At 37.8% G+C, this 229,093-nt stretch overlaps 2 protein-coding genes across 15 annotated transcripts; both read right to left on the bottom strand.

Annotated features, from left to right (window-relative positions):
* Positions 1–39,448: 39,448 nt before the first annotated feature.
* YAP1 (Yes1 associated transcriptional regulator) lies at positions 39,449–142,717 on the bottom strand. 12 transcript variants are annotated; one of them, XM_019712686.3, is made up of 9 exons: positions 142,015–142,715; positions 138,809–139,059; positions 93,637–93,752; positions 76,043–76,162; positions 61,025–61,218; positions 58,797–58,844; positions 48,463–48,593; positions 44,667–44,779; positions 39,449–43,150 (listed from the first exon to the last, which is right to left on the bottom strand). In XM_019712686.3, exons 1-9 carry the CDS (start codon positions 142,333–142,335, stop codon positions 42,912–42,914), a joined length of 1,533 nt encoding a protein of 510 aa, XP_019568245.1. In that variant the 5' UTR covers positions 142,336–142,715; the 3' UTR covers positions 39,449–42,911. The 12 variants fall into 12 exon arrangements, with proteins under 12 accessions (XP_019568245.1, XP_019568248.1, XP_019568246.1 ...); XM_019712689.3 differs by having other exon boundaries at positions 61,037–61,218; positions 142,015–142,714; XM_019712687.3 differs by having other exon boundaries at positions 76,049–76,162; positions 142,015–142,713.
* A 10,947-nt stretch (positions 142,718–153,664) lies between these two features.
* On the bottom strand, positions 153,665–183,888 carry CFAP300 (cilia and flagella associated protein 300). 3 transcript variants are annotated; one of them, XM_019712677.3, is made up of 7 exons: positions 183,738–183,888; positions 183,449–183,530; positions 172,445–172,520; positions 166,667–166,833; positions 161,625–161,797; positions 156,333–156,399; positions 153,665–155,478 (listed from the first exon to the last, which is right to left on the bottom strand). In XM_019712677.3, the coding sequence occupies exons 1-7, from the start codon at positions 183,845–183,847 to the stop codon at positions 155,350–155,352; spliced, it is 804 nt and encodes a 267-aa protein (XP_019568236.1). In that variant the 5' UTR covers positions 183,848–183,888; the 3' UTR covers positions 153,665–155,349. The 3 variants fall into 3 exon arrangements, with proteins under 3 accessions (XP_019568236.1, XP_088647612.1, XP_088647611.1); XM_088791486.1 differs by having other exon boundaries at positions 155,341–155,478; positions 161,630–161,797; XM_088791485.1 differs by lacking the exon at positions 161,625–161,797 and having other exon boundaries at positions 155,341–155,478.
* Positions 183,889–229,093: the final 45,205 nt, after the last annotated feature.

Consider the following 229,093-nt stretch of genomic DNA (forward strand, 5'->3'; position numbering starts at 1 on the left):
GGCTTGAGGTGCTTGGCTAGCAATTGACAATTCATGTGGAATATCAACTTTTATATCACCAATATTTACTTTACCTTACTTTTATAAGGTACATAAAATATACAGATGAGTATTCAACCTATCAAGAAATGATAACTCTGTATACTCTCACTGCCTTTGGCTAATTGTTTGAATAGAGCAACATAACAATTTAGAGCACAGACTCTCAGATCTAACCAGGGAATATAAAATTTGTATCCAAGGACACTGTAACCCAATTGCAAATACAATGGAGTAGACCCATTTTTCTCTCTCTCCCTCTCTCCCTCTCTCTTTGTCTCTCTCCCTCCTTATGTTCATTTGCTTGCCACTAGAGGATGTGATTTCTGAAACCCTCTGCTCTTTATGCTGATGGTTTGCAGGGAACTGAGAGAGTAAGAGCTGAAAAAGAAACAAGACCTTCGTGTTCTCACATTACATTATACTTTCCAACCGTTTGAAGTTAGTGTAACCCTTCACTAAGTACTTGGCAAACTTTAAACCATACATCTGTGAAGCTGGGTTTTTTTCCCCTTCAAATTACCTTTCACCTACTTTAAAATAAACCACTCATTGTTCAAGAGGGAAAACTCAAATTTGTTTTTCCAAAGTAATCTATAATGGAGTAAAACATTGCTGGAAGGTTTGCAATTAACTAATTTACTGTGCAATAAATCTCAAAGGGAATGTAAGTTGATGAGGGAATCATTTTTCAACATTCAATATTTAGGCCTCTATTTGCTTTTTTAAATTAACAAAACGTAAACTCTTTTTTAAATTAGAAAAGCATATGAACCTGATTTTCTAAATGTTTAAACTATACAGAAACATATACACTTAAAGGGAAAAAGTAATAGCCCACTTTCTTGTGTATCTTGAATTTGTTTTGGTTTTAAAATAATGGAAGCAAATGTATGGAAATAAGAAGTTTGTTTACAAATTTTGTTAGATTTAACTTTCAGTTTTGCCCATATTTTCCCAGATTTTATCACTAAGAGATAACAAAAGCTATTTTAAATATCATTAAAGAAATATAAATATAAGGCCTACCACGTGCCCCATATGGTGCTAGATGCTAGAGGTGATACAAAGATGAATAACCCAGTATCTTTAACTCTGTAGTAGACATTTCTATAGAATAAAATGCAAACTTCCTATTTCGGCTGCCAAGGCTTTCATGATCTGACTTTGCCTAGTTTCCATTGCTCTTTTTTGCATGCTGTGCCCTGAAACCATATGAAACTATTTGCAATTCTCCAAACCTTCTAAAATTCTTCTTATGCTTTTATGCCTTTGCAAAAACTAATCTCCCCGCTTGTAATGCCCTTTCTCCCTTGGAACGCTTCGTGAAGTTGTAGTCGTCCTTCAAGTATCAACTCAAATATTACCTCCTTGTTAATTATTTCCAGGCCCTCAGTTAAAGAAAAGTTAGTTACTTCTTTGTCTTTGAATCTACAGCACCTTAAACACACTTATGTAAAGTAAATGTTTTGTAATGATCAATTTCTGGTTCTGTCTAGGATGAGCTTCTTGACACTAAGGAGTGGGAATTGGTCATTTTTATACACCCATTGATTCCCGATCATACCTAAGACATGGCAGGCAATATACAAGGGCGATGGAAGCACTGAGGAATAAGTGAGTTGCTTTCTGTGTTGGGGGAAGACTTCCCAGAGGTGTTGTTGACTCTTGGCTTTGACCAGGAATTTCTCAGGAATTCCAAGTAAAGAAAAGAGCATGTGCCGAAGAATGTGACTTGGTATGGAAGGCAACGCGGCTTTTAAAGTGGGTTGTGACAAGACTGAAAGATCCTGTAGGACATTCTCCAGAGTTTGGCAGCAGCATAATGGACACTAAAAAGGTGATGCGACTACATGTAGGGACAACTGTTAGGAGCCATTCTCGCAGTCTGGGTAAGACTAGACCACAGCCTAGATTAAGACTTTAGCAATGGGGATGGAGAAAGACGATAAGATTAGAGAAGCCTAGGGGATAGAGTTGAGACTTGATTTGATATGGGGTTCTGGGGTCAAGGTAGGTTTTAAGCACTGATTCATATGATGACATTTACACTCAAGAAAGATCATTGGCCACTGCTGTGTGGAGATGACATGGGATTAGGGCCGCAGTCAGATGAGGGAGGCCATTTAGAATAGGACTACTACTAGTCCCATTGAGTTATACTGTGTGTTCAATAGCCTTTGGGGGGGCCAGTCCCTTGACTCAGCTTTCACTTATTATATTTTTTCCATGGGGAAAGTGATCTGAGTCCTAAACTGATTTTCAAACACAGTTTTGGAATACAGCCCGTACGTAGTTTGGGACTGGCTGTTCTGAGAGATGTGGTATGGAGAGCCAGGGCTTGAAGCAACTTCAGGGCCAGTCTTAGTTCACGTCACAGTAAGGATACACAAGCAATGTTGTGAATCTGGAGAAAATACCTCTTTGCAGCTTCAAATGAAATTTGTATTCCTCCACTTCTATTAAGTGATTACTACCAATTTGTTAGTAGGAACAGAGATCAACTTCAAAATGCTTTCTTACTACCTGCCAATAAGTCCAGAAGCTATTCATGTCCAGTAAATAATGAGTATTTGATGACGGGAAATCACCGCATTTGTACTGTGAAAACAAATGGATGATGGTATGGAAAATGAAAATCAGGTATAAACAGGTAAAAACAGAGGTTACAACTTGAAGGAAATGCCTTCCATTGCCTTTAGGTTAAAAATTAAAATAAAAAAGGAATACTTGTCATCACTACACAAAACAGTATGAGGAAAAGGAACTATAATTATATGACACTGTTTATAGTTAAACCCTTCAGTGTTCTCTGGAAGACAACTCTTGGCTTAATTGTATGGTAATTCATATTTAGGGGTTTTACAGACAGCAAAAGGAACAGGTTCCTAGGGATTTATCCATCCTCCAGGAATGCTGGAATCAGGCATGTGCTCTGGATGGAAATGATGATGATGATGACGAGGTTCAAGAGATGATTTCTAGAATTCAGAGCTTCTCCTGGATCTTTCAGCCTTTTATTGTCAAAGCTTATCTTTCAAGGCAAGCAGGAGCTAGACCGGGGCAGGGTGGTTTTGCCCACAAGCTACAGAGCTTAGAGCCAGGAAATATTGGAAAGACAACATACAGACACTGAGGTTAAAAACTACACAGTCCAAATGAAGTTTTAACCAAAAGGCTAACATCAAGACTTGGACAGACAGCTGTGCATAAGTGGCAGCAGCAGATCCCGAAACACTGGAAATCAAGGCAGGCCCATTCTCACTGGCAAGTTTGGACACAGATGCCATCATGGCCCCACAGCAGTTGAGCGCCCTGGAGGAGGCAACAAATGAACAAAGTCCAGGAGGGAGAAGTTGCCTTAGGAGGGGGCTGCGTGGGGAAAATGGCTTGCAGGTGGTAACTGACTACTAGAGGGAAGCTTCATCACCCTGAGGAGACAGAGTTGGCCGTCTTTGGGCTTCCGGGCCTTTGGGCATTGATTCAGAGAAGCCATATTTAAACTGACAAACACCAAAGAACAGCAGAACTTAATTCACAGGGCAATGTTTATGAGTTTAGAAAACATCTTTTAGTACCTATTGGGCTCCAGTCACTGGAGTAAACCTTGGGAACACAAACAGAATACCATGTGTGGAAGCTACGGTGTGCCACCTAGCTCTCTATTCAAGAATGAAAGACTTATTCCTAGGCTGCTGAGAGTGCTGTTGGCAGAAAACCCCCAGCTGCCAGGCCCTTACCAGGACTGCCTGCATAAGGAAGGCCACACCTCATTCCCACAGGAGCCCACGTTGTATGGCTGAGCCAAGTGGAGCCCAACACTCTCACACCAACTTGGGACAATTCAGAAGTCATTCCAACTTCAGGGCTGCCCGCAGGTTTGACTGAGGCCTCCATTCACTGCACGGCTGCTCAACTTCTCCCTCTTCCCAAACCTTCTTCCTCTCCTTTCCTTTCCTTCCCTTCTAAAGCAATAGACTACAAGAGCACTCAACCAGTCAACCTACTGCATAATGATCTCCATTTCAGAGTCTGCATCCTGCTGAACCCAACCTACACCCATTGGCACCAGAAGAACCAACAACCTGTAGTGGGGTTTTGGAGCTGGATCACGCACCACTCACTTGGAAATGAGGACCCCATCACGGGTGGTTGATGAAGCACAGATAGCCCCTGCACAAGTAGCAGTGCTATTATTAACACTGGCACCAAGAATGAAATAGAATGGTATTTTTATAGATGGATATGCACTAGCACTAGTTGTAATGTAACATGTGTTTGACGAACATGGGGGGAAATCGTAACTTACGGGCAGCTCTTGTGAAGCAGGAGTGATGCTTTGGAAAAAGAAAACGAAAAGCCAAGAATGACTAAAAGCTAGTGTGAAGAAGAGAGGGCCTCGTTGGTAGCATATAAAGTGGTTCTCAGTAAGAAAGCAGAGAAAGCCAAGGACCAGACTGAGGATTTAATCATAAGAAGAACTGAATTTGAAAAAAGGTAGGTCTGGGTCAAAGAAGAAATAAGAGGAGAGATCAAAAGATACATAGAAACAAATGAGAATGAAAATACATCCTACCAAAATTTTTGGGATGCAGCGAAAGCAGTTTTAAGAGGGAAATTTATATCATTACAGGCCTATCTCAAGAAACAAGAAAAATCCCAGATAAATAACCTTGTGTTAAACCTTAGAGAACTAGAAAAAGAAGAACAAATGAAACCCAGGGTCAGCAGCAGAAAGGAAATAATAAAAATCAGAGCAGAACTAAATGAAATCGAGAACAAAAAGACAATAGGAAAAATTAATGTGATAAAGAGCTGGTTCTTTGAAAAGATTACCAAACTTGACAAACCCTTGGCTAGACTCCCTAAGATAAAAAGAAAAAAGACACCAATAAACAAAATAAAAAATGAAAGAGGGAAAGTTATCACGGATGCCACAGAAATATAAAGGATCATCCAAGAACACTATGAAGGACAATATGCCACCAAATTCAATAACCTAGAAGAAATGGACAAGTTCTTAGAAACATAGAACCTTCCTAGGCTGAACCATGAAGAATTGGAAAATCTAAATAGACCGATCACCAGTAAGGAAATTGAATCAGTCATCCAAAACCTTCCCAAAACGAAAAGTCCGGGACCCGATGGCTTCACTAGTGAATTCTACCAAACCTTTAAGGAGGATCTAATACCTGTCCTACTCAAACTCTTCCAAAAAATTGAAGAAGAGATAATACTCCCTAACTCATTTTATGAGGCCAAATTACCCTGATACCAAAACCTGGTAAGGATAACACAAAAAAAGAAAACTACAGACCAATATCTCTGATGAATACAGATGCAAAAATTCTAAACAAAATTCTAGCAAATCAAATGCATTAAAAAGATTATTCATCACAAACAAGTGGGGTTCATCCCAGGGGCACAAGGATGGTTCAACATACGCAAATCCATCAATGTGATACATCATGAAACAAAATAAAGGACAAAAGTCATATGATCATATCAATTGATGCAGAAAAAGTGTTTGACAAGCTACAACATCCATTTATGATTAAAACACTTAATAAAATAGGTATAGAAGGAAAATACATTTACATAATAAAGGCCATATATGACCAATTCTCGGCTAATATCATAATTAACAGTGAAAAACAGAAGCCCTTTGGTCTAAGTTCAGGAACACGACAGGTCTGTCCTCTATCACCTCTGCTTTTCAATATAGTGTTGGTAATTCTCACCAGAGCAATCAGGCAAGAGAAAGAAATAAAAGGCATTCAAACTGGGAATTAGAAGTTAAATTGTCACTCTTTGCAGATGACATGATGCTATATATAGAAAACCCTAAAGACTCCACCAAAAAGCTATTAGAAACAATAAACGAATATATTAAAGTTGCCGGCTACAAAATCAACGTAGAAAAGTCCGTTGCATTCCTGTATACTAACAATGAAATCTCAGAGAAAGAATTTTTTAAAAAAAATTCCTTTTGCAATTGCAACAAAAAGAATAAAATACCTAGGAAGAAACTTAGCCAAGGATGTGAAAGACCTATAGGCTGAAAAGTATAAAACATTTTTAAAAGAAATTGAAGAAGACACAAAGAAATGGAAAGACAGTCCATGCTCATGGATTGGAAGATTCAACATAGTTAAAATGACCGTACTATCCAAAGCAATACACAGATTTTATACAATCCCATCAAAATCCCAATGGCAGTTTTTAAAGAAATAGGACAAAAAGTCATCAGATTTGTATAGAACCACAAAAGACTCCGAATAGCCAAAGTAATCCTAAGAAAAAAGAACAATGCTGGAGGTATCACACTCCCTGACTTTAGCTTGTACTACAGGGCAACAATAGTCAAACGGCATGGTATTGGCAGAAAAACAGACACATAGACCAATGGAATAGAATTGAGAACCTAGAAATAAACCCACATAAATAAGGACAGATAAGTTTTGACAAAGAAGCAAAAAACATACAATGGAGAAAAGACAGCCTCTTCAATAAATGGTGCTGGGAGAATTGGAAAGTCATGTGCAAAAGAATGAAACTGGACTGCTATCTGTCACCATGTACCAAAGTTAATTCAAAATGGATCAAAGACCTAAGCATAAGACCTGAAACAATAAACTGCACAGAAGAAAATACAGGTGCTAAACTTATGGACTTTGGGTTCAAAGAGCATTTTATGAATTTGACTCTAAAGGCAAGGGAAGTAAAAGCTAAAATAAATGAATTGGACTATATCAAACTTAAAAGCTTCTGCAGAGCAAAAGAAACCGTTGACAAAATAAAGTGGCAACCAACTGAATGGGAGAAGATTTTTGCAAACAGCACCTCCAATAAGGGGCTAATATCCAAAATATACAAGGATCTCATACAACTCAACAACAAAAAAATAAACAACCCAAATGAAAAATGGGCAGAGGATCTGAAGAGATATTTCTCCAAAGAGGACATAAAATGGCGAACAGACATATGAAAAAATGCTCAACATCATTAATCATCAGAGAAATGCAAATAAAAACCACAATGAGATATCACCTCACCCCAGTCAGAATGGTTATCATCAACAAGACAAATAGTAACAAGTGTTGGAGAGGCTGTGGAGAAAAAGGAACCCCCCATACACTGTTGGTGGGAATGCAGACTGGTGCAGCTGTTATGGAAGGCAGTGTGGAGGTTCCTCAAAAAATTACGAATAGAATTACCATATGACCCAGCGATCCCTCTCCTGGGTATCTACCCAAGAAATTTGAAGTATTTATCCATAAAGACGTGTTTATTTACGGTGGCCACAACATGGAAACACCAAAATGCCCTTCAATAGGTGAATGGATAAAGAAGTTGTGGTATATATACACAATGGAATACTATTCAGTGGTAAGAAAAGATGAAATAGTACCATTTGTGACAACCTGGATGGATCTTGAGATTATAATGCTAAGCAAAATAAGTCAGACAGAAAAAGTAGAGAACCATATGATTTCTCTGATATGTGGTATATAAAACTGAAAACAACAAAAGAACAAGACAAACAAATGAAGGAACAAAAACTCACAGACAGAGACAAGAGGGTAAGGGGAGGTTCTAAAAGAGAGTAAACGGGGTCTAATATACAGTAATGGAAAGAGAACTGACTCTAGGTGGTGAACACACAGTGTGAGATATGGATAATGTATTACAGAATTGTACACCTGAAATCTATGTAACTTTACTAACAATTGTCACCCCAATAAACTTTAATTTAAAGAAAGAAAGAAAGAAAGAAAGAAAGAAAGAAAGAAAGAAAGAAAGAAAGAAAGAAAGAAAGAAAGAAAGCAAGCAAGCAAGCAAGCAGGCAGGTCTGCTATGCCAAGGGCTCTGATTGAGAAAGGATAGATTCCCCATATGGGATGGGATTCATCTGAGTTGATGACCTCAAAATCTTAAATCCCCAGATTCCTCAAATTTGAGCCTTCAGAAGATGTTCACGCATCCTATTGTGAGCTAGCATTCCCTACTTTCTTGAAGATAATGCCTCTCCCAGAAGACAACCCGCTCTCCTTCCCCCTTCCCAAGATCTGTACCTACCTAACCTCTGACTTCAAGTAGAATAACTAGATTAAGTCACAATATAACACAGATGGGATTATGGAAGAAAAGAAACTATTACAAAGAAGCTGCAGTTCCCAGCCAGCATGTACTTGCAGGAGCCAGGATACTATGCTTGAGTTTGGATTAGGGAACCTGGAACATAAGGATGAATGAAGAAGAGTTTACAGCTTAACAACATAGACCAAAATATAGAAACTAACACCCTAGAAAAGACCTCAGGTGGTATTGCAGATGTGTTACTAGAATGGGTCTTAGACTCCTGGAAAAAGTGAAGACCACAATAACTGAGGTCAACATGCCAAAAAGTAGAAGAAGAAATTAACAGGCTTGGAGAAATGGGCATGCTGGTGAGGATATAGCACATAAGGCTGAAAAACCCATCAGAGCACAATGTTCCATGGAAGAGCCAAAGAATACATCACTTACTAAAGCAATGAGGAATGCACTGGTGACAGGTGCTCCAGCATCACTAGAAAGGTTAGAGATGGCTCTTCTCTCCAGGCCAGGGCTGATGGTGGGAGATGTTCATTACAGAATAGGGATCACTAACAGCCATCGGAATGTTAGGACCGCTCTTCCCACCACAATAGAGGCCATGTGGAAGGGCTTACCTATTAAAAGGGAGGGGGATGCAATTATTGTCATAAGTGGCAAGATTGGAGGGGCAGCCAGGGAAGCCTGACGCACAGAGAATTATAGAAATGGTTAATAGAACACAGCCTCCCTATGGGCAAAATAGAGGGGCAGTCAACAAAGGTACTACTGAATCTACACAATCAAAAGAAATCAAGGATGAAGGCAGTTGCCTCAATAAAAAGTCATAATCCTTTGCCAAGTTTCTGAACCTGGACCAGTTTTCCAACTTGGAACCCACTCATTCAAAGAGAGGGCAGGTCCTCAAGAGGAAGGGTCCTGAAATACCATGATACATATACATGGTAAAGATTTTGTTTTAGCCCAAGAGACCAGTGGCCATGGACTCAAGAAGCTTCACACTAGGAAAAAAGAATAACAGGCTATTTCGAGAACTGTCGGACACTGGGTCTCATTTGAAGTTGATACTCAGAGACCAGAAGCGATAGCATAGACCCCCCTTGTAGAGTGAGGCATATGGGGATGAAATAAGAAATAGAGTCCAACTCATAGTGGGTCCACTGGCTGTTCAGACCCACCCCAGTGTCCATTTCCGTAATCCCTAAATGTGGCACTAGACTAGACAAACTTGGCAAAACCCACATGAGGTCCTCGCCCTGTGGGGTAAAACTACATAGTGGAGAAGACCTAGTACAAGCCACTCAAACTGCCCTCCCTTCACTCCCAACCAAGATACTAAGTCAAAAACAGTATCTCATCTATAGGACAATGGCATAAATTAGTGAACCCTCCATGTCAGATGGAGATGAGTGCTATGGAGAATAACTCAGGGAAGGAGGTGGCAATTTAAAATACAAATGATAGTCTGGAACGGACTCAACGAGAAGATGACATTTGAGCAAAGACTTGACTATTGTGAGGGCTTGATGTAAAAGAAAGAAATCAACTTCAAGGTTTTTGAATTGAGCATCTGGAATGATGGCATTTTGATTTACTGAAATGTAATGGAGAGAAGATGCAGTTTTGGTGAAGAGCTAGATATACATATCTGTAATTCAAGAGAGAGTTCTGGGCTGGAGATAAGAAGTTAGGAGATGCAAACATATACTGATTGCTATCAACAAGAGATTGAGTGCTCATGAGACAAGAGGACCAAACACTGAATCTTTGGGATATGAGAGGAGAAGCAAGGAAATTGGGAAAGAGAAGCCAATCAGGTAGGAGGGAATCAGAAACCTTGCAGTGTCTGGAAATGAAGTCTTTCAAGGAGTTGAGTCTGATTAGCTGTGTCAAACTATGCAAACGAATCAACTAAGATGAGGATTGAGATTGGTCCACTAGATGTAGCAATGTGGAGGGCATTGGTGACATTGACAAAAGCAATTTTGAGGTAAAAAGCATGGCTGAAATGTATTCAAAAATGGAAAGAGAAGAATTGGTGACAATGAGCATAGACAAGTCTTTAAGTAGTTTTTCTTTAAAGAGAAATGGGGCTGTAACCAGGACAGAAGAGGGTCAAAAGAGAGTTGTTTTATAGTACCAGAAATAATATGTTTGTGATAAGAATAGTCTGGCAAAGGGGAAAATTGATGATGTAAAGGAAAGAGAGTAAGACTGATAGAGTGATGTCCTGGAGAGGATGGATCTAGTGTATCCGCGGAAGGGTTGGCCTTAGACAACACTAAAAGCTTAAAAGCCCAGGAAAGGCAGAGCATATGGGCACAAAAGCAGGCATGTGTAGTTGCAATGGGAGAATGCAAAATACTCTTCTGATTACTTCTGTTTGTTCAGTGAAATAGGAAGAGAGGTTATCAGCTGAGAGTTTATAGGTGTTTAGGTTTTATTCTCTGTGTAATAAGGAACCACTAAAGTACTTTGAGGAAGGATATAACATAATCAGATGTGGATTTAGTGATTCCTAAGAGTGGGGTCATCACGTTTATGAGAAGAGACACCACAGAGCTGCTCTTTCTCTCTCTTTACCATGTGTGGACACAGTGAAAAGGCAGCCATCTGAAGTCAGGAAAAGGGCTCTCACCAGAAACTGCTCGTGCTGGCATGATCTCAGACTCCCAGCCTCCAGAACTATGAGAAAATAAATATCTGTTGTTAAAGCCACCTACTCTGTGACATTTTGTAATGGCAGACTGAGCAGATTACTACAATATGGAGTCAGAAATATCTAATTTGCGATTATTACTGTGATATTTTCACTCCTAGGTATAAACACCAGTTGCATCTCCTTCAAGGTCCATTCTATGAAGCTTTCTCTCAACTTCCTGGTAGAAAGTACTCTCCACTGAACTCATGGGGCTCTTAATATTTCTCTGTGGCATATCCAGTTATAATAGTTTTTTGCGTGTAGGAGAGTTACCTCCAACTATGAAGGTCTGACAATTAAATTAGCGAACTTGCCACCGTGCGCTTACATTGGCAGCACTGTACAAACAGCTCAGTAAGGTTTCATAACCTTGGTATATCAGTGTCTCACAGCTGTGTTTGTATAAACATGTGGCGGTATCTTGCTGAGTGGCGTTCATTATTGTTGTTGGTGTTTTTGTGTGCCGTCACGAGAATGTCTGAGCTTGAATTAGAGCAACAAACAAACATTACATTTCTTGTTAAATGTGGCAAGAGTTGAAGTGAAATCAGGGACATGTGAGTCCAAGTTTATGGGGATAATGCCATGAAAAAAATGGTGGTGTACAAATGTATTAAACGTTTTTCTGAGGGAAGAGAAAGTGTCACTGATGAAGAGAGGTCGGGGCAGACAGGTATGAGCAGAACTGATGAAATTTGTCAAATTGTACATCAAATTCATGGGCTGACTGTGAGAAGCATAGCAGAACAAGTAAACATCAATAGAGAAACAGGAGAATGGCCGGATGGCTCAGTTGGTTAGAGCACAGACTCTCAACAGGTTGCCAGTTCAATTCCAGCATGGGATGATGGGTTGTGCCCCTGCAACTAAAGACTGAAAACAGCAACTGGACTTGGAGCTGGGTTGTACCCTCCACAACAAGATTGAAGGACAATGACTTGGAACTGATGGCCCGGGAGAAATACACTATTCTCCAATATTCCCAAATAAGAAATCAAAAATTAAATAAATAAATAAATAGAACAGAATAGTTTAAAAAAATAGTGAAACAGGAAAATCTTAACTGAAAATCTTGGCATGAGAAAGGTGTGTGCAAAAATGGTATCGAAGGAGCTCAGGAGCTCACTGATGAACAAAAGAAAAGGAGGGTTGAAGTTTGCCAAGACCTTTTGGAGAGGCAAGACAATGTCTTGGGCCGTGTTATCATTGGTGATGAAACATAGGTGTACCAATATGACTCTGAAACAAAGCATCAAAGTGCGCAATGGAAGTCAGCCAATTCTCCACGACCAAAAAATTTCCGTCAGTCCAAATCAAGAGTCAAAATGATGTTGCTAACCCTTTTTGATATCAGAGGGATTATTCATTATGAATTTGTACTAACAGGACAAACAGTTAACCAAGTTGACTATTTGGAAGTGCTGAAAAGGTGGCATGAAAAAGTTAGATGACCTGAACTTTCCACCAATTCATGTCTCTTGCATCACAACAATGTACCAGCTCACACGGCACCGCATGTGACGGAGTTTTTAGCCAGTAAACAAATAACTGTATTGGAACACCATCCCTGCTAACCTGATCTGGCCCCTAATGACTTCTTTCTTTACCTGAAGATAAAGGAAATGGTGAAAGGAAGACATTTTGATGACATTCAGGACATCAGAGTAATTGGACATCAGCTCTGATGGCCATTCCAGAAAAATAATTCTAAAATTGCTCTGAAAGGTGGACTAGGTGCTGACATCCATGCATAGCTTCTCAAGGAGAGTACTTTGAAGGTGACTATAGTGATATTCAGCAATGAGCTATGTAGCACTTTTTCTAGGATGAGTTCATGAACTCTATTGTCAGAACTTGTAAGTCATAATGTCTTTGAGGAAAAGGAATATTTTTATTTTTATGCTTGATACTGTGTCAAAAGGAAGAAGTCAGCAAAATGAAAAGTTGAACTTATGGCTTACTAAACAAGGGAGAGCTGTGCAGTCTCTCTCTAACGAAAACCGAGAGCTAGTCTTTTTTTTTTTTTTCATTTTATTGAAGTGTGATTGACAAATAAAAATTGTATGTATTTTTTATATATACTTGATGTCTTGATATACATATACATTGTGAAATGATCACTACCATCAAGTAATTAGCATAACTATCACCTCACATAGATAATCTCATACAGATTTTTAGAGTTAATCTTATATAGATTTTTGGGAAGCCTGAAGTTAGGGACTGGCAGATTTTCAGAAGTCGAAATGTATAGGGATAGTTTGACCATTAGCTGTGAAAGTGTGGTTACTGGAGTGAGGCTAAAGCTGATTGGCTGACTTTAGAAGTGTGAGGCTATCACCAACTTCTGGGTTTCAGATGTGTGGTAACTGACATTGTCATTGATTAGATGGGCTAAGTTTAAAAAATGGTCTGGCAGTTACTTGTGCTATGACCAAAGAACAATTGGGCCTTTCCTTTGAAACCCTTTATTCCTGGTATTTAACATGGTGTCTTATTCAGGTAACATTTGTGGACTGAGTGAATTAATGAAATTATTTTTTCTCCCACTCATCTTCAGTCCATAAAAAACAATATATGAGATGTGATAGAAAATACAGTGAATGTTTACATTTTAAAAAATATATTACAGTAAAAGGCACATTGCCATTAATCGCCCTCAAAATACCCCCTGTTGCTTCAGATACACTTATTCTATCATTCTTGCCACTTTCTGAAGCAGTTCTGGAAGTACTCTTTCATAAGAGTCTTTAGTTGCACTGCCGTGGCTGGCTCAAGGTCCTGAATCGATTCAAAATGTTTATCTTTCATGGTCATTTTGACTTTGGGGAAGAGCCAGAAGTCGCACAGTGCCACATCTGGTGAATAAGGTGGATGAGGAAACACCTTAATGTTTTTATTTAACAGAAATTGCCATACTAGAAGTGCTGTGTGACATGGAGCCTTTCCACTATGATCACAAAACACAGTGAATGCTACTGCCAAGTGCCAACCAACAGAAAGGCAGGAATCTTCAATACGGGAAGCAGTGTGCCGAACCTTAGTGTGTGACAAGTTTCAACTTGTTCAACGCAGTCAGTCAGATGTGCGCTCCGGTTGAGAGAAGGTGTGTTTTAAAGTGTGCCATAAATCATCCACCATCATGACAATGTTCCATGATACACATTGCTTGTGGTGATGAGTCAGAAAAAGAGTTAATAAGAATGAGCCTGGGAGCTAACAGGAATAAGCTTAAAGATTAACCACTTAGCTTTGAGTCCTCTGGCTGGCACTACAACTGCAGGTTGACAAAAACCAGGACAATTGAGGAAGCCACTTACAACAATAGTTCTCAGGAGGGGCCAGCCGTGACGGTAAACAACTGCAAGATGACCAGCCTCTTTCATCCAGCATAAAAAATATAAAATCTCAACTAAGCTGAAGCTGTCTACTCTAGACTCTGTCCCTGGCAACTCCTCTGCCAGTGCTTCTCTCCTTACTACCCACCGCAGCCATCTTCTCTAGACACTGCCATGGGCATCCTCGCTGCTCAACATTCCACTTTTCCTTGTTTTCCTTTTCCTACTTTTCTGAGTCTCGTGAGTTCTTTTACATTCTGCAAAAAAAAAAAAAACAAGGGTATTCTAAACCAATACATCTGGTATACAGCAATTTCTGTCAAATACAAACATTAAAGTGTGTCTTCATCCACCTTATTCACTGGATCTGGCACTGTGTGACTTCTGGCTCTTCCCCAAAGTCAAAATGATTCAGGACATCGAGGCAGCAATGACAGTGCAACTAAAGACACTCATGAAAGAGGACTTCCAGAACTGCTTCAAAAAGTGGCAAGAATGATGGGATAAGTGTGTTCAAAGCGAGGGGGAATATTTTGAGGGGGATTAATGGCAATGTGTCTTATTGTATTAATTTTTTTTATTTAAACATTCACTCTATTGTTTGATCACACCTCATACTTTAAAAGTTCTTAAAACAATATGTTAAAAAGACAAAAACAAAATATTAAAAGCCACCTAAATGTCCAATAATAAGGTAAGAAAAGCATGATTCATTCAGCCACTAGATTATTGTGTACCCTCTGAAAAGGATGATTATCAAGACCATATCACAACATGAAATCAAGTTTTTGATATAACAGGAAGAGAAAATGATACAAAACTCTATAAGAAAGCAAAAACATACAAATATAAATGCACCAAAATAATAACATAGATTGTGGTTTAGGTTGGTGAAGTTAGTAGGTGATTTTTTTTTCCTTTTCTATTCTCTAAAGGTTTTTAGATGTGTCAATATTACTAATTATAATTATTTTTAAATTATACTATTTTTTCCATACTTGTGAAACTTAAAAAAAAGAATAGTAGCGGGGCGGCCAGATGGTTCAGTTCGTTAGAGCACATGCTCTGAACAACAGGGTTGCTGGTTCGATTCCCACATGGGCCAGTGAGCTGTGCCTTCCACAACTAGATTGAAGACAATGAGCTGCTGCTGAGTTTCTGGATGGGAGGCCGGATGGCTCAGTTGTTTAGAGCGTGAGCTCTCAACAACAAGGTTTCCGGTTCAATTCCCGAATTCCCGATATGGTGACTGGACTTGGAGCTGACGAGCACCCTCCACAACTAGATTGAAGGACAACGACTTGGAGCTGATGGGCCTTGGAGAAGCACATTGTAACCCAATATTCCCCAATAAAAAAAAATAAAAAAGAAAATAGAATAGTAGGGTTGAAAAGAGCTTTATACTTTATTTCATCACTACCATGCAAGATACCTCCCAAGTCACTGATCTAGGAAAAGAGAAAGCAAATCTAGACAGAAAAGAAAGTTGAAAACATAAAAAAAATTGCCTGGCATAAATTCATAAATTCAGGGTCCCCCAAGTATGCTAGGGAAGGCAAAAAATAAGCATTTGCTGTTAATCTTCAACTTATATTCCCCATCTACTCAAACCTTATATTTTTCCCACTGTTCTTCCTCATGTGCCCTATTCACCTCACTGGTGCTCAGACCCTAACTGGTTCCCAAACCAGCACTGATACAGGCTGGGTATAAATTAAGAATGTCCTCCACTGTCTTCTACTGCCCAGACTTGGAAAGACTTAGACTTATTACATGGTAGGCCAATCACACCTGCCAGACCCTTTCATTGTCTGAGTGTCTTGTCTTACACCCCCTCCCCCAACCCCATCCTCCACAGCCTGGGTCACTTGTTCTGATCAAATCCTGAGCGCTCATACTAGATCTTAAAAGCCCTCCCTTTTCCCCAACTCCATGGAATCCAACCCTGAGGATGTTTGGGGGTCAGAGGGGCATCTAACTTTAGTTATGATAATAGCCATTATCTGTGGTACTAAAGCAGAAATGAGTATATAAGATTGTTTTATATATAAAATATATTTATATATGTTGCTTTACATATAGTGAGTATATAAACTTGTTTTACATACTACATATATAATTGTCATGTCCATGACTGATAGTCGTTATATAATATATGTATAACATTTATTTATATAATTCAAATATATAAATATACCATTTTATTTAATATGGAAAAAGCTACTACTTTAAAGAAAAAAATGCCAATTAGTAGACAAAAATATATTTTTAAAATGAGGACCATGGAGAGGTATTAGGAAATAAATTCCTTTGGTAGCAGAGTTTGAATATACTAATATTCAACACAGAATGTTAGACATCTCAAATCCTTTATGAAACAAGGATTAATAAATGAATAATACAGGAGATACCGGTATCCAAAATGGCTATAAAAAGGGGCCAAAGTTTTGCTTTGTAAGATATTGATTTTTAAGCTGGTTATTAAGAAACAAAAGACTCAGGACTTTTGACACCTCCCCCCACACACACACACCTCCCACCTCCCACCTTTCCTGCCTGAGAGATTCAGGTGAAGAAGCCTGCTTCAGGAATGAAATCTTAGGATGTTTGCCTTAGCCTAATTTGAACTGCGTATGGTAGATGGAAGGACTCCAGGCAGGGGCCTGACAGCTGGATCACCCCCCCACCCCCCACCCCCGTGTCCCACTGTTTTCTGGGTTGCCTAGCAAAAATTTACCTGCCAGGTGTGTTCGCTCTTCCTCAATTACCTGTAAATCACCCATTCTCACTTTTGAAATCTAAGATTCCATTCCTCCCTTTTTCCTTTGTCCAAAATGACATATATACCCAATTCTACTTCATTATCTTTGGAATTTTCATACTTATGTGAATTCCTCATGTACACATAGTAAAGTATGATTTTCTCCTGTTAATCTGTCTCTGTTAGTTTGACTATTAGCCCAGCTAGAAGAATTTAGAAGGTGGGAGGAAAAGTATTTTTTTTTTTAGCCCCAACACCCATCTAAAATGGACTCTAATAAGGAATCAAAGTTTTATAGAAAAAAAGTTTGATTGCATTTTATTTTGTAAAACATAATAAAATTATAAAAATAAGTATATTTTCTTAGTTTATAATTCCAAAGAAATCAAGAATTTACTATTTTATTGTCATCATGTTTGACTTTTGCAGCATGATCACAGGATCATTTTTACAAAAATGTGAACGGGTTTCACCAATTTTTCCCAAAGGTTGCTATTAAATCTTTTGTGAATTAGGGCCAGCCCGGTGGCTCAGGTAGTTGGAGAACAGTGCTCCTACCACTGAGGTCGCCAGTTCGATTCCCACATGGGCTAGTGAGCTCCGCCATCTATAGCTAAGATTCTGAACAACAGCTCTCCCTGGAGCGGAGCTGCCATGTGCCGCCAAGGGCTGCTGTGTGCCGGCATGATCGGCCGGCAGCGAGAGAGAGCTGCAGAGAGCTGCCAACCAACGACCCGCTGACCATGCCCCAGCCGGGGGAGTGCAAGGCTCAAAATACCAGCATGGGCCAGGGAGCTGTGTCCTACACAACTAGACTGAGAAACAATGGCTTGAACCAGAGTGGGGGGTGGGGGGGAGGTGGAAGAAGCGGGAAAAATCTTTTGTGAATTAAATCATTTTCTTTTGAAGCACTTGTCACCATCCTTGTTGATTTTTCCTTCAGTTTTTAGGTACTCTGACCTGGCTAAATTCTTGTTTGTCAAAGGCTCTGCCATCTCCAACATTACTTTCATTAACTTTATGTAATCCAGTATATTTAACAAGATTTGCAATTTCACTTAGAAATCAATTTGAAATGACAAAAAGACTGGTTTGACAGGCCAAGATGTTGACCTGGAGGAGTGTCTGAGGAGAGTTCATTAGATTTTAGTTTCAGGCTATGCCTTTAAATGCAGGGATGTGATCCTGCCGGCTCTGATGTCCGGACCTTCCTAGATGACCACACCCTTCTAGAGCCAGAAGGAAACTTCCAGCAGTCAGTCAAATTTTCTCATTTTATAATGAAGACTCAGAAAATGGAAGAAGTAATCCCAGATCACAGAACAAATTAGAAACAGCTGAAGGCTAAATTCCAGATCTACATTGTGTACCTTATAATCAAGTGGGGGGAGAAAGTTGATGTTGACAAGACTTATTCTGTTACAACTCCCCCACCTGGAGGATTTCTCAGAAGGCAAATAACTCATCCCCAAATCCTCCCCATGCAAGTCTAGGTGGAGAGAACCTGAAGTCTGCATTGAGCAATCTGAGATTAAATCACTGTTCCCTGGGTTTGAACGAGGACGACAGCATGGTTATTACCTAACCCTAACAACTGCTGTTTCAAAAGCAATGTTCACTGGGAATCATTGAAATAAAAACATAACCAACTCACGTATCACCTAACAGGAAACAAAGGGAGGGGAGCAACCCTTCTAACTTGTTTAGGGTTTCTAATCCCGCCAGCCAGCCGGCAAGCCTGAGCCTGAATCCTCAGCCCTGCCCAGCTCCACCTTATTTGGCTTTGTTTCCAGAACATCTTTAGGGAGGGGCTGGTCTTATGCAAGTCTGATAACACTTTTCATTGCCTTCTGGCTCCTTGATCCTTAGTAGCAAGGCACATGCAGGTGAGTGAGAAAGCAAGCTTATAAAGAGGTAGTTAAGTAATGTAGGTATAAAAGTTTTAACTTTTTTTCCCCCAACCAAGTCATAAAATTTGCCTTGTAACCAAACCTGGTTCATAGAGGGGATATTAAAACCCAATTCAATCTCAACTGTAGAGAACGCTTCTGAAAACTCAGGATTACATGGCCTGACGTGAAAACGTCCAAATACTTGTTTTTTAATTCTGGAAGAATCCACGTTTGACCCTCAGATGAAGCTGTGAATGGTGAGGAACTTGGAAGTTGAATCTTACCTTGCATCTACGTGATCTCTACTCAGACGAATCTTTCTAAAATTCTAATAAGACCGTGTAATTCTCTTACTTAAAATACTTCAATGGTTTCTCTTGGTTTCAAGATAAAAATCTACAGTTACTAAAATTTTAGAATTTGGGAGTTCCTTCATGATACGGCCCTCAAGCTTCACCTTTCCAGGCGGCCTGAACTATCAGCGTCCCTTTGCTCTCATTCCAACACTGATCTCTCCAACTACAAGCTCTTTTCCCTCCACACCCCCCTCTGTGGGGCCATCACCTTCTGATTTTTTTCCCCTGACATCTTGAAACTGGCTTATGGGCCTGTCTGCTGCTTCCGGAGCACCCAGCAATTCTGCCATCACAGCACTGCTGCTGCCCATTTACTTGTCCATCTTCTCCACTAGACAATAAGATCTAAGGGTTATTTTACATTATGTTCCCAGTTCCTGGAAACTAATAGACTCTCGGTAACTATGAGTTGAAGCAGACTGAATCTGGAAAGAAACAAATGCCGATGAGCAGCTACCGTGCCAGGCACGTGGGTAATTTAGATACATTTTTTGTTTTTCATTCTCAAGCAGCTCTAAAATGTAGGGATCATTAACACCATTTTGTGGATGAGGATACTGAGTCTTGAGACTTGTCACCTTAGCAAGGTACACATCAGGTAGAAGTACGGAGTCGTCGTCAGCGGGTACAATGCTCTCTTGCACAGCGCAGTGGCGCTGCCCCCTGACCGCCTGCCAGGCTGGCAGGGGATGCAGGAGCCGCAGCGACCCTGATGCAAGATCCCTCCCCCAGTTCTAGCAGGTGTTGGTGAGCTGGCCCCACCCACCCCACCCACCACGTGGATGCTCCGCCCACCACGTGGGAGTCCCTCCCACCCCGCGCCCCGCCCTTGTGCAAAGAGCAGCGAGGACGTGGAGCATGCGACACACAGGGCTTTCCCCAGTGGAAATGCGGTGGTTCACAGTGACACTTAAGTTTCAGATGGTGTTAGGGGCATGGCAAGTGAGAATGTGGGAGAGGTAGTCACCGAAAAGTCGCCCACAAATCCGAGACCCACCGTTTTCCCTCAGCCAAACGCAGAGACAGATGCACCGGCCCAAGGCAGGCTGGGGTGCTGGAACCTCCTCAGACTTGCTTCTAGCTTAAGTCTGAAGGTGATTATAAACCCCAACAGTCACAAGTTCATTTTTTCTACACTATTCCAATTCCGCCAGGCTGTAAACAATGACTTTGCCTTGGAAGTTGCAGTTGAATAGGCCGAGCTTGGAAGAGCCTTTTGAATTGAATTGCCAAGTCTGAACTTTTGAAGCTCCTCAGAAGTTTACTTGAATTGCAGCCCGAAATGCATCTTTTCCACAAGGGCTGGACTCTGTTCAGGAATCTGGAGCTTCCTTGGAGAATGTTTTCTTCTCCCTGAACTGGAAGCTACTCTCCACGCTCTACCCCTCTTTGCTCCTTCCCATCAGTGGACAATGACCTTGTCTGGGTTAGGCAGAGCCCACCCTGTGTGGAGCAAGCCCACAGATGTCCCAGCAAGCCCGCTGTGTGACAGTGGCTACAGGCACACACATTCTCCCTTCTGATCGCAACTCGAGATCTCACCAGGACATTCACGGGGCGTTTTGGGACCCGATGCCTTGGTTCTGTATCTGCTCTGCGTTTGCCTTCTTGGGCACTTACTATTTGGTTTGCCTACCTTCTTTGTGCCCCAAGACACCCTGTACATTTCTACCTGGGACAGAAAACTCACGTTTTTAACTTACCTATTTATGGATCTGTCTCTTCTGCTGGACTGTGAAATCCTTAGGTCAGAGACATTCTAATGTTCCTGTGTCACACAGTCCCTGGCACTTGGACACATGGCTGTGGAATGAGTAAGTTCCTTTAGCGGTCAGGAAGAAAAGCTTCCAAGCAGGATTGTCTCCTTGGCCTACGGAGGACTGTGCAGAATAGATCAGAAAGGAAGCTCAATCCAGATAAAGTACGAGGCATTGCAAACAAGCAGGTAACACTTTCTTCATTTGGTCTTTTATACATTGAAGCGACTCAGCTAGATTTTCAGGCAAATATTTACAAATTACTGTATTTTACACCTACCTCCTTTCCTCCACACCTCTAACTCACACATATGAGGGCGTAGATATATATATAACTCTGGGAATTCTGGAACTGTTAAATTACTTATATTCAATTGAGAGATTTTTATCTTTATCAACCCCCTTCTCTTCCATCTATTTCCCTACAGAATACTATTCTGTAGGGATATTAATGTTGGGTAGTATAGTTTTAAAAATCACAGAGGCCTGAGTTATGACTCTTCATTTTTCAAAGAAGGAATTCATGCTTAAACCTCATCCCTGACATTCATTCAGTTACAGGTGATTTTTAAATTTTAATTTAAATTACATAAAATAGTGTTGCCTTTTCTTGAGAGGTTTTATGTTTATTTAACCATGCTGTCATTTCTCAAAACATTTTTTTGGACATATTTTAGGCCATAAGAAAAGCAGATTTGTTTCTTTATAGTAATACCTCAAATATCCCAGAATTCTGCAGGCAGGATGAGCAGGCATGCTGAATGCAGTCTTAGGGTCCCTAATGCCGTCCACAATTCTTAAATTCACAATTAGTGTTCTTTCAACATGAGCAGACTAAATTATCTCAGTTTTCTGAAACAAAAAGGAACACGATTTATTGACCTTACTTAGCCAGAGGAAACACGTGGTGTCATTTAACACTAACTCCACATTTGGATCAAATTTTTAGAGTGAGCAATGTCTGATTGAACTCAGCATCTCTTGCCGGAAAGGAGTCATGCAAAGCTCAGTTTGTTCAACTGAAAACAGAGCAGGCCAACGTTTAAAATTATATTCCCTGGGTTTCTACCGGTTATTAAAATATTTGGCTAAATGGTTGAATACACTTAAGTGAACATCACAATATTTTCGGATACAACATTTGGAATGGAACTTACTGCTGTTCATCTGTTTTTCAAATGCGTAGTGCAGCCCCCTCAAAGGTTCCCATGGCAGTGGGCTACGGGCTTTACAATATCATAGACTAAGTGGGACACAATCTCTGGGAGCATCGATTTTGCTGAATGGTCATTAGCCTAAAGTATTTTCTATTTAAAAACCATATTATGGATAGAATGTAACATTTGTACAAATTTTTAGGCTAAAACAGAATTTCATTTTTTTTAAAAGATTTTATTGGGGAAGGGGAACAGGACTTTATTGGGGAACAGTGTGTACTTCCAGGCCTTTTTTCCAAGTCAAGTTGTTGTCCTTTCAGTCTTAGTTGTGGCAGGCACAGCTCAGCTCCAAGTCCAGTTGCCATTGCTAGTTGCAGGGGGCGCAGCCCACCATCCCTTGCAGGAGTTGAACCGGCAACCTTGTGGTTGAGAGGACACATTCCAACCAACTGAGCTATCTGGGAGTTCAGCAGTAGCTTAGCTCAAAGTGCTGTGTTCAATGTTAGTTGCAGAGGGCACTGCCCACCATCCCTTGCGGGACTCGAGGAATTGAACCGGCAACCTTGTGGTTGAGAGCCCATTGGCCCATGTGGGAATTGAACCAGCAGCCTTCAAGGTTAGGAGCATGGAGCTCTAGCCGCCTGAGCCACCGGTCCGACCTGAAAATATTTTTAAAAAATGTATTTGCAGTGCCAGCATCATTTCTCCAGTTACCTGAGGATATGTGCTCACTTTCCTTTTCCTTCAGGTTGTTTGGGAGAAGTTTGAGATGCTCAAACCTAGTATAATGACCTCAGTCAGGGCTCACTAAATTACCTTGAGGAAAGCTAGCTGACCTTGACCTTGGCTGTGTTTTCGTCTTTATCATTCTAGTTCTCTCTCCTTCCTTCCTCGCTTTCTCTGTCTCCTGCATATGCTGACAACAAAAGGAGCATATTACAGTACCTTTTAAAGAGTGCCTCCTTTCCCAGGGTCTCTTGGGGGCACAAAGAAGGTCGCCAAACCTAATAGTAAGTGCCCAAGAAGGCAAACGCAGAGCTGCACTTGAGGACTGAAAGAAGAGGTCAAACTTTTATGAACTCTTTTTTTCTTTTTTAAAATTGTCTATAAATGGCTAAGCATTATGCGTGAGGCTCACAGTTTCAGACCATGCTGGTTATGTCTTGTTCGGTGTCCCTTTCTTGAGAATGCCAATTCCCCCACATCCACACCAGTTTCTCCCATTTGGCATCCTTATCTCTAACTCAGATCTCTTCACCCAACTACTTACTGCCTCTGGAGTACCTTACCGTTTCCTTCTATGAATGTCCAGCTGTTTCTCCTGCTTTCCTATAGAGACAAGAGGTGAAAGCATGAGCTGGCTGTTTTCTGCTAAAATCTGATATGCCATTGCTGTATTTCCCAAGTGGCTAGACGTAAACCTGGTTCATAATGCCATTTGATTACATTTTTAAGCCCTATGTCTTTAAACATTTTTTTCTATTATTTCAACTCATCCTCCAGTTTTTGCACAAAGCTTAACAAAATCTCTAAGAGAAACTTTCTGTAATCAAAAAACAGGACATGCTCTAAAAATACTTGGAATATGAATAGACATGATAATCTGATGATGGATATATTTTAAAGATACTGTTAAAAATGTAATAACCTCTTCCACTCCCCTGAACATGAAATAGAGTAAAGCAGGAAGGAAATGACCAGCCCACCGAGAGAGAAAAGAAAGACACTTACTTAACAGACTTCTCATTTTACTCTAGGGAATCAAAGGGCAGAGTCCAAGAAAAGAGTAGAACAGGGTGAGGGGACCCTTCTTTGGATAGATTTATGGTCGCCTCATCCACTGACGATGTTATTTATTAGGAGCACGTGGTCAGGCCAGGCGAGAGTATGAGAATGCATGACTATGGACTTGACTCCTAACCTCATCATTAAGTACGGCACAAATCATGTTTCCCATCCAAGGATACAGTAACTTAATGCTGGGTCTCAAGAGGTGTGCAATTAAGTCATACCAGCACTGGGCAGAAGTTTTAAATTAAACAGATGTGATGTATATTAATGGCCTAATGTGACATCAAAGGAACAGTTTGGGATTATTTTCTTTCTTTCTCCAAATGGGCTTTGATCTGGCTCTCTCTCTCATATTGCCAGGATTAGTGTGACGTCTGCAGGCGCAGTGTTAGAAATGGACTGCCACTTAAGGACTCGCTGTGTGGCTGTGGCTGCCACTCATGAATCCAATTTCCTGTGTAGAGATGGGACCATCATCAATTCTACTTAAAACAGAGCAAAACAAACTCAGGAAGGCTTATGATATTGTACCAACCAATATCAGGAATAAAACTTTCTTTAGAGAGTCTGTTCCTGTTATTTTATTTTCTGAACTCTGCTATTTTTCAAACATTTTAACATGTAAGAAATTTAAAAAATGGAATTAATTTCCATGAAAGCTAATATTTGAAAATAGAATATTTGAAAATAGAATAGGTTCAGTATATCAGTAAAGTACAGAGACAAAAACAAAATATAATAATTTAATTTTTAAAAACTACTGTCCTCTTCAGTGCAAATAAGGAAAGAGGAGCAAAAATATATTTTAGTCCAGTAAATAAAATGGAAAGCTTGAATGCCTTTTTTTTAATATTAAGGAGTTTGAAAGAGAAATTTCTTCTTTTTGTAAATATCAATTGATCTTACAAGCTGAACAGGACATTTGCTACTCCCTTTGGCTTCCCAGCATCCAAACACCACTTCTTGTATTTGCAGAAACCCCACCTCCACTACAGATGCCGACAATGCTGGATGTTTGCATCTAGAATGGAGGTAAGTGACCACGGTGTTTTCCATTAGCGGTCCCACTCCAGAACTTTGGAAGCTAGTGATGCAAAACAGTAGAGACCATACTGACTCTATTCTCGCACAGGCGGCCACAGTGATGGCTCCCAGAGGTAGCAGGGACAGACATTTTGTGTCCTTATCCAAGACTGATGTCAGTGGCGCAAGTGGCAGTGTGGTGCCCACAGACTCCTGCTGTAGCATGAGTTTGGGCATGGTTTCCAGCTCATTTGCAACTTCTAAATCGGATTCCCTGGCTCCTGCAGAGTCTATGATCTCAATCTCTCTCTCTCTCTCTCTCTCTCTCTCTCTCTCTCTCTCTCTCTCTCTCCTTTTCTTGCCCTCTTTCCCTCCATTGTTTGCCAAACCATAACTAGAATCAGAGCCCAGCATGCCCTGAGTGGCCGATTTCAAAGTCAACTGAGATGAGATTATTTTACTAATTTATACCGGGGGAATAAAGATGTAATACCTAAGTGGTATTCTGATGGTGCTACATCAAGTAGGAAAGATGAAAATTTCAGATTAGACTGAAATTATCAATGTGGGCTAAATTACCAGAGATTCTGAAATCACTGGGTAAGATCAAACAGCTGGGAGTAATTCTAATTCTTTGCTCCATTTTTATATTAAAAGGTGGCCCATTATGGCAAACTATTGCCCGGCTACAACAAAGCTTCAAGTAGGCTGGATGATGCAGAAAGCCATAAAAGCAGTGGGAACCAGATTATATTTGTGCAGTTGACTAAGAAATTCCTTTATGGAAATAGGTGGACCCCTGAATGGTGACATAGGCTAATCCTTCTTTCAGCCTAAAGTGATATGAAAGACAGCCAGCCATGTTTCTAAGTGCTATTGACCTGATGAATTTCGTACTCTTGTGAGAGCATTGAGACCACCAAACTTAGGGTACACCTCTGTGATTAACAATGGAGGTCCTGAGGTGATTATGCACTCATACAAACACGTATTCTTAATCGTCCATGTGTATTTTGAAGCAATTGTAAAAGCAAGTGAGAGAAGTCTTAGCCAAGTCTGAGTTGTCATTCTCACCAATGTACAAACATGACCCACCTTTGTAGTCTGCTCTAGCTTACCCATGCTAATTGAAGTTGAGATACTAGAAATTCCTTGGTATAATGTGAAGGAAAAATTCAAAGGCTTAGGGATATAGGAATGTTGGAGTAAATTTTAAATGGTGAACTGCTCACTCATCTCCTAGCTACGTCCCTTGAACTGCTAGAAGACACTCTGTTCACCAAGTGTTTTGAGAAACCACCAGGACTGATAAATATGGGAAAGGGGAGCACCGGCATCTTTGATCATTGCTATAGTGGCTGTCAGGAAATACCCTAATTGAAATGAGCACCCTGATTTCTGTGGGGAGAAAACATATGATCCAGAAGTGTGGCAGACGCTAGGTAGAAGCCATTAATTAAAAGATGCAAAGTGGGTGTCATGACTTAAATAGGCAACAGGATCAGGGTCATTTTCAGAATAGTCTGACCCACAGGACCTGGCAGTAGCTGATAATTATGAGTTCCCTATGGTCAAATTATAGGGCGGCCCACGCAGGTCCTGCCTGATCTATGTAATAATAACAAACAAAACAAGACAAGACAAAAATCTCTAGGTGAACAGATGCCTGACTTAAATCACTCTTTTGGCAATTTGTAGATTCACAAGTGAGAGGCCTAGTGAGCTAGAAATGGCAGATAATCCAGATGGCCTTAGTAAAATACTTGCATCCCAGAAGCATAGATAAATCCCACAAAAACATAGGGGCCTGACACCACATCATATGTGTAAGGTTCTAGAGGTCTGGAACAAGCTGAGATATTTTCTCCTAAGTAAAGGTGAAAATGATTGATAAATATGACTGTAAAAAAGATATTCACATGTCAATAATACCTTAAGTAAAGTCAAACTAATGATAAACGGGGAGACTTTTATACAACTTTATCACAGACTGCATACAGCAGCCCTTTGTATTCATGAGAAAAAAATTCAACAACTCAACAGTAAAATAGGAAAATTACTTCAATGGACAATTCAGAGTAAAATAAATACAAATCACCTGTAAATATGTGAAAGATGCTCAGCCTGACTCATAATAAATGACATACAAATTAAAACTTGAGATGCCATTTCTTATCAATCAAACTGGCAAAGTGCCAAATGTTAGACACTACCCTCTATTGCTAAGGTTGTGGGAAAACTGACATTCTCATCAATTACTGGCAGGCACTCTCCCTAAAAAATGGAACCACCTCTATGCTCTAAAACTGTATTCATCATATTACAGATGTATGCACCTTTTAATTCAGCATTCTTACTTCTAGGAGTTGATCCTATCGATAGACTTGAACATGTACAAAATGATGGGGGTTTTATTGCATTATTTGAAATGGCAAAAGATTGGAAATAATACCATGTTTCCTCCAAAATAAGAACTAACCGGAAAATAAGCCCTAGCATGATTTTTCAGGATGCTCATAATATAAAGTAAGCCCTACCGTATTTCCCCAAAAATAAGACCGGGTCTTATACTAATTTTTGCTCCAAAAGACGCATTACAAGCATCCTGAAAAATCATGCTACGGATGATTTTCCGGTTAGGTCTTATTTTCTGGGAAACATGGTACACGTTCACTAATAGGGAGTTGTTATATAAATTATGGTATATCCACACAATAATGTGCAGCTGTAAAGAGAAATGTGGAATTTATGTATTGATGTAGAAAATCTGTAGGATATAGTAAGTGAAAAAGTAGCGTACAAAACAGTGTGTATAATGTGCTACTATTTGTGTAACAAGGATGGGCGGGGAATAAGAATAGTTGTTGCTGTTGCTTTTAGGCCCTCGCAGATGCCAGGGCAAGGAAATATATGTATGTATACTAACCCATGTATATACACATATGTATAGACATTTTAATATGTAATCAATTGTGTCCACATTAAACTAAACATGAGTTCATAGTGCTATCTCCAATTCTAATCCATTACCACTGGGACCATTTTAGCCTTTCTCTTGCTTATCTGTCACCCCTCACTCCAACAGTGAGAAACCTAGCTCTTACCATCCAGCATCCATTTAGTTAATTGTTCCATTCCAGTATGCATTTATAATGGTATTAGAATTGTTAACCCATACCCCTGTGGGAAACAACTTTATCAATTAGAGTACAAGGTTTATGTACAGTTTCTTTTTCATTTAGTCTCATAGACTCCACTCATTTCCAAGGTTACTCAGATCTGCAACTTTTTGCCCACCCCCTTCAGTGAGGTTGTTTCACAGACCTGTAATACATTTAGATTGTTTTGTCACATCCTGGGATCCCCTATTCTCCTGAATGATTTTTCAAAATTTGCATACATTAAGGATAACTCTTTGTGTTGTAAAGTTAATTATATGGGTTTTGGCAAATGCATAGTGTCATGTATCCATCATTACAGTATTATACAGAATTCATAAGTCAAAAAAATCCAAAGGTAACATTTTAAAAACAGCTTTATGAGATATAAATCACATGTAATAACTGTACTTACTTAAAGCAAGTGATGAACAAAGTTTCAGCTGGAGATGTGTCCGTTTACAGGCCTTCAGAAATATAAATCCCCTGAAGGAATATCGTCTACTCAGACAGTCAGATTGTAGAGATTTATAAATTACAAGTGCAAAGATTTTTTATTTTTTAACTTAACAAAAGTAACATATGCTCATTGTTGAAAAATGACCAAATAAAAATAAAAAGGAATAAAAATCACATATAATTCTGCCACTCAGAGAGAATTTCTGTAATAACTTTAACATATATAATTATCTTTCAAAAATGTATTTACCTATTTTTTTCAATGAAAATAGAGATATATGTACAATATTATTGTTTTCCTACTCAATAATAATTACTGAGTGGCTGCTTTGTGTTACTCGTGAAATTAGTTTCTAGGAACATGATTTTGTAACCTGCCTTTTCATCGGAGTACACAATGTTATGAACATCTTTCCATGTCAGTCAACAGGCTTCTTCAACATCATTGATAATAGTTGCACAGTATTTCATTTTATGGATATCACATAATTAATTTAACCAATCTCCCATTTTAGAAATCTAAATTACTCCCAGAGTTTTTGCTCTTTTGATAAATCTTTGCACACATCCTTGAAATTTTTTCTCAGGATAAGTGTCTAGAAGTGGAACGTACCAACAATCTTCCGATTGGGTCTCCCCTCACTTTTCTTTGCGGTCAGCGGGCTTCTGAGTTTCCATGTAGTGTTGCACCTCAGAAAAGATCTGCATATACAGTGGTACCTCGGTTTTCAAACGTAATCTGTTCCGGAAGACCATTTGAATTCTGAAACGTTCGAAAGCAGCCGACAGCTAGGCCTCAGGATCTTGCACTCAGCAGAAGCTGTGTGACATGTTCGACTTCCGAGGCGTGTTTGAAAACCGAAGCATTTACTTTGGGGTTTATGGCGTTCGTAAACCGAAATATTTGTCAACAGAGACGTTCGAAAACCGAGGTATTACTGTACATCCTACATCTCACCCCCGGAACTGAAGGCCACTCATGGTGTGGCCAGGGGGTTCCATCCATTGTCATTTGTGTATAGTTTGCTTTCAAAATATTCAAAATATTTCAATGGGAAGAAAGCCTGAAAAATTTAAAATTTTAGTCAATTTGCAAAATGTGTTCAAGTAAAATATTAATCCAGCACCCTCTTCCATTTTGTTGCGTGTGTTAAACAATTTAGTATGATACATTGATGTAGTTAGGCCAAATATGGATTTTAAAATAAATATATTTTATATTGTGTACCCACTTTCTTTATCAGTTCTTTCATATCTTGGATGATAATGTATAGTCTACAGTCTTGATTTCCATGGCTGGATTCTAATCTGAGAATTCTCTGCCAGTTGCTTGTTTGGAACCAGAATGAATGTACCCATCAAAAGCAATATTATGAATAGCTCTCAACCCCCACACTGGCATATAAAATCTGTTTGATTTATAATGCAGCTACAATATTAATCAGTTCTGTGATCACTGACTCTAAAGGTTGTGCTGGGTTATGGAGGGTTATGCCAAAAAGGGGAGGTTCTTCCAATGAGCCAGCTCCCTCCTTCCTGATTCCCAGATCTGATCAGTCCCTCTTGGGGACAGAGGCTCTGCTGCTGAACCCCAGACCCAGGCAAGGAAGGCACCTCCTGTTGGGTGTGAACACAGTGCCTGGCTTCATGGGGGGAAGCCTGACCCTTGGAGTGTTCGTTTGACTACAACTGGCTCAGGGTCTTTAAAACTAAAAGGTTCCATCTGGGACAGGGCCACCTGGGTAGCTGTGCGTCAAAGAGGCAAGATGGGAACAGAAACTCCCCTTGAACACACGTCGGTCAGTGATAGGCCTAGAGTGACTCCCTCTCACATTTCACTTCTTCCTGGGATCTCTTCCTGATGCTGTTATCTGGGTCAGGTGTCCCACCTGTGGTCTCCCTTAGCACACAGGGCACACTCACCTGTCACTGCCGGTTTACATGTCTGCCTCCTTTACCCTGGCTCAGTGGCTCTCAATGCTGGCTACACTTAAGAGTTATCTGAAGAGCATTCAAAAACCCTGATGCTTGGGCTCAGCCCCTGTCCAATTAAAGCAAAATCTCTGGGTGGAGCTCACACATCAGGGTGTTCCAGCAGCTCCTCAGGGGATTCCAGTATTCAGCCAGGATTTAGAAGCACTTCCCTAAACAAGGGGCTCTTTGAAAGCAGGCACGTGCTTATGAGTCTGGTATTAAATGAGTTAGCAAACCTTTTAGAATAGTGCCCGGTGCACATTCAGATCTTAATACTTTAGTTGGAAGTAGCAGGAGTTGTATTGACTCCCCATTGGCCAGTATAGTTCCTGACCCTTAGGAGGCACCTTACCACCCATTTGACTTACATAAATTAAACTATATCTGCTGAAGACAAAGAGGGAGGGCAAGAGAGAAATAACCTCTTAGAAGCCTGGGTGATTCCACAGACCCTTCCAGTCAGTAAGTATAGGCCCCAGAGTCAGCCTGAAATGGGTGTTCTGGCTCTGCTGTTCCTTCTATTGGTCTCAGTCCTGAGTACCTTCCAGAATATAAGCAGCTTGCTGGACTATATACAATATAGTTGACCCTTGAACAACGCGGAGGTTAGGGGTGCCAACCCCCTGAGCAGTCGAAAATCCATGTATAACTTCTGACTCCCCAATCTTAACTACTAATTACTCTCCTGTTGACTGGAAGCCTTATTGATAATATAAACAATAAGTTGATGAACACATATTTGGTGTTAAATGTATTCTATATTGTATTCTCACAATAAAGTAAGCTAGAGAAAAGAAAGTTATTAAGAAAATCATAAGGAAAAGAAAATACGCTGCATATTTATTGAAAAACATCTACATATAAGTGGACCCATGTAGTGCAAACCCATGTTGTTCCAGGGTCAACTGTACAGGCAATTTAGAGTTTTTGAGAGTAATTTTCACCCAGGGTGATTTTTTTTCCAAGGTAATTAAGGATAAATTCACTGGAAGTCAAAAGTCTAAGGTTCTGGGGCCGGCCCGGTGGCTCAGGCAGTTAGAGCTCTGTGCTCCTAACTCCGAAGGCTGCTGGTTCGATTCCCACATGGGCCAGTGGGCTCTCAACCACAAGGTTGCCAGTTCAATTCCTCGACTCCCACAAGGGATGGTGGGCAGCGCCCCCTGCAACTAAAATTGAACACGGCACCTTGAGCTGAGATGCCGCTGAGCTCCTGGATGGCTCAGTTGGTTGGAGCGCATCCTCTCAACCACAAGGTTGCCGGTTCGACTCCCCCAAGGGATGGTGGGCTGTGCCCCTGCAACTAAGACTGAAAGGACAACAACTTGAAGCTGAACAGAACCCTCCACAACTAAGACTGAAAGGACAACAACTTGACTTGAAAAAAACAAAACAAAAAAGTCCTGAAGTACACACTGTTCCCCCAATAAAGTCCTGTTCGCCTTCCCCAATAAAATCTTTAAAAAAAAAAAAAAAAAAGTCTACGATTCTGTGACTGGCTCTTTGAGCAAGTCACTTCAGCCTCTGGGCCTCAATCCTCTCGAGAGTTCTAGTCCGGTTTTGAAACTTGGATGAACCCTGACTTATCCTATCTTGTCTGCCTCTGTGACCCTGCTGGGTCAGGCTCCCCAGTCGTGACTGTGTGGGCCTCACTCCTGGCTGCTCTGTCCTTCTGCCCCACCAACACCCAGGAAGCCTCCCCACACTTGGGATGGATGCTGCAGAGAGGTCATTAGTATCCGCCCTGCATAGTTCAGCAGCCCTGTGGATTGAATGAGTGGTCTTGGAAACCAGTTGCTATTTACACCTTAGTTTAAAGGAAGAACACTGCTGTGGGCAAGGGGAAAGGATAGCACCATAAACAAGCCTCCTCTTTTCTGGATGCCAGTTCTGGGAAATGAAGAGATCTCTAGGAGGCCAGCTCAAGCTTTGGGCATTTCTTTGGAAAAAAAAGAGAGAGACCATCTGACATTTCACTCAGTCAGCCTGGCCTTTGGCCCAAGTGTCCCAATCAAGGGAGGTTTCTTAGCCTGGCGGGGCATCAGGAACAGCTGGACAGATGCCAATAACAGTCCCCCACTCACCCCCCCCCCTTTGTAAACAAGGTGTGAAGTGCTAATCAAACACACATGGCAGTCAGGTCAATTTTAAAATACACAAAACCAATTGGAGAAATGAGGTCAATTCCTGTTAGGGATGAAATAACAGAACTGCCATCATTCTCTTGTACTTATATTATTTTAAGTGAGAATCTTTGGGTAGGACCCGGGGTTTTTATTTTAACCTTATACAGATATGTCCTAATGAGATTTGACCTGCATTTAAAAATAGTGAAGTGACAAATCTTGTAAACCCAGGTTCTGCGTGGGACTGTTGTATGTTAGTTTTGGTTTCTGCTGGTTGTGTTCTTGACTTTAAAGGGGCCGTGGACTGATCTTGTTACTTGTAGAGTCCCCTGGGAGTCGTGTGAGAGTTTAGTGAGACCAAACGTACTCAAAGTTGCCCATTAACTTCACCATCTAAATCAGTTGCCCTTCATGACAACACTGGATTAACAGAGCAGCTACCTCTCTGGGCCAAGCAGCAACCTTTCATTTTGATCGGCACTTAGCCAACACATTTTTTTGTCCCCAGTGGCACTTCCCCTCTCCCCGAACTTGCTCCTCTTCCATTGTTTCCTTTCAGTTTTTTTTTTAGTTCTCTCTGACATCTATCCAATTATCCAGCCTGTTACTTTGATCTGCCACTGCCACCGCCATTACCCTGGTGCCAGCCACCATCACCTCTGCCCTGGACTACCACTACTGTTTCCTAATCGGTCCACGGCACCACCACACTCACCCACCCTCTAGTTGGACATCACACAGCAGTTAGAGCGATCTTCTCAGCACACTAGTGTGATTGTATCATCCTCCTACGTAAAACTTCAATGATTTTCCATTGCAGTAAGGACTGGATTGCAAACCCTCAGCACGGCTGCATGGACCTACCTACCCAGCTGGCCCTGCCTCCCTCGTGCTCCTCTCACTGCCCTCCAACCACACCAGCCCGTGTTTTCTGTTTGTAGTATCTTCAGGGCTGATAGAAGTTTCTTTCCCTCTCAAGGCGGTAGGAACATGCTGTCCCATCTGCCTGACATGACAAGCTCCCTGCCCCACCTCCCAGCCAGTGTTCTTTCCCTGTTCTTTGCGTCTTCTATGTCTCCCCCTCAGAGAAGCCTCCTCACTCCCCCCACCAGGTTAGGTCTCTACACACTCTCATGGCTCCCAAACACCATATGGGTTAACAATGATCGCAATCATAGTTAGATAACTATAAAACGCTTCAGGTTGGCCTCTCCCCTGAGATCTAAGCTCCGTGAGGATGGGGATGCTGTCCTTTTCATTGCTCTAACTCCACACCTAGACCCAACAACTAGTAGGTGTTCTATATATTGACTGGATCAAGTAATCGTTTCTCCTATATGGGTTGGCTTACTCTCTGGTATGTTTTCCTCTCTCTCCCTCTCCAAATTCACTTATCTTCTTTAGGACATGATTCAGTCTCCTCCTGAATGGGGGCCTGAGACAATTCCCTCGGGACTGATCCCTCTGGAGGAGTGAATCGTGAAGGGTACCGGGAATTGGGGAACACTGCACCACTGAGGTCCTGCTCCCTCTGTGATTCCTACCCTAGGCAGCCATTCTGAGATCTGGAGCCACCCATCTTCGTATCACACACCTGCCTCTGTGGGCATAGTTCTGCTGGCCTTTCTGTTGCCATAGGTCGCCAGGGGGCCCCACAGAAGCAAGGTTACACTGAGGAAATACTTGAAGTTACTTTTCAAGTGTCACCTCTGCTCATATTGGCTTGTGATTACAGTACAACAGCTGAAATGTTAGTGTATCACTCAAGTGCTGCCACTGCATCTCTTCTCAAGGGCAGTGAAAGAGTGTAGACTGGATTCTTCCTTTAGCACATGTGGAGGTACGGCTCTTGTTGACACAAGTCAGTTGATAACTTCAGTTTTCTTCAGGCCTTTCAGTTGGTCCATTCTTGTTCAATGACCCCCTCCCCCAAATGGGCTCACAGCCTTTGGCCTTTGAGTAGCTGCTCTTGATGGTCTCTTGAGATTAGATTTTCCATAGTTTTTCTTTGCTTGAGGTAAGTTTCACAAGTTAGGAATCTGTTCAGACACCAGCTTTGCTCATTTCTATCTCTGTATGATAAATAGAATTGTTTCTATTCTACAGCACTTCACTACCTGAGCAGACAAGTTTGATTATACTACTGGGGAAACTAATTCAGTTGCCTTTGAAATCATCACCTCCCCTTCCTCTCTTCCAGGAAGGCAGAAAAAAATTGACCTATAGTATTATGGGAGCAAATCAAAGGTACCCTGAGTTCACTGTTAATGTCTAGGAATGTGTATGCAGATATTTATATTTTCCTCTTTCCACTTGTGGGTCCAGCCCAATTTTGTTATGCTTTAGGTAAGTTCAATCATAATTTCCTTAACATTTAATTTGATTTAAAGCTTATACTTTAACTAATTTTTGATTGTCCTCTTGTTTAAAAGACCTTCAAAAGCCTCCATTGTTCATTGGATATTCAAACTTCTCACTCTGAAATTCAAGCCATAGGTAGCACATAGTAATGAGGCTAGGTTCTGGAGCCAGACTGTCCAAATCCACTACTCAGAGAAGTGTGACTTCTATGCGTTTTCTTATCTAGGACAGTACCCACCTTACTGTTTTTTTTCCAGGAATGAATGAGTTAATCCATGGACAGTACTTGGGAAAGTGCCTAGCACATAGTGAGTGCTCAGTACATATCAACTGTTATCTGGTCCTGGCCTGCTGACTATACTAAACTCCCCAAGGACAGGGATTTGTGTGTTTTATTACAGTGTTTCCCCAAAAATAAGACCTAGCCAGACAATCAGCTCTAATGTGTCTTTTGGAGCAAAAATTAATATAAGACCTGGTCTTATATTACTATATTATATTACTATAAGACTGGGTCTTATATAATAAATATAATAATATAGTACCAGGTGTGCATACTAATTAGAGCAAGGCACAGCTTTGAAATGCCCTGAGTAGACCTACTCAACTGTAAGGATGAATCTGAATTATTCAATAACAATAGAAGTTTCTAAACAAGATGATACTGAGAAAGATCATGGACATATTAAAAAACAACATTGCTTTTAAAGAATAACAGTTTCCCAGTTATTTTTATAATATTTTGCTTTGGTCCTAACCAGTGTCAGAGATTGTGTAAATTATAGTATTTTCACTTTACCCTTGATGGAAGAAGTCTCAGTTCTTCAAGTCACACAGTAAGTGATGGCAGTGGGACATCAACTTGACCGTATAATGGGCCTTTGAAATTTGCCGTAACGAGGAGGCTACAACAATGAAACTATTGGAAATGTTCAGGCCTTGAGAATTATGCTTTAATGGCTTTGGGATTGGGCCTACAGTTATTTTTTTTAGTTCAAATCAGTGTTAAATTTCCTAAGCAATATTCCCAATTTGGCCAGGGCTTGCCACTCCATTCCAGATCAACTATGTGCCCTGAAAGGGGAGTCCTGAGCTAGTTAACACACATATGCCTGGTGAGTCATGAGCTATTTTTTTATTGGACAGTTCATGGGCTCATGCTGTTCTTCTGCAAACCCTAACTGCAGAATTTCACAGAAATTCCTTTGGCCTCGAATGAACTACATTGTTGTTCATGGTTTGGATGGTAAAAGGCAACTAAATGGTAAGTCTACATTCTCCTCTGGCCAGTCCCATTGAGACTATTTCATAGGGATCGAGACTTCCTGGTGTGCAGAGAAAACCATTCAGCAAACAGCCTTTTCCATAAGAGATTGTACACGTGTTTTTGCACAGTGTGACTTCAAGCTACTCCTGGTCTGGCTGCTCATGAATATGCCTTTTTATATTTCTCATAAAAACTAAGGTCTTCATTCATGATTATCCCAGAGATTGGAGTCTTACACCGTTGTTATATTCTGACCCATCAGTTAGAGCCTGCTGGTCTACAACCAGAGATGCCTCTGTTGAACCCTTGCTGAGGATATGCTTAGCTTTTAATCAACAAAAAGAGGTACTTAAAAACCATTTGCTACAAGGTTCACTTAAAGAAAACTGATCTTCAGCCAAGTTTCTTAGTCCATCCATCACTATGTTGGCTTAGAGTAGCACTGAAACGCAGCAGTGCTTTTTTCCCTCAGATTCTTCCCTTAAGCCGCAGCTTTGAAAATATGATTTCTCTTTCAATCGGCTCGACAGGGCATCATTTTAATCTTGTGTAAATCCACTATCACTCAATAACTTGATTTGTAATTGAACAAATGGCCTTAAAAGGAACTGAGATGTGGTTTCTAATAACATCCCACTATGAAAATTACACCCAAAAAGGTGATGTTTAACTAATAGATTTTCTTATAAATTCTGTGAAGGTCATGGAAACTTGTCTCCTTCTAAAATATACTTGGGACAAGACATGAAGAAATATGGGTAAAGGTGTGTCATAACCCTAACAAATTAGTTAGCAGTTTTAAATACTCGTACACTAAGGTTATCTTCCTGGTTTAGATCCTATTTTCTTATTGTTCCTTAGTGAGAGGTTCCTTTTACGAAGAATCAAGCCCTGTGCACACACTTACTTTGAGTACAAAACAACATTGATTTCACAAAGCTACAGTAACCCTAGTTTTTAAGTTTTATATTAAAAAAAAAAAATTCTAAGAACCAGGTTAGCTGTTTAGGAATTTTATAGAAGTAGACTCTTTGCTCAGTATCTTTAAACACTGCTTTGGGGCTGGCCAGGTGGCTCGTTGGAGCACCGTGCTCCTAACGCCGAGGTCACCAGTTGGAGTCCCACATGCGCCAGTGAGCTGCACCCTCTACAGCTAAGATTGTGAACAATAGCTCTCCCTGGAACTGGGCTGCCATGAGCAGCTGGAGGTTGGGGTGGGCTGCCGTGTGCTGCCGTGAGCGGCATGGCCAGGGCGAGAGCTGCTGTGAGCAGCCGACCAACGACTGACTGCCTCAGCTGGGGGGTGCGGGGGGCGCAAGGCTCATAATACCAGCATGGACCAGGGAACTGTGTCCCACACAACTAGACTGAGAAACAATGGCTTCAATGGGGGAGACGGAAGAAAGGGGGGAAAATACTGCTTTGAACTAGGTCAGCTAGTTCAGGTATTTTGTTTTCTGTTAAAATTCGGCAGCTTTAAAAATGCAGAGTACCTTTCAATATCATCTTGTTTTGCTAGTGTCTTGATTCTGCAACTGTTTTTATTTATGGTAGCATTACGCCTAACCAGTTTAAGGCTGTGTTTATGGTTAGGAAATTACCAATTTTACTTATACCAGAGCTTTTTGTATCCAGGTAATATGGCAAAAAATATTCTATTATGTGGTTTGGAAAAACCGTAGTACTAAATATCACAGGATTCTCATCTGATTTCTAATTCAGCAATAAAATTTTAATTGAAAGACTATTTTGTCAAGTTTTTCATGGTTACTAACATAAAGTGACTACATGACAACACTTGAAAGTGGCATAGGGATGACATGGCATATATGCTGCCAGAGATGTGGCTGATTCCAGCAGCACGAGTACATATGAAACCCTGGAGTCCAAGGGAGAGCAACACATGAATTTACCCATAACTACCAAATAAAGCCCGATTTTCAATATAATTGAATATAAACCTGATATAATTTATGGTTGCCCGGACTAGGGATGGTCTGCCATTACAGAAGGTAAGAAAATGTGATGTGGTCTCAGGCTGCTCTGCTTTTGCAGCCTCGGCTGACAAAATGGAAACCAGTGGGGGTAACTAAACATAACTCACTGGCCTACTGACAACTCCTGCAGTTACTACCTAAGTTTCCTTTATTACTATTGTTCTCTCTCTCTCTGGAAAACCATTTGTCTGTTTATTCCTGCTGGGCGATTCATGTACTGAGCTATTTTACCTTAGTTTTGGGTCTGTCTTTCTAAGAAAAACATTATGTAAATGACTCAATATCAGGTCCTAAGTAACACTACTACCCTCCTCAAATACTTAGAATGCCCGTCCCTTGTGCTCTCTAGAGGCTATCCTTCCCAAATCCAAATTAGTATCTTCTTCTGAGTACTCTGCTGACTCAGACTAACTCAGTTACCTAAATGCTGTACACGTCCGGTTCACAGGATCAGAATGAAGGTAGCTGGACCTCAAGGCATCCAACATAAGGTGACCTGCCTACAGACACAGGTAGAGTTTTGAGCTAAGGCAGACAACTACTACATTTTGCACAACATAAGGGAAATGATCAATTTCAAGCTCCATAATATTAGTGTTCTGCTATTGTAAAGAAATGATACATAACAAAATATGGAAAGTTTTCATATTTGCCTCTCCAAAACTAATGTGTCAGTAATTGAAGATATTATATACACAAACACAGAAATAAATCATTTTCAAAGACAATCAAGTCTACTAATTATTCAAAGTTCATAACCTATCACTTAAATTTGTGAATGTTTTTATTTATAAAACAATAACTAATAATTTTCACTAATATAAGTGTTATATTTTCGAGACCATGAGACAATGTTTTGGAGAAATAAAACCAAAGGCTATTTTGAAAGACTGTCAAGTTCTTCTGTTTTTTTTCTGTGCTGTTACATGTAGTAAAGTCAGTTAAGAATGAAGGAGACAATTCTGCTTACACATTATCATCAATGGGGATGGTCTATATGAGGAGTACAGAACACAAAGTTCAAAGAATTATATCCGTATTTCAAAACTTCCAAATGGCAAACTAACCTTAAATTTCACCTACCAGTTACCACTGTAATCACCTTTTATTTCCTTTTATCACTAGTACTTGTTCTAGTGGAAGTCCATTAAGAAGCCAAAAAAGTTTTAAATATATTAATCGTTAAAAACAACAAAGAAGAGTTTAAAGAAAGAATATATTTGAACCACATAAACAAACAAAAAGGTATTACATAAGAAAAAATAATGTAACAATTTATGTAAGTACCTAACATATGAGCATGCTCTTACATCTAAAACAAAAATAAAAAGGTAACATTGGTACTATATATATATTTGACAAGTGTGCATTAAAGAATTCTCTAATATAAAACATTTAAAACGTGGAGAATAACTTTTTCAAGATACAGAAAACAATTGTTAAGATAGGCACACCCACAATTCTTATAAAAACATGCGGAAGATAAAATTGATCTGAGCACTCATTTCTCAGACGTGTAAAAGCTATGAAATTGTTAATCACTGGATATTGCCTCCCACTTTTGTACTGTTTGGGTTTCAACACTGATTGGTATGAATTATGAATTACACAATTAATTACTGTTATTTTTCAGTGTTTCTGCCAAGATCCCATATAGAATGCATCTATTTAATATGAATACTTAAAACAGCAACATTATTTGTTTATAAAAGTCATTTACTTTGTACTTTTATTTTAAAAAAGGCACTATATTTAGAAAATAGTTATTACAGCAAATAGTGCTTTCAAAAATCTCAAACTAAATCAATGTGTTCCATCAACCATAAGTAGATCTTAGAAGCCCTAACTGAAAAGAACACAAATGTAAAAAGCTGATACATTTAAAGATTATAAAATTGGTTTATTGTAAAAGTAATTCAAGAATACCCAGTTAAACTCTTACCCCAATGCTACCCAATACAACCAAGAAGCAGTTAAACACTTTTACATTAGGAACACGGACATAAAACAAGAAAGACCACGTTGAGGCTGTGATTCAAACTCAGAAAGAGAAAGAACTCTTCGGTCTCCTTCAGGTCAGTACAGAGGGTATGATAAGATCAAAGCACCGAGTCTGTCAGGTACCACAGTGCTCCTACAATATTGAGGTATAACTGGGCAAATTAAAGTCGAGGGGAAATAAAGAACTCCATATTCTTATTTTGTGGGTGTATGTAAGTGATTGAAATTTTAGGAACAACTGCCTTTAATGACAGCAAGATGCAAGGTATATCTTTACTGAAGAAAAAGAAGGTTATAAAGTTCTCTATCAAAGTCCCACTAAGTCTTCACAACCCCCCACCCCCTTCCCACCCTCTCCCTTACCTAAAGCTACTCTGCTGATATATAAGATACGATCTTAATTTGTGGCTTACTGGCAAATTGTAGGCACTCTTTCCAAGTAGCTTTGATCTTCTGCACATAAAAAAACCCCAACATGCTGCACCATCCATATACGCAATTATGCATTCTAGGTAGAATTTCATTATTGCTCTAAAAAAAAAATATCAATGCATCTGCACAGTGGCCATTTCCCCCCAGACTTAACTCAAGATTTGATCTTCGTGCTGTTTTCTTAATAAAAGCCTTAGAGTCAATTAGTGATCGACCTATGAATCATTATATACAACACAGTGACTGCATTTTTTGAGCACTGAAAATACTTAATATAAAACTTCTTACTTCCAACTTTTGCACTCCTCTGAATTGAAGGGTCAAAATACTTAGATTTTGTAACCAGAAAAAAACAAAACTATCTTCCCAAGTTGAGGCTTTCCATAGCAGTTTTAGCCAGGAAAAGAGACTTTATGTCTGTTATAAACCCTTGAAAATAAGGGCTTACTCTAGAAACACTGAAAGACCCTTAATCAGAGGTGCTTGCTGGTGCCTCTATAATTCACAACCAACCAACCATTACTTCATAGCTTATACTGAAAAGTTGATTCATGCTCATTTTTTTCCTTTAAAAAATACTCTTTGGAACCATTATTACTCCTGTAGACACATACTCTAGTTATATCTCTTCCTGTAAAAATAAAAGTATAATCATGATTATCTCTATTTCTTTGCTAAATTCAACTACCAATATACATTTATTAATCTGATCACTTTACCAGCTAACCCATGACCTTACAGTATTTTACTGTCCAGGGTCAATTTCAGCATATAGAAGTAGGAGCAAGTCTTACAAGTAAGAACAATGTTGAAGGCAATATTTCAATGTAGTCTTTAATGTGTTCATTACAAATGACAACTAAAGTCCTAGAATTTACTTCCAAAACTAAGGTGAAGGTAAAACTTCCAAAGCTAAGGGAAGGTAAACGACCACATAAAGCTTACTTCTGTCACGTACATTGTGAACCTACTCAGTGACTTCCCATCAAGACTTAAAATTAGTCCAAGGGAGTAACAAGGGGAAATAAAGCCATTTCTTGTTTGCTTCTTTCAAATTCATCAAATAATATTTATTGTGTGCCCAGAGGGCATACAGCACTCCATAACAATAACCTTTTCTAGAACACTAAACTACTGCAAACATCTATAGACTGTCCCAACCAGATTTAATCTACCTGTGAAATATAAACTACTAATCATGGATTCTAAATGCATACATTCAAAGCTACCATTTTAAAATAAATTGGAAAGTAGGGAAACCTACAAAAAAAAATACATTCTGCTATCACACTACCATATAAACATTATAAGTGTGTGTGGGGGTATATATAGAGAGAGCAGATAATCAAGATTTAAATAAGATGGTAAAAAAAAAAAAAATCAGGAAATGTAGATTTTACCAAAGGAACTACAATAACGGTCCCAAACTACAACTATAAACAGATTCACTACTATGGTAATTTGCCTCATTTCTGGAAAAAAATACCCCAACCAACCAAAACAAAACAAACCCACAATAAAACCCACCAAAACCTATACTAGAGTATGTGGCAATAATTAATATATTTCTATGGAAATTGTCTCATGCCTTATAAGCTCCTAAAATAAAATCAAGGTCACTATGTGACTAATGATATAGCACTAGGAGGAAAAAAAAAAACCACGGAAAGTAAAATAGTCTTCAGCCTTGGTTTCAGCTATCTCTTCAAATCAGCATTAAGTACTTAATATCAGATACAACATTTTTGGCTTGTCAGACCAGTAAGTCATGTTTTTCTACCGGCCAAAGGCAGCTGAAGAAACAATTGCTTAAACAAACTAAATGCTGTGACATGAAGCATTTGACTTCCAAGTCTATTTAGTTAAACTGATCGGTGAACATCTAACTGGGCAAAAGGAATGGCATCCATCATCCAAACAGGCTCACTTCCCCCAGCCCCCAAAACAAACAGTAGTTATAATAGCAAAAGAAACAAAAAGTTTTTTTTTTGTTTGTTTTTTGTTTTTTGATTCTTTAGGGCCAACTATGAAAGAGGTCAGCAATATATTAACAGCAGCAATGGACAAGGAAGAGCAAAATAGTGGATGAAAGAATCTTGCTGGACGTTTGTTCATCTTTTTCTGTATTAGCCAGAAGATTGCAACTGGCTTATTTGGAAATTTCTGGTATGTGTGTCTTATCTCCTTAGATCCTTCACAGATTTAGAATTCAGTCTACCTGAGGGCTCTATAACCATGTAAGAAAGCTTTCTTTATCTAGTTTGGTGGCAGCCAAAACAGACTCCATGTCATTAAGGATGTCAGAACTCAAAGCTTCCTGCAGACTTGGCATCAACTCCTCTCCTTCTATGTTCATTCCATCGCCCTCCAGTGTTCCAAGGTCCACATTTGTCCCAGGAATGGCTTCAAGGTAGTCTGGGAAACGATTCTGCTGTGAGGGTAGGGTGCTTTGGTTGATAGTATCACCTAGTTGGAACAGAGAGAGAATAGGTCTGTTTTGAAAAGCTAACATCAGAGCTGTATCATGTGAGAGCATACAGACATGCACTGAGAAAGAAGAGCACTCCTAACTGACCTCCTGAACCGATGCCCCGTTTCTTTTACAGCAAACAACCCCCAACGACACAAAAACACTGCCAAGTTTACTTCTGCTTCAACATTTATTCAGATATTGAACCAACAACTCGATTGCTTATGACTAGCGTTGAACACTAAAGGCGGGTAATGAAAAAATAATTCCCTGAAAACATGAACACAGCAAGGGAGATGGAGCAAGTATAACACGTAACAGCACATGACATGACTCTTCCTGATGTGTACCACCAAAATAAAATCATAAAACAAAATATAAAAATGAACGAACGGTGTAATCCCATCTTTCCTTTAAGAACACCTTGGGAAACACTAAAATAAATGGACTGAATGAAAACTCTATTCCACCCTTGGAGATTCATTCATAGTAGAAAAACAAGCCTCCCAGAAGTGCCTGAATAAGTACATCTTCCTGGGTTTGCTCTAGGTTTTTCCAGTTGACCTGGCCGCAAACCCTTTTTTGCATACACCAACATTAACTTTCCTTAGAGCTTCAATGGAACATGCTTTCAGAAAAACTAATATAATAAACAATTAAGTGCTACAGGGGTTTGGAGAAGAGAGAAATAGGGGATAGAGGAATAAGGAAAAGAGATGGGTTTGAAGTGACTCCTAACGATGCTTTAAGATTTAGACAAGCAGAGACATGGGCGAGGGGTGATTCTAGAAAGCATAAAAGCCATGAGGTGCATGAGCATAGGCACAAAAGACTTGCCAAACACTTTCAGAAGTTGTCAGCTAAAGAACTAGCTAGCGGGAGAACTGGGTCATTTTCCTGCCAGTTCATGCTCTCTGATAGTTGCCAAGTCCAGGGCAATCTGTGGTTACCAGGTTAGCCACGGGAAAAATAGGTCCTTAATTACCCCGGTGAGGCCGGTATTTCCTAGCTCCTGCAAGACCCCTGTAACTATTCTAACAATCAAATAGGTGAACCCTACCACCTAGCCTTTCCAATGTGTTTTCCTGAGCCCCATAACACCTAAGTTGGACCAAAAAACCCTCATAGAAAAGAGGGAAGCAAACACTGAATCACATATAGAAATCTCTCTCCAAAATTAAGAATACAAATCTGTACAATTATAATAGAAAAATCTAATAGGGTCCTCAACCGCCTTGCCAACTAATTCAGTATTTTAAATGCTAAAATAAGTCATGCCATCAGTTTTGTTCAAGTAGAGCTAAGATTCCATGACATTTAGAAAACTGAGAAAAGACTTAAGTTACAAACTGCCATACAGAAACAAAGCGGGCTCGATTTGAATTGAAGTTTACAGGATTTTAATGGCTTTCTTCTGAATAACCTTTGCTCGCCACAGCTTATTAGATCTGGTGATAAAATGACTACACCTGACTGAAAGTCAGACTCCTAAGAGGAATGAAGAGTACTAACCTGTATCCATTTCATCAACACTGTTCAAGAAGTCATCTGGGGTTCGAGGGACACTGTAGCTGCTCATGCTTAGTCCACTGTCTGTACTCTCATCTCGAGAGTGATAGGTGCCACTACAAAGAATGAGAGTTAAAGACCGATAAAAAAAATGAAGAAAAAAAAATTCAAGGTAAAAATAAACACCTGCTGAGTATTAACGTGATTCTCAAAGAGGATTAGTAAAAATCCTTGCCCTGCAACGTCTGAAACAAGCACCCTCTTTCAGGGCCCATACACAGCCCTTAGGCTGTGAAGCGAGAGAGACAAGGTAATCCTAATTGAAGTTGGCAACTCTAAGGGGCCAAGATCTCTCCTGGGCTTGATGGCTCTAGGGCAAAAAAGATATACTCAGTTTTCCTAGCCGACAGAAAATTCTCTGTACAGGTATTCTCTCTGTAATACCATTTTGAATTCCGGGGGATCCACATAGCTCACTTGTTTCAAGGTCTCAATTCCCAAGTGATGGTGGCACAGGCACAGCGCGAAACACAAATACTAGGTAGGTGGTGAGACAGGTCTGCACTAGACTCATGTTAAATTCCTAGCTCTTATGCAGAGAGTTTAAGCCAGGGAAAAAAATCAACCCAAAATAAAGAACCAGAATTCATTTTTGGACTGGGCCAAAAAAGATGATTCACTGCCGATATGATAAGAACTCCCATAGCTTGATCTTCTTGATTCTGTTTAGGGAGAAAAAACCCAAACACCTCAGCATAAGACAGTCCTTAGAGTTTTAGAGTTCCAATTGAAGGAAGGATTAGTTAAAAAACAAACAAACAAAAACCTACAAGGTACACACCTTGAGAAAAACAGGAAAACATGAGCCAAGACAGATTTTTACTTTAGGTTAAATGAAGTTTCCCAGATTTACACACAAGTATTGTGAATATCTTCAGAACATTACTTGCAGAAATAGGACACTTTCCTAAGCTACCGTGTTTCCTCGAAAATAAAACCTAGCCGGACAGTCAGCTCTAATGCGTCTTTTGGAGCAAAAATTCATATAATTCAATAAATTCATAGTCTTATTTTACTATGATATAAGACCCGGTCTTAAATAATGTAATGTAAGACCGGGTCTTATATGAATTTTTTCTCCAAAAGACGCACTAGAGCTGACTGTTCGGCTAGGTCTTATTTTCGAGGAAACACGGTAGTAGCGCTGTGGATACCAGCTGGCCCTGACTCTAAAATCTAGGGTTCTACTAATTCTAGAAAATCTTATGGCAAAGTGTGAAATAAAGGCAATTGTTGTCCAAGGGTCTGTGACCATGATGTGAACTTGAACTTTCCTTGCAGTTTGGACATTTAAGTAGCTGTTTAGATTACACAAAAGTTAAAAAAAATGAAAAAACTACTAAGCTTTATAAACAAGCCTTAACAGTTGCTCAAGGTTGAAAGCTCAGTCCCCCAAATTTCTTCTCTACAATTACTTATGGCATTTGCTTGATCACCCCCCCTCCCCCCGTATATTGCAACTACTGGTTTACTCTAATGCTTCTTGTCAGATTTTGGCAAGATTCAAAAGCCCACACAGACCCAAGAAAACACCAATTTGCCTCTGAGACCATTTGTACACAATGCAGCCACATAGGAGAAGGCTCAGGATGTGGTTTGTTTTTATTTTGCCTGCCCTGCTCCGGGACAAGGCCTGGTCCTAGTCATCACTCCATCCCCACTGCTGAGTGCGGGGCACACACCAAACACTCACTCCGCACTGTTACAGAATGGCTGCATTTTCCCAGTTGTGCAGGGTTCTTGTCCAGCCACAGGGGAGGCACATAGGTCTCCCTGGGGACTTAGTTCACAGAGCCATTTCCCTGACCGGGAGGAGCCGCTCCCTGCAGAAGCCGCCGCCTGCAGCCCCATCATTTGCCCAATACTCCCTGCGCACTGGCTATTACGTGACAGGCATGAGACCAGGCTCTGAAGATAGGGAGGTTCCACACCACCAGCACCACCTACAATTGATGCTTTTTGAGAGGCTCACAACTTCAGGGAGGGAGATGAACAAATACAGTGGTACCTCGGTTTTCGAACGTAATCCGTTCCGGAAGACTGTTCAAGTCCTGAAACGTTTGAAAACAGCCAACAGCTAGGCCTCAGGAGCTTGCACTCAGCGGAAGCCACGTGACATGTTCGACATGTTTGACTTCCGAGGCGTGTTGAAAACCGAAGCATTTACTTCGGGTTTACGGTGTTCGTAAACCGAAATGTTCGTCAACGGAGACGTTTGAAAACCAAGGTACTACTGTACATTAACAAATCACATATAAGGGCTATGTGAGCACAGTGCTTTTGGAACAGAGAGGAGGGAGCTTAAAAATACAGTGGAAAGGTTTCATGGAGGGGCGCGTGGGAGCTGGCCTCGAAGGCTCTTAGGGTAAAAGGAGATGACTGGATGAGGCACCACCACTGAGACTCAACTCCACGAGAAGTCAGGGGAACAAGTGTTTAGAGCTTAAGGAAAAGGTGTGAGAGAGGACACGGAACCGTGCTCTCAGACTAGTAACACTGATGACCTGCCACTCTGTGGTACTTAACAGAAAACAGAATTTCAAACTGGAGCCCAGCTTCCACCAAAAGTTTTAAGGAAGAATCTATCCATTTTATCTAAATAGTCTAATTTTATCCCTAGATCACTATAGGCCTTTAATAAATGGGTACTGGAATTACACTGATCTAAAATTTTCCTTGTAAAACAAACAAAAAAATGAAATCTATGTAATTTTACTAACAATTGTCACCCCAATAAATTTAATTAAAAAAAAAAAAAAAAGTTCTGTGGCTGTGACCTTTCGTAATTAATCTCGTTTAAGTTCAGAACTATAACCTTGTATAAAAACACTCAATTTTTGGCAGAACTTCAAACTGTGTGTCAGAAGAGTACGTTTTGTTTTTCTTACGATCATGAAATTTTCAATTCAATTGGTGAGAACTGAATACCCACGTACATAATAGCTTTCCTAAACCAAAGTACCTTTAAATACTTTTAAAACTGCGTTGCTTAAAATTTGTTAAAAAACATCAAAAGCATGAAGACCAGAAAGTATTTGTTCCTGCTTTTAAAAAACTGAAACTCTATAAATATTTTACAACCTAGAAGAATAAAGTGTAGTCGAATCTTAATTTTAAAAAGCTTTCTTAGGCAAAGAACATGACCTGTTTCAGCTTGCCGTTTTCAACATAGCACTGTATATAAAAACATTGTATAATCTTCCTAAAAGTGGTAACTCACTAAAATGTATCCTCCTTCAGCTATGTTATTTTTAAATACTGCCTGTAAAATTAATGCATTTCTGGAAAGAGGCACAACCTTACATTTTATCTCCTGGAACGACAGCCCTTAAGAACACGAGGCCTCACAGCGCCGCTGTAGTGAAACCTCTCAGGTTGAACACAGGTGGAAAATTCCTTCTAATCATCCTCTGCAGTTCATTTACTTTCATAGAAAGGCATTCATATGTTTCTTCACGATTCTGTAATTTTAAGTAACTGGTAGTCAACAGTAGAGGCCGAAGCAAACATGTGACTCTGAATTAAGTATACCCCTACAAGTCTGAACAGCTCACTTCCTCTCACAGGAGCGGCACTTAATCCTCACGTTTTATTGTCCTTGCCATTTATGGAGAGATTCCTTTACAGCTATGGTTTTTGGCCCACACAGATGTTCAAACAGCTTATTACAAGTACTGAGGAGAATAATCTCAAAGCTAGGATCTTTTTCAGATATTGGCCAGTAGCAACTCTCACCAACCTGTTCAGAAAGGGATCTGAGCTATTGGTCGTCATTGTTCTCAATTCCTGAGACATCCCAGGAGAAGATACTGGATTTTGAGTCCCACCGTCCTGCTCCAGTGTCGGTAATTGGCTCCGGAGAGCTAATTCCTAAAAAAAACAAACACAAATAGAATCAGTCTACTGATTAACAAACTTATTGTTAGGATTAAAGAAAAAAAATGCACAGTAGGGTAACCATGTGCATATAAAGTGGACTCACATCTATTTTAAAGTTAGTAAGTTTCCCCATCAGAAAGATCAAGTTCTTTTATCCATTTCAAGTGATATAAAATTATGTAAATTGAAAGTTTATCTAGTCTTATTAACCTCAAAACGTATATACTTTATTACTGAATTTCATTTTGTTATTTTCCTTACTTTGGTAGACACTCCCAAATCCTTCCTTTAGGGTAGAATAGCAAGTCTGGTCTTTTAAAAGAGATTTCTTAGAGTTTATTTTCACTCACCATCCCTCATACAGGTTTTGTGTGCTCCACACCAGTAATGAAGAACATTTGATGATTTACTGTAAGGCACCAACTCCCCCCCGTGCCCCGCCCACTGTACTGTTTTACACTTTGCTATCCAGTGTCTCATTTTGACTTCAGGTTTTTCTATCTTGAGCTATCTTCAGGGGCATCCAACAATTTCTCATCAGGATTCTATCTGGAAAATTGAGCAAAAGCTGTGGGCCGTTACTACCCTGATGGTTCCAGAAGGCCTGTCTCAACTGGCGTCCAAACATCCCAGGCCTCAGCCTTGTATTTGCCTTTGCCAGGGACCTTATGTTTATCTCGCTCTAGTTAACCCCGTAACACCTATTTACTACTCTGTCCTTTCTTTCACCTTTTCATCTGTTCACTGTTCCCTTCCCCTAAGAATTTCCACTGTGCCTCCCAAGCTCTTATAAACACCATCTCTGCTACAGCATTAGCTTCCTCTGCCTTGATGTTTTTGGTTTGACTCGAAATACGGTTTATCACAAAGGCCACTGCTCTCCCCGCAGGCTTCCTGAGCCAAACCTGCTCCCGGAGGCACACACCCACCATCTCTAGGTCCCTCCTTCCCGCCCACAGCCATCACCGGGTGCAAAGGCAGTGCAGATATTCTCTGAGCTCTGCACCATCACTTCTAGGCTATGAATTCTTCCTCATGCAAAAACTACTTCTTTTTATTCAGGTTTATGTCCTCTGGATAGAGCATCCCTTAAAACGGGGTTCCTTAACCAGAGGATTGTGACAGAATGAAGAGGACCTATGAACTTGGATGGAGGGCAAAAAAATTACACCTTTATTTTCTGAAATTTAGCACCTTCTTTAATTACAAATATAGGCAACAAGCAGTAGTATTTACTATACCTTTGATTTTTCATCAATAGAAGACATTTTCATATTATATTGTAGTTGTTGCACATATCTTAAAATGCCACATGCTCATTATTATTTCAATGTTACAAGACATGATGCTGTATCTTGTTATTTATACATTACTACATGGGTGGTTCACTCAACCTGACAGCTCCCTGACTTGCTGGATTTCAATGATCTTCATCTCCACCTACCTCAATCATCCATTGGCACAGCCAAGACCTTGTTATTTAAAACCAAACCTACCTCTAAAATCTTTAGTCATGCTTGGGACAACAATCAATGTTTTTTACTTCATTGCAACTGCATCTATCACCCTGGAATTGTCAACATCCATGCACAAAATCTACATAATAATCTATCGTTGAAATCCCTTGATCTCTAAATTGCAATGATACTGACCACTTCACCATTACTCAATCATTAACTCCATTCCTTCGGTCACACCCTGGACCTGGCTTAGAAACTTCTCCCCCACAAACTTTACATGCACTCATTCTACTTTCTGGGACCACAATTTTATTTTCCACCCAGTTCCTGCATGATATCACTCCCAGTCTACCAGCCCTTCAACCTCAGGACTCTAGTTCCTTCTCTACCTTACTATTCCAGTCTATTGGCTCCCTTACCCCCCCTCTTTTTTTTTTGTATTGAGATATAATTGATATATAACATTATAGTTTCAGTTGTACAACATGATTCAATATTTGCATACCCTGTGAAATAATCAGCACAGTAAGTCTAGTTAGTAGCCATTCCCATATATGGTAACAAATATATTTTTTGTGATGAAGATTTTAAAGATTTATTCTTAGCAACTTTGAAATATGTAATACAGTATTATTAACTACAGTCCCATGCTGTATATTACATCCCATGACTTATTTGCATTTGGAATTTTCTACCTTTGGAACCCCCTTCACACATTTAACCCGCCCTCCTCTCCCTCCCCTCTAGCAACCACCTGTTCAGACAACCTTCTGTTCTCTATCGATAAGCTTGTTTTTTTTGTTTTAGATTCCACTTATAAGTGAGATCAAACAGTATTTGGCTTTCTCTGACTTATTTCACTTAGCATAATGTCCTCAAGGTCCATCCATGTTGTCACAAATGGCAAGAGTCCATTCTCTTCTATGGCTGCACAGCATATACCACATCTTCTTTACCCATTTATCCATGGATGGACACTGAGGTTGTTTTCATATCATGACTATTGTAAATAATGCTACCATGAACACGGGGGTGCATATATCTTTTTGAGTTAGTGTTTTCATTTTCTTCAGATAAATACCCAGAAGTAGAATTGCTGGATCATATACTAGTCTTTGGGTGATTTTTTTTTTTTTTTTTTTTATGTTTTTGAGAAACCTCTATACTATTATCCATAGTGGCTGCACCAATTTATATTCACAACAGTGCACAAGGGTTTCTTCTTCTCCACATCCTTGCCAACACTTGTTATCGCTTGTCTTTTTTAGAATAGCCATTCTAACAAGTGTGAGGTGATATCTCACTGTGGTTTTGATTTGCATTTCCCTGATGATTAGTGATGCTGAGCATCTTCTCATGAACCTGTTGGCCTGTTGGTTTCTTTTTGTTTCCTCCTTGAACTCAGGGCTGATCAGTTGAAATACACAAGAACCTTATACGTTCCTTACATATATGTGATTTTATCTCAAAACAGCAAATTCCAACCCTGGATCAATACTAAAAATGTGCTTGCTTCACATTTATAATGAGACTACTACGAAATGCTTGAGAAAAATCATACAAACATCCAGACTGTTTTTATAAATTAATGGTCTTTGGCCTTGGTTGGGCCCCTTATTACCATTCACTGACCCTCCCCCTCCCTGGTAGTTTTATTTCTCATGTCCCAATGGTCACTATTCCAAATCTGGCAGTCTCTTAAGCCCCTATTCAGTCAAGTCCATTTCTGTCTCTTTCTCACTTCAGTAAGAACACTGAGGCCACGAGGCCCATTTTTCTGGCTCCTCATGCCATCGCTTCCTGCTCCTCCCAAAGCTATCTTCACTCATGCTCATTTTTGTAACTTTTCTTTCAGGCTCAGAAAAAGGGTTTTCCCCCCTCCTCCTGTTAAATGCCATCACACTCTCCCAGTAGCTTCTGGGGATTCATTTTATTTGTTTCCTGTCTACCCTCTGTCTTTCTGACCTCTCCCCTTCTCAGCTTACAAAGCAGGAAGGGACTTTAACACAATGATAGTGCACTCCCTGCAACTCTGTACTATGACATGTTGTCTCTTGGTACCATGTCTTTCCATATGCTCTTCCGGACTAAAACACTTAATTATTTAAGACCTTCTCTACGTAACTCTCCATGATGACCCCGTCTCCATCTTTGGAATGGATTAGAGATATATGTTACGTCTTTAACACCATGATCATATAGATGTAGCATGATCTTAGCACTTATCATAAGATACTGCAATTATTTTTTATTTCTTTTCTGTCCCTTAAGGGCACACTGAATGAATGAATGAATGAATGGACTGTTGTGGAGGATAAAACAAGAACCTCCAATAATGTCAAGAATTTATGTTGCTAATGAATACGAGAATTTAAATAGCAATACATTTTAGAATGAACGAACCACAGGACAAATGATACAAATAACACACAGATTATAGAAACCGTATTCAAGGTATAAATATTGAACTCATTTTTGAAACTTGCAGTTATAGCAAAAAGAACAGTGCTGATTGGATGCCTCAAGTCATTTTTGAACAGCTTCACTGAAGTATATATAATTGATGTATAATAATTTATACATATTATCATCCAAAATGGATACATTCTTACATAGCTCAGTATTTGCCAAAGACAAAATTGCTCTTTGTAATTAAAGTTGATTTGGTAGCTCCTCCTCAAGTCATTAATTCCTATGTTAATATTTTCACCTGCTGTGAATATAACTTATTTCACTGGGTTCAATAAAGAAGACGGACATTTCTGTTGCTATTTTAAAGAAATTGTCTAAGATGGGGGTGGGAAACTTCTCTATTTAGGTAGGAAAACAAGCCAACCTTTTCTCCCCGTCTTAGCCTATAACTTTGGAATTCAATTGAACATAAAAACAGTAACTTCTACGTCCCACATAAACAAACACACATGAATGAATGCACACACCCATATATAGTTTTAAGGCAGATCTTAGAAATGAAATGAAAATTTGAGGAATTTTCCATGCTTTACCTAGTCAGATTTTGAAGGAGAGTGAACATGGAGTCAGAGCTAACTGACACAGTTCCACCCTAAACAGTCCTACTTCCAGTGAGAACGGCTGAACGATGGGTTTTCACTGTGAGCAAGCTTTATAAGTCTTTGTATTTTTAGCCAAGAACTGTAAATGTGAACATGTACACACTTATATAAAATTAAGAATTTTAGAAGTACAAAAATTTGTTTCAGAGCTGTATAGACCTTTTGCTAGTGTCTTTAGAGAAAAACAGTTATTTTCATATGGACAAGTATAAAATGAAATTACATAATCCAAATTTTTTGATCAAAAATGTATTTCATATAAATTCTCCATTACACTGAATTTAAAAGTAAGCTTTTGTCTGTCTGTCTGTCTGTCTATCTATCTATCTGTGTGTATATGTAGAATAAGCCTATTCGACCACAATAAAGCAATTTTATCAAAACATTTTAGATGAATAGGAACATAATTTTTAATTGGCTAAATTTGGCAGAGCTGTTTTAAAAATAAGCCTTGGGACATAACTGGATTATCTACAAAAACCGATTTCAGTTGAAACATTTCATGTTGAAAGTTATGTCTATCTCTAAGGAGTTTTTTTGTCATGGACAAACGCCTAAAATTAGAACACTGAGCTAAAAATATAAGTTTGTTAAGCTTCTCTTTTCCCAAAGGTAGCCAGAAAAAAATAGTTTGACAGACTTTCAAAAATGGAAGAGTAAGCAAGTTGATAGGAAATTCAGCCAAAATTTAATCATGCTTCTGTATTTCAGAGGTCAAATAGTTCTTTTGCAATAGTATTTGACTTTTTCTAAACGAAGAAAGTATTTTTAGCACATTTTCTTCTGTAATAATACAAAAATGTGGTGGCCTTTCCCATTGAGCTTATAAATCTTAGCTAATCTGGGACGCACTGAGTCAGAACTATCTGCACTATAAGTAAAACCCAGTCCCTGCTGGGTCTGGCGGGAACTTTCCAGGATGGTTTATGAAGGAAAACACAAGTTTGCCTGCTTTATGTGGTAGACTTTTATGGATTCAGGATCTAGCCATAAGCCATCGGCCCTTTTTATATTTCCCTCCTTTCATTTAAATAGTAGTATTATTGCCCATAGGGTAAAAAAAGACAGACAGTTTAATACATAACTGGTAGTTAAAGTATTTTGGCCCCATATAAAACCAATGCTTTGGTTCATATCATTTAAAAAAATAAGGAGAGGCAGTAAGGTAGTCAGTAGTCTAGGAATATTGAGAACATTTCTAGATTATTAAGTTCTTAGGGTATCCAAGAGAAATAAAAGCATATGTATATGCTAAGTCATATAATTTAGAAACAACTCAAACGTCTATCAATAGGTGAATAGATAAAATAATTGCAGTACATTCCTACAACGGAATACTAGTTAGCAATAAAAATGACTGAACTATAGATACAACATAAATAAATCTCACAATAATCTTGCTAGCTGTAAAAGCGATGAGTCCATGTATATGAAATTTAAAAAAAAAATACAAGGTCAACTGTCAGTACCTTTTTAAAGCAATTTTGTCTTTATCAAATACTAAGCAGTATAAGAGTATATCTATTTTTGGATAATATACGGCAATAAGTGAAGGTACCCACCGGGTATCAAAAGGAGGGTTAGTTTAGTAAACTAGAAACCCAAATTTAGAAATGGAGAATAACTCTAAACATATACATTTTATAAATAGTTTGTCTTAGTGATAGCAGTTTATGTCGACAATTCCAAAAACGGGGGCGGGGGGGCGGGGGGGGAAGCCATTTCTTCCAACTACTCAAGATATGCCTCGCCATACCCATTTTCCACCACAGCTTTAAACAGTCACAGATATTTCATTATGTCTAAAGTTACTACAACATTTAGCCAATGTTCAGAATGCTTTTTGTTTTTTAATGTTTGTGCCATTTACCAAAGCATCTTCAACTTCAGAAATATTTTTGACTAAAAAATGTGTCTACATGGCTCTGGGGATAGTCATTGATAACTATATGATAACCCTAAGCACTGAAAAGTGATATCCAAAATAGACCTGCAGTTTGGTGTTCCCAGCACGATCCTAAGATTCAACACTCTTTCTGACACATCTATGGAATTGGGAATTTTGTAATTTGTATTACTCGATTATGGTCTCAATTAAAGTACTAAAAATTATTATAGCATTCTTCAAATTATGGTGACCTTAATGAAAAAAATAAATAAGATAACCTATTAAAGTATGCGAGATGTAAAGCTAAATCTCCCCCCTCCCTTTTATACAACATGTCCATTTAAAATAAAATATAAAATATTCACAGAATAACATCTAAATGAATCTATGGTTTATATTTGATATTAGGACTTCAAAAGAAGAGAGACAATCTTGGAAAAAGTGTTAACTGGATTCTGAAACAGTTTTTCCAATGTTTGTTAACAAGAAAGACAGTTTGGAGGGAAAAAAAGCCAAATTTTTTGGTATTACTAAATTCAGGAAATAAAAAAGATTGACGGTGATTTTTTCACATGACTGAACAGTAGTATTGTTTTGCTCCATTTGACTAAAACTACGGAGAGCTAAACCTCTTTACCATTGTGGGCTAATGGTGTAGTACAATGTCCTCAACAATAATACTGTGCGGTTTATCACTCATCAAACCAGTGATTAACTCTGATGTCCAGTTCTTACTACCCATAAGGAATGGAAATTACACAATATTCATTAGTTGCAAAATATTGATAGGTATAATTTCTATGAAGAATAAAGCAATTATTTGCTCACAAAAAAAGGTATCTCTATATATAGCAGTCTTCTATTTTCTGGGCAGTTTCAAGAATTTTGCTGAGGCCCCTTGGAGATGAGTTTTGATCTAGGTCTTATAAAAACATGGAGAATCCTAACTGGTTAAGAGGGAAGAAAAGTTCATGAGCAGAATCATGACAGCAAGAGAGAAGAGTGCACTCAGCAAAAGGAAGAGTAATTGGCTTAACCAGAGAGAGAGAAGGCTACTGAGCAGACCAAGAGCCAGGTTTCAGAGTTTAGACTCAATCTCATAAGCTATTAGGGAACCACAGGTATTAAGAACCACATTCTTAAGCACAAGAGAAGGTAAAAACATTCACACTCAGGGCAGACTATCTTTCCTCAAACTGTCTGTTTCAAAAGACCTTGTAACAGAAGCTGGGATGCATTCCTAATCTACTCTCTCAAAAGCTCTCCAATTTACAAAGGAGCAATTGATGTATTAGAAAGAGATATAACTAGCAAATTAAGCATTACATGCTCAGTCTCACAGAGCAAAGATGATGTTTATAGTTTCAAAGATTTTTCTAATAAAAATTGCTTTTGAAACATAAAATAGCGAATAATCAAAAACAAAAATATTTAAAGCACTGTGAGATCAAGTTTTTCCAAAATTCTGCGAACAAACCCTAACAAACTAAGGTGATAATTTCCATCTTTAACCAAGAAGACATACTGATGCCTTTAAAGTCTTAATTTTTCAGAATTTTGCATTAACCTTACCTGTACTGACATTAGTTTACATAACCAGAGAATCCTACAATATAGACATGTTTTGTTAATCTTATTTGAAAGCACTTAAAGGCAACTTTTGAAACGAGTAATTTGTAAACATTTTCAAGTTTGGTACCTTCCCACATCCCAAAGCATATGAAGCATAGAATTATAGAAGAATGATGCTGAAATCACTTTGCTTGTTAAGACATCTGCACTAATTTCTATGAGAAAAGTGAAAAATAAACTTTGAACAACAATGTCTGGCACTTAAATACTGAGTAGATCCATCCCCTTTTCTCCACTATTCCTCTATAGTACTATATTCTGTTTTTCGAGACTGGAGAGCTCCTACTGGCTGTTTTAATTATCCTGGTAACCCTATTTAAAGCCATGTTCACTTAAAATAGGACCATCTTTGTGAAATATTTTCTGACATCTACTTTAAAGTCATGTAGAAAATATGTAGGATGAGAAAAACAAATGCTTGCTTAACGCAAACACTACTAGATTCTGTGTATCTGAGCAAATCCAAAATTAACCCTATACTGGATTTTCATACATTTATTGATATTTTCAAAATCATGTTAGGTAAATACAGACAATTAAAACACATATAACAAATCAGTACTTTATTCTCCAGCAAATGCAATGTTTATTTTTCAAAAACTATCTTTTTCAGGTTTCTTGCTCTTTGACAAATCTAAGGAATAAAATCTGCATTTTTAATACCATGTAAATTTAAAAGAATTTTATTACTTACAAGGTTCACCTTTCCTAAAGTTTTTCTGCTAAAAAAGGTAAGAACTCCTGATGACAATTTAAATAAGAGCAACTGTTTATACTTATACTTGATACGAAATATAGACCTAGAAACATTTAATTTATCAGATTTAAGGTTCAAAATCTCAGCAGAAAAAATAAAAAATTCAAAACACTTTTGGCATGGAGGATTTTTTGCCTGAGCCCAAATCTTATTTGAGTTAATTTCTGCTCCTATATGATTAATAGTTTCCACTTCATTTATCACAAATAAAAGCCTTCTTTCAGAAATACTTCAAAGAAAAAGCAAGGAAAAAATGTCTTCACTGTATAAAGATCCAATACTATGATGCTCTTCCCAGTGCAATGTGGTACTGGTGGCCCTCATCACAAGAATGTCTGTGCTCTTTGCTTTAGCAACGATGACTTTCATGAGTTATTCCCTTACTTGATCTCTTGATTAAAGGAGACATTAATGAGATAGATAAAGAACAGAGTTCTCCTCTCACAAAGTTAACTGGTCTCTACGAGGACTATATCTGACTTTATCACCATGGTGCTCCAATGGACAAATGAACAGTATCTAAAGTAACTGGAATTCTGCCAACTCCAACTTCTACAGCTGATTCTAACACAATGCACTTATTTAGCAGAAGAGCTACATACAGTAGGAGGTGTTTCACGGTTGCTTCTGCCCACCTGAGAAAAGGGCAATGATCTCCTAGCTCCTAATCCCTTCAAATCCTTCAAACTCTGAACACAGAGTTATCTCTTTGGTTTCAAGAAAGAGTTTCTTCCCATGAGTTAGATAAGCGCCCATGTTAGAAGGAAAAATGGCCACAATTTTTCCATCTAAGTAAGATGTCTTCACAGCCAGTGTTCCCTGCAGGTCATCAGGGAGAAATGTTAATAAAAGCCAACAAAGAAACCCAAAACACTACCAAGGAAGATACTTCTCTTTGAGTCATTTTGATATTCTTCCTTAGGAATGTCCACAAGAAAGAATTTTTCCTTTCCTAACAGTTATCATTATGAAGCTTACTAAAATTTCCTAAAGTAGCCTACCCAAGTAAATAATCCATGCTACCTTCATTATTGTACAAATTATTAATTTAATACTATTTTAAGCTACACAAATTAAAAACTAGGCAGACCTCAAGGCTGACTGGATGAACTATTGGGACATAATACATTTCAAATGTGCAATAAAAAAGACCTCTATGGAATAAAAAACAAATAGTAGCAGCTCTCTGGGAGGAGTAGGGAAGGAGCAGATAGTAAGACTTTCTGGGACCAGCAACATTAACTTAAATTATCTTGGCAGAAAGATGGCTCAGTGTTATACTCTGGGCTAATCCTCAGTGAGCACAGGCCCTCTGGAGCATAAGTTTCTCTCTTTCCTAGTATCTTTTTTCTTTTAATGCTAAAACATCAGATAAGAGCCTACCTGACATTTTGGAGAATTTGCTGTGCTGGGATTGATATTCCGCATTGCCTAAGAGTAAAACATAAGATGGATAAAAATTACTTTAAGCCACATGGTTTGGCTGTGTAGGCTGACTTACAAATTGCATCCAGACATATCACCATGGCACAGAATTCCCAAGCTAGCCCAAGAAGAAGCAGACTGAGGAAGACAGGAGCCCGTGGAGTCACCACATAACAAACTGAACCCTCAAGAAGTGTTGAACAGCATTGGGGATAGGACAGCAAGACTTTAGGTGTCAGGACTCAATTTGATATTGGTCAGGTAGGTTCTTTGCTTCTGAGTATTAGATGAAGCAGGAAAAATACAATTTGATATTTTAGTGATAAGAGAAACTGTGAACAGAAGTTCGCAGGAAGCCAAAAGACTTAAGATAACTGAATTTATACTGATTGCTAAAAAACAAAAACATCCTAAAAAATAGACTATTAGTATAAAGAATAGTGCAAGTCTGTCATTTCAACATAAGAAAAGACAACACAGTTGGTAGTAAAGAAGAAACAGCATAAGAAGTTACCTTGAAAGTAAGCTATTCTGTCCAGGACCCATCAACCAAAGTTAAGAGTGAGAATAAGATTTAGAAAAATTCTTTGGAAGGAAGAGTTTTATAAGTAGCAGCATTTTGCCCACCAAAACAACAACAAAAAACACCAAAAAAAAAAAAAAAAAAAAAAAAAAAGAATAAAAGGCTGATCTATGGCATACAACAAAATGACGAATAGCTCATTTTTAGACTTTTTAAAAATTATGTTACAAACAGCAAGACTCTGACATTAGCAATTAAACCATTTTTCTTAATAAAGGTTTGTCGGTTTTGATAGTCTTTAATTCACATATGAAACTAAGACTTGTATTTACTTATATCATCTAGTACTAAATAACAACAAAATAAAAAGCAAGGAATGTAAACAAGCTGTGTAAAACATTCTCTTAAATTGCTTTATTTCCTCTACTAGCTACATAATTACAGTCTTGATGGTAGTACCTTGTTCTGATGATAAAGTTTTATTTAAATCAGAAATTTTTCCTTTATAATAATTTATGAGAAAGTCAGTTAGAGAGACAGTAAACTGGTTACTATGCTTCCTGTCCCCACCTTCTTAATGGCAGATGAAGAAATATTTCTTTCAAGACTGCTTCCTGACATCATATGCTGGCACAAACTCTCTTACTCCTATTAGGACTCACTTTTGGTGCCAACCACACTAGAATTACACTGACAGCACAAACAATTTAAAGACGAGTCTGTCTGGGATTACACGGCTTAGTTTAATTCCTCAGGTACCAGTTCCTCAAATCCCAAATCACAGTTCAATAATTGTATCAAGTTCATGTTACTTCCATTATACTCTCTCTAGTGACACTTTTAAGATATTGCCCTCATGAAAGAGTACCTTGTTTAAATGCCTACATCCTGGCAATAGAAATGTAGAGTAGCATGATTTTTGGGGGGAGTATTAAGATTTTTTAATGTTTACACTCAGTATGCTATGACTTAGGTGGGAAAAAAAAGTATAGATACAAGTATTTAATGCTTGTAAACAAATAGAATGTCTCTGAAGAAAAAAAAACTACTGATAGCTTTCACCTTTTGTACACTTTCAAAATCGCACTATGTTTTTATTATCCAAAAAATTTACATAAAACTTTAAAAATAAACTGTTTTGATAAGAGCACAACCCCTGCATCTAAACTTAGACTTTACTACTCTCAAACAAGATAAAGAAAAATTGATTTTTAGATAAGGGATTATCCATTCTTATGGAACATAAAGACCAACAAATATCACATAGGGGTATTTACCCAGATAAATAATTCATTTAAAGTAAAAGATGTTTTCCCCCAAGTGATGTCTCTGAGTTTCCCTCCTTAGTGAAATCCTCAGAGATATAGTAATTTACAATTCCATGTACATTTGAGGATGCACCCTTGTTTCCTTCAAGTTTCGCTTGGCTGCCATGACCATGGCCAAAACATCTCTCTGTGATACAGATTTACATGTTACAGCCCATGTAATCAAAGGACAGTCAAGAAACTAAACTAAGACAAGGACAGAGCTGGATAGAATGTTTCTGTCACTCTAGGTTTAGAGAAACAACTGTCCTCTGTAACTAATCAATGTTAAAATGCAATACGCCCAACTTCATATAAGAAGACAAACCCCAAAAAGTGGAAGGCTGGTTTCTAACCTGTGGCCTCACCTGCCGAAGCAGTTCTTGCTGCTTCAGTCGCAGTCTCTCTTTCTCCATCTGCAGTTGCTGCAGCCGCATCTGTTGCTGCTGGTTGGAGTTGCCACCGCCCATGACTCCTCCCTGAGGGCTCTGGGGAGCCAGGGGTGGTGGCTGTTTCACTGGAGCACTTTGACTGATTCTCTGGTTCATGGCTGAAATGAAACAAAAGATCTGTCCTAAACAACTAGCAAAGGAAAAGGATATTTAGTTATTCAAAAGCAATGGGGATAGTCAACGTATCCTTTTCTGTAGTAAGGCTGGAAATCACCTAAAAATCCACCAAAGTGCAATGGTTATATTAATTTGTTACTACTATTATTGTCATCGTTGTCTTTATAAGATGCAAAGCAGCTATAAGAGAAAAGAAACAAGAGGTAGCTCTGACATGCAATGAGACTGAACAGTCCAAGGGAAATGTATATTACATGCATATATATCCATAGAATGTGAACGGAAGGGCAGCCAAGAAGCAATTACCATCTGTGGACTCTCGAGCTAGGAAACTGGGTGACTAAAGGACTAGTTGAAGAGAGACATTTTTTGTAACTTTTGAAGTTTAAATGATGTGAATGCACTGCTTATTGCAAAATAGAAATATATATATTTAATTAAAAAATACATCTCCCAAAGCAAGTGAGATGAAGTATTCTGATCACTCAAGCCCATCAAAATTACCAGTCCTTAATATATCCGAAAATGTATTTACACCTCTAATAAAGTACATGAAAATGATCTGATGAACACTCATAATAAAATCAAACATCTGATGGCAGAGATTTGTCTCGTCCAACACCACTATACCCCCATACAGCCCACGTAGTCATTATTTTTTCAGTTAAACCTATATTACTAGGATTCTTATACTAGTGAATTTCTGAATGATGTATCTGTCACCTTTTCAGACACATTCAATTTTTTAAGTGAAATGTCAGGCCACTATTTCTAATAAGTGTTTCGACCAATGAAAATCTCAGGCTCAAGCAACTTCACAAACATTCAAGGAAGAAATAATACCAATCGTTCACAACCTTTTCCAGAGAACAGCGAAGAATGAATACTTCACTCTTTTATGAGGCCAGCATAACCCAGCTACCTTAACAAGGACATCAGAAGAAAGAAAAATCACAAACCAACCCCTCTCATGAACCTTGTTACAAAATCTGAAATAACATGTACTGACAGCTCTTGTGACTTATCGGCCTCCCAGTCACGCAGCGAACTGGTGATTTTTCATGTGTCCTCTGCTGTACCACAGAGGCCACTTGGTAGATGGCAACTCTTCTTGGAGACTTTATGAGCACACGTCCCCAGCCTTTCCCAGAGCCCAGCATGCACATTAAGAATTGTCTTCCCTTAGGGCACAACCTTGGGACTTTTCCATTTTGTCCACTGACATTTCTCACCTGACTGTAATCTTTTATTTACAAACTTGTATACTCTCTTAGACTAGAGCACCCCAGGAGTGGGGAGAGTATCCTCACCATGTATACCTCCTCAGTGCCTAGCACAGGGGCTGCAAAGTTTGTGCTGGAAAAAAACCAAAAAACACTAAAACGTTTCTAAGTAAGCTACTCAGCTTACTTCAGTAAGGCAGAAATTGAACTACTTAAGATGTGACAATATAGAAATTCTACCAATTTCCCCTTCGATTGACCCACTCTTCTAAGAGGCCAGCATGACATCAATATACTAGAGCTACGGATACTAGAAAAAGGAAAAATTACCGACCAACCTATCTCAGTATGTCTTAGTTCAATTCAATCTACTGAGTACTCATAAAGTTTCTGATTTTTGGGGGTCATTTTTTGTCCTGAAGATAGTTCATTAGGTGTACAGAGTCAAAGTACGGTGGTTACAAGTCACCTGAAATAATTCCTCTCTGTGTGATTTGGCCACCAAAGCAATACACAGATTCGCTTTTAACATTTTGCTTTTGAATTTTAGAGACTTTCTTTACTTCCTATGAAGACTATGGATAGCTGATTAGTATTCCATTCAACCAATTTCCTATTAAGTTTTCACTATTAATAAAGAGTGCCATACAGAAAAAGCTCATACATGCATATTTTTGTATTTTTGCTACTCCTGTATCTTTGGGGTAGAGTCCTAGATGGGAGATTGGCGAGTTAATGATTAAAAACATAAGTAACACTGCCAAATTTGCCACCTCCCCATAGACGTAGGGGTTGTACTTTACTGTATCCCTACCAGTAAGATATGAGGAGTGTCTTTTTATCCCTCACAGCCTGCCGAACTTTTGGATTTTTGCCATTCTGAAAGATGAGAAATGGTTTTGCAATGTGATTTTATTTTGCTGAAATTTAGTCAATTTCCAAATTTAAAGGGCCATTTTTATTTTTTATGTGAACTGCATTTATATCTTTTGCTATAGAGTTACTGATCGTTCTCTATTTTAGACAATCTGTATACTAGGGATAAAAACCCTTTGTAATATATGTTAAAAAAAATTTCCCCCAGCTTATCATGTCTTTTCAGTTTGCTTATTTTCTTCCATATAAAATTTTATTTTTTAAGTAGTCAAACTTATCAATCTTTTTCGAAATTTGATCTATATTTTCCCCACTCCCAGGTAAAAGAGGAATTCATGAATTTTGATTTCAAAACTGTATGGCTCCTCTTTATATATTTATTTGGCAATTCAAGCCAATTCATTTGGAATTTATCCTGGTATATGGCATGAGTGGATCTAATTTTATTTTTCTTCATGACTATCCACTGGTTCTAACACCAATCATCTCTATCAGGCTCAATTTTCGTATTTTGTTTCTTGATTTCCTGTCCTGTTCATTAATCTAACTATTCTTGTACTAAGTACCACACTTTATTGATTCTTGAAACTCGTGACCTGATCCAAAGTCAGTCCTTGCCTTGGTACTAGGCCAGGGCCAGTGGGCTCTCCATCTGGTTTTCACCATTGAGACTCTTTCTGTATCCCCTTTGTTCTTAACACTTTGAGTTCCTGATATCCTCAGAAGCTGAATGGCCTCTAAACCTGGCAGGTTCCTAACCCTGCTCCTGCTCACTGCTTTGTGGTTTTATTTTCTGATCCACAGCGATTACAACCCGTTTTGTCTTTTTGGTTATCTCTTTTAAATATTTTGTCTGGCAGAGCAGGGAAGGGATGTAAACAAATGAATCACTGCTCCATATTATTCAAAACCTTATTAATTTCTTAAATGAACAACAACAAAAAGACTTATTTATGAAACGTCTTTACAAAGAACAAATAGCTGAAACTTCCATAATTATGATTTATAGTTTAGTATTTTATAGGGGAATGGATAGGAAAAAACTAATAATTTTTGAGAGCTAAGTTTTGCCAGGCACTAATCAACCTCATTTAATACAATTGCTTATATCTATCTGTCACCAACATTATTAGATGCACAATTAACAGGCATCATAGTATGATAAAAGAAAACAAAAACAAAAACAAGGCTTGTAGAGTCCAACAAACCACCATTAGCGTTGAGCACACCAATCCAGTAATTCATCTAGTCCTCAGTTTCCTCAACTAAACCTGGGGATGTTAACATTTCCCTTTTAGAGTCATTGTGGGGATTAAGTAATAGATGTAAGGGATGTATTATAGTCCTGGAATACACTAGACGCTCCATAAATGTTAGTTTCTTGCCTTCTCCAGAACAGTTCTTTTTAAATTTTAAGATTATTACTCCTACAGATAATCATCCTGGCTTGAGTTCCTCCCTCCTCCTCCCACTGTACCATGCCACTCAGTTTCAAAATATTCTATGATTCACAAAGATATGCATACTTATCTTTCCTGTAAGATCTAAATGGAAAAAAATGGGTGGTGGAGATTGAGCCTTAGCTCAACCCCTTTCGGGATCCTTTTTTTGATGAAACATGTTCCTGGCATTTCAGGACACTCAACATATTTCTCCATAGAGATGTTTTATATATTGTACTATGTCAGGTTTGGTAGTATAAATATGAATTGGGGGATGGATCTGAGAATCCACCACATACATCAAACATCTCACAGACTGAGGCCTAGAGCAGGGGTGTTCAAACTTTTTTCAACGTTTTTTACCAAGGGCCATATGTGGTAAAATACACCAACAGCCGGGCCACTCACTCAAGATGAAGTATGTATTGCCTCACCTGGTTTATTTAAGTAAACTAAATATATTTTTGGAATTTGCTGCGGGCCAATTAACAATGGATTGTGGGCCGCAGTTGGCCCGCAGGCCGCAGTTTGGACACCGCTGGCCTAGAGCAAGCAACTATATTGGGGGAAAATTTTTCAGTTCCATGCAATTAAACAAATAAAATTAAAAAAAATAACTGCTAGGAAATAGCACATTAGTAAGTTGAGGAGTGTTGGAACTGTAAAACATAATTGATTTCAAAACAGATTCTAGAGCTATGTACTGTTAAATATGTCAACTATTAAGAAACATTAGAAAAGCTGTTCAGCTTTCCACACTGGATTTTTATTAAGTAATACAGCATTTAATAAGTTAATAAAACATATATTCCTTGTGAAAACTAATTGGACAATAACAAAATTGCACGAAAATAAAGGGGTAAATACCCCGTTTCCCACCAGTTTTCCAGAATTAGATACAGATGCAGCGGTCATTAATGGTCGTGACCACTGCTGATGGCACACTGGATTAGTTGGTAAGATCTTTCACAAATTTAAGCTTATCTGACTACTCAAAATCACAGATGGGAAAAACAGGGTATCAAAAGATGGACGAAAAAGAATCCCGCAGAATTAAACAGAAATTTGCACAAAATATACAACAAAAACAGTCTCTCTAATGACGATGAGCACTTTTGGTTTTGTTTACCAAAATGCTGTTACCTATGGACACAAGCCTACTACAAGGTTTCCATAAAGAGCTCAATGAAATGACCAATTCAAACAACCTTATTTATCTACTGAAGCTGGGGTTTATCCCTCTCCAGAAGCATCCTGTTCTTTACCTTCTGAGTATCTCAAGCATTTCAACAAAGCACAGAGCCCGTGCACCCACACGGGGCGCAGCAGAGACCTCACAAGCAGGCAAGAAACAAAACAGGCTTTGTTTCCTGGGGAGAGGGGGGGCAGGGAAGCCAGAAAAAAATAGCTTTACCAACTTCTTCCCCTATGGTCAACTATTGAAATCCCAACGTTTCCAGCTTTAATAAAATTTCTAAAAGGTAAAGAGAGAAAAAAAATCCCTAAAATATGGCAATCTTAAAAAATACAATATGCTGTATTTTAAATTTCAGATTCTGTGCTGCCTGGACTATGAAATAGTAATTGTTTCAAGTATTACTTCCACAGCTTCATGGTTACTGTAGCAAACCACTGACTCAGCATTACTGAAAGATAAGAGACCACCTTCTCAAAAAGAGAGGAGATTATTGTCATGAGACTCTTCCGAAATTTCTTTCTAAACATCTTGAGTTTTCAAACTGCAGACAATTTAGATTTACATAATTTGTAACCTCAACCTTGGAACATTACAAAGAACTACAGATCTGGTAATCAACCATAAACTTTGAAATAATAAATCCTCATTAAGTATATATTTAAAATTAGAAACAATTTTTGAATCTTTAAAAATTAATTTATATCAAATCTCTGACAACAGAAGAAAGCACTTCTTTGCTTTGTTTAGTATTTTATCAAGTCTCAGACATTGCATGTTTATATATTAACATGGCTATATTAGTTTGTTTATAACACTTAGAAACATACCTACAAGAGTACTCAAGACTTAGATATACTTGGTTAAAAGAAATGCTTTTTCTAAAAACACAAACTAACAGGTCATCTGTCAGTCTTAAAGTAGTAAAAACAAAACACAAAACACCTACTGCTAAGTGTTTACCACATGACCTAGGTCACTGAATCATCTATCCGCATAATTTATATATATATAAATTATAAATAATTATATATAAATTATATATAAAATGGTAAGTTTTTCAGTGAAAGTTACTATTTGATTCACACTGAAAATCTGTCTCTTACAAAAGGAGTAAAAGGCCAGGGTCCTAATCTCATGACTGAATATATCTTTTTATTACCAATATTCAAAAGATGTTTCCCAACATTTAACAAAGCAATATACCTAAATGACAATGTCATGCCCAGGAATTATTTTTAAAAAAACGTTTACTGAGAATGAGGTATCTTGCATATCATAAAATTCACTTTTAACAGTTTTTCTACATCATGGAATTGTGTAACCATCACCATTATCTAATTTCAGAACATTTTCATCACCCTAAAAAGAAACCCCGTATCCTTAGCAGTACACTTCCTGTTGCCCCTCCCCCAGTCCATGGGAACCACTACTCGACTTTCTGTATATATGGATTTGCCTGTTCTGGACATCTCATATAAAAGAAATCAAACAATATGTGGCCTTTTGTGGCTGGCTTGTTTCATATGGCATGTTTTCAAGATTCATCCATGTTGTGGTACGTATCAGCATTTCATTCATTTTTATTGCCAAATTAATATTCCATTGTATGGATATGCCACATTTTGTTAGTCCATTCATCAACTGATGGACATTTGTATTATTTTTTTGGCTACTATGAATAATGCTGCTATGAACATTCATGTTCCAGTGTTTTTGCATATATATCTTAGAATGGAATTTCTGGGTCTTATAGTACCTGTGTTTAACTTTTTGAGGAACTGTCAAACTGTTTTCCAAAGTGGCTGCATCATTTTTCATACCCGTCAGCAATGTAGGAGGATTGAAGTTTCTCCACATTCTGGTCAACTCTTGTTATTGTCTGTCTTTGATTTTAGCTTTCTTACTGGGAATAAAGTGGTATCGCATTGTTGTTTTGCGTCGTATTATGGTAACAGTTCACCTCCTCTAAGATTTTATCTAGGTCTTATGACAAGGAAAGGAATCTCGCCCTCCCACACTTTGTGCTTCTGTTCCTTCCCAAGCACCAACCTCCAGGGCCCTAAAACTGGGTTGACGTTCATCAGGTCCTCAATATTGCTATTTCATTCAACATCATTGTGTTTTAATGTTGATGAGATGCTGTAGGAACGTAACTCTTTTTCTAGCAATTAGCCTGTGGTAAAAGTGGTTTCCTTATGGTCATTTCACTTAAAGCTGCAGAACCTATGGATGATGATTAGTGTGGACTTAATGTATTTAAATCTTTAACCTGTTCAAAAATATCAATAACAAACATCATTATTTAGGTCAATTGAATTCCTTATTCCTTCAACCGTCTATCAAAAGACTGGTATGGAAATTCATTATCATGGTATTTTTCAAACAGTGCAATTATGGATGGAGCTTTAAAAAAAAAAAATCAACAGAACATTTTCTCTTCTTCACCTCATTAAGCAGTTTGGGGCAGGACTAGGGTTGCCAAATGAGGTGAGGAAGAAAAGGGCGAAACTGTTCTAACTAGCTTTCAACTCTCTCTGTCCACAGAGTACAACCATGTTTTTTCTCTCTACTATGAAAATAAAGTTTAAAGTCTAGTTTGGAGAGAAAGTTCAGATAATGAGACTACTGGTATAAAGAGAAGGAAATTGTATTTTAAAACATATCTGCCATTAACAATTCATGTTAGATTAATGAATAAACAGTTCCATCAATAGCTTTATTTATGATTACATGTAATCTATTACTATTAATGCTCTTTCACAGGGTAACTTATCATTTATAAGACATGCATATCTTAGACTTTACTGGTAAGCACAATAATTGGTCCTTTTATATAGTCTAGAGCATGACTGCTTTTTCTCATCTTTTAATACCCCTCTAAGCCTTCTCTGACCACCTGTGCTCAAATAGGTTCCTTCCACCCCATGTTACTCCCTTTCAAGACACCTTGTTTATTATCCTTCATTGTACTTAACACATTTTGTTTTTTTGTTTAGTAGCTTGCAATCCCCCCTCCCAGATGGTTAAATTAGTGCCTGCTATATAATTGGCACTCAAATATTTGTTGAATGAGTAAATAAATACTGAAATAGTTTCTATCCCTAGTTAGTAGGATGCTATTAGTAATGCACAGGAGTATCTCCAAGTTGAAGCAAGTCCAGAATGAGTTCTAAAATGACCTCAGCAACCAGGGTAGCAGAACAAAATGAGTATAAAACAAAGAATATGAACCACTCTCCTTCTAATTATTCTGATTTACTTCAGCAGAAATCTATTTGACTTTCCCCTCAGGAAGTCTATGATTGCTTTCTCTGCTTCTTGTATCTGAATCTATGGGTTGGCACAAAAAGTGGCACCACCAAATGGCTCTCTTCTCCAGCATGTTTTATACGATACTTGCTATTAATGCTGAGTTGATACAAATATAACTTGCAATTTGTTTTTAAAATAAAACTATGTTAAGATTTGTGTGTGTGTGAGATGTTAAGGGTTTTAGTAACACAATAAACCATTAATGTAAATTATCATTCAGTGGCTTTGGTAATCTTAAGCTTTTTAGTTTAAAAATTCTACATGAATAACATTATGTAAATAAAGACAAAAATATTTCTTCAATATATAGTTATTTACATCATTGAACCACTGTCAAATGGAATATACATATTAACTTCACTGACATATGTCTACTCATATGATGAGTAACGGAGAGATTGCACCACCCTCTGAATTTAATATACATTTAAAAATAAAAGGATAGGGCCAGCCTGGCGGCTCAAGTGGTTAGAGCTCCGTGCTCCTAACTCCAAAGGCTGCCGGTTCGATTCCCACATGGGCCAGTGGGCTCTCAACCACAAGGTTGCCAGTTCAATTCCTCCAGTAAGGGATGGTGGGCTCCGCCCCCTGCAACTAAAATTGAACAGGGCACCTTAAGCTGAGCTGCCGCTGAGCTCCCGGATGGCTCAGTTGGTTGGAGCGCGTCCTCTCAACCACAAGGTTGCGGGTTCGACTCTCGCAAGGGATGGTGGGCTGCGCCTCCTGCAACTAGCGACGGCAACTGGACCTGGAACTGAGCTGCGCCCTCCACAACTAAGACTGAAAGGACAACTTGAAGCTGAATGGCACCCTCCACAACTAAAATTGAAAGGACAACAACTTGACTTGGAAAAACATCCTGGAAGCACACACTGTTCCCCAATAAAGTCCTGTTCACCTTAAAAAATAAATAAAAGAATAAAACTGCAAACCTCAAGTATTAAACTAATTTTGACATTCTATAATTTTATGCAATAAAACATTCATTTCACGAAGTGCTTGCTTTTTAAATAAAAAATTGTGAGGGCAACAATTAGAAACAATCTCTAACAGTATGTTTTATTTATTTTTTAAAAAGTGATTTATTGAAAATGAAAGTACACACTTGAGAAGAAAGTGCAGGCCAACTCAGAATAAGTCGCTAACAGTATGTTTTAAATCAGGCTTCACTAATCACATAGCCTGGAACTATACTTCAAATCAGCTTATATGAGGCTTTCTATCATGGCAACTTTAAATATTAGAAATAAATAGCATACCAAAATGCACCATCTTTAAGGCAGTAAAGCTGAATCCTGCTTATTTATATAAGCATGTTTAAACTCCTATATGCTTCGTGAAGTTTGGGAGTGTACACTAAACTTAACTGTTCCAACCAGCACTGCCATCCCCCATCAGGTTTGCTTGCCTGGGAATACTCACCACGTGATAAGGCTTATCTTTAGATTAAAGGTTGAAAGATTTCCCTGTCTCCTCTTCAAAAGTAATTCCCAACTGTGACCAGAGAACCAAAAGCTGATCTTAAAATGAGGCAATGAATAGTTGAAAAGTATCTCTGAAACCTCAATGCACTCAAATCTGCAAGGATACTGAGAACTAACCTTAAGCAAGGGTCCAAAGCAGTCACTAAAGAATCCATAATCTAGCATATTGTGTTAAATTAATTAAGGACTGGAAATATTCTTAAAATCCTCCGGTATAACCCACTCAAATTTTACAGATAAGGCCAATCAAATCAAGAGAAGTCAGGTATCTTTCTGAACAAGTTGGTTCACTGTGATCCCAGAACGTGAGTCTTAACTCCCAACTGAGTAGGTAAATTTTTCTAACATCGAGATTTGACTCTTTTAAATTCAGCACATTATATAACTACCAGGTAGGAAACAGGATGCTAGCTAACTTCTGTAGATTTCAAAAATGGATTTATGGAGGACATAAAAAATACCAGGTCAGAGCAATGCTGTCACTGGGTAACGTACATATTGAGCATGCTATTTAAAGAGGTACATACTAGTAAAATGAAAGGCATCCAAAGAAGGTGAGTGAACTGGTAAAAAAAAACCCAGAACTCTTAATGTGAGAAAACAGAGAAACCATAGTTAGAAGGAATTCTTCTGGAATTGGAATTGTATTCACAAATTTGAAGGGAAGTAAATTTCTGCATAATAAAAGGACACATACTCTCTGGTCATTACAACTTTCCTTAAATAGAATGGACTGCCGTGTAATGTGGCACACTCCCAGTCAAGGGAAATGTCAAAGCCGAGGTTAGAAGACAATCTCTTAAGAATATGATAGAGGTGAAACATGATAATTCATCTACATGGCTTCATGGTCTGCTGCAATCATGTATCTTATCAATTTCCATGATTGGAAATTCATTACCTTTGGGTAATTTCCTCATGTTAACTCACAATATAGCATGTAAGTAAATTCATTAACCACTGTTGTGTTCTTCCCTCTGAAATTTCCATGGATTAGTACTGGTGAATTAGGTGTGTTTTTGAAAGATTAACTGAACAAAATCTAAATTTCTTAAAATTTCTAGTCATCAAAAGATAAAGTGCAGATTCTAGTTCTGTCACTTAAGTGCATTGGTCATACTTCCCCCAGGTCTCAGAGGACTTCAGATTTGAGGCAATGTTCCTTATTTCTCCCAGTATTAACATATGCTGGTGATTTGGGAAGTCACAATACAATGACTGGGTAGCACTACGGCATTTAGTGGGCAGGAGCCAAGGATGTTGAACGTGCTGCAGTGCCCAGAACACATCCCTCCCCTTTTGAGAAATGCTGATTAGAGGAATTATAAATTCCTTCTCAGGGCCAGATTTTGTAAGGTTTATCTGTGAAAAATGTTTAGTTAGCAACAGCTCTTCTTATCTAAAACATACTGAAACATCTTTTCTTCTCTATTTTTTAATATTACAATCCACAACCAAATACTGACAATTTAGGATAACCGGGAAGGATTTATAAGAGGGTAAAAAAAACCCAAAACACAAAAACCCTTGCTTGTTTTTAATGCGTGGATGCATGGGTATTAACAGACTTGCTTCAATAAAATTCAAATGATTAGACGTTGACATTCTTTCTACCCAAGACTCCATTAACAGAGTCACAGCTTTCATTGTACAGCGTTTAGTGTTTTTTTCCATCATTAACAGAATTAGGTATTTAGTTGATCTTTAGGTGCATTTTCATCAAAAGTAAAATATTACTTCTAACAGCTATCAGAAATATTTGATCTTAAAGGGAAAAGGTTAATGAATGTTTCAACAGTTAAAAATTTTAATAGACCTCCAATTATAGATGCACAATATTTAACTTTGATAAGAAAGATATGCTGAACAACTTTTGGCTTTGGGACTTAAATTATAAATACAAACGTATATATATTTACTTATTCTTTTAGTTTTATTTCTTATATTTTCAGAAATTACATCACACACACACACACACACACACACACACACACACACACACACACAGTATAGTAAATTTTGGGAAACTGAAACAAAGAACCAAAATCAACATCTGGGTTTTAATCACCTTTGAACTTTCCATGAACAGAATTTCTAGGCACAGAATTGTTGTTAGGAATTAAAGGATATTTTGTTTTTGCTAAACTAGATTGTTCATTACTTCCTTTAAAACTCAAGATATACTTTTTTAGCCCAAATCTCTGGTTCCAATATTTTATTTACACCAAAAGTGTTTTTAATCCCAGTGGTGCCATCAGCACTTATTTCCAGGAACAGTTTGCTAACACTATTTAATATACCCTTTTATATAAACAATAGGAATAATAACATTACATAAAACACCAGTTCACTGACTATTAGTGTTCTGGAGTAAATCTTTCATTCCGAAGACCAGGAATTATCAGTTTTTTCTGTTTCATTAGGGCTTTTTACTGGAAAGTATTCGTATGATTGTGTTATATAAAACAATAATTCTAGAATGTACAAGGAAATATTTAACTTGAGACTTCGTATTTATAAGTATAAAATCTCTAGGAAAAAAAGGATGATTACATGAAATAATTTAATGGCCCGCATTACACTCAAGCATCAATTTGCTTTAATACAAGTAAAAAACATTCCTAATATGATTCCTCACAAACAAGCAAACAGAAGCCCTCCTTTTTATCAGTAAGTCCTCATTACCATTTGAGGTTAATTTGTGATTTGTTACAAATTACTAATAAATTCTCTCAACTATAAATGTTAAAGATACATAGTTTTTAAATATTAAAGAACAAGAAAATCAGATAAAAAGAACCAATCCACAACAAATTACTATTTAATTTCCTGAAATTATATGGATAATTTATTAACTTCATATGGGATGCGAAGAACTGCTAAATTGTTCTAAATATAATCTAAAGCACCTGATAAAGAATAGAAATTTTTAAAAAAGAGGTTGGTGTTTGAAGGAGGTGAGTGATAAAGTTAAGCTTACAAGAGGTGTATCTTCCCTTCTAAAAATGTCAAAAGACATAGGTCAACCTGATTTAAGCTAAGAATGGATAAATACTTTAATGTAGATTTGGGAACTATAGGAAAGCAAATTCCACAACCATGAGAGCAATAACCTACCATTTGTTTGTGTCTGCATGGCTCAAAGGGTCAGAAGGGGATAGTTTATATTTTTTGGCAGAGATAAAACACAATCCACAATAGAACTTCAGATTTCAAGGAGAGCTCCTTCAAATTCAGCAGCTAACAGCTTGTCTCTATTCGCTGTCACTCTAGATCAGAGAAACCCACGCTTTTTTTCTTGCCTGACCCCCCCCTTCAGTTACACTTGAGCTCTCTGACTGAAAAGGTCTGGAACAGATTAAAAGTCAGGCTATAAAATAAAAAGCTTTGGCATGTTGTCAAGTCTGTCTGGAATACACATACACAGTGGGCCCAAAAAGGGAAACTAAAGGCAATTAAGAGAATTTTATGAAACTTTTTTTGGCATATCTAATTGTATGTACATATGTGTTGGAGGAAGGGAGGAAGAATTTTTTTTGTACTTTTTGATTCAAAACAAAAGACCAAGCTGTGTAATTAATGGATCTACTTTAGCTCACAGCCAAGTTGTTTTATTTCATGGTTTTAACTGAAAATACTTAAAAACAAAAACAAAAGAAAGCTTTGTTTCAATTCTTGATTTCTGCAGTTAGCTAAGGGTTAATCATCATCTTTTATAACCTTATGTAGGGATTAAAAAAAACAACAACAAAAAAAACCCTCAAAAAAACACAGAATCATTTTTAAAAGTTTCCAAATCGTGGACAAGTTGAATTCATTAAAGATGATTTAAGGAAACATGGCTGTTATCCTTCCAGTCCACACAAATGGCAACATTTATTAAATTCTCTACCTTAACGCGGTTTCCTGTTTCAACCACAAGGGCTGATTCAAGTATCAAATAGAATCTGAAGTTGCAAATTATTAACATGCCACATAATTTTTTTAACACCCAAATAGGTCTTGAAGCTTAAAAGGCTAGCATTTAATCAGCCAAACTAGGTATCTGTCAAAATGCACCTCTGCCCAGATCCCACCTTTGACTTTACCTGAATAGGGAGTTCAACCCGTCCATAGAACTGACCAGTCAGTTTGGGGCAAACCCAAATGTTGGGGCAATTTAAAGGTGTACATAAAGACATAGGAGAGCTGTTCATAATGTTCCTGACAGGGAAATGATTTTGCCCAACCAGCTCCGGCTAGTTTCCCCCCCCCCCCCCCCCACACAAAGTGTTTTTTGATGGCATTCACAGAGTTAATTCCTCTTTCCCATAAGGGCCCCACAGTTGTTGTCAGGTCAACCCCTATAAAGCTTCAAAGGTTCCGCGTCCCCTCAATCTGACCTACTCAGTGATCTGCACATTGTTTTCATTTAGCTGCATCCAATCCAAGACGAAAACTTCGAAACCACAATGATCTGCTTCTTTTTAGATTCATTTTTCCATGGCTTTGGGAAAACATCTCAGAAACCTAACTGAAGAAACTGAAAACAGTGAAAAAGTATAGGCAAAAAGGCACTAACGGGCTTGTACACTATTATCAAAATGTGCATATTTGGGAGGGGTGTATTCTTTTGCACAAATCAGTGATTTAGTCATGTGGTTTGGGGAGGAATATGGCTTTGCTTTTTGTTTCCTAAATGAAAAACAAAGAAAGGATCTTTACTTTAAAAAAAAACACACACACACACAAAAAAAACAAAAAAGCCAGAAGAGAAGGAAAAAACTATGTCATTGGTCTTATCTCTAGGGTAACAGGATATCCCACACCTCCATTTAGGATAGAAAATATTACAATACCCAGGCACAGTTGGTACTCATTGCTCTCCTAAGTTAAGCATACGCAGGCATCAGGTCACTAACGAAAGCTGGTATCCCAGGTTTTAGATGCAGCAAGACAGCCTGATTATTATTGTAGCTAGAAAGATCATTTTAAATAAATCACTGTCTCCCAAAAATGTGAAAGGAACAGTGATTCTGATTAGTCAGCCACCGCAACATTCCCCCAATCCCATCCGGAGGAGTCTAAGCTGTAATAAAAAGCTGATATACACCTGAATTTCTCAAATTTAAAGTAAAGGGTATAAAAAGAGGTATAAAAATACTGGAAAATTTGGGTGGGCAGTCATTTTTTAATACGATAAAGCAATGCAATTTTATTTAAATGTACCTTCCCAAATTCACATATAAAAAATATTAATCAAAAATATCTAGAAAGGTTTTGAGATGAACCTTTACCAAAACGAGGGTCAAGCCTTGGGTCTAGCCAAGAGGTGGTCTTGTTCTTATGGTTTATATAGTAAATTTCTCCATCCTGAGTCATGGCTTGTTCCCATCCATCAGGAAGAGGACCTATAAATACAGAAAAAAAATCACGGTTGGTTTTTATTTGGTGCACCTAAAAAAAAAAAAGTGGGAGGGGTGCTAATTTAAAAAGAAAATACATCTTGACATAAAGCAATTCATTAAAACAAAATTAAGCATGTGTTCCGAGAAGAAAGGTAAACCTATGTACCAGATTCTTCTCCACTAAAAAGAAACTTAGCAAATAATAAAATCTATATCCCCAAAGACAAATGAAAAAAAAAAGTCAGATTTTTAAAAAATCCTTTTGGAAGTCATGACCCAAATAATATTATTACTGTTAATACAAGACATGAAGTGCTACAACTCAGGCACTAACCCCTTCCCCCAAGTCCAGTTGGTTTTGTGACAGTACCTTCTTAGGAACTCCAAGGTTCTTTAACAAGGAATACATGCAAGTGTTTTCGGAACATCTAAAGTATCATAAACATTCTGTTTAATATAAAGCACACTTCAGCTAAGCCTGACAAGCTCCATTTATTTCCCTTATTTATGTGATGGGCTCACATCATGCAAACTATAATAGAGAAAACTATAGTCCAAAAAAAAAAAGCTTATTTTTAAGCAGCCCAGAAGTTGCTACTAGGAGGTAGTAGGTATGGCCAGAAGTTAAAGTTTGTTAGAGGCTTGGAAGGGAGTAAGTGCTTAAACTGTTTGGAAGGGAAATTTCTCATGAAGAAGCTATGGAATGAGGAAAGAATATCTGGGAGGTAGAACTAAAGAATATAATTAAGTCTAAGACGATTATTCTATCTTTAGGAGGGTAGAGAAGCTAGACAATTGCTTTTGGGAGGTAACAGCAATGAAAAAAGGCCAATAACAAATTCAAGAATATTTCCATCTCAATTCATTTTTTCCCCACCCTCCCCCTTCCACTTCCCATCCCCATCAGGAGTCAGGAGAGGCAAGTGTAAATTGGAAATAGAATCTGAGTAAATGCCTAAAATTTTTCTGTGGACCAACATGAATTGAGTGCTTACTGTGTGCCAGTCACTGTTCTAAGTATATTAAGTACACTAACTCGTTTAATCCTTACAACAACCAATGACATAAGCAGCGATACCATTTCTATTCTAATGAGGAAATTGAGGCACAGAATGGTTCAGTCTGGTACAATCCCACAAAGCTAGTTAGTGCCAAAGACGATACTTAAACACAGCAGCCTAACCCCCTCGTAACTATTTCTTTTCATTCATCTCTCACATTTAAGACCAGAGACTGAGTACGCTTCTTGTACAAAAATAGAACCAGTTCCTTTTTTCCATATTGGCAGTCTCAGCTGGCCTTGTGGGTGTTGCTGAGTAAGTAACTCTGTCTGGTTAAGCAGACCATTCACACAAGCCAGTTTCACTTGAATCAGGGACAGACCCACTTGCTACTAGACTATTATCAAAGGTCTGCTTTGAAAGAGGAACAAAATCCTGTCAGGAAATGCAGACCTGTGAAACTGCAGTGTTCTGTATTCCTAGAGAAACCACTGGGGGAAGACCTTCCTCCAGTCCAGGATGTGGAATTCTGCACACAATGCTAATCATTTCCAGAGGAATTTGCTGTAAGGGATCCCATGTTTACTAAAAGGTGAATGAGAAGCAAACTTGTTTAACACACAGTAAATCAAACCGCTTTTCTTGGTAGCTTTCTGTCACTTTGGGCTCTTATTTCCCCATGAGGAAGGTAGAGCCTGCAAAGCTGACTACTGATGGTTTGCTACTACCTTTAATTGTGAAGAAGGCTCAACTGTAAAATGTTTTTGAAAAACAGGTAACCAAAATTCTAAGTTCTTAAGACATCATGTTGATAAACAAGTCAACAGCAGTTACTGGATGCCTTAAGAGCCTCAACTCAACGATCCCAATGGACTCCATTACAGCCTCCAAACCTGCCTGGATTTCTCCTACCTTTTGTTGTTTTCTTTTTTTAACAGTATCACTCTCCACCCTAACTGTCTGAGTTAAAACCAAGCGCACTCTCTTGGAAACAAAGCAACCTTCCCCATGTACTTACTCACTCCAGCCTGTAGATTCTACTATACCCTCTCTGACTAAGCTGTTCCAACCTACCTTTAAAAACTCAACCATCAATAGTTCCCAGCTCTTTTTCCTTACTACTATAGAGCTTCTTTCCTTGGTGCCAGACTTCTCATCTCCTCTCCTCATCCCAGTGCCTTCCATCAAACACCACCAGGGATTTTTTTTTTTAAATATTACTTAACCAACTTTTATGTTACTCATTGTCTTTAAAACATCTCCCTTGTCTCCATCATCAAAAGGAAAATGCCAGCTGGACTCATTTCTTAGTAAGTGTTCTCCACACACCCAATTCATACCACCCCCTTCCAATGTTTCACAAAATGATGCCATCTCCTTGTATGTGCAGTTCCTGTTATCACAGACATCCTTCTGCCCCACCCCTTATAAATGCTTATTCATCCTGCAAGAGAAAGATGTCACCTCTTCAATTCAGCCTTCCCTGATTGCCTCATACAAAATTATTAGTTTTCTCTTCTACTCTGTATTAACATTTAATGGACAGAGCTGTAATCACCTGTTTACATTGTCTGTCCTCTTGGCAATCACCAGGTCACTCACATTTTAACTTGTAGGCTAGTATCTGAGTAATTGCTCAATAAATATTTAATGGAAGAATGAATGTCCTGCCTTTTAATCCTCTGAACTTTCTATAAATGAGCTTAAAATCATATAGTGCATATATTATTTTCAATTAATATGTTTATAAACAGAGTATGAAAATATGTTATTAATCCAGTGCCTTTTGCTCCTTAAACTTTCTATTCATATACGTATTCATTTTCACAGTTCATTTAAATATTCTAAAAGTAGTAAAACTTGCAGAAATGCATGATGGAAAAGGCAAAAGTTTCTTGTAACCTACTCCTGGGGGAAAACTGAACAACTTCAGTTTTGTGATAGGTTCTGGGTTTTTTTCCTTGTGCACATTACACAACTCATACACACCCACTGAGGTCATGCTCTGCCTGTACTGTATTATTCACTTAACATACTACGGGCATCTTTTCTTGACACAGCACGTAGGTCTCTCATTCTTCATAGATCTTACTGTACTAATATACTAGAATTCATTTATTCCTTTTCCAAGCGTTGGATATGAGTTGTTTATACATTTTTTTTCTGTTATAAGTAATAGTATAACACACAGGCCCTGGAGGCACTGATGGCAGCAGCACCTCCACTCCTGGCTCCATTACTCCCGTCACACAATGGTGATATCACATTTACACCTGCACAGTGGCTCTGTGTGCTACGCACTGTTCTTATCCCTGTCATCCAGACCAAACACAGGGACTTCATTCAGAGAGGTAACTTGCCCAATGTAAAGATCTGAACCTAGGCAGTTTGACTTCAGAGCTTTTTATTTGAAACCATGTGATATGCTGCTTCCCAAAGATATAAATACATCCCCCAGAACTCATGCAGGTGTTTCATACCTTAAATTCAAATCATTAAATATTTATCATATATAAATCATTAAGTACTTAGTATTTAACTAAAAACAGTAGACTTCAAAAATTAAATGTAAGAAACTTTTCACCAATACTATTCTTATGTACCATAAACAATTAAAACAAACCTCTTCATGTACTACTTTTAGACATGAAGACATAAAGAAGAGACAAGCTCAGTACAAATAAACAGTATAGTAATTGCTGCCTATTTTCTCACCATATTTCTAATTAAAGAAATGATATGCATATGAAATAGAATAAGTACCATATAATTAATTTTATAAGCACTCAGATTTATAGCAAAATATATATGCTAAGCAGAAAAGAATGCTTTATATATTCATTTATGTGTTTCTTTCAACAGTGGTAAAAATAAAATGTTATGTGGTAAAAATAAAATGTTATGTGGAAAGAGATGGCCCAAAATAGGATGTTTTCTTTTTCTTTTTTTCAAAAAAAAATTTTTTTTTTGGTTGGGGAATTTTGGGGAACAGTGTGTTTTTCCAGGATCCATCGGCTCCCAGTCAAATCACTATTTTCAATCTAGTTGTGGAGGGTGCAGCTCACTGGCTCATGTGCGAATCGAACTTCTAGTCAGGGCAACAGTGAGGAGTCCAGCATGGAGGGGGCGAATAAACAAGGAGTGAGGCACAGGGGTTTTTAAGATCAAGACTTGACCAGAAACACTTCTGTCATTTCAATCAATAAAAGGTTGAGTTAAGTAATACCTACAGGGGATTATAAAGACTAAAGGGTGATACCAATTTCTCCAAAGTCATGGACAACCTCTAATAAGTCAGAATGGGCAATAAACATTTTCAGCCCAAATCACATTCACATACACTAAAGGTAGGCCCTTAGACGCAGGCAAGATATGGGTGTGTTTCAAGGCTGGAATATCATGCCTGACCACCACACTAAAGTCTTTTGGGGGAAGAAGAGATAAAACATAACAGGCCCTGAATCAAGAAGGCAGTGAGAAAGAGGTTAGTGTTTTAATGAGATGTAAAACATTTGAATTAGGACAAGCAAAAAAAGAGAGTGGTAGGCTATAACTCAAGTAATTCATAAATTAGAATTACCTCTCCTTGGGAAAAATAAATTTTTACGTAGGACTTCCTACTATTGGTTGAATGATTACTTATCTACTACAGCAAATACTAACTTCCTGCAGTATTTTAAAAACATAAAATAGTCCATGTCATAATACTGAAGGTGACTCACCATCAACTTCCTGCTCTTGCCTAAGCACCCTCTTGCATGAGTAATGACTAACAAACCATTTGCAATACCTAATCAAACAAGAAAGTCTTGATTATGCCACACGTTAAATGATCAACATCTTACTGTCATCTGCCCCACAGTTCAGGAACAAAGAAGTCACCCAGGACACTGAAAGCATATTAAACACACCCTGATGCGGGGTTCAAAGTACAGGACTATCAAGAAGTAGTTTCCTTAGAATGTAAACTGGAAAAGTAGATGCAATAATCTTTAAAGGTATGTAATTCTGATCAATTTCAGTGTTTTTTTTTTAAATTCTGGTTTCTTGTATTTAGGACGAATCAAAAACTGTTTTTACTATATGCAAGGCATTGTTGTAAGTTCTTTGTAAGCAAGTATTAACTCACTTAACAGCCCCATGGCACAGGTACTATAATCATCCCCACTTTACAGATGAGGAAACTAAGGCACAGAAAAGTTGCCCAAGATCATTTAGCCCAAACTAAGTAAGTGGCAGAGCTGGGATTCAAACCCAGTTTTAGCTCTCCAAAAAGCATGCTCTTAAATACTACCCTACCCTGCAAATATGACAAACATTTATCAAAGGTAGTGTTTTTTAAAAAATTTGTCTATTCCTAGAACTTCCATGCAATTCCATAGCTTCAGTCACATTCATGTAGATGACTCCTACATCTTTAATGCTTTTCACAGGGTCAACACTAGTTTTCTTCACCAACTGGACACTGATACTTCACAAAATATGTCCAATATTTTGAGTGGATTTTACTTTAAAATAACAATTGTGTCTGTTCCTCAAATAAAACTTTAATGTAGACTTTCACATTTCTATGACTAAATTTTAACAGTAGCCCTCCCACCCTCATCTGTCTTAATTAACTGCAGCATTAAACATTATATGTGATGCAAGATCATCTTGCCTCTCCTCCTCTGAGGAAACAGCTCTTTGACTCAGGGCTCCCCAAAGCCCACTGGAAAAATGTGCAGATCTGTATTGGGTTATTCCAGGTCTGCCACAGTCAGGCATTACACAGCACTGCATAGGTCGTAGAGGTATTCACCATCGTTCATAACCCTTCTCAGTCAGTCCTCTTTCTTTAGAAGTTTCTTCAAACTTCTCCTGTCCTCTCTCTAGGACTTCCCTGCTGGCACTCTTCTAACACCCTCCTTGCTCAGCTAACTCCTCCTCATCGCTCCCCAGTGTGAATGGCACTTCCTCAAGCGGGCTTTGCCTACACAAGCTTTCCTCTCCGGTGCATCACGCGCTTTTTCTTCGATAGGATGATTCCATCACCTTAGTCACTCAGTAACCCACTCCAAGACAGCCCTCCCAGCTGCATGGCTTGTTCACTGCTGTCTTTCCAGTACAGGCATACCTCGCTTTATTGTGCTTTGCACTTTACTGTGCTTCAGAGATGTGATTTTTACAAACTGAAGGCAAGAGCCTCCACCAGAAAGAGGATTAGGACTCGCTTTACTGCGACAGTCACTTTATGGCAGTGGTCTAAAACCAAACCCACAGTACCTCCCAAGGTCTGCCTGTACTTACTTAGCAGTGCTTTGGGCTTTTCAGCTCCACGCACATGCACCCCACTCTCCAAACTGTCCCCTCTTAGCCCCCGGTTTTTACCCACTGAAATTCTCCTCTATTCTCATGATATGTCTTTGTGAAGCTTTTCTCTACTCTATCCCACTAGTAAGACTTCCCCACCCATCAACTGGAATTGCGCTTGTTTTGATTATTTGGTATTTGCTTGTATTTGCTCTTTTACACTGAGATGAAGTATAGGCCAGGTAATAGCATGGGAAGAATTTATCATTCTGTCCATAGGTCCTGAAAGCATTCACCACTACCATTCATACCTCTCCTCACTCAGTCTTCTTTTGGTCCTTCAAACTTCTCCTCTCTAGAATATAGAGTTTTTTCTTTTTTTTCACGAGTGGGTATTCTCTATTTTACATGGTTGCTCAGGAGAAAGATAGCAACATTGATTAGAAACTACCACCAGGTTAGTTTGTGATGTTTTGGTCAGGAGACTTACAGTTTTCAAAATATACAGGAACTAAAATACATTCACCCTGACTCTTTTGCAGTTTTGTTTCCAAAGAAGTCTTCCATAAACATAAACATCTGAAATTAATATGCTTGATCTTGTAAACCCTAAACAATCCCTCATAAGTTCTGCCCACACTACTAAAATTTTAGCTAGACACCATGGAAAATGTTGTCATGTACAATAAATATTAAATATTATTGTCACTCACTTTTTTTGTGGCTTTAATAAGCCAAACATGGGGCAAGTGTATATTAATACATCATTGAAGAAAAAGCAGTTTATAAAATCAAGTCTTGGTAAAAGAAATATGGTTTCTCTTCTGGTTTCCATAGCAACAGTTTTATTCTCGGTGAAAAGTGACTTACAGCATGCATCTCCAAAGAGCTCAGACTGTGCCATTTTTACATAGACAGACATAGAAGCTGCAATCGAAAAAGATTATAAATATACTGATGAAAATCTTCTTCAGGCAAATAAGTGCTAAGAGTGATGCCAGCTCATTTCTTTCTCCCCCTTTGAGTTCAGGTGTTCTATGTCATATAGGTAACTAGATGATTCTGCTGCCAAACTACCAGAACATGCTGATAGGCCCAAACCCCCTGGAGACCACAATGGACAGTGCAGTAGATTAAGACGAGACCCTGGCCCATACATCTGAAGGCTTAGGTTGGAATCCTGGCACTGCTGCTTACCTGCATTCCACTCAGGAGCATCCTGCACCTCAACCACTGTGCTCACACCCCTTTATAGCAGACACCTCACCGTTCCCTAATCGTTTGCCTATAGCCCTGTCTCTCCCACTCAGGCTCTAAGGCTTGAAGTAAGTACCTTGATTTTTTCTTTCGTCTTGTATCCCCAGAGCTTTGCACTGTTTGCTGAGCTGAAATAATTAAGAACTTACCTGTGGTAAAAATGACTGATTGGTCACAATCTCTCAGATCCTCAGTCTGTGCTTTTATAAATCATATATTTTTTTTAAAAGTTGATAACATTTTGTAGGATTTTTATATTAAATAAGCTCTCAAATAAAATGATGGAGTTATTCATATGTATTAGGCACTTAGTAAAGGTTTTATTCCAACTGAAAATAGGAATAAAATAAAAATAGGAATACAAAGTGGATCATTAATGTTTCTCTGGTTTTAAGTTTACCATTCTAGAGTTTTCTATCTTGGTAATCCATAAACCAGCAGAATCAGCACACCTGGAAACCTGTTAGAAATGCAGAATCTTAGGTCCCACTCCAGACCTAACTACTCAGAATCCGCATTTTAAAAAATCCCTAGGCAATTCCTGAACACATTATAATTTGAGAACCAGTGGTCTAGAATACAGAAAACTAATAAGGCTCACTTGTTTTATTAAACTCTTTTATAGAACTAGTTACCATTAACTCAAACTTTACCAATATAGCAAAAGTACCATTCAATGGATTACTTGGTTACAAAAAAAAAAAATCACCTTTGATGCATTGTAAATGAAACCAAATATAATTTTAGCCTTAAACTCTAGAAAGACGGCATAGTTAAGAGAAAATTGTACAGGTTTAGATTCAGTAGGACTTGGGATCAAATCTTGGATCCAATATTTATAAGCCTTGTAACCCCAGGGCAAGTTCCTTAATCTGCTTGATGCTCACTTCCCTTATTTAGAAAACGGAGATGAATACTCTTAATTAATTGTTGAGAGGATTAAAGGATAAAGTACTGGACATAGTAGGTACTTAAAAAAAAAGTAAGTTTTCCATTCTTTCCTGGAATAATTCTGCCATTTTGTTCTAATAATGTATTTAACTTACAAAATTTGTGTACAATATAAAGAGGCAGGTTTATGAGAAAATAAACCTGGGTCTCAAACACAAAATGATCAGCTAACAAAAGCAAGTAACTCATAGGTTTTTCCCTTCCATAGGGGGATCCTAGAGAAGAGTCAGATTTTTCATGGTCTCCCAATTTTTTCAGGATAAAGCTCAAACTTTTTAGTTGGTCACACAAAATTCTTCTGCAAATGTCTTTGGTCTCATCTCTGCACCATTTCACCACTAGTTATGTGGTGCTGGGGCTTTCTGGCCTCAGTAATCTCTCACAAACTGACTGTCCCCTTTACCTTCTCTTTTCTTCAGCAAAGGCAACTCCCACTCATCTACTAAAATCCAGGTGCTGAATCCAATCGTTTATCACCATACTGGTGTAGCCTTTCCTCTGTTATTGCAACTGCTCCCTAACTAATCCCCCTACTTTTAAAAAACTTACTCAGGTTACATTACTCCTCTGTTCAAAACCTACAAGTCCCTACATAATATGGCCTCCATGGACCTTTCGAAAACTCTGTCCTAGTTGCAATGGCCTCCTTGCTGTTCCCCAAACATGCCTCTGCACCTCTGAACTGGCTGTTGTGCTATGCATGGAACATCTCTCTCCTTTCCCCCAGATAACTGCATGACTCTGTTCGTTCAGATCTGCTCAAAAGACATCTAGGAGAGGCCTTCACTGGAGAAACGATCTACAAATATCATCTCTCTCTATCTCCAGCCAATCACTCTCTGATCCTTAACAGGTTTATTTTTCTCTTTCCATTTTAACTATCTGACACATTGTATTTTTTTAATATTCTGTATTCTCACGATTTAGAATAGTGCCTGGCATGTATTATTCAGAATTTACTGAAGGAATGAGTGAACCTCTGGCTCTTTAAAGACGGCTTCTCTACTCTCCCGACTAATTTACATGTTCCTCCACTATGTTCTCAGCACTTGGCATATGTCTGCCTTAACATTTATTGCTAGTTATATGGGAAAAAAGTGTTTTAACTTGACTTGTAATGGCAATCCCAGTGGCCATTACAATGCCTAGTACAAAGAAGGGCAGTTAATATTTGTTGAATCAATGATTGAGAAAGGCAACAATTCAATTGTCTCAAGGTGAAACCATGCGACTTTGTGAAATATCATTTTCCTGTTCGTTATAGCTGCATGAATTTCCCAGAGAAAAAGGCCAAGTATAAGCTCACAGTACTTTCTAGTATGCAACTCTCCAGGCTTTCTTCAGTGCAGCTTGATTCTTTTATACTTAACAGAGTTTTAGTAAGTACATTTATAAAAGATTAGCTTTCTGTTAAGCTCATTTAGACTTCAGAATGTTCAAATAACGCAATGACCTTTTGTCAAAACGTTAACCTAAAGTAAATTTCACCACCTTCCTACCTCACTGACATCAAAAGAAAATATTATTTACAAAAACTCTATTATTGCAGAATTTCTTTCATTTCACTGATGCTGCCTATATATGGTAGTCTATGGATATAATTTTTAAAGAATTAGCATCTTAATCTTTCACACAAATACTCCTCTTATGAGTCATAAAGTTACTTAGCAATAGAGTAACCAGAAGGACTTAGAAATCAGTGGGAAAGACAAAAATAATATTCCAACACTTATCAAGAGAAGAAATAAAATAGGCATTTATTTGGTTCTTACATGTAAATAATTTATAATCTTTCCCATCCTCTCTACTCCAAAGCTGAGCAAAGTTTCCAAAATTCTGCAAATAGTCACAGAAGAAAAGTTGAACAGGAACACTTCCACTTTTAAGCACCTCTTTAATAAGTCATTTTACTAAGAGAGCTGGTGGCAATGATACTAATGTATCCAAAATTGTTTTCTTTATATTCTTTAATATCCTTTTACTTTTCTAAGTTAGTCCACTGGTTAAAAATAACAGAAATAAGCTTATATCCTTTTCTTTTTTCTTCTTCATTACATTCACTTACACTAAAATCTTAGTAACTTTCAGAATTCAAATGAACTTCCCCAAACAGTTACTTCAAAAGAGTTTGAAAAAATTAAAATATATATATTTATTTGTGCTCTAAGTACAGGTCAAGGGAACTCAACAAGGGAAACTCAATATTGAGTTTTTATATATTTCTCCTTGCTTTAGAAGACAACTTCTAAAATAAGCCAAGATGGCAGGAAAGAATCATCTTACCTGAAATAATCAAGCAAATAACATATGAACACAATACTCCTTAACATATTTGAGATGTAGATAATTATTTTGGATATTATGATTCTCAAATTGAAATAATCTTTTAAAATGGAGCACTATAAAAAATACTAATGTGAAGCTACTGAAAAACCAAGTAACTCTATACATCTGCCTTGCAATATGATTAATTTGGGTTTATTCAATAAAGGAATGAAGAAATGAATACTTTAAAAATGTTATAGATTATACATGCCAATAGTTTTGCTGATATATTTGGGGGTGGGGTTGTTTTACCCTGGGAGTTCATTGTAGAAGCCCAGCTGGGTAGACTTGGCATAAAGAATGACAATTTATCAGCCAACACCTATTGTTCCATTGGCAAATGTTGCTGCTTTGCCCAGGCAATCTGAGTTTTAGTATTATTTAGAAAATACTGTTAACTGAAAAATCATGACTGGAGTCAGTTAACATCAAAAGAGATCCCCAGTGAAGAGGAGTGAGTGAGACACTGTCATCCTCAGAATAAAACAGGCCATTAGCTGCCTTGACACAGGTTTGCTTGCTTCATTAAGCAGCAAAGTCAAGAAGCCATCAAGATTAAAAGGTGCCATGTGGAAGGCATCCTTGGGTTTAAGAAAGACTTAGAAGAAGAACTAAAGTACTGAGGATTTGATCATTGCAAGCTAATGCCATTTGCAACTTGGTTAGACATTCTCATTGAATTATTTTTTTCTATTTCACAAATATTTTTATACTCCATAGTCCCTATATATTGTTTATTTGCAACTTTTGTTAAAATGGAACGTACTGGTCTATATTTTTAAGCAAGAACTATGTTCTTGTTTCCATATTACTAGCCATTTTTCAGGAACTTAATCATCAAATAAGTCAAGACAAACTATATAAAACAATTGAGTTTTTTAAGAATTAGTTATATCGATTCTGGATTATTATGTTTTTGCTCTTTACTATTTCCTGTGGCCACCTTTTCTTAATTTACCTAAATTTTCAGATGAGAAAACAGAAACCAGCAATTTTGGTTAAAAAAAAAAAAGGACATAGTTAGGATAGGAGCTTGAGGTAACTAATAAAATACATTGTCTCTTATCTCTTGCTTCATTTACTGCTCTGACTTTGGGCTTTGCTACAATGTACCCCTGTGAATACTGTTGATATACTTCAGTACAGTCTCATTATATATACTATGACTTCAGATTGACAAATAATTTCCATTTTATAATAATCAAGAACTTTCAGAAGAACAGAAACATTGACTCATGTAATGTAAATATAGCCTAAAGACAATATGGTTACCAGATTTTTAAAATTATTTTAAATGAACTGTGGCTACTAGTTAATACAAACTAAGTAAATTGTAAAATATCAGATCAGATCACATTTACTTATCTATTATGCATGCAATATATTTTACCAAACACTGTATATTGTTAATAACTTCTAACTATGTCCCAATTACCTTTTATAGGTTGTGTAACTTAATCTTCACAATAGCCCTGAAAATTCTGTGTTATCTGTTGTTATCGTCATTTTCCAAGTGAGAAAACTGAGGTACGGGTAGGTACAGTAACTTGTCTTAGATCTCACTGGCAGTAAGTGACAGAGCTGGGATTCAAATTCAGGTCCACGGGACTTCTAAGAGCCCTTGATCTTATTTAACCTCCTATTCTAAATTCCTTCTCAGTTCACTCCAAACATGAAAAGTAGAACTTCAAAGTTGATGAACTATGTACAACACATGAAGTAGGAATTATCAACTCCTAAACCTATTGTCAGCTTTGCAACTTCTCACACATCCTTACCCTTTTCTGTGCTTTTTAAAGTTAAAAACCTTACACCTACCTTTTACCTGTTGGTTTTACATTTCACTTCTATTCTCTCCCTGTCATTTTTCTTGGTAACAATTTCTTTCCCGTTTGGTCTTTTGTGCTCTGACAGAGATTACACAAAACAGGGGTAATACAGGTCTGTACCACTCTGCTTGCTTCTCAACATTTCCCCCACTGCAAGGAAGGTGTTTAGCACATTCCTCTAACATGTATCATCTTTCTCCACCCATCTTGAGGTATCTCCTAGGAATTCCATGCAGGTTAATAGGAAATCTGAAAGTGCTGCATTGGTAGATCTGGGCATCAGTCAAATATAAATGCCTCACTTAAAAACATGAAAATAACGAATCCCTTAAAACACACCAGTGATAACACATTTAACTTTAGATTGTTATCAAAGGCACATTTTTTAAAAGCAGATAATTGGGTTAATTGATTTTGCTTAATTTAAATCACAGCTTATGATATTTAATGTTCCTTAACAGTTACCAGCCCTTTGGTGTCAAGCTATTTCTGAATTATCACAGAGCATACTTTGACTTTATTATTGCTTTAAGATTCAGCAATCTTGTGGTTCACTGTTAACAAGCTATTATTAAAAAATTTATCATTTTCATATAAATAGAGGTGGTTAAGGAGAAGTATCACTTTTCTTTCCCCAAGTCCTTATTTTCTAATGTCAAACACCAAAATCACTAATGTTTGCCTCATTTTCAGTATGTAGAAGAACTATTTTATATAGACCAAGTATACATCAAAAGACTAATTAAATTAATATTTTATAAGCATAACAACATTTAAAAGAACTTCTAAAAGGCAATCACCTTGCCTCAAATAATTTAATAGAATAGGGTTTATATATGTATATACTATATTAAAGTAAAATATAACCATTATCTTACAGAATTATTCAATTTCCCTTTATTTTTTTCATTTCCTTCTCCTTGCCCTTCAAATTCTTTGTACAAAATTTACTGTAATTTCTTTGTCAATTAAATGGACAAAGAATATAAATTAGTCTTCGTCATAGAATCTAGTAAGTCTTGCCTCTGGAACCCTTTCCAGGTGGCACCTTTAAGTGATTTCTCTATTAGATATACTTAGAAATTTGGCCAATTACAAACTACAGGTCTCCAGTCTAGCAATGAAATCCATCATTTCAACCTCACATTTTGAAAAAGAACTGGTAAAAACAAAGTAAACTGATCATTTTTGCTAAATTAAATTAGACTGAATAAAAGAAAAAGAATTTCACAAAATCTTAGAATTGGAGAGAATCTTAAAAGATCATTCAATCCAGCCAACCATTAAAAATTAGGTCTGGGGAGTCAGGAGAAAAACGACAGTATTTTAAGAAAAGTGGTTTGATTAGAAATAATTATTATAGCAGAACACAAAACTGGACTCAACTATTTGAATAAGAATTCTTTTTTAAAAAGAGCAAAACTAGAAAGTTCTAGTTAAATTAACTAACGATAAAAATGTAAATCAAGTTGCATTTAGTTTGATTAACCCAGTAAAATGCTTCAGAAGAGCCCCGTAGCTTTCTTTTATCTGAAGGCTTCAGATTAGCAGACTCAGAAGGCATTCCCTTCAGGGTGAGAATTGGAGATACGCTGAACAGGAGCCATGTGCTGCTTTGTTACAGTAAATGCCGTCCAAGTTTAAATACCCTCACCAATCTCCTTCCTCACAGTCTTCAGGTTCTAAAAGCTGCTGAAAAGATTATTTTTTCCAAGCACTGACAAGTATCACCTTTGCTGCTTTTCTCAAGGAAAAACTGGACTCAGAAAGAGCTCAGTTCCTCTTACAGCCATTTGAGAAGCTGTGCCGTGCACTTCACTGGAGAACGCACAGCTCGAAAGCACCGTGGGTGGGTGCCTTCCAGATGGAGTAAAAGAAGCTCTTAGGTGGAAACCGTGTTAACATGACATTATGGCTATAATTTAATGTGAACATGAGGTGTATCAAGATTACAGTTCTCGTGACATTCATTCCAACGCATTTCAACACTATGGAGAAGTCCTTTATTTATTTTTCAAAGTCCACTAAAATGGAAGAAATGAAAGACAACAATCTCGTGCATGTAATTCCCAATTGAGTCATCTACTATACAGATTTTATCAAAAGCCTCAACTTGATTTGATAGTTAAGCCATTTGAATTTGTGAGCAAATTCAGAATAATCCACACTTGAATTTTCATATATACTTAACACCTTACTCTCATTTTGAAACTTCTGCTGACTCCTTTTCTTTATTACGATCAGTTTTGTTTTTTATAAAACTTTTTGGTTTCATCATACCTGTTTCTTCCTTTTTTAACTCATCATATTGTCTGACCTCCCCATTAAACACAATGACCTGTAGTGTGCTCTTGAAATAGCCTCTCTTCTTTAAGGTATAGTGCGTATTTTATTAGATACAAAATCTCCTTAAGCAAACATCACCCCACATCCACCACCTTCTGTAGAAACAGTTCTGCAGTTTATTTACTATAAACATAGCGCCAGTGCATTAACAGATCCTATCCCTTCTGTTTTCTCTGAGGCTTTTTTCTCTGTCACTACCTAACCCTGGTCACATGGGCTGTGGACCCCCATTATCAGAGTTTGAATTCTGGTTTCTATCATTGAAAAGTTGAATAATTTTGGAAAAGTTACTCAAGTTTTCTCAGATGTGAAGTGAGATGAGTAACAGCACCTAACTTAAATGGCCATGACGACAATTAAATGAGATAGTACAAAATGACATTAGCAGAATGCCTGGCATATAAATAGGGTTTCTTATTACTTAATACCTCATACTACCATTTAAACATGGCTCAAATCTTTTTGGGGGTGATTGTTCCTATTTCAACCTGATCTTCATACTTCCCCCCACCCTTTCCTAACCTACTACAATCTTGGCTCTTCCCAATCTACTCAAACTGTTCCCACCAAAGGCACTTCTCTTTACTAAATACAGCTGTTCTGGGTGGATGAGGGTGGGGGTGGGGGGTAGGATGGGTGAAAAAGGTGAAAGGGATTAAGAAGTACAAATTGCCAGTTATAAAATTAATCATGGGAATGTAAAGTACAACATAGGGAATACAGTCAATAATACTCTAAACAACTACCAGTATGTATGATGTCAGGTAACAGACTTCTCGGGGTGGTGACTTCGTAAGGTATATAAATGTCCAAGTACTATGTTGTACATCTGAAACTAATATGGTATGTCAACTGTAACTGGAAAATAAATTAATTTAAAAACATAGCTGTTTATTAAGCATGCCTACTAATTTATATGCAGTATATAAAAACACGTCATATTTTACAAACAAAACAGACCTGAAATAAAATACAGGCAAATATTCTAAAACCCACTAAAACAAATTTGATATATACTTTTGATTTTAAACACAAATTTGAAGACAAACTCTCCCCATTTGCTCAGACCATTATCATTACAAAATTTAATAGAAAAAAACAAACCAATGCTCTAAAAGAATCACAATTAACCTTTGTAGATGCAAAATGCCTAATCTCTCAAAACAAAATTTAAAGTGAGTTATTTGTTAATAATTTCCTAGGTATAGTTTTAGATGGAACACGATGAAATGAATGATCTCAATCATCTTGCGACTATCAATACAAAGCAGCTTTCACAACTTTTATTTGGAGACTTGCTAATTAAAAAAAATTGCCAAGTGAAATATTAGTCAATAAATGCTTGAATAATTTTTATGTCACACATGAAACAGATTCTGAGAAGAAGTAAATGCATTCATATGAAAATAAGCTAAATGGAAGATTTAAGGAATCAATCTTACCTCAAGAGTTGATATAAACAAAGTATATGACAAGAAAAGCTCACTTGCGAACTTGCCTAGATTTTCATTTTCAGCTCTTAACTCATTAGAAAAGTGTTCAACCCACCAAAAGCAAGAGCAGAGAGTTAAGGAACAGTAAAAATATTTCAACAGATTCAGGGCACTCAGCAAAGGGGGTCAGTTCCTGGTGCCAGGCCCAGCGTTGCACCTTCCCAGGGGACCCTACCTCTTTTCCTAATATACACAAAGATGCCTCACGGGGTAGCTGTGGCCTTGGGCCCACATAGCAAAGAAGAAAGAAGGTGGACAATGTCTAACTTTGTAGGGAAGAGGGAACTAAACCTTTACCTAGTACCTATGTACTAGAACTGGAATAAAAACTTTATTATATTATTTACTTCTTAATATCTTCCTCTCTACTGTAAGGGGCATTGTCACTTGTCATTATGTAGATGAAAAAAATGGTAGATTTTAAGTTACTTGCCAAATTAAGAGGCAGAAAAAAAGATTTATACTCAGGTTTATCGTCTGTGAAAAGGGTAGAAATGTGTTCAATAACACAGACTAGACCTAAGAAAGATGCTTTGGAGTGTATAAGTTGCTATCTTCCAGTTAATCTCAAGGTAGAACAAATATCCACTTTAAAAGGTGGAGGTTTAAGAACACCATAGCTTGGTTTCCCATCCAAACCACAAAAGGAAGGGGGAAAACCTTCAATTCTAAGACCTCAGACACAAGAAAACACAAGCACGTCAAAATTAACCAAACTAGGAATCTGAGATACTCATTTCAGAACTGAAACTTTAAACTGTTGGCTTTTAGTCACCAGCCCCTTTATGTATTAATGATTAAACAAGACTTTGGCATAGAGCATGTTATTTTGAAATAAAGTAAGTCTCCCACATGAAACTGGATAAAAAATAACCATCACCCATGCTCCAGTTTCCTTAAAAGAATAATTACTATTTTCCACAGAAAGTTTTACCAGCGCACAAGCATTACTCAGTGTGGTTTAATTACAGTGTCTCACTCACCTGAGGCTGAGTTCATCATATTCTGCTGCACGGGTGGACTGGTGGGGGCTGGAACATTCATCTGGGAGAGCATGGCCTTCCTGGGGTCCTGCCATGTTGTTGTCTGATCTATGTGGCTGAGACAAAACAAACCGGTGCATTAGATAACATACATGAGGTCCTAAAAACAACATTCCCACTTATCAAAACAGGGGAGATATGGGCTAACAGGAACAGGGCATAAATTAGCTCCACAAAAGCACAGGCACATCTCACAGTGCCTTCTCCTCCTCTGCAAACTTTTTAAATCCTTGTGTCACTAATCCTTCATTTCTTAGATCTTACAAGAGCAAAATTTGAAAAAGCTATGCCTGGAGTTTTAAGTGAAGGGAAACCATTGTCACCTAGCGGACAATTATTATCTGCTTCTAATTTAAAAATAAAATGTGATTTATAAATTAATTGTCTGTAACAGTAGTCATATGACTAAAAGCCAAAATTCACAAGGGAATCCCCTATTTTTTTCTCCTAAGCTAAGAATGTCAATTAACATAATTTTTGGACCTAAAACCCATTAGGTAAAACACAAAAAAATATTAAGTCTTATTATAATATATACTCTAAAGCCAAAATAGAATTAAAAATTTCATCTATAAGTTTTTATTTAAAGTCTCCTGTGACTGTCAAAGGCCTTTGTTATTTGCTAAATAAAACATTTAAACATATTCTACATACTCTTAACGCACTGCAAAATATCTTAGACATATTCATATAGATTTGTTCATCAATAAAATTGGGATGAAAACAGCTAAAGATTCTATGAAATATAAGACCATGAGGCATCTAGCACAGCATCTGGTATGTGACCATTCAGTAAATACTAGTTTTTTTCTAGCAAATTGAATTGTCTCAGTGAAGCAAAAACTAAAAATATTATATACATGAAACTACCTAAAAAAATTATCCTGAAGAAATAGCCAGAGAAGTACTCAAAGAGTTATGCAAGGTTCTCTTCTGTATAACTTACAGAAGCAGAAAGTCAGCTAACATCTAATGATAGGGATTGGTTAAATAAATATTATTTTATATGATGGACTATAATACAGCTATTGAAAATATTTTAGAAGAATATTTAATAATATGGAAAATGTTCATAATACAGCTTTTTAAAGTCGGTTGTAAAACAGTACGTATAGTATGAAGTTTATTGTTTAAATATGTGTGTGTGTACTAAAAACATATGGGAAGAATAGACATCAAAATGTAACAATGTTTATTTCTAGATGGCAAAATTACAGAACTCTGCTTTGCTAGGTTTTCCTATTATTAAACAACCATAAACTCATTATTTTTGAAACTGGGGCAGGGAAGGGCAGGGTGAACAAAAATAAAACCTAATTAAAAAAAACAAAACTGTTTTTTGTATGGCTATTTAAATTTCAAATCTGAATTCTCTCTCTTTTTGAATCATCCCAGGATAAATACCCCTGTTAATGGTAAGGAAATGATACCCTGTGATTAATTTTCCTGACATGGAACTAGAATGCTAGCTTCATCAGTAACATTACCAATAACACAGTATAGAAAGGATTATAGACTCTGGCTAGAATGGACCTTACATATTATCTACTGGAGATGGGAGAAGAATTCCTTTAGGTCCTAGGCAAGCGGAAAAGGGATGAAAACGAGGTAACAATGCAGAAGATGTGTATTCTTAGGAATAGCAATGGTACCTTCTCAATTCCAGGCTACTACAGACCAACTACAAACGTGAAGAGAAAATACTTGTTTATTTAGTGGAGTATATACTTTGTCAAATGTTAGCTAGTCAGCACTCCTTTTTCCCCCCACTGGTCATATATGCTTTTTAACAGTAGCATTTGCATTTGCTCAGGTCTAGACAACATAGGAAAACCTTGTTCAAGTCTTGCTATGTAAGCACCGCATCCCAAAAGATCAAGTCCTTATCAAGCCTAGGAAGAGCTTACTCCTCTTCCTTTTTAATTTTACATACGAGGCACTGTACAAATTAAACCATAAAGTGTTCTCTAGATATGCACTGCTTCTCATGCTTACAAGATAGCAAGCAACACACATATGGTTAAGTAATATAATAGTTATAGTCAAAGAAAGAAGTTTAAAATCCACAAGAAGACCAAAATTTAGGAAAATGTTTCTCACTGCCTGTTACAATGTTAAGAAACCAAGAAAGGAAATGGCCAGTGATTCATCAGTAGCGGCTCTTAAATTTCAATGAAAGTGTATGCCGCTGCCTACTCCTCGTCTCCAGTACTTCTTAAAACCCCTAGCATTTGTCAGGGGTACAGGAGAAGAGGGAGGCACACCAGAAGCAAGTTCAGGATTCTGACTGCTGAAGATTTTCTAAGTATCTAATAGTTGGAAACTAACCCATTACATAAATCATGTTAATCTATTTATAACGAGACAGAGCTCCACTGGAGAGTTTAAGAAGACCCCATTCTGAACCACATGAATCTTCCCAAATATTGGAGCCAATCCGTAAAACTGTTCTTAAGGCTTCTTTCTCCTTTGAATAAATTAAGGTTTTGAATAGAATACAGAAAATGTAGTTTTATTGCTCTCAAAAGATCACTTATTTTGCTGAAATGATGTAAATACAAATGCTAAAATTTATCCTCCAGAAAAAGCTGTTAAACCTCAGTAAGTTCAGTCTCATGGAGCTGTACTATGTGACCTCAGCGAATGTTCCACTTGCTTAAAAAGATCTACGTCTCTTTAAGGAATAAAGATGCTATTATCTAAATTGTCCAACTTCAAAAGCACGTAACCATTTAGATGCCTAAGAAAATGTGGAAAAAAGTATCTTTAAAATTTTTGTCTTCACTTAATCTGTAAGATTAAATGATAGAAAATACTGTTTTATCCTAACAAGTCAATTTACAGTATATCCCCAAATACCCAGCCTTCCTTTTAACATAAGTACAAGAATATACTGTATAAATACTAAGAGGGAATAGAACAAAATGGCCTGGGTACTGAACATTCAATAAGATACCAGAATATTACAAAACACAATTTCTATTACCACTAGAATATGAGCTTCTTGAAGGAGGTACACTTGGTAGAGTGCGTGGTACATAGAAGGGCTCAATCAATAGATGCTGAATTAAGTAACTATTAAAATAGTGTGCATTATTTAAGAATGTGATGACTCAAGAGTTCGTATAAATGCTCATCTGGAAGAGGGTTGAAAAGAATTTTATCGCTCAAACTATACTGAGTCTTAGAAATGCCAAATTATAAATAACTGAATCAAAATACACAAACCAAGGAGGTAAAATTAAGGAAAACTCAAAACTGCATTTTCAGAGTTAAAAATTAATGGCTATACATAACATAAAAAATAATTGAAGACTTAGTTTACCTTGTTTCTAAGAATAGCCTAGCTGATAAATTTACCACAGGTAAATAAGAAGCGTGAAATTCGACAGCGTCTTCAGTACATGCAAATAAATCACTCTTTGCTATTATTTTGGGAAAGAAAAGATGATTGGATTTATGGTCAAGATAAACCCTGTGATCTCACTCTAGAGCAGCTAAGGTTGGGAAACAATGAACTTGTCCAAGTTTACTCCTGATGAAACATAAGCAGCTACAGCTACCTGGACCAAGGTCCATGTCTAGGAGCAATCTCCCTTGTGTAAGCAGAGCCACCTCTCCTGTTGGCTTCTGTCTCTTTTATTTTTCACTGAAGAATTTGGTCTTACATATTGGATGACATAGCAAAATGTATAGGGAACCAAAAAAAGGGGCAGAAATCCTGAAGTGAACCATAAGAAAATGGACTTTTTGCATAATACCACAGGTTAGTTGAGGTTCTGATATATAGAACTATTTAAAGAGCTGTATCAAACATATGGTGATGGAAAGAGAACTGACTCTGGGTGGTGAACACACAATGTGATATATAAATGATGTATTACAGAATTGTACACCGGAAATCTATGTAACTTTGCTAACAACTGTCACCCCAATAAACTTTAATTTAAAAAAAAAAAAAAAATATATATATATATATATATATGTATATATGTACATATGTATATATGTATATATATATAAAGAGCTTTATATATTCCTGTGAGATGGGATGTAAATCTTATGAAACTCAAACCTGGGCCTTGAGCAAGCAACAATTCTGACCTTATAAAGAGTAACAATATTGTCACAGCTTCAAATTACTGGGGAAACCATAAGAACATGAAATGCTACCTGAAGTTACCCTGGAGAGACCCAAAAATCTTATCTCCCCAGGACCAGCATTAGACAGAGAGAATAAAAATGTGCCATTGTTCTGTAAGTCTCTCACAACGGTTGGAAAAAATAATCACTTAATAAAAAAGACCTACAATTGATTCAAGTGATATGTCCAAGGGCAGCTGACCAGTATGTAGCTGTGCTGGGATTTAAACTCGTAACTAATTGATGCAAAATCTGCACTTTTTCTGCTACATCAGACTTCCTCTTATGTTGTGAGAGCATTTTGCATGTTTAGATTTCTTAAAACTAACCTCTACATCACCACCTCCACTCCTCCAACCCTTGTAATAATTAAGTACAAGGAGAGAGAAATCGCCTATGCAACAACACCCAGTAGACCAAAAATCCAGGTTCACACTCCTTTGCATCTCTCCAACTCAAATACAAAGGGAATATGGACATGAAAGAATTTCCCAGGACTTTAAAAAAACATTTATTTTATTGAGGTATAACTAACATTCTCAGAGCTTTTTAGATGGGACCAATGATAGACATGCATAGATCCCTTTGATACTGGGGGGGGGCGGGAGCCTTCTATGTGAATTCTGAAGGTCAAAGGAACGTCCTACAGACACTTTCCCACGTATCAGATACATGTGCTGCCATCCCAGTGAAACCCTGGGATTTACTGTACAGGAGAAAGTTGCCAACTTCTGTTAACTGCTCTCAGGATGATGTGGCTCTTCCAAGGAGCCAATGAGAGCAGACAATGAAAACGGACTAGAGAATATGGTGTTGGGATGGTGAGAATCAGAGAGTGCTTGCAGTCAAGACTTGTAGGCAAGACTTCCTACCTAAGAAGGAAAACCTATCACAACAGTTCTCACTCACTTCTCAGAACAATCAATCCTTCCTTAACAAATGAGAGGACACAAAGACTCAGGACAACCAAGTAACTGGCCTTCAGTCACACCGCTGGTTAAGCAGCACAGCCAGAATCAAAGTCTTTTAGCTTCCACGTCAGTGCTCTTTTCATTCCATCGTACTGGTCTCTAAGTAGAAAAGGATTTTCTAAAATTACAATGTGACACTCTAATAGAGTAGACTTTTTTTCAGAGTATGTCATTTAGAGGGAGAATCAGTCATTTTAAAAGCTTTCTTTTTCAATTCATCAACTATTAAAACTAATCCAGGACTAGGAAATGAGATAGGACTAGCAATTCAGACAGAAAGCTATCTTCATTATAAAAATGTAGACTCACTGGAGAATATTGGTGACTGATGAATTGATGGCACTGGTAAAGAGGTAAATTGATTATGGGGGTATTATGCTTACTATTTCTTTTCCTTTAAATTGGTGGTTTGCAGCTCTAAAAAGTTATGCTGGTTTTTGTTCTTCTTACTTTGTTTCTTTAGAAACATCTCTGACACTGATATAAATTAAGAGATACCTATGATAACCTGAAATTGCTTCCCTGTCTAAGCACTGATTTCTTGTTATATTGAAGTGTCTAATCTCCTATAAAAGTTGGTTTCAAAGACTCCTGTTAAATCATCTCTCAGAATCTACCAAAAGTAACTCTCTCTACTGCTTACTTCTACATGTATTGTCACAATGAGATATAAAGAAATATTTTTTAAGAGTAATGAACCCATTTTGGAAGTGGGTTACAGAGAGATGACTTAGACAGAAAAAAAAATGCTACTTACAAAAAATCCTTTATGCAAATTAAGTGTTACCAATACTACATAATCAACAGCTATATAAGCTTAATATTAATCTCTGATTGTTCTGAAACACCAGCTACATTTCTTGACTCCTGTTCACCCTCAGGTAATCTTTTCGCCAACTGGCCCACAAAACATCTAATTTTTACCTAATCTTTCAAGACCCAGATCCCTCCTTAGAAGCCTACTCTGTGAAATAGTAAGAAAAGTAAGGAAGACATGAATTCAAATCCCAGCTCTGCCAATGATAATCTGGGTTGTAAAGGCAGATAATTTTATCAATCTTTTTTTATCTTCAGTAAAGTGGGACTGATTTATTTACTTCCTTCCCAGGGTTGCAAGGATTAAATTTGGCAACATATATAAAAGCAACAGTACTATGACTCCTGGTACACAAAAGGCCCTCATATACTTATCCTGACTTAATTCCTGTGCAAGTCCAATATATAAAATAGGAAACACTTGATGGTGAATGGGCCAAGTCAAGTAAATGTTTAAGAATGAGATATGAGTTTAGTTTGCACCTGCTAGGTGACAAAAAGATACAGCAGGTAGATTCTCCAGGTTTCTGGACAGAAAACTGAAATGATGAAAATGTTTCTGGACCGTTAGATCGACATTCACAGAGCTATCAGCTTAGAGAAGGAATGAACTAGAAAATGAATCATTCAAGTGTAGGTATACTGGCTTCTAGGGGAAGAGCAGCAAAATAGTTGGGGAATAAAAGAATAATCCCCCCCTTAAACTATAAGATGGTAGGCTGTCAATCTAAACCAAGGCAAAGAAAACGACGTAGTACTTCTTATGTATCAGCCAAAGCCCAATCCTACAAATTCTAAGACACTTCAAATTTTTGGCTGCATGTTTTGTTATCCTGACTCCATAACTCTTATTAAGGGACACTGAGCAACATAATGGGAAATGGGTTTTATAGTGATAGGAAGATACCCAATGACTTTCCTGTATCCTCAAAGTTTAGGATTAACTGCTGCTCGTTAGTGAAAGCTTTAGAGAACTGCGTAAGCTAATGTAGGTTTAGTAACATAATTTTAGTGATTAACATTGACATTGAGACTATGTTAAAGTTTAGAAGCCTCAAGGAATGGATAACTAACAAATCCTTTGTACCCTTGCTCCTCGAGGGCGTGGGCCTGGAGCCAGCAGCACAGAGAATGTTTGGAGGAAGCTCCTTAGAAATGCAGAACCGCAGGCTCCACCCAGCCCACTGACTCAGAATCTGCAGCTTCACAAGATCCAGAGATCTGTAAGCACATTCAAGTTTGAGAAGCACTGTCTTGGATACTTTGGTACTTGATCATCTACACTGTGTTTTAAGGATGACTAATGCCCAGAGGACAAATATTTTGTGTACCTGTAGAACTGTAAGGTTCAGATATCAGATTTACAAGAAAGCAAAACCAATTAATAACCTGTGGCAAAAATTCAAAGTTTAATTTGCCCCATTATTGCAGAAGGGTACACTGAAATCCATCAGCCACTGATGTTACCGCAGTAAGTACCACTAGGTCACAAGGAAACAGCATTTTCCTCACTGCTTGTTACATCACTGGCTGCACTGGTGATAGTTTACTCCTTCTTGCCTACTTTTAATAAAAAGCAAAACAAAATAAAAAGCACTGTAGCCTTTCAAAACTTGATTTGATATTGTACTAACATTTGTTTTTTTTAGAGGAATGGTTACCAATTTAGAAATCAGGGCGGGGACTTTTTTGATTATCACACTCCAACGGGGAGATAATATTGAATGACAGATTTCCAGCCATGCAGATAGTTGGTCTTCCACAACTTTGCAATGTCTTGTCAGACAACCACGTAGGTAAAAGCCACATTTACACACAAAACTCCACTTTATACATAGACAAAATATGGTTTGCACAATTTTAATTATATACTAAATTTTTCTGGAAAGCAATCAATTATACTTAACTTTGTTTGGAAATCTGTTAATAGTATATCCTTTCTGAATAAGCACATGATCAACTTTCAGTTACCAACTCAACAAACTTGTTCTTTATTCAAAACTGCCATGTTAAGGGGTGATTATAGATATAGATGCAAGCACATGACTACGTTAGTATAGTTTCTAATATTAGTCATGCCCAAGCATTTATATATTAATACACATATTATTTTATCAAAGTATTTCTCCCCTCACATTACATATATTAGAACGCTGATTTTAAAAAATTATGTGTGTAGTTGAGTTGTATTACATTTGAATTTCACTTTAGAATAAACACTTCCCAAAATATTTCTTACTAAAAGGGTCTGATGGGGCTGACAGGGTTAAGAATCACTGCATTAAGAAACCATAAACTACAAATAGAGAAGTGTAGTCTTAAATTGTTTTACTTGCACACAGCTACCTAATAAACTGGTTCTTTCCAACTCTGCTAAGATTCTGTGATGTCAGATAGCACAAATTAATTGTAAGAATTTAACAATATAATCTACAAACTATTAATATATCAACAGAAACTTTAAAAAATACATCTGACAAGTGTTGAATCTAATACACCTTTCAGATCTTCATTGTGTTGCAATAGGGGAAAATCAAAAATAAATAAATTTTTTGGCAAGAGTGGCCTGCTTAGACTCTGATAAAATGCATCTTACAGAACTCATCATCTTTGCTGCACGGGCTTGTAATATAACTATGTTATGGGACTTGTTAGAAATTCCTATTTGCTCCCAATAAAGGTAAACAAAGACGAGTGCTTTTAAGCTAGGGACGTCTGGACAACCAAATCTCCACCGTTCCTGAAGTGAGAAAATTTGCACTTAAGCAAATGCAAGAACATGAAAGCGGTGAAGTACGTAATAAGAAGCAAACTGACCAAACTAAAGGATTCCTTTTATTAAGAAAAGCTGACTTTTAGGAAAAACAAAAAGAAGCTTAAAACTGGAAAATGAGGAACAATACAAAATAGATGTGAGGAACATTTTAATTTTAAAACGTCTGTTACTGCTGTCAGGCCCTCAAAATACTATGATGGTAGGGCTGGTTCTAAAATTTGGAAGAGTGGGCAGTCAGCCCAGATTTATTGCTCACTTATCAAGCCCATGTTTGTTGTGCAAGTGTTATTTATAGAGTCACATGCTAGAGGCTGTACCCAAGCTAGCTAAACCTACACGCTTAATTGACTCTAGGAACAATGATACATTGTTCAATCTAATCCTTGTAGGAGCTACAGTTCCTAAGCCACAACCACATGCTTTTTATATTTGTATATGTCTACCATGGATTATTTTTAGAACCCTCAAAAGCAGAGATATACACATACTATAATTTCTTTATAAGAATGAGAACACTTATTACATACATTGCTTCTATGGTAACACAGTTTCTATATTACTGGGAATCAAAATCTTGGGTTGAAATTTAAGTAAGTGGGTTATCACTCAAAGCTATTAAAAATGAGTAAAAATTATGAACATGTGTGGACAGAAACACATAAAAGCAAACGTGACAATTGATTATATTCTACTCTACAAATTGTACACCACACTGTAAGCTGACGCTTCAGCCTTAGGTTGAATAAAATTAACATTTGTTCACAAGTATGAAATCAATTTAAACACAACTTCACCATGTTGCCATACAAGAGTGACATGCTTATACTATACAGCTCCCCTTGGAACTGGTTAGTCCTCAAGGAAGGGGTGAGGATGGAGTAGTTATGAGAATAATGCCAAAGCTCAAGTGGAGGCTTCCTGAAACAAACACAGCTCTCTCAATCTTGATCCCAGATGGCTTTTATCTGTAGTTGTGACTGGCAATATTCTTTTCCTAATGCCTTAACGACTGAGAACATTCTCACCCAAAGTTAAAAAAACAATTAGGTTGGTGCAAAAGTAATTGCGGTTTTTGCAATTATTTTTAACCTTTTAAACCACAATTACTTCTGCACCAACCTAATATTTATTGGTCCTTATGTCAAGATACAAAAAATGGTAGATGTCATCACAGTATAAATTGAGACACAGAGTTGTAGTAATAGAACAAAGACTGGAATTCAAGTGTCTTGAGTTTCAACTATAAAGTCTACCTAGCTCATTTCATAAGAGTCACCTTAAAAACAAAAAGAAACGGCAGAACTATGACCAAAAAACAAAATAAAACAAACAAAAAGCTCTGAGAAATCTTAAGACACAGAAAAATCTGTAAATCGTATTCAAAATGTGGTCCTTAAACCACATTAGTCTTCCAGATAATAATCAGAATCATCTGGAAGACTTATTAGCGCCTCAGTATTTCTAAGTACAATAAATAAGTTTGGAGAGTAATTGATCTAGCAATTTTATATATTCTTTCACAATCTGAGATCCTTAAATACAATAAGACATTTATTTACCCAGAAGAGCCAGATAAGGAATGTAATCTCTTCAAAAGATGGTTTGTTCCTCAAATTTCACTGTTTTGCTTAAACTGATACTCCTGAGCAAATAATAGTTTAAAGGAAACTACTACACGTTAGATGTCAAAGAGAAGTGCACTTTTCTATACACGTTAAAGACCTTGGCAGTATTATCCTTTCATTTTATAATTGTCAGTCTCGGGGGAGGGAAAAGAGCCTGTGAAGGTAAGGAAACAAATGTGTTGAATACCAACTCTGACCTCATTTGCCATGACATGACTTAGGCCTGAGGCCCTCAACCAAGGACCAAGAAGAAGAGACAGGTTTCGGCAGTCACAGAAAGCTATAATCAGCTTTCTGTGTCTCGTCAGACACCAGTAGCTTCCAAATAAGGATCTGTTCAGTCTGTTGGCTCATGTGTCCACTGTGAGGAAATCACGTTTATAAACCTTGAACCATATTTTTGAATATTTATGATTACATTCAAGTTTTCAACACAACAGGGCTTCCGCTACCCAAAATATTAATATAGGATGAGCCTAACCATTTCCCAATGGCAAATCACCAGGAAGGCAGTCGAGAAAATTCGTAATAAACACTTCTAAGCAAAGTAGGCAATGGCCCTACCAGAACGAAACACATGGAACTTTTAACATAAACTGCCAGCATCCTCTACCCCTGCCATTTTGATGAAATTAATACTATTATAATAGTCAAATAATCTTACATATTTAATTACACTAGCTTTAGACAATAATTTGATAACACTGTAGAATGTTTTCAATCACCTAAAAATCTTCATATTGAAATTAGCAAGATAACTTGGGGAAAGACCCCAAAATCTACAAGTTAACTTTTACATATTCTACACTGCATTTTAAGAAAGAATGTGGCAAAGGTAGGTAGGATTCTTTCATTCATGGCCAACCAATCATCACCTTTCTTCCATCCATTAAATTCTCTTTGTATGGTCATGCCATGCTACTCATTTTTTTTTTTTTTAAAGAAAACGAACGCTACATACTCATCCAAACCAGGCTGACCTTATTAGGTAGGGCTGAGTTACATAGAATATTCAGTAGTCTATCAACACTCAATTACAAACAAATACAGATTAAACGTCTCCCTTCCCTCTCTTCTGTGCTTAACATGATCATTAAAGGAGACGTATGTACACCTGGAACTTATATGTTATATACCACTTTACCTCAATGAAAAAAAAAGACAGAAAAATATCATTTTGTAAATTTCCCAGTTCACCAGAATCAGAACAGACTGAAAACTAGGATTCAAACTGCTTTTTTAAAGTTGTAATTGAAATGTCACCCTGTTAGTGAAAATACAGTTTTCTTCTTTGAATCTTTCACGTTAAATGACTATGAAATTCAATTATGCTATGAAATATATTAACACCTTTTTGAAGGAGAGTTTTATGGATACTGGTAGAAAAAGTTACAAATAGTCACAGCCATAGTCATTAAAAGGAACTTAACAGAAAGGTTATACTGTAAACACTAAGTAACATGATCACTTAGGGACTTTGTGAACTATGCTAGAAAGTTGGATCCTCAATTTTATATGAGATATTGCCCAAGGAGTAGTTTCATAGGTTTCTAGTTCTTAGGTGTTTGTTTGTTTGTTTGTTTAAGGAGGAAGAGGGCATTCCTCTCTCTCATTAAGATGACAAACATCCACCAGCTTACTGGGAACTAATCCAAGCTCTAGGAACCTAAAAAGTTAATGAAGAGCCTGTCTACCAGGTTCACTGGAAGTCTCTTTAAAAGTCTCTTTTAATAACTATAACGATTAATAGCTAGAAAAGGTTCCCCACAGCAGAAGCATAATTTGGTTTTCTATGGAACTCATTTTGTTCATCTTCTAATTCACATATAATGTACACATAGAGAATGATTCTTTAATATACTATCAAGAACACACTATTGGATATTAAGGTGAGAAGACTGAAAAAACATGAATTATAAAATAAAGATTATTTCTCTGTATCTTAAAAAAGAAAACAAACAACTCCACACAAGAGTTTTCATAAAATATTCTGTCCACTATGGTCGGAAGGAGCAGCGGCTGAGTGGCAGAGTGGGCAATAAATAGCATTTGCCTATTATGAATCATTCGTATCTGTGAAATTGTGGAAAGTTTTTGTTACTATTGCTCAAGACTGACATAATGGAGCTGCTGAACAAAGACAAAATATTAAAATAGCTTAAGGGATGGAATAGACTAGACTTACTTGGAATGCCTACGTCTATAAAGGTGAAGTCCAAGTGGAGATAGGATTAAAATCCCAAACAGAAAGAAGATTCTAAAGTTCTCAAAATATGAAAGACAGTTCCCATTTGAAGGAAAACTTCAGCCATCAATCACTATTTCACGTCTCCATGCCGTTGCTCACATAGTATCCCCCCCTTCAATTCCTTTCCCTCCCTCCTTCGTCTCCTGTCAGAAGCCTTTGAGGCCAGCTCAAATGTCAGCTCCTAGGGGGGCTTCCCTAAGCGCTCCCCTCCCCCACTCAGCCCCTAACAGATCCAATTGCCCCTTCCTGCTTTCATGGAAATTTCTTTACAGCGTTACCACGATACCGATCAAAGGGTTATCATGCATACATGGCCTTCAACCTCCACTAAGACTGTAAGCTCATTAAGGCTCAGGACTCTCAATACATAATATACATTCATCAATATTCTAAGGAACAAAAGAGGACATTCAAGGAATCTTATATATATGAAGCTCTATGGAAGTGTGAGGTATTAGGGAAAAAAGTAGTATAATATACCACCATAACAAATATTAAGGCAGAAAATAAACCTAAGTATCTAAGTTAGTTTTATTAGTACCAGACCAAACTCTGATTCTATTACTGTGTTTCCCCGAAAATAAGACCTAACTGGAAAATAAGCCCTAGCATGATTTTTTAGGATGCTGGTAATAAAAAATAAGCCCTACCGTAATTCCCTGAAAATAAGACAGGGTCTTATATTAATTATTGCTCCAAAAGACACATTAGGGCTTATTTTATATTACGAGCATCCTGAAAAATCATGCTAGTGCTTATTTGCTGGTTAAGGTCTTATTTTGGGGGAAACACAGTATATGAATTATTTCAGATGCATCAATCAAAGTGGGACACACCTGTATCAAAGATCCAGTGTTTGTAGAAGAGCTCCTCAAAAATCTCAGAATTACTTAATCCAACATACTCATGTTGCAGAGTAAGAAAATGCTAACAAAAGATAAAACTGACTTTTTCTTCTATAATTAAAGAGGTCCAAATAAGCAACATGTGGTGGCTTCTGTGGTTGGGGAAGGTGTGAAAGAATAGTTAACAAACAAAAAACCCTGCTAATTCAAGCAACCTCCAAAACCAAGTCAAAGCCTTCAGAAAACCAGCAACATTGGGCAGCATAAAAGATCCCATATCTACACAGCAAAATAAACAAAAAGAAAAATATTTGCAAACTATATTTCTGGAAGAGGTTAATATCCAAAATATACAGGGAGCTCATACAATAGTAGAAAAACAAACAATCCAATTTAAAAATGGGCAAAAGACATCTGTCTAAAGAAGATATACAAATGGCCAACAGATACATGAAAAGGTGCTCAACATCACTAATCATCAGCGGAATGAAATCAAAATCACCTCACATCTGTTAGAATGGCTAGCATCAAAAAGAAAAGGACAAATGCCATCTAGGATGTGGAAAAAAGGGAATCCTTGTGCACTGTTGGTGAGAATGTAAACTGGTACAACCACTAAGGAAAACAGTATGGAGGTTCCTCAAAAACTCAGAAATAGAACTACCATATGATCCAGCAATTCCACTCCTGGGTGTTTATCTGAAGAAAACAAAAACGCTAATTCAAAAAGATATAAGAATCCCACCCCCATTGGTCACGGCAGTATTATTTACAGTAGCCGAGACATGGTTAACAACTGAAGTGTCCATCAATGGACGAATGGGTAAAGAAGCTGTGGTACTAGTGTCTCCTGCTATGCGAAAGTACAGTATTTCTATGAAATCTTTTGTAAGCTGAAATGGTATAAATGAAGAGTATTGCTCACTTTCTAAAAGTTCGCGTTTTGCCACTTCATTTTTATGAAAGACCTAGATTAGTTCAGTAACAACTGTTTTTGTCAAAGGGCTAATCCTCCTCAGATGACTTTCCGTTAGCAAAAACAGGTACTAAAAACACCTTCTTTAAAAGTGGTGCAATGCAAACTTTTGAAAGTGGGGAGACAAGACATACATACATACATACATACATGTACACACATACACACACACACACACATACATATACACACAGAGGAATATTATTCAGCCATTAAAAAAACAAGGAAATACTGCCATTATGACAATATGGATGAATTTTGAGGGCATAATGCTAAATGAAATAAGTCAGATAAAGACAAGTACTGTATGATCTCACTTACATGTGAAACCTTAAAAAGAAAAAAACAAACCCAAACTCCTATAAAAAAGGAGGTCAGATTTGTGGTTATCAGAGAAGGCACGGGGCGAGGGGAACACTGGGATGAAGGTGGTCAAAAGGTACAAACTTCCAGTTCTAAGATAAGTAAGTACTAGGATGCAATGTACACGATGACTATAGTTAACATTGCTTAAGATACACATGAAAGTTGAGAGTAAATCCTAAGAGTTCTCATCACAAGGAAATGAATATCTATATTTTAAAAATACACAATATGTATTAAATATTCCAACACAGGCTGTTAAACTTTCCCTTTAATCACCCAGAGAAAACACAACTTAATTCTACTAACTGAAGCAGACCCAAAATTATAGTCAGATCATTCGGTTATATTCTAGGCATAACCTGACTCTTTTTGATCACTAACTGATGATTAAGTCAATACAAGAGAACCACTGAAATCAAAGGGCAAACTTACATCCACTAGTACAATATTAGAGCTAGAAGGAAAATTGTACACCATATGACTAATTGTTTCCTTTTATAGATGAGAGAACGGACAATCATTTTCTAAGTGCTTGCAATGGGACTAGAACGGATTTTCTGACTCACAGAGTCGTAGCACGGCTTCTTTAAGCAACGCCCAGACGGATCTCTTAAATTAAGGAGCTTGGTCTAGAGAGGTCAGAGTGAAAGGTGATGGGCCTACCTGTCCAACAACTGCTAACAGCAAGGTCACTGGCAGAAGCAGCATCTACAACTGCTTTGATTCCAATGACTCAGAGGTTGAAAAACAACTCACAACAAACCCATTTCATCAACATGTTGCAGTTCTTCTTGGCCATGTGAGAGATCCTTACTGAAGACTATACGTGAACCGTATTAAACATGAGAATACTTCACTTATCCAGGTCATCTATAAAGAAGGTGTACCCTAAAAGCTCCTTCACAGATAAGTGACCTTCTTATTTGGACTCTCAGTGATTGGTATTTATTTACTGTTAATCCCCTGCCTTAAATTACAGGGAAACTATCTGGAAGTTACACTAAGGTTTCTTCTTTTTACTCCTGGACACACAGCTGTGTTCATAAGGTTGTCTAGATTCCAATTAAGTGTGTTGTGGTTGAGTGCTATTCTTGATCCTGTAAGTTCAATCCTCCCTCACTTTGTAAGATGACCAAATTGGGACTCATGATGGCCACTCAAACATCTGCCTGAGATCATGACACTAGTGGGTGGAGGCAGAACTAGAATTCCAGTCTCCAACCCTCTCCCATACCAAAAACAACAACAAAACACACAAACCTAAACCCAAGCCAAACAATATTATCTGAGCTACAATTCATTTAAAATACTTACTGAACACCTACTGTGTTTCCCTGAAAATAAGACCTAACCGGAAAATAAGCCCTAGCATGATTTTTCAGGATGACATCCCCTGAACATAAGCCCTAATGTGTCTTTTGGAGCAAAAATTAATACAAGACCCAGTCTTATTTTCAGGGAAACACAGTACGAAGTGACAGGTACTGCTGACATCAAAATGAGTAAGACACAGTTCCCAACCTGGAGAAGCTTCTTTCTAGTGGGGAAGAGCCACAAAAATAAAATTTGAATACGAAGTGACAGGAAGCTCTCAATGTTTTTGGAAAAGTTCTTGCCCCAACCTACAGATATAGAGGGCACATAAGAAGAGATAACCTCTGACCCAAGTGCTGAAGAATCTATAAAATTAGTTAATTGAAGAGGCTGGAAAAACATTCCACAAAGAGGGGGGAGCATGGATTAAATCACAGAGGTTTGGTTTTTGTCCACTTAATTTAAAGAGCTGAAGTAGATTTCAATTAAACAAACCCGTCTGGCTGAAGATTTAACCCGATTCTAGCAATCAAGTATGTCTCCAAACATTATCAATGTTCCAGGAAGAGAGGACAAAACCAACGCTGGTTGAAAAGTACTACTCTAATCTTAAAAATAAACATCAACATATGTTCCATTCATTTTGGCACCTCTAGCTCCTAAGAGTCTCTTACATGTTCAATAATGTTGCTTCAATTAAGCTACCTTTCTTAATTGTATAACTAACATGTTATAGTAAAATGTTATTTAACAAATGCTAGGCATATATATATAAAACAAGTATTTTATGTTTTATAAAATATATTTATAAATGTGCATATATTTATAAATACATAACAAATACTATATATATGAATTAAAAATATAAGAATAGATCCAGGAATACATGAATCACCAGGATAAGAATGGCTACCTGCCTCTAAAGAGTACACATAGAACATCTGTAATGTTAATAAGAACAGATACGGTTCAATTTCCATTACTGCAGGTTATTAGAAAACACTAATGATCTTTTCTTTTTTTTAACTTTTATTTATTTAAGTGTGTTTTTCCAGGACCCATCAGCTCCAAGTTGTTTTAATCTAGTTGTGGAGGGCACAGCTCACAGTGGCCCATGTGGGGATCGAACCTGCAACTTTGTTGTTAAGAGCACCGCGCTCTAACCAACTGAGCTAACCGGCTGCCCCAACACTAATAATCTTAATACTTACTAAGAAGGAAATGCAATAACTTTGATTCCAAATTTAGAAGTCCCTATGTGGCAGAAACATGTACAGTGAAGAGATCTAGTGACCCCATTCTTGCCAATAGGTTACGAGAAGTTGTTTCACCCTCAGGCCAAAGCATAGAACAACGGTGTGAATTTTCCATGTTTCTCTTCCTTTTGTATGATGACATGTCAAAATGGCAAAGTCACAAGAGAGGTACATCTGGGATGCCTGATTCACCACAAAGAAGGGTACACCCTAGAAAGCCACCACATTGCAAAAAATACTTTGTGAATGAGAAATAGCATTTAGCCAACTGAGATTTCTGGATCATTACCCAGCATTACATAACCTACCTAATACAAAGTGAAGATGGTTCCTGATTAACGATAATTCAACTTACAATTTTTCAACTTTTCGATGGTGCAAAAGCAACATGCATTCAACAAAAACCAGCTAGGCTAAGCTATAATGTTTGATAGGTTAGGTGTATTAAATGCTTTTTTAATTTACAATGCTTTCAACGTACGATGGGTTTAATTGGGATGTAATCCCATCGTAAGTCAAAGAGCATCTGTACAGAAAAATGCTGCTAGTTATCTAGCATGTCCATTCAGATGTTTAAGACAAGAATCTTTATAGGCTCTAAACTCCTCACCTATCACATAGAAAGAAATGAGGGTACAAAATTTTCATTGTTACTATTTTTAATTAAAAAGGAAGGACTTGAATAGACATTTCTCCAAAGAAGAGACACAAATGGTCATTAAGACATGAAAAGATGTTCAACAGCACTAGCCATTAGAGAAATACAAGTCAAAACCACAATAAAGTACCCCCTCCTCATGCCCATTATGATGTCTACTACCAAAAAGGAGAAAACAAGCATTAGTGGGAGGTGGAGCACTTAGGAACCCTTGTGTATCGCTAATTTGAATATAAATTGGTATAGACATTGTGGAAATGTTTGGTAGGTCCAGAAACACTTAAACATAAAATTATCATATGACCAAGCAATTCCACTTCTAGATATATACACCCAAAAGAATTAAAAGCAGGAACTCAAACAGATACATGTATACCAACGTCTACAGCAGTATTATCCAAAAAGTAAAAACATCCCAAGTGTCCATGAATGAATAAACAAAATTTGATATATACATACAGTGGAATATTACTCAACTATAATAAGAATGAAAGTCTGATACACAGACAAATATTGTATTATTCTACTTCTATTAATTACCTAAAATAGGCAAATTCATAGAGACAAAGTAGAACAAAGGTTTCCCCCATCACTGGGAAAGGGAAGAATGGAGAGTTACTGTTCATAAAATAGATGAGCAAATTCTGGAAATGGATATTGGTGATAGTTCATAACACTGAGGATGTACTTAATGCCACTGAACTGTACACTTAAAAATGGTTAAAATGGTAATTTTATGGTATGTATGTAGGTTATGTACAATTAAAAAAAATTTTTTTAAAGGTAAAGAAGTTAGTCAAGCAGACTATTTGATGTTTCTTTTTCCTTCACAGCCTATGACCTGGTGAAAATTCTTCTAAATGTGTTATTGAACCACAATTTCAATCCTATCTTCCAAGAATTGCAACCAGCTTAAACTCAAAGGAAACTGCAAACGGGAAAAATTCAAAGAAAATCAAGATCTCTATGAAGTCTCTGTTGATTTCACAAATCCACTTGATACTACTGACTGGCAGATCTAGGCTTTGGCAGCTACATACACGTATGGCAAGCAAGTAAGGCAGCAGAAATTCTTGATGAACTGAAGCAGAGCTATAAACAAAGAGCTCCAGCTACAAAACTACAAAGGCAGACAGACCAGCTTTGTGGGCAATCAACAACGCGATATACTCTTTTTAGGGAAAAGATTCAGGTTCATATCATACCCTCAAGAGACATACTTTTAATTGCCTCTGAAAATAGTAGATTTGGACACAAGTCAAAGTAGAATATTAAGCTGTGCAGGGTGAAAGATTGGGCCCATTGTTCTAAGACATTGCCATACAATCATCAAAATCAAGTAAACATCTCCTAAATGGAATCCCAGGCCATTAAAATTGGCAAACATAAAGACTCTATGTATGTTGGAAAATGTTTGATAATTGCATCAAGGTAAAGAAAATGAAACTTTGTACCTATGATTACAGCTACATAAAAGAAATACTGTTTGGATATATGTATTTTCGAAAGGAAATGTACAAAAACAAACAAAAAATCTATTGCATGTGTAAGAATTTTTCATCCTTTAAAAGCCGTAAACATTTTAATGTCATGAAATAAAAGTACTTTAGGGACTAACACAAGTATCAGGCCAGTAAACATTTTTTAATTACTGCAGGCCATGCAAAATTCTACAGACACTTTGGGAATTACAGAATAAATACAAGACAGAACACTTACTCTCTTGAGGATGCCACGTAAAGGGAGAAAATGAGTTGGATGATATTATTAGATAACCAAATACATTATTTAACTCAGGCTTAACTTAATAACTAAAACTATTTGTCATTAGATTTTATATCTCAACAATCTGCTATTCAAGATCATTGAGCACTAAGCCATCATTTTAAAAGTTCCCCAAATACTGGCTGGCCATACTTCAGTTAGCCAAAGATCAAAACATCCTGAGACTTCTTGCTTGACAAAAGGCAAGGGACACTAACATGGCACTCCTAATTTCTGTGGAAAGAAGTGAGCACACTGCTTGTAATCTCTTTCTTAGCAAAGAGTAGAGAAGTGAAAAAACTGAAATGTAAAGAAAACGAGTGTATGTTCTCCTCCAGTCTGTCTAAGCATTGTGGAGAAATCCATGAGTCCTCTCTGGCACTGGTCAGCTGGTCCCACGGCTATCTTCTCACTTCATTTGTGACAACTTGTCCTGTTTATTTAGCCTTGAGAAGTTATATGCAATGATAACCTCATGTGCCCCCATAGGACCATCTTGGTGCTGAAATGTGCCCTAATAATGTATATTCTTTCATTCATGCAATTAGTCAATGAGTGTTCCTGAATACCAACTATGGGCAAAGTGAACATGCATGGCAATGTGGGGTACAGAATAAGTGAGACTGAGTTCCCAACCAGAGTCCCAAGTCTCAAAAGACCAGGAATAGGAGGGAAATTTAATTTTACGTAACTTCAAACAAAAGTAATCATTTTAACATTCCCAAACAATCTTCCTACTTTCTGTGATCACAAAAGCAATACCCTTACTTTTTTCACTTCCTGTACTCAGCAGTAACAAGTTTGCCTGATCATTTCCAATCCATCTTTAAGGATTTTAAACTCGGATCCCTCCTGCCTGGCAGGCCACCTTCCACACAAGCTGCTAGGTCAGCTTCCCTTAAACACAATTCATATCTGGTCTCTCCCCTCCCTTCACAATAATAAAACTAGCTTCCCGCTTATCCCCTCCATCCTCCAGTATGGTGTTTGCCCAGAGTGGTCGGTCACTTTAATAACCTAAAGGAGCTCATACTTCAAAATGTAATTAAATAAAAACTACATAGCAACATGTGAAGAGGTAAAAGACAACAGCAATAAAAGAGCATATTCTAATAGGTTCTATCTCATGCTACCAGTGAGAGGACAAATAGTTATAACTTTACTGAAGCGTTGTCAGTATTCAATGTCTATAGCACAAACAGTCTGAAAATACAGACAAAATGTTATCAATGGGTAATAAGATTATGGGTATTTTATTTGTTCTTTTGGACTTTCTGTATTTTTAATTTCCCCTCTATATTGAACCTCCATTCCTTGTGCAATAAAAAATATAATTCATATTTGTCTTAAAAGGTAGATTGATACCATGATCAGGAACTTACAGAAGATGAGTAAAGACATTTCATATATTCGTGTATTATCCAGAGAATTGTAAGACAGCACTTTAAAAGGCCTATCAAATAAATACTGGTTCAAATAAACACAACCGTTCTAGTGCTGCATACCTACCCCAAATTTGAGACCAATACTGAGTAGGTATCATTCATTCTTATGGGACCCCCTACACCTGCCACATTAATGCCATCCAGAACCCATAGGTGTGTGGTACACAGTGAGCACATAAGATTTATTGAACTGAATGAACCACTGCTAAACCATGTAAATCTTAATTGTAGGCCTTGTTTTTTCAGTTTTCTAGTCACAAGATTTTTCAGACAGATAAACTGAGTCAAACCTACTCTCCTTTTGCAGAAATACAGGCTCTCATAAATGTACACTATCTCAGCTTTCAAACCAATGATCTTCTTAGGCTCCCCAAAGACCTGAAACCAGGTATTTAAAGACAACTCACATATTTACTGGCAGATTAGAGCGCAAAGCTACAATCTCTTTTATAAGTCAACTAAGAAACACCAAAGTTTCCGAAGCATGTTTAAGCATGTTCTATTATTTTCCTATATTATGAAATGGGTTAGACTTTAAAACAGACAAAAAACATTCAAAATTGTTTCCAATACAGACTTTATGTTAATTAATCTAAATAATCAAGGTCATAGTTAATTAATGCCATCCAGAATCCTAAGAACCCAGACTTCCTAAAAACCCTAAAAGTAAAAATAAAACACCACCACAGAGGACCTGCCTGTTTAAAAGTCATTCTCAAAGGCAGAGATTCAATGACGAAACTGAATTCTGCTTGTGCTTCTTCTTCAATCAGTTGGCCAAGATATTTAACCTCTTTTAACCTTACTTTCTCATTTGTAAACAGGGGTGATGCCCACCTTCCTTAAGTGTAGAAGATACTCAATGTTATAGTCCATTTCCTTTAGGATCCGGATTTATTTCAGCAATTGAATTTAATGATTTCAAAAGGGAGAAGAGACCTAGAAAGATCATTTTATTAACCCATATACTTTAGCATATACATTAATAATTTCCTTAATGGTAGGAAATTATTTTATCTCTTTATAGGGTCAGAACAAGGACTAGAATTTACATGTATACATGGCCTAGTGGGAATGTTCTATTATATTACATTATAAACCACTGTGGGGCTGTGATGGGGATTATGAGAAATTCAGCTAAGCACATACATAGCACAGTGCCTGGTTAAACAAAGATTCCACTATATTTTAGTATAGAATAGTGGTTAAGAGCATGGACTTTGGTGCCAGGTTGACAGAGGTGGAATCCTGGCTGTGCCACCTATTAGCTATATGATCGTGGATGAACTGGGCCTCAGTTTCCTCATCAGTAAAATGGGAATAATACAGTTGTTGTGCGGATTCAATGAGTTACTACACATAAAGGACTTAAACCAGTACCAGCACATAATATTTAGCAAATGCTAGTCATTATTGTTGATACCCTTGACATTTATGAATATAATAGGAGACAAGTGAAGTATTTCAACTTCTTTCAACAACATCTGAGCAGAAACTATCGCTGGAAGAGGAATTAAAGATATGGCCCCAAAGAAGACTGCAAGTTCCAGAAGGAAGGCAACCCAGAACCTCAATTCTCTCTAAGTACTGGAACAGAGTGGTACCTTGCTTAATCAAATCTAAGGTCCCATGAATTGTACGAGGTACCCTAATTTCAGAGGCTAAAATGTGAAAAATATACCTACTAGAACTGAAGAAATGCTATAGGAATAAAAATGAGTGAAGTTAATGCCACAAAAGTTAAGATGGGAAGATTCAAATATTGTCCATGCAAGCTACAGAAAAATTTGTGCTGGCACCTGAGCTGGAGCTGAGGCTTAAATGATAGAAATGAAGAGGCTGGAGAGACCTTCTTGGGTAAGTAGCCCAAACAGGGGGAACATGCCATGGAAAGTTACAAACGCGTGAACATGCACAGTCACTGCAGCACAACTGATTGGTGATGCATGGTGAGCAGGGGGAGAGGGTGATGGGAAGAGGTGGCAGACAGATGAGGCTAAAAAGGAGATTTGGGGCCGGGCTATGGACCTTAATTGCTAGGCTCCATGACTTGCACATTACTTAAATATGACTTAACTAATTTAACTAACCAAACTAATTCCTTGATATAACTGACTCGACTAACTCAACCTAATTGATTTTTGATTAAGTGATGTATCTTAACTACCTGGGTCAGGTAACAGGGCTTCTCTTCTGTATCTCTCTGGTGGAACGTGGCTTCACAACCACTTTTGTCTTGAAAAGACTTTACAATATTCAGGTTTCAAAACACTGCAAATTTTGACAAGCATAAAAAATAAGATGAGTTAAGCAAAGGAATAGGAAAAATTGAACTACATATAAGGTAGCTTGAATCTGAGAACAAGAATCCTAAATTTACGAAGTATTATTTATCTTGCTCATAAAATGAAGACCTGTGAAGCCTGCTGTTTTGATTCTGAACAGTTCAAACTAATAGGTTGAAAAATATGGCCAACATTTTATAAATATGTCAGGACTCACAGATGAACTTATTTCTTCCTGCTTCCTAATAATCTTTCGTTACCTTCAATTTTTCCCCCCCTCAGTTCAACATTCCTGGTTTCTAGAGCTTCAATTTCCCAAAATGAAAGACTTAGATGATATATTACATGTTTCTTTTCAAGCTGCTTACAGTTAACATAAAAACGGACATTTCTTTCCACGTTTGAAGACAAGTTCTATGGGTTAAGGGCAGAGGCCAGTCTTGGGTATCAGTTATTTGTGGTACACTAGAACTCCTTCCCAAACTCTTTGAAGAAATTGTTCACATTTTGCCTCTCCTCTCCCTACAAAGAAATACTTGCTTCTCCACTCAAAAGACATACACAACCAAATATGTGTATCTGGGATTCTGACCAATCATTGGAGAACAACATAAGCACTGAGTCGAACTGCAATAATTAAGCAGAGTATTTCTATTCTTAGGGAACAGCAGGGTTTGGTTCAATTGGCAACACTCCTGGCTTTTGGATCAAGAGGTCACAGTCTCACATTTCACAGAAGAACTCCAGTTTACAACCCTTGCTAATACTCCTGCAGAATAATTCAAGAGGCCTTAAAGGACAGCTCCATCAAAAACCAAGTGTCCAGTAAAACAGCAAATTTAGAATGATGGAAATAAACTCGGCATACGAACCTTTCTTTTAAACAAAAGACTGTATGCTTAGCAATGAGAGAGAGAGAGAAAAAGAGGGAGAGGGAGAGGGAGAGGGAGAGGGAGAGGGAGAGGGAGAGGGAGAGGGAGAGGGAGAGGGAGAGGGAGAGGGAGAGGGAGAGGGAGAGGGAGAGGGAGAGGGAGAGGGAGAGGGAGAGGGAGAGGGAGATGGCCAAAGGTGGGATAATGAATTATTTGAATTATATTTCATAACTACATTGACATTTGCTTTAAACATGCCCTGTTCCAAAAAGGATAGGGCAATATCTGCAATAAAGATTTTATTAAAAGTATGCTTCTGGTCTCTAAATATTCCTATTAAATAATTTAGCTTCATACTAGCATGGTGGGCTAAAAATATAGGAAAAAGTTTTGCAAAAATGAGAGGCCATATCAAGTTATTTCATGTAGACAATCCACAAGCACACAACTCAGACAGGGTGGCACCAAGTGATTAACAGCCCTTTACAAAAATAGATAAATAATGTTGCAATACATGAGCTCTCATTTGAAGCACTCGGCTGAATTCCTGAAAGCAGAAGCTTATTCTGTACTTTAAAAATAAGCATCCTAGTAAAAACAATAAGCATCATTTAAAATTCATACATGTGTCTTAAAGAATATAGAGGTCCTAACGTATCATAAGGTAAATTTCCTTAAATCAAACTACTTTTTCCCTACTTAAAATTACACAATTAAATATTTTACGCCCATGGAAATAATTCATAAGCCCCTAAGATCATTAACTATATAACTTGAATTAGTACACAGTTGGGAAAAAAATTATCTGGGTGTGGGTATAAGCAATTTTTTTATAATGCCACGAATTTTCAGTTTTCATGTAAATGGGCTTGTCTGGTACCATTATTTACAGTGTTCAAACAGCTTTAGTTATGAGCTCTTGATCATAGGTCTGGAGCCAGAAGACCCAGGAGGTCATCCTGTCTCTTCTCACACTGGATTGCCAATGCTAGAATGCCCTCCAACACACATCTGCCAGTCTGCACATTTGCTTAGTCTTCTTTACACGCCTTTATGATGAGGCTATTTTATCTTAATCAGGTACTATGAAAGAAATCATTCTTACCGCTTCACATTCCTAGAAGTGGGAAATTCCAACTAGGACAGTTCCATTAAGGAAGAAGTTATAAGTGAGTGTCGATTTCAATTTGCTACTATTTTCACGGTTATTATATAAAGTCAGAGCAACATGAGTGTAAATGAAATCCTTATTAAATTTTAATCCAATGTGTAAGTACTAACATAATTAAGTCAAATAAAATACTGGTTTTCTCAAAGCAAGATGTCTATGTAACCTCTCCTCCCTTAGTGCCTATACCACATGACCTGCTCTTAGGAATAAACAAGGACACGTAATAAAGGACATTTATATGGTCCTTTACAGTTACATAGTACTAGCACATATATTATCACAAATGTATATAAAATAATAAAGGGAACTTAAATTAGCAGCAGTTGGTGGGGAAAGGAAGTGCTAGCTAAACTTTGGCATCTGTAAAATGAGATCCACCCATTTCACAGCTTGATGTATGCGCTTAATGATTTAGACCAGGGGTGTCCAAACTGCGGCCCATGCAGCCTGCAATCCATTGTCAATTGGCCTGCAGTAAATTCCAAAAATATATTTAGTTTACTTAAATAAACCAGGTGAGGCAATACGTACTTCACCTCGAGTGAGTGGCCCAGTTGTTTGTGTATGCTACCGCATATGGCCCTTGGTGAAAAACGTTGAAAAAAGTTTGGACACCCCTGATTTAGAATATATATGATAAGTATATGTTGAACCTGAAAAGTCTTTTCAATTCATTCAATGATTAGATAAGTGGATGCATACATCAGAATCACTGGGGGAGCTTTTGAATGAGTAGATAAGTCATCGTTACTGATATCATTCTTTTAAGGAACATGGTAAAGAAATTAAAGAATCCTACTTCAATTCAAGAAGTGTTTATTAATCACCAAATGTGTATGTAATGTTAAATGAGATTATGAGAAATACAGCATAGATTTAACTCAGTCTATCAAAAAACTTTATTGATCACAGAGACAGCCACAGATTTAATAGAGATAGCTGGTGCTATGGAATGACACAGGTAGATGGGTATAAATACTTCACCTCTTCAAGGCAGACTCCCATCTATAAAACATGTAACATTTACAATTTTAAGACTACAGAGATTAAATGAGATAAGGCATGGTAAGTATTCATAAAGCAAGTATAAACATGGCTACTCCAACTTTAAAGCAGTAATATCAAATGTAGCACATAACACAAATTTTACATGTTCAAAAGGAAGTTTAAATGTTTTTCTTTGAAATTAAATATAAATATAAATCACTACCCTACTCACAACATATTAACATTCTTCCATACATGTAATGAATCATCAGCAATTTGCATTACTGGCTACAGTGGATTAAAAAATTTCTAAGTTGTATTTGACAATCAAAACAGTCCAAAATTAAAACTGATTGTAAAGGAGATTCCAAAAGATATGGTGTCTGAGCTGGCTATCCTGTGGCTCTGACAACAATGAATAGCTCTTGTCTCAGAAGGCTATAAAAAAGCCTTTTTCTTAAGGCTCTCAGGGATAGGGACTGCCTGTCAGTTTTTGTGCCAACAGAGAACATACAAATGAGAAAGAGCTGTCAGTTTAAATCTTAAATTGCTGTTTTCTAATATTTTTTTTACAGTTCAATAGATGATAATTCATGGGGTTAGTATTTGCTCAAACAGAACGAATATTTCTTAAAATCAGTTTGCATTCTTACTGAAACTATAATTCCAAACTAATCACTGATTATTTATCTAGAAAGGTCAGCCCTTTCTAACTCTTTCAGCCATAAATATTAATTCCATCTTAATTTCCATCTAGATCCCTTAATGTCATTGTTAGAGCTTTTCCACTTTTCATTTTTCTCCAGGTTAAGTCACACTCAGAAAAACCCCTCTTCCAAAATACCCTTCCCATTGCCAACATTACTGTTTTGGCTTAATGGTAATATTTATATATCAAACTTAGTATACTTTATGTTAAATTGAAAGTATTGTAAATACAACATCACATCAGAAAATACTTAAGTTGATATTTATACATAGACCTGGGAATTCATGTGAATTCTTAAATTGATTTTTCAGTTTTAGAGCTAGAAAAGTTCTTAGAAATCATATATTTCAATTTACTGATTTTATAGATGAGGAAACCAAGGCTTTTGGAATTAAGTGAGTAAATCAGCCAGCCAGCCAGCCAGATTACTAAGCATATGCCAGACACTATGCTAAGTGCTTAAGACGTAATGGTGAACTGAATAGGCCTTGCAATATCCAGTGGGGGAGACAAGCAATCAGGCAACGGAAATTCAACTAAGAAAATCACTCACAAAAAAGCAAAGTCATCAAAAGGATTCAGTATTCAGTACAGAATAAAATCCTATTCTATCTAAACCCATGCATCCCTCGAATGCAACCAAAGGCCAAACTCCTCCACAAATCTTCTCCCAACTCTAACACCGCAAGCAATCTCATCTTTGGGTTACTAACAGACTACTTACTTACCGTGTTTCCCCGAAAATAAGACCTAACTGGACCATCAGCTCTAATGTGTCTTTTGGAGCAAAAATAAGACCCAGTCTTATATTATATATTATACTATAATACGATATTTTATCGGTCTTATATTAAAATAGGACCCGGTATTATATTACACCCATCTTACACTAAAATAAGACCGGTCTTATATTAATTTTTGCTTATATTATATTTATATTATATATATATAAAATATATATATATATATATAATATATATATTTTACATTTGCTTATATTAATTTTTGCTCCAGACGCATTACAGCTGATGGTCTGGCTAGGTCTGATTTTCGGGGAAATATGGCAGTACTTAGGGCTTACCACATTGTTTAGCAGTCCAAAGACATTTTATAATGCCATTACTGTTTTGTGTACCTGGCTTCCTGAGGACAGGGACCACATGCTCTTAAATGCTCATGTTCTTCTTCTACACGGTGCTGACGCTTTCTGAAGGCACCAAAACAGATCAAAGTAACAATGCTTCTGAAATGACTTGGAAATGTGTAAAAGCAACTCTCACTATCTTTTGGTGAGCAGTTAGCATGTGCTGGCACTATGCTGGGTGCAGGGTATACAGTACAAGTGTTTTAAGTGAAAACATATTCCCTAACACAGGAAGATTCATGGGAGGCCAGAAGAAGGGACTCTAAGGCAGACTTGGGACTAGGAAAAATCTGAGAAGACACTCTAGAATTAAAATTTGAGCTGAACCCTGAAGGAATTTGTATCTCACTTAAATAGTTCCTGGAGGCGGGTGTATGTGTAAGAAAATCCAAAAAGCAATTTCCAAAAACTATCATTTAGCTAAACACTATAGAAAATAACTTAAATCTCAATCTAGGTCACATAAGTAGGAAATTTCTATTATAACTGCCAGTTAAGAAACTCACGATTTCACCCAATGTGTGAAATCCAAGAGGATTAATGCAGTGATTAGGTTGCCATTTCTAAAAACTCTAGTATTTGGGGGGCATCCTATAATAATAATACCATGTTTCTCTGAAAATAAGACCTCGCTGGACAATCAGCTCTAATGCGTCTTTGGAGCAAAAATTAATATAAGACCGGGTATAATATAACATAATACCAGATATAATATATATAATACCAGGTCTCATACTAATTTTTGACAAAAGGTGCATTAGAGCCGATTGTCCGGCTAGGTCTTATTTTCAGGGAAACACGGTACTCTTCCTTTTCCTTTTAGTCTATGTTGTTGACTAAACATAGGTTGGACTAAACATAATCATGGGTTGAGGGGCAGGGCAGAGGGGTAGTTACAGAGACATAGTAAATTAGGAACTACTTGTCTCTTATAGGTAATGTCCATGAGTAGAAAACCATTTCATATATCCTAGGTAATCAAAGGAACCTTTCAAAGAATTTGAATTAAAAACAGATTTCAATTCTCGTAAAATTACTGATTTTACCAACTGATGCTTTCTTGAAATTGAAATTACAGGTATAGCAAAAAACCATTTTTCTCAGTCATTTAAAAATGTACTAAAATTGAATCCAGAACAATAGGGAAATAGATTTTTAATAGGACAGAGAAAATTCTGTAGAACACTGCCTAATTTTTTTAAGACTTCAGACTGCAATACAGAAAAGCTCCTAAGTTCTCCAAGTTTGATACCAAAAAGTGAAAGTTGTGGAGGAGGCCAGATGGCTCAGTCGGTTACAGTGCAAGCTCTCAACAGGCTGCTAGTTCAATTCCCACATGGGATGGTGGGCTGCGCCCCCTGCAACTAAAGATTGAAAACAGCAACTGGACTTGGAGTTGAGCTGAGCCCTCCACACAACTAGACGGAAGGACAACGACGTGGAGCTGATGGGGCCTGGAGAAACACACTGTTCCCCAATATTCCCCAATAAAATAAAAAAAATAATAAAATATCATTAAAAAAAGAAAAAAGAGTGAACGTTGTAAAATCCACAGATCAGAAGCATTCTGTTTAAGATAAAACCATTCATAATAATTTTATCCTGAGCAGATTGAAGCTCATTGGTTTTCATTTCATCATCAAACACAAATGAGACCACTTCATTTTCTAGCACTATTTAAAAATATATATATGGAGAGAGAAATGAATGATGTTTCCATAGACAGACAACAAAGTTACCTAAACTGTGAAAATCAAACTCCTCTTAAACAGACTCCAGGACTAAAGGATGTATACGTTAAGTTGAAATCCCTCTGATAGACAACTCCCAACATCTGTTTCTGTGAGTTTACACAAAACTGCTGGACAAGATCTGCATTTGATAAGATAACCTGATTTTAATTAACTAAAAGCAAGTGGGGGATGGAGGGAATCCCATTCTTAGATGCTGAACTAGTTCCTGAAAACTCAAAAACTAGCTTATATCCTATAACCGATTAATAATCTAACTGTTAAGAAACTGGGTTTAGAATGCTTGAAACCCTCCTGCTCTTTAGAAAGTAAGCAACTGACAACAATTGAAGAGGGCAAACTTTGCACAGCAGTAATGCTGAACTCTTACTTCACACAGGCTGCAGGGTGGGGGCCTCGGCGACTGCTGGCATGCAATCACTGACTTGCTCAGCAACTTGGCTGTAATGGCTTCAAATTGCAGGCCTGAGGAAATGCTCCATAAATAGCTGCTCTTTTTTCTTTTGAAGCCTCTTCATAGACCCACTACAACTCCACTACCAAAAATGGAGGAGTCACCATGGAACTTTAAAAAAAAAAAAAAAAAAAGTCCAGAGAACTAGGGATATCCTGCTACCTAATTCACTATTTAAATTCAACTTTTAGGTAACATTAATTACAATGAATTAAATCAGTTTTTTATAAGCACTCAACTTCATGAAGAAGAAAAGCACTGTCGTTTTATAAGCCTTTAGAAAAAGAGAGATGTGCTTAATTTTGAAAATTAAATGTTTGAGAATGTTAACTCCCAATGAAGCAGCGATCCTCGATTGTTCATTTATAAGCAACCTGGAAACCTAGACGCATGTGGTGTGGTCACAGAAAACACTTTTGGAAGCAGGAAAAACAAACACAAACGTTCTAAAGTCACTGTGATTTCTCACCAACTGTGTTACGTGTATTTATGTATACTTACATACACATATATAGCTTGAAAATTCAGGTAATTTACTAGTCTGTAAATTAACAGAAATTCGACAGTCAATTAATCAAGTGAAATCTTTTAGCAATAACACTACAGATTTTTCTCAACTTAATTGAATTCAGGTCGGGAAAGAGAGCAGCAATATAATTAAATCAAAAAGAAGTAGGTACCAGGAAATCCAGGTTCCATTTCTGCTACAATTTTCCATGTGAGTTCACACTGAAATTAATCTAAAGATAAATAACTTAAAATGGGACAGGTTTTTTTGTGTGTAAAATACTAGAGTCAAGTTCTAGAAAATAATAATTAGGTGTCAATTGCAATTCATAGTCTTGAATAGAAATGTTAAATTGTGACCAAAAAGTCCATATTCTGTCAAACCTACTGAATGGTTTAAAAATAACTTGCCTGATTTGCTGGTCTCTCAAGAGGAAACACCTATCAACTTGTATCACATTATTCACAAAAAATGAGATTTTACTTAATAGTATGAACTGTTTTCCAGTGACATATGTTCTACCCTCAGTTTTTCAGGTACCAGATGATAATTTATTTGTCTTGAACGTTTTTAAAAACTTTCCATTTAAGTGAGGTAGACTGAAAAACATGGCCACGATATTTTGCAACTCCTCCTATCAAGAGGCAGAGTCTACTTCCCAATCCTTGAATCTGGGGTGACCTTAACACACAGACCAACAGAATGTAGAAGTGACATTATGTAACAGCCTCAGAAGTTTTGCAGCTTCTTCCTCCCTCCTGTTAGAAGGCTCCACCAACATGTAAGGAAACTTCTGTGTGCACACAAGAGGTCATGTAAGCATACAGCAAGCAGCAGCAACCTACAAGCCAAGGCAACAAGACGAAGAACGAAACCTACCTTGCTGGCACCTTGATCTTGGATTTCACAGCCTCCACAACTGTGAGAAATACTGGGTGGTTGCTTAAGCCACCCAGTCTATGGTTTGTTATGGTAGCCTAGCTTACTAAGACAACCAGTAACAGTAAATGACCTCCAAGTGACTTAATATAAAGCAGAGTTGAAATCTTAACAGCCTAATACGTTGCTGTCAACTATATTCATTTCTTAATTACCAGTATTCCTGAAACTCCTTACTTCCTTCCAAAACCATACTAAACTCTGAGTTTAGGTAAAGAACTCTGACTGCTCTGTGTCTCACAAAATTTTATTAATAAATTTAAATCCTACAGTGTTTTAAAAAACAAAATTTAGTTTCCACAGTAGCTTATAGTAGTGATAGGCAAAGTATTAGATTTGTTTTACAATTTAATAAAATTGATTAATAAACAAGCTCTAAAAATATTTATCTGGTTTTGGTAATGTAAAATGGATTAAACCATCCGATTCAGCTTTTCTAAAATTCTAAAGCTTAATTTAAAAACTTCTTTAAATATGAAAGCAAATGTTTCAGTCATCAGCAGCTTTCCTACTGTTTCCCTGAAAATAAGACCTAGCCAGATAGTCAGCTCTAATGCATCTTTTGCAGCAAAAATTAATATAAGACCGGGTCTTATAGTAAAGTAAGCCCGGTTCTTATATTAATTTTTGCTCCAAAAGACGCATTAGAGCTGATTGTCTGGCTAAGTGTTATTTTCAGGGAAACACGGTATGCAACTTTAAAAGCTAAAAATTGTAACTTTTACACCATATTTTACTATTGATTCAATTTGTGCAGTGATAATATCTAAAACAGAAATAGTTGACCTATGAAAAGGATTTATAAGAACAGACAAACAAACAAAACAGAAATAGACTCATACAGAGAACAAATTGATGTTGCTAGATGGGAGGGGGTTGGGGGATGGATGAGAAAGGTGAAGGGATTAGGAAGCACAAATGACCAGTCACAAAATAGTCATGGGGATGTGAAATACAGCATGGGGAATTTAGTCAATAATGTTGTAAAGACTATGTATGGTGTCAGACGAGTAACGGACTTATGGGGAAATCACTTTTTAAATTATGTAAATATCTAACCACTATGCTATACACCTGAAACTAATATATAATAATACTGAACGTCAACTATAATTTAAAACATATAGTCACAGGATGTAAAGTACAGCATAGGGAATAGTCAATGGTATTGTAATAACTATGTACAGTGTCAGATGGGTAGTAGACGTGTTGGGGTTATCACTTTGTGAGGTGTGTAAATGTCTAATCATTATGTTGTTTTGTACACCTGAAACTAATAATAAAGAGAAAAAAGGATTTATATTCATTTTGCATACTTCTAATAAAGTTTACTTGGTAAACAAATAAACATTAAGCTAAATTTAAACACTACAAGAAAAATGAAAACAATTCCTTTCAACTAGAATTTTCTGACAAATAGTGTCAAAAAGTATCAAAAATTGTCTTAAATAGGCTGTAACCTCAAAATAAGCTTTAAAAATACATACAGGATACAATTGTATTTTACAATGTTCATGTAACGGATAGTCCTCACTTATAAAACATTTTTCTTTTCAAGCAGTGGATGAAACTAAGCCATTTAACAGTTTTTCAAGTGTTTTGATATTTGAACTGGTTGTTTTAAAATGCCCAAAATCAGAGGGCAGACTTAACTACAGCTTCACTGAGGAAAGGAAGAGTCTCTTAAGATACAAATGTTATTCCCGTTGGGAAGATTAAGCCTTTTGTCTGTTACCAGAAAAACTTTTTGCAGCTCAGTCTGACTCCCCACCCACATTCACTGAATTGAAAATACTAATTCCATAAGGATAACCTGAGTCCAGTCTCTTTAAGGTCCGATAACCACCACCTCATTACTTCTGCCCTGAATTCCCATGAATCTACTCATTGGCACCACTTTTACAACAAAATTTTCTTATTTATTTAATTCTAAATCAGTCAAACATTCCCCGTACATGGAACAGACTTGTCATACCCTAAAGTAGAACTATGATTCATATATATCCAGAAAACAAGTATATCTTTTTAAAATAGCTCTAGCTATTTGAGTTTAAGAATAATCTCAAACTTATAAAATTAACTTTAAATACACAAGGTAAATACTCTACTGTTTTTTAACATGAAGTTGCACAGCAATAATAATCGTGCAGGGACTGAAGGCATTAATCAGGTGACTATCAACCAATCGACTGAAATAAATGAGCAGTCAGTATGGGGATCAAACATGTGGTGATGGAAGGAGAACTGACTCATTTTGGTGAACACAATGCAATTTACAGATGATGTATTACAGAATTGTACACTTGAAAGCAGTATTATTTTATCGACCAATGTCACCCCAATAGTTTTAAAAAATAAATAAACGAGTAGTCTAGGGATGTCATCTGCCAATAAATACATCAAAAGTTACGTACATAATGCTGAACAAAGAGGACAAACCTATCTTTATTGAGCTTATACTTAGCTTCAACAGGTTCTCCAGCGAGAGACGGCAATGAAAAGGCCAACAAGATGAGTTACAGTGAATGGAGTCTTGAGACCCATCTAGTTCATAAGACTGACATATTATTAAAACAATGCCTGCTACATAAAACCACTAAGTCGATGTTTACGGAATCAAGAGACCACTAAGCACATATTAGTAAATTCAAAGAAAATAACCAAGAACAGCAGGGAGAAAGAAACTATAACCACATCAATGCAAGAGACCCAACACACACCACCCAGAACCAAATGGGTCTTTTTTGAGAAACATCACCGTGTGTCTGAGGGAGCAGAGGTAGCCAGGCACTGAGAGACAAGCCGTGCAAATTCTTATGTGTAGTATGATGGGCACTAACTGAAAACTGAAAAATAGACAGGTACACAAAGGGCATGCTTTGTCTTCAAATACAGAGGACAATGATATTAATTTTATATATCATTGTCTGAAAACAGTAATTATTTTGTCACTCATAAGAAGAGATTTGTACCAGTCCTAACAGGAAAGCCTGCACACTCTCCAGCTGGGAGGGGTTAAAAGTGATCCTATTACATCATCTGGAGCCCATCCAAACTACACAATTTCTGAAACATAACTTATATCAGTCTGAACATGTGTAGAGGAAAAACAGAAACATCTGTATTTTGGCCAACTCTTCCCCAGAGGGGCTTTTTTTTTTTTTTTTTTTTAAATCTTAAAAAAAAAAAGTTATCCAGGAGAGCTTGGTAAATTTTTTAACTGTGACCCTATTACTGGTAAGGATTAGTTCCAAGCAGGGTCTCAGAAATCTCTATTTATTTAGCTCATTTCAAACCTTAGCCCTTGGCTATTTTAACACACTTCCGTACTCTACATGTTTAACTAAGATGTATTGATTCTGTTCCATTCCTCCACACCATTCACTATTTTAATACCCTCTACAACCCATAAGTATCCACTTTTTTGGTATCATTTAACATTTTTCACTGATGGCTAGAGTGCTGGTCTGGTTCTGCACTGGTCACTTAAGATTTTAGCAGTCTTTAAAAGGTTTACTTCCTCATTTTCCACAAAAGAGTTACATATGTAACTTTTTTACCTAATCAAGACAGAGATTTATGAAAAAGTGAATCTGGAGAAATTCAACTTGAGATCAACAACAAAGGGTCCTAACACATTTTAGTTACCACCTCTGGGTGAATCTATTTTAAACTAAACCCAGTTTTCCTGCAAATTCTAACTACTTACATCTCCATGGTTAGTTTATAGGTAAAGAAAATACTCTCTTTACATTAATACTATCCTATGACATCTACAGTGGTCTATTGAAGACCGAGCACAGGCTACTTTTCTGAACTATCTATGAAAAGGAGCACTTGCCAGGGAAAGCAACAAACTATACTAAAATAAAACCAAGTTATTCCAGGACTTAATCTACATTAAGTATGCCAATAATTATTTAATCAATTTGGATATGAATAAATATTTTCCTTATTCTACCACCATCTACATTGACGAAAAGTGGGTGGAAGGAAGGAATGTAGGAAAGACAGACATATGCTAACTTCATAAGGCTGTTTTACTTTAAAGCCTTACTTTTTAAAGCTGTGCCTACTAGACAAAGTACTTGAAAATGACAGATATGATTATCTCAATCATCATATATAAGAACAGGAATTAAGTCTCCAGTCTCTCTGCCTCTTCACATTACTTCAGAATCCAAACCCTCTGAACAAAACTACTGCCCAATGCCAACCTATACAAACTATACAGTTCCCCCTGTAAGAAATTGTAAACTAGCAACACTGACACCAACCAAGACAAATGTAATTGAATTAATCATTTGCCTGGTAAAAGCATTTACTTAAGTATTTATTAAATAATGATCCTGCAATATTTAAGTTAAATCTTATGAAATTGTCTGGTCACTGTTTGGGGCTTTACATAATCAATCTAATAGTCACAAATTGGACTCACAAAAATTTAACCTACGTACAACTTTTTAAAATCCTCTTGCACACCCCTACGCCCCAACCTGGTCCAAGCAGGAGATGGGAAATTTTATGTTCCAGAGCAATGAAGCCAGAGGCTCTGGATTCAGATAGCTGGCACAGCCAAGACAAGGGCTGAAGCTCCACATTGTCCAGCACTAAACCACCTATCACCACCACTGCTCTCCATAAAAAGGACTGTAAATTTGTATCTGGAGAAACTGCCCACTACAAAAGAAGTTATGTAACTAAGATACTGACATTTAGGGCCCTCCACAACTTCAGGGCCTGGTTGGTCCCTGTTACATCATTCTCCAGCAAAGCCCACCTAAAATACTCAAAGTACAGAAGAAAATTTAAAAAGACACATCTACTATATTATCAGAGAGATACTTTATTACTACATCCATGAAACAAGAACATCTTATTAAAAATAACAAAGGAACAATGAACTCAGAAAAGAGTCCCTGGAAATTAAGACTGATAAATAGCTTTTTGGAAAAAATAAATCAACTGAAAAATTAAAAGCTAAGGTTGAAGGAATCTCCCAGAAAGCATAACAAAAGACTAAGTGAAGGAAAATAGGGGGTAAAGATAAGAAAATTAAAGAGGTAATCTGACTAGCCATTCCAGGAAAAAAGAACAGATATAACCGATTGGAAGAAATTATCCAGGAACTAATAAAAGAAATCTTTCCCACCACAGGACAATTAAGGGCAACTATACTGCAAAACTTTAAAGGGCACCATTCACACTGAAGATTCAGTTTCCAAATCATGCAATCTTTACAATGAATTAAAAAAGGCACATCATGAAATTTAAGACCATCCCCCAAAGGTAAAGCAAAAAAAACCCAAAAAAACCAACAACACAAAAAGCACTAGAGGCAGCCAGATGGCTCAGTTGGTTAGAGCGCGAACTCTCAACAAGGTTGCCGGTTCAATTCCCACATAGGATGGTGGGCTGTGCCCTCTACAACTAGATTGAAAATGGCAACTGGACTTGGAGCTGAGCTGCGCCCTCCACAAGTAGATTGAAGGACACGACTTGACTTGGATCTGATGGGTCCCGGAAAAAGCACACTGCTACCCAATAGAAACGAAAACAAACAAACAAACAAACAAACACTAAAATCCTCAAGGGAAGCAAATTGGGTTTAACTGCTCAATAAGAAAACTAGGGCCAGCCCGTTGGCTCAGGTGGTTCGAGCACTGCGTTCCTGACGCCGCGGTCATGGTTCAATTCCCACATGGGCCAGTGAGCTGCGCCCTCTACAGCTAAGATTGTGAACAACAGCTCTCCCTGGACCTGGGCTGCTGTGAGCGGCCACGAGCGGCCGGTGGCCAGCATGAGTGTCCCGCAGCTAGCGTGAGCTGCAGTGTGCTGTCGTGGACTGCCGTGTGCTGCCGTGAGTGGCCGGTGGCCAGCAGCTGGCAAGAACTGCCGTGAGCAGCCCATTGCCTCAGCCGGTGGGGGGGGAGCGCAAGGCTCATAATCCCAGCATGGGCCAGGGAGCTGTGTCCTACACAACTAGACTGAGAAACAATGGCTTGAACCAGAGTTGGTGGGGGGGCAGGAGAGGCAGAAAAAAGGGGGAGAAAAAAAAAAAAGAAAACTAGAAACTAGAATAAAATGATGCAAAACCTTCAAAACTCCAAGGGAAAATAACTAAACCTTGAACTCTATAACCAAACTTCCCATCAAATGTTAACAGATTAAGATATTTTTAGACATAAAAGATCTCGTCAGTTACCTACCAAGTACCTTTTTTTCTCAGCAAATTCCTACAGATGAGCCAACTCCAAGAGTGAGCAAGTTAGAGAAAAGCAGTACATAGGGTATCCAATTATGAATGATGCAGGTACCTGCCGGGATGAGAATGAAGACGTCCCAGGAGACAACTCTGAAACAAGCTGAGCGCAACCAGTCTAGCTCAGAGTAGGACAAGAGACTCAGAGATGTCTCCAAGGGGGCAAAAAAGGAACAGAAATACAAATGAAAAAACAAGGCAATTAACAATTCCAAGAAAATATCAAAGTTGTTTGAAAAATCATATTACATTATACAGCTCAGCTGCAAATCCTATAGTCATAACAATTTAAAAATATTTTAAAAAGTTAAGATTATACTGGAAAGATTAAGAAAGGAGGATTTTAGGGGTACAGAATATTTAAGAAATATAGTGTAGCATATTTTATAAATAGGGAATTTTTTAAAGTATGTGGGGGGGATTTCAAAGGAGTTGGACGTGTACCTCTGGAGAACGTAAGTCAGAGATAAAGAAAAGTGGGTCAGAATGGTTCTTTTTCTTTATAAACTTTATAGTACTATGGGACATTCTAAATTTATGTATGTTACTCCCCTAAAAATTAAATTTCAAAATATGTATTTATATATTAGGCAATGAAAATAAGTATCGTCAAGCCCCTCTTGGCAGAATCTAGGTGCTTCCTCCCCTTTCTCCATTCCTGAATTTCTAATAAACATACTAATTTTATAATAAAAAACATACCCCTTATTAAAAAGAGATAAAATCTGACACAAGTGGAAGGAAGAAGAGGGAGGGAGGACAGTTTCATAAATATAAAACAAAGGAATCCCACATTTACACTTAGACAGAAAGAAATCCACATTTTATCCCCATTTCCTAGATGGTAGGGATGAGTCCCTTCTCAAAAGCCTTTGCTCGATATTAGTCACTTCATAATATGTGAGAAGTTAAATTTCAAACAGCTTTCTAGTTCACAATGTTGTGATAGCACATAGCAGCACTCTGAAGAAAATCATCTTTATCTAAATTCCAATCAAAGTCTATAGTAAGTTTCCATGCATGAATCAAAAAGTACATCTCTCTAAACATAGTCATTGGCCAAAGAAAGACCTTACTTTAAAAACAAACAAAAAAATCTCACTTTAAGCAAGCAATTACAAGAGGAAGGACGGAACTTGTAACAAAAAGTACCCTCACTACCTCCAAGTCAGTATCCAGCTGAACATTTGGTAAATCTAGTGATTAACACGATCCAGTGAAGAGATTATGAGAACCACACTAATGTGTAGATAAGTAATAGCACCAGCCACAAATAAACTATTGTAAATATTTGGTGGAAGAAAACAGCAGTATGTTAATAGCCCCATTTGCAACATTATTCAGAGAAACACGTTATCATTTGATGTATTAGAGATTATGATTTTTCTCAGGGTAAGAGGATTCTCCCAAACAAGGATTAAACTACTGACCACTTTTTCTTGTCTGAAATATTAAAGGGAAGAAGCAAAAAAAGGACCATTGTGACTTATACCAAACTTCTTTGTTTGCTTTTAGAAGGGGTCAAGCCCTACGCAAATGGAAATGCTTCTACGGTGGTAGTACTTGTTCCCAGGAAAACTTGGTGCTACAGTACTTGAGCAACCAGAACCACGAAGCAATTCTTCTTCATAAAAACAGCAATGCCCCTTTCATGGCTTGAAGTTCTGATTAATCCTAGAATCAGAAGCCCTTTTTGTAAGAACTGCATCACTTAGTAACCATAGTTATAGAACCACACGGCTCTTTAAGACCTCCCTTTATACAATGCTACTCAACTATTATTAAACTTTCAAGCCATAATTAATGGCTAAATTATGCTATTACTGAAGGTAGCAAATTAAGTTTGAATAATCTTAAGTCTTAACAACTGATTTTTAAAATGACTTCACTTTGATTTGCCCTAAGCCTAAACTTCACTATACATTTTGACAGCTAACTGGGTTAGGTTTAGAATTTTTTCTTCCCAAAAGTCTTAAGATAAAAAAGGCAATTCAGAGTTATGCTAGCATTGTTTTGGGATGCTAATTTGCATTATTTTTTCTAACTATAAAGTAAAATATATTTCTCCATATTACTAGTGAGGACTAATCTCAGGGTATCAAAAACATTTTTTTTTTAAAGTTTTAGTTAGTCAAATACTACTTAGGGTTTTTTTTTTCCTTAATAGTTAACATGAGGCTTTTGGGAAGGAATATTTTTTTGAATGTTATTTTTTAAAAAAAAGAAAATTAGCCTACCATGTTGTAGCCCACTGAGTTTGCTGCACTTACACATCTAGTTTGTTAACTAAACATCTTTCTTAGTTCACATTAAAAGTAATCATTATTTTCCCCAGGAAATACATTAATCTCTATGTTCTATTTATTCTGTCACATCCACTATCTTCCAACTGTTTTTCTTCTGCCACTGTATTCAACAGTTCCTTCGGAGTTTTTCTGCCTAAATCATTGTGTCACTGGGGGCCATTCTTCCCTGGGATGCCCACCCACTGAGCAGAAGCAAGCATTTTTTCTGAGAGCTGAGGTAATACTTTCATCTTCTCTCCACTCAGCCTCAATAGCAAGACAAACAGGCAGAGTCTGGCCCTCCCCTCAGATAGGGAAATACTTTGTGATTGCAATTTGAATTGTTTTTTGCAGCGTAATCAACCTGTAATGGCATTATTACAAGCTTTCCATTTTTAAAGGGAAATCATTTGAGTCACACTTGATATAGCAAGAAACCCCCTGCCAAAAACAAAACAAACAAACAAAAAAACCAGAATAGCCTTATTCTTTATGTAACTGTTCCTTTTAAAAAGATCTAATGTTTATTATGGTAACAATACACACTGTAGGTGTTTATAGTCTTCTGGGCAAGTGTTTAGGAGAAGCATAGATCAAATTACAACAAGAAACAGTTTAATTATCTTTGATACATTTCTAAGGTAACTTTAATTAGGGCATTGGAGCATTAACTTATAAAATAACTTATGTAGCAAAAAAGAAACAATTTATAGTGATCAATAACATCTACAAGGCAAGTTCATTCAATGTTAGAAAACTGGGTAAGTTATACACTGCGATGTTAAAAATCTCTGAAAAAATACCCTTTTAAACCGTGGATCGAGATATTGAATATAACTTTTAATCAGATCACAAGACACAAAAAGTCTTGACTTTTCAAGGTTTAAAAACACTGTAGTAAGTTATTCAGAAAGTGATAAACCATAGAAAAGAAACAAAATGATCTTTTAAAAATTAGAACATTATTAAAACAATGCAAATCTACAAACTTTTAAAATCATTGGCTTAGATTTGTTATATCAAAGTATAAAGTCCTATGTGGTACATTATATACAAAGAAGATCTTTGTACATGGTAATACTTACAAGGCATCAGATTCTATAAAATAAATCTGAGAAAAACACTCCTCGTAACCACACATATTATAGAATACTAATTCAGGAAGTTATTCAGCTGCTTATAAAGAAATAGGAAGTTGTTCACCAACTACTTGAAGAACTATTTCCTGTAGGAAAACTATAAGACAGCTGAAGAAAGCAATAATTTTCAGAGTAATGAAGAGAAAGGATTCTTTTTAAGTAGAAGCTCAATATACAATGTTGAACAACTTAGTTTTAAACAGTAAATTCAGTGAACAAATAATATACATAATATACAGACTAAGCTTTTTTAATAAACTTCAGAATCATACCAGAGCTTGAATATGTGCTGATAAATGTAGTTAGTACCATAATTCCCCCTTATCTCTTGCCAAACTACGGTACAAGTCTTCTCCAGAGGATCTCAATGACCTAGGAAGGGCTTTAAAAATGCTAATGATTGCCCGTCTATAATCCTTCAGTAATTATGCTGCCTTGAAACTAGAGGATGGGCTAATTGACTTCAAAAGGTCATTCATCTATGGTCACAGGCAACAATTTGTTGTTTACAAAGTAAACATTTCTAAGTTTTCAATCAAATTACATCACATTGCATGTTTGGACCATTTATGGTCAGATTTCTTCATGCCAAGTATAAATCTCAATAAGTTACATACTTTGTAACTTAAAAGTTACTTCCAACAAGTATCTAAAAAGATGTTTAGTAAGACATAATTTTTCACTGTTGAAATGAGTGTAAAGTATGCAACTAGTTTAAATCCTCATTCTACATCTATCTGACAACAATCTTTTTTAGACACAAGAGGAAAATATTTAAGTATTGATTGTAAAGAGAGCCTGATTTTAAAACATCAAAATTAGGATAAAAATGAACTTTGACAACAGCAACTTGGCTCCAAAAGCTTCATTTATCATCACCTTTGACTCACAGTCAAGATAGATATTAATCATTTATTTGTGAAGTACACAGAAATAAATTGTTATGACCACTCATACAGCCCATAATGAATGCCATGAAAGTAGCTTAACAATTGGATCTGAACTAATCTTTTGATAACTTTTCTCCAAATTACATATTGTTCAATTACAGATACTCTTTAGAAAAACAAGACTAGTACCCATCTTCCACACCCAATGCTTAGGGGCCCTCTCTACAATTCCTGACAGGTACCAACTAATTCATGATTTTGCCTGCTTTTACTGGCCGAGATCCACCTCTCAGGGAAAATTTCTATTTCTGAAAGGTTTGAAATGAGAAAATTGAATTCCATGGAGTCAAAATCCTCATGTTGCTTATCATATAATATGCCTAATTTTATTTCCACGTGAAGAGTCCCTCAGAAAATTTTTTTCCCATTTTTTTATTAATTGAGTATAATTGACATACATTATATTAGTTTCAGGTATACATAATTCGGCATTACTATATACTGCAAAATGATCACCACAATAAAGTCTAGTTAACATCAATCACCAAACATAGGATTTTTTTTCTTGTGATGAGAACTTTTAAGATTTATTCTCTTAACAACTTTAAAATAAGCAATTCAAAAGTCTTGAACAATCATGTTTATTTCTTTTTTCCCAGTTTTTTCTTTTTCAGGTAAACTCTCTACAACTGCCATCATTACTCATATGGCATAATTTTCATATCATTTTGGCCTGGTTTACCTTCCCTACTGGCCCACTCGAGTGGGGTGTTCAAAGTGGTGTGGTGTGTTATCTGTGTACACTCTTCATTAATCCATCTTTATCAATATCTTTAAGAAAAACACTTCTCAATGGAAGAACCACTGAAAACTCTAAAACATTATAGAATATTTATTTCAGTTCAAAACAAAAAGATTGTTCAAAATGAAAATGTAGGCAGATGTCCCCTATAAGCAATTATTACAATATACAAAAAAGACTAAGAAGAGCATCAACGTTGCTTTTTAACCTTATACTTTTAGCTACAGAATCAACCACAGAAAGGAGGCAAGCAGGTCATTAAGCTGTTTAAAAATCTCCCCAGGTCAGCATGTGACCCGGCAGGGAGAGGTTCAAAAAAGCACAGCCTTTCTTTTTCCTCCTAACAACCTGGTTTGTTTCCACTCCTTTTCCCTTAAAGACACATCCTCACAGCTAGCAGCTCTTTCAATCATTTACTTTGGATGTCTGCTTGAGAACAAATGATCTTGCTCATGCAGATGAGTTTGCCAGACTTATGTGTACTTTCCAGTCTCAGGCCCTTTATTGTTCTGGTTGAAACCTGACCCTTTGAAATGGATACCAGGACACCAGAAAACGAATTAAAAGAAGAAAAAAATTGCAGGAAAGGGGGCAAAAACTGTAGAAACTTTTCAATATCAAACATTTTCCTCTACTCTTCTCTTAAATCTTATGTTACAAAGTAACAACCTACGCTGAAAGAGTCAAAATTAAATAATTACTAAGAGAATAAAACAGTATCATTAATTGTTTATCTGATCTAACAAATAAATGTTACATTTGCCTTAAGAGTAGATTGTCAAGACAGATCTCAATGAAAACAGATTATTTTTCACTTTATTATCTCAACCTGATTAAATAATAAGCTACCTTTTTAAAACATCAATTTCAGTCTATAATAATCACTTTTAGAAAACATTCTGTATACACTTAATCCAAACAAGCCAGATAAAAATATTAAGGTCTTACCTATAATTTCAAAGTGAAAGAATATAAAATTCTTTTGATTTTTTCAGTTTTAATGAAATGTTACCATTTTCTTAAAGACAAAAAGTCTGATAAAAATAAATGACCCAATGGCTTTGTTATTGTTTTCCTAGAGAAGGATTCTGTTTTGAAGACCTGCTAGCTTGAAAGAAGTTTGCCACTGATTGTATATTAAGCCTGAAAATTCATGTTTGTCTACATTTTGGAAAGAAAACCTGATCAATCACCTCCAAAGGGTTTGTCATTTCACAATCTACTATAAAATTAGACTCCCAAAGAAGTCTTAACTTATTTTGTAGTTCTTCTTTGCCAATAAAATATTTAAAAAGATATTAGTGCCATACATATTTCCTAAGACTATGCCAGCCCTATAATTCTCACAATTTGAAATTTTTCATGTTATTCTTTCAGTTCTGAGCTAGGCTAATTAATAGATTTGGCACAAACTCAAAATGAGAATATCCAAATTGCCACAAAAGAAAAGATTAAAGGACTCTGAAACAAGAACCAATCAAGCTTTCAAAATATTACCCAACTAAAGAAGGTAATGAGATCACACCAAACAAACAAACAAAAAAAATGTGGAGGATACAACTGAACTTGACATATTAAGTTAAATATAACAATATTAAGAAATATTAAATGAAATATATAAAAATAAATGTTATATCTTGATACCATTTTACTTTGTTTTCCAAAGTACATTTTTCTTAGAAAAATATCTCCGATCATTACTTGCACTTACTTTAAAAAGTATCTCTGACCAGAAGATGTCTTCGCCATCTCCCAGCCTGCTGGCAGAGGCACGTCATCAGGTATTTCAAAAGAAGACTGTCGAAGGTGTTGAGCAGTGGGTGTAGCTGCTGGGCCAGAGACGACTCCAGTGGGGGTCAGTGTCCCAGGAGACACAGCTCCCAGCTGCAGGGAAGCTGGAGAGGAATGAGCTCGAACGTGCTGTGGAGTCAGGGCTCCTGCAGTGCCTGCATCCGTACTGGCCTACAGGAATATCAAAAAACAAAATTTTCTTAAAAATTGTTTTTAAATAGAGTCCCTTTAAATTTCCTAGGTAGAATTTCATTGCAACCAAATATCTAAATACCAAAGGCAAATTTCAATATTTAATATTTGACATAGAATATAGGTTTGTAGATGGATACTTTTAAATGGTTTATGTAATTTCAGTATGAACTTTTACAAACATTTGTAATTTTACTGATAAGCAGTCCATCTAAGTGAATTTCTACCTACTACACATTAGCTGTGCCTTCTACATATTTTAGAGGCAAACAGTACAGAATGAAACATCCCTAAAATAATAAATGTTGAATTTTAAAACCTAATTTCTAAAAGGCCAAGGCAGTATGGGTGCTTTTCCAAGTTCTAAAATGTTCCAGGTATAAACACAACCCAAGGAATATAATAGCTATGCATTCTTTTTCTTTATTTTAAACTAGGTTTTAAGTAGTTAATATTTTTTAAGCCACGCCCTATACACAAGACAACTGTCATTTTTTCTCATCATGAACAAATGCCATCAATAAAGCAATCATCACAAGTTATACAACTTTTATTGGATGCAAGATTCAGAATTATCCAAATATTCTTGAAAGCCACCTAATGAATTAAATGAAAACCCAACCATGTATTTGTATCTAGATGATAAAGATGTCAACAGTTCCATTACAATATAACTTAAGAACTTACACATTTGCAAGTTGAGCACTATACAATAGCAGAAAAAATTCTGCACTTAGACCCCAAAGATTTGGGGGGGTACAAGCTGGCTAGCTAGTGTGACACGGCAGTTTTCTCATTTGTAAAATAGCTGTTTTCATGATGAAAAAAAGTGCATATATATGAATGGATTTATAGCCAACGTTTTGTGGATAATAATATTTGCAACCCATCTTCTACTATTCATAACTCATAGTTATTTAAATTCCTTCATTAGAATTAGGGTTGACTATGAAAGAGTTTAGAATTCCCTAGATTCATATAGGCAAGGAAGGGAGACTGGAAGCAATCAGCAGAGGTGTTTATGCCTTCAAGTCATGTACATGTCTGAGTTTCCAATCAGAATATATTTGAATTAGGAAATCATTAGCAGAAATAAAAGTCAAACTTACAGATGCACAACACTCAGTTAAGAAACTTATTAAAAAACAAACAAAACTTAAGTAGACAATGAATAGTATGAATTCATAAACTGCTGGATATAAATTCTTGTGTGATTATTTATTAGAATAAGTACACTTTTCAGCTGCAATTCATTTTGGCTTATTGATGCCACAAAATGGGGAATTCAGTCTCCTATGTGTATTATACTTTCAAAACATGTTAAGTAACTAACAGCATAGCTGTGTAGTATGTAGGGTGCAATGCCAACACATGAGTCCAGAAACCCACCTCCACGAAGAGAAAAAAACATACCTAAGTCTACTTCTTACAAATTGAAGTGTTTAGGCAAGCAGCTATCTCATTTTTCCTTCCTCCTTATAACTCAGGTTTTAGTCTGCAGGTTAAGTTCTTCTGAATTCTAAAACCCTTTGGCCTGAGGTAGGAGAACATATACAACAGGTCTGCAAATAGATAGGGGAATGGCAGTGGGGGAGACAAGTCTTTTTTCCACTCCAGTTACAGCCCGAGTGGACTAACTACATCGCAGTATTTGGAAAACCAATTAACTTTTGGGCAAAGTTCCTATGCTGAAGTTTAGCCCGAAGCAAGTTCTTTTTTAAAAAGGAAAGAAAAAACGACACTAAACAAATCTACTGGGACCTGTTGGAATGTTAACAAGTTCATAATAGTTTCACTTCAATGTTGCATCAAGTTGACAAAATAATCGAACGTTGTGTAGGCGAACAGCCGTGTCCATATCCTCAATAAGAATTAAAAAGCAATGGCGAGTCTCGAATTAGTCATCGCTTCCCAAACATTAACTTGTAATCACAGTTGAACTAGGCAGGACTCGGCTATGAGTCAACCTGCAGTGTATTTTCAAAGGCTTGTGTTAAAACCAAGGCACTGTAAAGCGCAGCTCAGGTCCTGCGCAACGTGCAGATGTGGCTAATTTAAAAGCATTTCAGCAGACTGTAAATAATAGCCTACAATTGGGAAATCAACACGTGAACCTACTAAGTTTGATAAGAGTGAGCTTGCCCGAGTTCCAAGGCACAAGGGAAACACAGGGGTGAAAGCACTAACTCCATAAACAACTTCCAGGAAAGTCTGGATCCTGTATTCATAAAGCGCCGGGGCCGCGAGGAAAATAAATGCTTTTGGGAGGGGGAGGGGGAGAAAGAGTAAGAAACTACAGGGACTGGATCAACCCCCACCCCTAATCAACACTGGAAAACAAGAGAACAATTATTTGACTCTCCAGGAGGCTGAAGTGAACCGAGAGGCCCCGAAGGAAAGGGGGCTCGGGGCTCAACTTCACAAACTCGGCCGCCGCTGGCAACTCACCCACACACAAATGCCAGAGGCCCCCCTCCCCCTCCCCACGGCGGCGGCGGCGGCGGCGGCGGCGGCGGGAGCGAAGGTGCTGAGCGCGCGGAGGCGCGCGCATTGTGCAAGCCCACCGCGGCCCGGGCCGGCTCTCCCCACCCCCTTCCTTCCTCCCCACCTCCCCCGCCACTCCCGCCAACCTCTCGGGAACCCCAGGAAGAAAGAAAGAAAGAAGGGGGAAAGCACGCCCCCCGGGGCTGCAACCGCAGAGAGAAACTCCGAGGGGAAAAACAAATCTCGGCTCCAGACTCCGGGAGGAGCGGGCAGCCGGTAACCGCGGCCCAGCAGACGCCTCCGGTTCCTCCACTTCTCTGCGAGACCCCAGCCCCGCTAGAGCTCCCGGACCCCCCATCTCCCGGCCAGGGCTGGCCACCGCCGCTCCCGACCGCCCCCGGGCCCGGGGCCCGCCCGACGGGGAAGTAGGCAGAGGAGCGGCGAGGTTACCTGTCGGGAGTGGGATTTGGGCTCCGGCGGCTTAAAGAAGGAGTCAGGCAGCTTCCGGAGCCTCATGGGCACGGTCTGGGGCACGTTGGCCGTCTTGGGGTTCATGACGGCGTTGAAAAGCGCCTCCAGGTCGGTCTCCGAGTCCCCTCGGACGTGCACGATCTGGTGTCCGGCGGGGGGGGCCTGAGACGCCGCTTGGGACCCCGGGGGTGCCGGCTGCCCGGGCCCGGACGGTGGGCCCTGCCCCTGGGGGGGCTGCGCGGACGGCTGCCCTTGGCCCTGGGGGGCCGGCTGAGGCGGCGGCTGCTGCCCGGGATCCATGGTTTCTGCCTCCCCCGACGCGCACCCCGACCAGGCGGGCGAGGGCTCCGCCCGGGCGCCCCGGCTCGACGGGCCGAGACCGGAGAAGCGGCGAGGGCGGCGGGCTGGGCGGCGGGAGCGGCGCTCTCCTCGCTCTCAGGGCCGGGGGGCTGCGCCGCGGCCCCGCATCCCCCGCCCCGGCGCCTCCGCCCCCGCCCTGCGCCCGGGCTCCACTGGTCTGGCGGCTGCGCCTCGGGAGGGGCTGCGAGAGACCCGGACCTGCGGCGCCTGAGAACTTTTTTCCTTCACTCCTTTGACGGATGCCAGACAGCTTGTTGCTTTTCCCCTCCCCCTTTCTCTTTTATTTCCTTTTCTTGTTCCTTCCTTCCTCCCTTTCTTTTCCCTGGCGGCGGCTGCGCCCGACTGAGACAGAAACTCGCCTCAAACGCCAAAACTAAAGTTGAGAGAACCGCCCGCCCGAGCCGCTCTCCGGCTCCGCCTCCTCCAGGCTCTTCCTTCCTCTGCGCGCCCGCCCGCACCGGTCCCGGGACCGGCCGCCGAGGGAAACTTTCCCCTGCAAGTTACTACATTCCAGCAGACTCCCGGCCTCGGACGCCCCTCCCGGCCGCACGTGACCAACTCGCCCTCAGCCCAGGCCTCCGCCGGGGCTTTTCCCGGTCGGGACGAGAGCACGCCCGTCGATCCGGGCTGTGAGCGCTGCCGGCCCGGCGACCAACGTTGGGTCCCGACTGGGTCGGCTCCGGTCTCTGCGAACGCGGCCGCCCTTGGCCGCAGGAAGTCCTCCCGCCCAGCCCGGCCCTTTCCCAGCCAGTCCTCGGGAAAGGCTGAAAGGCTCCCAGTTCGCCCCGAGATGCGAAATGGCTAAGGCTGAAAGACGTCGGGAGGGGACGCGTAAATCCACTTAAACCCTCCCCGCGTTAGCTCCACTGGACCAACCGGAGTGCCAATGCGGGTTTAAAGCCTCAAGGATAGGTTGGAGTGAATATAGATACCCGTAACAGGCACTTATTTTAATAAGGGTCCTTTTCTTAAAAACATTAACTTGATTTTTTTCACTTTGTAATACGCAAAAAACTCCTTGAAAGGGATAAACGATTACTGGAATATGAAGCTTTGAGATTAATCAGTGACTAGTAATTTACTAAAATACAAAATTGCCTTGTTTAAAAGTGAAAACTTTTTTTTACCACTGAAACTTGCAACATAGTCATGAAAACCTCAGCGCAAAGAATCAGTGCTCAACTTTGGTTAGAAGCATTCCTCTGTGTGCCTGCCTTTCATCCTCAAGGGGGTGTGAGCCCACCCCTTTTTGTTATCTCTGTGCCTGGCACAAGGGTGGACTCCATGAATGTCGACTGAAGGAAAAAATGAATGGGAGAAGAGCTCACCCAGGCACCTGGTTCTCCATGTGGTAGAGCAAGGAGTCCATTTGAAATCATTAAAAGCAATGAAAAAAAAAATTAACTCATACATTCCGACTTTTTAAATAATTAGCAGCTTTATTGAGAGCATTCATATACTATACAGTTCATCCATTTCAGAAACTCAGTGTTTTTAGTGTATTCAGAGTTGTGTAGCATCACTCTGATTTTAAATCCACTAGCCCATTCTAAAAAAAAAAAATCTAACTTCTTGTTTTAGTGATGTTGTCTGTAACGCTAGTGGATCAGATGTATGAATAGGTTGAAGCAAGAAAAAGTCCCCAGAGCAAAAAGATAATCTTCCTCCAGCCAGGACCTGCCCAGGAGAATTTTGAGGAGGGATGTGTATCATTTGCTATGGTAGGGCAGGGCCAGGGGAAGAGGCTTCAGGCCCTCGAGATTCTAAAGCAAGGTCCTAATCAACTGCTCTGGACCCCAATTGCATGTGAGAAAGGAATCCCCCTCAAAGATGTCTGATTGCTTCTTAGATTTATCCCCACCCCCATACCAAAAATGTTAAGTGCATTTAACCATAAACTTGTAGGTTCTGAAGTTACAGAGATTCAAGTTCAGATCCCAGTTCCACCCTTTACTAGCTGTGAGACATTGGACAAGTTACTTATTTCCTGTTCTTTAATTTCTTTAATATTGGGGTTAGGGGTAATAACAGCTACTTCATATGTTGAGGAATTAAATGAGTCAATGGATATAAAGTAAGTACGTAGCCCAGTTTTTGGCCTGTGATGAGTTCTGCACAAACGTCAGTGATCGTTGTTGTCCATGTTTACAGACTACTTCACATGTAGTAAGCACACGGCCTCTCCTTTGCAGCAACCCGCCCTCAGGATCCTGCTGGCAGTCCCTTCCTCGCCTATCCAGTAATCAATCCACACAAAGCCTTTGGGCAGAAACCATGCATTAAAAACTTCAACTGAAAAAAAAAAGAAAAAAGACTTTTTAAGAACCAAAGTGATTAAAAACTTGGGATTGTAATGGAAGCTGTCCCTTAACTAGAGCATTTACTACTGTGAACACTATAATTAAAGGGCTTAGGGTACAGCATAGGTTCCTTTGTTCAGTATTGTTTCACCTGCCATTAAACTGAGAACAAAATTACTTTGATAAGTGGATTTGAAAGACTGTTTGGAGTGATTTTATGTTCTGTAAGCACCTCTATAGCATTGACCAAGATTTTGTAATTTACTATTCCTCATTTATAAAATTTCAATCAGGTTAGTAAGGGATAATGATAACATGTATTCAATCCTTTGTCCTCTCTCTTCCTCTCCAGCCCCATTTTTGGAGCAATTATCAGTTTAAGGCACCTTGAAGTGGGGAGTCGCCTTCTTCATACAAAGACCCACCATTATCCTGGATCATTTTCAATAACCATGTAGATCACTATCAAAATGCTAGTCTTACAATGACTTGCCCTCTCACATAAAAAGGACCCTCATCTCCACTTCACTTTGGCCACCTGCTCCTATGTCCATACCGATCATCATCCAGAATACTTCCGCTGTGACATGAAACTATGTATGTTATACTCTTCTCTTAATGGCCATTTGGTTCTCTGGTTTCATTACTTACATCTCGTTTATTATTAACCTCCCTCTTTTCTACCAACCTATCACTCCCTCCTGTTTTCACTTCTTTCCCAATTCAGTTTAGAAATCATAACTCATTGCTTCAACCTCTCTTAATCATCTATGCCCTCAATTCCATTGCCCCATGTATTCCAATGAACTGAATTTTTTAAACTGAATTAACCAAGTCACCTGTCTTTTCCATTCCAACATCTAAAGCTTATGGGGGCCTGGGTCCCACACTCATTAAAATCTTCAAACAAAAGCTTTTGACAGTTTGTCAAACTGGTGTTATACTATCATCCCTGAGATATACCTACATAATCACAAGAAGGCATTCATTGTAGAACTTTAAAGTTGGTGCTATTACCCAATAACACTCTGTAATGCATTATGGATTAATATTTTACGTAAATTCTGTATCTAGTGAATAGCACAATAACATTGCATTGTAATCATTGTGTGGTAAAATAATTAATTTACTAAGAGTAAACATTTGAAACTTACCTTGGTTTTGTAATCCTCTTTTGGCATTCCAGTATGCTTGAGTATACTGGTGGCTTGAAAAGAGGAAGTATCCAGCTTCTCTCAGCCTCTGGAAAGCCTGGCTGACACCCAGGTTTCTGGGGACAACTGGAGGGAATCTCTCAGGTGAGTGGGCTGGTATCTCTGCATACTTATAGTCTCTAACCATGTTTTCTTGTGTCCGCAATCAGGGACTCACTCATACATGATAATGGCTATTCTAAACTTCACCATTCTCATGCTTATTCACCAGCCCCAATCCTTCAGAAAATCACATCACCTCCCATTGCTCAGAGAAAGGAGACCACCATGCACAAAAGCCCTAAAAATCTCCCACTGAACCTACAGAAATGTATACAAGCGTTTCCCTGTACGTACATATTTTTGGAAAGAGCAGCCCACATGCCTGTTTTTCACTTCCTAGGCTTTTGTTCATTTCCCCTCTGGCTCAACACATCCACAACTGAACTCTTTACCTCTCTACCCTCTTCCACCTCCAGCCACACACACCCTCCCAAGCCACATCCTCCTCTGATTCACCATCTCAGTTAATGGCATCACGATCCACTCCCTTGTTCAAAATGTCATCTGTTTACCAATTTTAGAGAATAGGCAATTTTAAAGCACTCCGGAAATGAACATCTACATGTAAATCATTACTTTAAAAACCAAAATCATGTTCACCCCTGTTTAGCTATACAGTATCAGTTGGGTTTAGATAAGCCACAATCTATGACAATACTTCTCTGTAAAAAATGTGTGCCAACCTTTCGCTCATTTAAATTGGTTGCTCTAATACTGGTTGTATGGTGGACATTTTCCCCTCATAGCAGAAAAAATATTTATAAGCAACTCTACTCAGGTTCCTATCTGGGTGAGCTAGTTGCCTAAACTAATACGCAGTTCACCAGGGTACGACAACCTCCCAGAAAGGGTCGGGGGCACGAGTAACTTGCTCAATCCTATTCTTTTGATATATTGGAGGACCTGTCAGGCCCATTGCAGAAATATCTCCTCCATTCAAATACGATATATATTTTTCCTATTATACCATATAGATGAATTTTGGTTTTTTAAATGCAAAGTCATAGATACTGCAGTAAAAGAAATCATTTTAAATAAATTTTTTTTCTTCTAAAATCTAGCTGAAGTTATCCACATGGGAGAAATTAAAGTTTGTTCTGACAGCGGGATGTGAAAAGTGTTGGAGCACAGGCCCTTTAGGCTTAGGGCAGAACTGACTGCAGCATATAATGGAGGCCCTAAATAGCCTCTCCAGTGCTGTAAGCAATATGTACTGTCAAATTCAGCCTATGCTTTCTACATCGAGGCCTGAAAGACTACTACATCTCATTATTTACTATACTTTACTAAATGACACTAAAAATGAAAAAGTATCTTCTAAAAATACTAAATATATTCCCTATGGATGGTTCTCAAGGTGCGGTCCCCAAACCAGCAGCATCATTATCAGTGAAAACTTGTTAAAAATGTAAATTCTCGGCCATAACCCAGAATTCCTGAATGAGAAACTTGAGGTGGACACAGCAATCTGGGTTCTTTTTTTTTTTTAATTTTAATTATTATTTTTTAATCTGGGTTCTAACAAGTCCCTGTAGGTGATTCTGAGGCATGCTAATGTTTGAGAATGACTACTCTATAGTATATTCCACATTCTGCTTTTATTCTATAAATATTATATACCTTACTTTGTAACCATTCTGCATCAAGGTAAATACCTTCATTGTTTTATAGATAAGTATCTCTTTAATTTCATCATTTATTCTAGAAATATCTATATCTAGTATATAACATGTATTTGATAATTCAAAAAAAATCTACTTGGTAACATTTATGTTGTAAAGGATCTCAAAAATCAAAAATCTTACCTGTCTTGAATCTTACCTGAAAGCTGACAATTAAAAGATCTATTAAGCAGTGATTCTAATTTGTTTATAGTTTTAACATTCTGTGGTGATTATTTTGACATAAGTGTATCTTCAACATGACATGTGGCACAAAAAATGTTTTTAAAACCATTAAATTAGATTAAAGAGGAAATAAGTTAGATATTAAATAGCACTTCCAGAGTCTGGTATATTCTCAATTTCGTTTTTAATTTTTTTGCGCCACATGTCATGTTGAAGATATGAATATGTTACCAAATTACTTTAGGTGGGCTGCTGCTTATACAGAAAATAGCAGGTGTTTTAGTTACATATCCCGTCTGGCCTCCAGCTAGTTAATGTATATATGTATGTAAATGTGTGTTTACTGAAATGTACCAGTCCCTTTGACCTTACCAGAGACATTAGACACTTTTCAGCTCACACCTCAAATCCTGCAGCCAATTCCTGGCTGGTCTCCCAGGCTCCATCAGGCCTTTCCTGCTCCCATCAATCTTCTGTGATTCTACACCCATTTCCCTCAAGTGCCATTTTCACCCTTGCTCTCCCACTCAAAACTGCAGGAATTTCTATAGAGGCAGCAACCCACCTAGAGTAATTTTCTTAAAAACTTCTTGGGGTCAAGAACCATGCATAGCACAATGCTTTGTACAAAAACTTAAATGTTGTAGGTAGGATAAGTAATCCATCTTATTTTGCCTTTTAAAAAAGGTATGATGGGATCTCTAGAGCAGGAACTGGAAGTTCTGGCTCTGTCAACTTTATGGCTTTGGGCAAGTCATTTAACCCAGTGCTGTCCAATAGAACTTTCTGTGATGAGGGAAATGTTCTACATCTGTGCTCTCTAATACCAGAGCTACTAGCCACATGTGTAGCTACTGAGCACTTGAAACGTGGCTAGTATGACCAAGGAACTGAATTTTCTATTTCATATACAGCTAGTGGCTACCATATTGGACAGTGCAAATTAACCTCTGAGGACCTCAAGGTCCTGTGTAAATGGAGAGTTCGGCTAAGTGATCTCCTTTGCCTTTTAGTTATAAAATGCTGTTATTTTAACTCAGCACAACAAATTCATGTACACATTATGAGTTCCAATTTCGACTTCCTAAAACAAAATATATTTCTAAAGAATGTTAAATTATAAACTTTTACACAGTGGCTATATGTAAATAATGATCTTCACAAATTTTAATCAATTGTGTGTAAATGACATTTGGACAGTATATAACATATACTGTGACACTGACAACTGGAGGAAAACATGGGGTACTTGGAGAGCACTTAGAGGACTGGAAGATGATTAAAAAGTTGAGAAATAAGACATTGAGTAAAAGTTAAGGAACTGGGATTGTTTAGAAAAAAAGACTGAAGGAAGACTTAATAATTATATTCAAGTATATGAAGGGTTTTTAGACAGAGATGATGTTTTAGATGCTCTCCATTTATTAGACACAGTAGACATTAGTTGAAAGATCTACTTTTCTAAGCATATCTGCTGCTCTAGTCAAGAAGTTTATAATACCACATGTATTTCCGACCTGTACTCTATAGCATGGAACATTCTTTCTGCATAGCAATCTTTCCTCCCCTAAGCCAATCCATTTCTTTTAAAATATACTGTCATTTCTTTTAAAATATACTTCAGTTCCCTTCTCAAGGAAGCCTTTCATTATGGATCATCCTTGATTGATCATTCTGAGTTCCTTCAGAACTTCAGTGCTGTGTTTAACCTTCCTTTACATGTATGGAGTTTCTTAAGTTATTTTTAAGAATAACTGTTTTATTCTACAATATGTTAAGGGAATAAAGGGTAACAGTTGATCAAAAATTTGGTAGAATAAAAGTTAATTTATATTGTCTTAGGTGGTTTCCATTTTACTATTTCTCTCACACAGCTTTCTAGTAATGAAAAAGATAAGAAAATAATTTACAGATTCTTAGTGTCTGTTTAAACCCAGTGATATTTTTTTCTTTACAAAAAAATAAAGGTAAGATAAACAGGAATGGTAAGTTTCAACCTTATTTAAACCCAGTTCGAATGAACTTTAACATGTGTGCCAAGTCAGGAGATTGAAGACTTACGTTAGAGGGTATCAGGTATACCAACTGCTAGTTTGCCAGTTGGACACCGCTAAATGTGGCACTAAATGCAGCTTTTAGTGCTAATTAATGCAGCATTTACTGTAAGAGACAGCATAATTACCTGTCTTTTATTATTTCCTTTGTTGTTTTGTTTTCATCTATTCTTCCCTGCCTTCCCCTCCTTTTTTTTTTTTTAAACTAGAGAAGTAGAGAGTAGAGCAGGGGTTCCCAACTGTGGAACTGCCCACCAGGATCAATATACATGTTTGAGGAAATACACAAAATAATGTTCTACCACATATAAAAAGTCAGACTAATTAAAATAATAAATACCATTTCATACCCATCAGACTGAAAAATATTTTTAAAATATGAGTGTGCCATGTCTCAAACCAAACTTCAAGTTTCTTGAGAGTTATTGGGTATTTATTCCTCTCTGTCATTGGCCCTAACACTGTTATGAAAACTAGAATGTAAACTGCCAAATATAGAAATTTTTGTGTTTTGTTCATTTCTATATCTGCAGCGTGTAGCACATAGTAGGTAATCAATGAACATTTGTGGAAGAATGAATTCATTCTTAACAAACACTTGATTAATCGGATGACTGAGAAGCCTCAGGACAGAAAGTTTTTCTAAGAAGTCTTCAGTCAGTTTTTAGAAATTTCAGACCAGGTTTCCAGAGTTGTAAGGACCAAAGTTGGGTGAGCATGAGTTGTGACAGGAATGAAAGGCGGGACAAGGGATTTTCCCTCTCTGACCACATCTTCCTACCACAGTTCCCAATTCCCTGTCCTTAATACCTCAAATACCCAACACTTCATAATTCACCCAGTGGCGAACCTTTTGGGGGCCATATTTCTTTTTTTTTTCTAATCAGCATTCCATTGTCACATACTTCATGATTCCCAAAAATGGTTTCCATAGCTGTTAACTTAGATCAGTCAATCCTGTGCTTTGACAACTACTACACTCTTCTGTTTGATCTTTGGGCTTTCCTCGCACCAATTCATCACTGCCAGACTAATCTTTCCAGGATATCACTTTCATGATGCTACTACCCTGCTCAAAAGTCTTTAATGACTGCTATACGTCACCTACTTAAAAGATTTACATTTCTTAGTTTTGTACCCACAGCCCTCAGTGACCAGTTCCCCATTAATCTGTCTTCTCTATGTTATTACCCAGAACTTCTAGACAGGACTCCTCGGTTCCAACTAGTCAGGTGTACTCATGCCCCCACAAACCACCTTGTGTTTTTTATGCCTCTGTGTTTTATTTGCTCATGGGACCCAAATGTCCCAAGTTCTCTAGTCTTCAGCCCAAGTCCTTTTTTTGAATGTCTAAACTATAATTCTGTGAGCCTTCTCTTCTTAAGTAACTTTCAGAATTTCTGAAGAATGTTCTCAAGTGCCAGAAAACCATGGTATTGTCACCTGTCACCATGGTCAGTTTCTCACTCCAGAATAATCCTCCATCCGCAGTTGATCACAGTTAGATCTCTCACTTTTACACACTGCTGCTGTTCTCCAGGGGTAATTTTGTCCCAGGCATACTCCCAGGCTGCATATCTAATTGCACACAAAGTGTGCAACGTTTTTCACACGGCTTAGGGATAGAGAAACTATTGCATTACTGATGCTCTCTGACCTCAGTCACTCACCCTACCCTGCTCCTTCACTCTCCACACCTGCAGTCACACTTCAATGGCAAGCTTCTCTGGATCAAATGGACTTGGTCAGAGAACATATACTAATTGTTCATTAAGTGCCAGGCAAAATGCTAGGCATTGAGGATACAAGGGTGAACCAACTACACACCGTTCCTGTTTTCATGGCAGATATTAAATAATTACAAATAGTTGAGTGAATTACTCATATGTGTGCAAAATGCTGCCAAAGACATACCAGGAGTCCAAGCTTAGGTCTTCTACATTCTTTGGGTCTCAGAGAATGGAGGGAAAACAGTGTTTCCACCTCTTATATTCTATCCAGTCAAATTAATAATAATATAATCTGTACAAAAGCAATTCTGACCTTAAGGAAGACAGTTTTTTACATTGTTATGCAGATAGTTTATGAGGTCTGACAATTAGGTTTGAGAACTTGCCACTGTGCGCTTACATTGGCAGCACTGTACAAACAGCTTCATAAGGTTTCATAACCTTGGTATATCGGTGTCTCACAGCTGTGTTCCTGTTGACATGTGGCAGTGTCTTTCTGAGTGGCATTCATTGTTGTTGCATGCTTTTGTGTGTCGTCGCGAGAATGTCTGAGCTTGAATTAGAGCAATGAACAAACATTAAATTTCTTGTTAAACTTGACAAGAGCGGAAGTGAAATCAAGGGACATGTGAGTCCAAGTTTGTGGGGATGCTTTTGTGTGTTGTCGTGAGAATGTCTGAGCTTGAATTAGAGCAACGAACAGACATTAAATTTCTTATTAAACTTGGCAAGAGTGTAAGTGAAATCAGGGACATGTGAGTCCAAGTTTGTGGGGATAATGTCATGAAGAAAACGGCAGTGTGCAAATGGATTAAATGTGTTTCGGGGGAGAGAATGCGTCACTGATGAAAAGAGGTCAGGCGGCCAGTAACAAGCAGAACTGACGACAACATTGCAAAAATTCGTCAAAATTGTGTCCAAATTGTTGGCTGACTGTGAGAAAGAAGCATAGCAGACCAAGTAAACGTTGATAGAAAAACAGGAAAATCTTAACTGAAAATCTTGGCACAAGAAATGTGTGTATAGAAATGGTCCCAAAGAAACTCACCAATGAACAAAAGCAAAGGAAAGAAGAAGTTTGCCAAGATCTTTTGGAGAGGCAAGACGATGTTTTGTGCCATGTTATCACTGTTGATGAAACATGGGTGTACCAATACAACCCTGAAACAAAGCGTCAAAATGCACAATGGAAGTCAGCCAATTCTCCACAACCAAAAACGTTCCATCAGTCCAAATCAAGAGTCAAAACAATGTTGCTACCTTTTTTGATATCAGAGGGATTATACATTATGAATTTGTACCAAATGGACAAACAGATAATCAAGTTTACTCTTTGGAAGTTCTGAAAAGACTGTGAAAAAGTTAGATGAAAATGACCTGAGCTTTTCACCAACAATTCATGGCTCTTGCATCATGACAATGCACCAGCTCACATGGCACTGTCTGTGAGGGAGTTTTTAACTGTATTGGAACACCCTCCCTACTCACCTGATCTAGCCCCCCATGACGTCTTTCTTTACCCGAAGATAAAGGATATATTGAAAGTAAGACATTTTGATGACATTCAGGACATCAAGGGTAATATGACAACAGCTCTGATGGCCATTCCAGAAAAAGAGTTCCAAAATTGCTTTGAAGGGTGGACTAGGTGTGGGTGTCGGTGCAGTTTCCCAAGGGGAGTACTTCGAAGGTGACTGTAATGATATTCAGCAATGAGGTACGTAGAACTTTTTCCTAGGATGAGTTTGCAAACTTAATTGTCAGATCTCATAGTTCTTTATTTTTGCATCTTTCTTCAATAGAGAATGAAAAGAGCCAAAATTTATGAACACTTAAATTATGTGCTTGGCAACATTGTAAGTCGTGTGTGTGTGTGTGTGTGTGTGTATATCTATATATCTATATATACACACACACATATACGTATATATATACATATATATGTATGTATATATATATATACACACACACATATATATATATTCATATAATTTTCACAATAACCTGAGAAGGAGTCCTATTATTTTCCCCATTTTACAGATGAGGCAACTAAGGTACGGAAAAGTTACAATTAGCTCAAAGTCACAGAGCAAGTAATGGCAGAACTAAGAATCCAGGCAATCTGACTGCCCAGCCCAAATTCTTTATTACTACCTCTTCATACAGGGTATTTACATAATCATTAAAATGATTTTCCCAAAACAATGTATCAATCTTTTCTTGAAGGTGCATTCTACCTCCACCTTTAAAGCAGAGAAAAAACACTGGCAACCACTCTGTATCAGTTACCCATCTTCTGCTTCTGAACTGTCATCCCAGAGCAAGGCTCAGGGCGCCCCCCACATCGTGCTTTTCTACTCAGTTGGACTGCTCTCCTTTTCAGTTGTTGAAACTCCACCCATTCTTTCTCTAAGAAGCTAAACCAAGCCCTTCCTAGGCCTATTTCAGTGATCTCTTCCATCTCTGAATTCATGTAACAATCAGTTTATAGACATACTCTTACAGATGACCATCTCTACTAGGTTTATAGGGAGTGGATATTTCCCCCAAGTAAATAGCACAGTGCCTTGCACGGAACTGGTACTCAAAAAGAACCGACTACTGATTAAGAGAGGGTCCTTAGATTGTAGGGGTCTGTGTGGTAGGCAGGAAGACTGGCAGCATTTTAGTTCTTGATTTTGTGTTTTATATGATTTTTAAAAAAATCAATGGCTATTATGAACATATCTGGAAAATATTTATTCAATAAACTTTTAATGTGCCAAGGCATTGTGCTAGGTTTTAGAAGTAAAATAAACTCTCTCTCCTGACTTCTATACCCAAATTGCCAGATTTAGCCACAGGTTCAAATCCAAGATTTTCATCCTTATCCCCACAACACAGAAACAAATATTCCAAACTTTCCCCTCCTCAAAGTCTCAACATTTTTTGTAGGTTCTCATCACCTTTGGGACACATGTCAATTACATTTCCATTAAAAAAAAATCTGTCACATATTCATTCTATGAATGTAATGAGAATACAGTACCAAGAAACTGTGTTGTTTACTCTTTTACCAACTTAATAATACCATCAGGACAACTCTCTGTTTATGTGTAGATCTTGTATTAGCTGTGGGGAAGTTGCAATTTTAATTTGTTATGTGATAAAAGAGTTTACAATTACTTTCAGACATCATATTTTAATTGAGGATTTTATGTGGGACAAATGAAGCAAAGAAATTGTTATGCTTTTCACAGTCATTGAGATACAAATTTTTATGCAATGAAAAATGTAATTAAATAAAACTCAAATATAAAAAGCTAACAATTCACATTAATGATCATTGGTACAGATGTTTAGTTTTCTGCCACATTTTCATCGAGAATTAATTAGCTTCTGAACTAAAATACATGAAAAATTGAGGACTCGTTTGAACCTTAATGAAACAAATATGAACTAGATTTTTAGTTCTTTGTAACTTTCTGTAAAAATTCTACAAATAGTGGTATAAATTATGTTAGCAATGGAATTTGGTTCCTATGTTAGTTTTCCAAACAAATTTAAAGAAAGGCATCTTGGCATTTGATTGCTTCTGCTTTAAGTGGGTTCTTTACATTTTACTTGAATTAGCTTGCAAAGTAATTGTTTATCTATCTATCTATCTATCTATCTATCTATCTATCTAAACAATTACTTTGCAAGTTAATATGTATATATAGATCAGTATTAAAATTAAAAATTGGTAAAGAAAAAATAGTAAATACAGATAATCTGAAAGAATATTGTTAAGACATTTCGCCCACACCGTAACAATGGTATAAAACATGAACGTGACGCCTGATAGGATCCACAATAAAGTAAGAAAATGTCTGTTCATGACTCTTTGTTGAAGGGTAGCACATACCAACAGAACCCTGAAAAAGACAACTTTATTTAGTATATATTTACATTTAAATAACATATTTGACTAACATATTTTCTGTTAAAATATCATGAAACATACATCAAATCTCTGACAATAAATTGGCAGTTAACCAATATTGTTAAATATTGACATAAATATGGTGCTTATAATATATATGCACAGTACTACACAAACACGAGTAACTCTCGACCTTAAGGAATTTATAGTCCAAAAGGAAATCCTATCTTTTGAAAAAGTGCTTTTAAAGTGTTAATATTGCAAAACTTTCTATTTTTGTAATTTTCTTCTATCTTTGCTTTCTTTTCGAACATGGTTCATATGTACTATGAGGGCAGAGACTATATTTCTTTTGTTTATCAACAAAAAGTGCCTAGCCCAGCACAGTAGCTGATACACAGTAAATACTCAACAAATATTGAAATGATAGAATGAAGATACTTAGAAATTGCTTTGAATGTGCCAATAATCTTTTGTATGATACTAAAATTCAAGCATCTGATTCTGTGCTATAAAGACACTTACGGCGTTCTTATTTATTTGACCTATTAATTATGGTTTGACAGAGAACTATATTTTACTGCATCTGAGTCACAGCTTTAGCTTTTAAATAAGTAAGGACTATTAGACATGTATGACAGAGGAAGTTAGGGGGAAAAGTTCATATAGTTCTCCAAATAAAAGCATAACCTTATTAACTTTTAATTTTAACAAAAAACTAGGTACCACCATCTTTTTTCTTAGGCATAACATCGATCTAATTGCTAACTCCAGTTGTAAAATTAAAATCCCTTTTAATAACAAGTAATTAAATTCATTGGTTGCAAATTTCCCCTCAATACTTACATATGCTGTAACTTTAAAGACGGAAGAGGTAATTTGTATTTTCTTGGTTTGAGGAATCTTTCGAACACTAAAATGGAGGTGGGGAAGAAAAGGTGCATTTTTAGTATAACAAGCACTGACATATTCCATTTAAAAGAGTCATACTTTTCAGTATTCAGGTGTTCTTATTTCTATAAAACATGGAAATATATAATATCCAACTAAAGTGGTTTGAAACGCATGACATTTGTGGTTTCTTTGAAGGATGAGGCAAAGTCAACTGAATTGAAATTGCAGAAAATTGAATTTTACAGTTAGAAGGTTTGAGGTCAGTCTAAGACTCAGATGACGAAACAACTCCCAGGCCAGGGACAATTAATAGAAAAACAGGAAACGGTAAAAGTCAGACTGAAGCTTATACTGCTGTAAGGGGTAGATAAATGCATACTAAGTTAAAGAATTATACGACGTAAACACAAATGCCAGTTCTGCCACTGATTTGTTATTTCACTTTGGGTAAGACTAACCTTTTTGAAACTCAATTCTCTCGTATGTAAACTAGGCATACTATGGTTCCTTTTAGGATTATAGGAGAATTCACTATAATAAGGTATATGGAAGCTATTTAAAAGCATTTTCTCTCAGTAGCTCTCTTTCACTTTCCCCACAAAAAAATTACCTGTGGCAACATATCGTGTTTCCCCAAAAACAAGACCTAACTGGAAAAAAGCCCTAGCATGATCTTTCAGGATGCTCGTAATATAAAATAAGTCCTAATGCGTCTTTTGGAGCAAAAATTAATATAAGATCTGGTCTTATTTTCAGAGAAATATGGTAGGGCTTATTTCATATTATGAGCATCCTGAAAAATCATGCTAGGGCTTCTTTTCCGGTTAGGTCTTATTTTCGGGGAAACATGGTATAACGAGGAAACAAACTAAGGATTGAGGAAATAAGCTACAGATAGATATTTATATAGTAAACTACATGTAAACATATACAGATTATATTTATAATGCCTTACAATAGGCAAAATACCTTTATATAATTCACCTCATAAAGATCACACAATTCAGTGAGGAAGACATTTTGCCAATTTTATAAAAAATAAAACTAAAGAAGTTTAATGATATATTTAAGATATTCCAATCTAAAGTGGTATTTCTAGGAATAGAATCTATTCCAGTTCTCTTTCTCTATACCTCACCTGTTTATCCTATTCTTACACTCTATAAATACATATGCATTAAGGGTATTATTCAGGTATGACATGTGTAGGTTAAATTTAAAGGAAGTTTCCCTCTTCTTCACTTTATCAGGTGGAAATATTGCTTCTCCTTCACTATTTAATGTGAAAATAATGGAGAGAGAGGAGGAGGAAGAAGGTGACCTTGTGGAAGGGTGAGGGTGTGTGTGTATATGTGTGTGTTTGAGTTTGTGCACCTACTGAGGATGGCTAGACCTATGCCATTTCAGGGTTCAAGATTTTTAGGCAATTTTCATCTCTAAAACATTTCATTCAGATTTAAACCCCAGGACTCATGTAATTAAATTGATTTCCATATATTTCTATGACATGGGTTGAGGTCATTTTCTTTTATTTCTCTAATGCTTAAGATATAGTGCTTAAAAGTTGAAGACTACACTTAAAATGCTGTGTTTATCCAAGGGATAACTATAACCACTATAAACACTTGTATACACCTACATAACCATTCAGATCAAAATACAGGACATACTCATATCTATGGTTATACATAATTTTAAATATTGATCTGGAGGTGGTTATATAGGTGTAAACATATGCAAAAATTCACCAACCTGTATCTACATTATGTTCACTTTACTGTATGTAAATTACCCCTCAGTTTTAAACAATCTTACAAAAAAAACCTTGTAAAAGTTTGTGCTTGTCAAATAAACTTAGAAGAAAATTTAGTATTTTTAGTATTAAATACTTCATTTAACATTCACTTAATGCATATTAACATGCACTGTAAGTGTATTATTTAAAAAAGAAACTACAATTTGTACATTAGAAATTGGTTCCTAACAGAAATAAATCACATTACCCCATTTTATTACATCTAATCCTATACTACTGCTACTTTAAAATATTTCATAAAGTAATTTGCCTAATTTTTTATAAGTCAGTATGAACTGTCTGATATCTCTTAAGAAAAAAAGAAAAGAAAATGTAAAGTGATATTCATTAATGACTTCAGGTGTGCTACTAATAATTGTATCAGAATTTTGGCATTCACTAAGTCACTCTCCAGACAACCATGGTTTTTAAGGATGCTGGGACATAGTTTCCATATAGCTCTTTTTAAAAGTGTGATTATATTAATGGTCTAGAAATAATATAATGAATGGTTTCTTATCAATATCATTTGTGCTAATTTCTGAGGATCAGTCCCATATTGGCTTTAAACATGGTGTACAGACCATTTTAAGTAACTGTTCATTTTAATAAATAAGAATCCCACTGCTTGATTAGCATCTGAAGGCCATAATCTAAGCCCTAAATTCAAATCATAAAATTTCACATTTAGGGCAGATATGTAGTTTGGGGAAACTCTCCAAAATTTTTGACAAGAGCATGTGTTTAATGTCTAAAGTAAAAAAAAAAAAAAAAAAAGAGGCACCATTAGTAACTGTAGAATTATTTCTTCATAGATATTTTTGAAATGTAATAAAACAATTCATCATTTACCTTCTAATAAAATGGTTCTAAAGTATTGCCTCCTTTATTTAAGGAACCATAATACTTGAAAAGAAGGCATTTTCCAAAATATTTACAAGGTGTATTTTATAGGACTTGCGATAATGGATGAGGGAGAAAATATCTTAAAGAATGTTTTTGTCCTTCTGTTTGAGCCAGACACTCCTAAAGTCAGGCTCTGTGATGTGCCCCAACATCCACAGACATAAGCATGGACTTCTTTGCTAGAATAGATTAATGATGATGTTTATCTGCAAGGACAGTTTAGATTCTGTAAAGCAGCTACTGAATATATAACTAGAAAGACAACAGATGTTTTTCTAAAGAATGCAAAAGCACCCAAAATTCAGATAACAGAACAGGAAAAAATATCCTTCTTTGTTGATTTGTACAAATGATTTGATTGACTATGTGGTTCACAATTCTGAAAAATTACTGATGATACTTCAAGTTCCACTTATGTGTCCTCTACTTATATATTCCTCGATAACTGCTATGTTGACCCACCCTATATCTTTACTTTAACCAAATAACACAGCATCTGACCCAAATCAGCACGACATATATTAGAAAAGCCACAAGTAGCACATGTGATAAGGAAACCAACATAGCTCTTTTAAGGGCCTCTGTGATAATTTACTCCATTCAATTGCTTTGTGTTGGCACCTACGCCATCTTAAGCAAATATTATAATTTTCTATTGAAGTTGCTTTGGGAAGACAATTTCATACCCCTTCTTTATTCTTATTAAAGAAATTCATAAGCATGCTTAAATTTGGATCATGAGAAAAATATTTAATGGTTCTCAAAAAAACAGTAATGCTGTCATTAATTGGGCTGGGCTCCTTCCCAGCCTCCCCTCACATGTGGACTTGTGGTGCATCTCTCCTGAACTGGGAACAGACTGCCCTCCTCTTTGCTGGCCCTCTGGCCTCCATTCCATCAATAGTTCTGTGATTGCTGACACTGATAATTTCCTCTTTTGAACTTTTGGGGGTATTTATTACAGCATAAAGAGCTACAAACATTTGCCTATAATTAATTGAACATTTGACTACATAAAAATTTTACTTATAAAATATTTTAAACAATTCCTTGCCTATTATTTAATGTTAGTTTGTCATAATTTCCTTAAGGTCAAGGACTGTCAGATGCCCGTCTTGTAGTCTCTTTAGAGCTTGGCAGAGCTCTGTGTACAATATTAACACTTGCTGGTTGCCTAACTAAGTGATTCCATGGACACGACTCCTTTCTCTAAGATGTCACCCATTTTGGCTATTCCTTTAACAAGTGGCCATTACTCTTTCGTCATACTTTTTCTTAGCACCCAAAGAGTGTAGAAGAGAATAACAGGTGAGAATATAGGGAAGGGAATGTTGGGAAAAACAGCAGTTTCTTCAATGTTTCGGTTCTATGGTTATTTCTTTCAAATATCTCCAATAGAATTTCCTCATCCACAGTGCATGGTAGTGAAAAATTCCACAGGTTCGTGTGGCTCATGAGGGACAATATACTATGGGGGCTGTGTGTGTGTGTGTGTCTGTCTAGGGTATAATGCAGAGTATCCACAGGGAGTGCTAGAAGAGGTCTTGTAAGTTTTCATGGGCCCCAAATGATAAGGGCAGAATATGTTTGATGTAGGTATGTGTATGCTTTTTCTGAAATTCTGTTCCTAACATATCTCTTCCAACAATTTTAATAACTCTTTTCTAAAAATCAGAGACAGCTTATAGAAATATTTTTGTTTTTAAAACCATATCAGAAATAAATTAAAATAGCTCAATCATACAGTTTGTTGTACAGCTATATGACACATGGAATGGATATGAGAATTGAGGGGTTGAGTATAAGTAAAGTAACAATCAAGAATTCAATGAGAAGCTATCAAGAGAACAATCAAGAATTCAATTCTGTTGTTTTATTAAAGTACATTTTATAACTAAACTCTGGGACTCTGCTTTCCTTGTTCCTATCCCCTTTGCCTATAAAGATGATCCAATATCTTCATCACTGAAAAAACCAACCAGAGAACATTCACTTCGGATAAAATTAAAGTATAAGTAAAAGATTTATAAAGTTTTTATCCTTATTTGATCTTCAAAAAGAAAATAAAACAAAACCAAACCTAGTGGAAGACCTAAAATAAAACGGAGTTTGGGATTAGTTTGAAAAGTAAAGATTACACCTAGATGAAATTCTCCCACCTCTTTAGAACAAAGGTAATCATTTTTTGACTATTAGTCAAGCAAATTCAAACATCCTGAGGGATCTCATGTTCCCTTGAGATTTAAAAGGAGGCCTAGCGTAACAAAAGGAGATGTGGAAGACACAGTTGCTAATAAGGGATGGAGCGGATAACAGGTCTGAATGAGGAAACAAAAAGAGGCAGGTGAAGAATGAGAGGACTGAGTACCAAAGAAGGTCAGGGACATCTAGAAATTTTCCAGCCTGGAAGAGGAGGGGGCTATGAGAAACACAGTTTGGTTGTTAATAGGACCACAAACAGATGTTAGGTAATCCCACCATAGTTAAGCAAATAATTTCCTCTATTAACCAGAGACTTACAGGTTGTAATCTAGCAGCATTACCTCACTAGATCCTTATAGAGAAGCTTTGTTGTTTCCAGGTACGGATTAAGCACATCTTCATATTGACAAAGGGCTCCACCAAGGCAAAGATGTTTGAAAAGACAAAACAGGAACTCTTCTCTATCTGGTTGACTGAATACTGCATATTTTTCTGAGTCTTCTACTAGCAAAACCTATGTAAGATGACAAAATTCATCTTAATGTAACATAACTTGAAGATCTAATTTTTATGTTTTTGAAAGTTTCAATTTAGATATTTAAAAATAATCTTAGTCCTGTTTTTAGAACCAATCCTGAGCCAACTGGGGAGGGTGATCTGTGAGGCCTGCAGCACTTGTTTCTCCCCTACCCCACCCTATCATTAGGTACTAATGTTCAATGAAAGAAATAAATCGAAATCTAAGTCTTCTACTTTATTTCTTTTTTCTAGTTTGTGTCTTCAGTAATTGTTTGCTGTTGCAATTTCAGTGTTGCATCACCTTAAATCTTACTTGGAAACAACAGCACAAATAAATGGAGAAACTTCTCCATCCCATAAGGTCTACAGACTTTGCTTCTATTAAAGCTAAACACAATGGTGATTTTCTAATAGTGTTTGGATCACTACTTTCCTTACTCCCATTGTTACTCCAGTTTGAACTATTCAGGTAACTGGAGCCTCATAACCACCTCTCCTTTTCCCGCTTTCTAATAATATCACCTTATACATCACCAATCTACAGTGACTCTTGCTCTCTTGAGAACTTGCTACCTCTTTCAGAAAATAGTTTGGCTTTTTCCTAATGGGTTTGCTGCCAGAACACAGGTGTAGTGAAAACCACTGCTAAATCTAACCTAAAATGGGAAAGGAAAACACACACATCAATATCGTTGTCACTGGACACATAGATTCCGGCAAGTCTACCACTACTGGTCATCTGATCTATAAATGTGGTGGGATCGACAAAAGAAGCATCAGAAAATTTGAGAAGGAGGCTGCCGAGATGGGAAAGAGCTCCTTCAAGTCTGCCTGGGTCTTGGATAAACTGAAAGCTGAACGTGAGTGTGGGCTCACTGATATCTCCCTGTGGAAATTTGGGACCAGCAGTGTTACGTGACCATCATGGATGCCCCAGGACACAGAGACTTTATAAAAAACACAATTACCGGCACCTCAGGCTGACCATGGTGTCCTGACTGTTGCTGCTGGTGCTGGTGAATTTGAAGCAGGTCTCTCCAAGAATGGGCAGACCTGTGAGCGTGCCCTCTGGCTTACACACTGGGTGTGAAACAACTAATTGTGGGTGTTAACAAAATGGATTCCACTGAGCCGCCTTACAGCCAGAAGAGATACAAGGAAATCATCAAGGAAGTCAGCACCTACATTAAGAAAATTGGTTATAACCCTGACACAGCAGCATTTGTGTCAATTTCTGGTTGGAATGGTGACAACATGCAGGAGCCACGTGCTAACATGCTTTAGTTAAAGGGACGGAAAGTCACCCATGAAGATGGCAATGCCAGTGGAACAACGCTGCTTAAAGCTCTGGATTACATCCTGCCACCAACTCATCCAATTGACAAGCCCTTGCATCTGCCCTTCCAGGATGTCTACAAAATTGGTGGTGTTGGTCCCATCCTTGTGGGCCGAGTGGAGACTGGTTGGTGTTCTTAAACTCGGCATGGTGGTCACCTGTGCTCCAGTTGATGTTACAAATGAAGTACAGTCTGTTGAAATGCACCATGAAGCTTTGAGTGAAGCTCTTCCTGGGGACAATGTGGGCTTCAATGTCAAGAATGTGTCTGTCAAAGATGTTCGTTGTGGCAGTGTGGCTGGTGACAGCAAAAATGACCCAGCAATGAAAGCAGCTGGCTTCATGGCTCAGGTGATTATCCTGAACCATCCAGGCCAAATCAGTGTTGGATATGCGTCTGTGCTTGATTGTCACACAGCTCACATTGCTTGCAAATTTATTGCGCTGAAGGAGAAGATTGACATTCTGGGAAAAAGCTGGAAGATTGCCCGAAGTTTCTGACAGCTGGTGATGCTCCCATCAATGATAGAGCTCCTGGCAAGCCCATGTGTGTTGAGAGCTTCTTTGACTACCCTCCTCTGGGCGGTGTTGCTGTTTGTGACATGAGACAGATAGTTGCTGTGGGTGTCATCAAAGTGGTGGACAAGAGGGCAGCTGGAGCTGGCAAGGTCACCAAGTCTGCCCAGAAAGCTCAGAAGGCTAAATGAATATTATCCCCAAATCCTGCCACCCAAGTCTTAATCAGTGGTGGAAGAATGGTCTCAGAACTGTTTGTCGCAATTGGCCATTTAAGTTTAACAGTAAAAGACTGGTTAATGATTACAATGCATCATAAAACCTTCAGAAGGAAAGAACAATGTTTTGTGGACCATTTTTTGTGTGTGTGTGGCAGTTTTCAAGTTATTAGTTTTTAATATCAGTACTTTTCAATGGAAACAACTTGACCAACTATCTGGCACAGAATTTTGAGACCCATTAAAACAAAGTTTAATGAGAAAAAGAAAAAAAAAACAGTTTGAGTAGGTCTGAAGTTGGGCGTTTTCTTTTACCATTGGGCATTACAGACTATTGATTAATTTGTTGACTGTGGTGGACGTGAACAAGGTGATGAATGTAAGCTATAATATATGTCTTTCACTGAATTTTTTTATACCCTACCTACTTTTAAAAAAGAATGTGGGATAGCTAACAATAAAATATAGACGAAATAAGATAAAAATAATAAAAGACAAAAACTGTAACCAATAAATAAAGTGGGAAGAGACAACAAATAACACATCAGGAACTCTAAATGGAGAAAAGCTATAAAAATTGTACAAAACAGCACTACCATACAAATAAAAGAGGGAATTATAAATTATACAACAATCACTGTCTAGTAGTAAGAAGTACACTTAATTAGGAAAATTGGCTGAGCTTAACATTTTATTTACCCCAATCTCAAATGAAAATCCATCACAAGGTCATTATATAAGAGGCATTTTTAAAAATAATAAACTCTATGGTGTTGACTATATACAGTTTACTTATGGTGACTTGATGAAAGCCAAAGTTACATATAGTAAGATAGGTAAAGGGAAGTGGTCCATAGTTTACTGCTCTCTGGGTGTGCCACTTGCACGTCCGTCTCCCCTCTCTCCATCCCTCCCCTTCTGTAAGGAATGAGGTGATGTTGAAGCCCAACTTTGTAGCTACCTAAAGATCTGGCTTAACACAACGGTAACTAAAGCCCTTAAGAATGGTTAACACATTGCTTACGAGCACCCTCATATATTGGATTGATTAGGCTGTGCAATTTAAAAATAATAATTTAAACAAATTTTGGAATGAATGTTAAAACAGTAACATTCTATGGTTGGGCTCCCTCTCCATTCACATACAGACTGTTCACCTGCGTAGCCCTCAGAGAGCTGGTATGCAATGATTAATGAATCAAACTTCTGAGCCGCAGTCAGGAAGGAGGTTATTATCAGTACTTATGTTACAGTGCGCCAATAGAATCTGTGTTGCTGCACAAGGGGGGGGGCCCTTTTTAGTTCAGGCTAAATCTGGAAGTTATTTATTTATTTTTCAGCCAGAACACAACCAAGTTAAAACCTTTCCCATTGCCACAGAGTGGTAAAGAACACAAGAGTAAAACATACAGGCAACTACCGTAGACGGAAAACATTGCGTTCCGGCCACTTCCTAAATAGAGGTGCTATTCATGGCATAAACAAGACAGGCAGCGGCAGGAAGTTTTAAACAGTCCTCTGTTGGAAAGCAAATCTTCCTTTCAAAAAGTCCACTGCTGAGGCTCTCTCTGTGGAAGTGCTGGTGAACTCTCCAAAATCAGGGGTAAGGCTACCTGGGCCTTTTGAGACAAAAAAATTAAGTATGCCAGCACAGGTCAGGGACAGAGAGAAGGGCTGAGATTAGTCGCACCCAAAGGGAGGGAATCCCAGACTAGACCAGACACTTTCTGAGTAATTTCCAATCCTTGGTAATGAGTAGAAATTAATATCAGATCCCCACTGTAAAATATTTATATTATCTTGTTAAACATAAATATACTTCACTTAACGAAAGAGTAAACTATACATAGTCTCATTCAGTTGTGTCAGTTTGGTTATTCTCAATTAGTTCATTTTATTTTCTTCTTAAACTAAGAGTTCTCTTAGGTATTGTACTAGTGTAGATCAATAAATAGACTGGCTGGATGCCTCCTGGTCTCCTACAGACATTCTGTGTCCAGAATGGTGCATCAGTAGCTTCTTTAGTTCGTTCCTATCTGGATTTGCAATACATTAAACTTGTACATCTCTCTTTTCTTTTAATGAAGAATGTTAATAATTAGTAGTAGTCATTAATATTTTACTAAGTGCCAGGCATTGTGCTAAGAACTTTAAATGTATTATCTCACATAATTCTTACACTATTCCCATTTTATAGATATAGAAACTGAAGCTGAAGGGTTAAATACCACAGTCATTGAGTGGCAAAGCCTGGATCTAAACCTATTTGATACCAAAACCCTGTACATAATTCAAGTTCAGTACACTTTTCACTAAAACAAAATTAACTTAGTCAAATGGCTTTTTTGATCTCTGCAATGAAATAAGAAGCTTCTTTTACTCGAGGGATGTTTTTAAATACTCATTTGATATGTTAAGAGCCCCGCATTGAAGAAAAATAGCCATCAATTAAATAGTCCAGGGTTTCTCTACAGTTAGCACTCACTACTGACATTTTAGGCCAGATAACTTTGTTGTGAGGGACTGTCCCGTGCATTGTATGATGTTTAGCAGCCTCCCTGGCCTCCACCCATTAGATGTTAGTAACACCGCGTTGAGAACTGAGTACATACATAATTACGTAAGTTGACAGTAAAAGCCTCATCCAAGAAGAAATCTACCAATGTAGTGACTATCATTGATCATTATTCAGTGAGAAGAGGTAATTTATGGGTTTAGACAGGCAAAAGTTTTTTTACATTAGTCACTTCCTGAAATAAAATTCTATTGTGTAATTTAAAAATTCTGTACTTACTTTTCGTAACTCATCAGAAATAAGAAAGGGATCACAAAAAGAATCACAACATTTAACAATATGTCCACTGTCTCGTACAATGTCTTCACTGTATAACCGATTAAAAAATGACATCGAAATCTGTGTGCAAGGAATGTTTATAGCTTCAATTTTTTTCACTTCAGTTCCTGAAAAAAAGACATTTTATAAAGAGACATAAAAATGTATTTATTATCCTCAATTATTTCACTATAACAAAACAAATATCACTATGCAGAGGTTCAAAGTAACAAAATTTGACATGTTTTGATATATTTAAAAGACACATAGTTTAAGGATTTTATTAAATTTATAATTTGCAGCTTTTTCATTTTTATTAATCATTAAAAGTTTGTAACAAAATTTCACCATTTCAGGCTTAGATGAAGGATATGTAAATTAGAAAATGCTTAAAATGAAATCGATTTTTTTTGTGTAGTAGAGAGTTCTTAGATCAGTTTTAATGCATATATCAGAATTGCCTATAAAAGCATAGGAGTTACTTTATATGATTTTGGATTTGTATTATGCTTAATGCTATATAATTCATACTATAAAAATTTTAATTAACATAAGTAATGCATATTTCTAAAGTCTGTGAGGGTATCCTGGAAATGTTCCTCTCCATTTAAAAATCTCCCCCTTGTGATCTCATTTACAGTATTTACTACAGAAAAGGTTTTCCTTTTTAAGGTAAATTTCAAATAAGGCCCCGAATTATCACAAGTTTGGAATTACAGAAATTTGAAATCATGGTGTTTTGTCTATTTTTCTGTTGTAGCTCTAGTTCTTCATCCTTCCAACCCTTCTCCCACCCCACACTTACTTCATTAATGTGTCTTTCAGGAATGGATTTTCCATTACTAGAAGTTCTATTAAGTTACAGAAAGACAAAGTTTAAAGTGAATTTTTTATTATTGCCTCAATGAATCACTCAATTTCTCTCTTTTGCGCACCCACACATACACAGGAATTCACTCAGATATAGAGGGGTGGTGTTCTTTCTTCCAAGTTCCAGGGAGACTGTAGATACAGGTGTCGTCATCCTTGGTGTGTCCTCTCTCAATACATTTGCTAGATCTTTGACCTGAGAAGTAGCTTGAGCTTGAGAAGAGTAATATTGGCTATAATTTGCACTTCTTCCCTCTGCTGTCCACCTAGAGTCCTGCTACGACCTGAGCTGGGCTAGTGTAAAGGCAAGAAGGATGCCTAAAGCCCAGAACTGTGTATGTAATTTCAATGCTGCTAAGAAAAGTTCCTTTGTTTCAGAGGAAAAATCCTCTGGGGGATTGAAGGAAATAGACCACAGAAAATGATGGCGTAGGTCTGAGCAATATTAGAAGACCATAGAACAAGAGCAGTGAAGAGTCAAACAGTCTTCGAAGATGAAGTGGTAGCCATGGAATGAGGGGCTGACACTGGGTAACATACCATTTTTAACAAATCTACCCTAGGTCTGATATGAGGAATGACAAGAGGGTTTGGATGGTGAGAGAAGGTAATTAAATTCAAACTACTTAATCTGAGGCATAGAAGTAACATTTGCTATGGATTAAATTGTGTCCCTCTAAAATTCATATGTGGAAGCCATAACCCCCAACGTAATGGCATTTCGACATGGGGCCTTTGGGAAGTAATTAGGGTTAGATGAGGTCATGGGTGAGGTTAGTACTTCAATATATGAATTTTGAAGGGACACAATTCATTCAGTCCATAGCATTCTGCTCCTGGATCCCCAGAATTCATGTCCTTGTCATATATAAAATACATTTATTCTATCCCAAAAGCACCAAAAGTTTTAACTCATTCCAGCATCAACTCTAAAGTCTAAATTCCATTTAAATCAGATATGGGTATTTAAATACATCTAAATACCATCTAAATCAGATATGGGTGAGACTAGAGGTATGACTCATCCAGGGGCAAAATTCCTCTCCAGCTATGAACCTGTGAAACCAGACAAGGTATGTGCTTTCAAAATACAATGGTAAGACAGGCATAGGATAGACATTTCCATTCCGAAAAGGAGAAACAGGAAAGAAGGAAGAAATGATAGTTCTAAGCAAGTTTCAAACTTATCAAGGCAAATTCCGTAAGATTTTAAGCCTCAAGAATAATTCTCTTTGTCCATGCGCTGCTGGGGCAGTGGTCCCGCCTCCACTATTCTCCCGCGCAAGGCACTATGGTTGTTGAAACTGAGAGGGTGGCCGTGATTATCTTCGAATTGCATTCTCAGTTCTTCGTTTTTGAAAAGTAGAGCATGTTTGAAGCCAAATGGCTCTATGGTATGTCCTGTAGGATCCAAGAAGTCTGACAGCCTTCATTTCATCTAGTTTTTCTGTCCTCTTTAGTTTAAACTGGCAGTGTCACTGCTGGTACAATCCCATCTCTATTCCTAGCTTCTGTTGGAATGCCTGATTAAGTACACAAACTGCACCCATGATCTCTTTATCAAATGGTAGCTCAGCCACACACTTAGTGTTCTCTTCAGAAAAAGCTTTCTCATTTTTTGCAATATGGATAGGCTGAGAATTTTCCAAATCTTCAAGTTCTGGTTCCTTTTTGCTTAACAATTCCTTCTTCATCTCCCTTCATATTTTATTATAAGCATTCAGGATGAGCTAAGCTGCTCTTTCAACACTATGCTTAGAAGTCTCCTCAGTTAAATATCCAATTTTATCACTTGTAAGTTCGACCTTCCACAAAACACTAAAACACAGTTCAGCCAAGTTCTCTGCCATTTTATATCAAGGATTGCCTTTCCTCCAGTTTCCAACAGCACATTCCTCATTTCTGTCTGAAACCTCACCGGAATCAACCTTAACATCCGTATTTCCAGGTGGCACCTCAAAACTTGTCCAGCCTATATCCATTACCATTACAGTTTCAAAGCCACTTCTACATTTTTAGGTATTTGTTACAGGAGCACTCCACTTCCAAAATCTGTATTACTCAGCTTGGGCTGCTATCACAAAGTACCATAGACTGGGTGGTTAAACAACAGACATTAATTTCTCCCAGTTCTGAAGGCTGGGAAGTCCAAGATCAAGGTGCGGCTGATTCAGTTCCTGGTGAAGACTCTTTATTGCAGACAGCTGCCTTCTAGCTATGTCTGCACATTGCAGAGAGCTCTGGTGTCTCCTCCTCTTCTTATAAGGGTACTAATCCCATGACTGTGGGTGTTCAAGATCTCATATACACCTAATTATCTCCCAAAGGCCTCATCTCCAAATACCATCACACTGAAGGTTAAGACATCAATATAAGAATTTTGGAGGGATACAATTCAGTGCATAGCACATGCCATCTGTTATGTAGGAATTTGGTTAAATTACATCTCCAGCATTTATAAGATATATAATGCATCATTATAATCATATTGAAAGTTAAAAATGTATTCTTTTTTCCCCTTGATACTAACATTATAATACACTAAGTGTCTCATTTTTATTTGGTGTCCGAGTTGGTGCTCTTCTGGCAATCCCATCAAGGTGGGAGTGGCAGAGGCAGGATGAGGTCAAGGTCTTGAATTCTGGGCCTGGATTTGAATCTCAACTCTATCCAGCCAGCTGTGTAAAACTGCAAATTACTTAGCTCATGACTCTGACTCCTCATTTGGGAAACAGGGATTATATAATGCCTCTCTCGGAGTTGTTTTGAGAATTAAAAGAGGTAATAATGTGCATAATGCTCCTAGCTGACCACATAGGAAGCACCCATTATATGTTAGTCACAAAAAGGCAAAATGTGCGTAAATGAAGGAGGCTACAGTAGCTGGATGAGAGGACGAAGCAGCACCAACAACTGCCAATCAAGGCAATGAAGCCAGTAGTGAAGGAGGTTCCATCTCACGCTCTACAATTGGTTCACTTGCTATAAGAATGTCTTTTCTCTCATTTTCTTTGCTTATCAAGGGCCCCAGAGGAAAATTAGAGAGAAGATGGTCAATATTTCAGAAGAAGAAAAAAAGCAAGTAGAAGGAGATAAAAACAAGCTAATGGAAGAGTACTGGCAATCCACTAGAAGCGTCTCCTTTTGAAATGAGTGCTACCTCTTCTGCCCTATTTTTCAGAGTACTTCTAATTGATTCTGTCAGGCATATGTGGAATTTTAGGACCTCTCTTTTTGTAATGCCTTTTTCAAAAAAGTCAGTTGTCTTTTGTGAAGTATGTATGAATACAGGGGGAAGGGTAAACACTTTTTTCAATGAACCTTATTTTTTGTATATGAATTGACTGAAGTTACTGTAAAAAGGCCTTATAAACACTGTGATACATGGCTCTGATTATTTCCTTTCAAAGATTTTGAATTGGTAAATATATTTGCTCACTTAGTTTAACTTTGTAAGTAGTCTGAAGATCACACTGTACCAGTTTTTTACTTTATAAATTTTGCAGTAGTCCTTTAGCCAAAAGCAATAAAATATGACCTACTAAAGTCTAACATCATGAGCTGCTTGTAATCTTGTTTTTGACTAATACTAAAAAAAGTTGTTTTTGTGTGAGGCTCCTAGAATTCCATAAAAATGCAATGTCAGAATTCATTAAACAACCCCATACAATTTAAAATCAACTAGCTTTTTCTTGAATATAAATTCACATTACCAATCAGATTTTCCTTCTAAATGGAACGGTTTGTTCTACTGTTAAGAGGCCTCAATCTAAAGTTTAAAATATAGTGTTTATGTACAAATTGATGGTTACCAAATGGGGTGAAAGAGGTGAAGGAATTAAGAAGTACAAATTGCCAGTTATAAAAACATTCATGGGGATGTAAAGTACAGCATAGGGAGTATAATCAATAATAGTTTAATAACTATGTATGGTATCAAGTGGGTATTAGACTTATCAGGGTGATCACTTCATTAAGTTATACAAATATTTAATCACCATGTTATACACCTAAAACTAATATAATATTGTATGTCAACTGTAATGGAAAAAATTAAATTAAAAATAAAATAAAAATTATATATACGTATATATACACACACACACACACATATATATATATATATTTCATGTTTTTGTTTTCAAAATAGCTTTCTAGTAACTCTCTGATCTATTCCTTGACCTAAAAGTTATTAAGTCATTTGAGTGTTATTAAGTGTTTGGGTAATTTTCCTTAAAGATTTCTAGCTGTGTTTCAAAGTACTATAAAAATATTACCTATACAAATTTCTCCTTTTGAGAATTTAAGACTCTCTCCTCCAAGAGTTAACGCACTATTATTACTTGTTAAAAATTAAATTTATTGGGGTGACAGGTATTATTTTTAAAGAACGTTCCATGGTGGCTACTTCCTGTCAGAAATTAATTCTTCTGCCCCAACTGACATTTTGCCCAAGTATCCTCAAATCAGTGGAATTTTACCTGGCCCCTTCCCCTGGGTAGAACTGACCACTCCCTTCCTCTTGCTCCCACTTCTATGGTAGCACCAGTGATACATTAGTGCACTTTTTTTTTTTACATATCAACAAGTTCCTTGAGTTTCTTAATCTTCCCTGCTCTGGCAGAGTCCATGAAAGGTGCACAATAAATACTTTCCAAATAATGAAATAAGAGGAAAATTGCTCTTATGTGCTAAACCACGATAGTAGAAAGATGGAGGGCAGGCCTGGCACAGCTGATCATACTTGACTTTGTTGTTATCGAACAACTGAGTCATTATTCACAATTTGTATTTTAATAAAAATTTCCGAGGCAAAATGTTGTTATAATAAAATAATCATCAGAAAAGATGAAAACAAATTTTATTTACCTAATGTAATCCACTGTCCAGAAGAATCTGAAAGTAACTTCAAATTGGCAATAACATTTGGGTCTTTGAAAAAAGCCTAAAACACAATTTGAGGGGAACAAATTAGATACATTATTTTAAACAGTAATAAGAATTAACTTCTAAAATAACTACAATGAAATCTCATTCAATTCAATTGGGGAAAGACATTTAAATTCGTAAAATGTCTAAGTAATAAATGCTTTAGAAAGAAATGAAGTTTTCCAATTACTACCAGTGAAATTGAATCAGTAATCAACAAGCTCCCAACAAACAAAAGCCCTGGACCAGAAGGTTTTACAGGTGAATTTTAACAACATTCAAAAAAGAATTATTACCTATTCTCCTCAAACTATTCCAAAAATTCCAGAAGGAGAGAAGGCTCCCAAACTCTTTTTACAAGGCCACTATCACCCTGATCCCAAAATCAGACAAAGACATTACAAAAAAAGAAAACTACAGGCCGATATCCCTAATGAACATAGATGCCAAAATCCTCAACAAAATATTAGCAAACAGAATTCAGCAGTACATTAAGATCATACACCACAATCAAGTGGGATTCATTCCTGGTATGCAAGTTTGGTTCAATATCGGCAAATCAATTAATATGATACAGCACATTAACAAAATGAAAAATAAAAACCACATGGTCATTTCAATAGATGCAGTAAAAGCATTTGACAAAATCCAGCAGCCATTTATGATAAAAACTCTTAAGAAAGTGGGAATAGAGGGACCATATCTCAACATAATAAAGGCCATATATGATAAACCCACAGCTAATATCAAACTCAATGGGGAAAAGCTAAAACCATTCCCCTTAAGATCAGGAACAAGGCAAGGTTGCCCACTTTCTCCACTTTTATTCAACATAGTTCTGGAAGTTCTAGTCACAGCAATCAGACAAGAAAAAGCAATAAAAGGCATCCAAATTGGTAAGGAGGAAGTAAAATTGTCATTATATGCAGATGAAATGATACTATATATAGAGAACCCCAAAGACTCCACCAAAAAACTATTAGAACAAAAAACTATTAGATAAATTAATTTAGTAAAGTAGTAGGATACGAAATTAATAGTCAGAAATCAGTTACATTTGTATACACCAATAATAAACTATCAGAAGGAGAAATTAAGAAAATAGTCTCATTTACAATTGCTTCAAAAACTATAAAATACTTAGGAATAAATTTAACCAAAGAAGTAAAAGAACTGTACTCAGAAAATTATGAGACACTGAAGAGAGAAATTAAAGAATATATAAATAAAAGGAAACACACACAATGCTCATGGATAGGAAGAATTAATATCATTAAAATGACCATACTGCCTAAGGCAATACACAGATTCAACACAATTCCTATCAAACTACCAAGGACGTTTTTCATAGAAATAGAACATATAACCCTAACATTTATATGGAACCATAAAAGATGCCAAATAGCCACAGCAATCTTGAGAAATAAGAACAAAATGGGAGGTATCACAATACCTGACATCAAATCATACTACAAGGCTATAGTAATCAAAACAGCATGGTACTGGCATAAAAACAGACACATAGATCAATAGAATAGAATAGTGAGCCCAGAAATAAATCCATGCCTATATGGTAATTTAATCTACAACAACGGAAACAAGAATTTACATTGGGTAAAGACCATCTATTCAATAAATGGTACTAGGAAACCTGGACAGACACATGCAAGAAAATGAAACTGTACCACCTCCCAAAACCATATACAAGAATAAATTCAAAATGGATTACAGACTTAAATGTAAGATCTGAAACCATAAAATTCCAAAAGAAAATATAGGAAGTAAACTTTCAGACATTACCCTTAGTAATATTTTTACTGATATATCCCCTCAGGCAAGGGAAGAAAGAGAAAAAATAAACATATGGGATTACATCAAACTAAAAAGTTTTTTCACAGCAACAGAAACCATCAATAGAACAAAAAGGCATTCTACTGAATGGGAAAAGATATTTGTCAATGACACATCTGATAAGGGGTTAATATTCAAAATTTATTAAAAAAACTCATTCAACTCAAACACTAAAAAAAAAAAACAACCCAATTGAAAAACGGTAGAGGACATGAAGAGACATTTTTCTAAAGAGGACATACAGATGGCAAACAGACATGAAAAAATGTTCAACCTCATAATCATTAGAGAAATGCAAATAAAAACCACAATGAAATACCACCTCACTCTGGTGCGAATAGCTATCATCAATAAATCAACAAACAACAAATTTTGGCGAGTATGTGGAGAAAATGATCCCTCATGCACTGCTGGTGGGATTGCAGACTGGTGCAGCCACTATGGAAATCAGTATGGAAGTATCTCAAAAAACTGGAAATGGAACTAGCTTCTGACCCCGCAATCCCACTCTTAGGTGTCTATCCAGAGAAATCCGAAACACTAATTTGAAAAAATTTATGCACGCCTATATTTACTGCAGTGCTATTCACAATAGCCAAGACATGGAAACAACCAAAATGCCCATCGGTAGATGCCTGGATTAAGAAACTGTGGTACATTTATACAATGGAGTATTACTCGGCCATAAAGATGAATGAAATCTTACCATTTCCAACAATATGGATGGACTTAGAGAACATTATGCTAAGTGAAATAAGTCAGATGGAGAAAGACAAATACCATATGATCTCACTTATATGTGAAATCTAAAGAATACAAATAATGAACAAACTAATCAGAAACAGTATCAGAGACATAGAGAAAAAACTGAGGGTTCCTAGATGGGAAGGGGGTGGGAGGGAGAAGGTGAGGGGATTAGAAAGCACAGTTGATAACCATAAGATTGCCATGGGGATACGAAAGACAGTTTGGGGAATATAATCAATAATGTTGTAAAGATTTTGTAGGGTATCTGATGGACACTTGTTTTATTAGGGATACCACTTCATGGACGGTATAGATGCCTAATCACTGCAGTGTACACCTGAAGCTGAAGCTGAATGATAATGAACATCAACTATAATTTAATATATATATATATATATATATATATATATATATATATATATATATATATAGTCACAGGATGTGGAGTACAGTATAGGGAATAGAGTCAGTGGAACTGTAACAGCTATACATGATGTCAGAGGGGTAGTAGTACATAGATTATAACTTTGTGAGGGGTATAAATATCTAACTATTACATTGTTTTGTACACCTGAAACTAATTTTTTTAAAAAATGAAGTTTTGTTGCCTTCAAGTTATATCAGTAGGAACAACACAGTATGTCAAAGTACAGGCATCTTCGATACTTAACTTAGTAAAGAGCAAAGTACAGGCATCTTTGACACTTAATTTACAGTGAAAAGTAGGAGGTTATATGAGGTTGCGAATTCTGTTTTCCTTCGAGCTTGTTTTCCCAATTAATTGTCTTGGTAATCACTACTCCCAATCCCTCTAACCAGATCTAAATCTAAAAGTAATCGTCAATTTAATTCAAGGAGCACCATAGAAAAGTGATCGATTTGACTTCCTAACAATGATTTTCTATATGGCAAAATAAAATAGTCAAGAGTTTTAGTTCCGAGCACTGGCAGCTACTCTGGCTGAAAATATCAGAAGAGAATCTTATTAAAATTATCTCAGGCAGTCTACATAATTTTCAGGAAATGGAGAGGATTGGGCTAACGTCTGGGCCCTGAGAACAATTTAAAATTATATGTAGAACTGCCCTGATGAGGAAACAGTCATCCTTGCTGCGATCCCATCAAGCCCTAAAGGAAGCTGCCACTACTGCTTCCTCACCGAGGCCACTGCTGTGCCAGGACTGCCTGCCCTCCCTGAAAGCTACACACCTTTCTTTGCCACCACCTTTGACATTGAAATGGAGTCTCTGCACCTCTTTCCTTAAGGGGCTCACTTTGAAATCCCAGTCCTGCACTGATAAGTCTGATTGGCAACCTAGATTCCAGGTGTGTGCTCTGAGTGCAAAAGACGCAAGTGTTTTGAGTACCACTTTGGACTTTCTAAAAATAAAATTAATCGCAGATCACATTATGTTCAAAGGGTGCTGGGCAATCAGAAGAAATAATGATGTCCATGATGAGCAATTAAAGAAAAGAAAAACAACAGATTGGGAGGAAATACTTGCAACAAACATGACCTTTTAAAAAAGGATGGGGGCGACATCCCCAGTGGTTAAGACAAGCCTGATTTAAACATGGGCAAAGTATATAAAAAGTCATGCAAAAAATACAAATAGCCAATAAACTTATGAAAAGATACTCAACTTCAAGAGCAGGGAGAGAAATGAAAATAAAGACCAGAAGGTATCACTTTTACCCATTACACTGGCAAGATTTAAAGACTGGCAACTTTTGGTGAAAGTACCAGAAAATAAGCACTCACACACACTGCTGGTGGAAGTGTGAATCTTTACATTTTGGGAAGTAATTGAATATTATCTTGAATATTAAAAACATGCATATCTTATGATCCAACAAATTCCACTTTTGGGTATGTGTCCTGCTGAAATGAAACCACCAGTAGATACGATTTACATATAAGGAATTTTTTTATAGTATTGTTTGTAGTGTCAAAACCTGGAAACAACTTCAATGTCCATCAATGGAAGAAAGATTGAATAAAATACAGTGCATTTATATTAGATGGTATGCAGTTATTGAAAAGAAAGCACGTATTAGAATAAAATGTAAGCTCCATCGAAGGCGCCTTGTTTTTCTTACTAACTCGTGTATTCCCAGCGCCTAGAGGGGGCCTGGCATATAGCAGTTACTCAATAAATTGTATTGATTTTAAAGGAAAACCATAAGCATTTTGAGTAAAAAAGAGAGTAGTTTAAGAGTAATGTGTATGATAAAACAAAACGAAGCCTCTATATGAACATAAACTATGGAAGAACAGATACCAAACCATTCACAAGTACCTCAGAAGTAGTGGTTGTAGGCTTGTGGGAAGAGGGGGTGGAGAAGGTAAGGGTTAGGATTATTTCAGGACTGTTGATTCTATGAATAGTTCTTTGTTGTTTAGATTGTTGCAACAAGTATTTCTCTTGACATTCCCTTCCAGCTATCACTCTTTTCCTAAATATCTTCTTGAAAGAGGAATCTGTTTTATTTCTCTACCAGTTATTCCTCTGTATCTGGCTCCTGCTCCCACCACTCAACTAAAAGTATACTTGACTTCCTAATTCTAAAATCAAATGGACAGTCCCTGCCCTCATGGAACTTACAGACTAAAAGGGTGGTTATTAACTAACATGCCATGAGTATTATGAAGAACTTCAGTGTGCTATAGAATCCCAGAATAGGCAGACCTAATCGAATAGTGTTGGAGAGAAAGGATAATGCAGAAAGAACATTTAGATTTAGATTTGAAAGCTGAGTAGCAGTGAGCTGGGCAAAGAGTGTACTGGTAAATGTTTAACGACTGATACCCCTCCCTCCCAAAAAAGCCCTGATTGTATAATAGCCATGTGCTGATTTCCACGGTGGAGTTTAAGCTGCCAATAGTTTAGCAACCAGCAAACAAAGATTCCTGAAAATTTAGCAGTCAAGCTGTTCTGATCTGATTCTTGCATGGCACTCGAAAAACTATTTTTTAAGGTGGAGACAATGGCAAGTTTAAGGTCTGTAAGGTAAGAAAGGAGGGGGCATCCCACTCAAGGAAAGTAAAGAGGTTCAGTGTGACCAAAGTGGAAGGGGCAATGGTCAGATGAGGTACAGGAGTTAAACTAGACCTTGTAGGTCAAGTCAAAAATTTTGATCTTAATCTAAGATGGATCTAGATTGATCAGCATTTTGATCTATGGGCAGTAAGAAGACACTGAAGGGATTTAAGCAGAGGAAAGGTGATTAGAGTCATATTTTTAAAATATGGCTGCAGTGTAGAGAATGAATTGAAAAGCTACAGAGACTGGTTAGGAGGGAGGGTACTGCTGTGATCCAGGAAGATCTGATATTCACATCAGTCAAGCCTACAGCAAGTAGGGAGGTAGAGAGGTGGGTGGTTTCAGTTAATATTTAGGAGTAAGGGCAAAAAAGGGAGAAGGATGAATCAAAGATGACTACTGGAATTTTTGCATGAAAAACCAGGAGGAATGTCATTTAATAAGAAAGGGAACAGTGAAAAGGACTGGTGAGTGGGTGAAGGTTAATACATTCCACAAGTATTTGTGAATGTCTACGTTATGCCAAGCAAGACAAAGTCCCGTGACATTTACATCCTAGTGGTGGGGGTAAAGGTAAACACGGTAAAGGTATCATACATGCCCAATTACGAAAAGTAAGTTTCCCCAAAAATTTTTTCTCAGAAAAAAAGGAAGTTGCCTTTTTTTCTCAGAAAAAAAGGAAGTTCATTTTACAAACTCTTTCAAACTAGAGTGTTCATACAACTATTTTAGTTTATGTAATATACGTTTTGAAAAGAAACATAAGCTGGAATTAACCTCAATCAACACTGGTTTTGAATGCTTTTTAAAGGTCTTCTAAATGAGTCATTAAAAGGGAAAATTTAATTCAGATTTGGTAATCATTTCCAGGGGATATCAACTTACAGTTACATTTAGATGTCATTATAAATGGAAGTAGGCTAAGTAGGCTGCAATGAGTTGATCTGGAGCCAATGAAGTTAGGTCTTCATAAAGGCCCCTCAAATAAAGCAATACGATAGTTATGTTCCTGAGATTACAACTGTATGCCTAAAAAATGAATTAAAAAAAACCCCAACAACTCTACCCTAATGTATGCAAATTGTATTTCGGGTTTGTTATAGAATTTCCAGTGAGGCATTCGGAGGAATTCTCTGTATCTTAAATAACTTGAAGCTGATGTGCTTTGGCAAATATTAGATGATTCATAAACTAATTAGTGATAATAAAGATTCTGATGTCAAAATGCATGTGAAGATTTGAATAAACTTGTTTCATAAAATGTGAGTGGAAAAGTATTTCTAAGTTAACAATTTTATATATAATTTTTAATGTATGTCTACTATAATAATAGGCCACACATATGACATATGAGTAGATATTTGACGGTATCATCTGTATGGCAGACTGTATCACCTATGTTGGATAAGTTTCTCATCAATTCTCTCCTTCCTTAAGTAATCCCAATTTTATTTGGGACAGCAACGTGCTCAGCTACACATCTGCACTTTCTAGTCTCCATGGTATGTGGCCATGAGATGTAAGCAGTCTGGTCATGAAATGTAAGCAGAAGTGTTGTGCAGATCTTCAGGAGAGCTCGGCAAATTAAGGACCTTCCTTGCAGTTTATGTTGGAAGATTCCCCATTATCCCTAGTCCTACGGTGAGGATGCCAAAAATACGTACTGAGCCCAGAGGTCTCTCTTGAAACTCAAAGTGAGATCTTATATTCAACTATCTAGGATACTGCCAATTGGATACACTTCAAATTAGCATGCCTAAAACTGAACTCAATTCATTTATATTCATTTGCATTTTTCCTGCATTTAATGGTATCATCTGCCACTCCAATCAACCAAATCAGAAACTTGGTTATCCTACATGTTCCCGTTCTGCCTTACTCTCAGTATCTTATTAGTCATTGAGTACCGCCTTTCTCCTAAATACCTCTGCAGGCCATCCTGCTATTACTGTCTTAATTCAGGACATCACCATATACTGTCAGGAGGACAACAGTTTCCACTTTGGTCTCACTGCTTCCAGACTCAGTCCTAACAATCCACCCTCCACACTTCTGCCAAAGTGTTCAGTATTTTATATTTTACTGTCTTCTTCAAAAGCTTTCAGTGACTCCTCATTAGCTAAATAAAGCTCAAACTCCTTTATGTAGCACAAAAGATTTTTTCTAAAATATCCCCCCACTTTGTCTACCTGACAAACTTCCCTTCTTTCAGGCCCTAGCTCAAGTGACTTGTCCTCTGTAAACCCTCCTCTGACCACCTCAGTCAAAAAAAATCACTTTCTCTTTTGTGCCACCACAGCACCTTATGCATAGGGTATGTATATCATGTCTCTCTGCAATGCAATTTTTGGTCTGTTTTCCTCTCTTTAATTGTGTCTTGTTTGTCTGTACAGACCAAGGAACTAAAGAAATGTTTGCTGGATGAATGTTTCCTACCTTCTTTCCACCCATTTACTACCTCACAAATGGACTTCAGAATATACTTTGTTTTCAAGTTGAAAGGGAAAACCCCAAATCTGGAATTCTAGTGTAAGCAATATCCTTTGTTCAGTTATGAGTTTTTGCAATAGAAATGACATGGAAGTTAAATCAGAAGGCCTGATTCTGCTATTTGCTGGGAATTCTCACACAAATTATTTAACAATCCTGAGTTTGTTTCCCCAGCCATAAAATGGCGGTCAAAACGCCAAATTTACCAGATTGTTGTAAAGATTAGTGACAAATATATAAAAAGTGGTGAAAGCTAAATCTGGCACACAGGAGTCACTATTGCTATAGAAAAATACTTTGTAAAGTAGTACACAAATGTTAATAATAGCACTTATATGAGCCAGGCATTTTGTGATTTTATGTATATTATTTCCGTTAATCTTTGTAACAATCCCATCAGATATTCAGCATGATTTTCATATTCAAAAATACTTATTATGTGTCAAGCACATGATCATTTTTCAGAAAAGCAAAAGGAGGCTGAGGAAGGTTAAGTCACTGCTCAACGTCAAACAGCTTGTAAGTCACAGAGTTGGAATTTGAACATAGCTAACTAGAGGGTAAATAAGGGGAGGATCCAGGACTTTAAGCTCATATACTTTTAAGGGCTTGAAGAATACAAAAACATCTATTTTTGAAAATTTTCAAAAACATATGACCATGTGACCATATTGCTAGAATTTCTGAGTTCTTTGGAAGGGGGTTCTGCAAGTGAGGCGCTTGAGCCAGTGAGGGGCCCTGTAAATTCTTAGCTTTAAAGTAAATCTCCTTCTGGGCCATGCTCTTAGCTACAATGCTTTATCTCCTCCAAATTAGTTACATGAGTAAAAATCTCCTCCAAATTAGTTACATAAGTAAAAATGATTGTATGAGTACATTTCTTTGAATTGCAATATGCAAATAATACTGTCTACCTTACAGGAGAAAAATTAGGGTAAACAAACGTGAATTATTTTGAAAATTAGAAAAAAATTGCTGGTATTAGGGAAATTTCTTGTGCTTTATGGATAAATCTTGAATTTATTGAAGAATTCTGTGTCTACTGAACAACCCAAATGAATTCTACACCCTCCTCCATGAGTTTTTTCGCAATACCAGTGCCTCTTTATTGGGTGATATTTTTCTTTGTGCCTAAGGCATCTTATATATCCTCATTATAGCAATTATTTCATTGTGTTGTAATTGTTTTACATTTCTAGCTTCCAAAACTGTACATGCCTTGTAACCTGAGATCAGATCTTTTTACCTTTTTAACACCTTTTACCAGGGACACAGTTAAGTATTCAACAAATATTTATAAGTGAATTATTTAAAGAATTTTACAGCACTCTAAAATTCAGTGAATTAAATCCTAATCTTTTTTTCTTTTTTAATTGAGAGCCAGTACTGGTATAAATGAAAAATACAAAAATCTAACCATGAATATTTGAGAAATGTCATTAATGCCATCATCAGTAGCATTATAATAGCATTATATTAACATGATAACACTATCTTAGGGAAAGAGAAATAGGCTTTTAAGCATTGAACAGTGTGCCCACCAAAATTCATGTACTTCCTGGAACCTCAGAAACTGACCTTAGTTGGAAACAGGGTCATAGCAGATGTAATTAATTAAGATGATGTTCTACTGGAGTAGGGTGGGCCCTTAATTCAATAGGACTGGTGTTATAAAAAGAAGAGACACATAGACACATGAAGGGAGACGGCTACGTGACTTTGATAGTATAGAGATTGGAGTTCTGCAGCTGCAAGCCAACAAGTACCATGGATTGCTGGCAAACACTAAAAACTAGGAAGAGGTAAGGAAGGATTCTTCCCTACAGATTTCAGAGGGAGCATAACCCTGCTGACACCTTGATTTTGGACTTATAGCTTCCAAAACTGTGAGATAATACATCTCCATTGTTTTAAGTCACTCAGTTTGTGATACTTTGCTATAGCAGCCCTGAGAAATTAATACACCCTCATAGTAAATATTTTGGTTTATTAATTAGGGTATTATGTTCTTTACTGCACTTATTACTCTATATAAGATGACCTGATTGTTTTGTTTATTAGTCTTGCCACAGGCCTGTAAGATCCCGGAAAGCCAGGCTCCTGTCTTGTTCCGTCTTGTATCCCCAGCACCTGACAGAATTCCTCGCACATGGTAGGCCCTCAGGAAGTGTGTGTAAATGACTGAATAAACTATGCCAACTATAGACTAACAGCAATGCCTGAAGGACAAGAATGGCAGAGATAACATCATAGATCATAACAGTATTTTTCTTTTGATTGGGGAGGAAAAAAACCCCAGTATTTAAAATAATGTCACTGAATTTTAAGCAACGCACAGGAACTTGTACTTTCAAATGAATTTTTTTCTTTTTTCAAAGGACTCACTTCCAGCAGCTGAAGACTTATTCCGTTTTTAGAATCTCTCATTTGGAACTGTTGTTAGAGCCCTTTCTCACAAGAGTAGGTTTGATTTCGAGAAACCACCAAAAGTAATTTGAAGCTAAGCCTAGCAAATAAAGCCGGGTAATCATACAAAAAATGAGGTGTTCGTATTAAAAATAGAGACTGATTTTCCAGAGACTGACTTTCCAAAATTGAAAGGATCTCTAATAGGATACTGAAGATGAGCTTATGTACGATATGATGATGGGAAATATAAAAGTTCCTTTTGACGTGTATCATCTGCACGTTTCATTATTCTTAAAACTCCAGGAAAACGACGTCAACAAGTAATGGAGTCAAGAATTTATGTAGAAGCGGGGAAAAAATTGAGAATCAGTAGAGGTCCAACGAACTCTTCAACCATACTAACCATAACGAAATCATCCTTCCGGTGGGCCTGAAAATTCTGGTCAAACCCGAACGCCTGTGCCTGGATTCTGCCCAGCATGGACCTGGAGTAGAGGAGGGAAAGAACAGTGAGCTTTAGGCTGGCACCCGCTGAGGGCGCCCATTCGGCCAGTCCCACCCACGGAACCCGCCCCTGCACAGGTGTTAGTGCAGCCTCGGGGTTTCGCTCAGGATGGGGCCCACCCAACGCGGGTGTATCCACAGCCGCAAAGGCCAAGGGGCTCTTCTCTCCTTGCCCCTCGGCCTCTCACCACTGCCGGAGCCGGCTGGTGGTCTCCGGGGTGCTCAGAGACTGGAACGTTTTCTGAGGCAGATATCTGAAGTAGTAGCCGCCCAAGCCCCCCGAGTCCCCAGCAGCCATCGTGGTACTGCTTGCGCGTAAGGGGGCTTCGTTTCCATAGAGACGCGGGGCCCGACGCTATGGGGGCGGGGCGGGGCGGGGCGGGGCGGGGCCACGCAGAGCGGGGGCTGCCGTAGGAGGAAATCAGCTACGCTTCGGACTGTGCTGGTGCCAGCGCTCCTCCTCCGTCCCATCGCCTACTCCTCTATCCCCGCCTAGCGCTTGTGGAAACTGGGGGTCCGAGACAAAGGAAAATTGCCAATACATAGTTGTAGAAATTAACTCTTAATAATTACTCAGCATGGGTTAACTTCTTAGTCTCAAATGCTGTAATCTTACGTTTATAGTTACCTAAGTTAGATGACTCAAACATTTCCGAAGAAAAACTATTCTGAATTAATTAGATTTATCTATTTTGGAAGACAAATGTGTATGTGACTACTTGGGAAACTATTTTGTTTTACCATCTACATCTGAACGCTTAAAACGGTTTTTCCACACACACTACAATACAATATGCTGTTTAATAGAAACACATATTTCTTGTTTTCTATTGAAAATTACCTTTTGTGTCTATAATGTTTGCTGTTTTGTTTTGTCTAATTGCAGTGTACCTGGCTTCAGAATGGGAGGATAGTTCTTTTCCAGCTCTTTGCTAATTCCTTTTCCTTTCCTCCTAATCTTCAAGAACTCATCTTGATTATTCCTTACTCAGAAGCAGCAGCAGCGGGACACACACACACACACACACACACACACACACACACTATTTTTCATTGTTGATTAGTACTCCATTGCATTACTACACCACAGTGTAACGTTTTGGATTGTTCACAGTTTGACGGTATTCTGAGGCAGCTATAAACATCTTTTGATGGACTTACCCATTCATTCCTGTTGGAAATAATATGCAAAATGAATGCTCAGTCCTAGGGCATAGTGATTTTACTACATATTACCAAAAAGTTTTCTAAAGTAGATCAATTTACACTCCAACAAGCAATGTGTGAGATTTCCAGTTGTTCTATTTTTTTGCAAGCACATAGTCTTATCAATCTTTTAAAATTTTAGCCATTCTGGTGAGGTTGTATAAATTTTTCATTGTGAATTTTAATTTGCATTTCCTTGATAGTTAATGTTGTCAAATAATTTTTTATATGCATATTGGCCATTTGGATATCTTCTTCAGTGAAGTGCTGAGTAAAGTGTTTTGTCCGTGAAGTGTTGTCAGTCTTTTTCTTATTTACAGGAAGTTTTTAAATAGTCTGGATATGAGTCCACTGACTGCCAGGTATACGTATTGCAAATATTTTCCTTTTTGTCTGTAGCTTGCTTGTAGCTTAGATGCTCAGAAAGTCTTAATTTTAATGAAGTCCAATTAATTTTCTTTTATGTGCCATGTTAGTTTTTGCACACACAGAGCCATGGAGATATTCTTACACTTATGTCTAGGATCCCGCTCAAAATAATTTTTCTAAAGCTCGTTTCAGTTTTTCCATACGATTTTTCATTCAACCTACCTCTATACATTGATGAGACCATTTCTAACCAACTGTGTTGCAGTAGCACTTAAAAAGAAAAATCAAGCGATTGTTATACTTTATAAAAGCATTTTCCATGGGACCTAACCATGTAGTAATTTTTTTCTAGGTTTTTCCAGCTTTATTGAGATATAATTGACATACAATAAACTGCACATATTTAAAGTGTACAGTGGAATGAAGATTGATATATGTGATCTTTGTGTCTTTTTGAATCCCAAAATAAAAATATAGATATAATTATCTTCATTTGGGTTCAAGATGCTAATTTAAGTGCTGGAACTTCTTTGCATACATTTTGCATTACTCAAAAGTAAATCATTTTGGGAGCACGTGGATAGCTTGGTTGGTTACAGCGCATGCTCTTAACAACAAGGCTGCTGCAATTGGACTTGGAGCTGAGCTGTACCTTCCACAACTAAGATAGAAGGATGACAACTTGACTTGGAGCTGATGGGTCCTGGGAAGAACCCATTGTTCCCCAATAAAGTCCTGGAAATATATACTGTTCCCCTTCCCCAATAAAATCTTTTAAAAAAAAAAAAGTAAATTGTTTTTATTGTGTTGATAAAATTCATCATTTTTTTCAACCTTATAATCAATGGTTATACTTTGAGTACATAGTATTAAAGTTCAATGTTTAATTGGAAATTGATAGTTTTCTAATTGTTAGTTGTCACTTAAATATGCATGATTGGTATATGTTCTATTCAACCTTTTTAAATTCAGGCTTGACAATGTTTTTTGTTTTTTTGGGGATCTTCCAATCATCTTTAAATTAAAAAAAAAATCACATAGACAGCATGTGTAATAAAGAAAAAAACCAAAGAAGCAAAAAGAGTACAAATATTCATAATCCCAGATACACATTTTTCAAGTTTTTTGAATAATGAAGAATATTTTCTATAGAGAATTTTACCAGATAAAGATGTCTGCAGTCTAAATTTCATCAACTCACACTTTAAGAAACTTTGGCCAGACAAGTATACAAGGTATGACAATTAAGTTCGCGAACTCATCCTAGAAAAAGTGCTACATACCTCATTGCTGAATATCACTATAGTCACCTTCGAAGTACTCGCCTTGGGAAGCTATGCACTGACACCCACACCTAGTCCACCCTTCAAAGCAATTTTGGAACTCTTTTTCTGGAATGGCCATCAGAGCTGTCATCGTATTACCTTGATGTCCTGAATGTCATCAAAATGTCTTCCTTTCAATATTTTCTTTATCTTCGGGTAAAGAAAGAAGTCATTGTGGGCCAGATCAGGTGAGTAGGGAGGGTGCTCAATACAATTATTTGTTCACTGGCTAAAAACTCCCTTACAGACAGTGCCATGTGAGTTGGTGCATTGTCGTGATGCAAGAACCATGAATTGTTGACAAAAACTTCAGGTCGTTTTCGTTTAACTTTTTCCCACAACCTTTTTAGCACTTCCAAAGAGTAAACTTGGTTAACTGTTTGTCCAGTTAGTACAAATTCATAATGAACAATCCCTCTGATATTAAAAAAGGTTAGCAACATCGTTTGGACTCTTGATTTGGACTGATGGAACATTTTGGTAGTGGAGAATTGGCTGACTTCCATTGTGCACTTTGACGCTTTGTTTCAGGGTCGTATTGGTACACCCATGTTTCCTTATCAGTGATACATGGCCCAGAACATCATCTTGCCTCTCCAAAAGGTATTGGAAAACTTTGACTCTCCTTTGCTTTTGTTCATCAGTGAGCTCAGAAAGGACACACCTTTCTCATGCCAAGATTTTCAGTTAAGATTTTCCTGATTATTTCTCTATCAACGTTTACTTGGTCTGCTATGCTTCTCACAGTCAGCTGATGATTTGGACGCAAAATTTGATGAATTTTTGCAATGTTTTTGTCAGTTCTGTTTGTTACTGGCCGCCCTGACCTTTCTTCATTAATGATGCATTCTCTCCCCTCAGAAAGATGTTTAATCCATTTGTACACTGCCGTTTTCTTCATGACATTATCCCCAGAAACTTGGACTCACATGTCCCTGATTTCACTTCCACTCTTGCCAAGTTTAACAAGAAACTTAACATTTGTTCATTGCTCTAATTCAAGCTCAGACATTGTTGTGATGGCACACAAAAACATGGAATAACAATAATGAACGCCACTCATTAAGACACTGTTACACATTGACAAACACAGCTGTGAGACACTGATATACTAAGGTTATGGAACCTTACTGAGCTGTTTGTACAGTGCTGCCAATGTAGGTGCACTGTGGCAAGTTCACAAACTTAATTGTAAAACCTTGTATATGAGGGAAAAAACCTTCCATATTTACAAAGCAGTTCTTATATTGTGTTTAGTTTTACACACGTTTGTAGTTTGTTTTATCTTTATTGATTTTTATGATCAGTTTTGGTATTTTCACAGCATATTTAATAGCATGGACAATGAAACCCAATCTCTAGCTCTGGTGTCTATGCTTCCTTATCTGTAAATTGAAGATAATTTTTTTTTTTTAACTCATGGGGTTATCATGAAGATTAAATTAATTTGTATGAAGTCCTTATCACAATGACTGACACTTGATGTCACAATGTATGTTAGTCATTAATATTAATTACTATGTTCATATGGGCTTCTAAGAATAGAATCTCAATATATAGTTTGTGGATAAGGACATAAGGTTTGACATGACATGTCGCAATTTTTGGCTATCCTCTAGAGACTAATTGGGTTAGAAATGATTGTTTCCTCTCCCTTACCTGTTTCTAGTTTTTCATGACTTAATTTCTATGAACCTAAGTTTTGCATCCTTAAAACATAAACACTAATACTGACTGCCTCATTAGATTATAAATTGATACTACAGGATAAATATGTTAATTATTACTGCTGGCTCCCATTCACTTCACTTACCTGTAAAATTTTACCACATGAAACATTATCATTTTGTAATTAACTGTTATTATTCTTTCAGGTTTTACATTCCTTTCTTCTGACCAATTAGTACCCTGCATATTGCTAGGCACTATGAGAATTCCACAGTGTATAAAACATCAATCCTGCCTGCAAAGCCTTTACAATAGTTGGAATTTATTGAACAATTTTTGTCACCTTGCTACTCTATGTATTGAAACTCTACTTGCTTCCTCTAAAATTTTCCTCTAAAGTATCTAAAATTCAGTACTACACTTCTCACTGACCATTTATTTGCTCTCTAGTCACTGTTTAAAGTTGCTAAGCTACTAGCTTTTCTCTGATAATTTAGAACACACATATATCTGACCTAAAGTAAGTCTGACCAAAAGCATTAAAAAATGTGAAGAGGGAGCTAATTCTCATGTCAACTTACATCAGTGTGCCAAAACAGCACTTATTTTCTTTCTGTAGTTCTATTTGGTGTAAATTTTCTATGATTCTATTTTTTTTTAATTTATTGGGGTGACAATTGTTAGTAAAATTATATAGATTTCAGGTGTACAATTCTGTATTATATCATCTATAAATCCCATTGTGTGTTCACCACCCAGAGTCAGTTCTCCTTCCATCACCATATATTTGATCCCCCTTACCCTCATCTCCCACCTCCCACCCCCCTTAGTTTTCTATGATTCTAATGATTTCAAAAAGTTTTACTAAACGTACTTAGAAGCCAACAATATTAGGTTGATTCTAGTGGTTAGATGTTCCTGATAAATAATGATAGATTTTTGACTTTTATAAAAGAATGAAATAGGGACTGTGACCACAACTAGTTGAAACTTGAAAATGTTGTTCATCAAAAGTTATTTTGTTTAGATCAGTGGCTATTCAAATCAGTCCATAATAAAAATTTCACTTCATCTCCAGCCAAATGAACAAACTAAGGGTGATGTACTTTTCCCAAAATTAAATCTCTTTTTATTACAGAACCATCTTTATTTTTAAATTATGCTCACTTTTTTGTAATTAAAATACACTTTCTTTAGGAAATCACGATAATTAAATAAAAAGTTTTTTGTTTGTTGTTGTTGTTTTTTATTTGGCAAAAAGTTTGCAACCTTATGTGTATAAAATAAGGTTGCTAGCATAGAGCCATACTACTCAAAATGTGGTCTCTGGACCAACAGCATTAGCATTTGAGAGTTTATAGAAATGCAGTATTTGTGGTCCCACCCCAGACATACTGAGTCACAATCTGCACGTTAACAAGATTCCTCGGGTGATTCACATCCACATTAAATGAGAAGTGCTGGTCTAGACAATATCCATCCACTATACCTACAAGTCCCACCCTCTTTTGCTCTTATATTCAAGTTATTCTGTCCCTCTATCTGTCCTGTTGCTCAATTCAGTTCTGCAAACTCAGGACTTATATTTGATCCAACCTTGTCCCACCCGCTTCCCATTCTCTCCAATATCAAATTCATCACTATATCTAATAATCTTCTAAATGTGTATACATTCTTTTCACTTTTCTCCAGGTTCCACTGTTGACTTTAGTCCAAGTCACTATCATCTTTTTGCTTGGATGACTGTAAGTAAAACTTCCTAACTGGTCTCCCTCTTCCCTCTTGCCCTCCTGACATCTATTCTGTACACAGCAGTCAGATTGAACTTTTAAAAATGATAAACTGGGTTCTAAAACTACACTGTTTAGAATCCTTTAACGGGTTTCTATTGAATTTAGGGTAAATCCAAACTCCTGATAATCTGTATTCTTCTTTTCCAGCTTCCTTCCTTCCTTCCTTCCTTCCTTCCTTCCTTCCTTCCTTCCTTCCTTTCTTTTTCTTTCTTTCTTTCTTTCTTTCTTTCTTTCTTTCTTTCTTTCTTTCTTTCTTTCTTTCTTTCTTTCTTTCTGTCTTTCATCTTTCTCTCTGTCTCTCTCTCTCTCTCTCTCTCTCTCTCTCTCTGTCTCTCTGTCTCTCTCTCTCCCTCCCCCTCCCTCTTTCCCTTCTCCTCCCTCCCTCCCTCCCTCCCTCCCTCCCTCCCTCCCTCCCTCCCTCCCTCCTTCCTTCCTTCCTCTCTCTCTCTCTCTCTCTCTCTCTCTCTCTCTCTCTCTCTCTCTCTTTCTTTCTTTCTTTCTTTCTTTCTTTCTTTCTTTCTTTCCCCAGCCTCATTTCCTATCTCCTTCCTAGACTCCCTACTCAGGGATCATTGATCTACAAAGAGCCAAACTCTTTTCTTGCTCAGGGCATTGGCAAAAATTACGTTCTATGCCTGGAACATCTTCCTCCCCTTTACTCTTAGCCTACTTCCTGTGCATCCTTCAAGTTTCGGATTAGAAACTTTCCTGACTCTTCAATCAACATTGGTTTTTCAGGTTATTCTTTCATAACACATACTTGTCCCTTACATTGCTTATAACAATGTGCAATTATTTAAATATTTGTGTGCTTCTGTAGTTAATGTTTGTTTCTCTCACCAGCCGGTAAAATTCAAGAGGTCAGAGACTGGTAATTTTGTTCAATATTGTGTTCTTGGTGACTGGCATACAGGAGGGAATTCCAAAAAACTTACTGAGTAAATGAATCAACTATTCTGATTTTATTGATCTATATTATACATTGTGTGTGAAAAAGAAAATAACTTGACTAGGTTGACCAGTTGTATTTTTGTTGTAAACATTAAGTTCAGCCATAGTACACTTGCTATCTGGATATGTTTAATTTAAAACAATTTCACCTCTTAATGATTAAGAAGCCTATTTAAAGATAACACTAAAATTTTTTAATTTATAGGTAGTGTAGTACTGTAGTAAAAGCATAGATGTTAGGGTCAAGCCAATCTGCTCTTCACTCTGCCACTTACTAATTGTGTGAAGATAACTTGGCATGTTACCCTCTCTAAGCTTCAGTTTCCTCATCTGGCTTATTGGGAGAATTGAGAAAAACTTCCTGATATGTGCTGACTAAATGAATATTAATATTATTCACTTATTTTTACTACATTTAGTATAATAGCGGCCTGTTATTCATCATGTCACATATTTGCTGGCAGTTAAAAGGTCCTGTGGTAAAGGAGAGGGTTAAATCTGACTTCTTTTTGTTTCTGGAAGATGTCTCCCGTGGGGGTGGGGCAGAGGGGGGATGGAGTGGGGTGGAGTTATGGCCCCAGGAAGATATAAACAAGTAGGGGCTGGAATGTGTCTCCCTCTGTTCTGTGACAGAACTGTCTTTGACATTAATTTAAAGCTTTTTAGGGCTGTCAAGAAAAGCAGTTCCCTTTGCCTTTCTAATGGCTGGGTACAACTCATGTTAGTTTTGTTTGGTTTCTAGAAAAATACTTTTTATTGCAAAATCCTAGTTACACTTGTTTAAACAAAGTTTATGAAATGTTAAAAAGCAAGGTACCCCAATTTCCTACTCAAATCAGTCTACCACACCTTCAGCACTGAGAGGGGGATAAGGCCCAAGGAGCGGGTACAACTATAGTCTTCATTGGAGGAAAATGCTAGAGACAGAAGGGGTCGAATCTTAGGGAAATTCGTGTGAAGAAATAAATCTCTAAAGCTCAAGTGGGGGAGGGTGTAGCTCTTGATTATTATTTATATGTTTTTCTTTATGGGTAAACCTATAGATAAACCTACACACAATCCAAGAACTGACTTTTTGGGATTGCTTGAAGGAAAGGACCACTAAGCTATTTCACTCTTGCTTTGTAATAAAACGGAATTCTGGTCAAAGATCCTCCGTAATAACAGTGACCTTCCTTCACCAGAGAGCCATGTCCTCACACCTTTACTGCCGTTCCTTGTCTTCTGAGACGCCTGGCTGATTGTGCTGTTTCTCCTTTGGAAATAGGAATATACTTGTGAGGCTCAGTCCATGACTGTTCCCTGATGCCTCCTCATAAATGTAATATTTATCTAGCTTCTCAGTCAGGGAGGCACAGCCGCTCTTTCAAGTCCACAGGGGAGTCTTTCACTTGTGTGTGGCAATGTCAGGAAGCTGGGAGAAATGGGTGGGGGTGGAGGTGGTATCCCAGTCAGGCAGGTCTCTTTACAGATCCCAGGTGACAAATTCCTGAGGTTTAATGCCCCACCCTCCATGGACTATTTTTGATGCTTATGAGATTGTTATGTTTTGTAATAAATGGCTCCTCAGAAAGTACAGTGATTTTATTAAACTAGCACATCGTTTTGTGTTTTTTTTTAATTAAAGTTTATCGGGTGACAATTGTTAGTAAAGTTACATAGATTTCAGGTGTACAGTTCTGTATTACATCATCTATAAATCACATTGTGTATTCACAGAGTCAGTTCTCCTTCCACCACCATATATTTGTCATCATGTTCTTTAGACATACACTTGAATAATGATTAATGCAGATGATATGATGAGGGTCCTAGAGATGTGCAAATGCACATACCAGTCTTTCTTGGCTATAGGATCACATTGTTTTCATATCTATGTATTTCTTACCTTTGTAGTTTACTGTCAATGTTTTAAAATGATTTGGTTTGAATAAGATATGAATAAAAAAGGCATATGGAGCTATGTGTGTGGCATTTTGATTTTTTTTCTGTACTCCCTCTCTCTCCTACCATACACAGAGAGTAATATCTGTAGATTCTCAGGTGTGTTTAGGTTCCAATGCTCCAAAGGAATCGGCATACCTCCTCCCTTTCAGCCCGCCAACTGAGAGTATGTGTTTTGAGGATCAATGATTTAATACACAGAACGTGCTTAGACTAGTCTCCTGCACATAGAAAGCAACGAAGTGTTAGCCAGTGTTATTATTTACTAGGTGTCCATTATTTACAAAGGGGTCTTATGTGGTTATTAGTTACAGAGCAATATTCTAAAAAGTTTACAGTATAGTAAGGGAGACAGGGCATGTGCACTACAGTCAGAGTGATTGTTTAAAAAACAATCTGATCAGGTCCTATGGTATTAAAATCTTCAAATTCTTACCAGGCCACTAGGTGTCTGCCTCTACTTATCCTTACAACCCTACCTTTACCATCTTGCACCACTTTCTCCTTTGTTCTCTAAATGCTACATATATTGGATTTTTTCATTTCCTAGAATGTAAACTCCATGGTGGGGGGGCGGGAGGAAGAATTTTATTCTATTTTGTTCAGTGATGGAACCCCAGCACCTAAGATGATGTCTGGCACAAGGAAGGGATCAATAAATATATTTGTTGAATAAATGTCAACATTAGTGTTTGCAGCCCTCTCTTACTTGAATAGAACCCACTCTTTATCCCCACCACCTCCTTTCATTGAGCAACTCTCTATCTATCCTTTTGCATTTAATATCACTTCTTTATTTTTTTATTGAATTTTTTTTTTAAATTGGGGAATACTGGGGAACAGTGTATTTTTCCAGGGCCCATCAGTTCCAAGTTGTTGTTCTTCAATCTAGTTGTGGAGGGCACAGCTCAGCTCCAAGTCCAGTTGCAGTTTTCAATCTTTAGTTACAGGAGGCACAGCCCACCATCTCATGAGGGAATTGAACTGGCAACCTTGTAGTTAAGAGCTCATGCTCTAACCAACTGAGCTATCTGGCCACCTCTGTGGAAGCTCAGCGGCAGCTTGTTGTCTTCAACTTAGTTGTGGAGGGTGCAGCTCACTGGCCCATGTGGGAATCGAACCGGCAATCCTGTTGTTCAGAGTTCACGCTCTAAACAACTGAGCCATCCGGCTGCCCCAATATCACTACCTTAGAGAGTCATTTCCTGACACCTTTGTTTGAATTAAATTCCATTCTACATGCTCTTTTACTACTGTGAACTCTTTAACTTCTAATTATTTGTTTAAAGTATGGAGAGAATCATAATTGTTTTGTTCACTCTGTATCCCCAGGTCCTATTTTATTGCCTGCATCATTAAAGTTTCTCAATTTATTAAAGTAAAAAATAGCTGTAGTGGAAGGTAGAACAAGATAAATGCCATAGTGCCATAAGAGGAATATAGTTAGAGTGCTTGAAATTTAAAGGAGAAAAAATTATTTACAATGATAAGAATCAGGTAATATTTATTGGAGGATATAGTATTTGAGCTAGGCTTAATGGATGGGTGGGATTTGGAGGTGGTAAGAAATGTCATCCTTGACAAAAAATAGCCTGAGCCAATGTATAGAAGTGGTGCAGATGCTGTGTGTGCTGCCTAGAACCCCTTGCAGAACTGAGGCACTCACTCCTCCAATTGTTGAGATTGTGGTCTGTGGATGGTTTACAGCTCTGAGTCTCTCTCTAGGAACTGCCCATCACCAAAAAGAGCTCCTTTATCTAAGTTTACACTAGTCGTCAGGGCAGCCACAATTCAATGATTGGACAACGCTGGCCCCTTACCTCAGTTTGGGACATCTCATCTAAGCTTTAAAGTTCCTTCTAGGATTGACTGGGATCTCTGTGTAACTGCTTCATAGTTCCAACATCTCCCTCTGCTTAGTCTTTCTTCCTTCTCTATAGGGGAACATCATCCCTCAATAAACCTCTTATGGAGGAAATAAACTGGCTCAAAGTCTATTTCCTATAGAACTTGATTTATGATAAGCAGACACTATGAGACTTGCATAGGAAGATCAGTTGGTCTAGAGAAGTGAGATTTTTTTTCTTTTGAAACATTTGAATTTTTTCAATAAAATTCTCGTCTAGAAGCATCAACATGTAAGTCACATAAAAGGGGGGTTTCTGTGCTTGAAGCAGGCGTGAGTGCTGGGTTCTTACCTGTTTGGCTCCCTTATGCTATGCCAAGAAGATTCTCAGAAACCCTTTGGGTCTCATATGAGTACAGTTTGAAAACCAGTAGGAAAATCAGAGTCTTTGAAATGCGACAGGAAATAAAATGGGGCCAAACAATCGAGTGCTTTGAATGCCAGGACAGGAAATCTGGACATTATTTTGGAGGTAAAGTTAGGAGGGTAAGGAGAGTATTGATAGTATTTAATTAAAGGACTAACATGATCAGAGCTGCATTGAGGCAAATGACTAAACATACAGGAAAAATAATCAAATCTCCACCTCACACTGTATAACAATGTCCATGTAGATTAAAGACATATATATGATGAAACCATAAAATTACTATAAAAATATGTAAATATTTATAAAATCTTGGGGTTTTCCTCAAAGCATGATGCCACAGGAGTTACCTGGGGGGGGCATCCTTTTTATGTGGGATACTCAAGAAAGAAAAAGATTGACAGATTTAGATACAAAATTAGAAACATCTGCACATGTAAAACACCATAACCAGAAAAGAAAGCCAGATGATTATTGGAAATGCATTTTGAAGTTAATAAAATAGATTAAGGATTGCTATCCTGAATACATAAAAGGCTCATAAAACTCAATTTAGAAATAGGAAATTGGGTAAATTATATGAACAAATGATTCACAAAAGAAAAAAATATTAAATAACCAACCAAAATGAAAAAAATCAAAGAAATAACTAAAAATTAAACAATGATACCCTTTTTTTCACTTATCAACTTGGCAATATGTTGGAGATACTGTTGGTTGCCTACCCAGCCTTCTTTCTTGCTAACAGAATCATAGATGTTTCCTGATTGGATATAGGCCCAATGTTCTCAATGAAGGTAGTTCCAGTCCCTGATTTAGGGGTAAAGCTGAGATCCATTTACTATGTTGAAATAGAAGGCCAAGTCAGCTGAAAACCTTTTAGGGAAGACTTTCCTTCTTGGACTTTCAACATTAGTGGGCAGTCATACGGGATTTCTCGATAGTATGATCACTCTCCCACTTCCCAAAACAACTATACCACACCTTCTCCTATAGTCTCTAAGTTCCCATTCCCACTTTAGCTGGTGACCTTGCCTCAGATTTGAATGAGAAAAATAGAAGCAATCAGAGAGAATTCCTTCATTTTACACCATTAGCTCTGCCAATTTACTTGTCCCATCCCCCATCAAACATCAAACCCTTCACTTGGATTCCATTTCCTCTATTTCCTCAAGGACTTACCTCCTGCATCTATTTCCCTCTCTCCTGTATTGATTCTCTCTCTACTTGATTCTCAGCTGAGTCTTCTTTACTTGATGATTCACACAAACATGCACTATTACCTCCCATCTTAAAAACGAAACAAACAAAAATAAACTCATAAACTTCTTTGGATTGCATATCCCCTTCTGGTTACTGCTCTATTTCTTAGCTCCCTTTCGTGGCAAAACATCCGGAAGACTCGTCTGTAGTTACTGTCTGATTTCACAGTTTCTACTCCATCTGCTGAGTCAAACTCCTGTCTGCACCAATCCACAAAGACTACTCTTGTAAAGGTCATTAGTGACCTCCAATGTTTCTAAATCTTATTGTTTCTTCTTTATTTTCCTTTTACTTGACGTTTTAGGAGTTTTGTACTCTTGGTGTCGCTTCCTCTCCTTAAAAGGACACCAGTTCTTTTGGATTAGAGCCCCACCTTTATGACCTCGTTTAACCTTAATTACTTCCTTAAGGGCTCTATCTCCATATACAATCACATGGGGGTTAGGACATCAGCCTATGAATTGGGAGGGGGGGGACACACAATTTCATACATAATAAGTTATCTTAGTTTTAAATATCATCTACATGCCAACTTTTTTTTTTTTTTAAACCGCTGGCTCTGACCTCTCTCTGAAATTCCAGACTTGTGTCTCCAAATGCCTCCACATCTGGCACGGATATTGAATAAGCACCTACATTTCACACGGCAAAAACAGACCACTTCCCCTCCTGCTTCTTCCACAACTTTCTAGTCTTTTCTATCCTAGTCAACAGACGCTCCATCTTTATTGCAGTTTGAGTCCTAACATAAGAATTACCCTAAATTCCCCATCTTTCTCTTATCTTCCACAGTTAATCTACCAGCAGTTTCTATCAAGTCTACTTCTAAAACATATTCCAAATCTGTCCATTTCTTTTCCTCTCTCCCACTCCCACTCCAGTATAAGCCTCCATTATTTCTCACTTGGGCTATAAACAGTCTCCTAACTAATCTCTGTAATTCTACTTTTGCTTCATTAAAATCCATTCTCCTAACAGCTGCATGATCTTGTTAAAAGATCTTTAATTCTTCTGCTTAAAATCTTCCAATGGACCATAGAACTAAATGTAAAAAAAAAAAAGAGAGAGAGAGAGATATCATTTGAATAGGCACCTCACCAAAGATATTATTAAACGAATGACAAACAAGCACATGAAAAATGCTTGGCATCTTAACATATTAGGGAAATGTCAATTAAAACAAAAATGAGATCTCATCACTCTTCTGCTTAAAACTCTGCAATAAATATTGGCCCTAAATATAAAATAACAGCAACAACAACAACAATAAGGCAAATAGTTTGAATAGACACTTTACCAAAGATGATAAATGGATGGCAAATAAGCACATTAAAAATGCTCAGCATCAATTAGGTCATTAGGAAAATGCCAATTAAAACCACAATGAGATTTTATCATTCCTCTGCTGAAAACCAGCCCAAACGTTCATCATTTTTCACCTGTTCTATAAATAGTCTTCCAACTGATCTCTCTGCTTCCGCTTTTGCTTCATTATAGTTAATCCATTGTTCTCATAGCAGCTGCCTGATTTTATTAAAAGATCTTGTCACTCTGACTAAAACCCTTTTACAGATCATAGACCTAAATGTAAGTGCATAGGCAATTCAGTGGAGAAAGGACAGCATTTTCAACAAATGGATCTGGAACAATTGAATATCCATGTACAAAGAAAAGAAAAAACAAACTTTGAATTATACTTTGCACCATATACACAAAACTAACTCAAAATGGGGCAAACTAAATGTAAAACCTAAAATTTTCAAACTTCTGAAAGAAAACATGGGAAAAAAAATCTTTGTTACCTTGGGTTAGGTAAAGATTTCTTAAGTAGGACACAAAAAGCGTGAACCATAAAAGAAAAAAAGTCAATTGGACTTCATCAAAATTAAAAACTTCTCTTCAAAAGACATCACACAAGGACTTGTATTTGAATGCTGTAGTAGTTTATTCATTACTGCTCCAAACTGAAAACAACACAAATGTCCATCCATTGGTAGGTAAATTGTGACACATTCATAATGCAATACTACTCAGTAACAAAAAAGGACAAACTACAGAAACATGCAAAAATATAAATGAATCTCCATGCAAAGAAGCCAAACACACATGCTTGGTTTAATTCTCTGTTTTCACTGTCTTGAAAATTCTTAATAATTTTTTTAACAAGAAGCGCCACATTTTAATTTTGCTCTAGGCCTGCAAATTAATGTAGTTTGTTTTGACTGCAAGATTCCATTGATAAGACATTTTCGAGAAGTTAAAATTCTAGTCGCAGCTCAGTGGTTGTTAGGGGCGAGGGGATTCCCACAAAGAGGCAGGAAGAAACTCTGTGGAGTGCTGAAAATGTTTTACATCATAGATCATGATGTTGATTACATAAAAATATACATTTATTAAGATTAATGAAATTGTAGACTTAAAATTGAGGGAATTTTATTGCATATAAACAATACCTCAATAAAGCTTCCACATGCGAGCGCAAGTACCCACGTTCTTTTATATAAAATAAACTCCTATGGTGTCCCTTTACATTTGGAATAGAACTTTCCACTCTTCTGTCCTCTGGTGGGGAATCCAGACCTTCTTAATCTCTGCTACCTCATTTCCCTTCACCACTGTACTCAGTGACCCTAACCTTCTTGCTGTTTCTTACATGGACTGAGCTTGTTTCTGCTTTAGACCTTTGCCCTAGCTTTCCATTTGTCTGGGATACTCTTACCCTAATCTTTGTATGGCTGGTTCTTGTCATTTGCTCTCAATTTAAGATTGAGGCCTTCTCTGATCATCCAACGGAAAGTAGTCTCAGACATTTAATCATATCACCTCATTTTAATCCTTTGCATAGCACCTATGAGCCCTGGCATTTTCATTTTCTCTTTATTAATTTTCTCCCCTACCAGACTGAAATCTCCCTGAGACTGGAAACTTAATCTGTCATATTCATCACTATATCCTTAGTGCTTAGGACAGCACCTGACACATAGTATGTGCTCAGTACATATTTGTTGAATGAAAAAAACATTTGATAAAACACAATTTAATGATATGGAAAGAGCTTATTGATATATTGTTAGGCAAAAAAGAGTAGCTAAGAAAAGCTATGTAACAACTATACCATTATCTGTAAAACATAGACAATACATAAGGAAAAAGACTAGAATATACTGTAAGACATGGTCCAGCTGCTCATTAAACCCAAATCTGCTCTGGAAGAGGTAAGTTTTTGCTGGTAGACACTTCTAATGGCCATGGTGATCTATAAAATTGTCCCCTTGAGTTACATATGGAATTGGATTGTGAGGACTGATAGTTTTCCTCATATGTTGCATGTGTTTCTCTCTAGCTCTTAGCATCTTTTGCCTGGAAACCCATACTCTATACTTTCTTTATGTCTGAAAGCTGCCAATAGCATTATCTGTGACTCCCATAAATTGTCATACAACCTCACCCTTCATCCCAGCTTCCCAACCCATGTGGGCCTTGAATCTTGAGCCAAGTCACTTACCAGAGGCTATTTTCAGACCCTGCCTGGGAATAAAAGAGAAACCCTAAATTGGGGTCCTTAGAGCTGTGGTGAAGGTATGAGTTGTATATTCCCCAAGTCAAAAACAAAGTATCTCCTGACTTACGTAGCTGCAAACTTACAGAGATTGCATCAGACACTCCATCTCCCTAGTGCTCTTTATGTGCCACCATTACTGAGACACTAATGAGCATCCTAGATCATACCTGCTCTTACTTACTTTGATCTCCAAAGTAAACCAACTCCCTAGAGCCTAGGCCTACAAGAAGCATCACCACTCATTTGGTCCAGAGAGAGTAATTAACAGAAGACACACCTTAGGCAGTTGAAATCAATTTTTAAGATGGCATTTATATACATTCCAGACCTAGTCTTGCCCTTATCCCAGATCTGGGCTGAAACATTCCCATTTCATGGTGCCATCCTCTCTCTACACCCCCTCCCCCCAAGTACCTGAAATATTTACAGGCTGTTCAAGAGGATTGACAGGTGCCAGAATGAGGATCATAGTGATAATAGTATAATAAGAAAACAATAGCTAATATTTTTGAGCATGCATTGTTTTTACCAGGCATTGTTCTAAACATTTTCCATGGGTTATCACTTAATTCTCTCTAAAACACTGCTACATGGTTATTACTAATAGTACAAAGCATAGACCTATTGTTACTGGGCAATGAGGGAGGCACTGCTTAGCTCTCCTTCCAACATGTATGTATTGCCTTCCCATAAAAAACAGCAACAAAGATAGCAACAACCAGAGATAGGTCTTTCATCTTTGTGGAATTCATGAATGCTGTAATAGTCCCACTGTAATTCCTCTCTTCCATGGTTATCTACCCCATTTTCCACCACTCCTTGCTTCATCTGGCCAGCTGAAACCCTGCCTTCTATCCCACACTCTGTTAGTCTGAGATGGGGAACTGAATACAGAGTGGAAAACATCAAATTGCTTTTGACACCAACTCAGCTCAAGTACTTAGTGTATTTGTGATAATGCTTGGGGGTCGAAAGAGATCATATGAATATGCACTCACCTCAGTAATAGCCTGGAACTTATTACAACTCCCCATTGGGTTAACCAGGAAAATGACTGATTCCACTGTACCTCGGAGACAATTGTGTCTATTTTGACTCTGGACTTTTAAACTTGGCGGTCAGCCCTTGCTCCACACCCTGACGAGTTTATATAAGCAAAACAAAAGAACATTTGACCCAGACCTCTCCTTGTGATCCATGGATCAGTTATTGCCTGTTTCCTTGGTTTTTGTATCTGTTTCTAGACTATTTAATTTGTAGTTCACGCTGGCTTTATATATATATATATATATATATATATTTTTTTTTTTTAATTTTATTGGGGAAGGGGAACAGCACTTTACTGGGGAACAGTGTGTACTTCCAGGACTATTTTCCTAGTCAAGTTGTTGTCCTTTCAATCTTAGTTGTGGAGGGTGCCATTCAGCTTCAAGTTGTTGTCCTTTCAGTCTTAGTTGTGGAGGGCACAGCTCAGCTCCAAGTCCAGTTGCCGTTGCTAGTTGCAGGGGGCGCAGCCCACCATCCCTTGCGGGAGTCGAACCAGCAACTTTGTGGTTGAGAGGACACGCTCCAACCAACTGAGCCGTCCAGGTGCTCAGCGGCAGCTCAGCTCAAGGTGCTGTGTTCAATCTTAGTTGCAGGGGGCGGAGCCCACCATCCCTTGTGGGACTCGAGGAGTTGAACTGGCAGCCTTGTGGTTGAGAGCCCACTGGCCCATGTGGGAATCGAACCGGCAGCCTTCGGAGTTAGGAGCATGGAGCTCTAACCACCTGAGCCACCGGCCGGCCCCCACTCTGGCGTCTTGAAGTTTAGTTTTCTGTTCTTTTGATTTGGGCGTTCCCTGTAGTCCTGTGAGCAATCCATTCCTGCAGCCTGGGGAGGTGGGTAAGAATTCATACAACTGGAAAGTTAACTTTGTGTAAGGAGGGAGGTGAGTTAACTTTTGGGTTTATTAAGTTTAAGGTGAAGTCTTGAATGCTTTCACTCCTTCAAGGATCTACTTCTGCACACTAGGTCTCACCAAAAAAGATTTCTGTGAAAAATATTCAGCATTTTAAAATGTATATTCCTGCTTGCTGGTCACATTTCTTTGATTATATTTGGTGATAATTTACAACTGCTTCCCATTTTGTTTCATAGTATTCCTTCTATGACTTCATACAAGTTATTGATGAAAAATGTTGAATGGGATAGGACCAGATACAAAGTCCTCTGGCATGACACTGAAGACCTTCCATTAGATGGGCAGATCTATTGTTACACATAACTATATTATCTTACAACTCATATTTATTTTGTCTACCAGAACAGCCTAAGATAATGTGTCTAATGGTTTCTGGAAAATAAGATCCACAGGGTGTATGGCAATCTCTCTACTTCAGCAGTTTTCAGGCTGTCTTCCTTGGAACCTTGAATTTTGGGGGAAGTGTCTTAAGGTCTATATTGGGGAATGGGGGAAGGAGAACAAGGCTTTTTCTTTCCCACCTCAGTGAGAGCAGCCCTACTCTTACCTGTTTTAGAAATTGAAGTGCTGGGTAAGATTTCACTTGCAGAGATGATTCTTTGGCTTTAAAATGTTGTAAAAACCTTTTTTTCAAGATAATGATCATTGCTGAAAATAAAGAGAAAATACCCTTTTTGCTACTAATTCCTTCTGTGTCTGAATTGGCTCACCAGTCATTAAGGTCAGTTATATGTGTGCAGTCTATTGTCCAAACTTGTTTCTAGGCTTTTACAGACTAGCTATGAAACTAATTACAGTTACAATATGGATCCAAAGGAAAATTCATTCTGAATTTGAAGAAGTAGTATGGTAGGTTCTGGGGTCAGATAGGCTGATTTAGAATTCCATGGGCGGCCGTGTGGCTCAGTTGGTTAGAGCGCAAACTCTGAACAACAGAGTTGTTGGTTCGATTCCCACATGAACCAGTGAGTTGTGCCCTTCACAACTAGACTGAAGACAACAAGCTGCTGCTGAGCTTCTGGAGGGGTAGCCGGATGGCTCAGTTGGTTAGAGGGCGAGATCTCAACAACAAGGTTGCTGGTTCAATTCCCGCATGGGATGGTGGGCTGTGCCCCTGCAACTAAAGATTGAAAATGGCGACTAGATTGAAGGACAACAACTTGGAGCTGGTAGGCCCTGGAGAAACATACTGTTCCCCAATATTCCTCAATAAAATTTATATATATATGTATATATAAATATATGTAAAGAATTCCAGCTTGTCACACTTTCTGTGTGGCTTTGAGTGAGTTTCTTAACCTCTCTATGCTTCACAGTTCCCATATGTTAAAAGGGGGAAGACTGTACCACCTACATTATATGGTTCTGAGACCATTAAATGAGATTATCATGTACTGTGCCTAGCAGAATGCTTGGCACTTGGTAAGTGTTCAATAAATTGTCATTAAATTATCATTGTCAATATCAGTTGATATCAATCATAAATGTCAGTAAATTATTTTCACTGTAACTTGCTCAAAATCTGCCCATGACTGCAGACCACTGTCTACTTCTGAAAAATTATCTAGAGTTCCTTAATTTATGAAGGCTTAACATAAAAGTGGGTCCGCAATAAAAGCTGACTAAAATTTAGTTGTGGCTTTCTTGGCTTTCTGTTTATAGGGTACTTGAATCTATTGTCAGATCATATATGTTAAATCAACTGTCACTTAAATTATTTTTATTTGATTGCTTTAATCTTTAAAAAAAGCATATCAAAATATTTGATTGATAGGAAGTTTGAATTTTACCTTAAAATTAAATGTATTCTGGAAATTGGACATAAAAATAATCATTCTTTTTGAAGTGAGAAATTTTCAAAATAGTATATCTGAATAGAAACATTTAAAATTATTTTAACAAAGTGTAGATATAATGTGCAAATTTTAATATTGCTATAGCATTTTTGACTCATAATGATAAAAAAAGACTCAAGAGACAGATATATTAGCTACGTAGGCTTAGAAGCTGACACACAATCCTGCCTTCTTAATATCTAAAATGCACCCTGTTCTTTGAAAGGATTCCTTCTTTTGTTTTTATTTTATTTTCTTAAAAAAAGTTTTCTTTAAAAATGTTTGTGTTTATTTGATGTTTATTTAGGTACCATGCTGAAAGATGAGGTTACGTTAACTATTTAAGAATTGACTTAACTGAGATAATATATGTCAATGAAAACTCCATGTAGGAGAAATACTTTAGCAGATGTTTCTGGGAGGAGATTACTTGTTTATATCTGACTTATAAATTAAAAAACTAACCTTGCCAATTAAATCACATGCAATTTCTAGATTGTCATGAAAATAAACTGGACATAGATGAGATGGTTTTATGGAAGAGATGGATTTCATTCTCTCCTATTTAAAACGATGCTTTTGGCTCATGATTCATTTGGATTAAAGGTCCTCTTGGCTTCCTAGCCACATACACCTTCCAAGTCTTCTCTTGTAATGCTCTGATAGCATCTCTGGGTCTTTGATGATATTTTTGACTTCCCAAACCATTTGGCAAAAAGCCATTAGAAAACCTTACTCACGGTAATACACACATTTGGAAAACAACCTAAATAAATACATTGGAATATTTTGCATGGGGAATAAATCAGCTAGATTCTCCTAGAAACGCAGTATCTGCTTGCTGAGTTGGTGGCTTTAATAGTTCTGTTTTTAAGAAATCCCAGTTATTCTTTTTTTCTTCAGCCAACGAGAAAACAGTCATCCTTCTTCTCTATGTTGATGAAATAGATTCTGTGATAAGTTTTTATTCTAACCCTAGCCCTTAAAAATGTTTTTTAAAAAACTATTTGAGGCAGCTGGTTAGCTCAGTTGGTTAGAGCGCGGTGCTCTTAACAACCAGGTTGCTGGTTCGATCACCACATGGGCCACTGTGAGCTGTGCCCTCCGCAACTAGATTGAAACAACTACTTGACTTGGAGCTGATGGGTCCTGGAAAAACACTCTTAAAATAAAAGTTAAAAAAAAACACAAAAAAACTATTTGAACATTTTTTTGTGGTAATTGGTATGTAAAATATTTTGTAAACAGAAATGACACATCAAAAGGAATATGACCCTTATACTTACTGTGTTCAAATTTGAGACTTAAGCGTCAATGTGACCCCATCAGTGAGTATCTCTATAATTTATCCCTCATTTATTAACCATGAATTACATTTACTTGAAATAGTTTTTGCTTTTCTTCTGTTTCCTACTTGTTTAATCTTACTATTTTTCTCTGCTCTGCACTTTTTTATTTTTTATTTTGTTTTTTAATGTTCTTTGCGGTTTTATTTTATTTTTTACAGCAGGGCTTTATTGAGATATAATTTACATACCATAATATTTATCTTTATAAAGTATATAATTCAGTGTTTTAAAATATTTTTTATGAGTTTATTTGAGCCAAACTGATGACATGTAAGGAAGCAAGATTTCATATGCTATTATTCAGTGGTTTTTAATATTCATAGAATTGTGCAATCGTCACCACTGTATAATTTGAGAATATTTTCATAATCCCATAAAAAAACAACTCCATATCCATTAGTAATCACTCTCTATTTCCCCCTCCAACAGCCTCTGGCAACCACGAAGCTATTTTCGGCTTCTTTGGATTTGCCTATTCTGGACATTTCATGTTAATGAAATCATGCAATATGTGTCCTTTTGTGTCTGGCCTTTTTCAGTTAGGATAACATTTTCAAGACTCATCCATTTTGCAGCATGTATTAGAAATTCATTCTTTTTTATTGCTGAATAATATTCCATTATGTGATATACCACATTTTATTTATTTGTCACTTTTTAGCTATCATGAATAATGCTGATGTGAACATTTGTGTATAAGTTTTTGTGTGGCATATGTTTTCAGTTCTCTGGGGTATATGTCTAGAAGTAGTCTCATTGCTTTTTTTCCTTTTAACTTTCATTTAATTCATTCTGAAATGGTTTTACATTTTTATTTACATTTAAAAATATTTAATGAGTCACCAGTATTTACAATGTGGTGTTTGCTTTCCACTGATTTCTAAGAACTCTTTATATAGTCTATATATGGTTGTCAAATTGTTGCAATCTCATTGATTTTCAATAATTATTTTAAATTTAAACTTGACCAAAGTTACACAGAACTTAAAAATCTATATTCTATCATGAAACAATTAGTAGGTTCCATTTTAATTCCTTCTCCCAGAGATAATTACTTTTAATTCTTTTAGCTTTTTCTTTAGGTATTTTCCTCCATATTTCTAAACAACATGCTTATACTGTCATTCTTGATATTTCAGTTTCATATGTGATATATTAACCTCATTTTATATACTATTTCTTATACTATTCTCTACACTCTCCCCACACCTTCCTTTCTCTCAGCCTACTAAAGTACTTACCAATGTTTTCATTTGTTATATTAATATTTAATAATTGCATTATTATGACTGTAAATATATTTTTTGCTGTTGTCATCTAGTATACTATGAATATATTTTCATTGTTGCTCAACTTGTTGTTTGGGTTATTATGAAAAATTATGATTTTCAGTTTAGTTTTTAAGGTAATTTATTGCTAATTGTTATTCTGCCAGACTGTGGAGTGAGAAACAATATTCAAACACAGTAGGTTTTCTATCATTCTTTTCTTCTTGTAGCCATCCCTTCTGTATTTGTCTTGGCTGGTTTCTTTCTAGGCTTGGCACACAGCTAAATCTTCCTTTACCATAATCCTGGGGATTTTTATTTTTTATTTTTTAGCCTGTTCCTGTATTGGCTCTGGGTTCTCCAAGAACCAAATGCCAAGATGGGGCTAAATGAGGAAAGATTTTATTAGGGAAATGTTTGTGAGCAATAACAGAGAAGGAAGTGAGAGAGGCTGAAGTGTCTATCAGACCGCAAGGCAAGTCTGACCTTGAGGGAAGGATGATTGGATGGAAGTGTCTTAGATCCCTGTGTGGTCTAATGAAAATTAAACAAGTCTTCAAGTGGCCCATCAATAGAGTTCTGGTCTCTCTCAGGAATAAGACTGTCTTAGTCATGGAGTTGTTCGCTGGGACCAATGCATGGGAGGTGTGGACTGGGCTGGATTTCAGAGCAAAGCATTTAGGGCCCTGGGTCAATTCTGCTCCTGTAGTTGGAGGTCTGCTAGGTGCATTCTAACTGCCACCACAGCTACCTTGTTTCTCAGATTTCATATCTTTGTTTTCACAGTTTACTCCCTTGTTTTGGTAGATCACATCCTCTGGTAGTTTAAGATCACTGTGCACTAAGAGCCTGTGTCTAACATTCCTTAAAATTTCATTATTCCCCTTTCCTCAGTGTACAGTCACTGAAATGGCCATAGATTTCTTTAGGCAAGGACTGAAAGAATCTTTATAGCGTATATTTGTTGGAGGTATTGCAGGGTACTTCTTCCTGGGACTTGGCCATCTCTTTGTTCCGTGGGTTCCAGATCTAAAAATTGGATTGGGTCTGGGAACTGAGCAAAGAATTGCAACTGTATTTTGAGACCCCCATCTTCAGTCTCCAACTCCTTCTTTCTTACCTTTTTCTGATTGTAGATGTTAAGTAGAGCATGTCAAGGAAACCTGGCGATTTTGCCTCTAGAGACCCCAAATTCTATTAATCATCTCTCAGTGAAGTTCTTTTAGATGCCTCTTTAACCTTACTGGTTGCTATGGTAACTTTGGTTCCCTGGCTTCTGGCAGTTAAATGCTGCTACCAAGTCTGTCTTAATTTGGGGGCTCATCATGTCCATCACTATTAATGAGCCCTGCTCTGTGACCTTCGGCCCTGGAAGGTCTACAGAGGAGAACCAGCACTGAAGTTCCTAGTGATACAACCCCTTTCTATTAAGAGCTAGCACTTACCCCACGTGAGAAGACCCTACGGAGGCCTCTCTACCACAAGCAGTCGATACCCGTCAGAGTTGTCCCCACTTCCTCTCCTGGCTGACAGGAAGATAATGAGTGTTACATCCCTGCACAATACAGCCAGGGGAGCGCTGGGCCTGAAGGGTCTGTAAGAAGGATCTGCATGGTGGGACAAGTGCCAGAATTGCTAAGAACTTCAGTGTGGTTCCCCTCTGATGGTAGGAGAGTAGGCACAGAGCTGGGGATCTGTTGAGCCCAAATTTCTGAGGATAGCTACTCAGATGTCCCCATGTTTCAGTGCTGTCACTTTAGTGTAACAGAGCATTTAATTGCCTCCGCAGCGCCCCATCCTACCTCTTAAGTCCTGTGATTGCTCCTCAGCTGTGCTTTCTTCCACTGTAGGGATACAAGGATCTCTTTGTAAGAAACACCACCGCAAGTATATACTGGCACTCACACGTAGCCCTAACGGCTCATGGACTGCTCTCTGTTTCTCATTATCCCTCTGAAGGGTTCCAATTCTCTTAGCAATAACCAGCCCCTGTCTCTGCAGGCATCCTCAGTCCTGTGTCTTTGAAAGGCCTGGGTTATTGCACTGGTCAGACTGTTTTTCTCCATTGGAATATTTCTCCAGGTCATCTGTGAAATACTCAGCAGTTGAGCCACCACCTTGTGCCAGGGAAAATCTGTGGTCAACATTCCACTTAGGCTGGGGTTCTCCTTGCCAGCCATTGAAGCTCTTAGCGATGCTTGTGCCTCTCCTGCCATACAGATCTCTGCCCTATAGGCTGCTTTCTTGGACCATTCCTAGTACTAATGATGCCAGTTCAGTTCTTCTGAGATACCACAATGGAATTAGAGGTGTACGAGATTTATCGGGAGGAAACACCAATGAAGGATAAAGTGGAGCAAGACAGGGGTTAGACGGGAAAGTCTTGATAGTATGATGTGGCTCTGACACCTGAGAAAAGAGACAGGGAAGGAAGCGGCAGCTCTGAGAAAATGTCTTGCCCAGGCCAACGAGGCACCTGTGAGAAAGGACTGCTCAGTAGAGGAGTCCCTCACTGGGCAAGAATGGTCTGCTTTTAGTACATTCACTACAGTCATGCGTTGCTTCACAACAGGGATCTGTTCTGAGAAACGTGTCATTAGACAGTTTTGACTGTGTCCTTGTGCCAACATCACAGGGTGTACTTACACAAAGCTAGATGGTATAGCCCACTACACATGTAGGCTAGATGGTATAGCTTATAGCTCCTAGGCTACAGGCCTGTACAGCATGTTACTGTACCGAATGTTGTAGGCAACTATAACATAGTAGTAAGTGTTTGTATATCTAAACATGCATCTCTAAATATAGAAAAGATACAGTAAAAATTCAGCATAAAAGATTAAAAATGATATATCTATATAGGACACTTACCAGGAATGGAGCTTGCAGAACTGGAAGTTGCTCTGGCTGAGTCCGTGAGTGAGCAGAGAGTGAATGTGAAGGCCGAGGACATTACTGGACACTACTGTACACTTCATAAACACTATACACCAGCATGACCACAAACACGTAAGTAATGTGTTGAGCTCCTGATGACTACGTCGCTAGGCGGAAGGAATTTTTCAGCTCCATTTTGTTTTATTTTATTTTATTATTTTATTTTCAGCTCCATTTTAATCTTATAAGACCACTGTTGTTGTTGACTGATACATCATTATGTAGCACGTGATTATATATTCAGTCACTGGGAACAGCCTGGGGGGAGTGTGGCAATCCTACAAACACTGTGGTGGGTCTGAAGGTACAGCAGATAAAGGCTGTCAGTCAAAATCCTCCTTGGGACAGTTTATCTCTTGAAACGAAATCTGGGCAGTGCACCCCATGGCTGTCATATCTATCTGTCATGCGTGGTCTCTGGTCCCACTCCCCGCACAAGAATTTCCTAGCACTGCAGTTCCTAGTGATACAACCCCTTTCTATTAAGAGCTAGCACTTACCCCAGGTGAGAAGACCCTACTGAGGCCTCTCTACCACAAGCAGTCGATACCCGTCAGAGTTGTCCCCACTTCCTCTCCTGGCTGACAGGAAGATAACGAGTGTTACATCCCTGCACAATACAGCTAGGGGAGCGCTGGGCCTGAAGGGCCTGTAAGAAGGATCTGCATTGTGGGAGAAGTGCCAGAGTTTGGTGAGGCCAAAAAAGAACACCAGCAGATCCATGGATAGGATGGGGGCTCATACCACTATAGTCTTGCTGGCGGTCGGGTTGGAGACACAGGAAGCAGGAGACACACGATCTGCAATCCGCTGTCCGCTTTTCTGCCAGCCAACCAACCGATCCCACTTGCTAGCTGAAATCTGCGCTTGTTAGCTTAGCAACGGCAGTTATATTAGTGGCTAATGGCTAACTGGTTACAGCTGATGGCCATCTACTACTCGAGCCAGCACCTTTCTACGTGAGGGCGAGAGCCTGGAAACTGCTCTCTGGGACTCTGTCCCCACACTATCTATTGCCCACTCATCTATAATGTCTGTTTTGTCATAAATCAGATTTCTTTGTTTGCATGGACTTATTTTGGGGTTCTCTATTCTCTTCCATTGAATGTTATATGTATCCCTGTGGTATTATTAAGATAATACCACATTATCTTAATTACAAGAGCTTTCTATTAAGTCTTGTTATTTGATAAAGCAAGTACCTCCAGGTTGTCCTTACACAGGTGTTATCCAGGCTATTCTTGTTCCTTCCCTCTTCCACATAGATTTTCAGATTAGCTTGTCAAGTTCCGCAAACAGCCCTTAATTTGAGGGGAATTGCATTGAATATTTAATATCAATGGTAAGAACTAACACATTTTTTTACATTGGGTCTTCAAATCCAATGATGTGGCATATGCTTCCATTTATTTAAGCCCTTTAAAATGTCTTATTTTTTTTTCCAGAAAAGGCTTGCATATCTATTTAAAGATTGGTCATTGGTACTTTAAATTTTTGTCGTTGATGTAAATGGTATCTTTTTTTTTTTTTTCAGTTACATTTTCTGTTGTTTCTTGCTATTGTATAGTTTTACCTTTTGGAGCTGTCCCAACTTGAGGCAAAGGGGTCTGGCCCTGTATACTGCACATCAACCAGCCATTGGAAAAGGGCTGCCCTCAGGGGCTGGGTGTGACTCCATGTGAAGAGACTTTTGGTCTGAGGGCAATGCCTGGAGAATGACTCAGTTAAGAGCTGTCAGGCACCAACATTCCCACCAGTCGGGCAAAGACTCAGTCATGATGGGTGAATCTCAGCAGAGTATCATAGCAACCACTAAATGCACTTTAACGGATGAAACAAATTCTCTTTTATTCTTAGTTTTGTTAAACATTTCTGCTTTGGTAAAAGAAGGGGAATTACCCAGCTGTACGGTGTGGGGAATTGGATCAGGGGTCTAACTGCCTCTTTTTTTCTATTTTATTATTATTATTATTATTATTATTATTATATTGGCTTCAGGTGTACAAAACAATGTACTAGTCATTTACAGCCCTCACAAAGTGATAACCCCTCTCCCCATCTAACAGCTTCTTAAACAGACTTTCAACTAACCTGGTTCAGTCTCACCTTTCCCCCAGTTTTCAGAACTCCCTGTTGTCCGTCAAACCTGAGCTTTTCTGTGCCTTTGCAGGACAGACTGGCTTGCTTTCAGGCTTCCCCCCTAACACCTGCTAGCAGAGGTGTTAGCTTTCTTTGATCTTCTAAGTCAGTTACCATGTGACCACTTGCTTTCTAGCCTTCAAAGGTTTTGTGCTGTCTTCTGTCCTGGTCGTTTTGTCCTTGTATTCTCTCCTTTTTATCCTTCAATTGTCATTTAAGTTGGGTTCAGGAAGGAGCAGAGGTAAAAGTGTGCATTCAATTGCCCTCTTTGCCCAGAAGCTCTCTCATTCTGGTTTAGAGATCTACGAAGCAAAGATAAAGCAGGTGGAATTTGACAAATGCAGTTTGTAACACCCGAAATTGCCCTTTCTTCCTTCTCCATCCTTGCTTGTCTGACCTACCTACCCTTTAGGTCTCAGTTTAGTAGTCAGATTCTCCAGGAAGTTTGCCTTCACAGCCCAGGTCTGGGTCAGATACTCCTATGTGATTTCATTACAATCTTTGTCATTTTTATTGTAACATTTATCACACTTTGCTGTGATAAATTATTTATCAGCCTTGAAGAACTCACAGGCTATACATTTATTGACAGGGGGCTGTATTTTATATCTGTTGAAGTCTGAAGTCCCAAGCATAGAGATGATTTAAGAGGTACTCAGTAGAATTGTACTGAATTAATACATACATACATACATAAATAAATCACAGAACTTTGAACTAATTTCCAAAAAATGCAGTAACTTATAAAGTTCTCACTTTTCTATAGATAAGTACATATTTTCTTTTCTTTTTTTGCTGGACGGTAGAAACCAGCAAAAATAGTAATTTTACTTCCATGGACATTAGAATTATAGATGTTAATCAATGGCATTTTAAAAGTACTTGAATTTTATCACTAATATGAAGAGTTTCTGAGTAGATAATGTGTAAACTTCTTTCTTACTTTAAAATTTTTTGAAAGTTTACTACTTAAACTTCTTTTAATATCTAAGCATTATAAAAATCTCTGGGAGAAAGGCATTATGACAACTACTTCATAAGCAATAAAATATGAGGATCAAATGTTTAAAATGGAGAAGACATGTAAAAAATATTTTAGGTGGTTCATAAATATTTTTAGGTCATTTTCCAAATTTTAGGAAATGTAAGCATTAACAATCATTAAAGCAGTCTTTTAATATTACCATTCTGTAGTACAATTCTCTAATCGTACTTTATTATACTTTGTTTTCATAAGTGCTAACCACTGGAACAAAAGTCAGACTGATATAACCTTTCCAGAGGAAGTTCTTGTAGAGTTTATTTTCCCTGGTATTCATACATTAAAATTAAAAATTTAAAGCAAATTTGTGCTTACTAACTCCTCTTCTGATTCTGAAGGCACAGGAGCCCCTTTTAGAAACATTTACTTAAAAAATTCCCTGAAAAATGCTTTTGTGACAAGCAAACTCAAACTCCATTATGGAAAATCTGTTATATGGTTTATAATTCAGCTTCATAGGAAATCTGGAAAGCCTAACTTTGAGGGGCATTTGTTCTCCTCTTGAGTAGTTATCAAAGGAGACAATTTCATATGCTGTTAATTTTTTGGACTTATCTGGATAAAAAAGTAATAAATGCACAAATTAGATAGTGTGAAAAATATAGAAAAAATTGAGAAAATTAAAATGCCCGGAAATCCTACTACTGAGAAACCACTACTGCTAATACTCTGTTGCAATAATTTCCTGATTTTCTTTCTTTGTTTCCTTGCATAGTTAAGACACAAAAAGTGTAGCTCCACAATCCTCTTTTCCCAGTTAGTAACGAATCATTGCTATTTCTCTATTTCATTAAGTATTCTTTGAAAACATGATTTTAATGGTTGCATAATGGTCGTCATATGAAGCACATAATTTAACAAATTTCCTATTGTCATGTAGAGAGCTTTATTAAATTTTCCTATTATAACAATAAGCTTTATTATACATATATTTTCTTGTTATCCTTGAGGATATTTAGTTTTTAGAGTTTCTTAGTAAAGACTTGAGATAATACTGTGAAATGCATATAAATTAGAAAATACATTTACTCTTATTAATTATTAGTATTAGTGTATGGGGAATTTTATTTATATTATTTGTATTATTAAATTTTACCAACTTACCATTTGGGAAAAAGTTAGATCATATCTCCTTTCAGAATGAATTATATCATGAACCATAGTCTACAACATATATATATATATATATATATATATATATATATATATATATATATGTATATATATATTCATATATATATTAGTAGTTTCTGACAACACTTGTTTTATTTATGCATAAATAAAACAAGTGTTGTCAGAGACCACTAATTTTCAAATCAGGAAGCAATATATTAGTGAGGGAAGATATCCTATTGGTTGTATATATTGCAAAATGCCACAAGAAATGTAACACCCAAGCAACTTTCAAACTCCTCAAAACATTAAAAATAGAACTACCACATGATCCAGCAATTCCACTTCTGGTATTTATCTGAAAGAAACAAAATCACTATCTTGAAAAGATATCGCACCCCCATATTAATTGCAACGTTATTTACAATAGCCAAGATATGGAAACAACCAGCATTGTTTTTAGAGTGAAAGCTACCGGCATTGACTGAGATAGAAAAGTCCATTGTTTTATAACCACTAGAGGGCAGTATATGATATTAGTTTTTTTAAAAAAAACCTGAGCCATAATGGCTTAGTACATAACTGACCTAGCTTTACAACTGATTCTGATAGACATAAAATTACACTTAAAAACACGTTGGACTGCTAATGTAATGTTATTTGAGGACCTCTATGTGGTACACACCCACTTAGGGATATATTGATGAATTAAGACATGTTCTATAATTTAGTAAGAAGACAACAAGGCAGTTACCCATGTCTTTTTGGCGTATGTCTGTCTTTCCAACCTCATGTACTGCCACTCCCCAACTTGCAACCTGAGCTGCAGTCATGCTGAATTACTTGTGGTGTCCTTGAACATGCTGTTCTCTTTTCTGGAATATTGTTCCTGCTTCTCTCTGCCTGAACACCAACTTACACCTCGAGCCCCAACACCCTGACTTGCCCCAGCAGAGCTAAGTGCAGCTATGTGTTTTCTCCACTCCACTCCTTTGGGGTCAAATTTAGTTCTATTACAGTTGATTACTTATGTCTCTTTCCCCAGGAAACTGAGCTCCTGGAAGGCAGAGGATGAGTTATTTTTGTTTCTCTGGCTGTGGTATTTGCTGTCACATAGTGCTTAAAAGGCATATTTAATAAATGAGCAAATAAAAGTGCTCTGAACAGATGATGTAATAAGAAAATTTCCTACCTAATCTCCATTGATTCTTCCACCCCCTCCTTCCGTACAAACCACTAAAAAGCAGCTATCAACCTCCAAAGCAAACCAAAGACGGACTGTTTTGACTCGCAGGTGGTGAGGGAGAGTTAGGCTCTGCCCAACAAAAAAGGGAAAGGGAATTTTGGAGGATAATTAAGGTTTCCATAATATTTCCCCCTTGTTAACTTGGGGTCATCGATGATATGCACTTCAGAAATACATGGCTGAGACTGAATAATCCTTGTTCTTCCATCCCTGTCTTACACTCGTATTCTTTTTTTGGCTAAGTGGGTAAAGTGGTTTTGTCTGCCATTTGGCTAGCAGGTAATACCTAGACATCTTCAGCATTAGGAAAACATGGTGCCTAGTACATTCCACTTGTGGTCTATGAAAGCTAAAGGAATTAGAGTCAAGCTTCAACATGCCCTAAGCACCATGCGGCAAATTAAACAATTCTCCACCTAGGTGGTATAAGTGTTTGTTTGTAAATGTTTTTGTTTTATGTTCACTTCAAATATATCTGCAAAAAGAGGAAAACATACTTTTGCTTGTTTTAAATCTTGTAGATATGCCCATACTCATAATCATCTAGAAAATTCTTTTCTGTAAAGAGACCTGGTTATACATTACAGGGATTAAGTGAACTCTAAAGTCAAATAGACTTTGGTTTGACTCCTGGATATGTCTTTTCCTAGCTTTGTGGCCTGGGCACATTATAAAACCTCACTTTACCTTAGTTCCCTCACTTGAAATATGGACACAATAGCAGCACTTACCTCATTGGGTTGCTAGGAGATGAGATCATGCATATAAAGAGTTGTGCACAACATTTGACATGTTGTAAGCTTTCAATAAATGTTAGCTATTACTACAGGATAAAGATCTTTATTATAAAATAAAATCATTTTTTCACGGCATATAGACTTTTCTTTCAATAACCAGTACTTAATGGGGTTCACCGTGCCCCCCACTGAATACAGCAGTAACAGGTGTTCTTTTTGTCATTTTGGTAAGAGATATGCTGTAAGTGAATGAGGGTTTGTGACCATGAGAACCTTGGTGAAGGTGAAGTGAAGCCTTCCCCTGTAGGATGCCACAGCCCAGGGGGGACTCAGTGGGCCTCACAAAAGTCTCTCCCAGTGTTTCCCACCCAGAGTTCTTACTTTTGCTACCCATGCAGAGGCAGTGGGAAATACTGCCTCGTTATCAAGCACTTTGAGGCTCTTCTACTACTTGGACAAGAGTGAGATTTCTCCACTTCAGCGTCACTGATGTTGGGCTTGGAATATGGTTTTCAAACAGATTGTCCAAATTGTTAATTCCTGTGGGTAGGAACATTGCTCTGTATAATCCACATCAAAATGGCATATATACTCAAGTGCTTAGTACATTGTAAAACAAACTATTAAGAATATGTTTAATGTTTTATATAGTTATAATGAAATTTGTTCTGAACTAAAAATAAGAACATATGGTACAAGATTTTAAACATTTTGAGAGTTTAAAAAATTTTTTAACTTTTAAGTTTGAAATAAGTTTAGACTTACAGAAGAGTTGTCTTGATAGTACAGAGAGGTTCTATATACTCACTTACCTAGCTTTCCCTAATATTGACATCTTACACAATCATGGTAGAGTTAGCAAAACTTAGAAACAAACATGTATAATACTATTAAGTAAATACAGGCTTTATTAGGATTTCACCAGTGTTTTTCCACTAATGTCCTTATTCTGTTTCAGGGTCCAATTCAAGATAATATGTTACGTTTTATGTCCTTCAGTCTATTCTGTGATGGTGACATTGTCTTTCCTTTTCTTTCATAAACTTCACACTTTGGGAAAGTATCGGTGAGGCATTTTGTAGAATGTCCTCTTTGTCCCAGTTTGTGTGATGATTTTCTCCTGATTTAATTAAGGTTGCAGATTTGGGGGAAGAATATTGCAGAAGTGATGTACTCTTCTCAGTGCGTTATATGGCGGGGGTGGGGCGGGTACAACATGATATTGATATATTTTCTTACTGGTAATTTTAACCTTCATCACTTGGTTCAGGTGCTATTTGCCATGCTTCTCTACTGTAAAATTACTTTTTTCCTTTGTAATTACTAAATACTTTGGTGGAGATATTTGAGGCTGTGTAAATATATCCTTTTTCTTAAACTTCCCAGCTAATTTTAGCATCCATTTGTTGATTTTGCTTGCAACAATTGTGTGGTTTTCTAATAATGATTTTTATATTTCTCTCATTTCTTCTACATTTATTAATCAAAATTCTTCTGTAGAGTTGCTTCTTCTCCCCAATCTATTCGTTTAATCATTTACTTATATCAATATAGACATATATGTTTGTTTTATTCTTTGTGTTGTAGTATTATCATTATTTATTTTGTTGTTCAAATTTGGCTATTGGGAGACCTTTCAGGCTGGTTTCTGTGTTCTTTTAAAATGTTGCCTTATTTATTTATTTATTTATTATTTATTTTTATTTAGTACATCCTTACTCCAGGCATATCTTGTATTTTCCCTGTGCAAATCCTGGAATCAATCACTTCCCCCAAAGCCCTGGTTCCTTTTATTAGACAGTGACATTTAGAAACCAAGATCTGAGTGCCAAATCCTGTTAGTAGACAGAGTAAGGAAATACATGTATGTGTACTAACCCACATATTCATTTATACTCATTTATCTGTGTGTGTGTATGCATATATATTTTTAATTTTAATTACATTTTTTTTATTAGTTTCATGTGTACAAAACACTGTAATAGTTAGACATTTATCATTTATACCCCTCACAAGTGATAACCCGCCAGCCCCAATCTACTACCCCTCTGACATCACACACAGCCATTACATTTCCACTGTCTGTATTCCTTATGCTGTGCTCCCCTTCTTGTGATATATAAAATCGTAGTTGACATTCATTATTGTTCAGTTTCAGCTTTAGGTGTACAGTGCAGTGATCAGGCATCTACACCATCCCTGAAGTGGTCTCCCTAATAAGACAAGTGTCCATTGGATACCCTACAAAATCTTTACAACATTATTGATTATATTCCCCAAATTGACTTGTATCTCTGTAGCAATTTAGTGGTTACCGACTGTGCTTTCTAATCCTCTCACCTTCCTGCTTATCACCACCCTCCCATCTAGCAACTCTCAGTTTTTCCTCCATGTCTCTGAGACTGTTTCTGATTAGTTCATTCACTTATTCTATTCTTTATTTTCCACATATAAGTGAGATCGTATGGTATTTGTCTTTCTCTGTCTGACTTATTTCACTTAGCATAATGTTCTCTAGGTCCATCCATATCATTGCAAATGGTAAGATTTCATTCTTCTTTATGACTGAGTAATACTCCATTGTATAAATGCACCACTGTTTCTTAATCCAGTCGTCTACCGAAGGGCGTGTCTTGGCTATTGTGAATAGCACCGCAATAAACATAGGGGTGCACAAATTTTTTCAAATTAGCATTTTGGAATTTTCTGGATAGATACTGTGGGGACAGAGCCCCAGAGAGCAGTTTCCAGGCTCTTGGCCTCACATGGAAAGGTGCTGGCTCAGGTAGTAAATGGCCATCAACTGTGATTGGATGGCCATCAGCTGTGGCTGGTTGGCTGTTAGCTGTAACCAGTGAGCCATTGGCCACTAATATAATTGCCGTGGCTACGCTAGCAGAAAATGGGGGCTAGCAAGAAATGGTGGCTGAGCTAGCAACAGTGGATTGCAGTTAGCACGGAGGAGTGCGGGATGCGGATTGCAGAGAAGCAGACAGCAAGTAGCAGATCGTGTGGCTCCTACTTCCTGTGTCTCCAACCCAGCCGCCAGCGAGAATATAGTGGTATGACACCTCTACCTATGGCTCCGTGGGTGTTCCTTTTTGGCCTCACCATATCATGCGTTCCTATGTGGGGAGTGGGAGCTGAAACCCCGCCTGATACCCCGCATGACAAATGGAGCAGTGAGCAGGGTATGGTGCCAGCCAAAGCTCTCCGAAGGGCAGTGGAGCAGTTTGTGCGTATGAACACTTAGTCTCAGGAAGAGGAGCATCTACTGGAGAGCTGGACCCTTGTGGAGGGGTGGAAAGACGTGGATGGTTGCCCAACCAGCATAGACCGGAGAAAGCAAAGGTCGTTGCGGCCCTGTGGGCTGGGAAGTGCTTGCTGAGGCAGCCCAGATGCAGGACTTGTCCCAGGAGGAAACGCTTGCTGAATCCTCTGTGGGAGGTGAGGGTGAGGTCAAGGTCGTCCTTCACCCCCAGGACAGCCCTGGTGAATGACTATGGACTATGGGGAATTGCTTTCTATCCCTAATTTAATGGACCGTTTGACTGTTTGCTTGGGAACTTACCACCATGTAGTGGAACTGGCAGATGTTTGCTTTTGTGGCTTGACCAGCCGCCATCGAGAATATGTAAGCACCTTGACTGTGGGCTGCTGTTGTTCCAGCACGGTACCCTGAGAGGCCTTGGCTGTGCCCAGAAAGTCAGGCTGTGCCCAGAGAGAGTGGCGGTGCCCTGAGAGGCCCTGGCTGTGCCCAGGAAGCTGGGCTGTGCCCAGAGAGAGTGGCAGTGCCCTGAGAATCCTGGTTGAGTCCAGGAAGTCTGGCTGCGCCCAGAGAGAGTGGCAGTGCCCTGAGAAACCCTGGCTGTGCCCAGAGAGCCTGGCTATGTCCAGGATATTGCATTCACCTCCAGGCTCCTCGCACAGGGCCCCTCGCGGAGGATGCTTGTCCATAGATTGTGAGGCGAGACCCAGTAGGGGTAGAGTGTGGGGACAGAGCCCCAGAGAGCACTTTTCAGTCTCTCGGCCTCACATAGAAAGGTGCTGGCTCAGGTAGTAAATGGCCATCAACTGTGATTGGATGGCCATCAGCTGTGGCTAGTTGGCCGTCAGCTGTAACCAGTGAGCCATTGGCCACTAATATAACTGCCGTGGCTACACTAATGGAAAATGGGGGCTAGCAAGAAGATGGTGGCTGAGCTAGCAAGCGTGGATTGCAGTTAGCACAGCAGATTGCAGCTAGCAAGGGGAGTGGGTCGGCTGGCAGAAAAGCGGACAGCAGGTCGCACGTCGTGTGAATCCAGCCTCCCGTGAGACTATAGTTGTGTGACTCCCCTACCTATGGCTCCGTGGGTGTTCCTTTTTGGCCTCACCATATCCTGCGTTCTTATGTGGGAAGCGGGAGCTGAGACCCTGCAGGCTGCCCTGCACGACAGATACCCAAGAGTGGAATTGCTGGGTCATAAAGTAGCTCCATTTTCATTTTTTTGTGATGCTTCTATACTGTTTTCCATAGTGGCTGCACCAATCTGCAATCCCACCAACAGTGCACGAGGGTTCCCTTTTCTCCACATCCTTGCCAGCACTTGCTGTTTGTTTATTTATTGATGATAGCCATTCTGACTGGAGTAAGGTGGTATCTCATTGTGGTTATTTGCATTTCTTTAATGAATAGTGAGGTTGAGCATTTTTTCATACGTCTGTTTGCCATCTGTATGTCCTCTTTAGAAAATTGTCTCTGCATGTCCTCTGCCATTTTTCAATTGGGTTGCTTTCTTGGTGTTGAGTTGACTGAGTTTTTTAAAATAAATTTTGGATATTAATCCCTTATCAAATATATCATTGATAAATATCTTCTCCCATTCAGTAGGATCCCTTTTTGTTTTATTGATAGTTTCCTTAGCTGTGAAAAAACTTTTTAGTTTGATGTAATCCCATATGTTTATTTTTTTTCTCTTACTTCCATTGCCCGAAGAGATATATCAGTAAAAATCTTACTCTGGGTAATGTCTATAAACTTTCTTCCTATATTTTCTTCTAGGTGTTTTATGGTTTCAGATCTTACATTTAAGTCTTTAATCCATTTTGAATTTATTCTTGTATATGGTGTAAGGAGGTGGTCCAGCTTCATTTTTTTGCATGTGTTTGTTTAGGTTTCCAGCACCATTTATTGAATAGACTGTCTTTACCCCACCGTAAATTGTTGCTTGCATTGTTGTAGATTAAATGACCATATAGGCATGGATTTATTTCTGGGCTCTCTATTTTGTTCCATTGATTCATGTGTCTGTTTTTATGCCAGTACCATGCTGTTTTGATTACTGTAGCCTTGTAGTATAATTTGGTGTTAGGTATTGGGATACCTCCCACTTTGTTCTTATTACTCAACATTGCTGAGGCTATCCGGGTTCTTTTATGGTTCCATATAAATTTTAGGATTTTATGTTCTATTTCTGTGAAAAATGTCCTTGGTAGATTGATAGGAATTGCATTGAATCTGTATTGCCTTAGGCAGTATGGACATTTTAATGATATTAATTCTTCCTATCCACGAGCATGGTATGTGTTTCCATTTATATATTCTTTAATTTCTCTCTTCAGTGTCTTATGATTTTTTGAGTACAGGTCTTCTACTTCTTTGGTTAAATTTATTCCTAGGTATTTTATAGTCTTCGAAGCAATTGTAAATGGGACTGTTTTCTTAATTTCTCCATCTGATAGTTTATTATTGGTATATAAAAATGAACTCATTTCTGAATATTAATTTTGTATACTGCTGATTTACTAAATTCATCTATCAGCTCTAATAGTTTTTTGGTGGAATCTTTGGGGTTCTCCCTATATAGTATCATGTCATCTGCATATAATGATAATTTTACTTCCTCCTTACCAATTTGGATGCCTTTTATTTCTTTTCCTTGTCTGATTGCTATGGCTAGAACTTCCAGAACTATGTTGAATAGAAGTGGAGAAAGTGGGCAATCTTGCCTTGTTCCTGATCTTAAGGGGAATAGTTTTAGCTTTTCCCCATTGAATATGACGTTAGCTATGGGTTTATCATATATGGACTTTATTATGTTGAGATATGGTCCCTCTATTCCCACTTTCTTAAGAGGTTTTATCATAAATGGCTGCTAGATTTTGTCACATGCTTTCTCTGCATCTATTGAAATGACCATATGATTTTTATTTTTCATTTTGTTAATGTGATTTGCACATTAATTGATTTGCCGATATTGAACTAACCTTGCATACCAGAAATGAATCACACTTGATCATGATGTATGATCTTTTTAATGTATTGCTGAATTCTGCTTGCTAACATATTGTTGAAGATTTTTGCATCTATGTTCATCAGGGATATTGGCTTATAGTTTTCGTTTTTGTAATGTCTGTCTGATTTTGGGATCAGGCTGATAGTGGCACATAAAAAATATTTGGGTGCCTTCCTTCCTTTTGGATTGTTTGGAATAGTTTGCGGAGAATGTGATAATTCTTTTGGGAATGTTTTGTAAAATTCTGCTGTAAAGCCATCTGGCCCAGGGCTTTTGTTTGTTGGTTGCTTGTTGATTACTGATTCAATTTCCTGGGTAGTAATCAGTCTATTTTAATTTTAATTTTTTAAGGAGGGCATAGCTCACAGTTGCCCATGAGGGGATCAAACCTGCAACCTTGATGTTATTAGCACCACACTCTAACCAATTGAGCTAATTCAGCTAACCGGCTACCTGTGTGTGTGTGTGTGTATTTATATATATGTATATATACACATATTTTTTTTTAAAGAGCTTTTTTTCTCTTAATTTTTATTGGGGAATATTGGGGAACAGTGTGTTTCTCCAGGGCTCATCAGCTCCAAGTCGTTGTCCTTCAATCTAGTTGTGGAGTGCAGCTCAGCTCCAAGTCCAGTCACTGTTTTCAGTCTTTAGTTACAGGGAGCACAGCCCACCATCCCATGCGGGAATTGAACTGGCAACCTTGTTGTTCAGAGCTCGTGCTCTAACCAACTGAGCCATCTGGCTGTCCCCCTATATATATATATTTTAAAAGCATGAATTCATGCTGATACCTCAGACTCCAATCTAGCACCACAGATTTTATTCTAGAATTCCCCATGTTGTGCGGGGCAGCCTGCGGGGTCTCGGCTCCCACTCTCCACATAAGAACATAGGACATGGTGAGGCCAAAAAGTAACACCCACAGAGCCATAGGTAGGGGAGTCATACCACTATAGTCGCACTGGAGGCTGGATTCACACAATGTGCGACCTGCTGTGCGCTTTTTTGCCAACCGACTGACTCCACTCGACTCAACTCAACTCAACTTGACTCAACTCACCAATCAGCGTAGCCGCGGCAGTTATATCAGTGGCCAATTGGCTAACTGGCAACAGTTGATGGCCAACTAGCCACAGCTGATGGCTCTCTACTACCCGTGCCAGCACCTTTCCACGTGAGGCCGAGAGCCTGGAAACTGCTCTCTGGGGCTCTGTCCCCACACTCCACCCCTACCGGGTCTTGCCTCACAATCTACGCGACAAGCGTCTTCCGCGAGGGTCCCTGTGTGAGGAGCCTGGATGTGAATGCAATATCTTGGATACAGCCAAGGCTCTCAGGGCACTGCCACTCTCTCTGGGCACAGCCAGGGTTTCTCAGGGCACCACCAGTCCTTCTGGGCACAGCCAGACTTCCTGGACTTCTTAGGGTACCACCAGTCTCCTCCTGCCCTCCTGGCAGGCGGTACTGTCGCACTGTAACCACGCACCAAGGCTGTGGCAACACTTGAGGAGGGCGGTGAGCATGTCTGCGTGTCACCGCTTTCACCACCCAGATCCAGAGACGGAACTCTCCAACCGACGTCTGTAAACGGAGGCCATGTAGCATGTCCACCCCTAGAATATATTCTGGAATGGGGGAGATGTAAACCTTGTAGGTACGAGGGGGAAGCCTTCCTATACCCAGTGGTAAGGAAAAGGCTTTCACAGTCACAGTCTTTCCCCCGTAGTCATCAATGCAGATTGCTGGTCCGGGGAACAGTTTTGGGTTCCCATAAACAAGACTGCAGTCTGCGTCAGTGTCACCTAGGGCCATAGCCCTCTGCGCATTAGAAGGGGACCAATGTATGGACAGTTCCACGTGGGGCCTCCGGTCCCTGCTCGTCCCCTCTGACTGGGTACCTTAGCCCCACCCCTAATCAAGCTGAAAGGAGTCGGCCTCAAGCGGCTGCATGAAATCCTGAAGGGACACGGGTCGCACTTTCCCGGACTTCTCCTTTAGGCTTCTCTGGAATTGCTGTTCTGGACATAACTGTTTCCAAAGTTCCAACAACAGTGCATTGGGTTGTCAGTCTATTTTCTCCCGATTGACCCCTGCTGCCATCAGATCACGCCACATCTGTGCGCGCGTTACTCTCTGAGGCCAGCGACCTTGCCCCTTTACTTTTGATTTAGGCTTCCAGATCTCAACTGCGCGGACCTCCTGTCTTAACTTCCTTCACCTCTGGCTTTCAACATTCCCTAGGGTGGCCATGGCAGTTGTAACTTCATGGATCCGTTGCCCCACATAGGGCATAAGAATGGCGACCAAGGATCCAAAAGCACTTGCAGGTGCAGTATCCAAAACCAGATCTCTCATGCTGGCTGTAAAAAGCTTGTCATCTGGACCCTGCATATTAGGGTTGAAAATAGCATGTCTCTTACCCATTTCACGGATGATTTGAGTAAGTTCCGTATATGACTGCCATTGACTCACAGTATCTGGCAGCTCGCCAGCCTGTCCCCATACTGTGCGTACCGCAGCCGTGAGCCACTCCATTAGAGAATGGTTGCCCTCGTCTTGGGCCAACCTATGGCAGTTCTGTAACCTTTGTTGCAGTGATTGATGCACTGTCACGAAGGCTAGCTTTTCCATCTCGCCTGGGGATCAGAGAATGTTGTCTGCTCCCTCATCCCATAAACGTAGTAGCCAAGCCGAGACTGGCTCTCCAGGGCGCTGTCTGTACCACCTCCCAGCTCCTGCAACTCAGTGGGAGTGTAAGGGGTGTAGGTCGTGACACAGCTCAGACACAGCTGGGTTGCCGGCAGCAACGACTCCGGGGCCCAAATGTTGCTCACGTTTTACCCTTTACTTCAAGAATGGCCGGGCTTGGGGGTTGGGAGCTACATTGTCTCCACTCGCTTCCTCTGCCTCTGCCTCAGAGTCTCCACTGTGGGGCTCCTCCTCTAACAGGCGGACCTGAGCTTCCAGCGCTTCCAACCGGGACACCTGGTCCGGAACCTGGGCCACTTCATTAAGCACATTTTCTGCGTTGAGACTCAAGGCCGTGAGGAACATCCAGCCCACATGGCTGGCTGTAGCCTTCGCCTCCTCTGGCAACCGCTCAACCAGAGCCTGCAGGGCCCTCTCCATGCTGGCTAGAGAGCCATCCATGTCCTCCCACCCCTCCTTGGGGGTCCAACTCCTGAGAACAGTGGCCACTGGACACCACACACTGTGTGGGGGCCACACGTCCTCCTGCCCAGAGTCAGACTCCATTCCTACCTGGTTGGAATCTTGCTCGCCATGCCAGGTGTCTGAGTGGGTGGTGGCCTCAGTGTATAATGTCCATAATCCTCGGAGCCTAAGGCCACAGCAGATCACCAAAATGAAGGCAACGCCATCCATAGCCAAGAGGGTGGTGTGCCAGCTGGAGGTTGAGTCTCCCAGGCAGACTGTGCCTCCCGTTCCCAGTGTCACTCCTCATGGTCCTCCCGAAGCTGAGCTCTCACACGCACAAACTGCTCCATCATGCTTTGGTAGGTTTTGGCCAGGCTACGGCAGAAATGGGAATATTTTGCTGCCAGCACCCAGATGCTTGAAAGCAGGGGAACAGCAGCAATGGACTTGGCCCTGGCAGGTCAAAAGCCCCCACTGTCAGTGGTTGGGTCTGATAGCCCCATGGGGGGCAGGTTTGACTCATGATTTGCAAGTGACGCCAGGGGTGGTGGCTGAGTGGCCACCTCAAGAGACTGTAGTATACAGAGGTCCCGATACCGGGATGATTTTGCGAGGAAACTATGTGCTCTCACTATGGCCTATTATGGGGTCCCCTGTTCTGTTACATGTTGAAACTATGCAAGGGACCCCAAGTACTGCCATAAAGGTCTGGTACCACAAACCGGGAAAGGTGCCAGTGGTAGTGACCCTCCTTTCCCAGGACAAAAAGCTAGCATGTATCCTCCCAGATGGAAGGGATTTGCCATTGTTGGTTCCTAAGACTACCGTTTCTTTTCGTCCGTAGGTGTCAGTAGGCTATTATGGCACAGGGACCCTCGCAGAAGACGCTTGTTGCGTAGATTGTGAGGCGAGACCCTGTAGGGGTGGAGTGTGGGGACAGAGCCCCAGAAAGTAGTTTACAGGCTCTCGGCCTCACGTGGAAGGGTGCTGGCTCGGGTGGTGGATGGCCGTGGGCTGTGGCTGATTGGCCGTCGGCTGTGGCCGGTTAGCCGATTGGCCACTGGTATAACTGCTGTGGCTATGAAGGATTGCCGAGGATTGCCGAGGAGCCGAGCAGAGCTGAGCAGAGCCAAGGAAAGCTGAAGAGGAGAGCCGAAGAGAGAGGAACAGAGTCGAGAGAGTGGAGGAGAGTCGTCGGTCGGTCGGTTGACAGAAAGGCGGACGGCAGGTTGCACGTCCGGTGAACCCAGCCTCCAGTGAGACCATAGTGGTATGACTCCCCTACCTATGGCTCCGCGGGTGTTCCTTTTTGGCCTCACCATATCCTGCGTTCTTGTGTGGGGAGCGGGAGCAGAGACCCCGCAGGCCATCCCGCCTGAAAGATGGCGCGGCGAGAAGGCCTCCCTGCCCGACAAATGGCTCAGTGAGCAGGGTCTCCCGCATGACAGAAAACATAACACTACAGTGTGTGAGAGAATGAAAGTCTGCAGTCGGAGAGAAAATAAAACATTCTACCAAAACACACTGGAAAACAAGAGAAAGACCTCTTCCTATCAACCTGTTGCAGAACCCACTCCTGTAGATGTCTAGGAAGAGACATAATAAATCATTAATTGCCATGAATAACCATGACAACAAGACAGCTCTGAAAGTGAAAAATATCCAGAAAATGAACTTAAAGATATGGAAATATGTGACTTAAATGACAGAGAATTCAAGATTACAGTTTTGAAAAAACTCAATGAGATGCAAGAAAATGCAGAAAGGCAGTTTAATGAACTCAGAAACACAATCAAAGAACAACATGAACATTTTACCAAAGAGATTGAAATTTAAAAAAAAGAACCAAATAGAATTTCTGGAGATTATGAACTCAATAGAAGAAATGAAGAATGAAATAACCAACTTAGGTAGTAGAGCTGACCAGATGGAGGAAAGAATCAGTGACGTTGAAGATAGAAACCTGGAAATGACACGGATGGAAGAAGAAAGAGACTTGAAACTTAAAAGAAGTGAAAGAACTCTACAAGAACTTTCTGACTCCATCAGGAAGAGCAATATAAAAATAATGGGCATACCAGAAGGGGAAGAAATGGAGAAGGGAACAGAGTATATTCAAACAAATAATTGACGAGAGCTTCCCAAACTTGTGGAAAGAACTGGATCCTCGAATCCAAGAAGCAAGTAGAACACCTAATTACCTCAATCCCAACAGGCCTTCTCCAAGGCACACTGTATTAAAGCTGTCAAAAATCAACGACAAAGAAAGAATCCTCAAGGCAGCCAGGGAAAAGAAGACGGTAACCCACAAAGGAAAGCACAGTAGATTATCATCAGATTTTTCAGCAGGAACTCTATGGCCAGGAGGGAGTGGAACCAAATATTCAAACTATTGAAAGAGAGAAATTATGAGCCAAGAACAATATACCCAGCAAAGACATCCTTCAGATATGAAGGAGGAATAAAGACCTTTCCATACATACAGAAGCTGAGGGAATTTTCTAATATACGACCTGCACTATAAGAAATACTAAAGTACGCTATTCGACCACAGGGACAATTTGTGGCAACCAAAACATAAAAAGGGGGAGAGTAAAGGCCTGAACGGGATTATGGGAATGGAGAATGTAGGCATGCTGAAGAAAATGGAATACTCTAAATATCAAACTTTCCTTCATATAAACTTAATAGTAATCTCTGAAAAAGAAACAAAAAACGAAAAACAGAAAGAAACACAAAAGCCCAGAACTGAAATATATACTGTAATAAAAGAAGAAACAGAGGGAAACATCATAGAATACCACCACACAGAAATAATAGACAACAACAAAAAGGCAAAGAAACAATGGAGACACAGTCTTACCAGAAAACTAAAGATAGAATTATAGGAAATCCTCACATATCAATAATCACCCTAAATGTAAATGGACCGAACTCACCAATAAAAAGGCACAGAGTAGCAGATTGGATCAAAAAACTAAACCCAACCATATGCTGTCTCCAAGAGAAACATCTCAGCTACAAGGACAAGCATAGACTCAAAGTGAAAGAGTAGAAATTGACACTCCAAGCAAATGGTGTCCAGAGAAAGTCAGGGGTAGCCATAATGATATCAGATGAAATAGATTTCAGGGTGAAAAAGATAACAGACAAAGATGGACATTTCATAATGGCAAAGGGGACTATACAACAAGAAGACATAACAGTCATCAAAATTTATGCCCCCATTCAGGGAGCACTGAAATATACCAAGCAACTACTAACAGAACTAAAGGGAGACATTGACCAAAAGACAATTATACTAGGGGACCTAAACACATCATTGACAGCTATGGATAAATCATCCAAACAGAAAATAAATAATGAAATAGTAGTCCTAAATGACACATTAGATGAAATGGACATAATTGACATTTATAGAGCACTTCATCCTAAAACATCAGACTATACATTTTTTTTTTCTGGTGTACATGGAACGTTCTCAAAGATAGACCATATATAGGGACATAAAACTAGCCTAAGCAAATTTAAGAAGATTGAAATCATACCAAGCATATTCTTTGATCACAAGGCTTTGGAATTGGATCTCAACTACAAAAAGAAAGCAGGAAAAACAACAAATACTTGGAGATTAAACAACATACTCTTAAAGAATGACTGGGTCAAAGAAAAAATTAGAGGAGAGATCAAAAGATACATAGAAATAAATGAGAATGAAAATACAACCTACCAAAATTTTTGGGATGCAGTGAAAGCAGTTTTAAGAGGGAAATTTATATCATTACAGGCCTATCTCAAGAAACCAGAAAAATCCCATTTAACCTCACGTTACCCCTGAAAGAACTAGAAAAAGAAGAACAAATGAAACCTAAGGTCAGCAGAAGAAAGGAAATAATAAAAATCAGAGCAGAATGAAATGAAATAGAGAACAAAGAGAAAATAGAAAAAATTAATGTGACAAAGAGCTGGTTCTTTGTAAAGATTACCAAAGTTGACAAACCCTTGGCTAGACTCACTAAGATAAAAAGAGAGAAGACACTAATAAACAAAATCAGAAATGAAAAAGGGTAAGTTGTTACGGATGCCACAGAAATACAAAGGATCATTCAAGAATACTATGAAGG

The sequence above is a fragment of the Rhinolophus sinicus genome, chromosome 14 (assembly GCF_057876585.1).
Source record: "Rhinolophus sinicus isolate RSI-liver-muscle chromosome 14, RSI-T2T, whole genome shotgun sequence".
Classification (NCBI taxonomy): domain Eukaryota; kingdom Metazoa; phylum Chordata; class Mammalia; order Chiroptera; family Rhinolophidae; genus Rhinolophus; species Rhinolophus sinicus.

Excerpts from the sequence above, each read along its gene's own strand:
- YAP1 (XM_019712686.3), bottom strand. The coding sequence starts at position 142,335 with ATGGATCCCGGGCAGCAGCCGCCGCCTCAGCCGGCCCCCCAGGGCCAA. Across the intron at positions 76,163-93,636 it reads TATGATGAACTCAGCCTCAG|GTCCTCTTCCTGATGGATGG; the intron begins GTGAGTGAGACA and ends CTGTATTTATAG. Across the intron at positions 43,151-44,666 it reads TGTTGATGAAATGGATACAG|GTGATACTATCAACCAAAGC; the intron begins GTTAGTACTCTT and ends TGTTCCAACTAG.
- CFAP300 (XM_019712677.3), bottom strand. The coding sequence starts at position 183,847 with ATGGCTGCTGGGGACTCGGGGGGCTTGGGCGGCTACTACTTCAGATAT. Across the intron at positions 183,531-183,737 it reads ACCAGCCGGCTCCGGCAGTG|GTCCATGCTGGGCAGAATCC; the intron begins GTGAGAGGCCGA and ends CCTCTACTCCAG. Across the intron at positions 161,798-166,666 it reads TTTCTGATGAGTTACGAAAA|GTTTTGCTAGTAGAAGACTC; the intron begins GTAAGTACAGAA and ends CATCTTACATAG.